We start from the raw sequence: 284,525 nt of genomic DNA on the forward strand, positions 1-284,525 counted from the left end.
AAGGATGATTTGAAAAACCAAAAAAGGGTTATTAGTGCTGCTTTTCTCTAGCACAACTAGTAGCAAATGCTGTGTTTGAATTCAAAACAGATTGGGACAGCCACGTAAACGTTATGAAACTAACTCTTTCCTTTTGGTCTGATACTGACACTACTTCACAATGTTTTACAGTGGTGCCTCGCAAGACGAAATTAATCCGTTCCGCGAGTCTCTTCGTCTTGTGGTTTTTTCATCTTGCAAAGCACGGCTATTAGCGGCTATTAACGGCTTAGCGGCTTTAAGAAAAAGGAAACGAACTCGCAAGACGTTTTGTCTTGCAAAGCAAGCCCATAGGGAAATTCGTCTTGCGGAACGACTCAAAAACCGGAAAACTCTTTCGTCTTGCGCGTTTTTCGTCTTACGAGGCATTCGTCTCGCAAGGTACCACTGTAGTTTGTTAGCAACAAGAAAAGATGGATCCAGCTAGCAAGACTAATTTATTTTATTCTTCATTCAGTTTACAAGAATGACATGACCAGCGTTCGATCCTCCCATTGTGCTAGGCGCATTTTGCAACAAGAATTTCATTAGCACGAGCAGTTTCTGAGCTCTGGGTGCAGTGCTGCACCTAAGATTTCAGATTAAAACTACAGAGTGGAAGGAAAGGAGGACCTTTTTCTGTCTCCCCACTTCCAGCCAGTCTCTGAAGACTGGAGAAGAGACCCTCTTAAGAACCTTAGGGGGGCAGGCAGGGGAAGGATGGCTTTGTTTTTTTTGCAGTCTTCAGATGAGGACTAGACCATGTGAAAAATGAACATAAGACTTTAGCTGCAGTTCATTCATTTTCAGCTTTGTATTGTTCTATAAAAAGAAGTATGCCTAGACTTTCCATTGTTGTGCCCATAACCTTGGTTTAAGGTGCCATTTAGCTCCTAGCTTTCATATCTCAGTTTCTAACACTGAACATGACTGATATATTTTGGCACAGCAGTTAAAATATGGTATGTTAAAATAAAAATTTGAATACGCTAATTCCCAGATTAGGTACCGGGACATGCTAATGTACCTCAACATTAAATTAAAGGCTCCTGTGCATTGAGTACCCACCCCCGGAAGATGCCACCCACTGCATCTTATAGATAAGTAAAACTTACCTTGTTATTTTCTAACAATGAAAAGGGATTTGTTTTCACATCCATTCCCTCTGCTAGCATGGTTGCAGGGGTGACATACTCTACCCTCCAGCAAGTAAATTTGTCTCTCATAACACTTCAGTAAGGCCAGTTTGAAATTTCTATTAATGCTGCGGTGTTAAATGACTTCTTCACAAGAACTGCAGTTTCAAAGAAGTGTGGCACAGTTAATTTCTAAATATAAGTACCTTCACTTAAGAGCAAAATAGGGTGTTACTGGTAATTCTGAGATTGAAATAGTCCTACAGAAACCCTATTTGCAATAGAGAAAAGCGTCATAATAGGGTTCCTAACTGGAGATGGTGATTGATACTGGCTTCTGTCAACCTAGCTAAGGTTTCTCATAGTTGGAGGTAGAACTTTGGTCAAAGTGGACATTCTTGTCTGATTTTGCAAGTGGCTGACCATTGCACTTGTCCAAAACACAAAATAAGGATTCAAAGTTTTGTTGATGAAATCTCTACAACTGCCTGATATAAACAGAAACTGATGTTATTGTCTGGACTCTGGAACCAGTTCTTAGCAGCAGCAATAGCAACAGCAACAACACTAAGCTAGGGCTAAAAAAATGAATTAAAGGCTTGCTGATGGTGGACGCCTTGTCTATCAACATCAGTATCTTGGCTTATATTAGAGGGTTGTACTTTGTGCCCCATAATATAAGTGCAGTCTTATTTTTCACTCTCACTCAGTCACCAGGTTGATGAAGCAGGTGTGGAGTTCTTAGATGTGGGTACGTCTGAAACGACATCTTCCTTTTTTGGGAATATGTGTCCCAAAAAGGTCTTCTCTGACCTGACAGCATGCATCTGTTCTGCCTCCTAGAAGTCCAGCAAGCAAATTCAAAGTAGTTTCCGGGCATTACTATAATTGAGGATCTCAGAAATGCTGAAATGCATAACTTGTTCATGCAGTTGCTTTGTATTACAAATAAGTTTGCTACAAGAAGGATGGAATGTAAATACTCCAAATCAGACAACTGTGGTTTTTTGTGTGTGTTGTTTGCAAAGGTACTTTGTTAAGATGGAAGTTGCATAAATAAATAAATATTGCACATGTTAAGTTCTGCATGGCTGTTCTACATAATTCAACAGAATGGGTTCTGACCATTGTGTTCTCTTCCTCTTAAAGCCTGAAGACGTTCAAAGACTGATTTATTCTGGGAAGTTGTTACAGGACCATCTTTACCTGCGAGATGTGCTTGCCAAGGTACTTGGATGCTGCATGCTACTAGCATTGCTTTTGTTAACTCTAGTGGATCAGCAAATAAATGCAATAAACTGAACTCTTGTTTGAAACTTATTTTGGTTTATATTTCAGCAGGATATGGTGCATGCTCTCCACCTGGTGTGCAACTCAAAACTGCAAGAAGCAGACGTGAAGGTATTTATAAACTGATAAGTTCAGATTCCTACCTTATCTTTATCCACAATTTAATTATAGTTCCCCTTGGAGCTGTTACTACAGCCTTGTAAGAGCATGAATATTGCATTGCTCTGTAAACCATAGCATGTCCACCACTTGCATCTGTTAGAGTCCTCACTATTAGGCCACAAGAGAGGTAACCACTCCCAGAGGTTTGGTGCCTTTGGTACAGCTTTGTTTTTAGCTGTCATGCTATTGACACACTGATCCTCAAAGACTTTGGAGCTTCAGTTTGAAAACCATCTAAATTAGTAGCCATCTCTGAAACTTGTGGCATTCATAATTAAGCTGTAATTGTTTTCTTCCTTACCTGGCGGAATGGAGAGAACCAGTGGGATATGGGTTAGCTCTGGATATAAACACTATAGGAAGGACAGAGAAGAGTGATGATTTCAACTTGCTGATTTCACTTTTATCTGTGTGATGGTTATATTTGTCATAATGTTGAAATAAAGCTGTTGCTGGGGTGTAAACAGAAGCTCTGTGCGTATGTGTGGTATATTGCACCCCTCAGTTGATTCTACTTGAATAGTTGTTACCGTGCCTGCTATGGACATTTGCGTCTGCACACCTGAAACTTACTTCTTTGTGCTTGGGGCATAGGCCCTCTGGGAACATGACTGACGAGGGGATTTCATTTGGATGCCAGGGGGACTTCTCCTCAGCTGTATTCTGCTGTCAGTCTAGTAGAACCGTCCAAGAAACCAGCACACTTGCCAAATGAACAGGAGCAACTTATGCGTAGCACTTAGTAACTTTAGGTAGCAGAGTGCCCTCATAAGGTGCTTTGGTGGGAGCAATAGAGATTCAAGCAGAACTTTTCCAGAAAAAGAGTTGTTATTGAAAAATTGTGAGGTAAATTACTAAAGTCTTGTCACAGAGGGTTGTTTGGGGAGGGAGAAATAAGGTGAAGGCAAGCCAAGAGCGGATGTGTGGTAGTGTTAGGGGCAGGAAGGAACATGGTTGAAACCATGGGGGGAACAAGCTATACCTCCCCTTCCTTGCAATTTTTCTGAAAATCCTCTCAAAAGGGAGGGAGAAGCTCCCATGCCGACACATTCTTAAGTTTCAGCTGATCAATGTTTTCCTCAGGTTGTTGAAGCCAAGCATCAGCCAGCAGCCTTTAGTCAAGACCCGCCGTTGCTTCCTTCAGTTCATGCTTTGAGTCAGACGGACATCCTTGGCAACCAGCCCCTTGGAGCAGAGAATGCTGGCGATAGGTAAGTGTGGTGTGAGTGGCTCGGTTCTGCCTGCTTGTTCAGACAACTTGCTCCTGAATCTGTGTACCCTTGAGATGGCATCTATGTACCCTCTTGGCAGCAGCTGGTGCCCCTGGCCTGCTACTGGAATGGGTGCCTAGCAGTGCACCCTAACTTCAATGTGAGGTACCATTTTGGGGAAAGCAAAGAACAACTGTGCAAATGAGAGAAATGCCTGTCTCTCCTTCAAGCCTTTGGCTTTGACCTTCTCCAGCACCCAGCACAAATAAGTAAATGCCTCCCTTCTCCTTGCAAGCCTTCTTGGCATGTGAGAGGCCTTGGGGAGGAGAGAGACGAGTTGGTGGTGAGCATAACTAGCAGCTGGCTAGCAAGCCAAACCAAAGACTCCTGAGCCCCTAGTATAGGGATAGTCAACTTGGGGGCCTCCAGAAGTTGGACTGCAGCTCATGCATCCCTGATCATTGGTCATTCTTCTTAAGGGTGATGCGAGATGTGGTTCAGCAACATGAGGCCCAGTACATCAGCATGTTTTCCCCAATGGAACTTTGACTGCAGCACAGTTTAATTCTTCCTTCTGATTCGTTGGTGATGCATTTAAAATGTTACAATCTAAAAGGCCTGACACACAAGGATTGGGGAAGAAGGGAGGGCGAGGAAGGACACCCAGGGACGAGTTCCTTCTTGTAAGGACTATGTAACCAGCAGCTGGAATGAAAAGAGCTTAGAGAGACGAGCCACAAATAGATAGTCTTTTACCAGAGCAGAGATGCAGAAACCCTGCCAGTCCATTCTCTTTTCCACTTCAGTAGCCTGAAGATTAAATGCTGATAAAACATCCTTGGCCTGGAGGGTACAGCATTACAAAATCCTTGCCATATAATTTTCAGTGAGGGCAAGGGAGAAAAAATAGTATGCCTGTCCTGATTAAGCATATTTTCTTCTCCTCTGCATCAGATCTGTACCGGCGCAGCACTGCTTTCAAGGCTATTCATCCTATACAACATACCGCATGCTGCAGTTCTGGTTCCATCAGTTTTATGCAAGACAATACTACATGCAATAGTAAGTTGCTGTCTTCGTTGTGATCTATTTCTACAAGGAGCTAAATCCCAAGCATTTTGACAAATTTGCATACTGGTGTGATGTGGCTGAAAAGCTAGGGCTCTCGTTTGTATGTATTCAGTGTTAGCTTATATCAAACCCCTGGCACAAATAAGCTATGGTGGTCCTTGGTGATTCACTGAATCAAATATACCCTTGAAGTGCACCTGTTGTTGGCTTGCTGTTTTGAGGCTGCCAATTTGTTTCATGCACATCAAAGTTGAGCAAGCTCTTACCAGCTTTCTAACTGAGCTCATGACTTTTATCTTGCATCTAGCATGGCTGCCAGTGCTGTTTCTGGTGACGTATCCTCTACACGAAGTACGCAGGAGATCCCAGTTGCAGCCCCGGTTGCGGCCCCAGCTCCTCTTCCTGGTCCTTTTCCTGCTGAAAACCAGGCCGGAAATCAAAACGTTCCCCCTCAGGTAAACCCAGGGGTGAACCAGAACCTTCGTATGAATGCCCAGGGAGGGGCTTTGATGGAAGAAGAAGAAGAAGGCGGCAATCGGGATTGGCTGGACTGGCTCTACTCTGCAACCCTCTTCTACGTCTTCATCAACATTGTGTATTTCTACTCCAGTATGAGCAGGCTTCTCATGGTGATGGTGGGCACCCTGCTGATGTACCTGTAAGTTTCTGCGGCCTCATCTTATCTCTCTCACTTTTTACCACTAATCTTGGTGCACATTATTTTAAAATAAGTGTCTGCTGGGGGAGACTAGTGGCCAAGTGTAGACATGATGTCAAACTGTGATCAAGGCTTTGGGGTTGCACAGTCGCTCAGCCAGGCCATGAGAAGATAGCAAGAACGTACCACCTAAGAACATAGGAAGCTACCTTATTTATGAGCCAGACCCTGTCAGTCTAGCTCAGTATTGTCTTACCTTGGCTGGCAGTCATTTGCCAGTATTTCAGGCAGGGCTGAAAGCCTGCCCTAACAGGTGATGCCATTGGAGACCTACATGCAAAGCAACAGCCTCCAACCTATGGTTGGTTGACAAAATATCATTAACATCCAAAGTGGAGGGCAGGGCAGCTTAGTTTTAACCACAACTTGTTAACGTGTTGGGATCATAAACCACAATTTAATTTGCTCCACTAAGCTTATTTCTTGGTAGGCTTTGGTACAGAAAACCGTGGTTTACAACAAGAAGTGAAAATTTCCTATTATGGCTGGCAGGGAGCATATGTGAGCAGGCCTCTGTATATAAAGCTAAACTGTGGTTTCCTGTTTTATCTGAGCTGGCCCACAAACTCTGCTGGACATATTTCTGCAGCTCCCTTGAAATAGTTGTAAGGAGGCTAGTACTTCAAACATTTACATCTACTAAAATACCACTTGTGAGGGTTTAAGAGGAAACATGCACCACAGGTAAAATAACTTGTTTTGCAACCTGTCGCTCATTTTCACTGTTGCACATACAAGAACTGCAGGCTAAACACTGACATCTGAACTTGTCCTAGTAAACTATCCTCTCCTTTGGATGCATTTCTCACCTGTGGGACTGTAGCTCAGACAGCTCTTTACTATACTGAATGCAGTTTTTACATTAGCAACAGTAAAAGCTCCTCAGCTTTTGCAGTTTGTTAGTAAACTTGGGTAGACAGCCATTCAGTTTATGTTGGCAGCCCTTTAAAGGGACACAGATTGGAACAAAATAGCTGTCTTTGGTCTTTTTTATTTAGCAAAATTTATAAGCCGCTTGATTGTTTTAAAAAAGGAAAACCTATTGAGCAGTTTACAAAAATATAAAAAACTAATAAAATTACTGATAAAACAATTAAAACCTATTAAATATTTTCAAAAGATGATTGCAATCAGCTGCTAAAAAGAAATGAAACATATAACTTCCACATGTCTGGATAGGCCTGATATCAATAGGCAGGGAGTTCCAAGGCGTACTTGTAAGAAATTGGTATTTTAGTGTGGCCACAAGTATAATAATAATAATAATAATAATAATAATAATATTTATACCCGGCCCATCTGGTTTCCCCAGCCACTCTGGGCAGCTCCCATCGGAATGTTAAAAACACCTGTGCCAGTTATGCAGATGGAAGCAGTTGAGTGGGCATATATGGGATAAGGTGATTCAGCAAATAACATTTCCCACCTTGAAAGTCACATTACGGATGTCATGCAGTGCACAGAACTCCGAGCTGTCTTCTATGAAATATCTGGAAAGGCTTGTACAGCAGGGGCTAAGTCAATTGCTCTCCTCCTGTCCTTGAATATTGAATGGAGACTCTCTCCCATGCCAAATGGTGGGTTATCCTGACAGAGGGTTTTTTCAGACTTCCCTTTGGCATTCTGTCCTATACCTCACTGGTTTTGTCTTCTCAGGCACCAGGTTGGATGGTTTCCTTTCAGGCGGAGGCCAGCTCAACCTGCTGAGAACAATATTCCTCTCCAAGCAGCTGTTAACCAAGACCAAAACAACAATTTACAGGTAAGTTCCTAACAGGATATAATTTCCTTCATAAGCACAATTTTGAATGTTCTGATGAACTTTCCAGCCCAAACCTAAGCAGCTCAGAATGAATGCCACTCGTTCAGAGGGACTTGCTTCCTGGATAATTAAGCTTGTTTAGGGTTTCAGCATTGCCTCAGTACTGTTTCTAAAAGACCTCTGTATATTCTGTCCACATATCTTAAGTGGCTTGGCGCTTATGTACTGTAAATTGTTCTGTGCGACAAAATAATTTAGGATGCAAAGTGTGCATTCGGTATTGTCTTCCACTTAGCACAGTTGACGTGCTAAAATTATGTTGTAGAACTTGAGATGAATCAAGATGTTGAATCATTTGTTGGGCATTTTCCTGATTTGGTGGTGCTGGTTCTACTGTACCACATAATGCACCCTATTCTTTGTATGTGAGACCCAGCGCTGGGCAGCAACAAATATTTTGGTCCTTCTGGGGTGGGGCATTCCTTTTTCAGGCAGATAAACCATCTCCAGCTCCTGGCTCTTCCTGTTGACTGAAGGCTTTGGAGACCCGATGATGGAAAATGTCCATCTCCCAGGCCCTAGATGTCACTGCTAACGTTAAATGAGTTGTAATGTTTTTAATTAATGCAGCAACTGTGTGCTATCTCAGAAATTGTTTTTGGAGTCCAGCTGATCCTGCATGTTGTTATTACATGCTTGGAGAACAGGTTGCTCCCAGCTTCTAATGAGGTCCTTTCATGAAGTGCTCTCCCTCCACAGAGTCTGGCTAGCCAAATATATCTAATTCATGTGACTTATGACAAAGTAAACCTACAACTGGTATTTGCCAGTGTCAAATCTAAAGCTACCCAAGAAGAAAGCCGTAGTGCTGCAGGAGAAGGTCAGTTGATGATCATGCCAGGGAATCATTGCATCTTTCTCTTTCCTTGGTTTAGCAGGAGGAAAATGCGGGGGGTCAGGGTGAAATGGAGGCACCTGACACCACACCAGAGAGTCAACCAGCACCATCTTCGTTCATGAGCACTGCCTGGCTTTTCTTCAAGACTTTCTTTGCATCCCTCCTGCCTGAGGGACCCCCAGCTGTGGCCAACTAGCTGGCTGCTTAGCCACACAAATAGCCAGTAAACTGCAGCTGTCTGTTTGCTGTGAGACCTTTGGCTGAGCAAGGACTGGACTGGACACCAGTTTGAATGCTGGAAGTGGCCTGGTACCAATGGACGAAAAGGAATTAGTCTGCTTTCAGAAGCGAAAGACAGAGATTGCAGCAGCCATAAGACCAAAGTACAAGTATGGCCCAGAGTGCCAATGAATTGGATGGGAAACATTGAGTGAAGGCCTACAGCAGTGTGCAATTCTGTACTGAATGCATGTAAGGCTGTTGATGGACCAAGAACGAGAGAAGCACATTGCTTCTGCTGGTGTAACTTGATTCCTGTTGGAATGTATCTCATGCTTTAATTACACTGAGTGTAGTATCTTGTGCAACCAGTGAATTGCTAGATATGTATTATAAGAGTTTTACAGGGAAGATTTATGCCAAAAATAATTAAAAGCTGTGCTTGCGCTCAATAAATGTAGGGAGCTGTTTGCATAAATAGCTTCCTACTGAAGATTCAGTTGAGCCTTTTATACTAAACAGTATAGCAAGAGCAACCAACCCACACGTACAGGTTCATGTCAAGAACTATCACCCAGTTTTATCAGTTGGAGTGATCATGTAGATCCAAGCATTCTTTCCCTGGATAAAATCTTCCAGGCTGCTTTCTGTTAGGACTTCAGATACGCATCTAATCAAAAATATTGTCAGCTGTTTTTGCCACCACCTTACAAACTCAAGATATCTGCAAACTAGAGTCTTTTGCAAGCAAGGCTTAGAAAGACGATGGCCCATCTGTCTGGTCCTTAGTTGAATTTCAGCAGTGGGATATTTCTCTGCATTCTGTTTTTTGTGCATTGTATTAAATGGGTTTAAAAAAAAATCTTCCAGAAGAAGTTCTCCAAAACATACATTATGTTACTAGCTTAATTTATAGTGGTTTGTATTTTAAAATAAGTATGCAACTATGCAAGTATGAAGAAGACCTGGGAAAGGAAATAGGTATTGAAAATGTCATATTCACATTTTAAAGCTTGTGCTTTTAAAGGGTAAATTGCTTAAGAGCAGTATATTTTGTGCCTTTGGGATCTGGAGATGTTTTTCCTTTGCTCCTTATACTTTAGGAGGCATTCCTGATACCTCCATTTCTGTTAATCTTTGGCTTGCATCTCCTAGAACTTAATGAATTTGCATTGAGAATCTTTTCAGCTCAGGGATAATTTTTCTTAGATTATCTTAACACACAGGGCCATTGTCCTGCATATACATTGTGAATATCAAATGATGCTGAATTTATTTTTTCACTATTGTAGATTGTAAGCCTTCAGTTCATATCAACTTCATCTGTACAGCTGACCACTTTCTCTTGTATAATATCTGTTGAACAAAGTTTAACACGCAATGACTTAATTTTATTAAACTTAGATATTGCTGTCTAGCCGTTCATTTGTCGGTCACTGCACAGGTAAAACTGTACAAGAAACACTGTCCAGTCAGGCATTAAGGACAAATGGTATAACTGAGTGGCTGAGAATCTGAACTCCTTTCCCTGTACTTCTCATTACCTGGCTCGATTACCTGGCAGTCTCTTCCAACTTTACTCCAGGTCTGCGATGCTGAAGGCTATCATCAGTACTTCATCATAAGATGAATAAGACAAGAAGAGCCCTGCTGGATCACTCTAGCATTACTTTCTGGGCAGTGCTGCCGGCAAGGCTGTTGAGAACTGTGCTGCTAAGATGACAAAAGCCCCCGTCCTTCCCTTGTAAGGATAGAGAAAACACCAGTCTCTGGGAAACAATTGAGGAAATAAAGTGCATGTCGTACATACAAACAAACCCTCAATCAGTAGTGGCAAACTGCTGGAGATACTTTGTGGGATGCAGCCATGAAATTCGCTACTTGCCTTGGGAAGGTAGCGGATGCAGGCAAGTAGCTATGCGGCAAAATCTTCCACTCTTCCTCCTTTGCCCCCCTCCCCAAGTTGGTACGGTCTATGCAGCTGTAGGTGTATATGCAGCTGGATGGTGGAATCTGCAGGGGGTGGGTTTTCAGCTGCTTTCTGGGCTGCTCACAGTAAACAGATGGTGACCCTTTGCAACAAAAGTGTTTTGCATCAAAATTGTGAAATAAACATATACAAATAATTACAATGGAGCATTTCGTTTTCAAAACAGAGCCTGAGTCTGTGGTTGAAGAAAACTCTAAATGAAAAGGCAGCTGCTGATTTTTGGGGTGTCCTGAATTTTGTTGGTGTATTTCTTGTGGGGATTTTCTGCTCAGGTATAAATATAACTTGGCCAGCCTTGGCAACCCTAGCAGCTGGACTTGGTTGGTTGAGGTGTTGCCATTTGCTCATTACCCTCCAGACTGCAAGGAGCTTGGGCAGGGTAGCTGTGTCTGAGTCAAAAGCACAGGCATTTATTCTGAAGACTTCTCAAACTCGTGATTGACTGACCACAAGGTGGCAGATTGAGTAAAGACCTTAAATCAGCCTGCTGAGCTGTTGCTCTCCTTGCCTTCAAGTAATTTAGGGTTGTGATAAGTTTCACCCTCATTTTACCTCCCCTTTTTGGGCAAGGTCTTTGAGCGGGTGCTCATGGCCAGATTCAGGCTCTTGGATAAAACTTGATTTCCAAGATCCCTTTCCATCTGGGTTTAGGCACTGAAACTGCCTTGGTTGCACTGTTATGATGAGCTCTGTTGGCAGAAAGAAAGTGGAAGCATGTCATTAATTCTTGATCTTTACTGCAGTTTCCAATACCATTGACAGTGCTCTTCTGCTGGAGTGGCTGTCCAAGTCCAAGCACTGCAGGGGGTTCCAGTCCTACTTGGATGATTGTTCTCAGGGGTGGGGATGGGCATATTGCTCAGCTGTGTGAAGCCTGCAGTGTGCAGAGTTTAATCCCCCTCCCCCATGTTGTTCAACATCTACATGAAACTGCTGAGTGGGGTAATAATGAGCTTTAAGGGTAGGGCAGGGACTGGCACTTCCTAGGTCTCCCTGCCCCAATGCCAGAAATCTAATCACTGTACCATTCTTGGCCTTCCAGGGACCCAAAAAATGTATGTAATGGTACCCTGCCCCCAAAAAAACATATTTTAAAGTAAAGCCATGGGGAAATAAAATGTGAGAGGGAACACAATAGCATTTGAAAAGCCATGGTGTTGGTGGGAGCAAGCAGGTAGAGAAAGGGTTAAGTGCCCCCATGCATCCCCTGCTGCTGCTTCCGTCATTTATTTCTCTCCCCCAAACCAGTTTTCCTTTACTAAAAAGTCTTAAGAATAGAATATGTTAGCCCCTTGATCTTCCTGCTGCCAGCATCCTCTGTGAAGGAATTGGTTCCAGTGTTTGAAACTTACCTCCTTGTTGAGACCTCTCCAAACAGCCTTGCCAAGGGAGCTTTGTGGATGAAGGAAGTTTCCTTATGTGGCCTCAGACACTGGGCCACTTAACTCAGTATTGTCCACGCTGACAGTGGCTCTCCAGGGTTTCAGGCAGGCTTCTTAGCCAGTCTTAGCAGGAGACACCAGGGCTTGAACTCAAGACCTCTGAATGCAAAGTTGGATACTCTACCAGTGAGCTGTGGTCCTACCCTGTGAGCAGTTAGGATATTACATAGTGTGGATAATAAGAGGGAATTATTCTTGTCCCAAGGCCCTCCACATGGAGCTGATTAGGGGACCTGGGCAACAGTGTTGGCTCATAAGAAAATAGGGCAGTTCCTTTACTGGGGCCAACCAGAAAGTCGCCAAGGAGTGAGCACGTTTTCGAGTTCTTCAGAACTCTTCAGGTTGCACAACAGTGAACCTCCCTGGGAGGGCTTGACATGGGCGTTTTGCAGGCTGAATTTACGTTCAGAAAAGGGTTCATGGATGGCGGTTGGGGTGGCTGAAAGGCAGATGGAGGCCACATGAAGAGAGGGCACTTTCCTTCTTTGGATAAAAGGACTTTATTTTATGTGCCATCCTTTGTGCCTGCTGGCATGGCTCTCCAAATCTTGGACAGATAAGAATGCGTCACCCACATTCTGGGGTGGTGGTGGTGATCTCTTGCCTTCTTCATTCCCACTCAAGGGGACTTGCTTCCAGCCTTCTGCACACCTACTCAGGAGGCTCCTTCACTTCCTTTTAGGCCCAGTGGCTTCCTGCATTGCCACCCAAGGGTGCTTGCTTCCCTTGCTCCCATGAGCACTGGCCTTCTGGATCCCAGCCCAGGATGTGTAATTTCTTGCTACTACATTGATTACTAGAAGGACTAATAATGGAAACAATTTACTTTCCATAAAGATTTGATGAACAGAGGTGAGGGGTGGTGGAAGGGCAGATGGACACCTCTTATACCACAATTGAAAAAGGTAAGAAGTCTATTTTCCTATTCCCAGGCACGCTGGTCTCCTGTACCCCCTCTGCCATGGGTCTCTTCCCTTCCTTACATTCCCACCAGCCTTCTGGATCCCAGCCCAGGAAGTTTCATTTCTTGCTGCTACTTTGATTTTGATTTTTCTTCTATGTAATAGAAAGTCTCTCTCTCTCCCTCTCCCCTCCCCACATCTCTCTGTGAAGTCTACTTCACAGGATTGTGGGGAGCATAAAAGTGTGGGAAACAACACTCCACAAGCAAGCTCCCTGAGCTCATGGTAGAAGGGTGAAGTCTAAATAGGAGTGAGAGGCGGAAATAAATAGTTGTATGGCATTGCTGGGCTCACTGAAGTAAGAACCCAAGGAAGCTGGCATTGGGATATGCTGTATAAAGCGATGCCATAATGAGGATATGTACCCCAAATCCCTTCCACAATGCAGTGGATTGTGATATGCATGAGGAAGGTTTTCTCAGCATCCTTTGAGATGTGGTCGAGGATCCTGGCCTGCACCTTTTGGGGTCATTTGGTATGGCAAAATGTTTCAGGGCTGGCCCTGATTTGTGTGTTCCCTCTTGTACCACTGCAAAATACAATAGAGCTTATTCTGCAGTACCTGGAAATAAATAAAAAATCTATCTCAGGAAACAGATGCTCAGCAACAATGACTTATTGGCCTAACTTCCAGTGATTTAGATTAATGGACAGGGAGAAGCTTTTATTGTCATTGAGGGGAACTGCATGGCTGGCCTTTGAGCAGAAAAACAAACCCAGGGATTGATAACTCCCAGTTGGGGACCTACAAGGAGGTCTGTGTGACCCGTGTCTAGTCATCCTGACATAGTGGAACAAGTTGTACCTGTTACAACTTGTCCCAAAGGGCACAAGCCATCCAAAGTCAATACTCATTAACATTTGTCAGCATTCCCAGTATAAATATTCTTGTGAGGAGTTTTCTCTGAGATGATGCACCTTTGTATAGCATTTTCAATAATATAGGCACCTTTGTCTAAACTTTCCCCTACTATATGTATTTTTTGAATGCATGCTTTGGTTATACAGCTGCATTGCAAAATTTGGAGAAAAGCAGATTCTGAATGATAGCTGTGCTTTGGTTTGTGTAAGGTTTTTTGGAAGTGCAAATTAGGTGAACTTGCACCAGAAAGCAAACCAAAGCATCACCCTTATGCTTTGGTGAAATCCCATTGGTTTTGAAAGGAGATATTTAAACCAATGGGATATTTCCCCCTCTCCTAAGAATCATTGCTGCAGGGGCAGGGGCAGAGGCATAGTGGTCTGGGGTCACAGGGAGTTGAAAACCTGCTACTCTTTTTGCACCAGGGTCCTAGTGCCACCCAGTCAGCATGAAGGCACTAAGATGCTTTCTTACCCTTAAAGCCAATCAAAGAGTCAGCCGCTGATGTCGGGCTCCTAGGGTCACTCTGGAGAAGATGTGTGGGGAAAACACAGAGGAGGATTTGCTCTATGCTCCAAAGCTAAGCTTTTGGTAACGCTAGAAACACAAGAGGCTTTCATTTCAAGAGAACGGTGTGCAACAAGGAAAGCACAACTTAAGTCACTCTGAAAGGAAATATTGGCGCACTCCAGATCATTTACCCATGTATGTACACAACAAAATAGTATGTGTTGGCTGAAAGGGAACACATGGGGAACTGCACTGATTGTTGCAATGCATCCCCAGTTATTAGTATGTTTAATTATAAGATCATACAGTAATATTAGTGGGTTTCATAAACTTAGAAGGGGGTGCGGTTGTGAAGATCATGAAGGGACCTTGCACTTAAGAATTTGCCACTGTACTACTGCACACAGCTGCAGAAGGCAAGCTGAAGCTACTTATGGTCCTGATGAAAATCAGTCACCCTCCCGATGCACCTAGTATATTAATTTATATTAAAAAACCCGTGATGTGGTTACTCACCCCACACAATTGTTGGGTAGCTTGTCTCCCACTGAAATCAGTGGACCTCCAAATGTTTGGCTATGTGGGTGTACAATACGAGAAATCTTACCCTCCAGCCCTTTCTTCTGTACCTATACATATACATAGTCTCTCTCTCTCTCTCTCTCTCTCTCTCTCTCTCTCTCTGTGTGTGTGTGAAATAAGTGTAACCCGTAACAGAATTTGCTGCATTGAATAAACTGCCCTGGGATTATAAGAACCATGTGTAAACTCTGTTCTTCAAACCTCCAAATTCAGTGAAAGATCAGGTCCCTACTTTAGTGATGTGAATGTCCGGCAGTAACCCTTGAAAAGGGTATCTGAGGCCATTCACTGTTTCAACTCAGGATGTCTGCTTCCAGAAGCAGAACAAAAAGGATAATGCTGGAAAGCATTATTGCTATTTTTAAAGCTGTAAAGTTTCTAGCCAGTGGCTGGAATCCAGCTAAAGTTACTCACGGTGAAGATTCATCAGTGGGAGAAGTCAGTTGCTGTGACCATCTTACAACCATCTTCTACAGAACCTGTAGCAAAATCCTATGCATGTTTACTTGGAAGTCTATCATAACCAAAGAAATGAGCATAGGAAAACAGCCTTTGGCTTCCTCTATATGGTCTGTTTACTAAGCACTCATCCTGATTTCATTGCCCAAAGCTTATGTGGTGTTTAGATTAAACCTCCTCTTTATGGAGCATTCATTTAGATTTGTTTGCAAAGTGTTTGTCCAGCAATGAGTGCTCACCCCAAATTTATGCCAATTTGCATTGGGATGGGATTATGAGACTTCTCAGTAATCGTTCACTCATTACACACTTTTTGGTGATGTTCCTGTAACTTTTCTAACTGCAAAAAGTCAATACTGAGTCCGAGGTGCCTTTAGTTGTGTCTCTGATGGCTCATCCACACTTCCATTTGGTCTGTGTTTCATTGCCCTTGTCCCATGCTTTCTCGGCATACGTCAGAGAGGTTTCTCTTCTGTCCTGTCGCTTTCCCCAGGCAAACTTACTGTTTACCGCTGAATCAGAATAAATATCAGTCTGCAAAAACTCGATGGACTTTGTTCTGATTCAGCGGTAAATTTCAGGTTTCCTGAGGGGAAGCGACGGGACAAATGAGAAAGCTAGAAAGCACAGAACAAGCAGAACAAGTGTGGATGAGCCCTAACTTTTCTTTGACTTGGACCCAAGGGTTAGCTTGTTAGCATGGAATAGTGCATCAGTACCCAAACTCTGTCCCAGGAAAGACCTGCATATCTACAGTGAGATATTCAGTTAAATACAGTGGTACCTCAGGTTATGAAGTTAATTCATTCCGGAGGTCCGTTCTTAACCCAAAACCGTTCTTAACATGAGGTACTCTTTCGCTAATGGGGTCTCCCGCTGCCACCGTGTGACTTCCGCTTGCATCCTGGGGCAAAGTTCGCAACCAGGAGCATCTTCTTTCATAGAATCATAGAATCATAGAGTTGGAAAAGACCACAAGGGCCATCGAGTCCAACCCCCTGCCAAGCAGGAAACACCATCAGAGCACTCCTGACATATGGTTGTCAAGCCTCTGCTTAAAGACCTCCAAATAAGGACACTCCGCCACACTCCTTGGCAGCAAATTCCACTGTCGAACAGCTCTTACTGTCAGGAAGTTCTTCCTAATGTTTAGGTGGAATCTTCTTTCTTGTAGTTTGGATCCATTGCTCCGTGTCCGCTTCTCTGGAGCAGCAGAAAACAACCTTTCTCCCTCCTCTATGTGACATCCTTTTATATATTTGAACATGGCTATCATATCACCCCTTAACCTCCTCTTCTCCAGGCTAAACATGCCCAGCTCCCTTAGCCGTTCCTCATAAGGCATCGTTTCCAGGCCTTTGACCATTTTGGTTGCCCTCCTCTGGACACGTTCCAGTTTGTCAGTGTCCTTCTTGAATTGTGGTGCCCAGAACTGGACACAGTACTCCAGGTGTGGTCTGACCAGAGCAGAATACAGTGGCACTATTACTTCCCTTGATCTAGATGCTATACTCCTATTGATGCAGCCCAGAATTGCATTGGCTTTTTTAGCTGCCGCGTCACACTGTTGGCTCATGTCAAGTTTGTGGTCAACCAAGACTCCTAGATCCTTTTCACATGTACTGCTCTCAAGCCAGGTGTCACCCATCTTGTATTTGTGCCTCTCATTTTTTTTGCCCAAGTGCAATACTTTACATTTCTCCCTGTTAAAATTCATCTTGTTTGTTTTTCGGGTTAGCAGAGCTCGTAACCCGAAGCATTGGTAAGGAGGACGGTACATAACCTGAGGTTTCACTGTACTGTACTTCAATTTCATTCAGGGCCAGGTTATATTACCATTTCAGTCCAGGCTCTGGGCATCTTTTCCTCCACCCTTTGCTAAGCCTGAGGGAGCCAGTTTCTCTAGTAAAAGGTTGCCAGGAGTCATTCACCTCTTTTGGCTCAGGATATCTTAGCAGAACACAGCAACAATTGGAGCTGGATCTGCATGGAGAGCCCATACACCCTGGACTCCACGGACAATGGAAAGGCTTTGCAGGAAGATAGTGGCAGATTTATAAACACCAAGCAGGGACAGTCTGAAACTCTCAGTCAAGTTAGCAATCAAGAAGCCATTGATGGCAGGAAGAGAGATAAGGCTATTCTTGTGCAGGCCTTTTTCTGCTGGAACTGAAAGTGTTTTTTTCAAATCACGTTGCTGAAATTCCTGGAAGTTCCCAATTGGATTTTTTCCAAGAAAGAAATGCTAGACAATCCACATGGTGTGTCATTTATTTAGTGTGCTGCTTTCCATCAGAAGTGACCCCAAAACAGTTTGCATACAACAATAAAACACCACCAACAAAATACGTAAAATGCAATTAAAAATAGCAAGAAAACAATAACAATCCCTATAAGGATGTAAAGAAGGGTGAAACTGAACTAGGTTTTGCCTCCAACACTTGAGAAACAGGTGAGTCTTCACCCTTTGAGGGAAGCCTGTTAGTATTATAACCGTTAGTGTTGTAGTCAAGGGAATCCCACAACTGGGCTGCTGCCACAGAGAAGGCCCTGTTCCACCAAAAAAGTGCAAGTAGATAGCAAGTAAATAGGTACCACTCCGGCAGGAAGGTAAATGGCGTTTCTGTGCGCTGCTTTGGTTTTGGTGTTCAGTTGCACCAGAAGCGGCTTAGTCATGCTGGCCACATGACCCAGAAAAACTGTCTGAGTGGGAAAGTCAATTCACCTGACGTTGAATTGGGATGTGAATTTTTGGAGAGCTGTGTTCATGATGAAAGCATAGTTGCAGCTCACAAAATATGATTGCTGGGTATCTGCTGATTTTGTCATTGTGTGTTATTTTGATTCATTTATTCTATACATTGAACTTTTGTGTATTTTACTTTTGTTTTAATATGTTGTCCATGACTTTGTGGGCCTTTGGACCAGAAAGCAGTAAATAAATAAACCATAGCAAAACATGCACAAACGGATGTTACACGAACCACAATTTAAGAAGGAAATTGACAACCTTTGTGTCTGTTTTAGGGGCTTCCCATTGAGAGATCTGGTTGGCCACTGAGAGAACAGAGTGTTTGGCTTCCCCAACATGATGCCCTCCAGATGTTTGGGACTATAACTCCCATCAGCAGCAGCCAGCATGTTGGGCTGAGGGGAGCTGACATCCGAAACATCTGGAGCCTGCTGTAGAGACTTGGAGAAGATCCACATCGCGCCTTTTAAGTACAATACTTAAGTAGAAAGAACCCTGGGAGCTGTAGCTCCCTCCTACAGAGCTATCATTCCTAGCACCCTTAACAAACTACCTTCCCAGGATTCTTTGGGGAAAGTCACATGCTCTCAATGTGTGTTGGATGTGCACAGATTTTAGTTAATTCATATTCAGCTCTAGATGTCTCTGGTAAAGGCAAAGTCATGGTTCTGCAGGGGTTAAGTGGACTGCAAGAACGTGAGGAAAACAAAGAGGCTGGTCCAGAGCAAGGAAGTGGGTCATGTCCTGCCTGAGGAGGAGTAGAGAGCCATGGGGAGTACAAGGGAGGCAGCTACCTTTCTGGTGGGGACAGTGGAAGGCGGTTGCTCCCGGGATTTGCAGCTCGAGGGCATTCTGCCTTTGGCAAGTATCAGAAAAGGATGGCAAGGATCCTGATTATGTTAGTGAGTCTGCTCAGCAGCTCATTGCCTTGCAGTGCTGAGCCATCATCTTACAGCGACACGAGTGTTGTCTTCCGAATGACGAAGCCAGCTGTACTAGTGCGTAAGTCATTACAGCTCTCTCACTCTCTCCCCGTGTGTGTTTATAATATCAGTTACCTTTGCTCTTGCTGTCCCCAATCTGGTGCCCTCCAGATGTTTTGACCGATGACTCTCACTGGCCCCAGCCATCTCTGGAGGCACCGTATTAGGTCTGGCATGCCGGCGCTGAATTGTGGGGTGAATTCAGTTCTACTGATAGCGCCGTTGTCCCTCACAGCTGTGATCGCATTCTCTCTTGGCAGTCAATGAGAAAACTGCTCATGTCATACAGACAGCCTTCCAGCATGCAGACTACCCAGACATCAAGGGGGAGAAGTCTGTGCGGTTTCTTGGGAAGATTGCCTATGGATTGAAAAAGTAAGTGTGTCTCTGCTTAAGCTCCCTAGTTTATATCTCGCCCATCACAAACCTGTTTAGCTCTGTTTTGCTGAGTTTCTCATTTTCCTAGTCTCAAGTTTGGTTCTCCACATAGCTGCATCTGTATGCCTTTTTTTTTAAAAAGTCCTTATGATTATTTGCCAACATTTTAGTGTGATTCTCTTAAAACAAACATTTTATACACACATTTGCCTAGCATATATATTTTGCAAATATTTTCCCCCAAATATAATTTATTTATAAAAATGATTTAAATAATAGAATCATAGAATTGTAGAGTTGGAAGGGACCCTGGAGTCATCTAGTCCAACCCCTTGCAATGCAGGGATCTTAACTAGATCATACAATACAGATGGCTATCCAGCCTCTGCTTAGAAACATACAAGGAAGGTGAGTCTACTACCTCTCATGGGAGTCTGTTCCACTGTCGAACGGCTCTTACTGTCAAAAAGTTCTTCCTGATGTTTAGTCAGTATCACTTTTTGTGTGACTTGAATCCATTGGTTTGTGTCCTGCCCTCCAGAACAGGAGAAAACAAGCTTGTTCCATCTTCCATGTGACAGCTCTTAAGATATTTGAAAATGGCTATCATATCTCCTCTGAGTCTCTTCTTTCCCCGGCTAAACATGCCCAGCTCCCTCAACCATTCCTCATGAGGCTAAGTTTCCAGACCCATGATCATCTTGGTCACCTCCTCTGCACACGTTCCAGCTTCTAATATCCTTCTTAAATTGTGGTGTCCAGAACTGGACGCAGTACTCCAGGTGTGGTGTGACCAAGACAGAATACCACTATTTTGGGGGTGGGGACAGAGCTGTTTATAACAATTACAGTGGTACCTCATGTTAAATACTTAATTTGTTCTGGAGGTCCATTCTTAACCTGAAACTGTTCTTAACCTGAAGCACCACTTTAGCTAATGGGGCCTCCCGCTGCTGCTGTGCCGCCAGAGCACGATTTCTGTTTTCATCCTGAAGCAAAGTTCTTAACCCAAGGTAATATTTCTCAGTTAGTGGAGTCTGTAACCTGAAGCATATGTAACCTGAAGCGTATGTAACCTGAGGTACCACTGTATATGTAAAATAATATCATGAACACCATTTAAAATGTTAAAATCAGAAATCAGCTCTTACGCATTTTGTCATGCACTTTTATATTAAAATGCATTTTTTGTACGTTATTTTCACTAACGTGCTAATTGTGTATGTTTGTGTTTGCATTTTTGCTCTCACTATTTGTTTGGAGAACTGTATTGCAAAATTCGTAAAACTGCAAATTCTGAAGGATGGGTCTGGTTTTAGTTTGCATCTTGTTTCAGAAAGTTCACATTTGGTAGATTTGCCTTTAAATATGAAGTAGGTCCAATTTCTCTGCCAGCCTTCACCTTGCCTTAAAATAGGGCTCTTCAAAAGTTGCTGCACCATATCCCAGGTCAGACTATTTGCCAGATAACGGTGCTGTATATTCCAACTGGCAGCAGCCCTCCAGTTCCTCAAGCAGAGGCCTATCCCATCTGCTCCTCATTGGTCTTCAGCTACTAGGTTTGAGCCCATGGTTTGGATCACAACAGCAGCAGCACCTCATAGAAATGGATAGTAAAAAAAGAGAAAGAAGTGGGTCCCCAATCTCCTTCACGCACAAATACCTGGTAGCATTTTACTAGCTGCTGAAGGATGGGAATTGCTGTCAGATGGAAAACTGTTCAGGTCTGCCTTTACAAATTGGCTTGCTATGATTTGGGAGGTAGCTTTAACCGAATGTTTAACACGGCATGGCATAGTGGTAAGAGATCAAGCTACAACAAAACAAAACAAAAACCCTTTGGTACTGCCTGATTTCTGTTCATTTCCTATGCCAATAAATCTGCATTCCCAATTAAACCACCTGCAAGACAACTACTCTTATGGAGAGATTTTGTCTCTTAATCTATTTTGGTACTGCATACTGAAAATATGCCTATTATGTGGTTGAATGTTTGTACTCCACATTTTGTTTGCCCTTAATATATGTTTACTGAAATTCAATGCAACACATATGTTTAAAAAAAAAATGGAGAGAGAAAAGAAATGTGCCAAGTGTGAGCTGGTTGCTTTGCAGGAAGAAAAGGTGCAATAGCTTCAGCCCCACCTATCCCCATTTTGACTTATTTGATTATTAATTTCTGGATTGAGCAGAGCAGCCTGTCCTGGAAGAGTGACATGGGGGGGGGGGTTGCCTCTAGGGAAGAGGAAGCTCACCAAATGCAGGAGGCAAACACTTGGAGGAATGTGACAAGAAGCAGAAGCACTTCTTTGCTAGCTGGGGCTGATGGGAGCTGCAGTCCAAAACATCTGGAAGCTCAGGGAAGGCAGGTGCCAAAGGCTATGATAAGATGTGCAGGACTCTAGACCATGACTGTGTTATTTCCGTATATGATGTGTTGTGTGTGACCCACAGCTAAAGCTACCATGCAGGGTTACACTAGCAATGGGAGGGCTTGGATGTGGTCAGTGAGTGCATCCCAAGGGGACCTGGGGTTGTCTATGTACCTCTTCCAGCGAAAGAGCCCAGCCTGCTTCAATTGTACTAAGCCAGCCATTCTTTGCTTCCCTTCTGAAGCATCCATATTGGAGAACTGACAATAGAAAACACCACAGTTGACCTCAAGGAGGACGACGCCATCAACATCGGAATTCAGAATGTTTCTGCTTCCTTCCAAGGAACCCTCAGCTATGGCTATGTGGGTGGCTGGCTGTGAGTATTTCCAGAGAAGTCCACATCTGCCAGTTTGGTCCTTTTGTGGGGGGAGATGATGAGGGTGTGAAAATGGAAACATCAGCTTTGCATTTACCACACAACCCCCCACTGCATCACATCCAAACAGCACGACGTTGGCTGGCACAGAGCCTAATGTGTGCAGTAGCGCATGTGCTCTGTTCCAAAAACACCATCCTTCCTGGTTAATTCTACCTGTGTTCCACATGTTCGCAAAATGTCACACTGACATTCTATCTGAGAGCATCTCTGCAACAGATGATGTTGTTTGGTGATTATCATTGTTAAAAATATTGTCACAGGGTGAAGCTCATCCATTCTATTGACTTCGAAATTGAGTCATCCATTGATCTGCAGATAAACGTTAAATTGTGTAAGTAGCGGAATATTCTTGGCTATTGAGACTGGTTAGAATGAGGGCTTAATATACGCAAGAGGCAGCAGTTGGGTGTCTCCTTGAGATGAGATTCAGAGGGAGGGGTTAAGGAAAGCCAGTTTCTCCTGTGATGTAAAGTCTGGTTTATTATCTCTGGTTTACGACCCCCTTCCTGGAAAACTGGGGGAAACTATTGGAAGGGAGTACCCAACTGACTCCTGGTTCCTAATAACTTGAGGCATTTGCTTCTCTATTGGACAGTGTCGGATGACGGGCGTGTGCTAGTGGACACCTCGGACTGTTACCTGACTTTCCACAAGCTGACCCTGCATCTACAAGGAGACAAAGAGTATGCTTCATTATTTGAAATCCACACCAGGGTTTAGTAGTGCCTGACTTTCACTTGAAGGACTCCCATATTCATCAGGCTAGAAACATAAGAAACTGTCTTATACTGAGCCAGAACATTGGCCCATCAAGCGCAGTGCTGTCCACATTGACCAGCAGCTCTCAAGGGTTTCAAGTTCTCTCCCAGCCCTACCCTGGGGATTGAATCTGGGACCTTCTGGTGTGCTCTATCACCAAGCTACAGTCTTTCCTTGTGTAGTCTTATGTAGCTGCTTTGCCACTATCAACCTCCATTTTGCTGACCCATGAAACCAGAAGCCTAAAAGCCAAACTTCCCATAAGATTAAGCACATCATTGGCAGTTAGTTTCAATTAATAATCTGTGCAGAGGTGTGGGAATGTTGTGGACAGTAGGAGAGGATATACAGTATTGATTAAATATTATCCTTTCTCACTCACGCTAGTGAGTCAGTAGCAGAGTACATTCCCCAGTATATTGCAGGAAGCTAGTTGGTGGATTCATTTGAATCTCTTTACTTAAGCAGTCCAGTCTGGCTTGTCCAGATTGGGTTTATTCCTGGTAAATCCCCTTTGTTCCGCTTAAAAAGAATAAAGATACAACTCTCCTTTCTTAAAAGTAATGATAAGAAGTTTACTTACATTCAGTTCACAGTGATTCCCTGAAGGCAGAATTTAGTTTGAAGTTACAGAAGAGAGTTTGAGTTCATCCCATATGAGAATGAGCCCATGTGCTGCTGGCTGAGAGCCAGCACAGAGCAAAATAGCATCAGTATCAGAAGAGAGCAGCAAAAGAGGAAGGTGGCTGCGCGACTGGCCCTTTTACAGGGTCACGACCATCTACCTGGTCACAAGCGGGGGGGGGGGTGCTCCAGACAGGTGTGACAGGATGTCCTCCTGGCTGGAGTAACATCCCCCTGTGTGTCCACTCTGGGCAAACAGGAAATGTTGTATTTGACTGCTACAGTGATGCCACATCCCACAAGAAGGGCATTTTCTTCATGATCCTGTTGCATGGGAAGGGGAGGTTTCACACTTACAGGCTGGTCCTGACTGAAATTCTGCCTCAGAATTGAGGGTTCCACATTTGCTGCTTGAAAACAAAAACAGAGAGACATTCTAATTTTTTTGTGTTTAGCAGTGCCTCAAGTCTGGCCTTGAGCATCTTTTAAGATAAACCTTATTAAGAAGGACAGCCCAATACGTTTTTCTGCCCAGAGCAAAGTACAAGATGGCAGCCCCTCCCAATCCCACACCCAGAAGTCCACTAGACTGACAGCTGAATCTGACCTCAACACTACTGATGGGCCTGCATACACCACCACACCTGAGGCAGCAGGCTAGTTAAGTGGGACAGGCCAGGTTGTGTCTGATGGGCAGCGGAATGGTTGCGAGGTGGCTTATGAGGAGCAGTCGAGGGTCTGCCACCCCAGCCCCACAGCTTCTGTCACCTGAGGCAGGCGCCTCACTTTGCCTAATGGTAGAGCAGGCAGTGCTCTGCAAGGCTTACTTGCTTGCCCTGACTTCTAATCTCCAGGGTGAATTAGGCTTTGGAAGCTTTAAGGTGAAAGGTGCTCTTGATTGTTAGTATTTTGATCATCTTTGTATTTGGATTTTATGTTTAGATTTTCTCTTTATGTTGTAGCTCACTTAGAGCCCATTAGATAGAGTAGGACAAAAAAATCCATATCCAAATGTGTTGTAATAATGAACTTCTTGAGCTCACATCCAGTCTTTCTCCATGCAGCCCAGGATGGCTAAAACAGCTTTTTACAAACTTCATCTCGTTTACGTTGAAGCTCGTTCTCAAAAACCAGGTAAGAGACATGGAAGGGTAATTGACACAGGGCTGATGTATGCTAAATGTCATGCATGCTGGGCAATTGATTAATCAGGCTGCACTATGGCAAATAAAGATATGGAAAGACCTAATTTACATGATCTTAATGAAACCATCATTTATCTGGCTTTCCTTTTAAAAAGTGACTCGGGGTTTAGCTTTCAAGTCCTTGGGAAACAATAAGAGAAGTGCCGTTTCCTTGCAGACTGCAGTCTCTGCCTCAGCCTCCTTTTAAACTATGGACATATTTCCAGGTGATTTTCACAAAAATATGCATTTTACCCTAGCATTGCATTTTTTTGTACACATTGATTGGAGAACTGCATTGCAAAATCTCGAGAAGTGTGAATTTTGGAGGCTGTTTGTGTTTCATTTTGCATGTTGTTTTGGAAAGCGTGAATTCATAAATTTGTGTTTAGATGTGAACTGAATTTAATTCCTCCTCTGTCTCAATTCACACAATACTATTCAATGGTGCTGCTTCACACATCCATCTGTGAGTCATCTAGGAAACTGCCTTATGCTAGACCATTTGGCTTAGTATCTAGCTTAGTACTACTTACACTGGCTGGCAGCAGCTCTCCAGGATTTCAGGTAGGGGTCTCTCCCAGTCCTAGCAAGAGACGCCAGAGACTGTACCTGGGATCTGCTTGTTGCTCCAATAATGAGCTACAGCCTTTCCCCAAACATGTGTTTGAACATCTCTTTCCCCTCTTTTACAGGTGTGTAAAGAAATTAACTATATTTCTCAGCTACTGGCAGATTATGTGCATGAGACGTCAGGTAAATCTCTGTTCACTTTTGTTGCTGTTCCATTTCTAAAAATTACTATTAAAAGCTCTTACTCCTCCATTTATATAACAGTCTCACATGGTATGTATAGTCTGCTTCTATAGTCTTCAGGGCTACACTTCAGTCCACACACTTTGCATCTGCACCCAACTGGATTTCAAATGTCCTTAGCTAGAAACTAGAAAAAAGTAAAGTAGCAGGGTAGGCTGGGACAGATCCTGCAGCCCGCCGCATCTCCCTGGAAGCCTAATTTTAAGGCCCACTGGCCATGAAAGGGATGGAGTAATATATTCTAAAAGACTTGTGGGAGTATCCTGCAGGGGGTAAGATGCATTTGGGTCATGCTTTGCTTGAACACAAGGAAATGCCCCCACCAAAAACAATCCCCTGGCTCCAAATCATGGCCAAAAATATGACATTTAGGTCAAAATGACCTAAACTTCCCTATGAAGGAATGTTGCAGCATTTGGGACTTCTTAGTTTAGAGAAGAGACAACATGATAGAAGAAGAGGAGGAGTAGTAGTTTGGATTTGATATCCCACTTTATCACTACCCGAAGGAGTCTCAAAGCGGCTAACATTCTCCTTTCCCTTCCTCCCCCACAACAAACACTCTGTGAGGTGAGTGGGGCTGAGAGACCTCAAAGAAGTGTGACTGGCCCAAGGTCACCCAGCAGCTCCATGTGGAGGAACGGAGACGCGAACCCAGTTCACCAGATCAGGAGTCTACCACTCTTAACCACTACACCACACTGGCTCTTAGGAAGTTGATGAAATTATGTATGACATGGGGAAAGTGGCTAGGGGAAAGTTTTTCTCCCTTTCTCATAACTCTGGAACTTGGGGACATCAAATGAAGCTGATTCAGGACAGATAAAAGGAAGACTTCTTCATGCAGCTCAGCATAGTTAAACTGTGGAATTTGCTCCTTCAGGAGGCAGTGATGGCAACCAACCTGGATGACTTTAAAAGAGGATTAGACAAATTCATGGAGGAAGAGTCTATCAATGGCTACTAGTTAAGATGGCCATGCTCTGCCTCCACAGCTTTCAAATTTCAGTTGCTGGAAACCACAGGAGGAGCGGAGAGGGCTCTCGTGCTTGGGATCTGCTTGCGGGTTTCCAACAGGCATTGGGTTGGCCACCGTAAGAACAGGACGCTGGACTAGAAGGGCCATGGCTCTAACTTAGTAGGCTCCTCAACATATTCTAAAAGCTCACTCTTTAATTTTCTGATAGCCAACTTCCTTAAAGATGGGGATATCGGAATAGATATTTCTGTGACCGCATCTCCGGCAATCAAAGCAAATTACATAGAATCGCACCACAAGGTAAGACAATTCCCACAAAATAAACTTCCCTGTGTGAAGGAAAGGGCAATTTTTGATGACGCAAACCCTGCCTCTTTATAGTTGCTGCAGGTGAGAGCCAGGTCACCTCCACACAATGGCTTCCCTCAAGAATCCTGAGAACAGTAGTTAAGGGTGCTGAGAAGTGTAGTTCTGAGGGATAAAATGACAGTTCCCATAATGCTTGGGGAGGGGAGGGGAAAAGCCATGTGCTTTAAATGTAGAGTGTGAGTGTTGACTAGAGGTGTTCTTAGGCTTCCAGTTAAGGACAGATGCTGCTACTAATGGAACTTAACTGCTCATTTTAATATAAAACACAATTGAGGACTAAGATGAGCAGGGCCAGAGGTAAAAGTGGGTGGAGCAATGGACACCAGAGGTTTATACACCACTCTGCCCTCATTGAGGCAAGCAAGAGGGAGCATTGCAGTGGAAAGGCAATCCTGATGAGGCAGAAGTCCTGGAGGAGAGCCAGTGAGGGTGTGGCTTAGCAGGCCCCCACCAGGCTAGACAGAGAAGCCTAGAGGGCCACATTTGTCCTCTAGGACTGCGATTCCCACCTGTGGTCTAATATGCCTCTATAGCCTTCTTCCCAGTCACAAAAATACAGGAGTTCCATGCAATTCCTGTGGAAGGTGGATGATTCCGTCCTATGATTCTGAACTCGTCATTCTCCCAGTGTCCTTCTCCGCACAATGCCCCATTCAGCAGAAGTCTTGGTGTTTCTACCAACCAGGGCTGGCCCACCCATGGGACCAGGTGAGGCAACTGTCTCGGGTGGCAGGGTCCATAGGGGCAGCAGATCCTGATCTGGATATTTCTTTCCCTCTTGTTCCTGGTGTTGATACTCAACTCAACTCACCCCTTCTTCCCTGGCCGGGGGGGGGGGGGACGACGACCATTTTGTGGTTTGCCTCAGGTGTCAAAATATATTGGACTGGTCCTGTCACCAACCAATATGACAACAACAGCAAAGTTTCTTTAAAACAAACATACTTATTATGGCACAAGCTTTTCCGTACTATTGTCTGCTACTTCATCACTTGCATGAGGCATCATCCCTGGGGCCTCTAACTACATGGGATGTTAATGTGGTGATTAGCGATCATGCTATGTGATTTTTCTAAATTAAATACCAGGTGAAGAGGGAACAGTAGTTGCCAAGATTGCCCACAGGCTGTGATGAAAAGGAGGGTTTGTACTTTGTGTATGCTTCATTTCAGTTTGCGTTTACTTCTGCTGTTTTTCTTTATATTTTTGTTCTTGCGTGGTATTGAAGTGTCTTGTTTAAAATTTTTTAAACACAAACAAATGGTTGGATGCATTTTCCTACAAGGAGATTGTCGGTCCCTCTAAACATTGAGGTGTTTATGTGTGACTCCCACATTTCAATAACCCTTTCGCACTTACAAATGTTTTTTGGGGGAATACCAATTCAGTGCCTGTCCCATCACTTTCTGCTGAAATCACAAAACTTTTCATACTGCAAATGTTGTGGGTTGTGTGTGTGTGTGTCCCGTTTTGTTGCTCTATAGCACTGGGGTCACCCCTCCAGATGTCAACGATGCTGTTACACTGGGGAAGTATCGCAGAAGACTGAATACAGCAAAATGATGTGTGGAGGATCCAGAATGAATCCACAAGGAACATCTGCAGTTTATAAAGCCCACTCACATTTTCTTCTCTTGAAAGGGCCTCGTCGTGTACCAGAACCATTCAGGCATCTTCCATGACTCTGCCTTCACACCGTCTCTGCTGACTGATTCCAAAATGGTCTATTTCTGGTTTTCAGACCAAGTCCTCAATTCTGTGGCCTTGGCAACTTTTCTAGATAAGCGCCTGGAGTTAACACTCACAGGGGAAAAATTAAAGGTAAATTTTTCAGGTGGCCATTTGACTTGGCTTCACTTGTGGGGTTTTAATGGCAAGGCGTGGTCATCTCCTGCTAGCAAGAAGCACCAGTTTCACCCAGTTGGTTGGGCCAGGGAGCTTCTTATAGGGGGGCGGGGGTTGGTATTCAGGGCACAGCACCTCACCTCACCCACTCTGGCCTATCAGGGTCTCGCTTGCTAGTGTGGATGACCACCCTGTAGTTCCCCTCTTGGTCAGGTGGTGGTGCTTGGGGTCAGTTGCAGCCTCTAATCACCCAAGTTGCTGATTTAGTCCCTTTTGCCGGCTCAAATCAAGTGCTCAAAAGGGGCTCCCTTTTAAGGAGGGCAAAGGAAACAAACAAAAGTTCATTCAACTCATTGCTTTTACCACCCAACCTTCTATATATTCCACGTGTGTAAGACAACATACAATTTCTTCTTGTGCTTGGGACACATAAGCTATGAATTTCCCTTTTTAGGGATGTGCATTGCATACATTCATTGTTTTTGTTATATGATGGAAGATTCACCTCTTCACTTGAGTTTTCCATATGCGCGTGTGTGTACACCCACCCAATTCGTGATTGCATATTGTTTTCACTGATTTTAATCTTGTATATTTATACATTGCTGTAACCTACCCTGGTGGTGGTGGTGATGATGATGATGATTCCATGCATAGAAGTAGAACTTAGTACATCAGAACTGCTGTGATTCCCACATTGCAGGGCTTGAACTAGATTGCCCTTTGCACCCTTCCCAACCCTACAGTTCTGTGATGCTAGGAAATACAAGTACATTTTACTTCTTCATCTTTTGTGTCTTTTTTTTAAAGGAAATGTTTGAAATTGAAGAGCTGAAAACTCAGCAGGAGATTGTGCAAAAGGTAACTTTTGACCAAATCCCAACCTATCATTTGATGTGTAGGTAGCACATGGTATTGCCTGGATATTGCCTGAACTATTTTCAAGTTTGATTCTTCTTCTTCTTCTTAAAATCAAGCTCTGTTGCTTGGCATCAGCAGCCACACTATGTCTGTCTTTATGCCCCCCAGATTTTTCGGGGTGCCTCCTACAACGACTCCCTGGCTAAGGTGTGGAGCCTTGACCCTCCTCAGATTATCCTCCAGCCCGAAGGAACCATTGTGAAGTCATCTGTGGCTGTGGAACTCAGTGTTCCTCTGCAAGGCGAAGGTCCCCCCTCTGTAGCTTTGTATTTCGAAAAGGTAAGTGAATTTGCAGTTTGCATTTTGGAGACAGGAGCCAAAGGCCCACTGGTCACAAATCAGCCACCATTTGCAAGCGCATGTGATGTGGAACAAAGCGGGCGTCATGGAATATAGGAAACTGCCTTATCCAGAGCCAAAGCCTTGGTCTATCCAGCTCAGTATTGTCCACACTGGTTAGCTGGGGCTCTTTGGGGTTTCTGGAAAAATCTCCTTCAGTCTTACTTGGAGGTGCTGTAAATTGAACCCGGGACTTTCTGGGTGCAAAGCAGATGCTCTTGCATGGAGCTATGGCCTTACAATTCTGTTAGGATGCAGGTGGGCTCAGAGAATCAGGAAGAGAGCACTGCTGGATCAGTCAGCTCAGGAGCTCGGCCATAAAGAGAACATCTCACCTGGGAGAGGGACAATGGGAAAGGTGTCCCTGTGAATTCTCATTCATTTCTCAGCTGCTTTCAACTTTTATTACTCCAGCATGTAATTAAAAACCCTAAATTCTTCAATAAATCAGCTGTTGGATTGTCTGACGTGTTCTAACTTAATAGGTCAGTTTTTAAATATCTCCTGTAAATCTGTAATCACCCATTCATCAAGAGACGTGATTTATTTCCTGTCCCACACACAGTTCTTATTAATAAACATAAGAGCAGCTATTAATAAATTTACCATCATTTCTCTGTCCTCTTATAAAGCAATTTCTTTAATGTAACCAAAGTAACTAATAAAGTCATGATTTCTAATGCTTTCTATGTTTTTTTAAATGCACTCACAAACCTCTCCGTTCTGCCTTTCCCTCCCTGCAGGAAGTCACCGTCACAGTCCAAGCTTCGTATATGCAAAAAAACCTATACCTGCATCACTCCGAGGCCATGTACGTATTGCGCTTCCATTGTGCAGAGAGAGGATGGGGGCTTCCAGGTGGTTACTGTTTTGAGGTGGGATTCAATCACATACTGGCAACCTCAGGTGCCACAATAAAAGTTGGTTTTGGCACCCCCAAAAGCAGACTTTTTGTGATGAGAGAAGTGCCAGGGAAATGCCCTGGGAAGCATGGAATAACAATTGCTTGGCACAAGGATGCATAACCTCATCACAAAAAAGAAAGCTCAATAAACAAGCCACCTGGAAGCATCTAAGGGAGATCCACACCATGCATTTAAAGTATACCCAATGCACATTTAAAGCATGCAACCCCCCCCCCCAATCCTGCAAACAGTGGTTTGTTAAGGGTACTGGGAACTGTGGGTCCAGGGCTACTCTAGTTCTCTGAATTCTTTGGGGAAGTCATGTGCTTTAAATGAATGGGTGTAGTTTTGCCACTAGAGTGCCTGGGTACGCAAAAGGGACTGGGAAAGGTGCCTGCTCACATTTGCTTACACACTTGGCTTCTTATTTCCCTACAGGATAGAGATCAAAAAACTTAAACGTGCCGCGGATATAGCTGTGGTGAGTACCCAGCATTCATGCTTCTGAGCTTAAAGTGTTGAGCTGAAATTAATCTTCCCCCTCCCACAAAGCTAATTTTTGCTCCACGAATTTCCTGTCAAATATTTTCTGGATGTACCAGTGAATCTATCAACCAAAGATGTTGCAGTAGCATCAGCACTAAGATAAATACCAAAAGAGCACTGTCCAACCTGGCAGGGTTGTTGTGAGAATTGCTGAAAGAATATATGGGAAGGGTTTTAGCATTTCAAAGCAAAGCACATGCCAAGTGTCACAATTCTTCTGCCTTCTGCTGCTGGGAAAATTGGACAGGGGTTCACTCAAGATAAGCCCAGCTTGGCAGCATAAAACAGTCTTCTGCTTTAACAACCAAATTTGTCCAGGGATAGAAGCATTGGGAGGTTTTTGCATCCCCCATAGCACAAACCTTTTGCAGAAGCACAAATCATATTTTGTTTCAGTTACTGTATTATGTTTTGTTTGTATAATTAACAGAAAACTTCATTAAGGATATGCTTATACCTATATTTTAAAAAGCATAGGGTTGCACTGTCCACTATCTACAATCAATTGTTGATCCGCTCTTCCCCAATCTGTGCCCAAAATATTTTGGGGTACAGCTTCCATCAGCCTCAGGAAACATGTTGTAAAATGTCACATACATCAATGGCAGGGGTAGAAATAATGAACTAGTAATAACAATAAAGACTTCTGCAATTAATGACTTTGCTTGCAATGTTTTAATTTCAGAATGATGAAACTCTAAAGCACATTTTGGAGAAAATTGTCTCAGTTGCCGGGATCCCAGAAGTGGTATCAAGTGAGTTGATTTGCTAAGTGTCAGTGTAGTAGCTCTGAGTCCTGAGTGGCAGGAAAGCAAAACAAGTGTGTTGGTGAGGGAATTCACTTCAGTGGAGCTTGGCTCAGAAATGACTTCACAGGGCTCTTTTTAAAAAAACCACGTTGCAGGCCTTTGAGCCAACAACATACCCCTGTTGCTCTGTTTCTGAGATCTCCTGCGTGAACACAGATGGCTTCTCCACACTTCCTCTTGTCTTGTTGCTTTCCCCTGGGGGAAGCTGCTCTTTAGTGCTCAATCAAAGCAAATGGGTTTTCTCCGGATGGATGTTTGCTCTGATTTAACACTAAAGAGCAGGTTTTCCCTGGGAAAGAGGGGCAGGCTCTTCTCGTGGCCTATCTGGCGATGTCAGGGACTGAACCTAGAACCTTCTGCACACAAAGTATGTGCCCTTCCCCCAGTGGCAGACCTATATTTGTGGGTCCCTGAAGCTTGACCTGTTACCAGCAGTGAGGTCTAGGAAACTATTGTTCTCTTCTTCGGTAGGGTTGTTTACCACAACCTCTTCAACGTCTGTGCTACTGACTCTCAAACTTTGGGATTGTTGAAATATATACAACAACAAAAATAATCCATTTGAGTCTTGTGACTCAAATGGTGTCTTCTAGACCCAATATATACCGTATTTTTCACCCCATAGGACGCACCGGCCCATAGGACGCATCAAGTCTTTTTGGGGGGAAATAAAGAAAAAAAATTTATTTTCCCCCCAGGCGCTTGTGGGGCAGGCAGCGGGGAGAAGCGTTCTTCTCCCTGCCGCCCGCCTGGAGATCAGATCCGGGGACAGCAGGAAGACGCGCTGCATCTCCCTGCTGTCCCCGGAGTGGTGGGGCAGGCAGTGGGGAGAAGCGCTCTTCTCCCCGCCGTCAGCCTCCAAACCACTTCGGGAGACAGCGGGATGGCGGCGTTCCGCCTCCCTCTGTCCCCCGACCTTGTGGGGCTGGCGCTGGGGCTCTCCTGAAGCCTGGAAAGCGAGAGGGGTCGGTGCGCACCAACCCCTCTCGCTCTCCAGGCTTCAGTGAAAGCCTGCATTCGCCCCATAGGACACACACACATTTCCCCTTCATTTTTGGAGGGGAAAAAGTGCGTCCTATAGGGCGAAAAATACGGTGTACACACACACACACACACACACACACACACACATATGGCAATGTGGTCTAAAATCACTTCTGGGGGCCCTCCAGGATTAGGGCCCCTGAAGATTAAGTTTACTTAGTTTCATAGTAGATCCCTGCCCCTGCCTTCCACTCAGTTATGACCCCCAAAACAGATGAAGCTTCCTTATACAGTGTCAGATCAACTGGCCCATCTAGCTCAGAACTGTCCACAATGACTTGCAGCAGCTCTCCACGGTTTCAGGAACAGAGTCTTTCCCAGCCCTATCAGGAGATACCAGGGATTGAACCCGGAGCCTTCTGCATGCCAAGCAGAGGCTCTACCTCTGAGCTACAGCCTTCCCCAAGAGGGACTCCGCTTCTGTAAAACCGAATGGTGGTGGTGGTAATTCCATTTCTTGCCCACCTTTCACCATGAGATCCTAGGGCAGCAATTTAAAAATACAATCTTAAAATTAATTTATTTTATAACAAATTACAATAAAAAGACAGGGTGGGGCCTAAATTATATACATCTCAGCAGAGCATGACTTTTTGCCTCATTATGTTGCACAGGCTTCATGGGAGGCAGGTGCAATGTAATAAATGTTAGCATCAGTCCCAGAAAACTTCCCTGCCCCAAACAACCACCACCACTAATCCATTGCTGCAAACCACGGTTATTACTGTGACATCAGACAAATCTGGTTCAATTTGGTTTCACAGGATTTGAGAGGGACATAAGTTCCCTGTTGAGCAGCAAAGGACTCAACCATTTCGACATCATTGATCCTGAGATAGTAACCAAAAAGGCAAGTACAGTTTGATGTATTGGGGCTTATATATCACCCAGCACTATGTCAGTGACCAAACAGCAAAAATATTTTGTGCTTGGCCCTTCCATAGCAGTGGAAAATCCAGGGCACCCATAAAAGGGTTGATTTCATTTGGAAGACAGATTCCTGAGCCAATAGTACAGTGGGGTGCAGAACCAAGCACACTGGCTGTACCAGATTCATGGTCAAAGTGTGTCAAAAGTGCCTTGGCCCAGTATACCTGAAGGAGCGTCTCCACACTCATCGTTCTGCCCGGACACTGAGGTCCAGCTCCGAGGGCCTTCTGGCAGTTCCCTCACTGCGAGAAGTGGGGTTACAGGGAACCAGGCAGAGGGCCTTCTCGGTAGTGGCGACCGCCTTGTGGAACACCCTCCCATCAGATGTCAAGGAAATAAACAACTATCTGACTTTTAGAAGACATCTGAAGGCAGCCCTGTTTAGGGAAGTTTTTAATGTTTGATGTTTTCTTGTGTGTTTAATATTCTGTTGGGAGTCGCCCAGAGACGGGTGGGGTATAAATGATTTGTTGTTGTTGTTATGATATGTCCTGGGCTGCGTGTGTCAACTATAGGGCCGGCCCTGGATGTTTTGCCATTAGAGGCAGAACAAAAATTGCTGCTCCTGCCTCCTCTGCTTCACGCCCAATGCCATGTGCCCACCTGCCACACACCCACTGTTGTGTGCACACATGCCGCCAGGCACACAGCACAGGAAAGAGGAGGGGCTGATAAACACAGCAAGTGATAAGCAACACGCTCCTTGGAGACTGGATCTGCTGCCCCTCCCAGCCATCCAAAGCCTGCCCCCCCTGAGGCGGCTGCCTCACCTTGCCTCATGGGGTGGCTGGCCCTGGCCAGCTGGTTTAGAAATGTTTCTTTGGTGCTTCTGCACTACACTTAGTTTGACACTTTTGCACTTTTGATGTCCACAGCATTCCCTGCCCGAAAACTGGGCTGGATGTGTCTGTTGTTGCTCTATCAGTTGTTGTCCTGTCTGCAGGCAAAGGTGTGTCCTACCACCCTGTGCATTTTCCATTGCAATTCAGTTTGCCCACTTCATCCTGCACTTTTCCTCCCATCCAGGGACACCTAATTCTCCAGATGGACTTTGGCTTCCCACACCATTTGCTTGTAGAGTTTCTGAAGACTACTTTGTAGAAGGAAGAGGAGAAAGAAAAATAAAGGTGATCCAGGTGTATGAGCAACCTGGATGCCCAAGAGAGCTGGTGATCCATTTATTTCCATCTGCTTCCCTGTGATCCCAGATGGATTTCCTGCCAGGACTGAGGCTCTGTCTGCGAGCTTTCTCCTTGACTGTCTCCTGCAGGATAAACTCTCTTGGAAAAGCTCTGGGGATCCCTGGCTCTTAGTGTGACAAGAAGCTGAGTCTCCACAGCTGGAGCACAGTGCCTCAAAAAGGGATCGACACCCTCCCTACAGTGTTGAGCCTGTCTATATTGGATGTGTGATGGCTTTGATCAGCTTTCTCCAACCAGGACAACAGCTCCCACAGGGGGAAAACATGAGCCTGGCTTGCTGGCTTCCATTTTCATGACGCCCCCAAACCCCATTTGGGAGTCAGTTTATGTGCATTGCTTAACTGCCACAATGACGGCAAGCTTTAGGAAATGGCCTCGATAATCTTGTCACTATGCACCTGAGTGTCTTGCCTTCTCAGACCACTCTGGGTCAGAGAAAGGACACCTTTCCACCAAATTCTGGAAAACTTTCTTTCTTTTTTCATTTGAATGCCATGTGCTTCTTTTGTTTCCTAAAAATAAACCTGGTTTTCTGTTTTACTGCATTGCTGTGCATGTTGTTGTCTAAACCTCCCTGTATATCCTCTGTAATCCCTCGTACTTACTAGGGAAATTTAGGTACCTCCAAAGGCCTAAAGGGCTGTTTAAAGTCCTGGTTTTCAGGGGGGTTGACAAGGTGAACTTTTGGGTCCCTTGCAACTCTACAGTTCTGCAATTCTATGAGGTTACCTGACTGGTCTTGGTGAGGGCAGGGTCAGCAGAGGGAATTACAGTTTTGGAGAGCTTTGGAGTTTTTTATGGGAACTGGTTGTAGATACAAGAGGAGAAAGCTAACTGCAAAAACAAAACAAAAGCACCCCGCTACCCTGTGTAGTTCGGACTTTCCCTACCAATATATCCTGCTTCAGAAAAGAAAGATCAACTTTCTTTTTTCACATTTCTCCTCCACAAATCAAAAATACCTGAGTCCTTGGTCTTAAAAAGGTGCTTCTCCAGGGAATACTTCTAGATCCCCCTACAATTTGAGAAACCCAAACTGGTGTTATTTAATATGTTTCTATTTAAAAATTTAAATATCATTCTTAAAGATCTAAGTCTCCACACTGAGTCTGTTGAGTCATTTCCTTCTGACTGTATGAGCGGGTGCAGCTCAGAAGTGGAAGTTGCTTCAGAACACAAATATCGATCAGAGGTACCAAAAGATTTGGCAATGTGATATTTTAGAGAAATCAACACAAATACTAAGGGGTAACCAGGGGGCAAAATATAATGGAACCATTCAAGAAAATATGGAAGGCACTCATTGCCTACACAAGTATAAAGGATGATGTCTGCCTTCTGCCTCAATGTAACTCTTGATTATGAAACTTTTTAGTTATTTTCTCTCTTCATCTACAAATATCAAAAAGAAAATTTGAAGCAGAAAGAAAGTGTTAAGATTATCAGTAAGTAGAGATACGGTGCTGTCTTAAGCCTGTCATGTTAATACGCACCCTTTGCATGTTTCCTTTAACCTGTATCTTTTCTTTTTAAAAAAGTTATATATGCCCAACCTCAGGAAGGTGTGCTGAAGCATGCCTGGATAAGCCTGCACTGATCCAGCTGGGCAAAGTTGGTGCGCATTGGCTGGGCTTGCCTTAAATCATTCAGAGATGCTGAGCTGCAGGCAGCCTGGTCTGCCTTACAAACACATGATTTCCTAGCAATGCCTTGCCTATTTCTGGCTAGGCCTTTCAACAGTAGCCCCAGTCAAGTTTCACTTTCGGATTCAATGCTGCTCTTGCTGCCAGGCTGACATGCAGCTGGGGCTGGCCGCTTTGCAGCTGCGTTGCACTTGCCGCGCCGAGGCATAGAGTAGACTAGGGGGAGAAAGTGAGTGCTGGCCGCTCCGAAGGAGGATGACTGTCTTCTTACTGCCGAAGGTATGTAGGAGTCTCGAAGAGAGCGAAATAAGCGGACTGAGTTTCTGGTTTTTCCTGCAGTCGTGGGATTTCTCTGGCCACGAGATGGCGCTTTTGTCTGATTTCCACTCGCAGGGCTCCCTGGCGGCTTTGCCTTTTCTTCTGAGGGTATTGGAAAATGGCAAAGGAAAGGAGGCGCACGGGCTCAAACCTGGAAAGTCCCGAGGAATTTAATGCGAGAAATGCAGAGGCGCAAAGGCTGCTTACTGGGAAGTCCTACCGACGCATGAGGATTTTAATTTGTAGAAAGAGCAAAAGGAGGTTTTGTTGTTGTTGTTTAGTCGTTTATTCGTGTCCGACTCTTCGTGACCCCATGGACCAGAGCACGCCAGGCACTTCTGTCCTCCACTGCCTCCCGCAGTTTGATCAAACTCATGTTAGTAGCTTCAAGAACACCATCCAACCATCTCATTTTCTGTCGTCCCCTTCTCCTTGTGCCCTCCATCTTTCCCAACATCAAGGTCTTTTCTAGGGAGTCTTCTCTTCTCATGAGGTGCCCAAAGTATTGGAGCCTCAGCTTCACGATCTGTCCTTCCAGTCAGCACTCAGGGCTAATTTCCTTAAGAATGGATGCATTTGATCTTATTGTAGTCCATGGGACTCTCAAGAGCACCATAATGGTGCTCTCCAGCACCATAATTCAAAAGCATCAATTATGGTGCTGGAGGTGGTTGCTTGCCTTGAAATCTTTAAACCTCTAATCCTATATATGTAAGTCTTGTACTGAGGGAAGCGTGCCTGTGGTCCTCACACGCTATTGAAATCGCCTTTCCCAAACATCCAGGTGTTTCCAAGTATCCTGCTAGGGCTGATGGTGATGGAAACACAGCTGTGCTGCCTGGGACTGAGGAGAACAGCGATGGGGTGGTCGGGAGCCATGGCGGGGGCGCACGAAGACCCCTTACTTTTTCTGCTGCCTGCAGGGTCTCGCTTTCCATTCCTAAGGTCGCCCAAGAAGCAGGGGAGAGGAGCTTTTAGCCACTGTGCATGCTCCAAAAGCTAAGAGCTGTTTGACGGTGGAACGGGCTCCCTCAGGAGGTTGTGGACTTGCCTTCCTTGGAGGTTTTTAAGCAGAGGTTGGATGCTCGTCTGCCATGGATGCTTTAATGGAGATTCCTGCATTGCAGGGGGCTGGACTAGACGATTCTATTCAATGATAGGCTGTCATCCTCTATAGCGAGCTAGTTCTCTTTATTTTCTAGGTGACGGGATTTCCCCCCCTCTTGGTGTGAATGCTAGACAGGAAGTGATAGACACCCACCACTGTCTGAGGTGACATAGTCCCCAAACAAAGGCAGACATCCTCAGTAAAACTGACGCCTCAGTGCCTTGGCTACTGCACCTGCTGCATCGCTCTCACAGGGACTCCCTGCTGTTATAGCACTTTGCACATGCCTTGGAATGTAACCATCAGAGTTCTCTGCTGTCAATAATAATAATAATAATAATAATAATAATAATAATAATAATTTATGGTTTATACCCCACCCATCTGGCTGGATTTCTCCAGACACTCTGGGCAACTCCCAACAGAATATTAAAAACATGATAAAACATCAGACATTAAAAACTTCTTTAAACAGGGCTGCCTTCACACATATAACTAATGCAAGACACAGATTTCTTTACCAGTGATACAGTTGACTTCCTGAAAGGTAGGAAGCAAAGCCTAGTTGTGGAGTCTAGCCTCCAAGATTGCCTTGTTTTGTAATTTTAGGGGGGGGGCTGTTTGGGGGATTTTTTACCTTTCTATATTGCTTTGAGGGTTTAGCTGAAAAGCAGCAAATGGATAAATATAAATGTAATGCAACATAAAGTATCTCTTTGACTATTGAGTTAACAATTATCTTAAATAACATAAATAAATTTACCAATTGCAAAGGCCCCATGAACACACATGTATGAAAGTGACAGTTTCAGTTAATTAAGAGTTGAACAAAACTACCAGTCTCAGGAAGAGCTGGCTTAATATTTTATTATTCCTCAGATTTGCGAGTATGGGATATTTCTTACTATACTATCAAAATGAGAGTAGCATGCATCGGAATGGGGATGGGGGAAATTCAATTCAGTTCACATTTAAAGGCGATCCCACCAAGTCCACACTTTCCAGAACAATACACAACTGGAAGCACAGCCACACTTTTAAAATGCATGTTCTGGGATGTGCATAGAAATGCAATATATGTTAAGGAAAATAAAATGCTGAATGCATTATATTACATTAGATAAAACTGCTTTGCAAAAATGTGTAAATTAGACAAGCTTGCATACAAAAACTTGTACGTTAGAAGAAATTCACTGATGAGTTTTCATGAGGACTTTAAAAATAAATCAAAAACTGATATAGAAATGGGAAGAGCTGAATCCATTGGAAAAATGAGAAACTGAGAGAAACCAAAATTGACAGATTGGGCCATCCTTACATTTGAAATGTATAGAGTTTCAATACTGGAACACGCCCAGTTTCAAATTATGGGTTAGCAGTGATAGGAAAACAGGAAGGAGAAAGGACATTTGCATTGTTTTCAGTCAGATGGGACTCAAGGTGATAGGAGCTGGTCTCTCCTTGAACGTACTGAAGGGTATGTGTTTGTTTGCTTCATGAACTTCATACACTACTTTTTTGTTTAAAAAAATACCCTCAAGTTTATAAAAGCTAGAACAATAAAATCAGGAAAAATTTACAACCCTACTCTAAAACATACAAACATTAAAAATGCTAAACTAGATTGAAATTACCTCAACTTTCTAAGAATCTGGGTAGGCTTGTCTAAAGAGGAACGTTTTGCGCAGGGGCCAAAAAGGCCACGTGTTTGAATATTGTTCAGCAAACAGATAAAATGGGGGGTGGAAGGATCAGTCTTGAACTGCAGTTGAAGAAGCAATTGAAGAAGCTTCTGTGTTAGTCGGTCAGTTGCATTAATCTGATCTTGCAATATGTTTGTTTCCTTGATGGGGAAAGGGAATCTCCTCCCCGGAGGAAGAGGGTTTGAATTGTAGTTGGATCTGTAACACAGGTTTGAACTTTTCAGCACATTTAAAGCTGAGGCCATTGCTCTGTGCTGTGGGATTTTAAGGCGAAATGATGCCCCTGGGCAAAGATGGTGGTGCCTTCAGGGGTTCTTGGTGCATCGCTGGCACTCACCCTCGCATTGCCTGCTCCTTTGTGAGCTCATTTTGCCCGATTGCTTCAGTCTCCCTGCAGTTTGTGGCAGTTGGTCTTTGCACAACTTTCTGTAATGAGATCGGATGTGGCGTTTGCGTTCCTGTGTGGGGGAAGGAGTTAACACACTGCCTGGCTAAAAAAATTTGCTCCCCTGGTTAGAAATTACCTAAAATTGCCAAGTTAGCTGTGGTGCAATGCAGCAGGACAAAGTTTTGTTTAATCTCCCAGTAGTTACCCATTTCAGTCCGATAAAGTTGTTAACTTTCTGCCGTAGAGTTTGGGGAATTCCGGACACTTTTACTTTCACTTCGTGCCAGTCCCTTGGCACAGGCAGGCATGGGGAACATTTCATTGCCATGTTTCAGAAGCTTCAAACAGAAAAAGATGAAAGAGGCAAGAATCAGCTCTCCCTCTCTAGTTTCCTCTCGTTTCCGTACTTTTGCTCTTTAATGTCTGCAGATTTCTGGTAGGTACCCAGTTCTTTGTTTCTTTGGCTGTCTTTGTTTAACAAGGTTTTATGTCCTACATGACAAAACAGAAATCTTCCACTATACGTCTCAGCAGAACCATGAGCAAAACTTCGCCAGTTGGACCTTTGTAGTACAGTGGTACCTCAGGTTACAGACGCTTCAGGTTACAGATGCTTCAGGTTACAGACTCCACTAATCCAGAAATAGTACCTTGGGTTAAGAACTTTACTTCAGGATGAGAACAGAAATCGCTTGGCGGTGGCGCGGTGGCAACAGGAGGCCCCATTAGCTAAAGTGGTGCTTCAGGTTAAGAACAGTTTCAGGTTAAGAACGGACCTCCAGAACGAATTAAATTCTTAACCAGAGGTAGCACTGTAGTCTTTTGATCGCTTCCCTGCTCAACTGGTTTTACATAACTGCAGCACTGACATGTAGCAGTGTTGAGTGCCCCTGTTCTGGATCTCAGCCAGCCATGTTTTCTTCTGGGATATTCCATTCAACTGCCTCCCCCCACTTGCCCCCAGTTTTCTGCCTACCCAGCCACAATTTCCTCATTGGGTGTTTTGGGTGGGTCTCCCCTCTTTTAGGCTGTGTTTTTCTTGCCAAATACGTTTTAAAATGTTTATGATGCATGTTCAGCTACAACCACTGAACCAAGAGTAGTCCTAACAAGGCATTAACACACCATACAGAAAAAGATAATAAATTCCATCACCACAAAAAAAGAGAATTAATGCATGAACTAATAACCTTCAAAACATAAAATACATAAAATAAAAGTGGTCTTTTTCTATGCACCAGACTTCCCATCTATTCCTTATTACAGAGTCTGTATTAATTGTTCGCTGCCATTACATAACAAGTTTTGTTCAGTTTCAATATCCCTTAATCCAGGGGTCTGCAACCTTTAAGACAAAAAGAGCCACTTGGACCCGTTTCCGAAGAAAAAAAAACTGGGAGCCGCAAAACTCGTCATTATAAAAATAACTTTTTTTGTCATTTTTTTATTATTTCTTTGTTTGACCCCTCAGAATTACTCCTCCTCATAGAAATAGAAACGTTAAATTAACAAGGTACCTTTTTTTGTGTGTGTGTTCTTCACTCCCCTTCAAAACAGTGACCAACGTACATGCCCCCTTTCAATGCAATGACCAGCGTACATGCCCCTTACAATGTAGCGGGCAGGCGGGAAGGTGACGTCGGGACGGTGCGTGACTAACGCACGCACCGCTCCCATGCGACGTCACAGCCAGTACAGCGCCCACCACAGTGGGGAGTGTCGGGGCGCACAATGCGCCTCCTCCCCTCGCTAGTATCCGCCCCGGAGCTGCGGCAAAGGTGTAAAAGAGCCACATGCGGCTCCGGAGCCGTGGGTTGCAGACCCCTGCCTTAATCCATTCATTGGTTTTACCATATTTTTAACACTGCTACTGAAATTATTTGAACGCTGCATATGACCTTAAACTACTACTATTATTTTTCAAGTATATTTTAAAAACTTCCCATTTTGAAATAAATACCTGTTTTGGTTTATTTTTTAATCTTTTCTGACATGCTATCTAATTCTGCGTATTCAGACATCTTTTGAATCCATTCTAATCTTGACGGGACTTTATCGCTTTTCCGATTTGCCGCAATGAGAACTCTTGCTGCGACTGTAGCATTTAATAAGATCTCTTTAGCCTTTTTAGGAATATCTGAGTTTGTGATTCCCAAAAGGAAAGCTTCTGGTTTCCTATTAAAAGATATTTTTAACATTTTCCCCATTCTGTGTGGATATCCTCCACTTTTGGGAGGACATACAAGCAAATACTTTAACCAGCCAGTAATCTAATGTTGGCAATCAATTCCTACCCACCACCTGTAATGAGCAATAGATATACAGGCTGCATCCAGTAAAGTATCAAACCATCTCCCTCTTGTGTTTTGGAATTGACTCTCTTCCTTTTCATCCCCAGGAAGTTTCAGCTGACAAAACATCTCTCTGCAAATGGCAAACATTACTCCCTGGCACAGATAATATGAAGCCCACGGTGTAAGATTCCCCCTGAGCCCGGAATAAGCAGGACCACTCCAACAGAGTCGCTTTTGCAGAATGACGACGGTAGGAGGGGCCAGCTAAAAATTGGCCGCTGTTTCTTTAATGCTAAAAGAACTAAGTCAGCATGAGTCAGTGGCCTACATTGACTCATGCACCCTTTCACCAAATTGTACCTGTATACAGTGGTATCTCGGGATGCGAACGGGATCCGGAGCCCTGTTCGCCTCCTGAATGCAACGTAAGACGCGACGGCGCGCCTGCGCTTGCACGGGTCGTTTTTTGCCGCTTCCGCGCATGCACATGATGTCATTTTGAGCATCTGCGCATGTGCGAGCGGCGAAACCTGGAAGTAATGCACTCCGTTACTTCCAGGTTGCTGCGGAGCGCAACTTGAATGTGCTCAACCCGAAGCACATTCAACCCGAGGTATGACTGTATATAGAGTGGTCAATGTTAGTGTTTGGTGTGGGTTGGTTGGATGGTAGAAAACTGGTTGCGTTTGGTGTGTGTAAAAGCTGTCGGTCGTGCTTGGAGAAGAAGACTTTTTAAGAATAAAAGCAGCAATACTCTGCAAGAATACTCTTTCTCAAAGACTCTTTTGTGCCAACTAAGGTCTGAGGACTAGGCAAAGGAGTAAAAAGGAGGTCAGAACCTTTTCTTTTTCAAACACTGACGAGCTTGCTGCGATCTTCTTAGGGGTGGTAGTTAAGAGAATCACAGGGAATGGAAGAAGGTGTAAAAGGGGCCACAAGGGCATTTTTGAAATTCCCTTCATAGGACCATAGAATTGTAGAGTTGGAAGGGGTTCTCAGGGGTCATCTAGCCCAACCCCCTGCAATGGAGGAATCACAGCTGAAGAATCCCTGACAGATGGCCATCCAGCCTCTGCTTCAAAACCTCCAGTGAGGGAGAGTCTACCACCCTCTGAGGGAGCTCATTCCATGGCCAAACAGCTCTTACTGTCAGATCAGTTTTCTAAAATACATATTTGCATGAATTGTTAGCTGCCTTAGATGAGCATAAATCCAATTATTTAATTACAGTTATTCAAACCTACATTCACAGTGTTAACAAGTGATATATTTCACAAGAGGTTTTTTTTTAAAAAAACTAGAGGTTCTTTCAATTTTATTTTTATTTGTTAAAGCAAACACTCTTGTTTATTGCCTTGGGGTGCATTTGAAGGAAGGGTGGGATTGACATTTATGGTGTTATGAGTTTGTGGGGGCCCTGATCCTCATAAATTTCTGGGTCTAAGAAAAGTTAGAATTAATCAGTGCTTGGAGGGTTAAACTGAAAGTTAGACTTTAAATAGCTGGACTCAGCCTTCCCTCTCCAGCAAACCGTCTGACAGAGGAGCCATTAAAAGATTATTAAAAGATAGTAAGGAATGGTTGAGTCATTGACCAAAAACAGAGAAAGGTGCCTTCAGCAAGTCTAAAACTATATGCCCCAGCCTGCTCTCTGACATTCAGTGAGTGAACAGTCTGTGTACACTCAGACTAGTTGATCTGTGCAAATCAAGAAGTGGTTTTCACACAAATCTTTCACTCAACTCATTTCTGTGTAGAGATAGCTTGTGTTCAGTGTAATGTGTGAACAAGCCTTTCATTTTGGGCCTTAAAATCCTGGCAGGGCTTATGTACTAATATTTGCTTCAACCATTTGCAACCATTTCATCTTTCTTCTCTTTTCCTTCCAGCCTCCATTCTGGATGGATGATGCAGAAGTCCAGAAGGCCATCAGGAATGCTTGGCCGCAGCTGGTGCACTTCCTCAGTCACCATCCAGAGTGGGTCCTGAGAAAAGCCAAGCAGCTTCTCCCACGGGTGGCCTTGAATGAGATTGAAGGGACAGCCAGTTCCCATGAGAAGGTCTCACTGGTCCTGGACATGTTTCTGAAGGCTGCAGATGTCGATGCTCCCATCTTCAAAGCCTTCATACAGAGTGTCTGCATGGAATGCAACCTTCCCATGCATCTGGAAATAGTCTTCATGAGTGTGTCAGGAGAAGGTCAGAGGAGGGGTTGTGTCTCAGTGATGCTTTGCATGCTTTGTATTACAGAAAGCCCCGGGTTCAATTCCTGGTGGCCTCATGTGCCTTCAGGCCAAGCTTTTCAAGCTTTATCCCTGGGCATTAGAACCAACAAATCAGACATTTTTTTATCCCCACAAAAACAAATGAATGAAAAACAAATGAATTTTTGTTCAGAACCAATGTGTCTGAATTCCCATTCATTCATTTCTTTTCCATATGTTTTTAAAGCCAGTACACACACACCGCATGAGATGTGATGCAAGAGATGTGCAGAGTTTCTCCTCCCAGCTTTTAGTTTAAATTTAAAGCAGCTGAGAAGAAGTCTCGGCCAGCGGGGTAGCGGTCTGGGATCATGGAGAGTCAAATCCCCATTACTTTTTTTGCATCAAGGTTTATGTCTCTAGCTTCCTGGTGCCACCCAGTCATTGTGGAAGGGGAGCTTTTTAGCCCCTGTATGCTGGAAAACAAAGCATTTAGGGACATGGAAGACACAAGGAGCTTCAGTTTCAAGTCAACGGGGTGCAAGTTCTGTTACATCCAATGCAAATTCATGGAAAACGCAGCTTAAGTAAAACTGCCACAAGTTATTGAAGCGCTCCAAATCATTGTCTCTGGGACCTGCACCAAAAATAGTAGCTCTTGCTCAAGGTGCTTTTTTCAGTTAAAAAGACACTGGGTTCCCAGATCTTGAAAAGTACTGCAATAGTGAAAATGCCTTCTGGTTCATGCCCTACACTGAGCAGAGAATTGGCTGGAAAACCTCCCATGTCCCTTCAATCAGCTCTCAAAATGCTTATACTTCCATATGCTGCTTTTAATTGCAACTGAAAGGGAATTCATGGTGGTCATGGTAGAGTCCAGCTGTGCCAGACAAGGAATGACCACCCTTTATATAAGCAATTCATCAGGTGTTGGGCTGGTATGCTGACTCCAGTGGTGTCTGGTGCTCATTGGTGCTGGTAGGGCGGAAGGCATGGAGCCCAACCATAGGTGGCGCCAGAGCCAGTGACAGGCAGATAATTGGGCAGGACTGAGGTTGGTTGGGCAGCGTTTCCTTTGCCCTAATGGGCCAGCCTCTACATAAATCTGGTACTAATGCATACAGACACATGCACACAAATATACAGAATAAGCTTTGTTATGAAATACTGCCTCTTGTGCTGATTTAAATTGATGATTCCAGGTCAAGGACGAGAGGATTTGAAAGGAGCTTCCGCTTGCTCCCCGTCAACATCAACAAGTAAGATTGCTTTTTTAAAAAATTCTTTTTCTCCCCCCAATTTTTTTTATTAGTTTTCCACATTTATAACAAATATAACATATAAAACACACAGAACAAAACACATTACAATTCTAAAAAAAAAATAAAATAGAAACACATATTCCTTCTTATATTCATTTTAAATTCCTTTTTTTATTGATACAACAAGAAAAAAGAAAAAAAAAACCCACAAATACCAAATTACACACAAGAACAACCACAGACATACAATTCTCTTAGCAAACAATAAAAACATATATTGGTCTTAACACTAAAGACCCAACCTCCCCATCTATTCCATATTTCAATTTCATATTACTTATTGCCAATACACACTTTTATCATAATTAAACTTATTCTTAATAAATCTAATTTCTTATATCTACCTTGCAACTATTACTGAAGTTCCTCAACCCCCCCCCCAAAAAAAAAACCAAGTAAGATTGCTCTTGGTGAAATGCAATTGATGGTTTGAGCTAGGAGAGCTGTCTTGGGAAGGGGCCAAGTCAACCTTGGAGCAGAATGCTTGGACTCAATTTCCATTGAGGCTCCAGGCCCACTTCATTCCTCTGGCAGTGTTGGACTCCTGCTAAGGACCCTTTCGTTTTTGTGCTCCTTGAGATAAGCAACTGTTCCTGGTCAAGAAACAATCACACAATGCAGCCACCCCAGTGTATTTTATTTTATTTTATTTATTTCATTGATGGAGGGGGGAACCCTCAACTGAGGGTTCCTCCCCTGCTACAGATTAGGGAATGGGACAGAGACAGTAATTAATTTGGGAAAACAGGGGCCTTCTCAGAGGCTGATCCAAGACTTTGAAACTCCCTTCCTAGAGAATTTAGACTGGCTCCCCTTTGTGTCCTTCGGTCAGCAGGTAAAGAGTTCCTTGTTCCAACAGGCTTTTGGGAACTGACAGTTTTTAAGGAAAGGACTGGTGCTCTGATGTTTTTATTGTAATTATCTGTATTCTTAATAGATCTTTTGTGTGTGTGTGTGTGTGTTTAATTGCTTTTAAATTATTGTCTTTTCTATGTTTTTAGCTGTTTCTATTTTATCTGTAAGTCACATTGAGTCATGGTCTACGAAAAATGCAGAATATAAATTTATTGTGTGTGTGGATGCTCAATGATTACTTAGTTACAAATCAATCTGGCTTCTAAGGCTGCATACACACCCTACCCCCAAGAATCCTGGGAACTATAGTTTACTTATAGCACTATAACTCCCAACACTCTTACAAAGTAGAGTTCCCAGGATTTTTTGTGGGAGGGTGTGTGTGCTTTAAATGTGTGCTGTGGATACATGTGCTGTCCCTTTGCACAATGATGATGTCAATGTGTTTTGCCAAAATTGTGATCGGGGGCCTGAGCCAGAGAGAAAGTCTCTTGCTGAAGCCCAATTCCTATGAAAGGGAGCTGGTCTCGGGCCCCTGCCATCTCCAAAGAGGTGATGCCGCTGTAATGTCACTGTTGCCTTTGTTGCCCTACAGGACTTGAAAGACGCCGTCCATGGAGCAGCCCTGCCAACAACAACAACGGCAAACAGTCCAAACAGCAGCGGCTAGGCAAGTTGTTATTTATCATCATCATCATCATCATCATTGTTTAATAAATTTATAAGTCACTTTTTCTTGCTAGGGCAACCCAAAGTGACTTACACAAAAACACCAACACCAACCAACGCTCCACATACATACTTTAAAGGGGGGGCAGAAAGCATTAAGAAGTGTGCATTTTATGAAAGAAGTGTGCACAAAATGTGTACTCTCAGGCCGAATGGGGTAGAACAGAACTCTGACAGAATGCCAGCAAGGCTTAAACAAGATGGAATTGGCTGCTCAGCCCACCCTTAACTCTTTGTGGGTTTTGCTCTAATTCCCAACATTATTTGGCAGAAGCCATAGCAACAAAATTAGTTTTCATGTAGTGTGGATCTATATTTGCTCCTTTTCTCCCTCCTCCATGTTTTATCAGATTCTGCTGAAAGATACCGGCAGCTCATCACCACCTCGATGCTTCAGAGATACGGAATGATCCGAGCAGCAGAAGCAACTGAACCCAAAGCTCAGCCGTCGCCTTTCAGCCAAACCTTCGTCAACCTGGTGATTCGTCAGAGCAAAGGTGGTCGGATGAGGGAAAGGGGGGAGATAGCTCTGCACGATACAGAGGAGCACAGGAACACCACCCTGAGACTGCCTGAGCTTTTTGAAAGTGTTCACATGGGGACCACCAAGGTTGTCCTTCTTCTGGGAAAACCAGGGATGGGGAAGACAAGGCTTATGCACCAGATCTGCCAGCAGTGGGCAGAGGGAGGCCTCCCACAATTCCAGCTGATATTCTTCTTTGAGTTCCGACAGCTGAACCTGATCAGCAGAAAACTTTCTCTCCAAGAACTTCTCTTCGACTTCTTCCTCAGGCCAGAAGATTGCCCTGATGCTGTGTTTGAACACATCCTAGAAGACGCCCAGCGCACGCTGGTGATATTTGATGGGCTGGACGAGTTTGTGGAGAACGTCCAGCTCCCAGGTCCTCCTCACACTATCTTCCCAGATCCTCTCAACCCTCTCTCCATATCAGACCTTTTTGCAAGTCTTTGCCTTGGGAAATTCTTGCCAGGCTCGACCGTGCTGGTCACGACCCGTCCAAAGATAGTCCCGGATGCTTTATTGAAAACAGACACCCTCCTGGCAGAAATCTGGGGCTTTGACCGTGAAAAGGTGGAGGAATACGTTGGCTATTTTTTCCACCAGCATTCCCTCAAGGAGAAAGCCATTGCTCACCTGAAAAGCAATGGCAAACTCCTGAGCATGTGTTATATCCCTGCCTTGTGTAATATCGTCTGCATTTGCCTGGAGTATCTGCTCCTCCATGATGCAGGGAGAGTCCAGCTCCCTCAAACCATGACCCAGTTCTACATCGAGATGCTCCTCACCTTCATAGGCAAGGATCAGAAGCTGAGGGCTTTGAGCGAAGAAGTCGACTTGAGTCAACACGAAGCGACTCTTGCAGGCCTCTCTGAGTTGGCCTTTAAGGGCCTGGAAGGAAATAAGATGTTGTTTTATGCTGGCGAGGTCCCAGAAGACGTGAAGGATTTTGCTTGCCTGTATGGGCTCCTGGTGTCCTTTGAGGTAAAGACCAGCAATGGACACACACAGGCTGGCTACACTTTTGTGCACTTCAGCCTGCAAGAGTTCTTTGCGGCCCTCTTCCTGCTGACAAGCAAAGCAGTTGATGGCAACTTCCTGAAGCAGAACTTCTTCCTGAGGTCTAAGTGGACGATGAAGAGAGAAGCAAGGGTGCCCTTCACAGAGAACTGCCACGTCTTCCTGTCTGGCCTCTCGTCTCGCGGGTGCCAGAAGTTCCTCAGCTCTTTAGCCGGGCAGTGCGATGCCCAGGTCCAGGAACGTCAAGCCATCATTGTGCAGATGCTGAAGAAACTGGGGGATGCTTCTCTCACAGGGCCTAGGATAGCTGAGCTGTGCCACTGTGTGCACGAGACACAGGACCAGGAACTGGCCCGGCATGTCGGGAAGCAGCTAAACTTCAGGTATCAGTTCAGAAACTTCCGGCTGATGCCGCTGGACATGGCTGCCCTGGCTTTTGTCATCAGCAGCAGCCACCCTCACTTGGTATGCCTGGACTTTGTGGGATGCCCCATGGAAGTGGACTATCTGGATGTCTTTGGCAGCTGTGAAAATATAAAGAGCCTGAGGTAAGAAGCACAGGCCACCTTGACACGTCAGGCTCAAAAGAGGTGAGGGATCTGGGCCTCTCCAAATGTTGCTGGGCTGCAGTTCCCAGCATCCCTGACCATTGGCCACATTGGCTGGGGCCGCTGGGAGTTGAAGTCCAACATCTGGAGGCCAACAGATTCTCCATCCTTGCACAGATGAGTAGGTGCATACCAGTCCTTCTTCACCTCGCTTTTACTTTGTATACTGTCTTTCTATATTACTATACACATGGTGGTTTACAGCCTGAAGAAACAAAATAGACAGCAAAGATTTCTTTCCCACCCACCAACACGAGCTCCCAGAGTGAGTTACATTTCAACAGTGTAAAAACGCAATGCTAAAAATCAGTTAAAAACAATTTAATAGGACAAAGTGTTCTTGCACTCATGTCCTGCTAGCAGGTTTCCCATTGGTGCATCTGGTCAGCCACTGTTTAAACAGGATGCTGGACAAGGTGGGCCATTGGGCTGATCCAACAGGCTCTTCTTACGTTCTTATGGATACAACTTGTTAAGTCATTTGAAGCAAGTCATTAATATGGAGCAACCGTGGGGAAAGATGCTAGCCGTCTGCTGCAAGAATCAGGTGCTGAGCTCCTTATCCAGCTAGGCTAGAAGGGAAAACTGGTTGCTATTTTACTAACCACAGTTGCCTTTTGCTTTTATTCTTAGCTTTAGGAGCAGGAGATGTGGGAATGAGTTTGCCGCTGTCCTGTCCAAGACCCTGCCGAAGATCAAATGCCTGACAACTTTCCAGTAAGCATTGCCCCAATGTCACATGCCCTGTTTTGAATCTTTTAGTGCAGTTTTTAATTCAAACCACCAGCTACATTTTGAGCAATAGCGTCCCCAATGTAGAAGTGAAACTTCAGTGGCCCTCCATAAGCTTTAGATTGGCTCATCCAACATGTGTTGTTTCAGCAACAGCCAGCTCTAGACTGAGCTTTATATAGGAGTGACAGCTTCCTTTCAGTTGCCAGCTCCGCCTTTGGTGGGAGGAGCCTCTCCATTTTAAAGAGCCCCAGCCTGCATAAGCCAGCATAGACTCTAAAAATGGTTGCTCCTCAAGGAACCTTCATATTAGCTAATTGTAAATGAGAGGGGGTGGCTATTTCTGATCTTTTCCTATGCTCCTTCCCCACAGAAGAGCTATTATTATTATTATTATTATTATTATTATTATTATTATTATTATATTATTGTTTATTAAATTTATATCCTGACATTCCTCTCAGAGGAGCCCAGGGTAGCGAACTTGAAAATGTTTAAGCAGCACAATGAAAACAGCACTTTTTTCTTTAACTATTTAAAAAACCATATAAAAATATTTTGAAGGATGATGAAGTTTTCAGACTAGGACCTATGAGACCTGGGTTCAAATCCCCACTGAGCCATGAAGCTCACTGGGTGACAGACACCAATTTGTGAGGGAGATGGGGGGGTGATATTGCCACCGACTGGGGGCTGCTTCTCCCCCCTTCCCCTTTATGGTAGGAAGAGAAGGAGGCACTAGTCATTGAAACCACACTGTTGCTGCATTCTTGACTCCTCTCATTTGACATGACATTTTTAACATTGGGGGGGGGGGCTGCCCCCTTCAAACAAATAAGGGAGGCAAAAGGGTGCAGCCCCCAGGAGTTGGCACCCCTGCTGTTTGACCTTGCGAGCCAGTAACAGGCTCTCAGTGGGACCTACCTCACAAAGTTATGGGGATTAAACGATGAGGGAGAGGAGAACCGTGTAGGCCACCTTAAGTTCCTTGGCCAGGGTGGGTGGGGGAAGGTGAAAGACAAATGCAGTAAATAAATAAATACATTTAAATGGACTCATGCACCCTCACTGTTGTTGATTTCTGGGTTGCCACAGCCAGTTCCTATCAGCCATCAAATGTCTGGGTAAACAGGAATGTTTCTAAATTTCTCATGAAAGTCAAAGTGAGGGAGATTGGTGCACTTCACTAGCGAGAGTACTCCATAAATGGGGAATCACCACCGAAAAGGCCTTGTCATGGGTCAATGCCAACTGGGCAGTACCTGGCTGGGACCACCAATGACAGGACCTCCCCTTCCAATAATGGGGCCTGAGGGGGTTGATACTGGGGGAGGCGCTCTGTTAGGTATCTCTCAAACTGTTTGTTGACATTACTATAGTGATGTCACCTTTGGTTTTTCAGGTTAGCTGGTGGAAATATTTCAACCCCAGGACTTGAAGATCTGATGCGAGCTTTTCCAAACTGCCATCAGCTGGAAGACATAAAGTAATTTCACCTGTTTTGTCAAGGAGAAAGGTGGCCTGTTTTATTAATCAGGTGAACATTTGGGAGGCATATTAACCAGTTGCTGCATTTTAGCTTGCAGGACAACAGACTGAAGAGGCAGGAAATGATCAAATCTACAGAAATATTTTCCACTGTGGATAAGCTCAAAAAGCTTGAGTAAGTACATAATAAAAAAAGGAAAGGGGAAAAATGATTCTAGAAAGGAAGTTTCAAGTAATAGTAATACTGATAACAGATTAGATCAACAGAACTAGAAAACAAGTAGACCTCATAAAATTACACGTCTGGCTGCGCATCCCAACCAGTACAGTGAAGACACCTGCCATATGTCAATAGGCAGGGAGTTCCAGAGCTGCCAGTCTCAAAGACTGATGCTGTAAGAGGCTTAGTGGATGTGAAAAATCATCACACCCATTGCAGACCATCTGGGTTTTAATCTCTGTGGCGGGGATGGAGGGAGGGAGGAAGAGTAGGAAACCTGTAAAGGTAAAGGGACCCCTGACCATTAGGTCCAGTTGCGGCTGACTCTGGGGTTGCGGCGCTCATCTCGCTTTATTGGCCGAGGGAGCTGGCGTACAGCTTCTGGGTCATCTGGCCGGCATGACTAAGTTGCTTCTGGTGAACTAGAGCAGCGCACGGAAACGCCGTTTACCTTCCTGCCAGGGTGGTACCTATTTATCTACTTGCACTTTGACGTGCTAGGTTGGCAGGAGCAGGGGATTCGAACCGCCGACCTTCTGATCGGCAAGTCCTAGGCTCTGTGGTTTAACCCACAGCGCCACCCACATCCCTTCAGGAAACCTGTATGCCTGCATAAAAGACCTTGCTGAGGCATAGCAACAGCAACATTTCCCCCCCTCTCAAACAGCTTAAGCTATAACGAGCTTTCGGTGAGCACCGTCGTCGCTTTTTCCAGAGCTGCTGCCGTTTGTCCAAATGTGACCAAGCTCCATATCAGGTACTGGCTGCCAAGCGCTACAGAAGAGATTTTTCTCATTTTCACCTTTTCAGTTGCTCCTTTTCACTTCTGCAACATTGAAGCTATTCTGTTAATACTCTGCTGTAATCTGTAGAACCTATGACTAAGAAGTGAATAATCTGGGCCCGTTTCAGTCTGGCTTCAGACCCCAAGAGACTTAGCTGACTTGGTTGATGGACTTTATTGGGAGAGAGAAGGGAGAGTGTGACCCTCCTGTTTTCCCTTAGTCTCTCAGCAATTTTGGACACCACTGATTAGGGTATTCTCCTGGAGCAGTATAGTGGGTTGCGGGAAAGAGGGATAGTGAAATGGTGATTCCATTCCTACTTAACACATGAACCAACTTCTGAGAAGAGAATGTATAATACAAATATATTGGCAATATTTTTCAGCATGTAGCATTTAAAATGCTAACTGGTTTCCACCTCCTGAAAACATTGGGGAGTATAAACCATCATATTACTTTCCAATTTTTCCTGCTCTCGCCTCCTTCCACATGCCACCCAAATCTGCTCCTCAGTAGGAATGGTGGAAGACTAATTCAGATTGCATTTCACAGAATCATAAAATCTTAGAGTTGGAAGGGACCCCAAGGGTCATCTAGTCCAACCCCCTGCAATGCAGAAATCTCAGCTAAAGCATCCATGACAGATGGCCGTCCAACCTCTGTTTAAAAAACTCCAAGGAAGGAGAGTCCACCACCTCTTCCACTGCTGAACAGCTCTTGCTGTCAAAGAGTTTTTTTCCAAATGTTTAATCGGAATCTCCTTTCTTGCAACTTGAAGCTATTGGTTCTAGTCCTACCTTCCAGAGCAGGAGAAAACAAGCATTCTCCCTCCTCCATGTGACAGCCCTTCAAATATTTGAAGATGGCTATCATATCTCCTCTCAGTCTCCTCTTTTCCAGGCTAGACATGCCCAACTCCTTCAAGCGCTCCTCATAAGGCAGTGGTTCTCAACCTGTGGTTCCCCAGATGTTGTTGGACTACAACTCCCATCATCCCTAGCTAGCAAGTCCAGAGCTCAGGGATGATGGGAGTTGTAGTCCAACAACATCTGGGGACCCACAGGTTGAGAACCGCTGTCATAAGGCTTAGTTTCCAGACCTTTGATCATCTTGGTTGCCCTCCTCTACACATGTTCCAGCTTTCAACATCCTTCTTATATTGTGGTGCTCTGAATTGGACACAGTATTCCAAGTGTGGTCTGACTAGGCAGAACAGAGTGGTACTGTTACTTCTATTGATCTGGACACTGTACTTCTGTTGATGCAGCCTAGAATAGCATTCTGTTTTGCACTTTTCAAAACATTATGAGGACTGAAAAACAGCCATCCTTCAAAATTCACATTTCTCCAAATTTTCCAAAACAGTTCTGCAGCCAACTAAATCTGTACAAAAATGTAGATGGTAAAATATGCATAAAAATGTATATATTACTGTGAAAAATTTAGGTTTGTGATAACTAATTTATATGCATTCTAAAGCAGACGGAAAATATAAATATTAGGGAAAATGTGCTTTGTAAAAATGGTCATATTAGGAGAAACTCCCACTAAAACACTGATGACTTTTCATGAGGTCTTTGCAGTCAGTTACAGCAGTAAAAATGAGAAACTGTGAGGAACTGAAATTGACAGAATCACCCACTGCTACTCCTGAGAGTTAGAAGCTCCTCCAGAATGACAACTGATTTGGCACAGGGGCTGTATTTTCACGGGATGGAGAGGGGGAGGGAGTTGATGAAAGCAAAGATTGCAGTCAGAACTTGCACAGTCCAGAGCTGTGTTCTATTGGGGAAGGATGCTGTAGGAGAGCTTGAGTCACTGGCAGAGAAACTGCGCATTTTGGCATTGTGGTCAACTCAGTATAAACAAGGGATGGAAGGCTCTGTCTATTTCAGTTTTCCTGGCTTCTCATTTTTTCAGCTTTAAATTCAGCTCTGCACATTTTGGAGCAGTTGGTTGTTTTTTAAAGTCCTCATGAAAATTCATCAGCGTTTTATTGTGAAGTTACCTTAACAAGGATGTTTTCTTATGCAGTCTTGACTAATGTGCACATTTTTGTAAGCTAGCTGTCAACTTTTCCCTTTTCTTGCGAGGAATCCTATTCGGAATAAGGGAAATTTCCCTTTAAAAAAAGGAAAACGTTGACAGCTATTTCTCCTAATATATTGCTGTATGTTATTTTCAGTCATATCTTCAATTTTATTTACACTTTCTCCTAACATATGCATTTTTGTAAACATTGTTTGGCCTCAGAGCTGCATCACAAAATTCAGATAAGTGCGAATTTTGAAGGATGGCTCCATTTCGGTTTGCATATTTTCCCCCAGAAATTTGATAGTTTGGCTTTGAATTGATTTTCTCCTCCAACCCTATAATAACGTTGCTGCTTTCATCTATTTTATTTGAGGGAGTTTCAAGCATTAATTTTCCATTTATTCACTATTTGTTTACAGGAAGGATGCTTTGATAGTCTCCTTCACCGGCCAATCCAGTAAAAGTCCGAGGTGAGAGAAGTGGCTTTTCAGGTGTTTCCAGAACATTCTGAGTCATGCAGTGGAATTGGTTTTAGGGAAAGTTTGACTGGAATGAACATTGCAAAGGCACAAATGAAGAGGAGACAAGAACTGCTGTGTGGGTTGCTCTGGAGACTGGAACAAGGTGGGGTGGGATCAGTGGCAGGAATCTCAGAAGAAGGAAGAAGAGAAAGTACTGAAACCTGGGTGAAAGAAGTTGCAAATGACCCAGAAACGTCCAAACGACATTAAATATGCCTTTGCAGAAAGTTCTGGTTTTTTTGCAATGCAAATCGCATCACGGGGGGGGGGGAGGGGGGCAACTAATGGTGATCAGAGCAGATGTGGGGCACAGGGAAACTGAAGAACATAAAAAGAGACATGCATTGAATTTAACCCAGGCTTCCTCAACCTTGGCCCTCCAGATGTTTTGAGACTACAATTCCCATCATCCCTGACCGCTGGTCCTGCTAGCTAGGGATCATGGGAGTTGTAGGCCAAAAACATCTGGAGGGCCGAGGTTGAGGAAGCCTGATTTTACCCTTCCTTCTCCTGCTGTGGTCCTCAGGAAAAATATTTCCTCTGATGATGGTATTTGCTTGGGGGTGGGGGTGGGGCGTGAGTAACCAATTGACACCACTGGGGGCGGGATTTCCAGCAGTGCAGCTCACCTAATTCAAGATGGCAGATAAGAGAAGTCCACCTTTTATCAATCACCACCATTGTTGTTTTGACATTCTGGTGCATGAAAGACCAGGAAAACAAATTTATAAATGTGTTTTCGATTTCAGGTTGAAAGAAGAGGGAATGAAAGAAGAGAGAGATGTGCCTAAGCCTAGTATTTTAATATTACGGTAAGTAAGTAAATAACTATAACAGCAAAATAAAACAACAACCCTCCACCCCAGTTTAAAAAGCCATAGATTGCTTAATTAGCTGAAGGCTTGGGAGAAGAGGAAAGTTTTTGCCTGGCACCTACAGATATGTAATGAAGGGGCCTGGGGAGAGCATTCCAACAAGTGGGAAGCCATCACAGAAAAGGCTTATTTTCATGTTGCTGCCCTCTGGACCTCTCATGGAGGAGGCGCACGAAGAAAGGCTTCAGATGATGACTGCAAGGTCTCATTCATTTCATATGGGGAGAAGTGGTCTTCAGGTGCAGTCCCTACAACTCCCATCAGCCAATGTGAGTTGGGAGTTCAGCAATGTCTGAAGGGCCAAAGGTACCCCATACCCATCTTAATGGATGTCTTATATCCATATATACAGATTGCAGGATTGCCAGTTCGATTCCCAGTGGGTAGAGGAGCTGGCTGAGGTTCTCCAGAGGTGTTCCCACCTTTCTGAAATTGAGTAAGTTCCCTCTTCCTCCCAACTGCCTGCTAACTGAGTGAGACCTTTGGATCAGCCATGTTATTAAACTGTGGAAAACAAATGTCAGTTTGTCAGGTAACCGACTTGGTGACGAAGGATGCAGGAAGCTGATGAAGATGGTGCCCAGAATGTGCATTTCTGGCCCTCTGAAGTAAGTGTTTCCTGAGAGTTTGCTTGCACCAGGTTGGGAAAGGTTGCCTTCGGCATACAAAGTGTGTGTCCTGTGAGAAATATTGAATGTAGCAAACGGCCTTAAAGCAGGTAAGATTGTTTGCCTCTAACCCTTCAAGTAGGCTGGGTCTCTTGTGTCTGCTTGCACTAAGAATGCCATCTCTGTGTCCTTGGTGAGGGAAGTGACATGACTGGCCCATTGTCTGGTCTACCCCCTGGTACCCCCCCCCCCAAGAGAAAGAGAGGATTCCTCATATTTGCTCAGAGAAGTGCTGGAGATGCAAAGAGGTGGAGGGAACGTTCTTTCATATGTGGTGGACTTGTAAAAGGGTAAAAGAGTATTGGGAAATGATCTATAATGAATTGAAAAAAATGTTTAAAATTACTTTTCCAAAAAAACCCCAGAGTCCTTTCTGTTGGGGATAATTCAGACTGAAATTCCAAGGTGTCAAAAAAGGTTACTTATGCATGCTATTTTTGTGGCCCATGTTTTGTTAGCCCAGAAATGGAAAACAAGTGAGGTCCCAACCAAAGAAGAATGGCAACATAAGTTGACAGAATGTGCGCAACTTGCAGACTTAACTTACAGAATAAGAGAACAAGAAGAACATGCGTTTAGAGAAGATTGGAAAATGTTTATTGAATATATGGGATATAATTGTGTACAGCTGAAAATTCTGGCAGCATTAAGATAAATTCAACAGTGTCAATAAGTTTTGATGGATGCAGTAATGGAATACTGAATGGTATAGTTTTTGTAAAATATGCAGGGATTTATTATATGTAAAATGAACCATGGAAAGAGAGGAAGGGAAGTCCTTGGTATTTTAAGGATGTAAAAATGAGTGTTTTAAATTGTAAAACAGAAAATTTAATAAAAATTATATACGAGAGAGAGAGGGGATTCCTCTGACAGTCCACTCAGTGCCTCCTCTGGCCCCTCCCAGCCTACTAGGCCCCTCCCTGGAATCCAGTTCCTCCAGTTCCACATTCTTATCCCAATCCTGCCCCCCCTCTAACCAGCCCTGCTAAGATGTTTTTACAGGACTCACCACAACTGAGACCTGCATTCAAAGCATGTGCTCTGCCTCTAAGCTATGAAGACTCCCTGGAGCAGATGAAGCTGCATTGTATTGGCTCAAACCATTGGTCTGTCTTCCACTCCAATTGAGAGAAACTTTCTAGGGTCACCGGGTCCTTTAAAAAGGAAGCAGCAGCAGCAGCAGCTCTGCTGCATGCAATTATTTTAAAGTAGAAATTCAAGAGATTTAATCTAAGAACATATAGCATCTTCTACCTTTATGTTATTAAAACCTCCAGTAATGTATTTATTGCTGCAGGACTTTGCTGAAGCTAATGTGTTTGGTTTTTTGTTTTGGTTTGGTTTTTTGGTGATTTTATTTCCTGCAGTTTAAACAACAACCAGCTGTCTCTGAACAGCATCTTCTGTCTCCTGGAGTCAATGAGTCTTTGTCCAAATATAGTGAAGCTTAACGCCAGGTAAGCATACATTCGATCAAGAAAAGGTTCCCATCTCTTCTTGACAACACAATCTCTCTCCCTCTTCCCTGCACCAAGTCACTGTGATATTCCATGGCATGTAGAAGGAACTTTTAGGAGGCAGGGTGTAACAGCTCTCTTCATTTCTCTCTTTTCCACTACATGACATGTAAAATTCTGCCAGCCTGGGTCTGTCCATTTAAAGATCAGGCCCACACACTGAGTGTACTTTTGCCTGGAAGGAAAGTGCCCTTCTCCTTAAACAGAGAGTCGCCTTTAACCTTGCATAAACCACTACATCACACTGGCTCTCCTACTGGCTAGTTGATTGCTGGGGTGGAGAGATCTTTAGGGAGATGGGGAATTACCTAACAGTCTTGCCAAAACCAGGGATTCTTGGTTTGCTTAAGAAGAAAACACGGAATGCTTGAGGGGGGGGCAGAGTTTGTGTTTGGCCCCTCACCTTCCACCAACATCCACTGGCCATACCCTCTGCTCATTCTGAACGATATTGGGACATTTCCACATGGTTGAAATTAGGGCTGTCATTCAGTTTAAAGCAATCCTGATTGAGTTTATCCATTTTAGTTACTTGATATATTATAGTGCAGTCATTACCATGTCTCCTCAGAAGTAACTCTCATGGAATTTGGTGGGGTTAAACTTCCAGATGAGTGACGTTAGGACTGCAACATTAATTAATCCTAGAATCATATGTCACCATAAAAGCATGGGACTTGCCCTTGTTGAAGGGAACAGGGGCAGCAGGAGGCATGATCCCAAACTATATTCCATGCAGACGTCCCACCCTGATCCAAACTTTGCCCAGGGCTAGGAAAGGAAATAACAGCTCTGGTTTTACAGTCTTTTCAGGCTCCTGTTCAGCAAGCAGATTTTGGGTTTGTGGACAATTAAACCAGGTGTAGCATTATGGAAATCTCTCTCTCTCCCATCTTTAGTGTTCATCACCAAGCTGCAATCTTAACCCTCGTTGGCAAAGACATTGCTGGCGGCGCTCAGCCCAGGTACGTCATCATAAACCTTGCTTTTTTTTAAATGATATTTATTAAGGTTTCAAAGAAAAGAATTACATGAATTAAAAAAAGAAGAAAAAGAAAGATAAAAATAAAAGAAAAAAATACAAAATACAAAAAAGATAAAAAACACTTTAAAAAAATACATCAGTCTTTCCATCCCTTACATTCATTTCCTTGTTTCCCTGACCTCCTCACGCCTCCCTTTTTTGGATTCCAATTCAGTTAGTTAGTTCAGCAATTTCTTTCCCTCTTTGTTTTTATCTTAGTCCTTTAACATAATATATTATAACTTTGGATTCTCACCTGTTAACAATCCATTTTTACATACACCTTTATAACATTGCTGCTTAAACCACTTAACTTCATTCTGACATCATTCTAACATTCATTAATTTTGCAATATTTCTGTAAATAGTCTTTAAATTTCTTCCAATCGTCATCATAAACCTTGCTTGTAGCTTTTCTAGAGTGAGAAGGATCACAAGCCCAAGTTCAGGTAGTCCAGTAAGCCAAGCCAAGGCTTTGCACAGAGCAAAGCAGGAAAAGGTCTGGAGGAAGGGCAAAGCCTTGATTATCTCTTCTCTTGCTCTCTCATTTGCAATAAACCAAGGTTTGGCTTAGCCACACTTGCAAACTTGGTCAGTTGTGCATGTTCATATTGCTACTGCTAGACAGTTATGTCCCATCACAAACCTGTATATTTCCTTCCTTCCCCTTCCCTATCCCCCGTTAGTAATGCTTTCCCATTTTGTCCTTGCTGCAGGAGTTCCTCATTTAACACTGACCTGTCAAGCACAGGTGGACATCTCTTGGCGGCAACAGCGAGGAAAATATGGTACGGTGACCTCAGTTACTTCTGCTTACAGTTTATTTCTCTTAGTCGTATAATGGCTCACTGCATGTTAACATGGTTGCAAGGCAGGCTCTGGGGGTCTTATATCAGCGACACTGGCAGAGGGATCCAGAAGCCTTTTCCCTCTGCCTCAGCATGCTAGCTTTTCCTGAGAAGGGAGCTGTTGGCTGCTGGACTTCAGCACCACCACTGAGGATGGCCAGAAGGTGGTTTTGCAGTTCTCGGTTCAGTAGAGGCCAGGTGGTGCAAAGGGCCATGGTGGTTTTACCTGGCCTTATAAAACTCTTGGCTGTGATCCAACTCCTCGGTAATTCAGGCACAGAACACCTGAGACTGCCCATCTCTGCCTGCTGGTCTGGGATGGAGAGTAGGGATGGAGAGATCAGGTTATTTCTGGGTCCATGTCCATATTGCATGTGTTCACTCGTAGGTCTGTTTCATTTCTGCATTAATGTGCAATTTTTTAAAAATCAATATTAAAGTCCACATGTTCTTTATTTCTTTTATTTAAATAATTTCAGTGCCACTTTACCTCTCCAAATAATTGTAAAGTTGTTTACAGCCTGTCTTAATACATCAGAACATCTGTGGGATTCTGTCCCCAGGCCTAGAGCCAACTTTGAACATTATTCAGCATTTTAGTGTGAAATTCTCCCAATGAGCATATTTTTGTGTATGGTTTTGACTTATGCACACATTTTTCCAAGCAGTTTCTCTTAATATAATGCATTTTGTATGTTGCTTTTCACTAACTTATTTGTTTCTATGCACCCTTTCCTCCTAATACCTGCATTTTTGTAAACACTGGTTGGTTGGAGAGCTGCATTGCAAATTTTGGATAATTGTGAATTTGGAAAGAAGGCTGTGTTTTGGTCTTTGTAGAGATTTGGAAAGTGTGAATTTGATAGGTTTGGCTTTAAATGGAATCATTTTTCACCCACATCCCTAAGCAGGGCCAGTAGTTAAGGTGTGATGGGAGCTGATCTCTAACAACCTATGGAGGGAAACCAAGTTAGGCTGGGAATGTCCCCTGCCTTAAATCCTGGAGAGCAGCTGCTGGTCAGTGTCAACAATACTAAGCTGGAGGACCAAACACTCTGACTCTGAGTCTAGAGCTGCTTCCTGTGTCCCTGGTGAAAACACACCTGCTTTTAGAGCACCTGGAGAATGATTTGCCTTCTCTTCCAGCTTGACGGACAATAATTTTCAGGATGAAGATCTGAAGAACCTGTGCTTGGCATTGAGGAGGTGCACTGGTGTAACTGAGTTAGAGTAAGTTCCTTTTTATTTTCATACTTATGCCTTGCACTGAATAACCAGGCTTTGGTGAACGTTGACATTCACACGCCAACACAAACAATTCCATGTAAATGTCATGAATGTCTGAAAAGGGTGTACAGGCATCCTACTTTTGGGGTTCATTGATGTTCCCCTCGCTGTGTATCATTCCGTCTTCCATGAGGAAGAATGGAAATGAAAATAAATTGTACCTAATATAATTAATTCTGCCAGAAAAGCCATATCATAATGTATAAATACAAAGTGGAAATGTAATTTTGCCTTCCTTTCAATTGTAGCTTGTCCAGTAATTCTCTGGGCGACGCAGGTGTCTTGAAGGTGGCTGAGCTCCTTCCTCATCTGAACGCATTACGTTCTTTAACGTAAGTAAAAGTCCAGGTTCTCTGTATTTAATTGACTGACAGGAGACAAACTGATGCAAGAGGAAAAGGGCCTTTTTGGTGGCTGCCCCCAAACTGTGGAACTCCTTGATCTGATTTATTAGATTCATATATTGCTTTATACTAAAAGAAGTCTGATATCAATTTCCAATGTTTATAAGATTATAAAAATACTAAATAGTAACAACTTGTAAAACAACACACAACTTCAGTACAATAACACTTGTAAAAGGACATTCATTCAAGTCTAGATTGAGTAACTGTAACCATTCAATCAAAGTTGCCCATATCTCTGGGATAATAAAGCCATTATTACCTGGTGCTGAAATTATAGTCCAGCTGGTGCCAAGGGTGTATTCCTGGGGCGAGCGTCCCACAGATGGGGAGAGCTTTTGTGGAGGAGTCCTCAGGAAGCTCAGCTGGCCCTCATGCTTGCTATTTTTCAGCAGATGGTGAAGACTTTAAAAAAATCCTGGTAGGCTTTTGTTCTGAGTACATAATGTTACTATCTCATGATTCTGTCTCATCTGCTGGGCCTGTCTGTTTTCTTTGACATTTTATATTTGATGGAGTGTATTATATTACTGTATTAAGGTTACTGACATAATGGTTGGTGGAGGCAGTGTGTGCCCAAAGAACTCCCTGCACATAGAAACGAAGCATTTCAAGGGGAGAAGGCAAGACTGTGAGCCTTCTCTCTGAACTGCTACTTTTCTCCCTGTGGGGTATGGAGGACCTTTCAGTCGTGAGCAACCCAAACGTCCACGTTGAAGTGGGATGGCCCAAATTATTGCAACCTCAGTGAGAATCAGGACTCCAGGGGTACTTGCAGGATTTTCCTAAGGATGGCAATGGGAACTCTCCTACCATTAGGTGATATCCCAGGTTTGCCACAGTCTGAATAGCTCTAGAGCACTGAGTACGATTAATTGGACATCACTTGTGAATTGCAGGCATAGGGGGATTTTGATTGGGGTTGTAGCCGGGGCGAAGTTAGTTAGTTAGTTTCTTGCATTTATATCTCACCTTTTTCTCCATGAAGCTCAAGGTGGCTTACATGTTGCATTTATACTCGCAACAGCCTTATTGGGGAAAGCAAGAGCTTATCAAATAAATCCCCACCTTTATCCAAGCTACAGCTTATGTATCAAAACCAACAGCACCCTGCTTTAACAATCCCAAGAAAACGAGAAACCGTAGCTCATTTTGGAAATGCATCCCTTAGAACAACCTTTCTTAACCTTTAATGGGTCCCCAGATGTTTTTAGACTATGACTCCCATCATCCCTGCCGGTCTTAATGGGCACTTGCCACCACCAAATGAATCTCCAGCCACTAACAGGAGTGCTTTTGTGGAGACTCAGTTAGCCTGGACCCAGAGGCCTTGTAACAACATTTGGGGGTCGCAGAGTGACCTCCAAGGTCTCCCCACACAGTACTACCAACCTCTGATCTGAGCACTTTTTATATAGCAGTTTTCTTCTGCTGCAGACTTGGGTCTCCTTCATGCTTTCTAGGCTGGATCATAACAACATGTCTATGGACGGGGCCTTTCGCTTGGTGCAATGCTTCGCTGACTTGGAACATATGACGTCCATGGAGCTATGGTAGGTCCAGCAGCTCTTTCTCCTGCCATAGCAGTCTGAAAAATAATAACATTCCTGCATTTGGTCACAGTTTTGCTCATATGACCCTCCTTTTTTTAAAAAAAGAATATTTTTATTAAATTTGTAGTAAAAAATACAAATGCAGATAAGCAGAACAAGCAAGAACCGTAAGCAAGAACAACCACAGCAATTGTAGGACTACCCCTCCCCTTGGTACCTGTTTTTCCTTCATATCTTCTCAAGAGCTTATGAAATCTCTCCAGTAACATTAAAACATTTATATATCATTTTAGGAAAAGGCACTATCGGATATACCTAATTGTTGACAAAAATGAAAAATGACTATATCTGTGGTACAAAAACAGTAAAATTGAATCCATCTTAAAAAAAGAAGACTACAATACAGGGGTTCCTAGGGAAATATTGTTTGCAAAGATATTGGGGGAAAGGTAACTTATTAAAAACAACAGCAACTGTATATCTAATTTACCAAGGTATTCTAACGCATGTAGTTAAAACAGATTCAATCAAATTCATGAATTCCAAATTGATATTCTAATCTCTTTCTCATTGCAGTTTGGGAAGCACCCAGAAAGTTCACTTAACATTTGGGGAAAGAATAAGGTAAAGGTATTTCCTGTTGGTATACTTTGGGGTGAAAGACCATTGACCAGTGTGGTGCCGCAGGATTCTGTCCTGGGCCTAACGCTGTCCACCATCTTTATAAATAACCTGGATGAAGGAAGGAATAGAGGGGCTGCTCATCACATTTGCAGATGACTCCAAACTGGGAAGGGTAGCTAACACCATAGAAGATGGAATCAGGATTCAAGATGACCTTAACAGATTGGAGAACTGGGGCAAAACTAACAAAATGAATTTCAGTTGGGACAAATGAAAGGTTCTGCACTTAGGCAGGAATAATCAGGTATACAAATATAGGAATGGGGGGGGGGGGCACATGGCTTGGCAGCTATACCTGTGAAAATGATCCAAAGGACTACGAACTTAATGCAGACTACGAACTTAATGTGAGTCTACAGTGTGATGCAGCAGCAAAAAAAGCTAATGGTATTCTAGGCTGCAGCAATGAAAGCATAGTGTCCTGATCAAGGGAAGTGATAGCACTGCTCTATTTTGCTTTGGCCAGACCCCACTTGGAGTCCTGCATTCAGTTCTGGGCACCACAATTTAAGAAGGATATTGACAAGCTGGAACATGGGCAGAGGAAGATGACCAAGATGATAAAGTGTCTATAAACCAAGCCTTATGAGGAAAAGTTGAGGAAGCTGGGCCTGGTGTGTAGCCTGGTGATATGGGAGTTATTTTTCAAATATCTGAAGGGCTGCCACATGGAAGATGGAGCAAGCTTGTTTTGTGCTCCCCCAGAGAGTAGGACCCCACCAAATGAATTCAAACTACAAGGAATGAGATTCCTAATCAACATTAGGAAGAACTTTCTGCGGGTAGATTATATTCTACAAAAAACAGTGATTGAAAATGGAGCGATGGAGAAGAATGAAGGATTCATAATGCACTGGTTTTTCACTCCAGGAAAAAAAGGACCAGGGCGCTCAGATTTCCAGTCTTCCCCAGGGTAGAAATCCAAGTGAAGAAAATATTGGAAGCATAATCTAAATGTCCCTTCAAGTTGACTAACTTGGTAGATTTTCTTTTCAGTCCCCAAATGCTCCATGTGACTGGTGAGCATAGGAGGGAGCTGCTGGATTCGGTACCTAACTCAATCTATGACCGTTGCTTTTGGTAAGGTGCTTCTCTCTGTGTGTGTCTGTGTGTCTCTCTCTCTCCCTGCCCCTGTGTTAGGAGTAAAGCAGCAATGTAGTGTCTGCTTGATGGTAAAGTGGATTACTTCTATTGCATGCCATCTTTGAGAGGTGAGATACTCCAGGGGATCCGAGTGCTTATCCTGGCTTCTGTTTCCTTGGAATGAAGTATTTTTAGGATATAGGGATTTATTTACATATATACACAACCTGAGCATTGGATGGAGGGGCTCAAGGGTGCAAATGAGCATCCTTGCAAGGCAGCAGATCAGATCCCCAGAGATCCCTTCTGCAGCAATCAGCATTTAGCTAGCTGCCTCCCCTTCTTCCTTCTCTATTGCAAAACTGTTAACATGGTCACATTAGCAGTAAAGGTGCCACCTCCCCCAAGCTCTACTGGATATCTCATTTGGAAACACAGGGGGAGTCCCAGCTACAAGAAGACCATCTCATAACCACTGGTTCTCATTGGTTCCCACTGGACTACTTGCCAGGAACCTGACAAAGGAGTAGTCAGCTAGCGGCCATAACAGGATCTCCCAAATGTTCTTTTATACTTTCAAAAATGTTGATATTTGTGTTCTGCTTTTTTCAAGAACAAATGCTGAGCTCAAAGTGCCTCACAATAATCACAGTAGCATTTAAAAACAACAACACAACACTGCAATTACTGTAATATCATTTAGATGCAGTAGCATCTAAATAAAGCAAACAAACAATATTCCTTTTCTTCCATTGTTGGAATCCTGCACAGACTTACAGAAAATACCTTTTTGTGTTTTTAACAAAAATAAAAAATGATGCTTGGACTTCAGAAGTTAGCCCGGATCTTAGTGAAAATGATATTGTTTCAGCATTTTTTTTAATTTTTACTTTATTATAAGTATTTTATATTGCTTCAACATTTTGTTACTACTACTAATAACAACAATAATTATTAATTTGTTTCATCATTCCCCCCCACAAAATATAATTACATTTTACTGATGTTATAGGTTCCTGAATAAAGGACATGCACAATCCCTCAGTTTAACTCATCACTTTCTCCAATAGACCCATCAAATAAAACTAAAGCTGTGCTAAACTTTGATTTAAATATTTGAAGTGCTAATCAGGCTCTGTGTTTCAGTCTCAAGGAAAGTATGATGGACCTAAAGGATGTTGACCGATTGTTTAAACGTCTAAGTACATGTTTTGGACTGACCAAGATCAAGTAAGTGATCAAGGTCAAGTAGGCATTGTGTGAATGAACCAATCTTATTCATTTAAAGCCTATAGACCTGCTCAGTTTATGTAGCCAGATTAATACAATAAGAACGCAAAACTAAATTCCTATTGGTATCCAGTGTTTTAATGCATAATCCTCCCATAATGCAATTTGGGAATAGGCTGCTCTTTGGTAGGAAAAAATAATGCAAGTGAATATAGAATGAGCCTGCCTTAAGTCCTCAGATTTTCTGGAGAGGTCCTTCTCGCAGCTCTGTCAATTCTAAGGCTCATTTGGGAGGGACATGAGGCAGGGCCTTCACAAAGGCTGCACACAAAGTTTTGAATTCCCTCCCTAGGAAGGCCCACCTAGCCCCTTTTATGAAGCTATTGGGCATGGCTTTCCCCCATCATACTTGTTCATAGTAGACTTCCTTCTTCCAACAAGTTTGTAGAACTTGTGGCGTAGTGGTTAGGGTGTTGGCATAGGACCTGGGAGACTAGGGCTCAAGTCTCTACTCAGCCCATGTAGCTGACTGAGTGACATTTGGTCAGTTTGTAGTCTCTCAGCCTGGCCTACCTCAAGTGGTTGTTGTGAGGGTCAAATGGAGAAGGGGGAAACCATGTACTCCACAATGCGTTATGCAAAGGAAAGGTGGATATAAATGTTTTGGTAATAATAATGTTTTGAATTTTCCACCCTGGCTGTGTAGCTTGTCTGGCAACTCGCTGAATGATCAAAGTGTTGAACGACTTCTGAAATTCCTGCCCTACTTCAACAGTGTGGAGCTCTTAAGGTGAGTCTGGGAGCCTCTGCTGGAGAACTGCTACCAGTCAGAGTGGACATTGTTGGGCTAGGTGGCCCAGCAGTCTCACTCAGCCCAAGGAAGCTTCACGTGCCAGATCCCCAGGGATGACCCAAATATGATTATTTCTGTTTCCCCCTCTCACAGTCCAAGGCTGCCAGAGGCAAATAAACCCACAAACATCTTTCCTATTCCCTGGCAATAAAAATAAAATCGGTAATAATAAAAATACATGAGAAGATTCACAATTCATTGCTCTTTCATGACACGCAAATGCAGCTTGCTTCTGAGGAGGCCACTGCACTTTGTCAAATGATAGGGCCGGCCCTTCTGTCTTTTAAGATGGTGGGTTAGGGGAAGGATGTTAGGTAAATATCATGAGGACCTGTGCCTTGGAATGAGGGGTGGGGGAGAATTGGGGCAATGAGAAACTGAGGGAAACTGAAGTTGACAGATTCACCCATCCCTACTTGGTTGGGATTGATGGGAATTGTGGTCCAATTGTAGTCCACTTGGAGGACACCACATTGGTCAAGATTGCCCAGGTTTGCTACATTATATTCTCAATACTGGGAAACACTTAAGTATGGGCTGATTCACTCAAACCATTTTTACATGGAATTTTCCGTGGTCAACCCTAACATGTTGACCCCCTTTTTTGGTACACTGTCTCGTTCAGTGAGTGTTCAGTGCTTTGAGAGAGAATCACTGCAACTCAGCCAACATTTGAAAAAAGCTTCTTGAAGATGTTGAGATGCCACCTTGGTGTGTCTTCCTGACACACTCACAAAACACACCAAGAAGTAAATATGTTTTTAATTTGAATTTGGTATCATGCATGCTTTCAGAATTATAAGTCACTTTGAGACCTATTTGTAGTAAGTACAGTGGTGCCTTGCAAGACGAAATTAATTCGTTCCGCAAGTTCTTTCTTCTTGCGAGTTTTTCGTCTTGCGAAGCACGGTTTCCCATAGGAATGCATTGAAAATCAATTAATGCGTTCCTAGGGAAACCGCTTGCCAGGCTGGCGGTGCGGAGAAGGGCTTTTCTCCGCACCGCAAGCCTTCAGGACAGGTACGGGAACAGAGGGGAAGGCGCGCAGCGCTTTCCCTCTGTTCCCGGGGCTTGCGTGGGAGGAGGGTTTTTCCTCCCCACCGCCAACATTCAGAACAGCATTCTGAATGTTGGCGGTGGGAAGGAAAACCCTCCTCCCACCCCAAGTCTTCAGGAAAGCCATCCGATGCCGCGCGGCGGGAGGAGGCGTTCCCCCCTGCCGGGCATCGGAGCTTCGTTCCGATGCCGCGCGGCGGGAGGAGGCGTTCCCCCCCCACCGGGCATCGGAGCTTCGTTCCGATGTCCGGCGGCGGGAGGAGACGTCCCCCCCCGCCGGGCATCGGAGCTTCGTTCCGATGCCGCGCGGCGGGAGGAGGCGTTCCCCCCCCCGTCGGGCATCGGAGCTTCGTTCCGATGCCGCGCGGCGGGAGGAGGCGTTCCCCCCCCCGCCGGGCATCGGAGCTTCGTTCCGATGTCCGGCGGCGGGAGGAGGCGTTCCCCCCTGCCGGGCATCGGAGCTTCGTTCCGATGCCGCGCGGCGGGAGGAGGCGTTCCCCCCCCCGCCGGGCATCGGAGCTTCGTTCCGATGTCCGGCGGCGGGAGGAGACGTCCCCCCCCCGCCGGGCATCAGAGCTTCGTTCCGATGCCGCGCGGCGGGAGGAGGCGTTCCCCCCTGCCGGGCATCGGAGCTTCGTTCCGATGCCGCGCGGCGGGAGGAGGCGTTTCCCCCCCCGCCGGGCATCGGAGCTTCGTTCCGATGTCCGGCGGCGGGAGGAGACGTCCCCCCCCGCCAGGCATCGGAGCTTCGTTCCGATGTCCGGCGGCGGGAGGAGACGTTTCCCCCCCCCGCCAGGCATCTGAGCTTCGTTCCGATGTCCGGCGGCGGGAGGAGGCGTTCCCCCCCCGCCGGGCATCGGAGCTTCGTTCCGATGTCCGGCGGTGGGAGGAGACGTCCCCCCCCCCCGCCGGGCATCGGAGCTTCGTTACGATGTCCGGCGGCGGGAGGAGGCGTTCCCCCCCTGCCGGGCATCGGAGCTTCGTTCCGATGTCCGGCGGCGGGAGGAGACGCCCCCCCCCCGCCGGGCATCGGAGCTTCCTTCCGATGCCCGGCGGCAGGAGGAGGTCCGAGGACAGTGGGGAAGACGCGCTGCGCTTCCCCGCTGTCCCGGAGATTTCCCTATGGGCTGTTGTCTTGCGAAGCAAGCCCATAGGGAAATTCGTTTTGCGAAGCGCCTCCAAAACGGAAAACCCTTTCGTCTAGCGGGTTTTCCGTCTTGCGAGGCGTTCGTCTTGCGGGGTACCACTGTAATAAATAAATGTAACAAATAGTAATAGAAATAATGAATTACTGACCTTGCTGATTAACTGCCATATTTGCAATGGCTCCATATGCACAGTTGATCTATCGACAGTTGGGATCCACAGACTGATTTTCAACTCAGCATTTGGACATTTCTGCTTCTTCCCACCTCTCTCCTACAGTATCACAGAGAGCAAGTTTTCATCATATTGTGTTTGCTTGCTGGCCAACTCAGTTAACCAGTGTAAGAGAATCTGCAGAGTGGAAGTCAGGTAAGAGGGTCAAGACTCCAGGAATATCAGGACATGGAGAACTTCTGACCTCCTCTCCCCTTCCAACTTGATCTCCAAGAGTCAAAAGAACAGAGCCTTCACTCCTGCTGCAATTCTAGGTGAAGAAGCTCCATAATATTAATCCTTAGATCAGTGAAACCATCCATGGCTACCAGCCACAATGGCTATGTTCTGCCTCCAGTGTCGGCAGCATCCTGCCTCTGAATACTAGAGAGGAGAGCACTGCTGTCGTGCTCAGGTCCAGGCTTCCCATACACATCTCATTGGCCACTGTGAGAACAAGATGCTAAACTAGACAGGCCATTGGCCTCCTCCAGCAGGACTCTTCTTAAGTGATTATGTTCTTAATTCCATCCCTTTATTTCTACAGTTTTCCTTTTCATTGCACCCAACAGCTGCAGAAATTCAGTGGAGTTGACTAGAATACACAAAACGGCAGATGTTCTCCTGTGCTTTTTTTGGGATGGGTAATTGGATGTGCATCCTCCTTGTTTAGCACCCCCCCCCCCCGAAAGTGAAGTGGGTGGAAATCAGAGACGGGGGAGGCAGGGATCTGGAATAACCTTAACTTTAATCCAATCAGCCTCAGCCACAATAGCCAGTCATCTGGGAGGATGTGGGTTGTAGTGCAATAACGTCTGGTTGAAGGCTGCCTCAGTTCCTAGTCAAGGTATTTCCTTGTGTGTTTATAGATCAAGTGAAAATGCTTTTCTGCATTTTGTGAAAAGTAAAGAAAGCCAAGAAATATGCTGCAGGTATGTGCAAACCGATAATCCTTATTTCATGACAATTTTGCTTCTTTCAAACATGCTGGGTTTTCCCTCCTGGCCCTTTGGAAATCCTCTTGAATCGTTGGCTTTGAGCATGTTGTTCTCAGTCCACCTAAATAAATTTAGAAATGCTCATGCTCTTGAAGGATGGGATAAACTTCACCAGCCTTTATTGTTTTCCTTTTACATTTCCATCACATCTTTCATCATCATCATCATCATTATTATTAATTTTTAAAAGACTAACCTCTAACTTTCTTACTTGTCTGGCCTCTAACAGACTAACTGATTGTGGCATTGGCAAGTGCGAGATCGTAGAGCTGTGCCCCATCTTTGAGAAGTGTGACCGTCTTGCAGAACTGGAGTAAGTGTCATCTCCATTGCGACTATGAATGCATCAACCATGATGAGCCAGGATCATGCCACACCTTTGCTGGAGGCTTTTGAACCAAGGTTGGGTGGCCATCTGTAAGGAATTCTTTAGCTGCGATTCCTGTATTGCAAGAGGATGGACTAGTTAACCCTTGGGGTCCCTTCCAACTCTACAATTCAATGATTCCATTATTTGGGCATTGCTGGGACACTAACTTTGACTCACCATAGAAATGTATAATGGACTGTTGTGGTGGCTTCTGTATACAAATCCAGGAGAGCTCTGTCTGCTTATTTCCTTTTCAGTCTTTCTGGAAACCATATTGGCAATGAAGGACTAAGTTGCCTCTTAGAACATTTGCCCAGGACCCACATTCCCTGCCTGATGAAGTAAGTAAGTGGGTGCAAGAGGGATAGCTATGGGGTTGGGGGTGGGAGGTGCCCTAAGCCCACTTCTGGCTCTTTAAATTGCACATGCACAATAACAGCTACTGACATTCTCAAATCATCCCATAAAGTGCTTTCCATCATCTGGAACAAACTCTGAGCTAACAATAAATCTTGGGAAACACCTTCAAGAGAGAGCACAGTACTTGGAAAGCTTTGCGCTTGTTTTCCATAGGTTTGTATCTCTAAGGAACATCCAGCCTGTGAGGTGAAGGGTTGCACTGTAACATGTAGTCGCCTCCTATGTTTCAGCCACACCCCAATTTTCTGGTATCCTATCCCCGGTGGAACATCATTCCAATGTTCAGGCTGTGAGTGCCGTTCCATATGCAGCCAAAATGGCTGTGCCATTTAGGGGGAGGTGTCTGCAGGCTTGAAGGAATAACAAGGTTCTCAGAAGCATATGGAATATTTAAGGGGGAGCCCTAACCCGAGGGAACCCCCAAAACAACCTAAGGAGGAATCAGTGTGTTCAAGAGCCTGGAACACTTACTGACTGTTTGCAAGGTGAAAATAAGCAGCGTTTGTGTGTCAGTGAGGAAGGGGGTCTAAGTATATTAAAGACCCTCCATCTTCCTGTCAAGATTGAGTACCTGAATGCCATTAGGTTAATGACTGGCACCCAGGAGTCACGGGACCATTGCCTGATCAGGGGTTAGGATGGTGGATATAATCCCAGAAAGGTTATGGAAAGACCGTTTACATTCTGCTACCTTGTCCCCCTTTCCTTCTGGTATCCCTCTTGATCTGCTTTACAATGGACAATGGACAAAGCAGCTTTTGCCTTGGGTGGGAGGTCCAGGCTGTTGAGCAGGTATCTGACCAGTCTTAAGAATGGAATGGAAAAAACTGCACACACTGTTGTAGACCACACTGAAAAATAATCTGAAACATTTTCCTCTTCCCCCTTCTGCATAGAATCAACCACAACGGGGTCTCACAAGATGGCATTCTCCATCTCGCTCATGTCTTTGCCACGTGCCAAAATGTGGCTGAAGTTCACGTGAGGTATAATTGCTTGTAATTTCTCTTCCCCAAGCCCAACACATATAGCTTGTCCCTTGGAATTAAACTGGAGTTGGAGTGTGTGTGTATATATAAATAATTTCTTATTTTTACCCCACCCATCTGGCTGGGTTTCCCCAGCCACTCTGGGTAGCTTCCAACAAAGATTAAAAATACATTAAAATGTCACACATTAAAAACTTCCCTGAACAGAGCTGCCTTCAGATGGCTTCTAAATGTCAGGTAGTTGTTTATCTCTTTGACATCTGATGGGAGGGCGTTCCACAGGGCGGGCGCCACTACCAAGAAGGCCCTCTGCCTGGTTCCCTGTAGCTTTGCTTCTTGCAATGAGGGAACTGCCAGAAGGCCTTCGGCGCTGGACCTCATATATATGGTTGGGGGATAACTTAATACGAAAGGGTTTTTAATGTGGATTCAGAAAGGGCTGAACTTTCAGATATGGAGGCAAAGTTTACAATTGCACCTAATGGGAGCATAGCAGAAAGCATAAAGAAATGGGTGGAAGATAGAGGGAGTGGCTTGATTGACTGCCATGCATGTGTGGAATGAAGAGACTGGGCACTTTGAGGGCTGGGGCTCCCACCATAAGCTCCTCCCTTCAAAGGCCACATTCATACCATGCATTTAAAGCATTGTGATACCGCCTAAAGCAATCATGGCTCACCTCAAAGAATTAAGGGAGATGTAGTTTGTGAAGGGTGCTGGGATTTGCTAGGAGACCCCCATTCCCTTCACAGAGCTACAATTCCCAGTGTGGTTTAACGGCCAGTCCCTCTTCTCAGGGAACCCTGGGAATTGCAGTTCTGTGATGGGAATCTGGGGGCCTCCTGATAGCTCTCAGCACTCATAACAGACTACAGTTCCCAGAATTCTTTTGGGGGAAGAAGCCATGACTGTTTAAAGTGGTGCCATAGTATTTTTAATGTATTGTGTGACTGTGGCTTCACACCTTTCTCTAATCAAAAGCAATGGGTAGGCTTCAAATGTGTTTTCTGATATGCAGTCTAAGGTTCTATTTTATTCAGTCAGCTTTGCTATCGATAGTTGTCCCAGTGCACATTTATGTTGCAAATGCCTCTGCTGTTCTGCATGAACATGGTTACAGTAAATTGTGTCAGAGATTAAAACATCAGTCATAAAAAACTTCCCTAAACAGGGCTGCCTTCAGATGTCTTCTAAACATCAGATAGTTGTTTATTTCTTTGACATCTGATGGGAGGAAAGACTCAAGAAAGACTGGTGTGGAAAGCTACTCAGAGGTATTTCAGAAAGGGAAGTGTTGGAATAATAGAGAGGGGAGTAAGATTGTTTCAAAAGGATGTTGAAATACCAGAGAGTAAACACTGGTGGAACAACGTTTAAAGCTGCCTCCCACCTGTTTTTGTTTTTCTAAAAATGTGTCTTTCTCTTTGCAGTTTGTGCTCTGAGGCAACACTGCTGATCACCCTAGTGAGAGAAGATAAGCCTCAAAAGATCCTGAGGTGATTATTTGAACATTATTCTACTCCCCTTGCGAGATGGAGCAGGACAGTCTTTACAGCAGGGGTGGAGAATCTTTTTCAGCCCAAAGTCTGCATTCTATGGAGAGCTTTCCAGGGGCCACATGTCAGTGGTGGCCAGGGGCCAGAGGCATGACTGAACTGCTAGCCTGCAGTGAGAAATAAGTTAATGAACTCCCGTAGGCCCAAAGCATCCATGGAAGAGGGAGCATATTGCTTCTCTGCGTGGTTTGCTTCTTTTGCCTTCCTTCCTACCAATGAAGTTCTGCTATGGTTGAGTAATGTACTGTATCCTTGCATCAGATGTGTTTCAATAACCCAGTCACTTCTGATGTAGACAAACAGTGGAGGTTAACTCAGATGAGGTTGCCTGTTGCCACCCTCTGTGAGTTGCTTCTCTCGGCTTTCCGCCTTACTAGCAGGAGTCATGCTCAGAAAAGAAGCATGATTGACAGACAAACCAGCAAAAACAAGGGTGGGGGAGGCTTCTCTGAAGGCAGACCATGCTAACTCTTACACATGTAATAACAGAGCACAAATCCAATTTTATTTTTATTTATAAATGCTGCCCTCACCTGTCAGGTGCACGGTGCCATGAAGTAAAGAATCTACCAAAGATGGGAAAGGGCTGTAGCTAATGCTATATATAGAACCTGGAACTAAGGGTGGAAGGACCTGCCTATTTTGTTTCTCTCTGTTTCTCATTTTTCCAATCTTAAATTCAGTTCTTCAAATTTATGAAGCAATCTGCAAATTATTATTATTTTAAATCATGAAAATTCTTCAGCATTTATGGGCAATTTTTTCCTAATACAGAGGTACCTCAAGTTACTTCAGGTTACAAACTCCGCTAACCTGGAAGAGTTACCTCGAGTTGAGAACTTTGCCCCAGGATGAGAATGGAAATCGTGTGCTGGTGGTGCAGCGGCAGCAAGAGGCCCCATTAGTGAAAGCACACCTCTAGTTAAGAACAGTTTCAGGTTAAGAACGGACCTCCGGAACGATTTAAGTTTCTTACTAGAGGTACCACTGTAATCAACTTTTGTTTGCAAATTATCAAAGCAATTTCTCCTGATAAAGTGCACATCTGCATATTTCCACCAATATATTCATTTTTATGCGCACACACACACACACACGATATATGCATTTTTGCAAACATTGTTTGATTGGAGAAGTGCATAGCAAAATTAGGCCGAGTGCAAATTTTCAAACATGGCAGTGTTTGGCTTCTCACATTGTTTTAGAAAGTGCAAATTAGATCAATTTGCTTTTAACTGTGAGTTGGATTTCTCCCCTTCCCATGCCTAGGACCTTCTGTATGCAAAGCAGATACTCTTAGTGAGCATTGGCCCTCCTTTCAAGTCATCTAGAGGATCTCTTTAGAAACATTGTGTTTCTAAAGATGAACTGCCTTTAGAAATCACTGTAGTTCTTGACCTACCCTAAAGCAGCTCACTTGACTTGATTCCTCCTTTCTTCCAGCATGAAGCACTGCTGTTTCCAAGCAAAACATCTGGCGCTGCTGTCCTCTTCTCTGGCCAAGTGCCTTGCTCTGAGCGACTTCACGTGAGTTTTGCTACTTCTGTCATAAACGCTAGTCCCATTCTGATTGACGAGAAACACTACCCTGGTTCCTTTAAGAACAGAGTAATAATAAGACACCCTCAAAAGAGTTGCTATCTTTGCTCTTAGGTCAGCTAATAATGGCATGATGCTCAGCAGTGCAGAAGATCTACTCAGGGCCTTAAGGAAATCGGAGGGCATGCTAAGAATAGGGTAAGCATTTCTCTTCTGTCATCCAGTTGAATTCAAGCTGTCAGAGATTCCACTCTGCTTCTAGTCTTTTGCTTAGGGTGTATCTAACAGTTACATGGGGTGCACAGCCGTTGCATTCCCTTGTCTCCCTTGTAACCTCTTGAAAACATGTTCTAAGATGTTGTATTTGTAATTTCTGTTGCTCTTGCAAATGTGGGTCATAAAAATGTCCTGCTACATCCTATAATTCAGCAAACACAGGTTCCCCTTAGCAGATCAGCAGACACAGTCCATTCCTCTGCATGCATTCTTAAAAGAATTCCCATTCAGGGGGATTTGCTCCCATGCAACTGTAAGGACACCAGAAGAACCTGCTGGATCAGGCCAAGGGCCCATCTGTTCCAGCATCTTGTTCTCACAGTGACCAACCAGGAAGTCCATGAGCGGAAGCCTGAGCACAACAGCATTCTGCCCACCTGGTGTTTAGAACCACTACTGCCTTTGACAGGGAAGACGGAATGTAGCTGTAGTGATTGGTAGCCATTGATAGCTTTTTTTTTCCTTCCATGGATTTCTCTAATGCACTTCTAAAGCCACCAAGCTGGTGGGTGTCGCTGCATCTTTGTGTTTGTCTGGGCAATTGTCTTGGAGACCTAACTCAAATCTTAGCTGGGGGCCAAATTCCACATTATGGGTGGGGATGAAGCACCCAGATGTGGAGAAAGGCTTTTGCCTTTCTCCACATCTATTGTCACATCTGTGACTAAACTTCCCAGTACTTACCTGGGAATAAGAATGGCCAGGTCAATCACTTTCCAGTCATCAACGTTCACATTATTTTTGTATGAATATTTCCCACAAAACACACACTTTTATATGCATTTTAACCTAATTATGCCATTTTATATGCATTGTTGTACATTGTTTTTGGGGCCAAGAACTATATTGCAAAATTCAGAAAATGGAAGGAAAACTGTTTTTGGTCCATTTATTAGTCTGGGTAGTGCAAACCTAGTTGGTTTTGCTTTTAAATGCATATAAAACAAAACCCTGTGGCATCCCTGCTTGGGAATAAGCCCCACCAAACTCAGCAGGATTCACTTCTGAGTAAGTGTACATAGAACTTTGCACTGTATTTAAACAAAAAACAAGCAAACCAAACCAGGTGAGGCCTCACATGGGCCAATCTTCTAACAAAGCAACATATGTGTGTCCTTTGCATTGCAGCATCGAAGAGCCTTGGGTGAAAGATGAAAGCATCATTATCCTTCTGAAGTTGGCTGCCGAAGTCCAGGGAAACATCACAGCCATCACGTAATTAGTTCCTCTGTGTGCCTGCCTTTTTGAGTTGTTCTTTGAGGAATAAAATACATGGTTGGCAGAAAAAGATGGTGAGCAAATCCTGTGAAAGCCTTAAAGGGAGATAATTTTCTCCCTAAGAACGTGTTTCTGTATTTCAACAGAGCTGGCCATGCATCTCAGAGCAAAGTCTGGATCAGGGATGGGGGATGTGTGGTTCCCCAGATCTGGTTGGACTCTTAACACCCCTCATCCCTGAGCACTGACCATGTTGACTGAGGCTGATGGGAGCTGTGGTCCAAAACAGGTTAGGCTGAGGTGGGGAACTTGTTGGCTGGGACTGACAAGAGTCCAACAACATCTGGAGGGTCCTCAGGCTTCCCGTTCCTTTGCTAGGTGCAGCCGCTGTGGCATACGCTCACCTGTGGTTGTGGTTGTGCTGGCTGGGCTCTATAGTTCAAAACCTCTGGAGATGCCTGGCTGTCCTATGGGAAATGAATCCAGATCAAAAGGCCACAAAGTGTGTTGAAAAGATCTCCTTGGAGAAGATGGAGCTGGGTCATACCTCTTGTCTTACCTCCAGTCTTTGCCAGTGATTCCTGGATTGCAGGGGGTTAGACTAGATGGCCCTGGGAGCCCCATCCAACTCTACAGTTCTTTTATTCCTTGCATTCAAGTCCACACAATGCAAAGATGTCAGAGGGAGGAGCAACCTAGGTATCCAACGTTGGAGGTGGGGTGAAGGGCCCCATTCCACTTTCTCCACACTTTCCACTTTCTTCTGCCGTACCCACAAGTAAAGCTCGAATAGCACTTTCTTCTTCAGTTTCTGTTGGGCAACTTCTAAGAGGCAGGGCAAACTTGTTTCAGCTTTCCTGATTTTTCCTTCCATTTTTGGCTAGGATAAGAAGAGACCAGGCCCTCTTCGTAGTGGAACAGGAATTTCCTCGTCAGGAGGAGAAAGTGGAGTCCGTGGTCAGCCGGTGAGGAAGTCATTGTTCTTTGGCTGGTGTGATGGTTGCTCATCGTACTATACCATGATCCCAGCGCTCATGACATAGTTAAATTTTCATTCATTCCAATGCACTAAAGTGGCCAAATGACTACAAAGAAACCCTACACGAAGGTGGTGGTGGTGGAGATCAATTTTCAGCTTAATTTGAAAATCTTCCACTCAGGAGCCCTCCCGGTTTCCACACCCTCTGTCCGTGCTTAAACTGCCCTTCTGTGTTCTCTTTGTGTGTTGTGTGTATGTGAGGCCTGCAGGTTGCATCAGTTTGATCTGGAAGCCAAAGGAGTCTGCTTTCTGCCGAAGCTCATTGAGAAATGTAGACAACTCTGGGTGTTAAAGTGAGTGTGTGGAGGGGAGGGCATGTCTCTCCCACAGTGGGGTTTGTTTGCTTTTTGTTTTGATCACAGAGAGCTGCTTGCTGTGCTGCTGGCTGCAGCCAAACATGAAATCACCAGACATTGGACGTCTCCATGGGGTTTCTCTAGGGATGGGTGGCATGGGAGGGTGTGAGGCATGGCCTTGCCTTAGCACTTAACCGGAGAGCTTTAAAGGGGTGACGAAATGAGACCATTTTGATGTTGTATGGCTTCCCTTTACATGGCTTCCCACTTTAAAAATATTGTTCTACATAGGCCCCCAATGACACATGCCTTTATGTAAAAGGCTGCCTTATCGATATATAGCTTTCTGCTTTCCCCAGCGACTACTTGTGAATGTATCACACCTGTTCTTTTGTCATTACAGCTGGTCTCAGGTACAGTTCACTGATGCTGAAGCAGAAACTATCTCTGACACACTGCCACATTTTCCATCACTGAAGAAACTTGGGTAGGTATGAATCCCTGCGTGCTCTGGATTGTGTACCTGTTGTGTGTCTCTGAGTGGCACCTTCAAGGATTGAACCTCTCTAGCGTCACACGCATCTCCTCTTTATTGTGAAATGGTTTCATTTTCCACGCTGGGTCGTTAAACTGATATAAAACTGGTTTAATCCAGACTCAGAGAATGAATGAGTTTCTAATAGTATATAGGAGGGGGCTGGGAACTTACGACTCACAAGCGTGGGGGAGAGAAATCTGTTCAGTTTGTATTTTAATGTAAACCAGTCAAAATTGTACTTCTTGAACCATAATGTGAACCAAAACACAGCTCTCCAATTTGTGCAGGGGTTGCATTCCTGGCACCTGCACGCATCAGCAGAGCATGCATAAGCCCGCCCTGCCCTCTTCCAGGTCCCAAACGACCCATGCATTGGTGGCCACATGTCAGTTGGACATGCACAAAATGGTCACCGCCTGTACTCTGCATTAAGATTGAGTGTTTATGTTTGTTTCTGCCATGGCCTCTTGACATTTTATAGCCACGTGGTGACATCTTACATTTATGTCTCATTTGCCATCCTGTGGTTGCAAATGACTGGGCCAGGTTACATTCAGTGGACAGAAAGCTGCTGACTACCCTAAACCTGCAGTGGTTTTGAATTTCCAGGTTAACCTGTTGCAGTTTCCTTCCCCCCGGAATGGAGCACCTGGCTGAAGCATTGCATCAGTGCCACACTATTGAAGACATTGAGTAAGTTTGATATCCAGTATGTGAGTGACTGTGGTGGGCGTCTCTTTTTACCCCTGGGTAAAATAAATCACAGGCCTTCTGAAAACTGTCTCTGGAAAGATGGCGGCAGAGGGGTCAACAAGCAGGCTAACACACCCACACCCATAAAAAGAAGGAACAAAATCAGTTTTGATAACACCTGGGCAACCACGGAAATCTTAACCTGATACCAAAAAGATGGCAATGTCAGTGTCAGATGCATCGCCTTAAAGAGGCCATACCAAAGTCAGGACACCACCATAGAAAAGGCCCTCCCTTTGGTGCCTACTCTAACCTGCCCCTGCTTCTAAAGGGGCTTGGAGAATGGCCTCTGCAGAAGCCCTTGACCCACCAGAAGACTGGTATCTGGGCCCTAGGCTTTTATTCCATTACTTCGAATTGCCATTTCCTCTCCCTCCTGCACAGTTAGCTGCAAACTGAATATGTAACTCTGCTCCTTTCTAGCTTTTCCAAAAGTGAACTTGGCATGGATATCAGTGCTCTGATGAATGCTCTGGAGGGAAAACTTCACCTGAAGAGCATAAAGTAAGTGGCCTTTCAGTTGGCCTTAGGTTAGGACTAGAAGTGGTGTGTAATGTGATCCTGTAATCTCTGGGGATCTGGAGCTCTCCCCAGACCCAGCCTCCTTCAGTAGTTTTGCATAGCTGGAGTGGGGTCTTGAACTCTGGTTGAAGGATAGAGAGGGGCGTGTATAGAAACTAGCCTGTTCTACCAAGGTAAAATGGCTTTGCCTACTTTTGCCTTTAGCTCAGCCCACCAGTTGCACATGGCTCTCAGAAGGCTGCCCAGGTGGGACTGTATCCTTCATTCTCCACTTCATTGGGGTATCCTACTTGCATATGAGTTACAGTGCAGCATAATGCCACGTGGATAGAGAAAAGTTTTTCTCCCTATCTTATGACACCTGGACTCATGGACACCCAATGAAGCTGAATATTGGAAGAATCAGGCCAGATAAAAGAAAGTCCTTCTTCACACAGTAGAGAGTTAAATTACAGAACTCACTCCTACAGGATGGCCACCAACCTTGATGACTTTAAAAGAGGATTAGACAAATTCAGGGAGGAGAGGACTGTCCATGGCTACTAACCATGATGGCTATACTCTGCCTGCATGGTTGGAGGCAGTAATGCTTCTGAAGATCAGTTGCTGGGATCCACAGGAAGGGAGAGTGCTCTCGTGCTCAAATCCTGCTTCCTGGTTTCCTAGAGGCACCTGTTTTGCCACTGTGGAATATGTGGGCCATTGGCCTGATCCAGCAGACTCGTCTTATATTCTTAATGTTCATGGAGTAAAAGGTCCAGGCATAAACTGGAATAGAAGGCAAGTTCTGGACCTTGAACAAAGACCAGGGTGTAGATTCAGGACCACGGACAGTGGTCCAGCAGGTGAGGCAGAAAATCTCACAGCAGTGCTTTGGAGCAATTTTATAGCCTGGGCTGGATAGTCAAGATGGAAGCTCTGCCCTCTGAGTGCTGCACCTGGCCAGTTAAAGAGCCAGTACTCCTTTTCTGCTGCCATTGGATTTTTCTTGGCATTGAGGATCCAAGGATCTGACTGACTGTAGCCACAAGAGCTGCTGCCAGAGGGTCCAGAAGCCACCTTAGATGTGGGTCCTTGCAGGACCTGCTGCTCAGGATGCCTAGAGACTCTTGGGCTGGGGCTTTGTTTAAGAGTTTATATTGCAGTCAAGATTTAACTGTGGATATGCTCTGTTTTTGCTGCTGTTGGTATTATGCTTTTGCATTTTTATTAGGAATTATGTGGAGGTTCTTTTATTGTATGCTTATTGAGATGTTTTCATTTCTTGTTTGTGACTTCTTGCATTTTGTTAAGTGTTTGTAATTATGTAAGTGTTTTGAGCATGGTTTGAGTATGAAAAGGTGGCATACAAATAAATAATTTGCATCATTTGTATCAACAGGGACTAGCCACAAAGGCTATGTTCCACCTCCACAGTCGGATGCATTATGCAATATCAGTTGCTGGGAACTTTAGGTGGGCAGAGTTCTGTTACACTTCTGTCCTGCTTGTGGGCCTTGCAGATGCACCTGGCTGGCCACTGGGAGAACCAGATGCTGGGCTGATTCAGGGGGCTGTTCTAATGTTCTGACAATGATATTCTTATTTACCTCTTAGCCTTGGCTCTCTGAATCTCAGCGATGCAGATATCCTCAATCTGACCTCCAGACTCTCAGCAATGCCTCTCCTGAAAAGACTTATGTAAGTATGGCTCTGGGTAGAGGTTCGATGCAACAACAAAAGATATTTATTTTGTTCAGACCTGCCAGTTTCAGCGGCTAGCAATATGCAAGAGAACTTTAATTTGCCCAGGCCAAGGAATCAGGTAGCTTCTTACCTGCAGTTGGAGCGAGTGTTGGGCCAGAATCCATCGTCCAATTTTTCAAAAGTTTTCTTCCCTTGTGAAAGGGGCTTCTGTTTTCTGGCCTCAGTCTTAGGTTGCTTTAGAATTTATTTAGATTAAAAAATAATAATTTTGGAAATCATGGGGTTGGGCTAAGGAATGAACACAGAAGAAATTGATTTGGATAGGACATTGATGTCCATTCCTGCTGTGAACGCCACTGTTACCCAGCATGAAACAAGTGTTCTGAGAAGCTTCCGCCTTTTGGGACCATTCAGAATAATTGACTCATGTTTCATATTTTATGACTGTTTTCCAGTTTGAATAAAAACCGTCTTGGTGGTGAGTCCTGTTCACACCTTGCACAAGTTTTGAAGAATGCCATTCACATGGAAAAAATTGAGTAAGTTCATGTTTTCCGCTCATGTCTGCCACTTTAACACATCCCCTCCCAACATCTAGCTTCATTGTCAGAATTAATAACGAAAGGAGAACATGTCTTATTTAATTTTCTCTTTTTTTTCCAAAGCAGTGGGTGGCAGAGGGGCACTGGGATTAACTAGGCAGCTGCTAAGAGGCAAGGGGGTGGCAGTGGGGCACTGGAGGTGCAAGTGACTATCAGATGTTGAAAAGCAGGTATCCCTAGATCAAGTTACTCAGTTTTGTTGCATTAGTTATACTAAATAGATTTAATTGGGTTTTGAAACAGTGAAATGTTCTCTGAAGCTCGACATACATGAGCCAGAACACAATGTCATGAACACGGCGGATGTTTTCTTTAATCTTATGAGTTGTCGGGTTTCTTTCAAAGTTTGAGCCACAACAAGATTGATGATGCTGGCATAAAAGAAATCGCTATGGCCATTCCAGAAATGCAGAGCTTGAAGCAAATCAAGTGAGTTTCTTGTGTCTGTATCAACCCAGTGAGGGACTACAGATTGTAGTCTGGGTGGAGGAGGAATTCCTGGCCCTCTGCCCACCCCACCAAATCCAGCTCTCACAGATTAGCTACAGTTCTGTGATATGAAGCTGCTTCCTCTGTTGTTGTTCCTCTTTCAGCCTCTCTAGCAACAGCATTGGCTCTGCCGGTGGACAGTGTTTCGTGGAGGCTCTGAAGCACAGCGAGAACCTGGAGGTGCTCAAGTAAGCTCAGACCTTCTCCTGGGGATTTTCATCAGTTCTCTTTCAAAATAACCAGGTTCCTCAGAAAAGCGTTTCCCCAGGCTGTTCATATGGGGGGCTGGCTGTTGAAGAATCTACGCCCACACCCCTGAATATTCTGTGAAATGGTGCGCTCCTTTCTCCTACGAATGCAGCTGGTGCCAGTTCCAGGTTTGTGGGATGGATTTGGGCAAGGAGCCCTCAGTGGGCTCCCTCCTCCTCCTCCTCTTCCTCCCAGCCACCCCCAGCTCTGTCTGTCTTCCTCTGGGCCGGAGTGCCTGAACCCCAGCGATGGTGTGCAGAAGAGCCTGCAGGACCAGGAACCGCAATATCAAAATGTTTCCTCGCTCTGATAATCTGATAATCCTCAATTTGATAATCTGATAATGCTGATATTCTTTAATCGGAGTTGGGTGGGGTTTTTTTTAACACATATGCAACTGTTACTCACGCTACATGGCTATTTTATAGTTCAGTTTCAGTTTTTCAACTTTTAATTTTAATATCATTGTTCATTGCTATCATTGTTCTCTCTGTTTCATATACATTATACAACTATTTTTTTTTAAAAAAAAGTTTTCTCAATAAAGTTTCACATTGCACTTCTTTTCAGACTATCTGGGAACAATATTGGAAATGAGACGCTGGAAAAACTGGCTCCAGTTCTGCCCAGCTTGCACTGCCTGAAGGTCCTTCAGTAAGTATCCTGGTTCAGGATGGACAGATCGGTCCAGTTTTCACCTGTGTCAGAGTTTGGGGAGTTTTTTCCTGCCTTCCCTCATTTGATCTGCTCCATCCAGGATGTTCTCCACACTCATCATTCAGCAAATGTACAACCTGTGAGCCTGTGTAGACAAATAGTTGAGCTGTACAAATCAACGTGTGTTCACCCTTTTTGCACAAACGCTAGGCAAGGGCCTTCCCCACTTAACCATCCTCTTCTTTCCTCAGCCTGTCATCCTGTGGCTTTGACTCGGAGGGAGTGGTTTGTTTGGCCAGAGTCCTCTTTCATTGTCCACAAATAGAGGAAATCAGGTGAGTGCATCTCATAGGGAAGGAAATGATAACAGGAAGGAAAAACCAGTAACACATGGGCTCTTGACATAGAATCATAGAACTGTAGAATTGGAAGGGATTCCCAAGAATCATCTAGTCCAACCCCCTGCAATGCAGGACTCCTAGCTAAAGGATCCCTGACAGATGGCTGTCTAACATCTGTTTAAAAAACTTCCAAAGATCTCCCTTCCAAGGGCGTCCATTCCACTATCAAACAGCTCTTACCATCACAAAACATTTCTTAATTTTTGGTTTGGATCTCCTTCTTTGTCGTTTGAATCCATTGGTTTGGATCCTGCCCTCCAGAGCAGCAGAAAACAAACTTGCTTTGTCTCCCATGTGACATGTTTTGGAAGTCATCTGCCAGTCAAAAAGCAATTGTGAATGTTATCCTCCAAGTATTATGTTCTTAAAACAAGCAGCATGATTTTAAAATAAAAATAATAAAATAGGTCAATCTGATCCCCTTTCCTGTTTTTTACCTTGCAGTTTGTCCGAAAACAGCATTGGGCACAAGGGTGCCATGGCACTCGCAGAACACCTGCCACAGCCCTCCTCACAACTCAGGAAGATCGAGTAGGTCCACACTTGTTTTCATTTGGCTTAAATCTAACTAAGCCATCTCCATTGTGTGTGTGTGTGTGTGTGTGTGTGTAAGCTTTTTGTATACTATAGTTTTGTGGGTCTTTGGCTGAAAAGCAGCAGAGAAATAAATAGCACCATAGTGAAGGAAGCTGACTTTATATCAGGTTAGGCCATTTATCCATCTAGCCGAGTAGTATATATTCTAAGAAGCCCCTCACCCAAGCATTTTAACTGGAGATCCTGCCAGGGATTGAACCAGAGACCAGGGATTGAACCAGAGTGCCCCATTTCCTATCCAGGTTTCAAATCCATCTTTAATATGTCCTGTTTTTTCTTTCTTTCTAAATTTTTATTGACATTTGTTGCCGAGTATACAAAAAATAAAATATAAAAACCAATCAGAACACTCATAGTCCACCAAGCCAAATAAAAATGTAGACTGGGCGTCTCCCCACAAACTGTGGCATTACAACAAAAGGAAGAGAGTTGGACATCATTTTAGAGACTCAAAATAAAAATTAGTAGCACCGTCAAAGTTTAATGTGCTGTTTTTGCCTCGGTGTTTATAGTTTTCAGGCCAGCAACCAACAATGCTTGGGGATTGTATCCAGCCGCACAGATTTCTGAGAGGCAGGTGGATCACAAAGGTTATGAGAGGGCACCATCAAATGTACTTTTCAGTTTGACTCCCCTCAAACGTCTGGTTCCGCCCCCCCCCCCGCCCCAGTTAACTTTCGTGCTACAGCCAAACTTTGGTCCACCTGCCTTTGAAAGAAGCTGCCCTGTTTATGAATACAAATACACAGTGGAATTTGCTGCCAAGGAGTGTGGTGGAGTCTCCTTCTTTGGAGGTCTTTAAGCAGAGGCTTGACAACCATATGTCAGGAGTGCTCTGATGGTGTTTCCTGCTTGGCAGGGGGTTGGACTCGATGGCCCTTGTGGTCTTTTCCAACTCTATGATTCTATGATTCTACAAAGTTGTGTTCAGTGTGAACTGAGGAGCAAATCTGATCTGTTTTAAAATAATAAGGAAGGGTGGACCCTAAGAGAAGTTTCCTCCTCTCACAAATCTGCTCTTTTGAGCATTTCACCTGGGAAAGCCACAACTCTAAAATTAGTGTGGGACCTGGTTTCCATTTTGCAATGTGTTCTTTCTAGACTGAAGGTCTGCAGCCTCAGTGACTGCACTTCTAAGAGTCTCATCCTTGGTGTCAGCCAGTGCCCCCTCCTGGAAGAGATTATGTGAGTACTAGGGGCTGCTGCCCCTGCTTCCTCCACTTACAAGCCACACCTGCCCTTCAATCCCTTTACCAGCCTTTTTCCCCCCACACCTGGCCAAGCCCTCCTCCCTTTGCACCTCACCCTGTTCGCCTATCCCCTCCCAGGTTGTCCCAAGCTCCTATTCATCCCTTGCAGCTTGCCACAACCACCCCCTTTTTAAAATGGTTTTCTGAAGATAATGGTTTTCTGAAGTGCCTCCCCTCTGTTAAATCTCCCTGCAGCCACATTAAAAAGATATTTAGCATCTCCCCCCTCCCATCGCAGCTCATGTGGGCCATCTGCCACAGTGTCGGTATACTGGAGTTGTTGTGGCCACCTATCTACAACCATGCAAACTGCAGTGTGACAACAGCCTTACCTTTTTTTGTATATAGAAAGATAAACAGACTTGTGGCTGTGGCTCGTGGCCCAGAGATAATCTGCCCATTGCTGACATGGATGCTCCTTTCCATGTTTAGTAGCATCTAGCTCAGGGGTGAAGAGCCCCAGGCCAGGCCTGAATTAAACCCAAACAGATCCACCTCCAGAGGACTTCACTCACTGCTTCTCTTTGTGCCCTCTAATTGCCTAATTGATATACACCACAAAGAAAACATTTGTTTGACACAGTCTTGCCAAAACAATCAGAGAATTTATTAAACAAATAGGGCCTTGACTAGGGAAGAAAATATTAAACCGAATGATTAAAATTACATGTTTCAATTTAGAAATGCATCAGAAATTGATAGGAGGCAAGGCAGAGCAGCGGCTCATGCAGAGAGAAACAGGCAGCTACCTCTGTGGGTAGATTATTCTCCTATGCTTTAGGAGTGTTAGAATGATCTGGCCACACCTAATTCAGACACATGGCAGAATGACCCAATTCTAGCAGGAGCTGACTGAAGGAAGGCAAGATCAGAGCAGTGAATCGTGCAGAGAAGCAGCAGGCAACTCTGTGATTCGGTGGACTCACGGAGAGCTTTGTGTTTACTTTATTTCTCTTGCAGTCTGCTCATGTGCTGCTACAGCATCTTCTATGTCCTTGATCTTCAGGTCACCACTGACTCACCTATTGAATTCATGCCTAGTTGGGTTTTCAGCCGTTAATCATTTTCCTCTTCTTTAGCCTGTCCTGGAACAAACTTGGTGATGAAAGTGCTTTGGAGCTGGCCAAGGTTCTCCCTCGGATGGCAAAGTTGAAAGTACTGGAGTGAGTACAAGGAATCATCAACCCAGAGTCCTTCACCAAAAACCAACTAGAGCCTAGCTGAATTTTCTTTTTTTTTTGGGGGGGGGGATGTTGATAGTGGGATGAAAATTTAGGAGGGGAGATTTTCCCAGGGCACCTGGTCGACCCGAGTGCTGGACCAGATGGACCTTTGGCCTGATCCAGCTGCAGGCCTCTTCCTATGGAGGAGGAGGAAAGAGAAAGAGCACCCTTTTAGTCCTGAAAGATGGGGATGCGTCTTGAGGTATATACTTTGTATAGGACAATGGCTCGGATGTTTTCCCCCCAAGCCAAATTGCTGGAGATGGAGAGATTGAGCATGTGTGTGTATGTATGTATGTGTGGGGTTCTGAGTCGGTGGTACACCCACTTTGACCACACCCACTTTGGTCTCGGCCATCCCAGGAATTGGCCAAGAGTAAGGATGGTTAACCTGTGGCGCCCAGGATGTTGTTGGATTCCAGCTCCCACCATCCCTGACCGCTGGGAATGCTGGCAGAGTCTAACAACGTCTGGAGAGCTAAAGGTTCCCCATATCTGGCTAAGAAGGGATACAGGCATTGGGCCCAGAGGGGTTCTCCATCCCTGCCCTTAAGCGGCACTAAATAATTTCTGACTTTTTTGTTCTGTTCAGGAGAGGCAGCAATCAGTTTCCCATGATACTTATCCTAGTTATATCTTTGCCTTTCTTTGGCTTTTTTTAAACAGTCTGGACAACAACTACATCACTGCTTGTGGTGCCAGAAGGCTCACAAAGGAACTTGCACAGTGCCGAAGAATCCAGATAATACGGTGAGTCCTCTGCAAAAGTTACATCAGCTTCCTAACCACTAGGAGGTGCCGTATTTATTTCTAGTGAGCAAGACTAGTAGGCTTCCTGGATTAACTGCTTAAAGCTCATGGTTGGATCTGGAGACCCACCTTTCGTCCAAACAGGATTCTTACTAGTGCTAGTATTGTTTTGATTTATTATCCACCTTCACCCTAAGGTGCCAGGGCAGCTGGCGATGATTTATCTAACTGGAAAGCTGCTGGAAATTGGAGAAGTGTCCAACTTTTTATTAAGTAATGTTTTTATTTAACAGGATTTATCTACATGTGGGTGTAGGTTAAACCACAGAGCCTAGGGCTTGCCGATCAGAAGGTTGGTGGTTCGAATCCCGGCAACGGGGTGAGCTCCTGTTGCTCGGTCCCTGCTCCTGCCAACCTAGCAGTTCAAAAGCACCTCAAAGTGCAAGTAGATAAATAGGTACCGCTCCGGCAGGAAGGTAAACGGCATTTCCGTGCACTGCTCTAGTTCGCCAGAAGCGGCTTAGTCATGCTGGCCATATGACCTGGAAGCTGTACGCCGGCTCCCTCGGCCAATAAAGCGAGATGAGCACTGCAACCCCAGAGTCGTCCACGACTGGACCTAATGGTCAGGGGTCCCTTTACCTTTACTATCTACGTGTTATGGAGAGAAAGACCGCTAAGCAGTTTACAACACTAAAATATTTGTTAAAAATACAATTAAAAACAAACATTAAAAAACCAACTACATTTTTAAAAAATTAAGTGGAAATGCTAAAATTACATGTTGGTAGGGCAGCTTGCTGAAACAAAGATTTTATCAGGTGCCAACAGCATTCCAGCAAAGGTGCCTGCCTCCTGTCAATGGGCAGGGAGTTCCATACTTTCTCTTTTGTCTTTTCTAGTCTGTGGCACAATCAGATACCGAGCGATGTTGAACAAAAGCTGAGGAAGGAAGAGCCACGGCTGCATTTTGCCTTCTTTTGATGAACCAGCAGGGAGGGAATCTGACTCCTGCCAGGCATGGTTTTGCTTCTGGCCAAGGAAAAGAAGGAAACTGAGCAGGATTCTGGGCTAGCACATAGGTACTGCAACTTCTAAAGAGAAACAGAAGCTGCATGATCATACTTCATCCTCGTGGCCAGAAATGAGTAGCTGCTGCTGCTTCCTCTGCTTCTTTGGCGACCACTCGTAGCCGAGTAAAGTTGTCTTCCATGAACACGGTATTAACAGTGAGTCTGTAAGTGACTGTGGAAGCCAATTCAGGATCCACACATCCTTCCACAGTGGGGACATAGGTTTCTGGGTGGGAGTTGGTCATGGTGAGGGTTTGCCAAATGTAAGCAACAGCTTACAAAAGAGTAGAAGTCTCACTTAGAGAAGCAGGATCTTTGGCTTGGCCTGATTGATGGGAGCATCTTGCAAGAAATCCCAAAGTTCATCTGTGGCAAGGCTGAGTTTGGGCTATGCTTGTTTGGCACTGAAAATACCACTGTCTTCCATCAAAGTGAATACTGATTAAGAAAAACTGGATCCTGCAACATGTATTGTGGACTCTTGTTTGCTTTTGCTTTATTTATTTCACTGATACTTATTTTGCTTGCGTGGAAGAAAGCGGTGCAGGTGTGGGGACGGGACTGCACCTTCAGCCAGCCTTCTGACTTTGGAGACTTAACCAGGATGAACCCACTTTGATGACTGCTGTCACAAACATAAGGACTAGAAACTTGCAGGGCATTTAAAAAATGAAAATAAAAACAGAGATCGACAGGAAGCTGGATTCTGTACCTAGTATCACCATTTACACTTTTCCTGCACGTGTGTAGAATTCCACACCTTCTTAGTTTTCAGGATGAATAGGGAAGAAATTCAATTCTCTGCATTTTGCAATGCAGTTCTGCAAGCAAGTTGTATGGAAATGAATATGATTAGGGTAAAGTGTGCATGAAAATGCATATATCGGTGACAATGCATTTATGCTTTGCAAAATTGTGTATATTAGGCAAAATGGTGTTTGAACATGTATGTTAGGGAGCAACTGTTGATGAATTTCCATGAAGACTTTTTTTTTTTAAAAAAAAAAAATGCAAATGGCTTTAGAAATGTGGAGAACCAAATTTAATATTGGAAAACGGAGAGAAACCAGAATGGACAGATATGCCCATCCTTAGTTTTCACATATCACAACCATGACCATTCATTACCGTGGTTCTTCAACTGCTTGGCTTGGATACAGTAAAATCTCGGAATGGACACCTTCCTGTTTTAAAGATCTTGCAAGCGGGGTTGATGATCTTGCAAGCGGGGTTGAGCAGAAATCTACAGATTCCTTCAGTTTCTTGACTGATTAACTCGATATACCCACTAGAGGGCACTGTGTCCTTATGGAAATGCCAGATTTTTTCCAGTTAAAAGGTAGGTGTGGTCTAGAGAAGAAAACCTCAGAACTTAATACTGTACAGTCTCACTCAAAATCAGCCCTGATGCTGGTGTCACTTCTCAGGCAGTGGAGGTGGGAGGGCAGGGGGCACTTCCTGTTTTGCCTCAAGTGGCAAAATGGGACACACCACCCCTGATTCTGGTGGGTTTTAGTTCATTTCCAGCCTATCAGGTTTTGTCTGTAGCGCCTTATCTGATGTAAGCCCACCCACAGCAGGTTACGTAACTACACCTGAACCTCAGATGCTCTAAAACAGGGGTGGCTAACCTGTGGCTCTCTAGATGTTGCTGGACTCCAACCCACCTGCCCCAGTGGTCAAGGATGGTGGCAGGAGCTCTGGTCCACCAGTGTCTGAAAAGCCACAACTTTCCCACCCTGCTCTAAAACCTTTGACATGTAGGTTTCCTATAGATGCAGCTTGGGATGTGTGAGAAAACCCTAAATTCCCAGCAATGTGATTGAATCCCTGTTGCGAAATGCCAACAGCCAATAGGTGTCAGATGTATCCTGTGCCTTCTTTCCTTTTGCCCTTTCTACTGTTTACTGGGCTACAATTCTGTACCAGTTGCTATTCTTAGTCTCCACTTTTGCCCTTTTCCTACACAAGCATCAAACACAGGCTGGATGCTTGGACATTGCCTACAGACAGGCAAAGAGCACTGTAGGTTCTGGCCTTTTAGCCTCTGTTTTGTTTCTGATTTGCTTAGGCAACTGCTGGAACCACACTTTGCAATCCAAAGAGTTGGTGCCTGCCTGGCTACCTCAAGTAGCCACATCTTCTAACAGTGCTCCAAGGACATGGCAGGTGGAAGTATCATCTCTATCTGTTGAGCTGGGAAATTACATTACAAACACTTGTTTGCATTTGTGGCTAGGATGGTGCTGCTTCTGTTCAAATGTTTCATGCCAAGGAAAGTGGTAATCAGCACTAGAATTTTGTGCCACAATTCCCTGCAAGAATTTCCAGATAAGTCTATTGCTTTGAATAGGTTTGGCAGAAAGATAAAAACCCTCTGGAAAGTTTACAAAGATAGGTGCCAGTAGACATCATGAAGTTGTTACAGTAAGTGCCACACTAGAACAACAAAAAGAGGTGCCAGTACTGCATACCCTTGAGGACCCCCTTAAAGAAACTTACTACATTATGTATTTTGTGTTTTATGCTGAGAACTGCCCTGTGGGCTCTTGATGAAGCGGGGGGATATAAATTTAATAATTACAAATAATTCACTTGGAACTGAGCTAATGCATTTGCTGAACAAATACAGTCAAACCTTGGTTTTCAAACAACTCCATTTTCGAAAGTTTCGGTTCCCTGACACCGAAAACCTGGAAGTAAATGTGCTGGCTTTTGAACCGTTTTTCAGACCCTGAACGTTTGACGCTGCTTCTGCTTGAGTGCAAGAAGCTCTTGCAACCAATTGGAAGCCGTGTCTCGGTTGTTGAACGTTTTGGAAGTCAAACTGTCTTCCTGAATGGATTATGTGTGACAACCGATGTTTGATTGTAGACATTTTTGGCAGGACTCGCTCGCTGCTGTTGTTTGCATCTATCCTGAGAGACAATGGAGTGTGCCTCAGGGTGGGGAGTGAAGTTAAACCGCTGCGTTAACAGCACTGAAGTGATCTCCCTGGGGCACAAGCCTGGGCTGTTTGTATGGAGGTCCTGGGCTGCCCAGACCCCACTCTGGGACTCTCTGATGTAGTCCAAAAGAAGGCAGCGCAATACGTTTGCCATCAGCTTGGCTACAGGAGTTGCCGGAAGCTGCCATCCAACCGTGTTAGGGACTCCACTCTGGATTTGCGTAGCGTTTACTCCTTAGAATTTTCTTCTCCCAAAGATATCCCGCAAGGCAGCAAAAGTTTAGGATCAGAGTTTTCCTTCTCCTGTATGGGCTGCCTTCCCAGGTTGATGAGCCCCATCTTCCCCCCACTGTCTCTACAGCATGTGCAGAAACAGCCTTCTTAACCCTTGGCCCCACTGTTGGTCTCGTCCACTTGAGCCTGTCTTCGCATGCAGGATAAGTCCCTAACTCACCGAGAGTGTGAGACCCTCATCTAGTTTAGCAGTTTCCTGGGATGAAGCTTGAAACTCAATGAACTGAACTGATTGAGCCTGAAACTCAACGAATCTTAAAGGGAGACAGTGTGCTATTGTGGAAAAAGACCAGGACGAGGGAGAAACTAGGGAAAGAGGTCCTGAGGGCAAGAGCAACTCTCCCTTCCTGTGTTTCCCAGCTACTGGTATTTAGACGCATTCCTCGACAGCCCCCTCCTCCACGAATTTCTTTAACCCTCTAAGTTGGCGGCCATCGCCGCCTCCTGTCGGAGGGAGTTCCGCTGCTCAACCGCATAGTTGAGCAAGCAGGGGGCTCTGCGCCGAAGCTACGCGGCCTTCTGTACTCGGGAAAAGTCCACGTCTGTTGCGCCATCAGAGGAGACGTCCCGCTCCGCTAGGAAGGAAGCCTCCCCCTGCCGGACTTTCCTTCCGAGTCCCGTTCCAGTCGGGCTCCGGCTGGTGACTACGAGCTTTCCTTGCGCTGCCCCGAGGGGCTGCCTGCCTGGGGCCTTGATCGGCGCAGAAGGGGAGTATCCCGAGCGGCGGAGGGAGGCGGGACGGGCGGCACGAGATTCCGGAGATTTCGGCGCCTCCGCCCCCCGGGAGGGGCCGAGCTCCCGCCCGCCAGCCCGCCCCTTGCTCGCCCGCCCGCTTTCCGGGTGGGCGCCGTCGACGCCGCCGCCTGGTGCACTCGGGGCTGACCGGAGCGCAGCGCCTGCACAGCGACGCGCCTCCACCTCCTACCGCCGCCGCTGCTCACCGACGGCTCTTTCCCGAGGGCTCCTCCGCCCAGGCGAGGCTGGGCGAGGCGGGAGCCCAGCTGGGAGGAGCCGCCGATTCCGCTGTTGCTGCTGGTGGTTGGCGCTCGAAGAAGACAACAGGCAGCGGGCGAGGGAGCGATCTGCCGGGCAGCGGCGCTGCTCTCCGCCGGGAGACTCCGCTGAAGCGCGCTCGGCTCCCTGCGCCGAGGCAAACGGCCGCTTGGGCTCGCCCTGCCCGCGGTGAGGAGCGCCCGAGCGGTGAGTACCAGGCAAGGGACGAGGGGTGCGTGTGGGACTGGGGACCCCCACCCCGTGCCATTGCGCCGCGATCCCTTCCCAAGGCTTGGGATTTTGCGCGCGCGCGCTCTCTCCAGCTTGCAGGCTGCCTCTTTTTGCTTCTGGGAGTTCTGTTCACACGTGCCGCCGTACCAGATGCGAGTTTGCCACGGAACGGGCGCTCTTGGAGCCCCATCCCCATTCCATATCTAGCTGACACACGTGCTCGGCGAACACAAGTTTGCCCCCACCTGTTGGTCTCGTGTTTCCAAGGCCAGTGTTTTAAACACAGCTTATTGGATTCGTTTATTTTCTGAAGAACGGGCTGCGTGTGCGCCGAGACTTGGGAGCCGCCTGTTTTGGTTCGGGGTGAGCCTGCAATTCTGCATGCTTCTGCCTTGGGGGATGCTGAGGAGAATGGCTGAAAAATGGGAGAGAAACGTTGGAGACAACGAAGCAGAACCCTGGAGCAGAGACACGTTGGAGACAAGGAGGCAGGAATCCCCAAAAGGGTGTTTCTGTGTGAGTGCAGAAGGCCTTAAACACAGCCAGCCCACACATCGCTGGGGTCAGGGAGAATGGGCTTCCAGGTTAAAGAGAAGCAAGCAGACTGAGGAGCTGGCATCTGCCATTTTTAAAGTAGGATTTTGGGTGACCCCCCTCCCCTTCCCAAGCACACCTGGTTGGTGGGTTTATTTTTGCAGGGAAGGGGGTGCTCTCTTGGCAGACTGTGGAAGGCTGTGGTGTCTTGGGAAAACGAAAGGCAGGATAGAAATGCAATAAATACTTCAAAGAAAAATATTTCAATAATTTGTATGCCACTTAGTTACAGTACTAATTAATTACAGCAGTTAAAAACAGCCTTCTAAAAAGCAATTAAAAGCTCCCAGAAGCAATTGCCTTCTCTCAAACAGTTTCAGTGTTGCTGCCAAAATGCAGGAGCACGCTGCAATGTGGGGACCACCAGCCCTTAGTATTTTCTTTCTTTCCAGGGTTGAAGCTCAGTCGAACCCAAGACTATGGCTTCAGGTGTTGTCGCTGGACTCCCATCATCCCCAGGCAGGATGGCCTGTTGTTAGGGATGATAGGATTTGGTTCCAACAGTGCATGGAAGACCACAGGTTTGCCCCTTCCCACTTTACGACCTGATGTTTTGGCACCCTGAAGCACCTGTGCACAGTTTGCTCGTTCACACCTGTTAACAGGTCTCCAACAGGGTGGAGAGGTGTAAAGCTTCAAATCAGTCTGACCCCATCTAGTTTTCTCTGCATGTTTTGGACTACAACTCCCATCAGTCCCTGTAGCCAGCAGCACCAGTGGTCAGGGATGATGGGAATTGTAGTCCAACAGCACCCAAAGGGCCGCAGGTTCCCCACCTCTAGCCTAACCCAAAAAGGTTGTTGGGCAACCCTAAAATGCACTTTTCCTCCACTTCCCTAGGCCCTCTCACCACAAGAACAATGACAGCTAGCCTGGGGCCCCTCTTCCATTGGGTTTTCAGTGGGCTTTTATTGGTACGGTGTCCTGTCTATAGGATGTAGTCACTAGTGCCACTTGTGATTCCCCCCTTAAAAAAAAAGATACTCCCCACACCTGTGCCAGCAGGTGGTTGTCAATATTTAGAACTATATCTCCTGTTACCCATTTCTCTTTGGTTTTGTAGCATTGGGGGTTTGAAAACTAACTTTAGAGAGACTTTGCATTGTGGGGTTAAAAAAATTATATAAAGTGGCTTACATAAGGCAAGATAGCTCTTTTAAAATAAGGAATATACAATTCAGTGTTCACTGCTTCATTGAGTAACTGCAGCCGAAATATAAATGGAAACTAGTGTTAAATCACACATTTCAACCTCCCAATGGCTGCAGTTGTTACTTGCTTGTGTGAAACTGTTCTAATTCATCTCCTTAGAGCACTACTTCATCTTTTCCTTCGCTGGAGGTTTATTATTGAAGGTATATTATTATTATTATTATTATTATTATTATTATTATTATTATTCAATGGTACGATAGCAAATATAGCAACTCTGTAGGTCTCAAAATGTCCCAATCGGGGAACTTCGCACAGGTTTCTGGTGAACCACGGTGAGAACAGGATCCTGGGTGAGAAGGGACCCCTGTGTCCTGACCCGGCAAGTCTCTTTTTGTAGGTTCTTATGAAGAGCGTATTATATTCCTTTAAAAAGGGGAAAAGATTGGGGTGGCAGGGGAGTGTAGAAACAGCATCCACCACAACGAAACAAAAGCAGGGAGAGGAGGTCTACATGAGAGGAGGGGGGAAATATCATTCATTCATATCAACGGCCTCAGTTCAGTATACCTGAAGGAGCGTCTCCGCCCCCATCGTTCAGCCCGGACACTGAGATCCAGCACCGAGGGCCTTCTGGCAGTTCCCTCATTGTGAGAAGTGAGGTTACAGGGAACCAGGCAGAGGGCCTTCTCGGTAGTGGCGCCCGCCCTGTGGAACACCCTCCCTTCAGATGTGAAGGAAATAAGCAGCTATCTTCTCTTTAAAAGACATCTGAAAGCAGCCCTGTTTAGGAAAGTTTTTAATATTTAATGCTGTACTGTTTTTAACACTTGATTGGAAGCCGCCCAGAGTGGCTGGGGAAGCTCAGCCAGATGGGCGGGGTATAAATAATAAATAATTATTATTATTATTATTATTATTATTATTATTATTATTATTATTATCATCATCATCATCATCATCATCATCATAGTGTATAAAGATAAATGGTGTTCTGTTTTAGTTAATTAGTTCATAGAATCATAGAATCATAGAATCATAGAGTTGGAAGAGACCACAAGGGCCATCGAGTCCAACCCCCTGCCAAGCAGGAAACACCATCAGAGCACTCCTGACATATGGTTGTCAAGCCTCTGCTTAAAGACCTCCAAAGTAGGAGACTCCACCACACTCCTTGGCAGCAAATTCCACTGTCGAACAGCTCTTACTGTCAGGAAGTTCTTCCGAATGTTTAGGTGGAATCTTCTTTCTTGTAGTTTGGATCCATTGCTCCGTGTCCGCTTCTCTGGAGCAGCAGAAAACAACCTTTCTCCCTCCTCTATGTGACATCCTTTTATATATTTGAACATGGCTATCATATCACCCCTTAACCTCCTCTTCTCCAGGCTAAACATGCCCAGCTCCCTTAGCCGTTCCTCATAAGGCATCGTTTCCAGGCCTTTGACCATTTTGGTTGCCCTCCTCTGGACACGTTCCAGTTTGTCAGTGTCCTTCTTGAATTGTGGTGCCCAGAACTGGACACAGTACTCCAGGTGTGGTCTGACCAGAGCAGAATACAGTGGCACTATTACTTCCCTTGATCTAGATGCTATACTCCTATTGATGCAGCTAACTGAATTATTAGGAATAACTTTCTAGCAATAAGAGCTGTTTGACAGTGGAACAGGCTCCCTCCAAAGGTGGTGGACTTTTCTCCATTGGAGGTTTTTCAACAGAGGTTGGGATGCCCCCTCTGTCAGGGATGCATTAGTTGTGATTCCTGCATTGCAGGCAGTTGTGCTAGATAACGCTTAGGGACGTTTCCAAATGTACATGGAATGTTTGTCCCACCCTAACTCCTAAAGGGGGACGCGGGTGGCGCTGTGGGTAAAACCTCAGTGCCTAGAACTTGCCGATCGCATGGTCGGCGGTTCGAATCCCCGCGGCGGGGTGAGCTCCCGTTGTTCAGTCCCAGCTCCTGCCCACCTAGCAGTTCGAAAGCACCCCTAAGTGCAAGTAGATAAAATAGGTACCGCTTTATAGCGGGAAGGTAATGGCGTTTCCGTGCGCTGCACTGGTGCTGGCTCACCAGAGCAGCTTCATCATGCTGGCCACGTGACCCGGAAGTGTCTTCGGACAGCGCTGGCTCCCAGCCTCTAGAGTGAGATGGGCGCATAACCCTAGAGTCGGACACGACTGGCCCGTACGGGCAGGGGTACCTTTACCTTTACCTTTAACTCCTAAAGGAGCCCAGGGTGGCAAAAAAAAGGAATTAAATATAAAATGAAAACAACTTGAAATATTTAAAGCAATGAAAAAAATCTCAAACCATTAAGGGCATCCAAAAACACTTAAGAACAGTCCCATATCCCCATTATCCTCTGGCCGTGCTGGCCTGGGCTGATGGGAATTTTAGTCGCATACACCTAGAGGGCACCAGACTTGGGAAGGCTCTTGTCAGCCAGTAATGTCCAACCTGTGTGCCTTGGAAGAGCTGCCCATGTGCTTTGGTACAGTAGGTGAAACTCCAGTGAACTCCAAAGAGTTCACCCATAAATGAGGATCCCCACTGCATCTCTGCATGAGTCATTGCCCTGGTAGTTTTACTGCATCTCAGAAGAGGGTTTTTTGTGTGTGTGTTACTGCATGAACTCCTGCTTGGGGCTTGTCTCCTTTAAATGAAGAGGCCCAGCCAAATCAGCAGTCCCAACAGAAGCACAATAGCGTGGGACTCCTCTGAGCATACAAAGCCGCCACGTACCCAGGCAGTTCATTGCACTTGTCTGCACTGGTTTCAGAGTTTGAAGCCAGAGTCGTGGCTGGATGGCCAGGGATTGAGCCTTCTGCGTGCAGAACAGATGCTCTACCACCTTCCCTGATGGCTTCTCAGAGGACCTGTGACTTACACCTTTGGAAACATGGAAGTGAACCATAGCTATCAGAAGTTGGGACGTGCTGTTGCAGAGGTTGGGGGCCCAGTCTTCCTTGGCACTTGGCTTGGTTCTGGGAAGTCCACACACACACTGTTCTCCTCTGTGAGAACTCCCCCTGCTTTGTTCTTCTTGTTAAGCTCTGCCTGATACTGCATTGATGTTTTGCCTGTATAAACTCAAGTTCCCGCCTTCACCTGTTCTGTGTTTGTGTTTGTGTGTGTGTGTGTGTATATATATATATCTCCTTTCAACCTTCGCAAAGGCCATGGCAGGGAGATGGAGGCTGGCTTTGTTTGCAGCAGGTTATGCCCTGGTGCAACTCAGTGGCACTTGCGCTATCGAATCAGGGACTAAATGAGATCTCGTAACCCCATTAATCCATCCCGATTTTGCATTTGGTTCTGGAAAATTGCTGTAATTACTGTGTCCTACTTGTTTCTCTCTCTCTCTCTCTCTCTCTCTCTCTCTCTCTCTCTCTCTCTCTCTCTCCTGCTATTGAATAAATGGTGACTCTCTCTCTGCAGCAGTTATCTGAACAATATATTGGCACTTCCCCAAGATAAGTGGCTGGATCTCTGAAAATGTAGCTGTATAGAGAAAGTTCATTGCTTACAGTTGAGCTGCCTGTTCCTTTTTCTTTTTCATGCCTCCATTCAAATCAGATTCCATCCTCCCTGTCAGAATGCACTTGATCTCTAACAGCTTCTGTGGCTTGCAGTACCCAGTTCAGACATTACGCTTACATAGATAAGGAAACCTTGGTTTGGCATGATGTTTGGATGGGGAAACTGTGGTTATTGCCCTTCTTTCATTTCAAGGGAACCCAGCAGTGGAGCACTGAGTAGCGCCATAAGACGAAAGACTTTTCTAAAGCTGCAGGTCTGGAAGCTCAACCCATTGTTTGTGTTGTTAACCATGGTTAGCCCAAACTGCGGCTTGGGATAATGTTGACCTGATGTGGTGTGGCTGATGTTCCTTGCATTCATACACTGTCAAAAGAAGGCTGGAAAGGGCTCAGAGGTCAGCTGATCCAAGCTCTGGACTTGGGGCAAGGCAAAAAGGTCTTAGGGTTAGAGACTTTTGCCCGCCCAGGCCCATTGTGAAATGAGAGCACGTCCACCAGTGAGATTTAAATACTTCACTCCATTAAGTGGGTAGTTCTTCTGACTGCTTGTGTCTTGAACTAGGCATGTTCCCTTGGCCTCTGTTTCCCTTCTGCCCTTGGAGGCAGGCAGAGGCAGAGAAGGGAGGCATCACTCAAGGAGCCACTGAACCCCCTCCCCCAGCTCAACTCCAGGTAGAAAGTCTCAGGTTCAACCTCCACTAGCAGCATCTCCAGGTAGGGCTGGGAATGTCCCCTGCCTGAAACCCTGGAGAGCCCCTCCCAGACAGTGCAGGTAGTTCTGAGATAGATGGACTCGTGGTCTGACTTGGTATAAGGCAGCTTCCCCTATCTTTCTTTGAAGGAAGAACAAAGGTGATCAATTGAGCCTTAGAGGTCCTTTTAATGAGCAGGCATTGAACTCAGGAAGACAGCACTTAGAGCTTCTGAAGGGCCAGCTCTTTCTAACAGTTCTAGGTCAGAGTGGCAGCTTCCAGTTTGAGCGCTGGTTCTCAGGTGTGCTGGAGACAACGTTTCCTATTCATCTGACCCACAAGACTTTAAAGCACATCCAAATCTGCTTTCTGCCTCCTTATTACAAAGAGGTTATCCAAACTGTGTAATAACAACTGCCATTCAAAACACACAATTAAGAGAGAGGTCGACCCTTCTGACATCTGGTTCTCATGTTAACACTAGATCTTCGCGTATTTACACTTCCCTAGAATGTAACCATATGACTTTCCAAATTGAGAAAATTATCAGATGTCATTGGCATATTCTTAAGGACATCCCTGGGCAGCGGCGTAGCGTGGGTTGTCAGCACCCGGGGCAAGGCAAGTAATTTGTGCCCCCTACCCCGTGGATTTGCGCCCCCTAACCCTACAAATCTATGCCTATGAATGATGGTCCCCCTCTCTCTCATATTCCAATTGATTCCCATTTCCGCCGATCGATCCCCGAAGCTCTCACCCAGCGAAATTCGTGCGTAATTACGCTTCGCCATCCCTAATCCTGCCGCTTCCACCGGGAAATCATGACGGTGCGTTTCTCCTCTCCAAACTTTCCCCGGCCCTTTGCCGGCCGGTGCAGCCCTTTTGGCTACGAGCTCCCCTCCTTCTCTGCCCGCTTCCGACCCCACCTCCCCGTCCAGCCTCCCTACCTCCTGAAAAAAGGCGCAGGCGCCAAGTAGGACACCCCCGCGGCCATCGGAGAGAGGCGGGGCCGAGGGAGGCAAGCCAATGGGCGAGGCGGGGGTAGGTGGCCACGGGGGCGGGCGCTGCCGCAGTCCTCGGGTGGGCAAGGTAGGAGCAGGCAGAGGCTGGCCGGCCCCTCTGACAATAGGGGTGGGCCGAGGGCACGACGGGGCTGGGCCCTCTGGACTCGCACCCCCCCAGATGTTGCGCCCGGTGCGGCCGGCACCCCTGGCACCCCCACGCTACACCACTGTCCCTGGGTGTGATAATACCCCCCCTTTTCCAAATGACGCACCAAGTCACTAAAAGATATATTGGTGCATACAGATTTAAAATCAACACCCATACAATGTACGTTGTCTGGTCCTCCACATGGTTTCTTTAAATGTGGGCATTGTACCTCCTGCAAATATGCTCTGCAGGTAAGAGAGTTTAACAACAAAGAAGGTTTTGAGTTCGTTTTACAGGCATTTGCCGCATGTGCTACTCCACATGTAATTTATGTGATTAGATGTCCCTGTGGATTGTTGTATGTAGGTCATACTCTCAGACCTACCAAAGTAAGAATATCAGAACACCGATCTAGGATCAGGAACAATGTACCATAATAGATGCTCCTTTAGTACAACATTTTATTGAAGCATCTCATTCCGATGAGGACTTGACATTTTTTGTAATTTGGACGTATTTACATCCTGTAGAACAAGCTAAAAAATCCTTATGCAGAAAGAAACTAAGTTTATTTTCTTATTCAATTCCTTACATCCCTCAGGTCTGAATACTGAAATTGATTATAGTTGTTTTTTTGTGAATTTGTACAAATGTTTACATGTAGAACATCTGAGCATGGACTAAGTTTGTTTCACCTCTGTGGGCCAAGTGGATTATTTTGAGTACTTAATTGAGCACCTGTGGATTACTATTAACTTTAGATCCAAAAATTGTTTACATTAATGTATGAGTTTGTATATATGTATATATGTATATATGTATATATGTATATCATCTGAACATGGATTAAGTTTTTTTATTTTTGTTGTGCCATATGGGTCACTTTAAGAAAGATATTCTGTATCTGTGGATTGCCAACACCTGCAACCCAATCAACAGACTGTGAAAGGATTTTGTGGAACTGTAACAACCTTTCATGTGGCTTGTTTGGACTTTATGAACAGACAGTGGAATAGACACCATAACACGAATGGACCTTGTGCATGAACTGACTAGAGAATGATCTGATCCACTGGGTCTTCTGCTTTGTTCGTTTGTTGAACTTTATGGGTTACTTCTGTTGAAATTTGATACAATGAATAGTATACCTTATTTATCTAAGAACACAGCCAGTTACGTCTTGTGTGTTTATTGAGGAGACGTTTGGGCAGATCTGACATTCTGTTGCTACCATGTTTGTGGGAGGCTATAAGGGGGGCACAAATTACTTGCCTTGCCCCGGGTACTGACAACCCACGCTACGCCACTGCTCAAGATTCTCTTGGCCCCTGAGAGATCTAGTAGGGGTGTGAGAGGCTCCAAACCAACCCAGAACTGCCGCTTGCTCCTCTGGAACTTCTGGGCTTCTGTGGTTGCATTAGGAATGCATTCAGAACGCAATGCAAAAGGTAGTTCCCAGTTCCTCCACTGTGCTCTCTGTCTTTCAAGAATGAGTAAGCTCTCCACTTTTAAAAGCTGTTTTTGGCTAGTTGCCCTCAATTCTTGTGGGCGAGGTTGTTGTTTTTGTTTTTTTTACAGCAGTAAGCAGACTTCTTCCAAATGTCAGAAGTTGTCAGACTGCTTATCCTTCCAACCTGGCAGAAGCTTTTGAGGCCTGGGCAAAATGGAGAGCCTCTTCCGCCCTCTGATCCTTTTAACTAGAGACCCTGAGGATTGAGTCTGGGACCTTTGCATGCCAAACAGGTGCCCTGCCACTGAACTTGAGATGTTTGCCAAGGTGCAAAATATGAATCCTTATTAAATGATGTCTGATAAAGGTTGCTGGAGCCTCTAAGGCTCAGACTATGAGACAGGTGGAATACAGCTTGGTGGGTCTGCCTGTGCTTGGCAGCTGAGGGGGTGGAGCTTGAGCTGGGGGCAGAGCTAATAGCAAAAGCTCTCAAACTAAGCAGAACACAGCCTGCTGTGTGTAAACAAACAATAATTTCCCAGCAGGAAATAGTCTTCAGCTTATTTGGCAATAATGTGGGTCAGGAAGGCGTAACACCTTTCTAGCAAATGGATCTGTTGAACAGAGAGAAAGACCTCACCTCAGATCTGCATACCAGCCTCTTATGCCCAAGTGTTGCAAGACAACTCAGTTGGACAGAAGCTCTCTCTCCTGGGGACTGACTGGGCTGGGCATGTGTGTGCTGCCTTCTTTTTATTGGCAGGCTGTTAAACATGGCTTTGCAAGCAGAAATCTAGCAGGAAAGGCTTCTTCCATCACTGTGTGATGCCAGTAAGAAGCTTTGCTTGCACTCCCAGGGACATGTGTGGATGGTGTAGATTTGGCTGAGGCTCCTGGATGTGCCTGAGGTGTGTTGCCAGGCACCCAGGTGACTCTCAATCATTACAGGGGAGACCCATGTTGAAAACACAGGATGGTTTCCCCTCCCCTTTCTTTGGCCGCCTCGTGTGATGCAGCACTCCCCCTCTCCTCAAGCCATAGACTATGATCTTAATGTTGGAATTGGATTTGTTTGTGAGCTGGATTGGATTTTGCACTCACAGCTGTAATTATAAAGGTTGCCTGCTGCCACAGGAGAGAGAAGTGGGTGTGCTTGTGTATGTTTCATTCATTGATGCCCATTGAGTATTAGAGGATACACAAAGGTACAGCTGATTGCCACTGCCAAACGGTGTTGTGAGCTGCGTGAGAACAGCAGTGCCATGTTGGAGGGGGTTGTCTTTCAGCACGGCCAATTATGTATCGCTAGTCAGACATACTGCGTTATATTTCCATTCGTGGGGGGGGGGGTGTCTTTTCAAGTAAGGATCAAAAGTGCCTTGCAGAAAAAAACATTGTTGGAGGGATAAAATGGCACCATAGAGATCCGGATACCAATTCTGGGGAAGAGGATGGCGCATTGGATACTGCCTTCTGTGCTAGACCATTGATCGTCCAACTCAGTATTGGCAGTGATTCTTCAGGGTCGCTGGCAGGAATCTCTCCCAACACTACCAGCCAGGACCTTCTGCATGCAAGGCTGAAGCTCTGCCATTGAGCTACAGACCTTCCTGTAGTTGATCCATTCTTTTGGATTATCCCATTTTCTGGAAAGACAAGATGGCGCCTTCTCAGTTCCAGGCCCAGAAGCCAAGCAAGACTGGCAGCCGTATCTGACTCCAGCAGGGGGAGTGCTGGAGAGGGGACAGGCCCAGAGTGGTTTAACTGCCCATTCCTCTTCCAGGGAACATTGGGAATTGTAGCTATGGGAGGGGACTAGGGATCTCCTGACAACTCTCAGCACCGTTAACAAACTACATCTCTCAGAATTCTTTGGGGGGAAAGTCATGATGGTTTAAAGTGGCATTGCGGCTCTTTAAATGTATGGTGTAAATGTGGCCTTGGATCATTTACTCTTTGTTTAGAGAACTTTGGTCTCTTTCATTCATTGAAAAGTATAAGCAAACTGGAACTCACTTCCAGGGTGGCTGGTAGCATTAGCAGAGCTTTAGTAGTCATTTTAAAATGATTATTTAAGGTTCAAGAAGAATTTTTATCAGAGTAGATGAGCCATGCCAGGACACTTTTTTCCTGCCCCCCCCCTACTAATCTGAGCTGTTTGACAGGCCTGGCTGTGCATTTAAGCTCTGAGCAGGATTTATTTTAGTTGTATGTTAATATTTTAATACATTTTAAAATGCATTGGCATCTTTCTTGAGGTTCCAGGGATGGGAATAGCAATAAGTTTGATAAATCGTTCATGCATCCTCCTCATTTTGCGGTCCACCCCATTGGCTCACAGCAGATAACACGTTTGCTGCAAAACTCCATACAGTATTGCCTTGCTTAAACCCCCAGCTTGCTTTTTCTATGCCCACCAAAAGTCAGTATGAATTGTGGTCAAAGTTCGCTTTGTTTCTGGAAGAACCCTGTCCTTGTTCTAGGCATGCTTTGGAATAAGCCAGCAGAATCCTGACCACACCACCTGACATTGGACTGCACCACCTCAGAACGCAGATGAGCGGGGGAATCACATTTTTAAAGCACTATAAGTGAAAACCCCTCTGTGAATATCACCCCTGTGCCACAGGTCCAGAACAAAGACCTCCTTCCTAGTCTGTTAAAAACAAACAAACAAACAAACAACCTCCAAACTCCTTGCAAATAGAAAAACAGTGCAACAAAGGTCTGGGATTGATCCCCCCCCCTATTTAACTTTCAGGGAATCATGGCTGATTTTTTGTTTTGTTTTAAGCATTGGAAAACTGTATTTCCCAGTCTGCAGTGGTAACATTCATTCTGCTGCTGCAAGACTCCCCTATCTGACTCTCCTGCCCCAAAGCCTTGCATGGCCTCTCCCCATCATCTGCATGTTGCTTGTGACAGGACCCTCTTGGGGACTGGATCTCCAAAAGAATGGGGACACTGGGATCGTGCAGAGCCTGTATATGTAGAGTCCCCTTTTCACCTGCCTCATTGAATGTGAAGATCTTGGAGGTAGGGCTCATAGAGGCTGGGGGAGGCAGTTCTCTTGTCCTCTCCATGCTCTGTATGTTCACAGGGAGTGGCCCAAGTAAACATCCTTCTAGAACTTGTACTTCTATGAGTTTCCAGGTAATGCCTTCCTGTATCCCCTTGTGGCCCCGGTTTGAAGCACCAGTTACAAGCATGGCCAGGAGTGGTCTCTTAATCTCCACTGTCATGAGCTGACATAACAATGGAGGCAATCTCTTAGACCTGCTGGGTCCAGGGTTTGTGTGTTGTGTGTGTGTGTGTGTGTGTGTGTGTGTGTTTGTGTATACACATACAATCTCTGTAATGCATACATCAATAAGAGACTGGAGCCTGCTCTCGCTGGCCAGTGTCCTTTCCCCACTTTCTCTGGTCCCATCTGGCACAACCTGCCTTGTGACGGGAACATCAGAGGTTGACCCCTCTTCCAGAAGGCCTGGCTGCTTGATCTTCCTTTTCAGTGTGTAACTTTGGTATATCCATTGTATCTTATCAATGTTTTGGCATCAACCAACAACCAAGATGCAGAATGACTAAATATATGACACAGGTAAAATATTTATTTTTATTTATTTTTCATGTATTTGCACATATGAATGGTATCCCCATCTTTCCTCCAAGCAGCTTGTGGCAGCCTGGCCCCTCTCACTTCATTCTTTCCCCTCCCAGCATCCCTGGGAGGTTGGCTAGGCTGATCACCTAGTGAGCATCATGGCTGAGTATAAATTTGGAGCCTGGTCTCCCTGGCCCTCCTGTGGTGTTTTAGTCCATAGGGGTGGGGAGCTGGTGCTCATCAAATGCTATGGGGTTCCCAACTCCCATCAGCCCCACAAGCATGGCCAGCGGACTCAGGGATGATGGGAGTTTTAGTCCTCCAGCAACATGCGGAGGGCTAGAGGTCCCTTTCCTCTATACTAGTTCTGACCCCAGTCCTGGCTCTAAAGTAGACCTGGAGCTCTTTTGTCTTCAGTGCTGGCTCCAGGGGATCTTGGGCAGGATGCCCTCAAAGGATTCCTTCCACCGTCATTGGTGCCAGCTGTTGCTTGCTAGGCAGAGCCAAGGAAGAAGCAGACGGTCAGCCTGCCCCTCTTTCTTGACACTCCTGCTGCTGTTTTCTTGCTCTTCCCCTCTGGGCCAGAGGGAGCAGGTTGCAGTCTCTGAGGGGGAGGAGGAGGAGCTGGTCCAGGGGGCTCAGGTCAATGGGCCCCTCTGCTGGCGTGTGGGGCCATTGACAGATGCCTGAGCACGCCAGCCCTTGGCACTGTTCACCTTGACCAAACAAGCATCAAATTCACTCTGGGCATCCTCCCTATGGCAGTGCCTTGTTGCAGTTTTCTTAAAGCCTTTGCTGGGTTCCCTCCTTGCTTTAGATTGGGGCTGTTCTTAATTAGCTGCACTCATTAGCTTTGTTTGCCCGTTCGGGCAGGGGTACCTTTACCTTTATTAGCTTTGTTTGGCTTGCATAATGGCAAAAAATTAGATGACAAGTGGAAAGGAGCGATCCAAGAAGCATCCCTGTAGAACAAGATTCCCGTCCGCTCTCCAATCACCTGCTGAGGGTGGGGTGAAAATCAAGGGAGATGCTTTTTTTAATGGATCCCTTTAAGAAACAACCCCAAGCTCTTCACTTTGGTCTGGCTTTCATGAGCTGGGCTCTCTTGTTCCTGTTCTCAGGCCCTTTTGTACGGACCTTGTGCATGTGGAGCAAGCTTGTTTTCTGCTGCTCCAGAGGGGAGGATCTGAACCAGTGGCCGCCAGTGACAAGATAGGCGAGAACAACTAAAGGTTAGGAAGAACTTTCTGAGGCTAAGAGCTGTTCGTGGACTGGACTGCTTCGGAAGGTGGTGGAGTCTCCTTCATTTGAGGCTTTTAAGCAGGGGTTGCGTGGCCATCTGCCAGGGGTTCGCATAAGCGGTGATAGCGAAGGCTCCATCTTCCAAGAACTAGGGAGCTTCAGAGGTATCTTTTGCTCAATAACTAAGTATGACCGGGCAGCTCTTCACCGCTTGACTGGTGGTTGGGTCATGGTCAACAGCTGAGGCAGATGCTCCATGATTCTGATTCTGTGCCCTCTAGCAACACTTGAAGTGGCACTTGCAGCTCTTCTCACCTGCAGCTTGATCAATGACCTCTGATGGTTACCTGCAGCTGCCAGTGAGATCAGCAAGTGGCTTTAATTGTGGGAATCAGAGGTGTGAGGTCCTTCCTATAGAGATCACTGTGTCCCACTGGGTTTCTCCATTCCACCAGTATTCCACTATGCTCCCTGTATCAATGCCATCCTCTTGAGACAAAGCACTCCAGTTCACCATATTGTCTCAGAGGCTTCTAGCATTGGTGTATAAACACTTGTATATACTATCTCTCTCCAAGTGTCTTTGGCACTTGTGGCTTGACTTGTAGTGCTTTGGCCTCTCTCAATTGCTGTCCCGTGCGCCTGTAGCCAAAACACCTAGTTCTCCTCCTTCCCCATTTAATTTTCACCATCTTCATTCATACCTGGGGAAGAGATTCATTCTGAACCTGATCCTCCTCAGCTCCTGATACTGAAGCAATCAGCCCTGCGTCCCTTCCTTCCTACCTCCCCTGCCTTGTGGAGATGTCCAGCCAGTTTGAATGCATGCTGTGATGACATTGCAGCTCCTTTACTCCACATCACCGGTTGCCATTTGGAATTGGGGGTGGGAAGCACAAACTTTTGACACAATGATGTTATGTCTCGGGGAGTAGGCGGCAACCCTTTGATCTTCATAAAAAACAACCAAGTGTCTTTTCACCCTTTAAAGATCAGCAGATTTATTGTGGCATAACCTTTTCTGGGCTAGAGGCCACTTCCTCAGGCCCATGCCAGAACAAATCTACCAGGCTTTTTTGATGCCACAAGACTGTGCTTGCTACCCCTCTATAAATAGTTACCACTCTGCATGTAGCATCTCATCTTTGCCATAGCGAATCATCTCTACCTGACCTTTGCTAAAGGAAGCATCTCTTTGGAGGCGGATAAGTGTGCTCAATGCACCTCTCTCTGCTGAGAAGAGATTCACTTCTCTTGGGTGAGCAAGTTCCTTCTTCCCAACTGTGAATAAACTCTACAGCACAGGGATAGGAATTAGCAACAGGGCAGTCCACATGCGGCTGGCTTGTGTGAGCTGGCAGTGGAGCCAGGAAAACTCTTACTAGCTGTTGCTTCTCACTGCAGAAAGCACCCGTCTCCCTTGTGGTATATTAAATTGTGTGAGAGAATTTGCAAAAGTGCTTGTAAGCATGGCATGCGGGGGATGGGAAATGGTCAGAGGTTCTGGATGAGTTCAGACATAACAGGAAGCTGTCATTTCCTACATGGTGTGGCTTAGGCTTATGTGCTTCCCCCTCTGCTCCCAGGGTGTTTTATACCCTGGAAAGGAGGTATAGATGGAAATGTGCTTCATAACCTTCATCTATGGCTGTTCTTCGTGTTCCCCATCCAACAGAGGTGTGGGGTTTGTATGTGTGATGTGAGAATGGGGCCTTTTCAGTGGTAGCTCCCCATTTGTCAAATTCTCTCTCCAGACCTCTTGAAATTAACACAAGAGCCTGCTGGATCAGGCCAGTGGCCCACCGAGTCCCGTTCTCACAGGGGCCACTCAGATGTTTCTGGGAAACCAGCAAGCAGGGGTTGACCACAAGAGGACTCCCCTCTTGCGGTTTCCAGCAACTATTAATCAGAAGCACTCCTGCCTCCGCCTAGTTAGTAGTCATTGACAGTCTTCTCTGTGAATTTGTCTAATCCTGTTTTAAAGTTGTCTAGGTTGGTGGCCATCACTGCCTCCTTTGGGAGCAAGTGCCATAGTTTTATCTCTGCACTGTGTAAATAAGTAGACTTCAATGGACCTAACTTAGCCATAATAAATTCATCGGGTCAACTCTGAGTAAAACATAGTTGAGAACACCCCCTCATTTTTAATTTGGAGGGTTGTCAGTGCCTTTTCTTGCACTCATTGTTCAAGCGGGGTAAGCAGGACATGCTGTTTTAAAATATATTGTCAGATGAGTGCCTGAGTCTGATTTTAAGATAAAAAACCATGGGAAGGTAGATGGAAGCCTTGAAGTTTTCACTAGCACCCAGTGTGCAGACCCATTGGTCACCTGGTTGCAGCCTCCCATAGGATACTGAGATGCCCTGTAATTATAGCAATTGTTTCTAAATTTGGTTCTACACATATATGAATCAGCTTATGCAAATTTTATACAAATCTCTGTCCTCATTTGTCCTTTTTTATTTTGTGTGCATGTGATTATTTTTCTTTTTGGCCCTAAGATACAAACTTTGACAGAGGTTTGTATATTAACCCAGGCAGCTGAATATAGCACAGTCCTAACTGTGTGACAGTGCCCAAGGCATCTCTGATTAGAAGCCCAATTTCTTTCCCAAAGGTGATGCTCTTACTGACTTCAAAGGGAAAGTACTCTCCTGTGCATCCATGTACTTAAGGTATTGTTGGTGAAGCTATTTGTCACCTACAGCAGGGAAAACCCAATGTGGCTCTCCAGGGTCTCTCTATTTAGTGCTTGGTGAATTTCAAATGCTGCTGGAAAGTGTCCTGGAACTCTGACCTTGCCTCTTGCTTGTATGGGTGGTGGATAAAGACAGGCATGTGTGTGGAGGTAAAAGGAACATTTGTTGCTCTGCCCACCTTTCCTTCTAGCTCTGTCCCCTACTTGCCCATGGCCTTCTGAAAATTGCCCAGGTAGGAATGCAGCTCCTTGGGCTGGGGAAAGTTTGTTTCCGCTGACCTGCAGGAATCCTGCTTCCAAGCCCTTCTCCAGCAGCTTGAGGTGGTGCAGCCCAAGGAACGCTTTACATTTGACCCTGCCGGTGGTCATGCGAACTGGCCCCAAGTGCACTACGGTTGCATATCACATTGGGGTTCTGTTCCAAGGGTTCTCCGTCTATGTGGAAATTGTGTACACCCAAACCAGTAAAACAGCCCCATGGCTAGCAGGTAAGGGACAGAGAAAGAACTCTCCTGTACTCCCAGGACCCATACGCTGAGCGGGCCTCGTTCCCCTACCCCCCCCCCCCACAAGCAAGGCAGGCAGCTTAAAATCTTGACACTGGAAAACCTTAAAAAGATCTGGCACAAAGAGCTTCTAAGCTCTCTGTCTTTCTATGTTTAAGTGGTGCACTTTCTACCAGCTGGCCTTCAACTGCTTAAGTTCGAGACCACGCAGGCTAATGAGCATAAGATGCAATTGTACTGTAGTTGCAGGTAAATCTCAGCACCCCCTCCCTACATTGCTGCTGGATCCAGCTGAGCACATGACTTCTGGATATCCTGCCCCCCCCCCAAAAAAATCTGTCTTTAACCCTACGGTGTGTTATTAGTACAGTTGGAAACTCTGTGTTGCCCGCCCGCAAGTGGTGATTATCTACTAGAGCTCTGCAACTCAGCTTTTCCACTCAGTGAGACTCACTTTTCTTTTAATTGCACCTTTTGAATTGTCCTGCGAGTCTCCTTCCTCTTATCTTTCTGCCAGGCTCCTTAGCTTTGTGTTAGCCAGGCCTGGTGTCTCTTGCATTCCACCAACTCTCTTTCCGTTTTGTCGGCGTAAACTGACCCAAAGAATCCCCGCACTTGCAGACGCACGCAAGATCACGATGTGTTCCATCTTTAGCTTGCAGAAGTCTATTGAGATTGAAGGTGAGTACTTGGAAGTCCCTTTAATTCTCTGCTCTGTCTCCAGATCTCCCCCCACCCCGCTAGCTCAGGCTTCTTTTTTTTTAAAAAAATCCCACCTCATATCTTCCACCCAGAGACAGACACCAAGGACTTAGTTCTAATCCCTGGTTAAGTCTACAGGTTCGTCTTTCTACAAAGCAGATACTGTGGAACTTCTTCTGTGAGTCTGCTGTGCAATTTGATGTTATTTTTTGTTGGTGCATCTGTGTTTTTTATCACTGGTGATAATGGTGTGGAAAATGCTTGGTATTTTTAAGTTGCTTTCAAAAACTGCTTTGGAGAACTGTACACCTTCCCTTTGAAACAGCATTGGTAAAGCCAGGGCTGTCTTAAGCATATGCAGCACCAGGGTGCAAAGATCCACCCAGCACCCCCCCCCGGTTGCCCAGTCCCAGGCGTGCAGGAGGGCGGAGCTGGCCAGCCGCTTCAGCGTCTCACTGGCTTGGTCGCCCCCAAACTTGCGATGCAGAGCTACCCACAGCAGAAGAGCCCGCCGTGGTGCTCTGATTGATGGGCGGTCTCTTCATTGGACTCAACTCTTGGGCCCCGGACTCTTGCCTGGTGCCCCTGAGAGCCCAATGCCCGGGTGTCCCGCACCCCTGGTGCCTATGGGTAAGACGGCCCTGGCTAAAGTCCTGCTTGATGTCATTGTACATGACAAATCTTTGCTGGAAGATACAGTGGTACCTTGGTTTGCAACCGCTTTGGATTACAACCATTTTGGATTACAACCACGTCAAACCTGGAAGTGTGTGTCCCTTTTTTTATTACACCCCCCTTTTTTGGATTACAACCAATTTTTGGGGGGAGGCCCCATTGGCAAAAGCGTGCCTTGGGTTACAACCTGTTTTGGTTTACAACCAAACCTCTGGAACGGATTATGTTTGTAAACCAAGGTACCACTATACTAGAGAATCCACTCTGGTCAGTGACCGACATCGATTCACTCTTGCTAGAGAATCTCCACTGGTAGGAACTTAACCCCTCTCATGTATATGAAGCTTCTTCTCATGGAGTCTAACCATTGGTTCCTCCAGAGTAGACCTTCCCTATCCAGGTGCCTCCAGAGCTTTTAGACTGCAACTCCCATCATTCCAAGCGGGCAAAGCTGAGGCTGGAGGGAGTTTTGTAGCCAAAATATATGAAGGGTAGCAGGATGCTTTGCCACCTGACAACTTCAGTCCTTTTTGTCCCTCACAGGGTTCTCTATGTAGTCGTGCTGTAAACCTAGAGTGGGGAACATGCATCCATCCATGTGTTTTTGGACTACAACTCCCATCATCCCTGACCATTGGCCATACTCATTGAGGCTGATAGGAGCTGCAGTCCATGAGTAAGCCACCTTTGTGTTAGGATTGTAGGCCCTTAAAATTGGGACATGTTTGGTGTTGGCCCCACACCTGGCAGGTGCTGTTGGGTAGGGGAAATATTGTTGGCCTGAACTATGGATGAGGGAGAAATTCAATTTAGTATCCATTTAAAGATGAATTTAGCAAATGTGTGTTTTCCAGAACAATAAAGCTGGGGTTTTGAAAAGCTAAGTAAGCTAGGATAGCTCAGTCAGTAGCAGGTGAGACTCTTAATCTCAGGATTGTGGGTTTGAGCCCCAGAATGGGTGAAAGATTCCTACACTGCAGGGGTTAGGACTAAATGATCTTCATAGTCCCTTCCAACTCTACAGTTTTGTGATTCTGCTGTTCTGATTCTGTGGTAGAGTGCTCTTGTGGTTGAATCCTGCTTGCTGGTTTCCTACAATTCTATGAGGACACTGTCATCCTTTGCAATTTGTGCTTATCTAAATTTGCAATGCACTTCTACAACCAAAATGCATATGTTAGGGGGAAAGTGTACATAAGAATTTATTTATTGGTGAAACTAACATTTTATTAGGAGAAATTACTTGCAAAAATGTTTTCATTAGCCAACACAGCATACAAAAAAAAACACAATAAAATGAAGAAGACTTTTCATTTAAAAAAATTAATAGCGAATTGTTGCAGATATGTGTACTGAATGTCAGCTTGGAAAAAGAAGAGTACCAAAATTGGCAAGGTCCTTACTTTTTTACAATAATTTTTATTTTCAATTAGAATCCAATAATAGCCTCATTATAACAATACCAAATTATAATACACTTGCTAACACCAATCATTCAAATACCAAATTAATATAATTTAGGTGGCCCACCCACTTGCTAGATTTGATGGTTTCCTTTATTTCTGCATTCCAAAATCTTATTACAGTGGTACCTCGGGTTACATACGCTTCAGGTTACATACGCTTCAGGTTACAGACTCTGCTAACCCAGAAATAGTGCTTCAGGTTAAGATCTTTGCTTCAGGATGAGAACAGAAATCGTGCTCTGGCGGTGCAGCGGCAGCAGGAGGCCCCATTAGCTAAAGTGGTGCTTCAGGTTAAGAACAGTTTCAGGTTAAGAACAGACCTCCGGAATGAATTAAGTACTTAACCCGAGGTACCACTGTAATTTCAATTACATTCCGTTCAAAACAATAATCCCTTATACAACAACTGCAATATTAATAACTTCTATTTGTGTTGACACATTAAATGATTTATAAAACTACAAGTGAGGCACTCAGACTATATCCTTGCTCTTCCTGTGTGTGGCAATTATTCTGTTTGAGGTGTTTCTTCCTGTCCTTGTAAAATGTTATGTCTATCTTTTCCCGGTTGTTGCTTTATCTGTCATGCCATGGGCATATCCCAGGCAAGGTCCATTCTTCCCTGATTCTACAAGTAACTAATAAGGAGGGTTGGTAGTTCAGTAGGAGAGCAGGTGTTTGTATTCAGAAAGTCCCACTATCAATTGGCAGGATAGAAACATGGTTCCCAAACTTTTTCACACCCCTGCCTTCTTGATTCCACAAACTCATCGCCCTTCCACCCCGCCGTATAAAAAACATTATTCACACTAGCGGTTTGCACCACCCATTAAGGAAGATAATGGCAGAATAAAATTCAAAAGAAGCAAAAAATAATTTCACAATGTTTATTCAAAATCCAATTAAAATTATTTCGTTCCATCAGTCCAACAAAACTGATAAACTTGATCCAGTGATGCTAGCTTTTCAAAGTATGCTAGTCATTTGGCAAGAACCTTAGATGCCATGCTTAGTAAATACACTTCACTGTTCAAGTACGTAAATGCTTCATGCAATGTTTGGGCTTGAGGAAGTGATGCCAGTCTCCAAATGTCTGGCTTGAAGCCACTTAGCAGCAGTCTTAATGCCCCATTTTTAGTGCCTCCCTTCCTCATAGCACCCCCAGGTAATCCCCCCTGCCGGGGGTGATCCTGCACCCTTTGGGAATGGCAGGAATAGATCAGCATCTTGAGACTCTGGAGAGCCTCTGCCAGGCAGTGTGTGGATCTGAGGTGTGAAACCTTAGGCCTGAGGGGCTGTGTGCGGCTTTCCTGGCCTTTTCTATCCAGTCCTGAGGACCTACCCTGGCCCACATCCCTTGCCTTGCCTCTTTCCAGCCCATGACCCTCTCACCATACCCTGCTCTGCACCGTCTTTGAGCCGCCCAGAGTGGCTGGGGAAACTCAGCCAAATGGGCAGGGTATAAATAATAAATTATTATTATTATTATTATTATTATTTTTATTATTATTATTTGGCTGTATTGTGTCCTCAGACTCAGAACATGCTGTTATTTATTTATTGCATTTATATGCCACCTTTTTGTCCTCCAAGGAGATCAAGGTGATGTACATGGTTCCTCTGCTCTCTCATTTTATCCTCACAACAACCCTGTAAAATAGGTTAGGCTGAGAGACAGTGACTGGCCCAAGGTCACCCAGTGAGCTTCATGGCTGAGTGGGGACCTCTTCCAGGTCCTAGTCTGACAAGACTAACCCCACTAGGATAGAGGGGTGTGTGTGTTGAAATTAGCCTACTATGCAAAGGTAAAATAGTTATACTTTGCTCCCTGTGTTTTTGCTTCTGGCCCTTCCCATCTCTAGCATGTGACCCCCAGAAACTTCCCAAGGGACAAATGTGGCCCACCCATTTCTGGTGAAGGCACTGCTGGGTTTGATGGAGAAGATGGTCTGACTTTGCACTTCCTGTTTTCCCTGCGTACATCCAGAGAGCTATTTTTAAGTGTGCCTGGAGGACTTGCAGGCACCCAGCAAGACTTCCACAGCCGGCCTTCATGTGAAGCGCCACTGAATCAGTTGCTGCAGAGAATATACTCCAGATGGGGTTGGTCGCATTTCTCCATAGTACTCAAAAATAACACAAATGAAGTAAAAAAATAGCAGCACTGGGCTGCCTGTGGAGGGGGCTGTTTTTGTTCCTTGTGCAAAATGGTCTCGCGCTAGCATGGCCCAGGGAGGCTTCTTATTATCATTATTATTTTCTTATATATATGCCACTCCTCTGACTGGGTTGCCCCAGCCAGTCTGGGCGGCTCCCAACAGAATATTAAAACCACAATAAAACATTGAAAAACTGACCTCTCTTTCTCCCTCTGCCCCCCGTCCACGAGCAACAGAGCCCGAACTGCTTTTGAAATTTCATGCCTTGCCATGCCTGGCCCTGGAGAATGCTGCAAGGCTTAAAGCCTTAGTGGCCTTGTGCAACTCAGAGTTTGGCTCATTGTGCCTACAGAGAAAGGACATTAAATAAAGTAACAAAATGAGCTCATCTTTCTCCCATCAGAGCAGCGGGGGGGGGGGGGTTGGGGCCATGTGTGTGACTAATGGCAAGGGGCAAACCAGCAAGCTGCAAGTCTGTCATTAAAACCAGGTGCAAGTTGGAGAACCCGTCAAGCTGTGAATGGGGAAAACACTCTGCCTTGTTGTTAAAAAAAGATGATGAAGGAGCAGCACAGAAGCTTCCTGTGGCTTGCCCCTGGAAATCTGGGTGTCCCTTGAGCACCCTAGAGCAAACCCAGTGCAGATGGATGCAGGCGCGAGTGTGGGTATCGGTGCAAAACCCACAGATCTGGTGGGCACTGGAGACCTTGCTGAAATGTGCAGAATTCTAGTGGAAAAGTAACAAGCATAGCATGGAACATTGTAGATGTAGAAAGAGAAAGGGATCTAGGAATCTGTGTCCTGCATACTGGAAAAAATGACTTTGGGCCAATCCAGTGGACATTCCGTTTCAGCTGTATTTGGAGCTGGCCTCCTAGCTAGGGAGCAATCAGAGTTATAGTTCAGGCTGCATTGCTAGTTTCCTGCTGTACTCATGGGGCTGTTGTGGAGTGAAACAGGCCTACCTTATCACCCTCCTGGTGTAAGGGTGAACTGCCTATGGATGTGCCTCCTCTGCAGCCAGTGTCTAAATGTCTGCAGTCTGTACTTGATTCTGCAGGTACAGGTTGAGCCATTCATTCATTTTATTTGTACGCCACTTTTCCAGAAAAGAAATTGTGCTCCAAGCAGCTTAAAACAAAAGAACAGGAGCACATTGCAAACGAAAGCAATTTCATAATAACACAGCAAAATAACATAGCAACAGTTTCACAAAAACAGCAGGACAATAACATAGTAACTGTTTCATAATAAGATTTGCAAATTAATAGCAAATCTAATAGTACACAAAAAAACAGATCTCAGTGCTGTAAATATAACAAGATTACATAAATAACATGCAGCATCCTCTAGCAAAAATAACAAGGGAGCTTCACGGTTTGACCATATAGCCCTAGGAACACCCCTCCCATGATGTTGCTTACAGTCCCTTTCCTGCAGCAGTTTCTTATAAGGCTTCCGAGAGCAAGGGGTGGGGTCGTGTTTCAGGTGTACACCTTGCAGGTCCAATGCCTGATGCAAGAGCATAGGGCCTGAAGGTTTATCTTAGCTTGTGTGCTTTGCTTGATTTTAAAATGCCAAGATGTCAGTATCTGTTTTTACAGAAACGCTCAGAATGTGCAGGTGTGCCAATAGCATTATTTAGCTGTGATTTCTGCACAGCAGCTGGGTTGGGGTTCCTGCCAACTCTACAGTGCTATGATTCTAACTTAAACACTATTTTAAGGGCTTGTTGGTGCTGACCTTTAAAAACCTAAACTGCCGCAGTTCAGTATACCTGAAGGAGCGTCTCCACCCCCATCGTTCTGCCCAGACACTGAGGTCCAGTGCCAAGGGCCTTCTGGCAGTTCCCTTGCTGTGAGAAGCCAAGTTACAGGGAACCAGGCAGAGGGCCTTCTCGGTAGTGGCCCCCGCTCTGTGGAACGCCCTCCCACCAGATGTCAAAGAGAAAAACAACTACCAGACTTTTAGAAGACATCTGAAGGCAGCCCTGTTTAGGGATGCTTTTAATGTTTAATAGATTACTGTATTTTAATATTCTGTTGAAAGCCACTCAGAGTGGCTGGGGAAACCCAGACAGATGGACGGGGTATAAATAATAAATTATTATTGTTGTTGTTGTTGTTTTCCCTCTGCCAGGCTTAGGCCATCTCAGCCAGCAGTAGCCCCACTCCTGAGCGGAGTTTGGATCTGGTGTAACTTTACACAGGTTTAATTTACTTCAGCTTCTTTCTTCCTCAGTGGATGGGCCTTTGAACCTAACTTGCATTTTCTTCCCTCCTAGTCTATCCCTTCAGAGCTAAGGCCAGTGCCAACACAGCCGTTGCAAATTTGGTTTTGGTCTGGAAAAATGATAAAAATAGAACAAGCCTGCTTATTTTAAGGCTTTGGTTGCGTGAAAAGTGTATTTAAAAAAATAATAATGGTAGGTGGAAACACTTCATTCTAGTCTGGACTTATTCTCTCTCTCTTTTTTAAAAGGTTTTTTAACAGGCCTGTAAAAACAGAGTTCTGAAGGTTTATCTAAATTGGAGGGAAGTGGATGATTAATAACCCTGAAGTCTATGACCTCAGGACTTTCCCCCTTCCTGTAGACTTCCTTATATAGCTAGTTTTTGTTTGCTCCAAGTCACACTCTTTACAAACCAAAATACCTTTCAGCATGGAAAAACGTGAGGCTGGACTCTAAGGCTGCCTATGCCCTAGATCTTTAAGTGCATTCTCCACACGCACACCCCACTGATTTTGCATTATAACAATTCAAAACATGTATGCAGTGCAACAAATAAACATTAGTTAACATGAAATAACCATAATGTCTGCTTATATACAGTGGTACCTCAGGTTACAGATGCTTCAGGTTACAGACTCTGCTGACCCAAAAAATTGTACCTCGGGTTAAGAATTTTGCTTCAGGACGAGAACAGAAATCGCGCAGTGGCAGCTGGAGGCCCCATTAGCTAAAGTGGTACCTCAGGTTAAGAACAGTTTCAGGTTAAGAACAGACCTTCAGAACAAATTACCATATTTTTCGCCCCATAAGACGCACTTTTTCCCCTCCAAAAATGAAGGGGAAATCGGGGTGCGTCTTATGGGGCGAATGCCTGCAAGCCTCGCGCGCCCGGCAGGAGGTCCCACCGGGTGCGCGAGGCTTGGGGCGGCAGCCTGTCGCCCGAAGCACGGGGAGCCCTCCGGAGGGCTTCCCCTGCTTCAGGCGAGTGTCAGCAAGCCTCGCGCTCCCGGCAGGAGGTCCCACCGGGTGCGCGAGGCTTGGGGCGGCAGCCTGTCGCCCGAAGCACGGGGAGCCCTCCGGAGGGCTCCCCCTGCTTCGGGCGAGTGTCTGCAAGCCTCGCACACCCGGCAGGAGGTCCCACCGGGTGCGCGAGGCTTGGGGCGGCAGCCTGTGCTTCGGGCTCCCCGTGCTTCGGGCTCCCCATGCTTCGGACTGCTTGCGGGCATGCAGAAGCTTGGGGCGCGCTGAGCTCGGCACGCCCCAAGCTCCTGGTGTAGCGCAGGGGTCCGCTAGCCCTGGGAGAGGCGCCCGGCTCTCCCACGCTAGCAGAGACCTTGCCGGCACGCAGAAGCTTGGGGCGCGCTGAGCTCCGCACGCCCCAAGCTCCTGGTGTAGCGCAGCGCACCTGGGGGGGAAATAATTTTTTTCCCCTTTATTTCCCCCCAAAAAACCTAGGTGCGTCTTATGGGCCGGTGCGTCTTATGGGGCGAAAAATACGGTAAGTTCTTAACCCGAGGTATCACTGTATACACCTTTAAAGCACATTTGAAGTACCTTCTTTCCCTCAAAGAATTCTAGGCACAACAACAACAACAACAACAACAACAACAACAACAACAATAAATAATAATAATAATAATAATAATAATAATAATAATAATAATAATAATTAATACCCTGCCCATCTAGCTGGGTTTCCCAAGCCACTCTGGGCAGCTTCCAACCGAGTACTAAAAACACAATACAGCATCAAACATTAAAAACTTCCCTAAACTGCTTTCAGATGTCTTTTAAAAGTAAGTTTGCTATAGTTTACTCCTCACAGAGTTACAATTCACAGCAACCCTTCACAAACTACAGTGGCCAGAATTCTTTGAGGGAAAGAATGTGCTTTAAAGGTATAGCATGTGCACAGCTTAAGGCTCAAGATATTAAGCCTTGGGTATTGGTATAATAGGGCCTGAGGCCTATGTTGTGATAGATTTCCATTCCCCTCCCTCCAACCTCTCCCTCTCTCCTCCTTGGGCACTCACATTTAGCCTAAGTGTTCTGCATAGCTCTGAGCCTCCTGGGGGGTTTTCTGCTTAATGCTTGTTTACTAGTATAGAAACCATAGCATCATTAAAATGATGTCCATTACTCTAACAGAGCTGTAGTTATACTAATGTGGAAACACCCAATTCATGCAAGCAGCTAAGACGAAGAATCTGCCTACCAAAACACAGGCATTAAAATAAAACATCCGCCATCAAAAAATACCACAGAGCAATCCCACTAAAACATTAAAATATAAACACCCAAAGTTAAAATGTAATCGTAAACGTAACTGGAAACCGTCATGTAACAGGAAATATAATAACTTACAAATGTGCACGTTTATAAAATAATATCGGAGGATACTGCAGCACTGGGTGAATAGATAATGGTGTTTATTTAATTAGTGTCATCATCACCATTTAATTTCTAGTGTTTTATTATTTTTATATAATATGAATTGCTTCCTGTGAAACATCTCAAAGGAGTTTAACAAAAATAAATAAAACAATTTCGGATATTAAAAATCATATATAAAAACAATTACAACAATTTCAGATATAAAACCAATTTCAAATCCAATACAGATACAAGTGCAGATAAAAAATTCTCCCCTCAAAAGGTTTGTTGAAAAAGGAAGGTATTGAATAGGTGCTGAAAGGACAACAGAGATAGTACCTATCTCATGCATATTAGTATTTATGTAGTCAGTTTCAAAGTACTTAACACACATGATCTCAAACTATAGTCCTAAATACTTGCTGAAGCATAAGCTCCACCCTGTGCTGTAAGACACACTTCAGAGCAAACATGCATATGATTGTGCTATTAATCTTTATGACAGTTCTGCAAGGCAGGATAGTATTAACTCCATGTTGCAGTTGGGAATAAAGCTGACTGTTCTTAGACCTCCTGGAAAGGAATCTGTGGCTCGGGCAACATTTGAATGATAGATTTTCTCTTACTCCTCCTACTTTGCCCAAAACCCTTTTGAAATTGTGGTTCAGTTTCATGACGGGGATGAACATGAGGTATGGATGCTTTCCTACAAAAACGAAGTACAGTGGTACCTTGGGTTACAGACGCTTCAGGTTACACACTCCACTAACCCAGAAATAGTACCTCAGGTTAAGAACTTTGCTTCAGGATAAGAATAGAAATTGTGCTCTGGTGGCGCAGCAGCAGTGGGAGGCCCCATTAGCTAAAGTGGTACCTCAGGTTAAGAACAGTTTAGATTTAGATAGATAAGATTTAGATAAATTTATCGTCATTGTCCGTATATACACAGTATACACAACAACGAAAATCAAACACCCACCCAAAGACCGGGTTCACATATACATTTGCACGTATTTCCGAACTCTCATCCTATTTAAACATAATCTATAAAACATAACATAATCCAGAATATAGCATGACCTATAAGAATGGACCTCCAGAACGAATTAAGTTCTTAACCCGAGGTACCACTGTATGTCTTTTTTTTGTCTTTCAGAACTATTGTTTTTCTTAACACACAGTTTCATTTCAGTGTAATTGACTACCCCTTAATCTATAACTAAGCCGACAAAGTTTTTTTTAACAGCCTGACCCTTATTTAAACAACTACAATTACTGCCTGAGCATGACACACGAGGGGCTGCAAGATTTCTCCCGCCTGTCTTTCAGAGAAATTCAAAAGACTCTAGTTGTTTTTGCTGCAGCGAATGGAGTAACAAAGCTACCTGATATGTAATTTGCTCTAAAAGCCCCTGTTTTGCACTGGTTTCCAAAGCAGGGCATGTTAGGAAATGAATCACTATTTCCCCCTTCCCCAATAATAATAAAGAATATTTAGTGAAATGCTTGGGTTGGTTGGTGCAGCTGATAGTATTTGCAGCTGCAACTCAAAGAGAAAGTTTATTTGGGAGGGGGTACGTGTTTGTGTGCAGCGACAGTTTTCATCTGTGTACACAGGCCTTGATGTATGTTCAGTAAAGTCAGGATGGATCTACCACCTGAGACGTGCTTGCGCACCCACACACTCTTAATTCCTAGTAGTAGTAGTAGTAGTAGTAGTAATAATAATAATAAATTTATTATTTATACCCCACCCATCTGGCTAGGTTTCCCCAGCCACTCTGTGCGGCTTCCAACAAAAGATTAAAAATACATTAAAACTTCCTTAAACAGGGCTGCCTTCAGATGTCTTCTAAAAGTCAGATGTTTATTTCCTTGACACCTGAAGGGTGTTCCACACACCCTCCCTTCAGGTGTCTAGGGGATTAAGAATTACACAACTTTTAGAAGACATCTGGAAGCAGCCCTGTATCAGGAGGTTTTTAATGACTTGTGTTTTTATTATGTTTTTAGATATGCTGTTAGCTGCCCAGAGTGGCTGGGGAAACCTAGCCAGATGGGCAGGGAATTATTATTATTATTATTATTATTATTATTATTATTATTATTATTATTATTATTTTATTTTCCCTCCCAACTTTTCACCTCAAAGTTTAAAATCAGGGCAATATGGAGACTGTGGGAAATAGGAACTGCATAGGAATGTATGCATGTATATCTGAAGGAGCATCTCCACCCCCATCGTTCTGCCCAGACACTGAGGTCCAGCGCCGAGGGCCTTTTGGTGGTTCCCTCACTGCGAGAAGCCAAGTTACAGGGAACCAGGCAGTGGGCCTTCTCGGTAGTGGCACCCACCCAGTGGAACGCCCTCCCACCGGATGTCAAAGAGAAAAACAACTACCAGACTTTTAGAAGACATCTGTTTAGGGAAGCTTTTAATGTCTGATGCATTACTGTATTTTAATATTTTGTTGGAAGCCGCCCAGAGTGGCTGGGGAAGCCCAGCCAGATGGGCAGGGTATAAATAATAAATTATTATTATATTATTATATGAGAGCCAGGATCTCTGCAAGCAGCTGTAAGTTTGTGAAATAAAGACTCTGAAGTTTAACACACCCTAATACCTGGTGCTGTCCAGATGTTTTGGACTAACAGCTTCCATCTGCTCCAACCAGCATGGCTTTTTTTTTGGGGGGGAGACTCCTTAGAGAGATTCTGTTTCTGTAGCTGGTGTCATTGATTCTCTCTGCATCTGCAAGCAACTTGGAGTAGAGGGGCCCCCTGAGCATGTGCAGAGATCTTCCCAGCCAGCTGCTATGCCTCTGTATTCAGGAGCAGTGGCTGTAGAGCAAGCTGTCTTTCTGCAGACTGAGCCCTCCCTCCTAACCTGGCTGATGTTGTTCTGCCTCTCTTATGGACATGGCTGGCCTGCCACCTTCTGCCCAGGACTTGAAACTGTCAGGAAGATGTGACATCTCTGTTGGCGGAGAAATTGAGATGCAGCTGAAAGGGCCTGGGGCCGGGGGAGCTTGGAGAGATGGCTGACCCTGAACAGAATGAAGAGCACAGCTGTCAGCAGCTGCCCACAGGAAGAGACAGCAGAGCCGTCATCCGTGGGCAGTCATGCCTTTTGAGAATTAAAAAAGAGAGGGCTGTGAATCAGGTTTTAATGTTCTCCCATAGGGAAGCAGATGCGGTCCACCGAACTGGGGAGAGGATGCTGAAGGTTTTGAGCTGGAGGGAGTGGCAGTTCCAAGGATGTTCACCCGGGTGGCCCTCGTTTCAGAGATGGAGATGTTGAAAGCAGCGTGTTAGTTGGGGTTGGTCACTTGTCTGTCCAGATAGCTGCACAGCCAGGGCGGGGAAGTTTGTTCAGTCCAGGGATTAGGAACCTTCTGGGCACAAGAAGGAGCCAAGGATGGGACTTAATCTTTGTACAGCTGACTGCATTGCAAATGTGCAAAAGCCAATTGTATCTACACTCATTTATCTCCACTGCATTATAGAATTGTAGAGTTGGAAGGAACCCAAAGGGTCATGTAGCCTGTTGTGTGTGTGTGTACAAGAGGCATTATCATTGTTCAGTGGCATGTTCCAGTTAGGACAAGGCACTCAAGGAGGGTGTGGAGCCAGTGATGGGGTGCCTTGGGGAAGGTTCTGAGAGCCAGATAGAGATGCTTAGAGGGCCACATTTGTCCTCCTGTGTCATTGTGAGAGTCACACCCATCGTTCTGGCCACAGCCACTGTTTCTCTCTCACCTCACCTGCCAGTGACATGTGGCCCCTGGAAGACTCTGCAACTGTCATATAGATTCCATCACTCAGACAGAAAAATTGCAATAGAGCAAGCCAATAAAAATATTCAAAATAATAGAGGAGCAATAAGAGAAGCAGTGAAATAGGGAATTAAGAGCAATGTGTGAATTAAGAGCAATACAAAAAGCAGTGAAATAGCAGCAAAACGTATTAGCAATAAATAGCAACATCCAACTTGGCACTGTATCATTGTACTGAATGAAATAACTCATTGCTAGATCAATGAACAGCAGTGAAATATACTTGCCAAGGGAAACCAATTTGGAGCAAACCTGTCTTAAATGTTTGTTTGAAGGGACTTATGGTCCTCACTTGGAATTGAGTTCCATCAATGTGCATCTTGACACATCACCTTATTTTGTTTTATATTTTATTCTACTTTATGTTGAATTTCTGAAATTACAGAAAAAACAAAACTTCAGTATCATTCTCACAATGACCCAAATTGGGGACACAATGAAAATGCTAAGCATAAGCGATATTAAATCGAGCTTTCAGCCGTAAGGAAAATAAAGCAAAGACCCAAAACTACACCTCTGTTAGTTTGATGGAAGAATAAAGTTGTAACAAGTTGCAGTCTTAACCACAAATATAACAAAGTTAAAACTAAAAGCAATGGGGAGGGCAGCTGAAGCTGAGAAGAGGGAATCTGCAGTGGAGTGAGTACACAGGATTGATATGACATTTGAACTCAGAACTTAGCTCACGTGTTTGGCCACTATGTTACATGGGTGGTCAAAGCACCAGCAAGACTCATCTCTCCTTGTAGCAAATGCCTTTTTATGGGGAATTTATGAGTTTCATCCCTCCCCTAGTACTAATAAACCTTTCTACCCTTGCAGATTGTCGGGAATTGTTGCTGCCTGAGCTGATGGCGTACACAACCAGCTCCAGCCCTTCCGTGCCAGTCGGGCCCCAGTACTGCGTTTGCAAAGTCGAACTGTCTGTGTGTGGCCAAAATCTTCTGGACAGAGATGTCACCTCTAAATCTGACCCCTTCTGTGTCTTATTTATGGAAGTCAATGGCAAGTGGACAGAGGTAAGGCCCAAAATGTTGCCCTGTGTCAGGAATGGCCATCCTCCATTGGCCAGTGGGTGCGAGTTACAAAATGGCTGCCACAGGAGCATGGTATGACACAAAATGGTGGTTGTGGGAGAGTGATATAATGGATTCCGTGTTGGAGAGGCTGAGACAGAAGATCAGCTAACAAGAATTTTGTCATGGGCTGGTTGGATGCAGAAGAGTGATGGGAGGCCCCGGCTGTGGAACCCCCAAGGGAAGAAGGCTCAGAGCGAGGGGATTGGTGGTGGGGTGACACCAAGTGGTTGGAGAAATAAGAGGGAGCAGACTGGGAGGAGGTGGTGCCAGAAGCTGAGGCAAGAGGGTTTAGTTAGCAGGAAGAGTCTGTGGCAGAGAGAGGTCCAGAATCAGTGGCAGAAAAGGAGGCTGGAGAGGAGATGGGCCAAGAGGCAATATGTTCCTGGCAATGATAAGAATATTAAAGTTCATTTAGATAGAGAACCGGATTTGACACACATTCAAGCATTTACAAACCTAATCCCTGGTAAGAATTCAAAAGGGTGAGGGCTGGTCAGTTACATGCATGCTTGGAGGATACGAATTCTCTATTTAAATAATAATAATAATTTAGGTTTTCACATAATACATCTTAGGAACACAATATATTACAATTCTTATTTTTCTGTGACTTCCCATATCACTTGATAATACGTTATATCGCTACTCTCTGAACTGCCCATTTGTGAGGATGTGGATTCTCTCTATCCATCACAATCTGGCTTGAGGTCTGGGTACTGCTCTGAGGCTGCCTAGGTTGCCCTGAAGGACACCCTTTGTTGGGGAAGAAACAGAGGGAGTGCAGCACCGCTGAATCTCTCCACCATTCAAGCAGCGTTACGAGTTATAATCCAATATTTGTAAGCTGACCCATTGGCTTTTTTGTGTGATCCCCCCACCCTGGAAATAGTAGATTCTTGCAGTCCTGGGTGTGGTGGAAGGTGGTGGACTCTCCTTCATTGGAGGTTTTTAAGCAGAGGTTGGACGGCCAGGGATTCTCTAGCTGTGATTCCTCCATTGCAGGGGGTTGGTCTAGGTGACTCTTTGGGTCCCTTCTAATTCCACAGTTCTATGATTCTATGAAAGACTGTGAATCTGTGGCCCAGGAATCAGTTATTTTCTGGGCAGAAACCTCAATGGCCTCCTGCTTGCTTTGGTCATACATTTCTGTTATCTTCTCTTTGCAGACACCTGTTTTGATTAAATCTGCTGGCAATTTGTTCCCTTTCATAGACTTCTTAAAACGTTGTTATAGCTTTATCAGGAAGTCCAAAGAGCAAGCAGTTAACCCAAGGAGCAACGGTCAGCAATCACTCTGCAGGGATTCCTTGTCTGTTCAGCTTACCGGCAGTAGATTGTCCGCCATCCTCTTCTTGACTTGTGCCAACTTCCCACAAGCTCCTCCAAAAGGAGGAGACTGCGGGCAGGCTGGCCAACAAGCCTGCTGCTTCCATCTCCATCTTTGGACAACCACTAGGTTCTAACCAGTGTCAGTCCTCCTCAGAGCAGACCCATGGGAAATAATCATTCCAATCAGCCTACTCTGAGTATTTCTTGGATACAACCCATTAAGTCCAGAGTCTAAAACCACCCAACTGCCCCACTGTTAAGCAAGGTTTTCTATAGCAGTTGTTCACTCTCCAAACAGATACTACTGTTGGCTTTCTTTGACAAGAAAACCGCATGCTGTGTGAAATGGAGTACGGACACACACACACACATTGACTTGAAAGATGGTTCCTCTCTTCTGCGCTAATATATTCAGAGAGAAGACACATTGTACTGCCCAGCAGCTGGGATTTGCATGCTCTTGGGTTTATTTTGTGAATAACATTTTTTGCCCATAAGGAAGAATCAGCCCTGGTTTCTCAAAGCGGACGGCGTTGTTGCTTTGGATGATATTGGGGGGGGGGGTAAAAACTCTGTTGTGATGAGAGGCAGATGGACACAGGAAAACAGCTGTGTTGTAGAACTGCTCAAGGAAGGAATTGGAAGCTTGTTTACACAGCTTTGTTTACATGGTCAGAAGCTGCCAGAAGGTTCTGCTCTTTCCCCTTGTAGTCTGCACTGGAGTCATTTACTCTGCAATCACTTCTTCTGCCCAAATGGTATCTGCCCTTTGGATGAAACAGTGTGGTAGGGTGAAAGCAAATCCACTGTGATGTTCGTGTGTATGCATTTACATGCATGCAAAACCAGATTGATCCACTCCTATGGAAGGGGACATAACTTATTTTGGCTGTGTACACATCATACATTTAAAGTACATGTGCCCCCCGCCCGAGAATCATGGGAAATGTAGTTTGCTAAGTGTGCTGGGAATTGTAGCTCTGTGAAAGGCTAAACTACAGTTCCCATAATTTTATTTTGGGGTGGGTGGGTGGGTCAGGGAGGGGTGTTGTGTACTTTGCATATATGGCATTTTACGCAGCATGTTGAAGCGGTGAACTCTGAAGAATGGCAACTCTGCCGAGCTAGTCTGAGCAAATTTTGAGAAGGCAAAAGGGGGAGATAGTGAATTTACCAAGAACCAGAAAATGCAGTGCCTGTCTGGTGAATGAGCGGGTAGTAACTCCTTAACTGATGCTATGTTCATGCTTGATGCAACCAAGAGGATTGTCTGGAGTTGAAGGGGAAGCCAAATACAGTATATTTGTGGTTCCATGTTTATCTTCAGCTGCAGGGGGTAGTGTGTTACAATTTCATGGTGAAGACTTTAGGTGCAGAAGGTTCCAGGTTCAGTCTGCAACATCTCCAGGTAGGCTGGAAAAAGACCCTGGAGAGCCATTCCTGCCAATCACTGTACACAATGCTGAGTTGGCTGGAGCAATGATTTGACTTGGTATAAAGTAGCTTCCTATGTTATTATGTTCTTCCAATGAACAGTATTGTGAGGCTCAGACTGCAGGGCAGGGGGGAAAGCAGATGTTAGTAAGAGAAGTGTTGGGGCAACTGATTTTGGAGCTAAGGAAACAGGGATGGCAAACCATGCTTAGTAACATAGGCAGTTTTAGGGCTGGGACTGATGGGAGTTGTAGTTCAAAATGTCTGGAGGGGACCAGGCTGGTGAAGGTTGGTGTAATAGGAAGTTTGTTCCTGAATGAAAAAGATTCCCTTTCCTCCTTTTCGTATTCTGAAGTGCTATTTTTCACTGCCCTGTTGCTCCAAGCTCCTTCTCTGTTCAGGGTTTTCATCAGAACTGAAGTGTATGTGTTTCTTTCTCTCCCTCCCTCTCTCTCTCTCTCTGTAATGCCAACTTTTCAGATGTGTGGTTTTTATTTCGCCTGGGTTATTTTTGGACTGTTGCTTCAGAAAAACATGCGGCGCGGAATGTGAGAGAGAGGAGTCTTCAATGGGCAGTCTGTGAGACGCAGGCTGCTGCTTGCTGCTCCGATTCTGAAGGGAGGTCAGAGGATTGTCTGAGCTGGCAGCGGGTGTGGAAAAGGGGGAGAGGGCATATTTTCAGCCTGCCCACCAGAACCTGGGCAGCCTCCAGAAAGATGTGAAACAAAGAACAGTCACTGACTCCTCCTGAATGTAAAAGTCTCCAGTGGGAAAGGCTTGCTGGCACCAAGAAATCAAAATTGAGGCTGCATTTTTAAGTGTCGCTTGAAAAGTCCCCTTTCATCGGTCAGATAATAGTGGTTTGGGGGCAGATTCTGGCCCACTAGGGAACAAGAGGGAGGTAACAGCTTGCTGAGTGGGACCCCCAAGGTTTCTGAAAGTACAAAAAACATCTACCTGCTACAAAGCCCCCATAGGGATGACTGTGCTCGGTAGCAGTGGAAAGCTGGGCGTCAGCTGGAAAACAAAAATGGAAAACTGAGATGGGGTGTGGAATGGAGTTTCTGAGGTGCACTGAGCAGAAACACTTCTGTTAGGAGTTGGGAATATATTGCAAAACTCTGTCGCAGGTCCCACTTGTTTGTGATCTGCAAGGAAAATATCACAACTTTTCACTCTCTCTCTTTTCCACATTCCTTTGCATTCCATACCATGGATGGTTCTATGGAATCTATAAAGAAGGCAATAAAAATGTTGTTAGGCAATAATTTTTTATTACTTTTTTTGCAGATGTGTGTAAAGCAGCCTTTTATGGGGCAGGACATGCAAATGCGTGTGGATAAAAATGGGGGTTGTTTTTTGTTTTGTTTTTTGCAATTTGCTACCTTTTCTTTTCTTTTTATATAATGAAACATCAAACATTAAAAACTTCCCTCAACAGGGCTGCCTTTGGATGTCTTCAAAAAGTCAGATAGTTGTTTCCTTGACCTCTGATGGGAGGGCATTCCACAGGGCGGGTGCCACTACCGAGAAGGCCCTCTGCCTGGTTCCCTGTAACCTCACTTTTCGCAGTGAGGGAATTGCCAGAAGGCCCTCAGAACTGGACCTCAGTGTCTGGGCTGAACGATGGGGTTGGAGACACTCCTTCAGGTATACTGGGCTGAGGCCATTTAGGGCTTTAAAGGTCAGCACCAACACTTTGTATTGTGCTTGGAAATGTACTGAGAACCAATGTAGATCTTTCAGGACCAGTGTTATATGGTCTCAGCAGCCACTTCCATCCATGGTGGTCAGCCACCATTTTTATTTACTCAAGATGCATGGCCCTGAATATAACAAACATTGTTCCTTGACCTTCCTTGGAGCACTTTGTGCCATATTTGGATCTGCAGTGCCAGCCTTTTTGTGGATAATGACTAAAAGCTGGAACAAGAAGCAATTAACTCTGTAGCTATGCAAAGGATGTTCAATGAATTCCCTCTAGTTAATCAGTGTTGGTGTGTACAAATTAACTAGACATTTTTCAAAAAGATTTAAAAGATCTGCTGAAATCTGCAGTTTCCCTTAAATCTCAGCCAGGCTGGGGGGTTGGGGAGTCGCATGGAAAATGAGCTCGGATCCTGGGTTTGAATCAGACCGAAGCTAAGAAATCACATCTTAGATGGGTGAATCATTCCCAGCCATACAGTCAAATGGACTTATTTGTACAACCTGCAGTTAAATGAGGTTAGTAGTACAGCTGCCCATTGTTATTTAGCAGAAACGTAGGTATAAATACAACTAAAATATAAAATAAATTTACAAATGAAACAAAAAATAAAGTGTGAAGCTGCAGCATACAGTGCCACAGTGAAACATATCATTCAGTGCAGAGAGAAACCACAATCTACAATCAATTTCGGAGTTTCAAGGTTGTGCTATGTAATTACTACTAATACGTAGCTGATTATTTGATTGCCATCCTCCCAAAAGATCGTGTAGGAAGCCGTTTTGAGAAGATAATATTCCTTTTCTGCTCTCTCTCCCCCCCACACCCCCGACAGCTGGTCCACAGTAACTCGCTGTTCCATTTCCCTTCCAACCTCCCCTTGTATTTTTAGCAAAATTACCATATTGTTGATATGCATTTCCAAACATTTCTCCCATTTTTAAAAATACATTTCAGCAGAGCTTCTTTCCCTTTTTCCCTCTCCCACCCCACTCACCATTTTTGACTCTCCCCCAACACACACGTTGCGTACCTATTTCTAGCTTTCAAATGTTCACAGGTTTTGTTAATATCCTTTTCCTGTTTGGCATCTATGCGCATTGGCAGGGTGGAATGGTGGCGTGCCGAAACGAAACACGAGGAGTGATGGCGGACAGTAATTTACATACCTCTAAAAGGAGATTCAGAAAAATCTATGGTAAAGAAGTCTATCAATGGATACTAGTCATGATAGCCATATTATGAAGCTTAGGGTTGTGCATAGAGCGCCTACTCTGTGGCAGCCCCAGAATTGTGGAACCCCTTCCCTTCACCTTCATGATACAGCTTTGCGGAAGTTGCACCTTTTAAGACCCTGGCCGTTTGAAACTTGTATGTTCATTTATTCTTTTATTTATTACATTTCTATACCGCCCTCCATCCATAGATCTCAGGGCAGCTGACAACATAAAATTACAATATAAAAAAGCAGAATACAGAATAAAAATAAGAACCAAAACAAAGAGAGATTTTAGGAGTTTCTGCGTTCTTGCGGTTGTACAGTGGTACCTCTGGTTACGTACTTAATTTGTTCCGGAGGTCTGCTCTTAACCTGAAACTGTTCTTAACCTGAAGCACCACTTTGGCTAATGGGGCCTCCCGCTGCTGCTGTGCCGCCGGAGCACGATTTCTGTTCTCATCCTGAAGCAAAGTTCTTAACCTGAGGTACTATTTCTGGGTTAGCGGAGTCTGTAACCTGAAGCATATGTAACCCAAGGTTGTAGTTTGCTTTGTAATGTTTTTATTGTTGCATTTTAAATTGTTGTGACAATTTAACCCTGATGATGAAAGGCGAGGGAGGAGAGCAGCAACGACATAAAAAGCCTGCTGAATCAGACCAATGGCTCATCTAGCCTAGCACCCTGTTCCTACAGTGGCCAACCAAATGCCCATTATGGAATGCTGGCAAGCAGGATTCAAGTTTAAGAGCACCTCCCCTCCTGCGATTCCTAGCAGCTGGTATTCAGAGGCATACTGCCTCCAACCAGGGAGGTAGAACATAGCCATTGTGACTAGAAGTCGTGGATAGCCATATTCTCCATGAAAAGGCCGGTAAAAAGTGGTAATAATAATAATAATAATAATAATAATAATAATAATAATAATAATAATAATAATAAATTTTATTTAAACCCCGCCCGCCCTTGCCAGAGCTGGGCTCAGGGCGGCTAACATCAGTAAAATTACAGTAAAAACATAATAGGGAAAAAACCTCAATTTAAAATACAGGTTAAAATGCAATTTAAAAGGCAGCCTCATTTTAAAAGTAGCCCATAGATCAAAACCATAAGGGGAGGGAAACATAAGGGTCAGACTGAGTCCAAACCAAAGGCCAGGCAGAATAGCTCTGTCTTGCAGGCCCTGTGGGAAGATGTCAAGTCCCGCAGGGCCCTAGTCTCTTGTGACACAGCTTTCCACCAAGTCGGGGTCAGTACTGAAAAGGCCCTGGCCCTAGTTGATAAAAAAACAGAAGCATACCCACTTCATACCCAGAAATAGAGGGAGAATGCTGGAGAGTCCTTGTGGCTTGCGAGGAAACCCTCCCCAGAACCCAAAGAGGACTTTGGTGAGGGCAGAGAAGAGATTGGAGGTGCAGCGGGGCTTTGTTTAGGCTGCTCAGCCTCCCTGGCTAACAGCTGGTACAGTGGTGCCCCGCAAGACGAATGCCTCGCAAGACGAAAAACTCGCTAGACGAAAGGGTTTTTCGGTTTTGCGTTGCTTCGCTAGACGAATTTCCCTATGGGCTTGCTTCGCAAGACGAAAACGTCTTGCGCCTTTTTTTTTAAAGCCGCTTGAAGAGGCGCAGTTGCGACGGACCGTGCTTCGCAAGACGAAAAACATCGCAAGACGAAAAGTCTCGCGGAACGAATTCTTTTCGTCTTGCGAGGCACCACTCTATGTGGGGTAGCACAGCCAACACTTTTCTGCCCGTCCTGCAGCCTCCTGTCAGCCCCAGAGCTTCAATACTAGTTGTGTATATTTTTGGTACGGTATTTTTGATTTGTGGAGAGGAGTATTTTGAAGAGAGAGTATGGTAGAGAGGGCATTTATGTGATTTTCACTTTTGCTTGTGGGGTGCCGGAACGTAACCCTCCCCCACATAACTGGGGAGTCGCTTGCAGTCCAGAACAGGTTGGCAAATGCTAATATAAGCTCTCATCATGAGTTTATTGTGTGCGAACAAGTTAGTTCTATCTACAAATTGTTCATTTAGAAAATTTTTTTTATTATTCTTATTAGTTGTTGTAGTTGCAGCAGCAGCACCTTTCTGCCCAACTAGTGATACAAAATACAAAATATATACAATATTAAAAACAACAATATGGATAAAAACAATGGTTGAAGCAGAACAAAGCTGTTACCGGGGAGAAGCAGAATGAAATTTAAAGCCCATCAAAAATCAGGCAGAGATTTTACTAATGGCATGCCAAAATGTTCCGCTGTGTTTTCATCGAACATTGTGCATTGATTGATGAGAAAAGGAACTGCGTCTGAGAACTTTCAAATAGGAGAGAAATGTTTACTGGAAAGAAAAATAGACATAAGAACATATGAAGAACCTGCTGGATTAGGCCCAAGGGCCAAACAAGGGCCAAACAAATGCTCCAATGGGAAACGAGCAAGTAGGATTTGAGCGTAAGAGCAACTCTCCCCTCCTGTGGTTTCCAGCAACTGGTTTTCAGAATCATTGCTGCCTCCAACTGCAGGGGCACAAAGCCCAGCCATCGTGGCTAGTAGCCATCAATAGCCCTCTCCTCCATTAATTGGTCTAATCCTCTTTTTAAGCCATCTGGGTTGGTGTTCCTCACTACCTCCTGTGAGAGTGAGTTCCATAGTAAAACCATGCACTGCGTCCTCTGCAATCTGACAGCAGTGGAGTCGGCTCAAAACCCCACACCCACCGAAACACTCAAGGAATTCTCAGGTGCCCTGACAAATAGATGGGGGAAATGGAGGAGCCTTTCGTAGGGGAAGCAAACTTCCACGAAACCATGCTTGTTTTCAGAGCCGTCTTTTCCATAGGGCTTAGTGGTGCGTCACGCCAGGGCGCCGGCCTCTCAGGGGCGTCCCAGCAAGTGGGGGAGCTGCGTGGCTTTGGCGGTAGCCTCCCCTTTCCCTGCATGCCCTCCAGCTACACCCCACCAACTTTAAAGCTGGCGGGCATGCAGCTTCCCTCCCAAGCCTCCTTCGGAGGAGAGTGATCCCCACAGAGGCTTGGGAAGCTTGGGAGGGAAGCTGCACGCCCACCAGCCATATGGTTGGTGGGGCACAGCTTCCATCCTAAGCCTCTGTGGGGATCGCTCTCCCCCCGAGAAGGCTTGGGAGGAGCCCAACTTCACTCCCAAGCTTCTGCGGGGATCACTCGCTCACAGAGGCATGGGGGAGAGTTGACCCCCCCATGGCTGGCAGTGCACAGCTACAGCCACCCCAACATTATCTGTGGTAATTTGGGGGCACTGGGCAGATATTTGCATCCCCGGCGCCACATTTGCTAAAAATGGCCCTGCTAGTTTTATTCCCTCTAAAGATAAAGGCTTGGTAAAGATAGGGCCAACCGACCTCCTTAGCGAGGAAGGCCTACAATTGGGACTCCTGTGAGGAGGTTTCTAGGTGAGGAAGGGCACCTGAGGTGACTGTGGCGGTTTGGTGAAAGGGCAGCCTCCTTGCCCCAAACCCCTTTCCAAGTTTCTGTTCTGACAGTCCCAACATTGTTTGCTGCTGGAGGCAAACCGATAGGTACAGAAGGGAAATTGTAGGGGAGGGGAGTTCTTCTTCTGGGAGGCGAGATATGCATTTAAGGGCTTGCACTTTCTCTCCCAGGAGTATAATTTTGCGGGAATGTGTTGCCAGGACAGCAGGCACCTCACGCCGCCTGATTTCCATAATCCCTAACAGAAGCCCCTTTCAGAGTTAAGGAGGCATTAGCACATAAATGCTCCATTTGAGGTCGAGTGAGCCTCAGAAGTGTCAGCGTTTTCCAGGGCCTGTGGCCAAGAAAAGCGTGTCAGGGCTGGAGCCGGGCCCTGCACACGTGCGGGCCCTGGGTTTTGGCTCCAAAGCGCCTTTAATCTGAGAAACATTGCAGGACACACTGTGCGCCACTTGGCAGTGAATTCTCCCAAGACAACTTGTCTCTCTTCAGGTGGCTTTTAACGCTTGATACAATCACTCCTGCAATTTTGAGTGATTTTAAAGAGCTTTATCTTGGGATAATTGGAGCTGTGTGGAAACAGGGCCTCTTTGCGTCATTTTTCCCCTCGGAGCTTTTTCTCTGTCTTTTCCCCTCCTCCCTCCTTTTCCATATAATTCAACAACAAGGCATGGAATCCAGGCTTAATTTGTAATTAAAAAGGTGATGGGAAGGTGTGTTCCTTGTTGAGAGCTGTGCTCTTGGACCAAAAAGCACTGTGACTTAGGAGCAAAACCTCCCCCAGTGGTGGTATAGTGGTTAGAGTGTTAGACTTGGATCTGGGAGACCAGGGTTCAAATCCCCACTGGGCCATGGAGCTCCCAGGTGACCTTGAGCCAGTCACTCACTCTTAGCCTAACCTACCTCACAGAGTTGTTATGAGGATTAAATGGGACAGAGGAGAACTATGGAGGCCACCTTGCGCTCTCTGGGGGAAAGGTGAGGAATAAATAAATAAATGGGCTGATAATTCGGAGATTCTCATCATTTCCCCTATTTTCAATGTGCAGGTACATCCCCACCCAGGTACAAGAGGAAAGTATCAGCCAGCTTTGGGGAAACACCAAAGGTTGCAGAAATAGAGGAATGTTCGGCAGTGGGGAGGGAGAGCTCAGCAACAGCCCCATGCTCAGTAGCCACTGAATTTGGACTTACTGTTGGGGATGGGCCGGGAGGTGGGCAGACCAAAACCATAAGAAGAACATTAGAAGCTTCTTGACATTGGGTCAGGCCATTGGGTCCATCTAGCTCAGTATTGGGGTCTCCCCCAGCCCTCCCTTGTGTCATGGCCCTGTCAAGCAAGGAAAGTTGAGAGTGAAGAATTAACTCTTTATTGTCAAAAGTATGCTTACAAGTTAGGAAAAGGCATGTCCATCAGGACTGATGTTTCTCAGCTGCTCCCAGGTTTGAACCCAATGAGGCAGTTGCCGCAACAGAGAGGCCCTGTCCCTCGCTTATGTATCTCCCCAACCTGAGCTGTGCACAGGCAGGTGAAAACTACACCTGTGTGTAACCTGTTTCTGCTCCTCCCACTTCAGTCCTCCTGGTCCAGGGAGACAGTGGAGCAAGATAGGTGGGGACACGAGGAGGAGGTGTGGAAGCCCGTGACTCCACACCACCCTGACCTGCCTCTCCCTCCTGCCTCACCTGTTCTTCACTCTCCGATCCTGCAGCTTCTCTTGCCTCTCACTCTCATCTCCTGGCTGTCACAGGCTCCCCCAGTTCACCGATTCCTTCTTCCAAGTCAGTCTCCAATCCCACTTCTCCCCCCACCCAGTCCCTAACTCATCAGTATCCAGCCACCACTCCTAAGTGTCCAGCCAGTCCCTGGCCCCTGGAGATGCTGAAGATTCAACCTGGGACCCCCCTTTCGGCCTAAAGCAGGTGTACTGCTTCTGAGCTTCCCATGTTGTTTATGGGAGTGGAGATATCTTAAAGTTGTTTTCAGGAGACTGGATTCATTGTGAGATAAAGGGAGAATAGAAAGGAGAGGTGGAATTCGGTGAAGAGGCTCTTCTCTTGGGGTGTGGGCAGGGCGTTCACTTTCTGCTTCAGTGTGGCTACTGTTTTTTCTGTCAGGTTTCTGCACCCACACCCACAGATGTGGCCTTTTTTGAGGGGGCGTGGCCTGGGAGAGTTCTGGGGGCCAGATAGTGTGCCCTGCAGGGCCACATTCAGTCCTGTAGGCCTGACATTCTACACCAATTTTGACTAGTACTGTTGGTGATCTGGAACAGGACCGGGAAGTGGCATATGCCCTAGAGAGAGTCCTGAGGGCCACATAGAGAGCTCTGCAGGGCCATTTTCAGCCTGCATGTCTGAGGCTCCTAACTCCCATGAAGAGTACCATTTTATGTGCACCTGCAGAGTCCTACGGTCATCTGCCCCAGGCTTCTTGCAGCTGTCTAAACTCACATTCCGATTTTCCCTTCCCTCCTTCCACACCGGCTCTGTCATGCATTATGCCTTGAAGGCCTGCATTGGCACAGGAAGCACAGCTGAGAGAGCCAAAAACCTGCCATTCTCCTCACTTGGGCTTTTTCTAGGAATGCAGATTTCATTAAAGAGCACAGCCAATTATGTGAAAGTGAAAACTTCACTGCCGCTTCCTTCACCCCTCATAAGCCTTGCGAGTTTGAATGGGTGCCAGCGAGGCAGATGGAGTAAGTTACATTGGTACCCGTCCCTAGGAAGGAGGAAAAGAGGCCCTGCTATTGATCCCTGCAAAATATGTTGCCATTTCAACATGGCAAGATGTGGGAGGTGTGAGGGAGTCTTTGCTCCTTCTCTTGCATCAGTTCAATTTAAAAGTGAGCATGCAAAGAGAGAGAGAGAGCGCGCGGAAAAATTCAGTCTCTTTACTGAAGCAAAGAGAACTGATTTGTGTTGAAGCGCACATATATTGGCACCCAAAGCAGTGCTGGCAACCCCACCCCCAAAACTGGGGAGCCTTTTTCAGCTCAAGGGCCACATTCTCCTCAAGGGCAACTTTCTGGGGGCCACACACCAGTGGCGGGTATGGCAGAAGTAGGTGCTCTCTCTCTCTCTCTCGCTCTCTCTCTCTCTCTCTCCCTCTCCCTCTCCCTCTCTCTCCCTCCCTCCCTCTCCCCACACTCTATATTTCATCAAGGCAAGTGAGAGTTATTACCACAGATCAAGGACACATCCAGCCAAGTCAAATCACCAGCAGAGGCCACAAAGCAAGGCTAGGGAAGGCTGTGGCTCAGGTGTGTGTTGCCTAAGCAGTCCCAGGGGCCTGAGATTCATGTAGTGGATTATCTTGATGAATTCTGAGCTGAATTTTGTAATTGTGGGCTCATTACGCTGGCTCCAAAAACCTACAAAACTGCAGCATGATGCAGTAAAACAATAGGACCCCCCAAAACATGGAAGTGCACAGTAATCACTATTATTATATATTAAATTTTTATACCACCCTTTATCTGTAGATCTCAGGGCAGTTCACAAAATAATGTTTGGGCTGCTGCATAAGCAGGTCAGCGCTGCTGTGCTCAGAGTCTTGCCTGTGCTTGATGTTCTAGATTGATAGGCCACAACGACTGAGTGGCCCCCGAATAAGGAGTCCCAGACTTCAGGCAGTGTTCTGTTGCCTACACTGGTGTAAATCCATGTAGTTCCTCTTCACAGAAGTTGCTCCATAACTGTATGGAGTGCACCTTTCATTTTTCTGTTCGAGACTGGTTGATATTTTGTGGGTTGGTTGGGGGAAGAAGTCTTCCCTGTGCAACATGAAATTACCCATGGAAATCCTCTGGATTTCGTATTTTAAATATCTGGCGCCTGCCTTTTTATGTAAACTGATGTATTGCACACTTCCTGGTCTAATCAGAGAGCATAATAATATTTTGGATGTTTCACTTCTTTGAAATTTATGATACAGAACATGGGCTTTAAAATGTACCATATGCATTAAAATACACATTTTCTGATTAAATATGTTTAGAGAGGCATAAACATATTGAGTAAAATATGTACTAAATATAATTTTGTATTAAAATGCGTATTTAAATATGTGTGCCATATTTTTATTTTTTTAATTGCAGAATGGGTTGAAAACATAATGTAGCAGTATTATGTGAGGGATTGCATCTGATGTTAGTCATACCCAGAGAAATGGACCTATGTTGGTCATGGCCATTAATTTCAATTGGTCTCCTTCTGACTATGGCTAACATTGGGTACAGCAGATTGGCTGCAAATAGATGGATACCACCATCAATATTATGACCTTTCTCAAGCCATTTTTGGAATGATTTTCTTTTCATTTTTTTAGTGCAAAACTGCCCTGGAGAGTAGAGGGTGGCAACATCTCAGGCTCTTGCCTGTCAGTGCTGTCCACAGGCTGCTTCTGCTGCAGCCTTGCAGAATTGCGCCTTTGTGTTCAGAACTCAACCATGGAGAGGAAAGATATATGTCTGGGACTGAACATAGCAAGAGCACTTTCAGATTGCCCCCAACACCCTAAAAATATTCCACCTGTCTTCACCATTATTTTTCAACAAAAACTGTACTACTGTCTAAAAGTTGATCAGCTTGTTGATCTAAACTCGTTGATTGGCTCACTTGTTCAACCTAATTCTTTATTTGTAGATCGACAGGACAGAAACAGCTGTGAACAACCTCAATCCAGCCTTCTCCAAGAAGTTTGTCATAGATTATCGCTTTGAAGAGGTTCAGAAGCTGAAATTTGCCTTGTTTGACCAAGACAAGTCAAGCATGCAGCTGTATGAACATGACTTCTTGGGAGAATTTTCCTGCACCCTGGGAACAGTGAGTGTTACTACCTGCTTAGTGGAGTCCCTAAGTTTCTGCTTCCAAAGTATTGCCGGTCATTGGCAAATTGTTGCTAGTTCTTCAGGCAGTGGAAGAGATTAGAAGGCAGGACGGCGAACAGCAGCATAAGCAGGACCCTCCTGAATTAGATCATAGTTCTGTCCCCTTTCCAGCTGTTATGCTTTTGGAAAGCCCACATTAAGACACATCAAGCATTCCACTGTTGCTTATTCCCATCTATTCTAGTTTACTACCATTGTATGTGAAGGTCCTGTTTTACTATCAAGCCTATTCTCCATTTAATAGACCAATCATCTGTGCACTCATTTATCTAATGCTTTAAAAAAACTCACCTAAGCCGGTGGCCATTACAACATCTCGTTGCCTAAATTACGTGCTCTGGAGAGCAGTGCCAGTCTTTGTTTACCGTGCCAATATCTGAACTGCTAGGTGACCCCCTCCCCAAAAAGCCTCTGTAGGCATCTTCCAAACATTTCCCCAAACATTTATGAGGTTGCCTTTCAGATATAGGCAACCTCACAAAGCAATTTACACTTAGCATTACAGCAAAACGTCAAGGCAGCGTTGAAACTAGGTGGTTAGACTAAAGAACTGAGAATTAGGATGGTGGGGGAAAATCTGCCCCACAGAAAGTGTGAAGAATTTGTCAGCCTTGCATAACCATGGGAAGAATTGCATTTCAGGAACAAATGTCCCAAGAACCACAGAGAAGCCATTTTGGGGTGACTGTGGTTTCTTGCTCTCAGTCATCTCTTGGATCCTCTTTCTTTTTTTCTTCTTCTTCTTTCTCTCCTCTAGATGAAGATTCTTTCCATCACCTGCTCCAGTTAAAGCTAGTGATGCAAAGGGAGACTGGCACTCACAACAGGCCCCACTTTGAGTGCAGATCCCAGCTGGCTTTCTGAGAGCCACACTCAGCCGCTCAGTACTTAGCAGGAAGCCTGCTGGAATGTCCTCAAAGTCTTCTCCTGGGCCCAACTTTTTCTCCAAAGGCACGAGCAGCCCATGAATAGCCTTGGGAAGGAGCTGCCTGAATGGCATCTGAGAATGCCATTCTCTCTCTCTTTAATTTCACTTTTACGTCAGGCTTCTGCTAGCTTAGTTCAGCTAGAGTGTTGCAATGCACCTGATGAACCCTGCGGTTAGATTGAATGGAAAGACTCCTTCTCTTTGTCACCCCCTAGCAACCTTGCTGGCCACGTCAACTTGAAAACCAAGGAGATAAATCCCTTGGTTTTAGGCATGAGGTGCATGCATGCTGAGATCAGGAACACAAGTCCGATCCACCTGCTGAGCCGCTCTCTGCAAATGCCCTCTCCTGTTGTGCTTCCGTCTCTTTCTCTCCTCAGTAGTGCTGAGTGTTTTCCGCAGGTCCAAGGCAGGATGTGAGCAAATATGAAATGTCACCATTTAGCACGTTGTGCAGGTGCATGTTTGAACAGGGATCTTAACTCTGTCCAGTATTGGGTTTTTGGTTTTAGTTTGTTTTGGGGTGAAGATTTTTAATTTCATTTTATAAAATATATAAAATGGAGAGAACAGTTATAACAACAGCTGGAAATTAAAATAGGAAAAACAAACTATAAAATAGGCACGTAGAGTGAGTACAGTCACACATGGGTTATAAGTCCAAGTAGAGGATATTGGCATTATCTGATTATCAGCTATCATTCCAGATCTGTCCAGGCCTTTGACAAGGGTTGCCTTGAAAATGATGGTTCTGTTGTATATGTAAAAAGGAATGCCAAATCATATAAAACAATTCTGGAGCTTCTGGTCCTTGTCGGAATCTCAAATTATGCATAATTTTCTCCATTTTGGCTGGATTCCAGAATGAGTGGTACCAAGTGCCCAGTGTAAGGTTTTGGGCTGTTTTCCAATGAGTTTGCAATTAATGTTACAAATGCCAAGATAATAAATGAGGCCGATTCTTTTGGCAAGTTGTCATCATCAAAAACATTAATTTTGGGCAACAAACAATAGTTTCTTTAGTAATTGGTCAAAATTAGTATCTGTCAAAATTAAATCCCTCAAAGCTTGCAACAACTTAACATTGCCACCATAAATAATAATGACTACATCCAGGATTGTACTCTGTCGGATCATTGCTACAGGCCTCCCTTTATTTTCTGTTCTTCTCCCTTAGATTGTCTCAAGCAAGAAGATGACAAGAGCACTCCTCCTGGGGAATGGGAAGCCAGCTGGAAAAGGAATGATAATGGTATGGGGGACATGAAAGCAGTGGTATAAAGAGGGCGGGGACTTGGATTCTGAACTTAAATCCCAGTTCTGCATTTGGGATATAGCTGGAATCCTTTTTAAGGCCTTGGTTTTTTAATGACTGCTGTGGGAGCCACCCTGGCTGGTCACTTCGCTCCCCAAGATCTACACACTCCCCCCCCAAAAAAAAGAAAAGACACACAAAGTGTACTTTTCTAAGAAACTGGAGTAAAAGGTTGCTCCAGTAGAATTGATCTGAGCCCTGAAAAGAACATAGAACTGAAAGAAGTGGGAAATGGAGCCACTCTTCCAGATTCCTTCTTCAGCTCTTTATACTTTTCAAGAGAGAAAAAAAGTTAACTACCCTCTCATTTAAAACAGATTCCTCTTCCATCCCTCTGTTTTACCTTATTTTTATTAGAAGAGCAAAAACAACCAAAAGGACCAGAGCAGCCAAACTTCCAAGTCCTGATTCATTCCTTTCCATAGCAAAGCTTAAGCAGAAATTTTAGTGCGTGCTTAAACCTCTCACCCTGGAAACAAAGCTTCACTTGGACTGGGTGGCATCCAGGTTTTAAAAAATGTTCAGACTTATGTCCATATTAAACCATTTGCATAAAAATGCATATGCCATGCACTCCTTTATGTCTTCTGCAAATTTGTGCGCAATCTGCAAACCCATAAGCGGCATGCAAGATAAATCAGGATAAAAGGTTTGGTTTATGGGGATGAGTAGTGTTAGTGGTAAGAGGAACAGGGCTTACTACTTAGCAACAGGTTTCTTAGCAACAGTTTTTCCTCTCTTGCACACTTGTGCACACAGAGCAGTGCCTTTCCCATTGTAGACATGTCTGGCTAGTTTTGCAAATGAAAGGAAGTGATATTGGCTTGCATTAAAAGCGCACACGCACCGCCCTCCAATCCTTCTCATCTGTAATTATCAATTGGGATGAACTGTTTGCTGCACCCTTGATGCCTATACATCACCATGATATATCAAATGCACCATGAGCCATGCTGTGCTCACTGGTCCTTACGTTGCAGCCTCAGGTTCACCGACGCTGTGTGAGCCAGTGTGGTGTAGTGGTTAAGAGCGGTAGTCACGTAATCTGGGAAACCGGGTTCGCGTCTCCGCTCCTCCACATGCAGCTGCTGGGTGACCTTGGGCTAGTCACACTTCTGTGAAGTCTCTCAGCCCCACTCACCTCACAGAGTGTTTGTTGTGGGGGAGGAAGGGAAAGGAGAATGTTAGCCGCTTTGAGACTCCTGAAGGGGAGTGAAAGGCGGGATATCAAATCCAAACTCTTCTTCTTCTTCTTCCAACTATGCTTTCAATGCCTTCAACCACTGTAAACCCACTACATACTGTGTGTGTGTGTGTGTGTGTGTGTGTGGTTGCATTCCAAGGAGTGCGCCTGAAGCCAAAACTGAGTATAGACAAAACCCATTTGGTTCAATGGCAGGTGGAATTGCCAAAGTCATTTTTCCTGGAACCATTTTCCCCTTTCCACCCACTTTCTGCCCCTTTTAATTTTTTTTAAAAATGTTTTGCCACATGCAGAAAGCTGAATGTGCAGAAGTTAAATGTGCATAAGTTGTGGACTTATTGTATGCTTCCATATTGGAAACAGGAGAGAGAAATGGCAAAGAGTCAGAGGTGTTTTTGAAGGGTTTTTTCCAACTTACATTTTAAATGTAACTTGAAAAGTGGCTTCCTCTACAATAGAAACCCACAAATTCTGTGCATGTTTCTTATCCCAGGAACCTTGTTCCTGCTGAGCAAAGTTGAATCTAAAGTGAACAATGGTGTTGCTTGAATTGCCTTCACTGCGGTAATCTTGGTGTATTGTCACCAGCTTGCTGAGATGTGTGGGCAGAGGAGGCTGGTCTATGAGGTCAAATGGGGAATTGCCCTAAACAACCTCAGTCTGCCCACAGCCAGTCCCTGGATACCTGCCTTCTTCCTTACAACCAGTCCAAGCTGGAGCTAAACAAGAACAATAGCACAATTTGCCCAGGAATATATGGGAGAACATAAGAAGGTGCCTTCTACCAAATCAGACCATTGGTGGTCTGTTCATGGTACTGTTCACGGTGACTGGCACCAGTTCTCTGGGGTTGCAGACAGATGCTTCTCCTAACCTTACCTGGGGGATGCTAAGGGGTCAACTTGGGCCCTTCTGCATGCAAAACAGATGCCCTGTTACTGAGGGTTCTCTAGCTGTGATTCCTGCATTGCAGGGGATCAGTCTAGATGGCCCTTGGGGTCCCTTCCAATTCCACAGTTTTATGATTTCATGCATATTGACCAGAGAATATTTTCATCTTGAAATGGAAACAGCAGGATGCTCAGTTGTTGTGCTTCCTGAGCTTTGTGTATGCAATTGTGCATACATTTTTCTAGTGCAGGAGAGGCCACACTACTAAAGGAAGAGCTTGGATAGGATTGGCCCAGCACAATTCGTTGCTTGAGGCAAAGGGCGAGATCACACACACAAACACATTCCACACACAAAAGCTAACTGGGCTAGCATTTGACTCTTATTTCAGCACTGGTGATGGGACAGCGTCCAAGTAAGGACAGCAGGCTAGTTCAAGAGGGTGCCTGCGGTCCACACAACCTCTGCCTTCCATGGGATGTGCCACCTGAGGCAGCTGTCGCACTCAGCCCAATGGTAAGGCTGGCCCTGAGTTTGGTTGCTAAATCCCTGCATGGCAAAAATTGTGAGCAGCAATCCACATAATTAAGGCCCCATTAATATTGTCTGCCCAACAGAGATAGGAAAACAGGCGTCGTCCAGCTCCTTCAAATTAAAACAGCCAGATGGACCATCATTAAAAAGGAGAAAAAATAAAAACATCGCTATTTCCTGTGTTACAGGCTGCTTTAAGCATACTCATTGATGTGGGTGGTTCCTCCCCCCCTTACCATAGGAACAAATATGTGTGTGTGTGTGTGTGTGTGTATTTACATAGCTCGGCAAAATAGTTAGGAGATGCTGGACTAAATGGGCCACTGGCCTGATCCAGCAGGCTCTTCTTATGTTCTTAGGAACATTGGCCATGCAGGTCCCACTGGTGTGGATGGGGTACATTGGATATCTGTACATAAAACTCAGATATACCGTATTTTTTGCCCTATAGGATGCACCTTTCCCCCTCCAAAAATGAAGGGGAAATCTGTGTGCGTCCTATGGGGCAAATGCAGGCTTTCGCTGAAGCTTGGAGAGCGAGAGGGGTTGGTGTGCACCGACCCCTCTCGCTCTCCAGGCTTCAGGAAGCTATCACCAAGCCTGGGGAGCCCGCGGGAGTTCCTGCAAGTGCGTCCTATAGGGCGAAAAATACGGTATCTAAAAGATGCCACACCAGCCCAGATTCTGATTAAAGTGGAGTGAGAAGGAAAAGGTATTGGCAACAGGCTTCCGTGTGGAGGCACCCTCCAGCCCAGCACCCTGGAGAGAGATCTCGAAGGACTTCCTAATTGTGAGACATTGACTCCCATTGATAAAATGTCTACCAGCTATCCTGGCCCATGAATCAGGAGCCTGTGGCCCTGCAGTTGTTGATGGACTGCAATTCCCTTCAGCCTCAGCCAGCGGTCAGCAATGGTAGAAACTGTAGTCCAACAACATCTGGAGTGCGTCAAGTTGGAGAGACTGTTCCTAGCACACACAATTGCTGTGGAGAAAGAGGTTTAGCTCAGGGCTTGCCTTTTCAGTTTGATGGGCTGGTGACAGGAGCTGCTTGATGATGCAAATTGCAGTCTCCTCTGATTTGGCTGCACCATGGTGGGCTTTCATCTCCCTCTGCTGATCAGGTGTGCTTGATTTTAATGCCATGGGATCTGCTGAAGGCACCTTCATCTGTGCTTGCCCTCCCCATGCACTCAGCCAGTCACCAATCAAGCAGGAAATCTATGCAAGGAAACTGATGGTGGATTTAGAGAGGGGAACGGTGTAACTTGAACACTCTGTGTTCAAAACTGGCTGCTCGCAGGGCTGTTGTGAGGATAAAACAGGGAGGAAGAAAACTATCCACACCACTTTGAGCTCCTTGGGGGGAAAGGTGGGATATAAATGCAATGAATGAATAAATAAAATTGTTGTAAATGGTGCTTTGCGAGAAATTAAAAGGACAGGCCTCCAAGGGGCATACTAAGTAGACACAGACCCAATATCTGTACCAGGCAGACTAGATCTTACAGGAAATGTGAGGGGCTTTTTTTAAAAAAAGCAGGGATCCAGCTGAGACCTACACAGAAGACAGGAGGATGCAGCTGGAGAGAGTTTCTTGAAATGGTCCCATTGGGCTGGTGGTTTGGTGTTGCTATGCCAGGAGAAAAGGTGGAGTGGGGGGTGGGGAGGTTTTTAACAGTTTGAGGGCAGTGAAATGGCAAACTCCCTGGAGACGCTCCATGCTGGAACGAGGCAGTGGGGCTGACCGACTGCCAGCACATGTAGGTGGCTTGAGTTGTGCATGAAGCAAGCGTCGCCAAGGCCAGCCGGATGAGGCTGGCAAGGCAGCCCCCTCCTCCTCCAGTGCAGGATGCGCTTTCTGTGCTGGCAGCCGCTTGCCTCTGCTCAGAGGGAGCTGTCTTCCTCCCACAGAACAAGAAATGTAGTCTTTCTTTCTCTGTGCCAGGGGAGAAGGGGAGCCTGGGGCCTGAATGTGGGCCCTCCTGGCCTTAGGGGAGGCTCTTCCTCAGGCACTGCCCCTTCTCCCCAGCCCTGCCCTGCCCTGCCCTCTTCCTGAGGCTTTTGCCCAGCTGGACTGTGTGCTTGATCTGGGTATGATGCTTCTTGCCTGCCTGGATGGAGAACGTAGGTGTGTGTGTGTGTGTGTGTGTGTGTGTGTGTGTGTGTTCTCACATAGAAACCTGTGATTTTTGTGTGTCCGGAACACAGAGCCGCAGCTATTGCTCTTCCCATTCTTGCTACTTCCATAAACCTGGAAGAGGAAAGTGACACTCTTTCCCACTTTCCTCTCTTGACTCCATGTGCTTTTCCAATGTGCTTTTCCTGCACAGCAGGGGGTTGGACTCCATGTCCCTTGGGGTCCCTTCCAACTCTACAACTGTGATTCTATTATCTCACATTTTTTCACTTTGCGGTTGGACCTGTGTTCCTAGAATTCTGGGCTCTAGCCTAGGCTAAATCTACTGAATTCCTGGACCAGAAATGCCAGTGGTGGAAGCTATAATCCAGAACATGTGAAGGGCACCCGTTTGGTGAGGTCCGCGTTGCTGGGCCCTCAGCCCTTATTCAGTTGAAAATAAGGCTCCTGTGTGGAAAAATTAAAATGCTGGACTCAACCTCTGTTCTGGCTGCAAGCACTGACATCCAGCCATTGTGCTCGGGGGGGGGGGAGAGAAAGAGTATGAAGAACATTTGCAAAAAGAAAAAAGCAGCCTTGGCATCTTCTTCTCTTCCACCCACTGTGCCTGGAACCGCCTCTCACTCCTATGTTCCTTTCAGCACCTGTTCATGCAAAATAAACCCCAAAGCAGAGCAGCCGCAGGGAGGCCAGTGACAGACATCTCTCAGCACCAGGCTCTGAGACAGGGATCCCCACTCGTCGCACATGGGCACCCTATTGCTTGAATTAGCAGAGCTGCTGGTTGGAGGATGGAACTGCAGGCAGTTCAAACCAGGCCACTCAACACTAGATCACAGTCCCAGGAATCCGGTTGACTCTGAAAAGCCAGTCCCATGCCATCGACAGCAAGGCAGTTGGGCAACCCTGTTGCTCAACTTCAAAGCTACGTACATTTGGATTTTTGAGCAAGTGCTACGGTCACTTCTTTGCTGGCTCTCCTGAATCAGCCTGCCAAAGATGCAGAAAGCACACACACACACACACAGTGCACTTTCCCAAGAGATAGGGGTAAAAGCTGGACTGCATAGAATCAAAGAATTGCAACTACAGAATCCTTGACAGATGGCCATCCAACCCCCATTAAAAAACCTCCAATGAAGGAGAGTCCTCCACCTTCTGAGGGAGTCTTTTCCATTGTCAAACAGCTCTTACTGATGAAAGGACGTTCCTAATGTTTAATCGGAATCCCCTTTCTTGCCATTTGAATCCATTTGTTGGGGTCCTGCCCCCTGGAGCAGCAGAAAACAAGTTTGCTCCATCTTCCATGGGACAGCTCTTTAGGTATTTGACGTTGGCCATCACATCACTGCTCAGTCTTCTCTTCTCCAGGCTTAACATCCCCATCTCCCTCAGCCGTTCCTCAAAGGGAACCTTGAGGTCCTTGATCATCTTGGTCACCTGCTCTGCATGCATCCGTAGAAGACCAAGTTAAGATTCAAGGAGTCTGTAGATTTAGTCCTATCATATACTCCGGCCCCGTGCAGCTTTGCTTTTTCACTTCGGGGCCTGTGTCCACATGACACTAATGAGGAAAGAAGAGGCGCAATTAACCAACTCATCTTGTGCTCTCTCCACCAACAAAGGCTCTTTCTGACTCACTGCTTTTTATTCAGATCATGCTGGAGAGTAAACAGCAGCCCAAAGGGAAGAGCTATTTCCAGTTTTGGTCAATGTCATTTCCCCCCCCTAAGCAAGATCTGAGTGGGGGGACCAGAGGAGAGACACCCCCACTGACATGAGCAGCTGCAGGGGGGGAGCAGTTGCCCCTCCTTGGATAATCACCAGGTCCCCAGTTTTCTTTCTTTCTTTTTTAAAAGTGCATTTCTAACATTTGTAGACCCTAAGGAAGCAAAATGTGCAAGCACTATTTTCTTTCTCTCTTTTTTCAGAATCTACCCTCCAGATGTTTTGGACAATAGTTGGCATCAGCCTTTGCCAGCATGGCCAGTGGTTAGGGCTGATGGGAATTCTAATCCAAAATGTCTGCAGGGCACCAGTTTGTTCTGTTCCATAACTCCTGGCATCCAGTTTTCCAGGGTTTTTCTGCAGCAGTCTGTCAGCATTCTGTGGACACTGAGCAAACTCACTCCACCTTAGACTGTTTTTGGATTCCCAACCCCCCGAAAGTGTTTCCCCCCCCTTTCAAATAAAAGAGATTTTAGCTTTGGTTCCCTCAATCCTGTCAGATACCTCTCTGCTCTGTATGGCTGTTGTTGTTTTGGCTACATAGGCAGCAGCAGCACTCACACCTGAACATTTGGAGTAGATGGAATGATTATTTAATTAAAGCATTTCCACCATGCTCTTCAGCCAGAAAAAAAGACTCTCAGAGCAGCTTGCAAATTCCAGCAATCAGACAGTCCCTATTCCCAGGTTTAGAACCTAAAACATATGACACAAAAAGAAAAGGGATTGGGAGGGAGGAGGAAAGAAAAAAAACCTCAGGCATGAGTTTTTTCTTGGTTACAAAGATCCTATGATGAGCAGCTGGAATGGGGGGAAATATAAGGAAAAGAAGAGCCAAAATGTGCTGATGTTTCAGCAGAGCAAATGAAGTTCTGCCATCCCATCCCTCTCCCTTCCCTGTAGCTGTGTTTTTCCACAAGCTATGTTTTTCTTCATCTTTGGGGGCTCAACCATATAACGTGTGAAGCTTGATAAGAATGACTGGAATTTTCTCTTGTCTTCCAGATAGCAGCTCAAGAGCTGTCGGACAACCGTGTGATCACTCTTAGCATGGCAGGCAGGAAGCTGGATAAAAAGGTGCGTGTTTGGGGTCCTGCTTCTCCCCCCCCCCCAATAAATTCATATGGATGCAACATGTAGCCAGTTAGGTGATGCTACAAATGCTTGTTTTGACATTGCACTGCACAGTGTTAAATGCAAGGCAGCAGCCTGGTCTTCCAGTGTTGTGCAGCAGAGACCACGCACAGACACGAAAGGGCTTTTCAGTCAATGTTGAACAGTTGACAGCTTTGCTTGGGATACAACAGAGGTAGGGGAAAGAAGTGTAGGAGCCAGCAATTTTAATAAGGCACCCAAATTCTCTCCTTTCCCAGACCTGTTCATTTACCTTCTAACTGTCTACCCTGCCTGCATACCATGAGGTCTAGAAACTTGCCAAAGGAAATAGAAGCAAAGAGTCTCAAATAGGCTTTTCCTTTCTCTTGGAGGGCACAAATCCTCCTTTAGTTGATTAGCCTCTGGTTCCTACCCAGCTCTCCTTTCAGTTGCCAGAAACAGCCTTTTATTTTCCTGAGCTTTACCGATACAACTTTAATCCTGCTGGCTGTTTTATGTTGCCGGTATGATTTCATAGCTTTTATTGTACTTTTTTTTAAAAGTATTTGCTTTTTAGGGTTTTATTTTTGTAAGCCTCCCTCAGATTGTGAGTGAAGGATGATATAAAAAAGACTTTGAATTAATGCATAAACGAAATAATCGGTCCCTGTACCAATAGAGATTCACACCCTGCGTGGACTTCTGAGAAACCCCTGTGCATCTATAAATAAAGTATGTAAACGGACTGAAAACAAGCAGCCCTTGAAGAGGCAAAGCTCTGAAAGGCCTGTTGAAAGAGAGAGAGAGCCCTAGAACTCTGAGGAGAGACAGTTTGTTTTCAGGGTGGTGCAAGTCAAGGTCGATGGCTCCTTCCATAAGCGTACTGCCTGGTGCTTTTTTTTGATCTGCATTGCATATTTTTTCTCTCTGAGATGCCTCTGCTCTTCATGTATTCCCCCACCCTCTAGTTCCCTAGGATTTATCTTGTGAATGCTCATCGGTTCAAGAACACATCTCCAACTGAAGGCTGCCTGGGATGGCATTGCAGTTTCCCACAGACAATAGTAGTAAAAGTAGCAAAAGAAAAGGGTTTAATAGACCCTCTTGCCTGCTGCTCTTCTGTTCCTGACTGCAGCCTCCATTGCTGCTTTTCAGCAGCTTAAACTCTAAGAGATTAGTCATGTTCTCTCTAGTATCATTTAGTTTGGGCCATGGCTGTTGGGGAGCCCTTTAAATTCAGGACTGGTTCCAAGAGTTGGCCTGGTTGGGGATCTGCTGGGGTGTGTCCACACACCAGTTGGGGAGCCCACTGACGAAACACGCTACAGTGAGGAGGTAGAGGGCGCAAGTCCAACCGCTACAGTCCCCGGCAACCCTGCCAAAGTTGTTGAGGATTTGCATTTCGGCGTGAGCACCAAGAGACCGTTTCGAGCCACTAATATTTGTTGCTTTGGGGAAATCAGACCATCTGTGGATGCTACAGTTTACCCTGTGCTTAGATGTTTTAAGATTTACAGGCATTTATATCTTATTCATTCAAATTGTAGCACTGGGAGGACCCTGCAAGACACGTTGGGTGCCTCTGATTTATAGCCCAAGGGGAAAGACTTCCTCTCTCCTCCTAATGCTATGTTACCTGGTGCTGATTTGAGGCAGCTGAGCTGGGGTAATTGTATAACCGTTGTGATTATTTTCCCCTCTTTCATCCCCCTTGCAGGACTTGTTTGGAAAATCAGACCCATTTTTAGAGTTTTATAAACCAGGAGACGATGGGAAATGGATGCTAGTCCATAGGACAGAGGTAAGCAGGGTCATCTGTTAGCATCAATGAACTCCCCCTTTGAGAGATGCAAATATCAGTGTTTTGCAGCAAGATCACACTCTGTCCGTGTCCCATGCTGCCAAGGACCAGATATTTTGGGTGATGTTTTTGAATAAAGTGAAGCTGAGGTGTTCCCAAACACCTCGAAAACCTTGAATGGGCGTGTCTGTGTTGCAAGGGATAACAACTGGCTTTTGTGAGTTTGAAAAGCAGTTTCAAGGCAGAACTGGGGAACTATTATCAACCAGAGGTCCACATTCTCTTCTGGGCAACATTCTGAGGGCCATGTGCCAGAGGTGGGTGGGACCAGAGACAAAAATAAGTGGAACATAGAACGTAAATGTTGTATACTGTAGCCTAGTTTCTGCACACAAACACACTTCAGCCCTTGATATGGACTAGCATCCAGTTCAAAGGCACCTTCCAGCCCAGAAAAATTATGCGGGGTACAGAGCAGGGCTGGTGGGGGATGTGGCTGGGGTGACTTCTGAGGGCCAGATAGGGAGGTTTGGATAGCTGCATTTGGCCCCTAGCTTGAGGTTCCCATCCCCAATGCAGAATGAGTTGCATTGCAAAGGCAAAAATCAATATGGCCCAAGAATAATTATGCAGTGCTCTTTATACTGCAACAATTACGTCTAAATGGAGAGAATGGGGACTCTTTGCACTGGCTTTTGGTAACTGTGTCCAGGTAGTTATCTTGACTGTTTTAAAAAAACACTATACCACTAAAACATCAGCAATCAGTTCCAGGGGTGCTTCTCCAGTTTGGGGAGCTGCTGGAAAAGGCATAAATCATAAATGTTTTTGGAGTTTTTTTGGTGAGAACTGGAGGTCTTGTCCCCCCATGGCCTAGCAGGACAGAATCCATGGGCTTCAGACCTTACAGCTGAACTGCTATTGTCATTAGTATTAACATTCCTGGCTGAATCCCTCCAGAGACTTTCTAAGACACCTCTTGCTTTCAAGTGCCTTTGGGAGCAATGAAAAAACCCTCTGTCCTCAAGTTTCAAAGTAAATGTCTTGGGTGCTCATTGACAGGCCCATTCAGATATTAGTTTTTGAATGCAGCAAAAGCCTGGTTTGCCCACCCCTAAGCAAATTTCTCTCTCTCCAAGACTTCACTGATGTTAGTAGTGACAAAAAGAAAAAGACCCAAAGCAGATACAGTTCCTGTGTGTGAAAAGAGCAGGCAGAAAGCAGTTTCTTAAAAAATATAGCTCAGTCGGTAAACATTGAGTCTCTTAATCTCAGGGATGTGGGTTCGAGTCCCACATTGGGCAAAAGATTCCTGCCTTGTAAGGGGTTGGACTGGATGATCCTTGGGTCCCTTCCAACTTTACAGTTCTTTGATTCTACCCAAGCCCGAGCTTTTACAAACCACTGTGCCTTCCTCTTTTGCAGGCCAGAAAAGAGACAGACACTCTCCAAGGAGACAATTATCAATACATTTGTTTTCTTCTTCTGTGCCAATCCTAAATACATTATGCAGAAACCAGTGTCATTGATTTATGAGTTTCTTAATGTCGATTTCCCTTCTTATATGATCCTTGAAATATTAAAGAGCTCTTGGCATGAAGGCAGAAAATGGCTCATTTTGGATATAATGCACCATTTAGCATTACATAAGTGACCATAAACTAGCCTTGGGCTCACATATTCCCTGCTCTCCCTCCCCTTCTCTGGAGGGGCCACAAGGAAGAGATGGGAAGCTTTCACTTTCTGCAGATTTTTGCTACATCTGAAATAGGGGTGGAGGAGGGAGGGAAGCGGGTCACCTTAAAGCACAGTTTCTTGACACAAGCCAGGACCAGCATTAGAAGTGTTACACGGTGTGGGGTTCAGAAGTCCACTTTGCACCAATGGCAGTGCAGTTGTGCAGGGAGGGACAGTGTTGTGTGGAAGAGCCCTATCCTTCCCAGTTGATTTGTGCTATTGTTGACTGACACATTGTGTGATTTTTCTCCCATGTTGGGTTGTATGTGTGCATCCTTTGAGACTCCCACACAGTGCTCCAGTGTCTGACAGTTCTGCACAGGGAATTCTCAGTTTTACATCGCAGTTTCTCTTTGATCCTTTCCACTCCCTTGCAGGGAAGCGTTTACAGTCATTTTAACATTAACACTTAATCCATGCTCTAACTGGCAATGCCTTGCTCTTGACAAGAGGCCAATCCTGCCTCACTCTTCAATGCAAAGCCGATCCTCTCTTACTGATGTGAGTTCAGAGACAAGGCTACCTTTTTTTTTCACATCAAAAAAGCAATTATATTTGTAAATCATTTAGGCTTTGCAGGTTGAATGGGGAGCACGTTGCAGTCATTGCAGGGGTAGAAATAGGGGAAGGTAGAATAAATGCATTTGTAAGTGAACCAATTTCTGGTACACATTTTGAATAACCCATGCTGGTGGGGTGGTAGTCTCCTCCACCTGATGAGAGGCAATAGGACAAAGCAAGGGTCCCAGGACTTGGGAGGAAGGCCCGGGAACTGCTGCTTCCCACTGGCATCTACCACCTTGAGGCTGTTGCCTTGCTCTGCCCAATAGTAGGGCTGGCCCTGGTGTCTAGCTTGGCCCTTGGTGTGTTGGCCTTGATTGTGAAATGATCTCCCCCTGTGCTTCTCCCGTCTCTCCAAATTGCAGGTGATTAAATACACGCTGGATCCTGTGTGGAAGCCGTTCACTGTGCCTTTAATATCTCTGTGTGACGGAGACGTCGAAAGGCAGATAAAGGTACCAAGGGCCCAAGTCTCCCTCTGTTTCAGTGGTTGCCAACAGTTTGGGGTGCAGGAGGGCATTTTGGAATTTTGAGATAGTGCCGAAGGTACCAGTCATAGAATGGCTGCTTCCAGGCTTGTAAACTAGCAGAAAATGTTAGGTCTTTTTGTTTGAAAACCTTCCTTTGTTTCCAGACATTGTGAAGTTGGGTATGCACAGCATGTTCTGGTGATTATGAAATCATGGACTCCACTCCTCCACAGAGTAATTTACAACATTTAAATAATCATTTTCTTTTTCTTTTAAGGTCTTCAAATGGGAATTTCTTGGAAGTTTCTGGAAATAGCAATATTTGTTACCATAACCTTCATCTTTATCCATTAATTGGATCTGTTCCTCTGTAATTACTATTTCTAGACAGCATCTCATTATTTCTGACACCTAGTTCTAATTCTTGGGAAAAAATAAATGATCCCATTTCCGAGAAAGATGAGTTTCTTTGTCACAAAAAATGTGCAGCTCAATTTCAGGCTTCTTTAATGGGCAGCTCAGCAATAGGCAACATGAGGACACCTGTTTGCTTCTTTAAAGAAAACAAAAAACCCCACTGACTGCTCTGCTTCTCCCTTTTCTCCCACCAGATCATATGTCATGATTATGACAACGACGGAGGCCACGATTTTATCGGGGAGTTCCAGACTTCCGTTGCCAAGATGTGCGAAGCCCAAGATGCCTTTTCGGTAAGCTCTAGAGAACCACTTTGGATGTGAAGAACAGGGAAATGTTCTGGCCTGAAGGCATTGTAGCTGCAGGCAGGGCTGGGAGAGATTCCCTGCCTGAAACCTTGCAGAACTGCTGCCACAGTGTAGACAAGACTGAGATAGACAGACATTACAAGGCAGATTCCTAAATTCACCTTGCTAAGCAGATTTGGGGCTTGTCAGTCCCTGCTTGGGAGACCATCTGAGAATTACATGTTGGGTTCTGTGATGTAAGAAACATGGCGGGATACATGTGCTGTAATAGTAGTAATAATAAGAAGAAGGACAATAGAAGAAGTCTCTTTATGCTGAGCCATTGGTCCACCTAGCACAGTAATGGCTTGTCTGGTAGTGGTTTTCTGATGTGTCAGCAGAGAGTCCTCTCCTAGAAGGACCGCCTCTCCCCATATAAACCAACCTGGATGCTGCCTTCGTCATCCAAGGCCTTCCTTTGTGTGCCTCCTCCCAGCCAGGCTGATGGAGGTGACCTTGCTCTCTCCCTGATCAGAGGCAGGGTGGTGGTGCAGGCCTGCAGCAAGGTTTTGGGAAGGGCCATAGCGCAGCGATGGAGCATACATGCGCACACAATGTACTTGTATGGCGCTTTTCCATGGTTCAAACCATGCACAATGCGGTTTACAGCATGAACAAATGTACATCATTACAGATGTAACAAAAGTAGCCATAAACAGTAAGTAAAACACATCAAAAGGTGCACAACCAAATAGCCAAAAATATCACTAACAGCACCCCCCCCTCCAACAACAACACCCCCGTGCGGGAGTCTGTTCAGTATCTTCAGCTTTTGCAGCTGGAGTCAATCACAGCCCTCCCCTCCTAGGCCAGGTGGATAAAGGCCTGCAAGGCAAGAAGCAGGTCTTCACATGCAGAAGGCTCCATCTCCAGGCAGGTGCCTGAAACTCTGGAAAGTCACTGCTGCCAGTCAGTGTAGCCAGTACTGAGCTAGATGCAATGGTTTGACTCAGTACAGTGGTACCTCGGGTTACAAATGCTTCAGGTTACAGACTCTGCTAACCTGGAAGTAGTACCTTGGGTTAAGAACTTTACCTTAGGATGAGAACAGAAATCGCACGGCGGCAGTGGGAGGCCCCATTAGGTAAAGTGGTACCTCAAGTTAAGAACAGTTTCAGGTTAAGAACAGACCTCCGGAACGAATTAAGTTTTTAACCCAAGGTACCACTGTACAAGGCCCCTCCCCCCTTTTTTTGGTTTTGTACTGTTGTCTGTGTGGATGAGGAGCAAAAATCCAACTGGATCATTAAAAAACAAAACACAACCTGTTGCTGCCTCCATAACTTGTGTTCCCCTACGCTGCTGCATTGTCAGGGGGGTTGGACTACACGACCCTTCGGGTCCCTTCTGGTTCTATGATTCTATGATTCCATGATTCTGCTTTGTCTGGATTGATGTGCCATCTTCGTTCCTTTACTTGCATTCTCTTGGTTTGTTATTTTCAGTTCTCTCCAACCTCTCACTCATTAGCAGTCAAAGAAAGTACTTTTTTTCCACACAGTCATTTGACTAATGGAATTTGCTTCCACGTGAGGTAGTGTTGGGCACCCATGTGGATTGTTTTAAAGGAGGATTAATGGAGGAGCAGGCTATCAATGGCTATGTCAGTATGCACCTGAATAGTAGTCACTAGGAATCACAAGTGGGGTGCCCAGGCCCTGCTCGGGGGCTCCCCATCAGGGCATCTGGTTGGCCACTGTGAGAACAGGATTCTGGGTTCTGCTATTATAATTTCTCCTACTTATGGCACACCCAGTTAAATAAGGGATTGGATGGATGTTAAACTTAGAACAGTTCTTTTTCTAAGGCCCAAACATTTTACCCTTTGCAGAATGGGAGAGCCAGATTAAAGGGTATCCCTAGAGGTCAAGCTGGATTTTGTAATTCTCAGACCCTTGAAGGTCTTATTCACTTGATACGTGAATGTGAAGTGCATGCAGATTTCATTTTTTAAAAAAACCTACCCATTGCTACTTTTGAAGACGGATTTTCCGAGATAAGTTGCTCTTCCTGTCAGAGACACTGATAAATATGCTACATTTAGAACAGCAAAAATTCTCACTCAGGCACCGCATGATCGATGGAAATTCTGCTGATTATCATAGGGATGGCAGCTTTCTTCTGCATCAGATTGTGATATTTTAAAAGGTTTTTTTTTAAAAAAAAATTGTATCAGTCTCTGAAATGTTATTAAATGCGTAAGGTTTGCTTAGTTGATACCTAGCCAAATGTTTGTAATGGCAAGTAATTATATTTTTAAAAAACACCTCATCTGACCTGTTTATCAACCTTGTGGGATTTATTCAAATGTTTGTGAACATTCTCATAGCTCAGAGCACATTTTGCATGGGAAAAGTGCCTTGTTCAATTGCTGGCAGGTTCAGGCAGGGTCTGAGAAAGCCCTTAAGCCCTGGAGAGCTGCTGCCAGACAGTGTAGACAGTACTGAGTTAGATGGACCAATTGTCTGTCCTGGCATAAAGCAACTTTTCAGATCTCAGAGGAAGTCCATAAAAGGCCAATAAAGTGCCAGTTTTTCCCTATTATGTTCAGAGACCTTTTATATTGAAGGATGATAGAGAATTCTCTTCCATTTCAGGTAGATCAGACTACCGTATTTTTTGCTCTATGAGACGCATTGGCCATAAGACGCACCTAGTTTTAGAGGGGAAGAACAAGAAAAAAATTATTCTCTCCCTCTCTGTGCAGCGCCCCTTCAGTGAAGTGGCAGGAGAAACGGAGCCCCTTCCATTTCTTCTCTCGCTTCGCTGAAGGGGTGCTGCGTAGAGAGGGAAAGCTGTGCAGCGCCTCTCCAGCGAAGCCAGGAGAGCAAGAGGGATTGGTGCGCACCGACCCCTCTTGCTCTCCTGGCTCCAGCGAAAGCAACACGAAGCCTCCAGAGTGTGGCGGGAACACTCCCGCTGCGCTCCGCAGGCTTCGCGTTGCTTTTGCTGAAGCCATGGAGCCTGCATTCGCACCAAAAGACGCACACATATTTCCCCTTACTTTTTAGGAGGGGAAAAGTGTGTCTTATAGAGCAAAAAATATGGTATCTAGTGGTCTAAAGGTTATGTCATTGGTATTACCCAGAGCAAAGTGAGCAGTAGAGGTTGATCTGTGAATTGATAAAGTCCCAGTAGGTCAGGTTCACAATTGTTCACAATCGTTACATATTGACTTCAGACCTTCCTTTTTGCCTCCTACGAATGTGTGCGTTTTTATCGACATGATCCAGGTGGAAAGAAAAGGTTCTTTCAGAGAGACAGCTGGGGTGCTTCTACATAAAAGCTTAAAAATAAAATGGGAACACACGTTTGTTTACTTAATGAGTAATCAACATTCTTCACCCTCCAAAAAACACACTCACATAAAAAAGGACTTGGAATACTGCTGTGTTCATCTGCCATTTCCGCTTTTGTTTCTGTCAAGTGCTGAGTGCTTCTAAATGGAGTTACCTGCTGTCAGTAACCCAGGCAGCTCTTTTATTCAAAACACCAGGCTCTAAAGACCAGAAGGGAATGGCTTTCTCAGCTCCATCGTCTGGGTGCATCCATAGCTAACGATGGTTGAGAAATTCGATTAAGGGAGCATTTTAATGCAGAACCTACTAGGAGAGACTTCCTTGCCCTAAATCCTGGAGAGCTGCTGCCATTCAAGGTAGACAATGCTGAACTAGGTGGATCAGTGGTCGGTCTCGGGCAGCGCCCCATGTTCCGATGTAGTTTGCAGTTTCCAAACTGGCAAGCAGACCCAGATGCAGCTGACCTTCCAAAGGTGCACTTTTCTGTGTTGAGTGGTGCAGTTCCCCAACCTAACAAATTGTGGCTCATTGTGGCATTTTGCTGGCATTGAGAGAATGAGAACCGGCTGTGTGCAGGATTTCTGATCCAGGGACAAGGGTCCCTGCCAACTCTACAGTTCTATGATTCAAGATCTCTTGTGTTTATTGTGACCTGTCTTCCTTCCATTTCATTTTTAAATAGGTAGAATTTGAATGCATTAACCCTAAAAAACAGAAGAAGAAAAGGAGCTACAAGAACTCAGGAATCATCATTGTGAAATCCTGCAAAGTGAGTACTTCACACAAAGCTGCTGTCACCAACCGTGGTGCCCTCCAGATGTTTTGGACTACAACTCCCATTGCCCTCCACTGAGACTGAAGGGAGAGGTATCCCATGGGCACCCCCAGACTGTTGCTTTTGTGGGGGTAGGATTCTATCACATACCAGCAAATCCGGGTCTTGCAGTTGTAGCAGACTGGGAGGTCATGCGCAACAAACCCACTTCCTCAAGAAGATCAGTTTTTCCCCAATAAGGCATGTGACTGGGAGGGATGGGAAATATGCTGGAAAACATTGGACAGCACTTTGATACAGCGTTGTCCAGCCTCCCTCAAGCAAATCAGGGGAAGGCTCATTAAACAGGTAATCTGGAAGCGATTCCAAACATCTGGAGGGCGCTGGGTAGGGTGAGGCTGTTGTGAAATGTGTTGCTGCTCAAAAAACATGTATGAAAACTCTTGCAGCTGCTTCTTGGAAGGAAAAGCCGGTGGCGTTATTTTCTTCAGAGGCGGTGAATTGGAATGGTGGGTTCTTTTCTCCCACAGATTTGTAAGCAAGGCAGGGGGAAGATTAAGCTCTCCTCCCCCCCCCCCCGGTGCTTTTCCCTAGAAGAAATGTATTATTGTATAATCTTTAAAGTTGCAGTTATGGTTAGTTCATCCTAACTTTAAAAACAACCGTTACTGGATTTGCATAATGTTGTGACCTCAGGAAAGGGAAGCTATCGAAGGGAAGGGGAGTAGAAGGGATGAGAGAGGACGGGGAGGAGGGAAGACATTGAGATTCTTGTGAGGTTCTGGAGATGCTACAAAAAATGGAACCAGGCGGTTGGTGCTTGTAGTTCAGCATTGTCTACACTGACTGCCAACAGCTCACCAGGGTTTCAGGAAGTGGGACTTTCTTAGCCCGGCTTAGAGACTGAAGCCATTACCTTCTGTATGCAAAGCAGATGCTTCAATATGACCCCCTCCCCTTTCACCCGGCAGGAATAGCCAACATGGTGCCCTCTAGGCATTGTAGGACTACAACTCTCTTCGTCCTGAACTATTTGCCATGCTCGCTAGGGCTGATGGGAGTTGTAGTTTTACAGCGACAAGTGGACATCCCCTTGGCACCCTCTGCTGTAGGTTGCTATTGGCCGTGGCTTCTGGTGAATGCATCTTTGCTTCACACTGTGTGCTGCTTCAGGTATTCTATCCAAATGTTATCATAGAAGCAGCAAACATTCTTGCCAGGACGGTCCTGATGCAGGAGGTGTGGTGTATGTATGCATACATGCTCAGTATTCTTCTTGATGACTGCAGTGTTCAGCAATCTTTTGCATTTCTAATTGGACTTGCCACAGATAGAACTTTGAACGCAATGGAGCTAGTTTTTGCAGTGCACACATGGGCAGTTTCTCTTTGATACTTACTACCAGCCATCACATTGCTTCTGAAATTTTGATGGTCAACAGGACCTTAGTTCCATAGAGACAAACGGTCAAAAGTGCCTTATAATAAGTTTTTCTTTCTGCTTACAAATGTTTAGGGATTTCTGAGAATGCACTTATATTGCCTCCCTTCCTCCCCCCCTTCCTAACCATTTGAATTCCCTTTTCAGATCACCAGAGATTACACCTTCCTGGACTATATCCTTGGGGGCTGCCAGCTAATGTTTACGGTAAGGATCTTTGCCTCTTTGTGCACAAAGCGCTATAATAAGCATGAGGTGAAGTGAATTCGTTTGGGAACATGCCATTCTGCATCCTCTCCTCACTTGGACTTAATCAAATGACAGGCCTAAAAAGATCCCGGGAGATCAGGGTAGCCTTGAGGAGTCTCCGACTCCAGTGTAAGCGCTGTGGATCTGAGAGCAAGCTGCCTGTATCAGCCCCTGGCTGCGATTGCAAACGAGGCATGAGGTACAGCAGAATGAATGACATCAATCCAGCTCAACGGGGCAGAAGGAAAGCAACATTGCAAAGCAATGAACACATTTCATTTGGCCAAAAAACCCCAATGCTGGGTGAATTTTGCAGCACACATCATCAGTTTTTGCCTCAGTTAGAATCTGTATTGGATCTGAAGTTGTTACTGCTGATTCTTTTTTTTAAATGGTTGATCGCTTCAAGATGCCTTCATGGGAAGAGATTCAAAAATTTAATTTAATCATCAATTTCCCCATGAATCCAAGTTCATTTAGGGCCACTTTCTGCCTGGGCTCATTTTGCAGGCTTGCTTACTAACCTCATTTCTTAATCAAATGAAGACTGATGCCTCAGTCAGACAGGTCTGACCCAAGACATATTGCCTCTGGAGGCAGGATATCTGAAATCTCAGTTTAAATACATGCATCTGCACACAGATATTCATTAATGTTGGCCACAACCTGCCAGGAAGGTCATCAAAATGTCTAGGAGCTGCCTTTCAATGTGGATCCCACAGAGCGACCTCCTGGTCAAGTCCATAGCCAGAAAGCGTCTGGTAATTGGGCCAAAACTAGGGCTGAGCCAAATTCACCACCCGTATTCACAGATTATTATTATTATTTTGCTGGAGGAGGGGGATTTGGGAGTTGAAATTACTCAAATGGATTGGGGGTGTATTGTGCTACTGGTCTCTTCCTCTCTTTTTCTTATAAACTGTTTATAAATTTTTCTAAAAGGAATGATTAAAAATAAACAACTTACACATAACTCTCTAAGCAGCGTACACTCTAAAATTGTCAATAAAGCACAGCTAAGATCAACCAAAAAACCCCACAACCATAATGTAAGTCACACAGCTAAAACCAGTAAAACCTTTAGAGCAAGCCTAGAAAGCTGAATCATATGTTTACTGGAATAAAAATTTGTTTCTAGCAGACCCAGAAAAAAATGAGATGCGGGTCTCTGTCCATTTGTGAGTGGGATTTTTTAAAAACTCATGCTCTGCTGGCAGTGGCTGTAGAACAGCTCCATCTTTTCTGCCCAGGATGCCCCTGGGGTATTGTACCAATTAGCATCTGGGCTCACTTCCAAGTGTTGGTTTTGTCCTATAAAACCTTATGCAGCTCAAGACCACCCCAGTACCTCAAAGGCCACCTCATCCCACACTAGCCTGTTAGCAAATGCATGTATAAGCTGCAAATTTGTGCAAATGTCTCTATTGGCGCACTTGAAGATTTGGCAGATGTAGCTTTGGGCATGCCAAATGACAGAATCAGAGAATTGTAGAGTTGGAAGGGACCCAGAGGGCAATCTAGTCCAACCCCTCCACTGCAGGAATATCAACTAGATCAAATGGCCACCCAACCTCTGCAACGAAAGAAGAGTCCACCACCTCCCAAGGGAGTCCATTCCACTGTTGAACAGCTCTTACTCTCAGAAAGTCCTTCCTGATGTTTCGTTGGCATCTCCTTTCTTGTAACTTGAATTGCTGCTCGCTTTAATCCAAGAAGCAGATCCTAGCTTTGGTTTGTTATCTAGCAGAATTTCCAATGCTTTCCCCCTGTTCTGACCTGTATTAACGTTCCTGAGACCTCTGGGTTAAATGTTCTGTGTTTCCTCACCTTAGACATTTGCTGGTGTATATGCAATGAGAGATTTTTCATTCATTCTGCACAGGTGCGTTTGTGTAATCTTTACTTCAGGAAGAGTGGAGGGCCTTTAAACTCCACTGTTGTTTCATCCAATGTATTGAACACGTATCCCTGCCCCCTGCTGCTTCAAACTTATTTTTTCGAGTACAGTCTCCAAGAATGTTGTGTCTATGCACACAAACACACAAATGCAGGCTGTATTCTTTCCCCCCATATTTGTTGTTTTGGTCTAAAGAGACATAAAGAGAAAGGGAGGAGGCGTTGCCATAGGAACGGGAATGAGTACAAGCATGTTACGCACACAGCTGAACTATTGCATAAAGGTTTGCTGGCACAAAGGAGGAAATGGTTCATTTGGAAGCCAAATAAACCAGCACAGAGGGCTAGAATCATCTGTTCAGAACTTGACTAGCTGGACGGGCTTCTGGATTTCTCCTGATGCTCGTCTAGCAGGTCTTGAGTTGTGGAATGGCACCGTCAGGATCCACTGAGTAACTGATTGCCTTCCATTGGATGCCATGGCCAGAGATTGGTTGTTATTCAGATCGTGCCATCAATGCACACAGTGCTTTGCAAAGTAGTAGCAGAGAGGTCTGTGCCCCAATGATCTTACAATTTAAAATGCAGCACAGTGGAGACAACAGAGGAAGCTGAGGGAGGCCGAGGAGAGGATGGATGGGGAAAATGTGGCCTTGTTCAGATGTAACGCTAAATCATGAGGATCTTGGGGTCTCGGAAGCTTCATATCAGGAGAGGCATTCCAGAAGGTATTGGGGGACCTGTGTGATGAAGAACCAATACTAAGAAATAGTATTGAAAAAGTCCACTTTTTGCCTTGACCAGTTAGTTGTGGATGGACCCAAAAACCCTTTGAGGAAGAGATGGCCACTCTGTTGAAGTGGAGCCAAGCCACAACTTAGGCTTTCCAGGTGTGGTGAACCAGTGGCCCTCCAGATGTTGTTGGATTCCAGCTCCCATCAGCCCCAGTCAGCGTGGACAGTGGTCAGGGATTCTGGGGGTTGGAGTCCAGAAACATTGGGAGAGCCCCAGTTTCCCTGTTGTAGAAAAGGGGGGATAAATAACTCTTGCCCCCAGGGAACACCACTTTCCTGTCTGTTTTTTGGAACCCATGGAGAAGAGCAGACTTGTCCAGCCCCTGTGGCATTGCTATAGTAAAGGTGGTGCTGATCTTTCCTTGCAGGTCGGGATTGATTTCACAGCCTCCAACGGGAATCCTCGGGACCCCACGTCTTTGCACTACATCAACCCCATGGGAACAAATGAATACCTCTCAGCTATTTGGGCAGTGGGGCAGATAATACAAGATTATGACACGTAAGTGCCGCTTCCCTCATGAGGCTCTGTCTGGAAGGGATGATCTAAATATTGCTTCAGATGTTTTATGTATTTTAAAACAAAATTCATGGAGAATAAATCAATCAAGAGCTGTTAGCCATAACAGCTAGGTGGAACCTCCAGCTACAGAAGCAGTACACCTGGGAAACCCAACCGGATGGGTGGGGTATAAATAATAAATTATTATTATTATTATTATTATTATTATTAGCCAAAAGATGCACACAGAGGGGAAACAGCAGAGGTCTATCAACACAAGGGCCACCAGTCAGTGGTAGAGCAACTGTTTTGCATGCAAGGGGTCCCTGGTTCAATTCCAATGGCAGGTAAAAGACTTTTTAAGTATGCAATAATGGCAGCTAGAATGCTACTAGCCCAGAGATGGAATGAAGGAGAAATACCAATGAAAGAAGAATGGCAGATGAAACTGATGGAATATGCGGAAATGACGGAACTGATTGGAAAGATCCAAAACCAGGAAGATCAAGTATTTTCTAAAGACTGGAATAAATTAATAATTTAATTAAAAGACCACTGTAAACAGCTAAAATCTTTGGCAGGGATGTAAAGACACTTGTAATGTGGAATTGATTTAATGATAATTATGGTTATAGAATAGCTAGATAAGGGTAAAAGATGCAGTAAATTTAATCTTAAAGATGGAAGGAGGTCTAAGAGTTCGAAAGAATTCTTTATTTTAATCTTTGAAATTGCTATGTTTTATATGTATATTTCCCCCCCGAAAACTATGCACGCACGCGCACACATACACGAATACCAATGGCAACTCCACATAGGGCTATGCAAGACTCTGCCTGAAACCCCAAAGAGCCACTGGCAGTAAGTGTAGACATTAGTGAGCTAGACAAACCAATATAACTAACTCGGCAAAAGGCAGCTTTTTACAGCCCTATCTTCCTGTGCCACCTTCATGCCTTGCTTGTGATCTTCCAGATTCCCCTGGCTGGCCATTTGGGAAATGGGATGTTGGATTAGATCAACCTCGTCCTACCTCGAAGTGTTCCAGATGTTTTAGATTATGGCTCTCAGCAGCCCAAAGCATCTGGATGGTGATAGGATATGGAAGACGGGGCGGGGAGCTTGCTTTGAATCATCTGGGCTCTTCTTAAATTCCCCCTGGAATTCTGCAGATTGTCTCAAGCCAGGGACAGATTGCCAGCGTGGGGCAAAGTGCCCTTTCCAAAACAATGTGTTTCTTGGCTTATGTATTTATATTCCACTTATTAGGCTGTTTGGCTCCCAAAGGAGCTAACAATTTAAAATTGTTTAAAAGGGGAGAGGATTAACGCCTGCATGCATCCCTTCCATGTTGCTTGTGTAATTCTCTAAAGTTTGTAGTCCTCATGATGGTAGAGAAACACATTGATCTGGCAGTGAAGTTTGACCACACGCGTCTTGCAAAGCTGGTTGTGAGGCCTTGCAAACACATCACCTTCTGGAACTCTTTGCATAGGGCTTTGCAGGCTGATCAGCAGTGCCTGCAACCTCCCCCTTTGACTGAGCCAGGTTTTTACCTGTCCCATACCTGGGCTTGGCCAAATAGGGTGGCCTGGTAGGCCTAATTTGGCCCATAAGCAGGAGGTTCCCCTCCACTCCTGATTAACAGAAAGGCATATAACCACTGCAGAAAGGAACTTGGGATGGATGCACCTTCTTGTGTAACTTCCCAGCAAACAAGTCAGAAGGAATGCACAAGAAAAGACTGAATATAATCTCTCCTCTGCATAAGCTTTGTGTGAATAAATCAGGGTGAGTACTCAGGGAGCAGGAATCTCTCCTAAGTAGTTTTCTGCATATCTTGTTGAACCAATATCATTCATATGGGTTACAGAACCATGCTGGAGATCTGCAGCCTTTCCTAAGTCCATACTTACTTTCTCCCTTGCTTCCCCCTCCCCCCTTCTTCTGATTATTTTGCAGAGATAAAATGTTTCCTGCTTTGGGATTTGGTGCCCAGCTCCCCCCAGACTGGAAGGTAAACCTGCTCCTGTTGTTGTAGACGTTTCCATGCTTACAGTGTGTGTATATATCATTAGGTGGAACAAAGCTTTCAGGGTTTCCTTCTTGATTCAAACAGTGCAGTTCTATATTTAGAAGTACATCCCATTGAGTTCAGTGGGGCAGACTCCTACATAAGCGTAGGAATGGCGCCTCAGTCAAACAGCTGGCCCTGTGGCAAGCATTCAGAGCACCCTGGGGAACAGAGTCTGAAATGGGGATTCTAAGGCAGGAGTGAAAAGATAAGGAGAGAGGAAGGTGTGTCTGCTTGCTCAGAGGTTTAGGCTAGGCTAGAGAATCCATCCGTTGCGTGTCGAGACTCCGCAGCCACCCCCTTGTTGGGAAATAACTCACACCAGGACACAGATATTAGGTTTATGTTATTGGGCAAATTTTGGCCACAAGTTTATTGAATTACAGAATGTGAGCAGTATTGATTTAGGCATTGATTGGACCTGACTGTATCTGACTCCTGCCCGCTATGCAGGAAGTCCAGAAAGGGTAAGCCCCCGGAAGGGGGAGCCCTGTCGATGCGAACCAACTCAAGCTCCCCCTGGTGTTCCCGTTGGGGTCATGTCAAGGCCCTAGTCCCCAGCTGGGCTTCGGACAAAATCAACATCCCCGGATTCCTTTAATGGAATACCCTTAAGAATGGAGGGGCAGGTGATGGCCACACCTCCCCTCCCCCACACAAGGTCAAACAATGCCTAACCGCAACCCTAACAAAGTTGTGACAATTGCCACAAGGTAGGTGAAAACCAAGTGGCCAGTGCCAATTTGCCAAATGGAAAAATTCCTACCAGGCCCCTCGGACAACGAAGGTGACCAACCACAGTCCATAGGAAGGCCAGTGCCTAACCTGCAAATAGGGATGGAGGGCGGGTGATTGAGGAAGCGAGCCAAAGAGGAAGTCCTCTGGCTTGCTCCTCGGTTTAAACTGCCCTGGCCCCGCCCCCCCCCGGCCAGTGGATTGGCTGGCCAGGTTCTGACATGGCCGGGATCCCCCAGGCAACGGGGGACAATGTCCCCTGGCCCTGGTGGGGAGTGGGTGGCCATGCGGTCCACCGCAACTCCTCCCCACTGGGAAGTGGAGCAGATCTAAAACTACAATTCTGCCTCAGCCCTCCAAGCTTGGATGGCTGATATCCAGAGTTTCTGCAAGATTTCCCTCTTTCTCATCTCTCCCCTGTAGCTCCTGACACCTTCCCCACTTGCACCTGATGGACCCCCCCAACCTTTTGAAACATATTTGAGGGTGTTCCCAGGGGGTGGGGAAGAAGAATCCCATTACATGAATGAAAGACCATTCTGCTAGCAGATGGCACAACTGGGTGTCATTCATGTGGTTGGGAATGACTGCAATGGCTGTCAAACATTAGGAGTCACTGCCAACCCTAATAAGGAGGGCATGAGTGTCCCGGTTGTCCACAACAACTCCAAAGACAGAGAATGTAATCCAAGACCAGCCAAAAAGGAAACCTGTGCCATAAAATGTGGGTTAGGAACCAAAGTCTTTTCTCTGAAAGCCAGACTACAAAATGTTAAAAACTGCAAGAGCAGTAATAGTGTGCTTTGCTTTATAAGATGCTCTGAGGGCATGCTATTGCTGGAAGGTAAAAATAGATTAATGAAATAAATACATGGCTAAATAAATGTTATGACAGTGCTATTAGATGTTTATGTATATGGATTTTTGTTGTGTGGAATCTAATATTTTTACCCGCAATATTGATAAACAGGAATCTGCCCTGCCCATAGAGGCATCTATTCTGCACCTCCACGGTTGGTGTGAATTCTGCATGCCCTGTTGGTGCCCAGGCATGGTTGCTGATTCTTGGAGCCTCTTCACTTGGTCTCAAGTGCTACCTTAATGATTAAATACTCCAGTAACTCTCCCACTGTGCACATTATTCTTGCTATTAATACAGTGGTGCACACCCTGTATCAAGGTGCCAGTGACATTAAGTGCAGGATCAAGCACTCAATGTGCTGCTTGAGAGTGAGTCATCCCCCTTCTTCACCATTAAACATTACATTTGTCTGTCATTTCCCCCATTACAATGAATGCAGTAAACATCTTTCGGTTCTGAAGGTGACCAATTTGTTGTTCCTGAGAGCAGGAGGAGGAATCAAATGCTGACATTTTAATGGGAGGAATTAGGATGGGTGATGTGCAACTTTGCTTCTGAGATGAATTTTTTTTTAGATGAAGTAAGTTAAAATGGCAGTCCAAAGGTTTGCATTTTGGGGTGGTTGTTTTTTCACCCCTGAGCAGAGTGTTGGGTGAGTCTCTACTTTCTAGGACTGCAAGCTTCAGTATTATGTCTGAATAATCACTGAAAGCTTTAATAAACATTTGCCAGCCATTTAACTGGAAAGACCGAAAATAAAAACGCCAGGTCTCTGAACACTCAAAAGGTCCACCGCTGTGATGAATACATGAGTGGGCAGCTTCCTTTGTCTTGCATCACATCACATGTGGGATCTGTTGTCTAATGATTTAGAAAAAGGGAAAGTGATCTGTTGGAACCCAATTAATGAAGTAAAATAAGAAGTAAACAGTCTAGCAGACATAAAATTTCTTTCAGTACAAAAAATTCCATCCTTAAATATCTAAATTCATAGTAGCATATAACTAGACTATGTCTTTGGTAAAAGCCAAAACACCTTTGCAGACACTTGCTTTGGTTTTTGCATTACAGTGGTACCTCAGGTTAAGTACTTAATTCATTCCGGAGGTCCGTTCTTAACCTGAAACTGTTCTTAACCTGAAGCACCACTTTAGCTAATGGGGCCTCCTGCTGCCGCCGTGCTGCCGGAGCTCAATTTCTGTTCTTATCCTGAAGCAAAGTTCTTAACCTGAAGCACTATTTCTGGGTTAGCAGAGTGTGTAACCTGAAGCGTATGTAACCTGAAGTGTATGTAACCCGAGGTATCACTGTATTCAGTGTTCTAAGGACTGACTAAATGTAACAACAACAAAAACAATATGTCACCCATTGAGTGGGTTGCCCCAGCCACTCTGTGCAGCTTACAGCAAAATATAAGCACCCCAGGCTGTGGGGTCCCAGATCTGTGCTCTGTGATGTGGCCTGAATGGAGCCACTGGAAACATTGACAGGCCTAATTGTCATCTATTTGGATATTGCAGTTAAAACTCCCAACCCTGCATATTAGATCTGGCAAGCGCAGTAGCTCTGTGAAACTAGGCCTAAAATTTATGTTCAGAACCTGTCAATAGGACACATAACTTCCACTTGTTCCTCATGTTTCAGGTGGGTCCAGTGATTGATACACTTTTCTAGGTGTTTTTCCCACCCACCAAACAAAAAACAACACCTGGTTGCTTTTCAGAGAGGCAGGTCTATTTTATCTAAATAGCCTATAAGCCTGGTTTAGTTTCCAGCCAAAGAACAGCATGACTCAATACCTTTTCCATGCAGGAAACCAGACCACCATTCAGGAAGTTTAGGTTTATTTTAGCTTCAGAAATCTCTCACATATAACAACGCTTGTGACTTTGTGGGGGATCTGGCCAGGGATGGTGTGTAAACCTACCTCACAATACACAAACTGAAACACAGCTACATTTCAGAGTTCGCATTTCTCAAAATTTTGCATTGCAGTTCTCTTAGCCAAGTAATGTGTGCAGAAATACATAGGCTGAGGTGAAGTGTGCATAGAAACACATGTATTAGTGAAAAGAACATACCAAAAAAATAGATACATATTGGCTGCTTTTGAGAATGCCTGCTCTTAATTTCCACCATATCTATAACCTCGTGGATGGCTATCTGCATTTTCCATGGACTGCAGATAACAAATTGCAAACATGGCTATTGTTACAGTGAGGACCAGAGCAGGAAGCAGAGATGACTATTAAAGATAAGAGACATAGAAATCATGCTTTGTTCTCCCGATGCTCTTGTTGCCATGGTGCCTCAGGATGCTTTCAAAGGACTGATATGAATAAGATATTCAACACATTAAAAAAAAACCATGCTGGAAATGTCAGAGAACATCTTGAAATGCAAAGGCCTTTGCGAAGGGGACCTCAAGAAGTCGTCTCTGTAGGGGCTGTGAGAGGGAACGAATTCAAATTCCAAAGCACTCGAGGGGGGGCACCCAGGAGGCTGTGGCTGCAGCCATCTGTCAAAGTCCCTCCCATGTGCAAACTTTTAGTGGTGGTGGGAAGACTATGTCAAATTATTCATTGTTTGCTCGTGGGGAGAAAGGGTCCTGAGCCTGCAAGTCTGGGAAAAGAAAGTGTCGTCTATGGAAATCACGAGGCTTTGTATTGTGTCACCTGAGGACCTATCCCCAGCCCTCTTGCTAGTTTGAAACGGGATCTCTATGCTGTTGACTGGGACTTGCAAGGTGAGGGGGAAGCAAAAAGAACACTTTTTGGGTTGTTGTTTACACATTCCTGAAGCTTTTTCCTACTATGTTATATGGCAAAAAAAGGGGCTCAGTCCTGAGACCTTTTTTTGCTATATGTAGGGGGGCGGTTCTAGAGAGTGGGGAAGGAGGTGATTTCCGCCCCCCCCCTGAAAAAACCCCCTCTGTACATTGTTGGAATGGGTGTTTTTAACTTAATGGGTCATATCTCCTTGGGCCCAATGCCCACTCTTAGGATACAGCTTTAATAAATGCTCAAAGACAGACATTAAAACTTCAATACTGTTTGTTTGTTTGTTTGTTTGTTTGTTTGTTTTAGAGTTACCGATATATCTCTCTTCCCCAAAATTGGGAGCCAAGCACAGTGCATGGTGTACTTAAAAAAGTAATCACAAAGTAACCTTCACAACATAATTTCCATTGTTGGAGACTGTGATGCTTCTGAATGCCAGTCGCTGGGAATCTCAAGTGGGGAGAGTTGCTACTGTTTCTCTTACACTGTGAGAACAGGATGCCTGGCTGGATGGGCCCCCTTGGGCCTGATCCAGCAGGGCTTTTCTTGCGTCCTTACAACCAAAGAATGAAAAGACACAAGCCCTGCAATTGCCTTCTCTTTTCTCTTCCTTTCTTTGGCACTGACCCACTCAGTGCTCAACTGCCCTCCACATTCCATAGATGCCACAAAGGGACAAATTTGTGCCTATTTGGTTTGTTTGCTCATTCATTCATTCATTCATTCATTCATTTCCTTCTCATTCATAAACTAGTCTACTGGATACCTGAGAAGCCCCCTGAGTATGCAGGAACCAGACCTTGCTTTGGGATGTGCAAAAATGGGTGTGGTGCCCTTGTGCCACAAGGCAGTCTTTGGGGAAGGGTGGAGAGAATGGGCTCCCCTAATTTTAATGCTCAGGTGAATCTTGGAGGAAACACATCCTGAAACTTGGGTATCAGCTACATTTTGCAATATGTTTGGGTGGAAAGAGGAGTAAAATTAATCCCCACTGCTTCTGTTTCAACCTTTGTCTTCCAGGTTTCGCACGAATTTGCCATTAACTTCAATCCTACAAACCCCTTTTGCCTCGGTAAGTGCACAGTTCATTTTATTTCTGCTGTCTTTAATTCATTGGCTTTTAAATTTTAATGCTGTTTTAAAATCTGTACTATGTTTTATATTTTATTTCTCTACACTGCTGAGGCATTTTCTGCATGTAGAGCAATATACACATTCTGTCTTAAATGCAGGGGGTGCAAAGCTGAGAGGGGTTTTTTTTTGGCACACCTTCTGAAAAGACACAAAAACTTCCTCTAAGTAGCTTCCACCACAGAAGTATCCAGACTAAAATAGCACTATATGTGGGGTGTACAAAATGCTTAAAGAAGAGCCCCAGTTCAAATCTTTTAATGATATAAGGCCCTGGCTGGCTGGGGCTGATGGGAGCTGTAGTCCAACAACTTCTGGAGGACACCAGGGGAAGCTGCCTTAAGTGTTCCAACTAGGCTAGGGAAATGTTTGCATTTCACTAAGAAGCCACCCAATTTGCACTTCCCGAAACAATATGCATATCCAAACATAACTATCCATCAAAATGCACTCCCCTCAAAATTCTGTGAGGCCATTGACCAACCAAATAATGTGTACCAAAATGCATATATTAGTGAAAATTACATACAGAATGCATTATGGTAGGGAAAGTTGCTTGAAAAATGTGTGTATATTAGTAAAAAAAAATGTATATATTAGGAGAAATCCATGTTAAATATTGACACATTTTCACTGGGAACAAATCACTGCAAACTGGAAAAATGAGAAAGGGAAATCGACAGACTCCTTCCTCTCTAGTTCCAATTGCCTTTTTGGATTAGTGTGAAGCTTCCTGCTTCCGATACCAACTAACCAGATGCTGCCTCTGAACTTATGCTGCCTCTGAGCATAGAGGTTTGGTTCTAGTTAGCAGCACTTGTTGGGAGTCGTCTGTGAATTCTCTGGGAAATGCAACCAAAGCAGCCTCCACCTCTCACAGAGACATGAAGCAGCCTGGGAGCGTTAGTAGGTGTTCATACATGTTGCTTGAGTGATAGGTTAAAGGGTCACCTGAGTAAACGGGGCGAGGAATAAATAGCTGGGATGCAGAGACAGAAAACCCCACACACTTCCGGATGGAGCCAAGCAGGAGGCCCCCTGCAAACAGCTTGACAAGAAGCTTGAAAAGGTTGTTTCTTTTATAAGATTCTTTCCCACCGCCACCCAACAATGAGGATGAGACTGTCTCAAGTCATTAATTAATTACCTATATTTAGGGCTACCCCCCCCCCCAATTAGAGAAGTCTTCGTCATTTGGGTGAGTTTTAGGCCAGGATCCTCTATGCACTTACCTGGGGATGAGTTCCAACTGGACTTTCTTCTGAGTAGACACATGCATGATGGGATTGTGCTGCAAGGCTATTTCAGGAACACAAAGGTCGCAAAATCAAAACTTTGGGACAGGAGTTGGGGCTCACACCTGGATTTGTGTGCATTTGGGGGCCTGCAGCACTGACCACCCATTCTCTCACTTTGCTCCAAAGGTGTAGAAGGCATCGTCCAAGCCTATTCCACCTGCCTGCCTCACATACGCTTCTATGGACCAACCAACTTCTCCCCCATCATCAACCACGTGGCTCGGTTTGCAGCCCAGGCCACCCAGCAACAGTCTGCGACTGTGAGTTCAGGCACCTTTGCCATTTGTCTTTGGATAAAGTGTGTTTGGTGGGGGCACTGCTGGATCTGCACGAGGGCAGAGGCTGCAAGGAGGAGAACTATTCGATCAGTGGTTCCCAAACTTTTCAGGCCACCACATTCTTGGTTCCATTAACCCGTCCCCAGTGCCTCCTACCCTATAGAAAGCATTTAGCGGTTTGCAGGACCCACTACGGAATAACACAATAAAACTTAAAACAGTAACAATCAATTGCACCTTTATTTAAAATCCAGTTAAAACCATTTCAATTAATTAACTGAACTTGACTGATACCAGCTTTTTGAAGGCTGAGAGTCATTTACACCTCTAATGCCCCTTGCCACCCCCACTGTCTCCTAGCACCCCCTTAGGTAATCCCACTGCCCCCATGGGGTCATAGAGCATACCTTTACCTTTTTACCCTGGATCATAGAATTGGAAGGGACCAGGAGAGTCATCTAGTCCAATCCCCTGCAATGCAGGAATCTTTTGCCCAACATGGGGCTTGAACCCACAACCCTGAGATTAAGTGTCTCATGCTCTACCGACTGGTACTGCCCACTTTGGGAACCACTGCATTAGATCCTGCAAGTACATGATAATGCTACTGCAGAATTGAGCCCCTGGATAACGTCCAATGCACTGCTAGCTCACTCTGCTCTGAAAGCTCATGGATTGGATCACCCACCATTAAAGACTTGCAGAAATAAATGTGTGCTTCAGAGAGAATGTTTGTGTTGCTATTTTGGTTCCACAGTTTGAGCTGCAGAACAGGAGAAGGATTAATTTTATAACTCCAGTGTGTTGGTTGGAAATTCACGGGAAGAGATGTACCCCAACTGTCCTCATATACCAGGAACATTTGGTAGGGGTAGCCAATCTTGTGCTACTCTCTGGATGGTGTTGGATTCTAACCCCCATCATCCCCAGCCAGTGTGGACAATGGTCAGGATGATGGAAATTGTAGTCCAGTAACCGCAAACGTCTACCCCTTCCATCCCCTGCTGTGGTCCTGATGAAAATCGCCCTGCAAACCCTCACACCCCAGAAAAAGTTTCCATTGATATTATTTCTTAATGTAGATAGGCCCTCTTTTAGGAAAATGTTGAGAACTCCGATGGGGGCTTAGCACAAACTTCTCCTTCTCCTGTACTATTCGGTTGAGACACCCTCCTGTATTAAAATATTTCCTAAGGCAATGTTGTCCTGCACCTTGTCTGAGGACAAGGGACCATCCTGCAGGTTTCACCAAGGACCAAGGAGTGCTAATCAGGTGTCAGTTGTGTCTGTCCTTTGGCACTAATATCAGAAAATTTTAATAGATAACATGCCAGAAGAGAATAGATATTCCACGAGGAAGCCTAAACTAGAGCCGGTCACATTCCCCAATCTAGTTTCTCCTGGTTTGGGGAGGGAGCAGAGTGCCCTTTGGATGTGAGCCATCTCCATCTTCCCCCGCCAACCCACTGAATCACCACAACGCACATTTCTTTGGGCCTTACTGACACCAATGTTCCAGTGTCAGGCCAGGTGCCCCTCCCTCCTTGCAGCTGAGCAGGACTGTCCCATCCCCTGGCTCATCATCTCAAACTGCCCACGCTCCACCCATGTCCCCATACCCTGGAACTTGTCTGACTTTTCGATTTTTCGCCCTGCTTCTTCAGCAATACTTCATCCTCTTGATCATCACCGACGGCGTCATCAGTGACATGGATGAGACGCGGCATGCCGTTGTGCAAGCCTCCAAGCTGCCCATGTCCATCATCATCGTGGGAGTGGGGAACGCGGACTTCGCAGCCATGGAGTTCCTGGATGGAGACAGCCGCGTGGTCCGGTCTTACACGGGAGAGGAGGCTGTGCGTGACATCGTCCAGTTTGTGCCCTTCCGGGAATTCCGTAGTGTGAGTGTGAAAGGCTTTGCCAGTCCTAAGTGCTATTATTCTTATTTATTTGTTACCCGCCCTTCACCATAAGCTGTGGACTTTTTAGGAAGCTGGCTTAGGTTAACGTTTGTTTCAGTCCAGAAAAGCTTGTCTTCTGTTCTTAAATCACCACTGAGACATACTGCCTGTCTTAGGGTCACTAAAAGGATATATGAAGCTGCTTTCTGCTCAGTCAGATCAACGTTTTGGACTGCAACTCCCATATCGGCCAGGGTTGATGGGAATTGTGGTCCAAAACATCTGGAAGGCTGGCCTAACCCTACCAACTCCACTGACCATGACTCCATGGTGGATGCCTTCAGGATACAGAAAACAGGCATAGTTATATGTTGCTTTGATATCGCGGCAGCGGATGAATGTGTGAAGTGGCTTCAGTGAAAAGCCTGAAACTGTATCTACTTACCGTATTTTTCGCTCTATAGGACGCACTTTTCCCCCTCCAAAAATTAAGGGGAAATGTGTGTGCGTCCTATGGAGCGAATACAGGCTTCTTGGCTTCAGCGATAGCAACACGAAGCCTCCAAAGCGCAGAGGGAGCAAGACTCTCCTGGCTTCAGCGAAAGGAACCCGAAGCCTTTGGAGTGCAGTGCGAGTTCCCGCTGCGCTCCAAAGGCTTCGCAACCTTGCCGCCGCTCCCGGACCTGTTCTGGGGGCTGGAGAAGCTCGGGCTTCCCCCGCCCCTGTCCCGTGGCTAAATATGAAGCCGCGCACAGCCTCTCCCTGCTGGAGAGGTTGCGTGCGGCTAAACAGGAAGCCAAGACAGCGAGCGGGATCGATCCCGCTCGCTGTCTTGGCTTCTTTGCTCTTGGGGGGGGGGATAAGATTTTTTTTCTTGATCCCCCCCCCCCCAAAAAGCTAGGTGTGCCTTATGGTCCGGTGCACCTTGTGGAGCGAAAAATACAGTATTTTATTTCATGGTGGAGAAGCTTGAACTGCACTGGCTTTCTTCTTTCAGGCACCGAAGGAAACCCTGGCCAAAGCTGTCCTGGCGGAGCTGCCGCAACAAGTGGTACAGTATTTCAAGCACCAGAACTTGCCGCCCATCAACTCAGAACCTGCCTAGGGCCCAGCCTACAAACTGCTCTTTGCCTGCATGTGCCCCAAACGTGTCGATGGCAGACGGTTGCATGTCTTATGTGGTTTCAAACAATTTGTACTTTTTGATCTAAGATGATTTAATTTAAGAGACGCAACAAAGAGCCCTGACCACCCCAAAAGTGCAACATGGGAAGCCACCAGGCCTGAGATTCCTGGGCCAAGGAAACTGTTGTCAATACAGGACATTTTCCCTTCCCAGCCCTGAGAATCAACTTTTAAGTATTTGAATGTACTTTGTATGATTTTTTTTTGTGGAATGAGAGGAAAATTTTTACGCCCAGAACTTTCCAAGCCGTGAAGTTCTTGATATCCCATTGCCCAAAGAAATGTGGACAGTTCATGGATGTGTCATACTTCTCATGCTCAATGTTCATTTTTATACTGTGTACATGTTATATTTGTTATACTCAGGTTAATAAACAACCATGGACTCTTTGCAGCTTCATGAAACCCTGGTGTGGTCGGTTTGGAGCTCTGCAACTCAGGTTTGACAGGTGAGACAGCAATAGGAACCTGTAGCCAGTGGCCTAGAACAGGGATGGCAAACTCGAGGACCATAACCTCTTGGCCAGTCCTTGTGTGTGTATGCTAGTGGCAAGTGTGGCCAGTATGTGCATAGCACACACAGGCATATACATACACACACTTAATTTTTTCAAACCTGTCTCCCAAACCTCCCTGCTTCATCCCACATCATTCCTGGGCTTTGCTGCTTGCTTCCTCCTCCTCCACTTTCTCTCTGGCTCTACACCATTCTGCTCTCTGTCATTTTAAGTGGTATATAACAAAAATCCACAATATCCGAATCTCAAATTTGCCACAGCACAAGCTTCCCATATTATATAATCCTGTGTTTAGGAAGAATCTTCACTTTCTTAACTGCTCATAGCAACAGTGAGGAAAAAGTACTGGGGAAAATAAAGTGTGATGGAGTCATGCTTCTAAGCCCAAGCACACAGCATTGGCAGGTAGCAGTTTTTAATTCTATTCTCCATCATTTCCTTGAATGATGGCTTAGGTTCAAGTTGCTGACACCCTGTAGTATCCCATAAAATACATGCAATTTGCAGAAATTGAGTACAGTCAAGCTTCCAAGTTTGCTCAAGTGCTTTTGCCAACCTGGTGCCCTGGCTTACAGCTCCCAACACTGATGTGAGCTGTGGTTGAAAGCATATGGCGGGCACTAGGTTGGCAAAGGCTGCCCTGAAGATGCCCACACACATACTGCTTGACAAGGAATTTGGGCACCTGAGATACACCTGGCCAGGAGCCTGCACTGAAGAGAAAACAGCTAAGTAAGGCATAAGAAGTGAATAGAGATGGCAAGCTCCAAGGTAAAAATAATAATGCATTGAGGAGTTCTTTAATCAGATGCAACACTAAAACGTCGTTACAGTGTCATGACAATCCACATTACCATCTGCTCGATTTTGCACTCTCCCCACAACAAAACCAATACTTAAAAACTAAAGAGAGAGAGCCAGCCAACCCATATGTCAGCACCTGCCAGACAGCTACACCCTAAAAATGCTTCTTTGTAAAACCAACTTGGAACACACCCCCAGCAAACAACCTTTTCATTCATGGAATCTTTGTAAAAATACAAGGAATTTCCTGTCCTCATCTGTAAACCTCAGAAACCTCAAGTCTTTTGTTGCAGTTGGTACAATGGATGCTTTTCTGGATTTTCTGGATATTGAAGATGTGTGTCTCCCCCAATCTGTACTCCCTTCCCAAACTGAACACAAGTCTTAGAGTGGAGAGAAAGACAGGGGATATGAAGAGAGACACACACAAAGACTGATTCAGTACATTATTTTGGTATTCTCTGGAAAATAAGAGACAGGAGAACAGAAGTTGCAAGTCTAGGGGAGGGTTGGGATGGAAACAGAGAAATGACGAGCATCCCTACCCATGCTTCTAAGGGGCTGGGGAGACACCTACAGCGGAGCATCAAAGAAGTTGCTTCCCCGAAACACGGAGGAGACGATCTTCCCGGTGGAGTTGATGGTCCCTTCACTGTCTGAGCTGGACTCTGAGTCGCTGCTCCCAGAGTAGGCCCCGAGGCCTGGCAGGATCCCAATGCAGACGGCAGCCGAGGGACAGTGGAGGGCAGAGCCGCTCATGGAACCGCTGCTCAGAGGAACACAGGGCGGCTTTTCTGGAAAAGAGAAAGGAAGATTGGAAAATAAAGCTGCCAATACAAATCTATGGAGCGACCACATTTGGAATACTGTGTATGGTATTGGTCTCCTCACCTCAAACGACCACAGGGATGTAGAGATTCCACTATAGGGAAAGGCTTTTGGAACTTCTTAGTTTAGAGGAAAGGTGAGTAAGAGAAGTTTTGATAGAATGATAGAAGTTTATAAAGTTATGCATGGCATGGAAAGTGTGGCCAGAGGAAAGGTTTTCAGGACAGATTTTAAAAAGCACTTATTCACAGTGTATAGTTAAATTATGGCACTCACTTTCACAATGAAACTAACAGGGAAGCAGAATAAGCCGCCATGTGAATACAGCCTCGGTGAGCAAAGCTGGTGCTGCTGGCCTTTCAGCTACAGATCTGCTGCATTACTTTCCCTCAGTTACCTTCAAACATTACAGACCAAGGACCCCCATCAGAACAGAAGAGCCCTGCTGGTCAGACCAAAGTCCCTGTTAATCCAGCATCCTGTTCCCATAGCTACTACCCAGCTGTGGATGGGAAGCCAGCAAGCGGGACAGTGGTGCAGTTTCATTATCTTGCTTGTATTCCCCCACAACTGAGGTTCAGAGGGAAGTGAGTGTCCCAGAGACTGGAGATGATTCCCAGCCATCATGACCAGTTGCCACTGAGAGCCTTATCCTCCATGAATTTGTCATAGCCCCATGACATAACCCAAGCCCTCACAACATGGGGCTGAGCTTTCATTTACATACATATACATCTGCAACCCATGAGGTGTCCAGACACAATCCACTTGCGAGCCTGAACCTGTCAGCCTAAGACCATTGCTCTAGGACAGAGGTCACTGAATTATCGGCTCATGACATCACCATTGCTTTGAGAAGACAAGTGATATGCACTCCACAGTCGGAGGCGGTAATGCTTACAAGCATCTGGTTGGCCACTGTGAGAATGGAATGCCGAACGGGATGGGCCACTGGCCTGATCCAGCAGGCTCGTCTTAGGTTCACTGCAATATCACTTTTCCCCAGGAAAGCCGCCTCATGGGTTTTGCCCAATATTCTGCAACGGGATGCATCCCTTCCTTCACTCCCCCCCCCAACTGACTGATCAGCTGTTCATGAAGGCAACATGACCAATGCACAGCAGGCGATACGAGGCCTAGCGTAACCCACCATACAAACAAACCTACCTGGAGTCTTGTCATGGTCAGGATCCGGATCGAGTTTCAGTCTTTTCACGCTGTTGGCACCTTCTGAACTGAAAGGAAACAATGCAAAGTCAAAAAAGAGGACTGGAACCATTGGGGGGGGAGGCACTGCAAGTTGTTCTGTAGGTCACTGAGTTGCCATGGCAAAAAAGCACTAATATCATATTTACTCGAGTCTAATGCGCCATTGAATCTAAAGCACACCACAATTTTCAAAACTCTGAAACCATTTGCTGGCAAATGTAAATGTGCCATAGAATCTTATGCACACCTTGATTTTCGCAATGTAAATTGGCCAAAAAAGGTGAGCATTAGATTCGAGTAAATACAGTAAATTTAAAAAATAACAATGGGCTTTACATCTCCTATTCAGATGGGAAAGCCTGGTATATTTCTGCCTGGGAGATTTTAAACTCCAGAATCTACCCCACTTCACACCCCACATTGCGATGGTCAATTTTAAGCCTCAAAAGGTTAGCTTGTTTACTTTCCATCAACAAGGGCCCTTCATTCATCTGGGAACTTACCTCCGATGTTTCACAGCTCCAGCCAACAGCTTTGCCTGTGAGAACTTGCTCTTGTTTTCTGCTGATTTCGCCGGCAGTTTCTTGTCTGCTTCCTTCTTCAGGTCAGCACTGACCCCTACCTTTGACAAAGTGCTGTGGACTCAAAGGTTAAGGATCAAGTGGAATCTGAGGACTGACGGGTGTGCAGGAAATCCAGAGCAGCCAAACTCGCCCTTACATTGGCACCTGTAGTCCCAGTCCTGCCAGGCTGCAGGGGTACCAGTAACCCCAATACCTTAGAAGAGGCGGTGTGTGTACACTTATTAAAACCTGCACAGGAGGAGAAGGAAACCAGTCTTTGTGGATTTGTTTTCCATCAGGACTCTAAACCTTTCCATCAGGAACACCAGTGAATCAATCATTTGAATTATTTGAGTAATTATTTACTCAAATAAAATCAGTTATCAAATGCATTAAGCACCAGTGGATTTTATAGTAATTGGCATCATTCAGCTGCCCAGATAAAAATCTAACCACCCCGTCACATTCCTGAAGCACCTTCCCCGCATTTACATATGGCCACGCTAGATGTGACATCCAATGCATCCAATCCGAGTCCTACGCAGAGTAGACCCACTGAAGTTAATGGACTTTAAGCACTTGCACTTCCCAGTTTCAATGTCTACTCTGAGTAGAACTTTGTTGGATACAACTTTCCATTTAAAATGCATGCTTTTTTAAAGTGCAGATAATAATCTCCCTCCAAACAAGCTAATGCTATCTATATTTTTAAAAATATGTATATTACTGGCTTTGTTGTTTTTTGAGATGCTCAACAGTACTGCTAAAGGAAGCTCTCTGGCACCATCTGGTGGAGAGCCTCAAATACCAAACATGCCTCTTGAAATATTAGGTGGGTGGGTGGGTGGGTGAGCGTTAACACTCACAAAAACCCCACCCTATTCCAACAGGGCTTGGGGTGAAATTCACACCATTCAAGCACAGAATGAGTCGCTCTGACCACCTTTACCCATTAAAGAACTCAGTAAAAAGTTACAAACTGGTAGTTCATGCTTAGCAGCACACAATATGAAAGGTTCAATTTCCAGCATCTCCAGGTGGGGCTGGGGAAGGACCTGCAGCTGAGGCCTTGGAAAGCCCCTGTCTGCCAGTGTGGGGAATACCGAGCTAGGTGGGTCACTGGCTTCACTCCGCATAAGGCAGTGCAGTCAACATTTGAGTTTCTGAGATGGTTCCCAGGTCAAGACCAGAGAAGTTCAGTGAAGAAACTGATGGGTTCAAATGTGGAGGGGGGTGCTGGGAAAGATATGGAAGAAAGGGGTGGTGTGAGGGAAGGCTCTGGAGCAGAGCCTGGGAAAAGTACTATGGACAGGGCAACACACAGATCAGCAAGGCCTAGAGCCTCCCAGGCTATCAGCCCAAGCCAGCACAGCCAGTGGCAAGGGATGATGGGAGTTGTAGTCCCTAGCACCTGGAGGCTGCCTACCCCTGATATCCACACTTAGAAGAATCGGCCCAGCTACCAGAGCCACAAGAGCTTCAAGCCCAGATGAAAAATTCTGTTCCAAAAGTCTACAAATCTGGTCACCAGCAATGCTTACCCATTCCCTGGATGCCAAGCACAAAAAGATTTCTTTCTGATGTGTGAATAAACTCACAAAAGGGATGTGGAGGGGTCAGCCAAATAATGGCAGGCCACCAAAACAAATGTTGTGGGGGCCCTGGTGCTAGTCACCAACCTGTTGCCACATCTCCAAGAGTCCTCTTGTTTTCATTCACAGCCAGATCAAATTACTGAAGTTTAACACATCCTGAATAACAAACCCACAAGCTCTGTTCTCAAATTCATCCATAGCAAAGCGAGAATACAGCTCTAGTAAAAAAAAAATGAAATGGGCTGTGGAAATTAAGCTCCAGCTCTTCAGATCGCCACGACACCCCAAACCGCACCCGAGTGCTAAACAAGCCACCTGCCCCTTCTTACTTCCAACTTTACAATAGGAAGTGCTTCAATGCAAAGGATATTCTGTACTCATTCAGCTCTTTGAGATCCTCTTCTCGCCGCTGCTTCTCTATTAGCGCTTGCTGCCGAGAAACCTCATCGAGGAACTTGGTCTCCTCTTCGTCTAGGCCTCTGACCATGTTTTCTGAAAGAGGAGGCGACAGGAGAACAGACTTGAATAAGCCATTTAGCTGCAAAGCCAGCACCATCTTGCCCTTCCTCTGCAGCATGTTCCTATTCTGATCCACGTGACACTGCAGTGCTTTAACAGGAGGTCTTTCTGCCCCAAACTCTGGAGCTGGGAACACATGATCTCTTCTAGCCTCTAGAGACAAGAGCACAGATAGGCAGCCATGCTAGCAATGGCTCAGCTATGTTATGGGAACCAGGACATCCCCTCTTCTGCCAGTACTTTGACAGACAGGCTTCTGTTCCTTCTCCTTGTCCCCCAAAAGTTGTCATGCTCTCAGAATTCTTTAAGGAGCTCAGAGATATAGGGCCCTGCTTTTCTCAGGACAGGATTTTCACAAAAAGTACTGAAGCCGTTCAGTGCGGCTCCCCTGTGTCAGGATTCACAAAGATGCTTACTGGAACTTACTGAACTTGAACTGCTCCTCAAACTCCTGCTGCTTCTTGTCCTTCTGCTCCTGGAGCCTTTCGTAGAGCGAGCGGGGGTCGTACACCTCCTCGGGGCATTCTGGGAGATGGAGAAGAAAGAAGTTGTATAGGTGGCCACTTTGAAAGGTACGTGAGATAAAACTTGCTCCCAGTACAGTCTCTGGCAGCCTTGCCAATAATCTCAGAGACATTCCAGCCTTGATGCTACCTGCTGGCTGCTTTTGGACTAAAAGGAAATGAAAAGCAACTTCTGTGAAGATCCATTTGTTTGTCACCTGAAAGGGATTCTGACTACAGGCAATAGGCAAGTGGCTCTTCACAAGCCAGGTTTATCAGACTTTGCTGATAGTTTCATCAACAGTTTATTTGTTTGACTCTCATGGTAAGCCATGCTCAAGGTGGCTCCAACTTCAGAAAAGTTTATACAATAAAATACAGCAAAGTAACTCACAAACAATTACAAGACATAACAAAATTTCTGTAATCATACAAATAAGGGTAAGGAAAACATCGTATAAATATGCATGCAGATTAAACAACTCATTCATAGCAAGGCCAACAATATAAATGCAAAAGCTTAACCCAAATGGGAGTAACAATAATGTATCTTCTCCAAATCAAAATGTTGCCCCAAGAACAAACACTCAACAAGAACTTGCCCTGATGAACTTTTCCTGAATCGCAGGGGGAGCAAAATGCAGCCACTTCTCCATCCCTTATGCTCTGCTGTTTTCAAGAGATTGCTTTGTGCAAGGCTGCCCCTCTCAGCATATCCAACCGATTTTGCCTCCTTATTAGCACAGAAGCCTAGGAAGCTATCAGACCATTGGCCCATCAGCTCAGTATTGTCAACAATGACTGGCTGTTGCTCTCCAGGATTTCAAGAAGGGGCTGTTGTGAGTCCTATGTGGAAATGCCTCTAGAAGTTGAACCAGGGACCTTCTGCTTGTGAAATAGATGCTCTAACCACAGAACCTCCAAAACATTGCTCCCTAACACCCCAGCAAGCTGCTGCAGTAACGTGGCTGTGAAGCTGAACAGCAGAGCAAAAACCCTGGATTCAAATCTCACATCTGCTATGAACTCACTTGGTGGCTTTAGGCTATGGAAGCTTAAACAAAAAGCAGCCAGGAAGGGGCATATACTGGAGGTGGGACCCACCACCACCTAAACCCACCACCACCTCACACCACTTCCCCTTCCTTCCCTGCAATCTCAGTGAAGGTCCGCCTCATATTGCTACAACACTTTTCCTCAAATTAAATCGCAGTGTCCAAGATTGCCATTGGAATGAGGGAGTGGGAAAGTAAACCCAACCACCCCTCCCTGATACTACCCATCTGACTGGTGGAGAAGAGAGGGCAGCCGTACTACTTCCACCACTCCCCATTGCTCTGATGCTCCTGCCAATCAGGAATGCAACAGATCTCTTCAGCCAAAGGAGGAGGGGAGGAACCTGGAGAAGGGGTCAGGCTAGATGGAAAGGCAACCTATGGCTCCCTATCCCTGCTTCAGGCAAATGGCTCTTAACCAGTTTCAATGTCCCATTCCACCACCCCCGCTGCATTAATAAAATAGTGCTGACCTGCTTCACAGAGCTGTTCCTTTAATATTTACATAACAAAATATTAAATGCTTCAAAAATTGCAACACATTCCTCATCATTACTGTGCTAAAAAGTAACAACTGAGTGTTTGAATCATACCTAAACAGTCTTTAGTCTCCGTTTGATCCTACTCTGTCCCACTAAGTTCCTTAGAAGCTCTTGCAATTTGTTTTTGTACAAGCTTCAGGTGACAGACTCCGCTAACCCAGAAATAGTACCTCGTGTTAAGAATTTTGCTTCAGGATGAGAACAGAAAAGTGTGGTGGCGGCGCGGCAGGCCCCATTAGCTAAAGTTGTACCTCAGGTTAAGAACAGTTTCAGGTTAAGAATGAACCTCCAGAATGAATTAAGTTCTTAACCCAAGGTACCCCTGTACAGGGGTACCTTGCTTCTCAAACTTAATCCGTTCCAGAAGTCCATTCAAAAACCAAGGCACACTTTCCCATAGAAAGTAATGCAAAATGGATTAATCCATTCCAGACTTTTAAAAACAACCCCTAAAACAGCAATTTAACATGAATTTTACTATCTAACAAGACCCTTGATCCATATAATGAAAGCAATAAACAATGTACTACAGTCACACAATCAATCAATTAGTAGTTGAACTGGGTTTCACACGGTCCCAAAAACAAAACAAAAAAGTCCCCAAAACAAAAACGCAAAATAACAAAAACAGGCAGACCTCAGCGTAACACTCAAAGCGGAAGTGTGGCACTCAAATCAGAAGCGTAACACTCAAAACAGAGTACGTTTGGCTTCCGAAAAAGGTTTGCAAACCGGAACACTTACTTCCAGGTTTGCAGTGTTTGGGTTCCAAGTTGTTTGAGTACCAAGGCGTTTGAGAACCAAGGTACCACTGTACTACGGACTGTTGAAAAAGGTTTGTCTCCCAGAACCCTAGGATGTTCTGGCCCCATTTCACTAGAGGTAAAATATCCTACGACAACAGATAAGCTACCTGTGGCTAGATAGGAAAAGGTGAAGATGGATAACTTCCAACAATCTCTCATGTGGAGGAGTTTCAGGTAGAGCAGGCTTTGAGGGATTGATCGGTATTGTAACGGTAGTCTGAGCTCTCCTACTACCTCTCTATTCAGCAATTCCCCAATCAACAGTCAAATACCTTCAGGGTCTTCGGGTTTCCGAACCTTCTCCCATTCTTCCTGCCTTCGCTTGCGCCGCTCTTCTATCTCCGCTTCAGACACAAACCTTTTGTTAATCACGAGGTCGGCACTACCTTCTCCTCCATCCATTGTGGAGCAGCCTGTGCAGAGAAGAGAGTTAGGAGCAGGACAGTGTCTATTCCCTACGTATAGAGACACACTGAACTCTCTGGCATAGAACTGGCCATGCAGTGCACTGCCATGCAAATAATCCTTAACCCAATCCACGCATATAGGAAACCAGTTTTCAGGTAGAAGGCTAGGCTAGATCTCCTTGACACACAGTTTTCTACAGGGAGGTACATTTCACACAGAAGTATTCAGTAAGGTAAATTCCCACCCTGCAATGGTGCAGTCCAAATACACTGTGTGTAGACCATCTCAGTGAGAAATAAATTAGAGTTAGAAGCATGCCTACAATATCCCTGCCTACATCTACTATGCTGTACCACCGCTAATTCCCCCTACCTCAGAAGACCAGAGGCAAAGCACAATGAATCGCAGGAAGGAGGCAGTTTATGCCCTATAGCAAGCACTAAAGTGGTACTGTCTCCTACTTGGACTTGACATGTGGAGCATTTGCCACAAATGGATTGTGGAAGAAGTGACCCCACAGTGCTGCTAAGTTTCCAGACATCTGCTGCCTTTAATGGATATGGAAAAGAGAATGTATCCTGGGGAAAGTTTTGTAGAGGACCTGATACATTCCCTCTCTGTTCTATGGACTGAAATGTTAAATTCAGTCTCCCACTTTCCCCATTAATCAGAAACAGGAGTTCCTTCTTAACAGAAAAGTCAGGACTATCACCTGTAAAATTCCACCATTTGCTGTACACAGCAACAAAACAGGACGACATGTTTGTCAAAAACAGATATAATTTAGTTTCTTACAGGGTCTGCATATTAGCCATCTCCATGCCATGGGTTTTTTTTTTTTTTTTTTGCATATTATATGAATTGCATTAAAAAGCCTTGCAATATAAGACTAAAGTCATATCTAGTCCAGCATCCCATCATCCACAATGGCCAACACGACGATGCCTCTGGAAAGTCAATAAGCAGGATATTGGAACAAATGCTATCTCCTGCTGTTGCTCCCCAGTAACCGTTGAGAGACACATCCATCACAAATCTTGGCAGCAGTATATAGTCATGACTTGTCATTATTGACAAACCTCATGTTTTCTACTGAATTGCCTAATCCTCCTTTTAAAAAAGTGGCCTTCACCTCTCACTTCCATGAGTAGCAATAGAATTTTATTCTCCATTATGCGAAAATGGAAGCTGAGCTAAATTACACATATATTGAACAAAACAGGACTGCTTACATCATTTATTTTTCAGTGCAGAATTTATTTTATCTTACATAGACCTTGGAGTTTCAGCAATGGATCTGCAGGTGTTGCACACAGAAGAAGCTGAGCCAGCATGCAGTTTTTAATGTCAGGATGCAGCTGCTCTGAGCAAGCAGGTGACTCCAATCATGAATTAAGTCAACCAGTGCTTGCACCTGAGAAAAGGCTGGCCTACTGGCTCCTTACAGATCCCTTAGCTAGAATACCTCTCATCAATGTGAATTATTTCACTCAAATTCCTTCACACTTAAAAAGGTTCCTCCGGTTAGAAAAAAAAGACTGCAATGAGTGCAATTACTTGCCCCCTTACTGTTCACAACCTGGGGAAGGTACAGATGTCACAACCGTTCCCTCTTAAACAAACAAGGTGCCTTACATATGTAACACTCCTTGCTTGCAAGCTTTAAAAACCTTTTTATATCAATCTGCTTTTAACTGAAATTAGAAGCTGGATTTTAAACTACTCCCCATCTGAAATAGTAATATGACTTTTTACAGGAGTGCAAAAGGCTTTAAAGTTAAATCCTGTTTTTAAGTTGAAAATAACTGCAGATGTTGCTTCTTAAATGCATATCCCATTAACTAGAGGCCACCTTGAGAAAACTTACAGTATTTTTAAAGAAATTTTATATATTGCTTTAAATAAATTTTTAAAGTACAGTCGTAGCTTTAATAAACAATGGCATTGCTATCAACAGCATTTCATCGGTATTATATCAATAATATTCATCCTCATTGTGTGGGTCCGGACATTCGATTTTAAGAAAACTGTAAGGACGAGGGTCCATCCATAAGTTGCTTTTAAATTGTGTTTTAACGCTGTAACCCGCCTTGTGGCCTAAGGGTGAGTGGCGGGCAATAAATAAATAACAGCACTACTACTATTACTACTACTAGGATAGAATATCTTGTTAATAACTTATTTTAATTATCATTCATTATTAATAAATAATTTCGCTATTCCAGTTACCATCCCCGCACTCCCCCCAATCTCAACGGCCTCCTAGAGCCGGAAGGCGGCCCGCGACACCCACCTCTCCGCCATGGACGCCCCCAGCGGGGCCTTCCTTCCTCTTCCTCCCGAGCCCACCTTTGTGGACGGAGTCCCGGCCGCACCAATGACAGCCCCGCCCCCTTTACCCCCACGGTCTCCCCGCCTCTTCCGCTTCCGAGTCACCCAATCGGACGCCGCGTTCCTTTTCCTCACCCATCGATCCAGCCAACCGAGGCTTCCGTCGCAAACAAACCAGCGAGTCCTGAAAGCGGCGTCTACGACTGGGTTGGTTAAAAAAATAATAGGGGTGGGAAGGGACAAGGCGGGCGCTTAGGATTGGCCAGCCTCCCTTCCGAGCGGCGTGGGCGGAGCTTCGCTTCTAGCAATTTGAGAATGGGCCGCGTGAGTGGAAAGCGACGAAGACGAGGGGGCGTGGCTAGTTGCCTTGGGGATACGGAGCGAGGAGCGGCGGCGGCCTGGCGGGGAGGTGGGCGGAGCCGCGGCGCGCTCGCTCTCGGAACGGGGAGGGTTCGCGGAGGCCTCTTGCTCCGCCGCCGCCGCCGCCGCCTTTCCTTCCCGCCGCTGGCTGAGGAGAAATAAGCGCGCGGTGGCACAAAGAGGCCGCCCCGCCGCCAGCACGGCGCTTCTTCTCTGGCCTTGACGGGCTGAATGGAAGGCGGCAGCCAGCGTGGAGCGGCTGAGGTGGGTTGAGAGGAGGGGCGCCTGGCGGGGAAGGAGAGGGAGGGGAGGGGGCCGGGGGAGGAAGTGGAGGGGCGGGGGAGGGCAGGGCCTGATCCTGATCTTGAAGTAGGAGCGAAGAAAGGGCCCTGCGGGTGGATGGGCGAGTGGGGAGAAGCCCAGCGCACAGGGGGATGATAATTTCTCTTAATTTTTTTTTTAATAGTGTCTTAACGCAGTAACCCGCCCCAAGCTTTAATTCATTAATTGTGACAATGATGAAAGTCCTGGCAGTGGGACTGAGGGTGGGAAGGAGCCTGCATGTGTACAATGCCTTTGTGCGTGTGTGATCTATTTAATCTCTCTCTCTATGATAACAAATGTGCATAACTGATCCACACATATGTATGTATGCATATACATATATACACAGGTGATAGTGACACAAGTGTGTGTATACATATCATACATATGCATGGTCTTACATCATTTTAGTATCTAATACATGGCTTGCATTATGGGTGGCTAGCCCTCAGATTGGGGGCCTGATCTGCTCTCCCCACCACCACCACACTCAGCAGTTTTTTCTCTCCCTTCCCTCCCCACAATATTTTGCTAATTTGGGTGGTGATAGCAAAAAGAAAACTGGAACTAAAGTAAATGCAGCACTAAAGTGGGTTGAGCCTGGTGTGCCTGCAAATCCTCAGAGTTTTCCTCAGATGTCAGATTGATGGGTGTAGAAATGGACAGTTGTTTGGTGTGGATTACCTGAGGTGTGGCTGTGTGTGCGAAGAGTGCACACACTTACAAGAGTGTGGGGTGGCCACACCCACCATTGCCATGCAGCCCTCAGGGGGTTGGCCGAGGGTGAATGTGGCCCTCAGGCCAAGAAAGTTGAGCCACATCTGACTTCCATGATAACCCACATGCATGCAATTAATACACAGTATTGTTGTTATTGCTTACATTAGCATAACAGCTTTCTGAAGGGTAGTGGTGTTGGACCGTTGCAGAAAGAAAAGAGCCTTGTGGTACCTTTAAAGACTAACAAATAGTGTTGCTGCAACACAGTGATACCCTCTAAGGTGTCGTTTGCGATGATAACTGTAATCATAATTATGTCATTAATAACAGTGATGAAAGCTACTGTTTTAAGTGCAGCTCTTCGGGGCACTTTGCATGCATTTCTCTCAGTAGGCAGGTAGCATTTGACAGCTCAGAGACCTCCAGGATAGCCCAGAAGGTTAGAAATGCTGGCATTGACACAGCTGTTATTTAACCAGCACCCAGATAAATGTTTTGAGGGAGGGCGAGTCTCCTTTCAAAGAATGCATTGAAATTTGGTCTTTGGGGGGCAGGGTATAACACACAGGGTAAAATATCTCTTCTTACAAATAGACTCCCTTCTGTTAAATATGGCTTTCTAGTGCATACACATTCATACTCTTTATCCTAGCACATTTACCTGGGTTCTGCTTCATAGTCGCAGTGTTAATACTAGCATTTCTTGCCTCTGGGTTGCTGTGGTATAGGATTGTGAGCTGCCCAGTTTCCTCCTTGTGAAGGACTGCCTACTTTGCTTTGCCAAGAAAAAATTATGTGAAGTGGTTTGAATGCTCTAAAGCATTAAAGTAGCAGCATTGTAATGATGTACAGTGGTGCCCCGCAAGACGAATGCGTCGCAAGACGAAAAACTCGCTAGACGAAAGGGTTTTGCGGTTTTTTAGCTGCTTCGCAAGACGAATTTCCCTATGGGCTTGCTTCGCAAGTTTGTTTCCTTTTTCTTAACACCGTTAATACAGTTGCGACTTGACTTCGAGGAGCAACTCATAGAACGCGGTGTGGTATCCTTTTTTTGAGGTTTTGGGTGATTTTTGAAGCTTTTCCAAAACTTCCGACACCGTGCTTCGCAAGACGAAAAATTCACTAGACGAAAAAACTCACGGAACGAATTAATTTCGTCTTGCGAGGCACCACTGTAGCTATGGATATTGGTGCTGCTTATTTAGGCAATGATAATGGTCTTTGTCCTTTTTGTGCCTGAGGTTTAAGAAACCAGAATCTTTAAATGTGTAGTATCTGCCATGGGAGGGTATGAAGCAATGTCTTCCAGCACAATGTAGCTGTGGCTTACCCTTTGCTAGTTCAGCACACCTGCTTACTTCTCCTTTCATGCATGTGGAAGAAGCAAACCACGAACCCAGGCTGCATGGTTTGTTTCACTCACAGCAAATCGCCATCTGTAGCCAAGGTTTGTTCTTGGCTTGCTTGGTATGTTTTGTTGGAGCAAAGTAAATCACAGTGATAACTGTTTTTTTATGTAATACTAAACCAGGGATCATGGTATAGTTCCTCTGCATGCTGGTAGGAAGAAGATAAACAACATTCCACATGGACCTGCTCTTTATTATGGTCTGTGAGCTGGGCCAAGCTTAAATCTGTGGTGATTACAATTTTCTTCTCAGTTTCTTCCTCCAGTATGAAACAATACTAAGCTCACTTTCACCACTCCTCTGTCCCAGTGATGGGTGCAGCTAAATGAGTGAGGCTGATTGTTGCTCCTCAAGGAATAACGACTCCGGCCACTTTTCTGTTGCCAAACATAATAGTGTGTTGAGTTAGGAGGGGGAAATAGCTTGACTTTTACTAGCCCTTAACCCTCTTTGCTAACATTGATTTGTTTGTTTGTTCACTTGCTGAGCTGTATTTTTAAAGTTTTAATTATGGTTTTAAATTTGTTGCATTCTTTTGGAAGTGCTTTAAAATAGAGGGTTTTGTTTGTAATCATGTTGAATGGTGACTTTAAATTTGAATGAATGAATACATGGATTGGTAACATAGTGTGTAACAAGGATGGGAGAGTATGTGGTCCTCCAACCATTTGCCTTGCTGGCTAGAGCTGATGGGTGTTGGCAGCCACCATAATCTGGAGGGCCACAGGTTCCCTATCCCTGCTATATAATCTTGAATACGTCTTGTCTAGAAAATGAGATTTCCTTAGAGTTTAAAATAGTAGGTTGGAGACCTGGGGATGTACTGGCGATGAGTAAGAGATTCCTGGGGACTAGGGCAAACTTGAAATGAAATGAGGAATGGCATATGAGAAAGCCTGAGGACAAGAATCTTCCTGTGGAGATAAGATGGTACTGGTAAGCTATGTGGAAGTTGTCTGCTAAAATAGGGATGAGGGAGGACGACAGGCACTTCAGGTTGGAGTGAGTGTTCTGCTGTGTGATGAGCCAGGCAGTTTCTAGGGGAGACTAGTAGCTGATTTCCTCTTGCTTTTAAGATTAGTAATTCCCAAAGTGTATGTGTTCTTTCATAATTATAGAAACCTTTTTGAGAGCCCAGAGTGCCCGCCCACAGAAGGCAGTCTGCATGATCCATTGAAGGGAGGCCTCTGGCTTTCTTTTTTCCACCTTCTATGGAGGTGGGTAATTCTGCCTTGTCTTTATTTGGATCATTCAGCCATTTCTGACACTACAGAATTATCTACCTCCAAGGATTGCAGGAAGAGGTTGCCTGTTGCATCCCTCCACCAGTCAGTGCCCTGGGTTTTCCCCTGACAAAAAGCAAGCCCAGAGGCACAATTCTTGCAGGAATATGCTGGGCTACAGGTAGTGTAATTCTTACTCTTGCACGCTCTAAACCTTTTGAAGTTTGACGAAGTGCGTTTCTTCATTTTAAACTCAGTAAAAAAATGTACTTCTATCATCAAGAGTTTAGAAATTCATACTTTAGATGAGCAAGGCTATTTCTGAGGGAGATTAGTGGCTGGCTGCCTAGATGGTAGGGGCAGAACTGTGTTCTGCTCCCACATTTTATGAGACGGAAGACATGCTGCTCAGAGTTTTGAATGGTGCCTCACTCTGCGCATGATGCTAAGCTTCATGCTAAACCATGGCTTCACATCAATGCATGGGTTCCCAGGGTGCTCTGCCTCTAGTGCTACTGTGAGCTAAGCCATGTTTTGGCTTGGCAAGTCATCTGAACTGGGATGGTGGTTTGACTTATTCCAAACAAAATAGTTGAGTGGGATTTGTTCTTAGTTTGTCTAGAGCCTGCCTTCTGCCCCTCACGTTGGGTGTCCTGTTCCTTGTAGGCAGGAACCCCCTCATTCAAGTGTGATGTGTGAACAGAGTATGCAGAGAGACACTGCATCCTTCCTCATGGATTCTTCAACTATTCACATCCTTGCTCCAAACACACTTTTCACCTATAGTGATATATCATGGGAAAACATCATCTTTGTTAATTAGTCTGAGGGATGCTCTCTGCTGATGGTTATGAATAAAGTGGGGTGGGGTTGGTAGTACAGTGGGGAGAGTCCAGGATATAGGCCCAAATGAGCAATATTTGTATAAATAAGGTTTCCAGTCTGTATGCTCTTGAGTCACAGGAACAATTTTTAGTCATGACTGCTAGTTTGTGTGACTAAATCCAACACACAGTTTGGTTTGGTTATTTGACCAAGAATTTTTGTACAGTACTGTGGGGCAGAAGCGTTAGGGCTTCCCCTGCCATTACTTGAATAAATAAGAACTTAACAATTGCTCAGACAGAAGCATTTTTGTCATAGGGACTGGGTGGTCCATTGGCGTGGGCACAATTGATCAGTTCAGTATGCAAATAGATTCATAACCCATGACGCTCACACTGTGTAGTTGGTTTTGTAGCCTGTGGAGCTACTACACCTTAAATGACTAGGGGGAAGGGTAGGAAATCCATCTTCCTGCCCCAACCAGGATTAGCATTGAGCAAAGCTGTAGCGGTGAAGCTTGGCCTCCTTGGCTGCTGCCTGTACCTCGTGAGTCTAGCCTTTGCCCAAGTGAGTCAGTCAATTGGATAGAACCTCTCCCTTACATTGAGGAGGCTATCACCTGAACTCTCTTTCCTGGTCTGTTTCAGCTCCTAGCAGTTGGTGCAGTGCAGGAGATTGTGTGCTCTACCCCTTTGTATCAGCTGCCGACATTGAGGATAAGTGAGGTAACTTATTTTTCACCAATGCATCGCTTCTTTCTAGTCAACTTTCCAGCACCATTCAGATACATAGAAGTGTGTGATGACCCATAACAGACCAGTGCTTGGAGGCTAGATGTGGACCAGTAAATTGAAGGTGAATCCTGAGACGACAAAGATGTGTGTTCTGAATTGCTGAGTCTAGGAGGTTGGAGATTACCTGTTCTGGATGCGGCTGCACTCCCCTGGAAGTAGCCGGTTCATAGCTTGGCGGTGCTCCTAGATCCACTACTGCCCCTGGAGGTTTAGGTAGCCTTGGTGACCTGAAGTGCCTTTTTTCCAGCTATGGTCCCTTTTGGAGAGAGACGACCAGTGTACTCTATGCCCTGATACTGTTCAGACTGGACTATTGCATTGTGCTCTGTGTGTGGAATCCCTTGAAGACTATTTGAATACTTCCACTGGTCAGAAATGCAGGTCCAGAAGAGGGCTCTCTCTGTGGCAGGCCCTAAATTATGGAGTTTCCTCCCTGCAGAAATGTGTCTGGAATATTTATTGTACATTTATTGTACAAGTGAAGATTCACCTCTTAAACCGAAGTTTTAATTCTGCTTTTTGGGACCCACCTCTTTTGTTGAATTTCTATCATTCTGCCCTGTTTTTTAAAAAAATGGTTTTACTAGTTTTATAATTATAGCAATTTTATCCATTTTTATAATTGTATATTACCAGTATATTGTTTTAACTCTCCCTGAGACCTTATGGTGAAGACTAGGTAAGAAATTAAATCAATCAATTAATTAATTTCCCCCACCTTTTCTTAAAAGTATGTCATATGATTGTGACCCAAACTTGAGAATTGGCTTCCATAGGAGATTTAATGAAATTATAATCTTCTAAACCTTTTAGCTCAGTTTCATGTTAATGTGTGCCTGGTAATGTGGAATGATTTGCATAAGGAAATTTTCTAATGCCCTAGACAAGAGATTGTAATTCTCTTGCTTATTTGACTTCATTTAGAAAACAAAGTTGAAGAAATAGCCAAGCTTTCTTTGCATTGTGTTTGCTGTACTTGTACTTCCCACTTCCAAGCCAAGCACTGCAGAAATATTTCTCCGTTTAAGAAACACCTCTGCAGTTATGACCTACACGTCAGCAAACCCTAAGTTTGGATTGTGGATAAAACTGATGTCAATCATACATGAAAAAATGATTTGCAATGTTTGCTTACTATATGTGCCCCATTTCTAGGCAGTAGGATTTGAAGAGAGTAACCCCAAATATAATCTAAGATTTAGACTGCACCATTCTTGGTCATAAAGCAAATGAATAGTTGGTGTTTTGTTAGTAGGGCTAATTTTTGTTTTAAATGGAGGGTCTGGGGAAGCTTGTACATGGGGACCATTGAGTCTCCAAAACAGAAACTTCTCAGGTGCCAATTGCAAATTTACACTTAGAAAACCAAAAATAAGGTTCTTATAATTGCATATTACTGTTTGGTTTTTAAACAGTAATTTTTACACTTCAGAAAATTGCCAAGCTCTTTCTGATTCAGGCAAGTTTAATAACAGAATGCGAATAAATTTCTGGCATAGTATGATAGGGAGGTTTAACCAGACCCAAAATCCAGTTTGCACATGGGCATTCTTGTTTTCTTTGCAGAAACAGTCAAGCCACATTTTCTCTCTCTTTGAAATGCAATTAGTATCTCTGTGTTAACTTTTTGTGAGTTGATTCTCTTAGAGCTATGGGTTTTATGTATTTACAATGGGTGAGGGGAAAATCCAGCTATTACTGAGTTAAGACTGGAAACTGAAAGGTTGAAGTCATCCCTGTATTCAACTTTGGCTTCTTGGCAAGAATTCAGAGTGGGCAGGGTTTTTCCACAATGAGGTGATTATGGTTGAGTGTAAGGAAACACTTGAGGCTGTGAATCATTGATTCCTTCCCTCCTTACTCTAGAGGCGCCTGCGCTCAAAACCATTTCCAGCCAAGTTCTTAGCTGACCACTTCTGCTGAGTTGTTTGGACCAGGAAAATTTGGTGGGATGATCATATAGATGTCGTACGTTACATTGGCTAGCATGTTAAAATTACGAGCGTGGATGTCTTTTTATTGGAGACCTTCCCATAGAAATAGTGCCTGTGGAGCAAGCCTGTTCAGCTTTTTGTTTCAGGCAGTGCACAAGGGGAAATGTGCATTCTACAGTTAGAATTGTTCAGTAAATTAAGGAACCAAATTTGCATGCTTCATATTCTGTTGCAAGTGGTATACCCCTGTGTTTGCAGAAGCTAGATTTATGCACTTTTTATATTACAAATTGGAATATAGGGGAAGGAGACCAGCTTTTTTTCACAAAGGGTGGCAGTTCATTCATAGAGTTTCTGAGAAATTAAGTATTGTGTAGAAAAATCAAGTGTTCTTTTAAGTCTTTATTTTGTTACGCTGGCTCATAGTAGGCATTCTCTGTGTGTGTTGTGTGTACGCGCTAAGAAAAGGAGAGTATCAGGTGTCAAAAGGTATTTATTTCTAGTGTTGTGCCTGGAGCCCACAAAAATAGAACTCTTGTTGGAAGAATTTGTGTCTGATGCAATCAGTTGGCAAACATGTTGCTAAAAATACATGTACTGTAGTAGTTAACAGAGAGCAGCTGAAAGAGGCTGGTATTTGGGAGTCCTCGTGCTGCTTCCTTGATTCACAGAACTAGCAGTAGCCAAGTCTAGTTTTCATCAGTACTGTATTAGCACTTCCCAATGTGTGTGTTCCTCTGAGCAGAGGTGACCAAAAGCATGCTGGCTATTTGAAGGGAGTTCTTGAACTGTCTGACAGGCAGACCACGCAAGGCCTGCTGATAGTAGGGCCAAAAACCCTTGCTTGGAAGTTGTTGTTTTTCTAAGTTGTACTGTGCAATGCTTTCCAGACCTGTGAATGATACCCTTGGTTCCCAATGCATTTCTTGGCCACTAACACACTGGTTTGTGCATACAGCAAGTTACTGCAACTTTGTAGGGCTGTGAATTTTATTGGATGATGGTTTGGAAATAATTAAGGCTGCTATATTTCAAAATTTCATAAATATATAGAACAGCACAATTTTATGTGGTAAGTTATACATAATGGGTTGTATCCATCATAGCGCTACATGAACAAAATGCATTGGATGGACGGTGTTTAACTAACTTGTCTCATCAGTGCAAGGATTTCTTTTTTTTTTTTTTATAATAATTTTATTGCATTTTTCCAAATTACAAGTAAAACAGAAGAAAAAACAGAACAAAAGAAAAGATAAGAAAAGAAAACAAAGGATTCCATTTCAATAACTTTTTTTCAAATTTCCATTGGACTTCCCCACATCCCCCGGATAATGCATTCTTGATAATAAAATCATCAGCAAATTATACCCTTATTTCATATATTTCTTTATATTTTCAATTGCAATTTAAGTTTAAATCTCTTGTTCTCCATTTACTCTAAAAATATAACCTGATATCATTTTAACCCATTTAAACTTTGGTTCTTTCACAAATATTAACAATTTCATAAATAATTAAATTTCGTTGCTGGGGCTAGCGTTCTGAATCATACGTCATCTTATGTTTCATACAACTTATAATACTTTTGCAAATAGTCTTTAAATTTTTTCCAGTCCTCCTCCATTGCCTCTTCTCCCAGGTCCCGGATTCTTGCAGTCATCTCAGCCAGTTCCATATAGTTCATCAGTTGCGTCTGCCACTCCTCCAGTGTGGGCAAATCTTGGGTCTTCCAGTATTTGGCGATAAGAATTCTTGCTGCAGTTGTAGCGTACATAAAGAAAGTTCTGTCCTTTGTTAACACCTTCTGGCCGACAATGCCCAGAAGAAAGGCCTCTGGTTTCTTGGGAAAGGTGTACTTAAACACCTTCTTTAACTCATTATAGATCATTTCCCAAAAGGCCTTCAATCTTGGGCACGTCCACCAGAGGTGGAAGAATGTCCCTTCAGCCTCCTTGCATTTCCAACATTTATTGTCAGACAAATGGTATATCTTAGCAAGTTTGACTGGGGTCATGTACCACCTGTACACCATTTTCATAATATTTTCTTTCAAGGCATTACATGCCGTGAACTTCATACCGGTGGTCCATAACTTTTCCCAGTCTTCTGACATGATGTTATAACCAATGTCTTGAGCCCATTTTATCATGGCTGATTTAACTGTCTCATCCTGAGTGTTCCATTTAAGCAGCAAGTTGTACATTCTCGATATTACCTTGGTCTTTGGTTCTAACAGCTCTGTCTCAAGTTTCGATTTTTCCACCTGGAATCCTATTTTTTTATCTAGCTTGAAAACCTCATTAATTTGGGCATAATGTAGCCAATTTTGCACCTTATCTTTTAGTTTTTCAAAGCTCTGCAATCTCCAATTACCTCCAATATTCTCTATTATTTCCCAATATTTCGGCCAATATGCCTCCATATTGGATGTTTTCCGAGCTTTGGCCTCTATTGGTGAAATCCACCTCGGAGTTTTACTTTCCAATAAGTCTTTATATTTTTTCCAGACCATGTATATTGCTTTCCTGACAATATGGTTTTTGAACATTCCATGTGTTTTCCCCTTGTCATACCACAAATACGCATGCCAACCTAGCGAATTGTTGAAGCCTTCCAGATCTAGGACATCAGTGTTTTCCAATAAAATCCAATCTTTCATCCAGCAGAAGGCCGCAGCTTCGTAGTATAACCTTAAGTCCGGCAGGGCAAACCCCCCTCTCTCCTTTGCATCAGTTAATATTTTAAACTTTATTCGGGGCTTTTTGCCCTGCCAGACAAATTTAGAAATGTCCTTCTGCCACTTTCCAAAACAATCCACTCTGTCCACAATCTGCAAGGCCTGGAACAAAAACAACATTTTTGGCAAAACGTTCATTTTTATAGCTGCGATTCGGCCTAACAAGGATAATTTCAATCTTGACCAAATTTCTAAGTCTTTTTTAACTTCTGACCAACGTTTTTCATAGTTATCTTTAAATAGATTCAAATTCTTAGAAGACAGATTGACCCCCAGGTATTTCACTTTTTTAACAATGTTTAGTTCTGTTTCTTTCTGAAACTCCTCTGTTTCAATAACCGTCAGGTTTTTCCCTAACACCTTAGTTTTTTGTTTGTTCAGCTTAAAACCCGCCACCCGACCAAATTTCTGAATCAGTTCCAAAACTCTTTTTGTACTAGGTTCTGGCTCCTGTAATGTTAAAACCAAGTCATCTGCAAATGCTTTCAGTTTATATTGTTTCGCTCCGACCCGTATTCCTTGTACCTGCCGATCCTCCCTTATCATGTTCAGCAAAACCTCCAGGACTGAGATAAACAACAGAGGGGATAGGGGGCACCCTTGGCGTGTTCCTTTTTCAATATGAAGTTCTTCTGTCACCACATTGTTCACTATCAACTTAGCTTTTTGTTCAGAATAGATTGCCTCTATTCCGTTCTCAAACCCCCTTCCCACTCCCATCCCTTCCAAGTTTTTCTTCATAAATTTCCAAGAAATATTATCAAAGGCCTTCTCCGCGTCGATAAAGATTAACACCGCTTTGGTGTTAATATTTGTTTGTAAAAGTTCCAAAATATCGATAATGTTCCTGGTATTATCATACAAATGTCTACCTGGGAGAAAGCCTGCTTGGTCCTTATGAATTACTTCATTTAATACTTTTTTAAATCTGTTAGCCAAAACGTCCGCAAATATTTTGTAATCCACATTTAGGAGTGAGATGGGGCGATAGTTCTTAAGTTGAGTCTTTTCAGTTTCCACTTTAGGTATCAATGTGATGAATGCTTCTTTCCACGTATCTGGTGTCCTCCCTCCCCCCATAATATAGTTGCAAACCTCCATTAATGGTTGTATCAGATAGTCTTTTAAAGTCCTGTAATATTTGGAGGTAAGTCCATCGGGGCCCGGAGATTTGCCTAGTTGCATATTCTGAATGGCATCCTCGATTTCCTGTAGTGTTATTTTACAATTCAAGATTGATCTCTTCTCTTGAGATAATTTTGGAAGGCCATTATCTTTCAAGAATTGTTCTATCTCAATTGCTTCCTCAGGTTCTTGTGTGTACAATTTTTTAAAATATTTCTGGAAACACTTTCTAATTTCTCCTGGTTTCTGAAAGTTTTTCCCTTCAACTTCTAGGTTGGTGACATAATTTAATTTTTGTCTCTTTTTCAACTGCCAAGCAAGTAGTTTCCCACATTTGTTTGCAGATTCAAAGGATCTTTGTTTCATTTGTTTGATTTTCCATTCCACTTCTTGGTTAATCAATTTCGCGTATTGTGACTGGTGGAATTTTATTTCTCTTAAAGTCTCTTTTGATTTTGGATTCACTCTTAATTTTTTCTCCCCATCACTTATCTTCTCCAAAATCTTGTCTTTTTTACTATTCCAGAGTTTTTTCTTGATTGTATTCTGTTGTATCAGGAACCCTCTCATAACAGCTTTGCTTGCGTCCCAGATAATTCTTTTTTCCACTGAGGTATTCAAGTTGATTTCGAAATAATCCTTTAAAGTTTTTTGGGCCTTCTTTACGATCTCTTGATCTCTTAACAAGTTGTCATTCATTTTCCATCTGAAGGAATCGGCAGTAGTAAATCTCATTTCCATTTTCAAAGCGTTATGGTCGGAGCAAGTCTTTGGGCAGATTTCTATTTTTGTAGTCTTAGGTGCCAGCCCTCTCGTTGCCCAGATTTGGTCGATTCTTGTCCATGACAGGTGGGCCTCAGAAAAGAAAGTTCCTTCTTTACCTAGGGGGTTTCTCGTCCTCCATAAATCAATTAAGTCCATATTGTCAGTTAATTCAAAGAAAGTTTTTGGTAGTCTTCCATCTTTAGTCAGATTCTGATTCTGTGACTTATCCATCAAAGTGGAGACAACCCCATTCATATCTCCCATCATAATGATGTTGGAGTAGTCCAGATAGTCCAGTAGTGTCTCATGCAGCTTCTTATAAAATTCTGATTTCCCCTCATTTGGTGCATAGATTCCTAGTATCAAAACTTTTTCTCCTTGGGTCGAAATTTCAATAGCCAGGATTCTTCCTTGTTCATCTTTAAACAAAAATTTTGGTGATAAATTCTCTTTAGCATAGATCACCACACCTCTCTTCTTAACTCGGTCTGATGAGATAAATTCTTGGCCTAATCTTTTGTTTATTAACACCTTCCTATGTAACCTGGTCACATGGGTTTCTTGCAAGCAAATTATGTCCAAGTTCTCTTTCTTTAATATATGAAAAATCCTTTTGCGTTTTTCTGGGGAATTCGCGCCATTAATGTTCCAACTGTAAAGCTGCAGAGACATCCTGTATCAATCTGTTGTTACTCTTATTGGGTGTCTTCTTTTTTGTCCAAATCCGAAGGTGGTGGTTCTTTTCCTAGCACTGGTGGTGGCCAAATGGCTGCCACTCCTTTCTGCAAGTCTTCTCCGTGGTCGTGTAGGAACTTCTGGCTATCCTCTTTCGTTTTGATCTTTATCTTCTTTCCTTTGTATTTAAACGAAAGACCCTGTGGAAACTCCCACCTGTAAGGTATTCCGTTGCCTCTCAAAAGTCCAGTTAGGTCGGTGTAGTAAGATCTTAGATCCAGTAATTGTTTAGGTATGTCCTTGTAAATTTGTGCTCTTCTGTCCTGGATCTCAAGTGCTTTATTAAAGTGTAGGTCAAGTAGCTTGTCTCTCTCCTGCTTGGTCCTTAAGATAATCAAACAGTCCCTAGGTCTGTCCTTCCCAGCCGCCCTTCCCAATCTAAATGCAGTTGTTATTTTAAAATCTGTATCTTCGTTTATGCCCCAGAATTTAGAAAATTCTGCTGTCAAAAAGCCAGTCAAATCCTCTTTCTCAATCTCTGGAATAAAGCGTAATCTCAAATTATTTTCCTTGTTTCGCAGTTCCACCAAAGACAGATAGGCCTGCTGGTCAGTAATATGTTTATGGAGTGGCCTTACCTCTCCTTTCAGTTCCTCTACTTCTTTAGTTACTGCTTCTACTTTCTCATTCGCAGCCTCGGCCAGTTTTCGATTTTCAGATACTACGTCCTTTAGGTTTCCAATATCTTGTGAATGCTTAGCCACCTGTTCAGAAAGTTTGTTAATTGAAGATGTAGCTAAGTCAATTTTTGCAGTCTGATCATCCACTTTTTTGTTCAAAATTGCAAATTGTTGTAGCATTTCCTCTAGAAGAATGTTGGATCCCCCAGCTGCCATATCTTCTTCACTTGTTAATTGTTCTAATTCTTCAGCTGGGGTTGTTGGTAATGATACAGCCTGTAGTACCGCAGGGACTGAAGATCTACGGCCCTGGGAAACCAAAGTTGTTTGTACCAATTTGCCTTTCCCTGCTTTCGACGCAGCTCTTGTTTTTGGTTTGCCACTCATTCCACCCTCATTCCACACCTGTCTTTGGATTCAAGGTCAAGCTGTCAAAAGTTCCATGGGAAAGACAGGCCTCAGAATGAGTCACCAAGCCACAGAGAGACAAAACAAAGTCAGTTCTCAGGAAATTGTAAATCCCAAACTCCACTAGAGGGAGTATAGCTCAGTTCATGAAAGAAGAAACAAAGTTTCAGTCGCCATTAAAGTTCCTACAATTAGACAAGTTAATAAATATCTTTAGAGAAGAACTTTTCCTTCTTGCAGAGCCCTCTCAATTTTGCCACAATAGTTTCTTAAAAGGTGCAAAATACTGTTGCTTAATTGTATCCACCGGTAGACATCTGTTTCAACTTTGTAAATATATCCGCAACATAACTTTTACCCGCTGCAAGTCCAGGGCTAGGGGTTCTCAAGTCTTTAAAGTTTTGAAAATTTTAGCAGAGAAGAAACCCCAATTAAAATAGACACAGTCACAGAAAATTAGAAATAACTTGCCTTTCCCTTCAATTTCCAAACTTCTCCAGACGTATGGTATCTCTCTTTTTAAAACCTTTTTCTATTGCTTCCAGCTTGTCAGTTTCTTTGCCTTTAATCATTAAGCACCTCCGGGAGACGGACTTCCTTTTTCTCGTCTCCCGCTTTCAGCCGAATTCACAATTTGTAATCCAATCTCATATAAATCCTACTCACGAGTAGTTGATTTGTAATCCAATGTAAAGGAAGAAAGGTCGGCGCTCATCGGTAACGGCCGCGCGGCTTCACTCCCGCAGAAAGAGCGATGAATCCACAGCACCGCTTCCCCTCCGCGCTTCCGGAGCCCCTTACGGGGTCCCTTCTTCGTTTTGGGGGTCGCTCTCGGTGCCCGCCGGATCCCACGGCCACGAGCTCGCTCTGCTCGTGGTTTAACTTAATGGGTCGTCGCTTCGCCGTAGCAAACAACCCTTTTCTGCGGAGCCCCTCTCTGCAGCGCAAAGAGGACCGCCATTACCCGTTTCGCGCCGCCTCCGGAAGTCCCTCAGTGCAAGGATTTCTGCTTGCGCAACAGAACATTATGCCCCCCTCCTTCCACTATGTGTCACCTAAGTCTGTTCTAGGGTTTCCCCTAACACTCCTGAGCAGATTTGGCAAAGGCACAGAGCACACGAGGGGGAGGAGGCGGGGAAGTCATGTTATGCAAACAGAAATCCTTGTGGTGATCAGACAAGGTAGTTGAACTTCATGCTATGCATTTTGTTCTCTTACAGAGGTAGAGTAAGTTGAGAGCTAATAAGGAAAGGTGTCGCATACACTTCAGTTTCTCCCCCTGCTCCCTGTGTCTTTTCACAAGGGACTGACTCATAGCTTCTACATTGCCAGAAATGTTCTGTCTCTGCTAGGGGTAGAGGGGTATGTGGCATATGTGAGACAAAGCTTAAACAAACGAGAAGCTAGAAATTGGCTGGCAGTGTTTTTTATAGGTTGATGTACTTAAGTGAAAAATATAGGAAAAATACAGACTTCAATCAAATTAGCTGTTATACCTGTATATATCTAAAGTGCATTAAGGTGGGGTTGGCAGCTGAGGGTTACATAGACTGTTTACTGTGAGCTGTAAGATGGCTGGTGCACAGATAACTTGTTTATGTATTGAGTGCCCAACAGAGCAGTTTTGCTTTCTGTAAGGGCTACTTAACTTCGCATTTGCAGCTTATCTTTGTCTTTGCAGCATGTGTAGAACTTCTTTTTCAGGAAACTGGCAAACTGAGGAGAGTAATAAGCTCCCCCTTCTTAGTTGAGAGTCTCCATCCCAAGTACTGTGCTAATTCACTGGTTTTACCCCATGGGTTGGCTCCTCATGATTTTAAGAGAAACTTGGACATTGTGCTTTGAAACCAAATTATGCGTGCTGTTATATAGCCTGTATCAGTTTAGGAAAAAATAAGGCAGAGGAACAACTTAAATAGGTTTGCATCAGTGTACCTTAATCCTAGGTGCACAGTCATTTCATGGGTTGTTGTAAGTTATGACGTTTCAAGATGATTGACTTGATGCTTCAGCCTCTAGGAATCTGTGAAACTGAGTTCCTCCCCTTCTTCTCCCTTACACACTGATGTGCTGGATGATCTAAATATACTGACTTTCAGACTGTGTGATTATATATATATCAGTCATACACGAGAATGGTATATCTCATGTATGATGGAGCAATATGACTAATAATGACGAATAACATCACTTACTTTCTATATTTAATCAGTAGAGCACTTATTTTCTCCCAATAGAGAGTGGTAGAAATTCTAACTGTAATCAACAAGTGAAAAATTAGTTCTCATTCTCGTTTAGAAACAAGTTATTCTAAGAGTCTTAGATTTTATTTGCCAGGTCCAAATCACTCACAGTAATTCCTTAATAATTTGATATTAGAATAGCTTTACAGGTGGACAAAACAACAAAACAGGCGTTGAACCTGCTGTCACATGTGTGTATTGTCAACAGGGCTGTGGCATGCAAAAGATCTCAGGTTCACTTCCCAGCATCTTCAGGTATCGCTGGGCGAGATCTTATCAGAAATTGTGAAGAGCTGCTGCCAGTTAATGTAAGCAATACTGAGCTATATGGACCAATGGTCTGACTTGGAATAAGACAGTTTCCTGTGGAAAGCTTGGGTTTTAGTCATCACTGGGCTAAATGTGAGTTTTCACATAGATTAGTACTTCCTACACCTTACTCGGGCTGGTTCAGGTAGGATTTTGGGTTGATAATCATCCAGGTAAATTGTACCTTGTTCCATTAAATTATAGTTTTCATATTATGACTAAGCTTTTATAAGTGGTGGTTTCACAAAAGCAGGTTATTTTGATAGTTACAGCTATGCCACTCTCAATATAGTGGTGTGAATTGGTCTAAAGGAAGGAAGGACCAGCCTATATGGAAAGTTCAGCTCTCAGTATCACTCTTCCCTGTTGTTGTTTTTTAAAGATTTACAAGCATCTTGCATTTTTTTAAATTAAGCCAGTTGATGCATTCCAGTCATTCACTGTGGAGGGCCATGTGTCATGAAGTTACATCTCTTCCTCCTTTCTCCTTTTGCCACCCCATGCTCAGAAGAGCTTTATGGTTACCCAAATATGGCAGCCAACTTAGTGCCAGTGCCAGCATCTGGCTTGCTTTTGGGAGGCACGTTCTAAGCCCTCCACCATCCCCATCACACTCCTCCCTCCACTGGCCTGATCTTATTTAAGGTATTTCTATGCTGGCTTTCAGACAGACATCACAAAGCAGTTTATATAAACATTATTACAATAATAAGAACTGATTTTTTTAAAACAACAACAACAATCAATGCAAAAGGCAACTGTTTGTTTAGAAGAAGCTGTGATGGTAACTTCTTTTCTGCTCTGCTGCAGAGTGGGTGGTTCTGCAAAGATTTCCTGGGTGACAGTTAGAGGAGGGAGGGGCCACCACTGGCAGCTGGACCTGGGCAGCTTACTAGGCTGTGGGTTTTGTTTCCACTCTCTTCAGAGCAAGATAATTCTTCATAGACCTTTATGTGCCATTTCCTCCATCAGTTGACAAGTTGCCATTTGTTTCGGGGCATAATGCTAATGGAAACTGACTGGGCAACTGGAATTGTGTGGGGTGCTTTACCCTGCTTTTTGATAGTTAGATAACATTTTTATTCTTGGTAAGCTGGCTGGAATATCAGAATACACTTATTTTCAAATAAAGCATAGTAGAAGAGGCAACATGGTATATGGAGGGCTAGGCTGAAATCCATAGGTGTCTGGCTCCTTGATTTTTATTTTAAATGCCCACCACTTAGTAAACTGATCTTTTTTTTCAACTTGAGGCTGGCTCCTGGAGAAACAGAAATATTTTTCAAGCTCTATACTGGCTGCACACTCTACCTGCCTTTCCCAGTGACCCAACTCCCTTGCCGCTGGCTTTGGACACACACAAAGGAGTGGGAAGGACTTTACTACTGGCTGCCTCAAGAAACCTCGCATTGATCATTTGTTTTAGGATGGCGGGGATCTGGATGCAGTTTGAGCCTCCTCCAGGAACTGTGTATACGTGCATTTCCCTCTCCCGCTTCAGATTACTTTGAGAACAGCATGTTAGAATGCTTCAGGGTGGGGATAAATTGGAGGGAATTGCGGTTGATTAGCATCTTTGTAGCCCTGGGTATCTGAATGGGACAGAATTGCAGTACTGGGCGCCTTAGCAGATTTGAGGATAAGAAGCAAGTTTTCCCTCTTTGTAGCATCAGCTGTTGGGTTTAAGGCAGGGTTGGGGAACTGGGCTGGGACTGATGGGAGTTGGGAGTCCACCAGCATCTGGAGGGTACAGGTTCCCTTTCTGGTGCAGGGCACAAAGGTATGCCAAAGGGGAAATTAGGATTGTTTGCCTGCTTGCAAAGGAACTTGTTTGCTAGTCACATTATTTTACAATTTCAATCCAAGTTGATGGGCTTGTATTTTTTCTTACCCTCCAGGCCTCCTTTTGGATGACCAATGTGTATCTTCAGTGATGATGTCAGACACTTACCCAGCCATTCCCTGCCCATTCCAGTTGTTACAGACTCATATGATGCAAAAGCTGCAATTCAGGATCCCAAAAACATTGCTTTTAAAACTGTCTAGATGATTGTCGTTGCTTTGGTTGTGTTCTATGCGAGCAGGAGCCTTCTCCAAGGTTTACGGCTGACCCTTGAACAGCACATTCCCTGTTTGCTGCAAACCTTGGGGGCTAGCAGCATGGGCAACTCCTGTGTTTGTCGGGAAGACAGTGGGGTAGAAGACAATGCAGAATCCAGAAGTCGCCAGACAGAGAACAGCAGAGTGCCTGTATCGGACTCCAGGAGCCACCCGAGGGATCCAGTGAGGCCCCCCCGGCGGGGACGGGGGCCACATGAACCAAGAAGGAAAAAACATAACGTGGATGGATTAGTACTTGACACGCTAGCAGTGATTCGGACGTTGGTAGACAAGTAAGTACTTCCTGAAGAGAAATATTGCCATGGATGTACCTTCCTTCTCTTGTAAATTGCTGTGCTGCAATCTGTGGAGACTGCTCTAATGTCCCCCTCCAGTGGCATAAAAGTGGACAACTTTATGTTGGAATTGGAAATGTCTACAGATGTTTCAGGAACAATCCATGAATAAGATAGTAGATTCGTCTTGGCTTCACCTCGTAACACTTGCGCTTTTTGAATACCCCTCCAGCAGTTCATTTTGACGTCCAAAGTTTGTTTCAGTGAAATCCTACTCGGCCCTGTAACCTTACACTGCCTGATTCCGTTGAGTGGCAGCCACTGCAATGCCTACACCAGTCGTGGGAGGAGAGCCAAATGGCAAAGTGTCTTTGTGTCATGTTGAGACTTCTACAGTTTCAACAGACACAAAAGCAATATACAAGATGCTGCCTAAAGTCTTTGGAGGCCAGAAGTAGTTCTGCCACCTTTGATGGCAGAAGAAAGGTTTCCTTTGGGACGGAAGGGGACACTCTGATAGTGCTAGTAGGTGCTGTTGGGATTTGTTAGCCAGTTTGACTTCCTTCAACCAAATTCCCTTTGTGTGTTTGCAGTGCATTGTAAGATTGGGCAGCGCATGCTAAGGAGGCAGTTATTTAGGGAAGCTTTCCTCTGACCCCTTTTCTAACTCAGCAGTTGAAGATGTCTTCATGGATAGGTGGGGGGCAGCAACTTGTGCTTGTCCCCTGTCTTTGAGTTGACTTGCTTCTGCAGAAGCATGTATTGGAGTGGTCTGTTGGTCTGCCCCTTCTAAAACTCCAGATTGAAAGGAGTTAAAGGAGGAATAGACATGAAGAGCAGTATAGAAATTTAATTATTGTTAATAATAATAATAATAGTTAATAAGGCTCCCAGGGGCTACCAGTCATGATGATACTTTCAGAATCAAATAAAGCCCATTGCTTGGAATAATAGCCAGAAATGACTGATTCCCTTATCCTGCTTGTGGACTTTCCATAAGCATCTGGCTGAGCACTTTGGGAAACAGGAATCTGGGCTTGGTCTGGTCCAGCAGGGCTGCTCCAGTGATATATGTGTTGTGCCAATTCTTACAAATGTTTACATAATGGTTAATGATAAGTGGAAAGATTCTGAGTAGGGTAAAGCAATAAAGCCACTTTCAAAGAAGTGATGCCTGGGTGCGTTCTCTGGTGGCACAGCTTGTGATGTTTGAATTGGATCTGAATAACCCTGTTGAACCATGAGCACATTGGGAGTGGTTGGGGACAGGGGGCTACAGACAGGCAAAGGAAGGAATATCCCAGGCAAGCAAAGTTTATGTGAGGAGGGAGAGAGACATGATCACACCCTTCCAATGGCAGAGGAGCTACTGCTACATATCATAGCAACAGCACCGACAAAATTGTCCTTAATGCTTCCTTTCCTGATTAAAATTGTCATTATTCGTTGTCAGTTTGAGTTATCTTTGTAGTATCTTAAACATCAACAAGGGTGTTGACAGTTTCCTTCCTGCTTTATTATCTGAGCTGCTGTCAAAAATGCTCTTTCATAACTCCTTAAATAATCACTTCATTCTTTGCTACCTGCCAGCTCCAAGCGTCTGAGGCCCTTTCTGGCACAGACTGGAGCTTCTGTTTGTCCTAGGCCACAGTCTGAAGGCACGTGATGCCCCCACCTTGTTGAAGCAAAGAGGGTCTGGGTCTGATTAGAGTTTGACTTCAAGACTGCCTGGGAATCCTTTGTGAACAGCCTTGCGTTTTGTGGTGGAGGGAAAGACTGGGTATAAATGTAATAAACAGAAGCTTCTGGGCACAATGGAATGCATTTCCACCTCTCTTCTCAAGCATTATAGTTTACTTGGATTGAACCTCAGCAGTACAATGCTTCTCCTATGCCACTTCTTTCAAGTTAATGACGTCTGTTTTCACCCGCCTTGTGCTGAGAACAAAATGAATGACTCTTCCACTTGCGCAGAATACAACAGTGTGGGGCAGTGGGATGGGTTCAGATGCTTTCAGGACTATCTTGTTCAAGCATTATTGGCTATAAACATTGTATTGCTTTAACTTGAAGGGGGGGGGGAGCTGACCTGAATAAACTAACAGACAGTTTTCTACAAAAAGAGTAGGCTGTTTGGAGGGATTTTCTAGCAATAGTAAAAATTCATCCTGCTTGGATCCTATTTTTCCTTTAAGGGGCTCAAAGTAGCATCCAGGGGTTATCAACTGGCCCAAGGCTACCCAGTGTGCTCAATGGCTGGGCAGGGTTTTGAACCCAGGTCTCTCTAGGCTAAGTCCCAAACTCTGTTTCTACTCCCTCACCTGGGCACTGGAAGGGGCATGTCTACTAACAAGTTACTAGGGAAAGCACTCGGTAGAATTCTTAGCCAGTGGGAATTCAGTCCTGTGATAGAACATATTGCCAAGCACAAATGGTCACATTATAAGTGGAAAATAGTTTTGTGATTCTCCTCCCCAGCCCAACCCCCCAAGATTGGATCGCAAGCGTTCTGTTTCTTCCTTCCATGCCCTCTGTCATTCAGCACTCCACAACTTCCATTCCCTTTCATGTTGTGTTCCATTAACACTTGGTGTGTAGCAGCTGGCCTTGAGCCAGAGGTGCTCTGTCTTCTGTTCTGAATGGAGGACTCTGCCCCTCTTCCCTCTTGTACCTTTAATGGTCTTGCCTTTTATATTTTAGACCTTGGGTGTGGACATCTGTGTTTTTATACTTTCATAAAAGCATTTGGTATACTTTTAGGAACTGTGGCAATAATGAAAGGTTCTACATTAATGTGTTGACACTGTCTCATTATCCTAAGAATTTGGATTATTGCAGTATCCTCTGAGGCAGTGAGAGTGTGAGTGGATGCTCATCAAATTTTCACAACAGCTGATTGCACTGGTTGCCAGTTTATTTCCAGGCAGAAATCAGTGTGCTGATGATTTCCTTTAAATCCCTAAATGGTTTGGGCTCAGTCACTTTCCTTACCAACCTGCCTGCTCCATTAGATTTGCTGGGGAGGTTGTTCTTCTTCTTCCAAGGGTGGCTGAGATGCAACTGGCTGGGATGTGGCTTTTTCTATGGATAACGGGATTCCCCATCTTGGGAGGTCCATTTGGCCTCTATATTTTCCACCACATGACCAAGAATGTTGTTCATTCCAGTAGATGTTTGGCCTGCCAGGTTCTAGTTTTAATGGCAAACCTCCATATCAGCTTTCTTGTTTCTTCTAATAGGCAAAGGAGTGCCTTTTGCTGGAAGGCTTCCAACAGTCTCTTAAATTAATGATACAAATGAAGGTTTTCTGGCCATTGAATCCTGGGGTATGGTGCTGATTATGGCAATTGTCTAGAGAAGCCCTGTTGCGTGCGATAAGAGTTTTTGTATGCCAAGTCAGGGTCTTTGTTTTCACGTTCACTCTAGATGACTGCACCACCACAAAGCCATTGTGTTCCCCACATTGGATAAAGTTCTACTTCCAGTTTGTTGTAGGGCTGATAAATATCCTTCAGGCACATCTGTACATGTAGATCCCTGGATTTCATTCCCATGGTTCTGCACTTGATGATGTGACTGTGGCCTCGGAAACATTTCTGCTACACCAGTATGGGGAAGTAGTGAAGAGAGAAGGTTCAAAGTCCTTATCAGCCACGGTTTGGCTCAGGGTTACCATGACAATCACTGGCTCTCAGCCTAACCTGCCTCACAAGGTCGTTAAGAAGATAAGCAGGTGGCCATGGATGCCCCTCTGAGTTCCTTAGAGGAAGGGTGGCATAAAAACCTATTCAGTAAACAAATATGAGACTATATCCAACCAGATTCTACTCAGAATAGACTTATTGAATTTCATGGACCTGTTAGTCATGTCCAGTCATTTCATTGGTTCTACTCTGAATAAAATTAACATTGGATAGGAACCATGGAACTTAGCTGGCTGTTAAACAGTCATGGATCTTCTACATTGCTCTTCATTGTAAGCTGGTATGAGTGTGCCAACTTTGATAATGATTAACGTAAGCTTTTTGTCTTTGTGTTTTCTTCCAGTGATCAGGAACCTCCTTATTCAATGATGACTTTGCATGAAATGGCTGAAACAGGTACCTCCCTGCTCTAGTGTGGCACTCCAGTTGCAATCTACTAAGAAACCATTTAGCTCTGTAAATAAGCTTAAGAGTCGCACTGCATGTTTATTTCCAAGGGTTGAGGCAATTTTACAGTGATTACCTAAATAATACTGCTACTTGACAATGAGCTTGGTAAATTTGTAATTAGCTTAATATGTGTACCTGTCTAATCTGGCTAAATTTATGAGGTATGCTGTTGCAAAATCAGCCTGCCAGCTGCCACGAGGCTCAAGCTAACAGGCTTATTTTGGTTTTACACTGAGCTAGTAAACAGGCCTTGGAGTAACTAGGGGAATAGTTTGCTTCCAAATTAAAAGGAAAATGTTAATTAAATACTGAGGAACCTTGCAGGATATGGGAAGAATGTCCCCAAATGTGTGTTGATATCTCTAGACCAGTCTTCACCAACCTAGTGCCCTCCAGATATTTTGGGCTAAAGTTCCTGTCATCCCCTTTCAGCATACCAGGTGGGTGAAGTTGGCTCCGGACCACTATACCTTTTAAGCATTTTTGCCTGGAGCAACTGTAGATGTCTGAATTCCTCGGTTCTGGAGCTGCTTAAAATACCACACCTGCTCATGCAGCTGTGGTTTTAAGGAGCACAATTTCTAAAGATGTAACTGAAGACTTGAGAGTAGCTCTTTGGAACAGCTAGAGGCAGATCAATTTCATGTCTGATGCAGTGGATTTCCATGACACAAACAGTTTATCATCCTTTATTTCCTCATAAAAAAATTATACCCCTTTAACTCTCAAAAGGACTCAAGATACATTTCCCCTCCTTTAAATTCAGTGTCCAAAGTCCTTTGGACTTTATTACATGTAATTCTTCTAAATTGGTGCTGTACTTAACATGTGGAAAACGAAAAAAGCATCTAGACAGTAATGTCAATTGTGGCTCTGATGACGCCTTGCTCTGCAATGCAGCCTTTAGGCCTCAGTCACTTTGACTTTTCCCTTCCTTCCTTGGTGAGGTACTTGAAGAAAATGAGCCAGGGTAAGACAATGTCACTAACTGATCAATTAAAATGTTCTTCAAGAACAGAAACATGAGAGTTCAGATTTTCCTGTTTCATTAGCAAGTTATAGATTATCTTCTTTATACATTCTCTTCTTTATACATAAATGATAAATGATATAACAGCCTATTCACAAATTCCTCTCTGTGTCCTGCTGTTGGAGAAGGAGACTGTTGGGAACTGGTTTAGGAAAGGCAGTGTGTTACCTTTGTTGCATTCCATCTCCTGTGTGCCTTTCTTAAACTTAAACCATAGTTTGAGAAGGAAGGGTGGTATGTTTCTGATCTTTTGCCACTTATAAAATAACTCTGGAGCTGGCTTTCCAAGAGATAATGTATTAGACCTCGTAGTATTCAAAGAATCCTTCCTAATTCACTAATCATTATCTATAGAAGCCAGTTCCTACATTCTGTTTCAAATCACTGTTCATACCAAGGGATGGAGGTTATGCAGAGATGGATCTGGTTCAGTCATTAGTGGCTCCCATTAACTTAGTGGGACATAGTAAAGGAACTTCAGAGAGGGAGCAAAATCTCACCTTATTTCTATGCTGTAGAAACTCATGGCACTGATTGTGCATAAGCATCATGTTACAAAATGCAGCTGAATTTGTGACTTGCCTTCACTGAGAAGTGTTAATGCTCAGTGTTGGTATTATTATTATTAATATTTCTACTACTACTACTATTACTATTTATTGTACTTATGAGTCATCACTAGGTATTGCAGTTGAGTAAGAAATATGCATGTGTGAACTTATCCTAACATTAATCCCTGGAGCTATGAATATTTGCCCTATCTCCAGGAGCTGAGTTTGTCCTGCTATTGCAGTCTAGATTAGCAGCTGCTTGTTAACTGTGATGTGTTGTTCAGATGAATTGTTAAAATGTTATTGAAATCATACTTGTGATTCGTGTATGATTATTGTCTCCATCTATTGTTACCAGTCTAAGACAGTTGCCTCTGTTTTGTGATTGACAGATGAAGGCTGGCTGGAAGTTGTCCAATCCTTAATTAGAGTTATTCCATTAGAAGATCCCTTGGGACCAGCTGTTATAACTTTGCTTTTGGATGAGTGTCCATTGCCAACGAAAGTAAGTAAAATAAATGCATGCAGACTTGGTAACCTTATTACAACAGCATGTATCATCCCCCACTGTCGAACTGATTCTGACCAAACTTTTTAACAATGCACATCTTAAGAAACAATAGTACAATGTGTCATTTTCACACCAACAATTTCCTGAACGAAAGTTTCAAAACACAACTGAAAGTCATTGGACGGAAAGCTTGTCCTGGTGAGCACACACAGAGACACATGCATAGAGTTGTATAAACTCTCTGTTACCTGAATCTGCTAATTGCTTGTCCAAACTGAGAATTAGGCTGTTGATGCCTTCAGAATTCATGTATGCGCCACCATTTTGTAAAGATACTGAATATATAGACTTCGTGCCCATAAATCTTTCTGTATGAACTATGAAATGCATTAGGATATCTATCACATGACTAGAGAAGTCAGTAAGAATTCTTTTCCCCCCTAGTGTGCATTGCTTAGTCAACTTTGTATAAGTGTACCACGAGACCAAAAACACTGCAAAACCCAGGCACTTTTAAGATTTCTCTTGGGCCCTCTCTCCTTCCAAAAATATGATTCATTGAGTCTCCTCTCATCATATGACTAAAGAAAGAGTTGAAGGGAAACAACACTTTGCAGAATGGCTGGTGTGCTTTCCTTTGGCCAAGGTTCTTAAATAGCTTATGCTGGATTTATCCCACAGGCTTCAGTGGCACAACTCCAGAGTGAGAGATTTTAGGATTGCAGCTATATATTGTTTTACAGTGAATTGCTTTTTAAGAAGGAAGAAGTATTTCCTAACTTCTTAAAAACCTGTGACTACTAATTTAGTGTCTTGATAGTCCTTGAAGTTTTGTGGATGCGAGTTGCTGTTTTTCTAACAGAAGCTGTTAAACAAGAGGTTTTGCACATGCAAAAATAGGGAGCATATGTTTTGTTCCCCAGTGGTTACAAAGTACCGTGGAGATAATTGGAGTAGCTTCTGGTTCTGTCTGGAGCTGAGATAAAGAGAAGGGACTGTGTCTCTCAGTGTTCTACTATTCAGTAGCATTTTAACTTGTCTTGTTTAGGATGCATTGCAGAAGTTAACGGAAATATTAAGTTTAAGTGGAGCTGTTGCTTGCCAGGATGCCTGTCATCCTGCCAAACACCGGAACACAACAGCAGTACTAGGCTGTTTGGCAGAAAAACTTGCAGGTAAGAAGGATTTTTAATGTTTTTATGTAACTCTGGGGGTTATTAACAGGCACCCTGCTTTGTTTTGCTCTAGATTCTCCTCTCCAGTCTCTCTGCTCAGGTCACAGATGATCTGGTGTAAATACGTTGCATGTAACTCCCATCATTATCAAGAGTTCGCCCTCAATATCCTGGGGCAGTGCTTAGAACATTAACTCCCTAATTGAAATCAACGAGTCTGTAAAATGTTTTGTTCAGCTGCACCCAGGCACCCACAGCTGTGGTCTCCAGATCATCAATGATGCCCAGCGGGGTGTCTCCAATGTATTCCTCTACAGTAGGCAACATCTTTTTTAAAAAATGATGCTGGCAACACCAGAAAGCAAAGGGTTCCTCTTTGAAAGTAGTGTCAGGCTGTGTTGTTTTGTTGGAATGCACACTTACTGTTACCGGTTACAGTGGGAGGGGGTTGCAATACACCTCCTGCTCCTCCATTTGAATGCCCCTTAACTAGGGGCAGTAAATACAAGGGGGGTGTACATACTTTGTGTAGCTAGGTCTGGGAAGTGTCCAGTAGGAACAATACTTGGCTGTCACACCTAGCGAAAATTTGTGGGCTCCTGCCTTCATCCAATATACAGCTGACTGCTGGAGGTTAATACTAAAAACAAGGGGATGGATATTACCTTCATGCCATCTTGTGAACTTATCTGTGGAGTCTAGCTTTCTGAGATCCTTTTAAGCACAGTATGATTGTATGCTTACCCAAACCCTTGGAACTGCCCCTGTACAATCACCCCTTGCCTTCTGGAGCCAGCACACTGAGTAGGCTTTGCCACCTTTGGTTGAAATTGCACAAGTTACACATGCTTAAGATGCAATATTACTGTATTTAAAAAACATTGGCTTTTCCTGCTTAATTGTTTTTTAAAGCTAAACTAAATATACTTGATTTCTTTCTTTCTTGCACAATGCCTTATGCCTATAGAGCACAAGATATCAGGGAGGGCAGAGTTGTACATTAAGCTCTTTGGAATTGACTTTTAAAAAATGTAATGCAGCAGCTTCGATGCACGTGTTTCATTTTTAGTGTTCTTGCAGGCCCTGCAAGTGTAGGTTTACTCAGCCAAGGGATCTTGGAATACTTGCTGCAGAGCTTGGTGAGTATCACAATTTAATCCTCCTCTAATGTTGTTCCTCTTTAAATGCTATGTCTCCTGTGTGTGAACATCAGAGGGATCAGGGCCTTGCATTTCATCCTGTTAAGTTTTGGGAGGAAACAGCTCCCAACATGGGGTCAAGCCTTCATCATTGCTGCTGCCGCCGTCACCATCCTCCTTTTTCAGTAGTGAGTGTGTGTTGAGGGGATGCATAGAAATGGGGAGGGAACATTGATGAGGTAGAGCACATGCCTTGAATGCAGAAGCCCCCCATATCAGAAGGCACAAGTCAGCTTCAGAAGTTGTTCATGTGGCGAAGAGTCATGTGCTCACCTGCACATTTTTTCCTCTGGGCAAGCAGTGAAGAGTAATGTTCCCATCCCACCATCTGTAGGTGGTGGTGTGGATTTGCCCCTTTAGGAGCATTTATAAACTTACAGGCAACTTATTTCTGTTTTTCAAGAAAAAAAGCAATGTATAAAAAGTCTTAAATTAAAACCAACATTGTAAAATCATTACATTGTTCTTTAGTGCAATGGAAATTAATGAAAGAATAGAATTTAGAGGCCTCAAATTTGTCTGGAAAGCTTTGAAAGGTTAAAAGAAAGCTTTTTATAATGTGTTGACGGAAATGATAGGAGGTAGAACATGGCCTCCCCTGCCAGACTTAATAGGTGAGAAGAAATTGCTTAGAAATTTCATCCCCTCTGTGGCCCGGTTCAGATGCCACAGTCCTCCAAGCCATGGTTTGGAAGATCAGCAATACATCAGCATCAGCTCCACTCTCCTCAAGTCTCTCACACTCATTTCTTGCTGTGCTTTGGCCTCTAGTTATAGTTTGTTCAGATTCCTGAATCAAGCAGTCCATGATCAGCAGTAGCCTCCAAGCCACAGTTGCCAGATTTGAACATTACAGCAAACTACAGTTAGAGGAAGCCTGAAATTGAAGGAGGCGGTTTGTGGGAGTCAGTGGCTTGTTTTCCGATCCTCTGAGCTGAGCCATGAATATTTTCCTAATCCAGAACAGCTTCCTTCTTCCTTCTGCGTAGGACTTTGTCTTGGTCCTTGGGTCTCTAAAAAAAGCCCTGTGATTAGACCGTTCCTCTTACGACAAGACATGAATGCTTTTGTCTTGAAAGTGCAATGTTTTTCTCTGTATTTGACAAATCGGCTAAAGTTTGTTGTTTTCGGAGGTCAGTTTAAGGGAATACTGTATCCTTTAATTCTCTTGTTTATCTTAGGAGTTCCAGTCCCACCCAACCGTAATGCTTTTTGCACTAATAGCCCTGGAAAAGTTTGCACAAACAAGTAAGTGAGTTAGCTCAAAATCTATGGGGAAAACACAAGATGGTTCCTAGTAGTCTGTGTGTTGAACTCTCCCCCCCCCCCCAACATACACACACTTTGTTCATAAGCATGCATGTGGCACTGACAAGATGGCTTAGGCTTGCTCCAAGTGCTATGGAGTTCTTTACTGTGAACCTTCAGAGCCTGACAACTGCTCTCCCTCCTCTGCTCTCAGGCTCCACCTGAGATTTGGAGGGTGTTCTTAGTTGCCTGGAAACAGCTGAGCAGCGTGTCTGCTGTTGCAGTTTCCTCTACAGAGAACACCAAATGACTGTGTGGTGTGGCAGGACTGTTTAGTTGTGCCTGTGGTTTTGCATATCTGTGCATGGTGCTGCCTACAGTCCCAATAGCCTGACAAGAGTTGCCTTGTTTTTAAATGGAGGAACAGGCCCAAGTGATGCCCAACCAAAGGGCAGAGGGAGATCAAAACAAGTTTAGCCTTCAAACAGAGCCCTTTAGTGCTATAGAGTGGGGCTGGGGAGCCTCAGGCCTGGTGGCCAAACATAGTCCTCCAAGCCTCTCTGTGTAGCCCTTGGGCCTCTCCCCAGACCATACCCCTTTCTCCAGCCCTGTTTTCCACCCTCCTTGAGTGCTTTTGCTTGCTTGGGATGCATTTTTGAACTCTGATAAAGCCTGGGTGAAGAATGAAGAGGGGTGTGAGTGTGTGTAGGATGTTGTCTGCTTGGGCTGAAAAAGTTACCCACCCCTGCCAGATAGCAAGGGTGTGGTGTTAGGAGGGCAGGGAAGAAGAAATGGTGTCTGCAAAGGCCCTCTTGGATGCTTGGAAAAGGTGCTTTGCTTAGCTAAACATGGCCAGTGATGTAAGTTCCACTGACTGCTTAAATGTTGCCTGGTTCCTCTTTGAGAAAGAGAGAAGAGAAACTAATACTGCTTTTGGATACTTAGAAAATGATATTTTTAAGCATGAACAATCTTTGTTTCTGGTGAAGGTTTTTCTGACAATCGTCACTTTGTGTTACCATTTTAGGTGAAAATAAAATGACAGTTTCTGAAACGTGCATCAGTGACCAGCTAGTCTTGTTAGAGAAATGGACAGATAATCCAGACTACTTAAAACGCCAAGTTGGATTCTGTGCCCAGTGGAGTTTAGACAATCTATGTAAGTAAGAATTTATCTGCGAGATGGGGGCGTTTCTGGTGACATGCTCTGCGTTCAAAGATGCAATGTTTTATTTGGTATTTAAGCAAACTTTGACTGCTATGGTGTAATGTAGCTTTCAGAATCCGAAAGCGAAAACTTCCTTGATAAATCCAGCAGTGTTATGTGCATGTACTGCTACTGAATTCGGGTCACTTAACCCAGAGGCAGGATAACTCAAAGGTGGAGAAAATTTGGGAAATGTCTTGGGGTAGCTGCCTAACCCTTTAGGGGACCTTTGAACACTCAGAGAACTGATTCTTCCTGCACTTCACAGTGTAGCAGTTTTGTACATTTTAGCCTTGAGGTCAGACAAGTCTGTCAGAGCAATTTTCACAGAGGGAGCTAAGTGAGGTGTACAATTATTATGGGTATAACTTGTCGTGACTTGCTGTGGAGAGTTTATGGCCCCAAGCAAACATCTGCCTTGCATTGTCCTCCTTCCAGCAGGAAGTGCACTGGTGAAAACTTTGTTTGTTGCCCAGACATTTTTTTAATCAGTTTAGTTTAGCCATCCCTATAGGAAAGTAGTGGGAGACTGTGGCCCACTTCACAAGTTGACCTGAATGTGCTGTTATGCAACTCACCTTAAGCACGTGGGTGGAAGTTGCATAGGCCACCGGGAGTGATATGGAAGCATCCACAAGACAGCAGTAACCACATTGCTGTGGGTAATATATGAAGGAAATCCATGGTGATTATAGGCTTCTGCTTCTGCCACCATTGTGTTCTCTTTGGGTTGCAACTTCCCTTGAGTGTAGAATCTAGTCTCTGGCAAAAGCTTGGTTGCTGTTCAAAGTCTAAAAATAGGAATGCCTTTAAGGGGGGAAAGTCCTTAAAATTTGGACTCATTTGGCTTTGATTCAGCAGCCCACTTGTTAGTGGGAGTAAGTCACAGGTAACATATGAATACTTGTGCTCATGAAAGAGCTACACTGACTTCCAGTAAGTTCCTGCATGCAATCTAAAGGCCTGGTTATAACCTTTTAAAGGTCTAAATCAGGGGTGAGAAACCATTTTTGACTCCATAGGCCAGACCCTAATCAGGATCTGACTTGCAGGCCAAATTTGACAGGTGGGCAGGGCCTTTTACAAGTCTCTTTCTCTAAGCCCCCAATTGCAGGGGCTTAAAAGGGCAATAGGAAGAGGCTTGGAAAATGCAGGAGCTGTTTTAGAGCCTTTGCAAAGAGGCTCTTTGAAGTAGTGTGTAAGCAGGGCTTGCTATAAGTGTTGAGCAGCTCACTGGTGTTTGCAGCAAGCCCCACTTTGGGCAGGGATTGGCTACAGTACAGTGTTCCCAATGTGGAATCTCACCAGTGCTTGCTGTCAACATTGATCAGCACAGATAGCAAGGCTCGCTTGTCAGGGAACATCCAGGAGCACCCTTTGAGGCCCCCAATTGTTCATTTGCAGCTGCATATCAACCTGCTCCCCAGCTGACATCATAAGCCATATCAGATGTGAAAAGGGTGGTCATGGTTCGAGGAAAACTGCCTTTCAGGCCAAATTGGATCCAGCCTAATTTGGACCTTGCACCCAAACTTTCCCATGCCTGTACTAGAGGGTGGTCTGTCGGATAGTCCCTTTAATGAAGAAGAGGTACATAATTTTCCACAGTTCCCAGTTCCTGCTCATCACCCCTCCTCAGCGTTCTGAGAATTTCAATATTCCATCTTTGACAAGTGTAGCAAAAATTCCATTTAATGAATGAAATTTAGTAACAATTTAATTTATTATTTGTACAAACTTAACTTTATTATAACTGGTAAAGTATCTAATGTATTCCCTGATTGGGGACTTCCTTCTCGGTCAAATTCCAGACCATTTGATCAAATTGGTTAACTAACGCTCTGCAGTTAGGTGAGCATCAGGTGAGCAGATACATTTGATTGCCAGGTCCATGTTTTGCAATATTGGGACTTCTACTAGTGTTACAACTTCTAACTATGTATTTTTGCAGTTTTGAAAGAAGGCAGGCAGTTTACATACGAGAAAGTTGACTTGACCAACATAAATGCCATGCTGAATAGTAACGATGTCAGTGAATACCTTAAGATTTCACCACGTGGGTTGGAGGTAAGTTTTTGGGTGCTTAATTCCATCATATTTTTATGTCTTCTACACTTCCCCAAACAGTAAGAAGTTTCAGAATAGCACTATTTGGGTTTCATTTCCCTTTGGAAGAGAGGACACTAGAGTCTTCACTCTCTTTGAGATAATAATATAAGGCCGTAAGTCAAACCAAGCCATTTTTATATGTTTTGGTTTTTTTTAATAAACCCAGCTGAAATAGCAGAAAGAGAGGAAGTTTAGCAAGAGGTTTTAATCAATGATTAATAAGGTTGTGAGATCAAAGGGGATACAGTAAGACTTACAAATCCTGTTTCAGAATGTAGCTATTGGTGATCCTGGTGAACTTATTAAAATGGACTACAAAGCCTGCATTCAGGATACATATCACAACCCTGTATCTCTTGCTATCAATTTGGGAAATAATTACTGGTTTGCATTATATGCAAATATGCAAACAAAGCATAAGGGAGGGCAAGCAGGAGCCTCTCCTGCAAGGCAGCACTGGATTCCCAGAGAGTCATGTGCATAGCACACTCAAGGCTCCACCTGACTTTGTAGCAGACTCCAGACATAAATTCTCAGTGGTCTGCGTTTGCAGAACAAAACAACAAAACAAAACAAAAGCAAGCCTTTTTCAGACCACACCTGCAGGGCACTTAGTCTCACATCTTCACCCCTGCGGGTGAGTTACCTATTCAGTATTAAATGTAGAATCGGTTTCTTCTGAAATATGAGCCTGTTGCCTCAAAATGGAGCTGAGAACTTAGAAGGATTTAAATTCCTCCTGCTAGGGCCAGGTAGCTGTTGTCTTTTGGAAGGCAAGCATTTATTTATTTTTCTTTTGGTTTGTTCATTAGGCCCGATGTGATGCGTCGTCTTTTGAAAGCGTTCGATGTACTTTCTGTGTGGATTCTGGAGTTTGGTACTATGAAGTCACAGCCATTACTTCTGGGGTGATGCAGATAGGATGGGCTACCAAAGACAGCAAATTCCTCAATCATGTAAGTGCCACTTTCTGCCATAGGAACCTACTCATTAAGTTGGATCGGCCTTGGAGTCTCTTTTCTGGGTCCCTGTCACCTCTGGAAGAGAGGCAGATGGGAGCCAGATAGAAGGCCTTCACTGGGGCACTACACTTGTGGAACGAACCTGCTTGGAGATGTTAACCTGGTTCCAACACTGACATCTTTGCAGAAGCCATGTGAAGATTCTGATTTTTCTTGCAACTTTTGGTTTAAATGGGCCCTCTAGATGTTTTGGGCTGCAGCTCCCATCAGCCCCAATCAGCACAGGCTGGCAAAAGTTGCAGTTTACAATTACAGGGAAGGTGCTTCACTGAAGTAAAAATGTTGTATAGGGTTAGATGCAAATACCTTGATATGGTGGGGAGAGTTGGCGTTGCTGGAGAAGGAGGTAGATGAGAGCCTCTTTTCACCTTCCCTAGCAGCACAACTGTACATTTAACTGTATTTTAGTTATCGGTTATTGCACAGCACTTTGATGCCAAAATGTGCACTGGTGTTTGGTGCAATGACTGATGCAGATGGGATTTTCTTAACCTTAAGCAAGAGAGCCAGAATATCTCACCTGTTTGCATGCTCCCTCCTCTTCTCTCCTGCACAAATCCAGCATAAATTCAGTTGTAGCATTGCATTTGCACCAAATTTAGCTTTTGTCTAGGTTTTAAAGGTGATTTTGCAATTTCAGAAAGTGTCAGGGAGCTATACACAACCAGGAAGCCATAGCCTATGGATCTTTCCCCTTCTGGAATTCACCCAGTGTATGATCACACAGCAGGAAGCAACTCTTGAGAGAAGCCCTGAGTCTGTACTTGCAAGAGGGCAAAAATGTGCCCAGTGTAGTCCAACAGTGGGCCACATATTCCAACCTGCATTCAGATCTCACCCTTGTTAAGAAAGAACATATTGATACCCCCCCATGTGCCCATAGTTATGCAAAATGGTTGAGAAGCTTTAAAAACAAGATTCCCACAAGTATTGTCATGTCTCAAGAAAAATAAATGCTGTATTTTATCTTCCCTGAAGGAAGGTTACGGTATTGGGGACGATGAGTACTCCTGTGCATACGATGGCTGCCGGCAGCTGATCTGGTATAATGCCAGAAGTAAACCACATTCCCACCCGTGCTGGAAGGAAGGTACTCCACCCATCTTGTTGCAGTTGTTGCTGTTGTTGTCTTCATTTGCTGGGAAATTGTTCTAGCACTCCCCAGAGGGGAGCAAAGCTGCCAATTTAGTAGCCTAGAATCCCTTCCACCCTGTCTCCTACCATTGTAGGTCACTGTAAGTGAAGAGTCATTTTCATCCCTTCGCAGCAGCCTTCTGAGGGCCACATGCCATTGGTGGGTGGGACGAGAAGCAAAAGTGGGCAAAGCCTACCTTTGTGCAGTAGGCTAGCTTCTACACACACACTTCTCTCTGTCGTCCATCCGGGCAGGCCAGAGTCCAAGGTTCACCAGAGTTCAAAGACACATTCCAGCTAGGCAGAAACACTAGGAGAGCATGGAACAAAGCCAGTGAGGGCCATGGCCCAGGAAAAAGAAAATATGGCTGGCACACGTGTGTGGCCTGCAAAGAGTCCCAAGAGACATGGAAGAGGGTCACATTTGGGCCTCCTAGGCCTGAGGTCCTGTCTTCTGTCAGATTGGAAAGGCTAGGCTGCAAACTTTTTTCAGTCCTCACTACATGCAGGAAAGGTTTTGTATGGGGGGAGCATCTCCACCTATAACCAGAAGTGGTACAATCTAGGAAAAGGCTTTTATTGTTGGACTAGTTCTAAGTTGGGATCCTTCCATGCCACTGAAGGAGAAAAAGGTGTAGCCAGGAAAGGATCTTGATTGAAATTGAATTTTTGGAAAATGGAACAGATGGCCCAGGGATCCAAGGGGTCTCTTTCCCCAAGGGGTGATTCTTTCGGGACATGTCCGTACATCAGCTTCCTGTGCTTTTAACTCAGTGCTTTAGTAGTAAACTAGAAGCACAGGAAGCCTTTCCTGGAAAAACCAAATGTCCCCTCTTCGTTCAAATGTCCCCACAGACCCCACACATTCTTATTGCTGCTCTCACTGCCAGTCATGCAGATTGCACATCCAGTATTGAGATCAACATGCTATCTGGGGTGAAGACTGCAGAAGAGCAGCATGATATGTACATGTAGGTGCCTGCACTGCAAACTCAAGGCACAACTGCATTTTTCAGAGCATATTTACAACATGTTTACTTTTGTTTCTGATGCGCATCCAGTCCCTGGGGTCAATGTTTTAATGTGCTTCTGTTCATCTTGATCTTCTCTGCATTATGTGGAATCTATGTAGCGTCAATTCATCCTTCATTTGGGAAAAGAGGAGCACAAAGTTTCCTTCTAGTTACAAACTCTTACCTAGCTTCCTAATCACTTAAATTTGAGAAAATGCTGAAGATGACTCTGAGCAGGCGTAACGCTGGCTCCCTGCAAAATGCTATTTGTAAATCAGGAGTCAGCCTCCGGAACATATTTATTTTTTATTTCATAAAATGTTCACAAAACAAAAACTCAAAAGTAGTTTACAAAAAGATTTTTTTAAAACCCAGTAACAATTTGCAACAATAGTTTAAAACTTACAAAAAGTTCAATGTTTGCTTCTTTTCCTCCTTGTGTGAATTTTCCCCTCTACAGCTTTAACCATAGTTTAGAACAGGGGTCAGCAAACTTTTTCAGCAGGGGGCCGGTCCACTGTCCCTCAGACCTTGTGGGGGGCCGGATTATATTTTGGAGAAAAAATGAACGAATTCTTATGCCCCACAAATATCCCAGAGATGCATTTTAAATAAAAGCACACATACTACTCGTGTAAAAACACACTGATTCCCAGACCGTCCACAGGCTGGATTTAGAAGGCAGTTGGGCCGGATCTGGCCCCTGGGCCTTAGTTTGCCTACCCATGGTTTAGAGTTACAGGTGTTATAACCCTACTTGGTGCTAACCAGAGTTCTCTTAACCATGGTTTGAAGACAGTTTACCAGCCCTGGTTAAGATTGAGCCTGGTTTTTTTAACCATTGTTATTGTAAACTGTAAACCATAGTTAAAGCTATTGAGGGAAGCAACATGGGATTCATGTCAGGGAGAAGCCTCCATTCCCAAAGTTGGTTTTCAGTTTGCAAACCACAGTGTGCAGAAATCAGTGCTATATCCTCATCAGGCCTTTGAATACTTGCTGCAAGGTTTCAGGATTAAAGACAACATAAAGGAGGAGAGGAGGCATTTAAACAGAGGTTGGATGGCCCTCTGTCAGGGATTCTTTAGCTGTGATTCCTGCATTGCAGGCAGTTGCACTACTAGATGACCCTTGGTGTACCTTCTAACTCTACAATTATATGAAAAGGGACTGGTATAAGTTTACTCACATGCAGAGGTTGTTCCCACCCACTGCATATACCAAGTCACTATTGTGGGGTGGGTTGTTAAACAGATCTCCAACAACCCTGTGTTTTTTCTTATATATGACTTCAGGTGATACAATAGGATTTTTGCTGGACCTACAAGACAAGAAAATGATCTTTTATTTAAATGGGAACCAGCTTCCTGCTGAGAAGCAAGTCTTTTCTTCTGCTGTGTAAGTATGTGGCCCTTGTGAAAGCAGTGAAAAATTAATAGCAAGCTTTTAAGATCCAGATAACAATAAAATTAAGTCTAAAAGGCCAGGGGAACATAAAACCACACTTGCCAGATGCCATAAGAACAACAGAATAGGGTTCCAGATGGACCTCTTTGTAAAGAGCATTCCATAAGTGAGGTGCCACCATTGAGAAGACTTTCTCTCTGGGAGGCACCTGCCTCACCTAAGATATGGGGTACCTGGGTAAGGCCCTCAATAGAACATATAGGTTAGATACAGAGACAGGTGGCTCTTCATATACTCTGGTATTAAGCCATAAACAGCTTTAAAGGTCAAAGCCAACATGTTGACTCCACGACTTGATGCTAGTTCAACTGGTGCAACACCTGTATAATAGCTGTCACTAGAGCTTAGCATTTATGTATTGCATTTATATCCCACCTTTCCTCTAAGGAGCTTGTAGTGGCTTACACACGCCTCCCACTCTCCAATTTATCATCAGAACAACTCTGAGGTAGGTTAGGCTGAGACAGAGTGGCTGACTCAAGGTCGCCCAGTGGGCTTCATGGCTGAGTAGAATATGAAAACTGGTCAATCACATCCTAGTCTAGTACTCTAACCACTACACTACTCTGGCTCCAGCATTGTTTCCAAAAAGTCTTCAAAGGGAGCGCTGCAAGCAATGGGTTACAGTAGTCTTAAATTGTAGATTGTCAGAGCATGGATTATGGATGCTTTGCTATCTCTGTCCAGGTACAGCAGGCCCACCAGCCTAAGCTGATAAAAGCCACTCGGTGCCACAGGAGCAAACTCGTGGATCTCAAGCAACCTCCCCAAGCTGTCTAACCCTGTTGCTTCAGGGGGAGAACAGTCCTGTATATTACAAGATGAACATTGCTCCCCTGATTTGATATGATTTGATAATAGACCATTTGAAACTATTCCTCTTCCCATCCCCCAAGCATGTAGAACTGCTATAACCTTGGAGAATGCCCACAAACATTCTAATTGCTCAGGAGGAATGTGTTGACAAATCTGCAGCGGTGGGTTGACCATGCTGGAGACTAGAGTAAAACGCAGAAGCTGGATAGTTGAAAGAGTAGGGACAGCGTGAGCAGTGTGCTCATAAGCAGAATTGTTATGTAAAGAGGTTTGAGCGGCAAATTACTCAGCGGACAAAGAAGTGGAAATCTGAGTGAGCAAAGAGTGGAATTCAGGCTGGGTATTGGAAGCAGGCAGGGAATAGATATGCAAGGGGCCTGTTTGAAGCTGCATGTTAAGGATCTAAGCAAACCTGGGAAGGGGGGCAGTCTTCAGTCTGCAACCCATCTACTTGGGCTAGCCAGCCCTTCCTATCCCTAACTAGAAAACAAGCCATGACTTGTAGTAAAGACAGCATGGTGTAGGGGTTAGTGTGTTGGAGGATCTTGGAGACAAGGCTTCAAATCCCCACTTGGCCATGAAGCTCACTGGGTGACTTTGGACCAATCCGTTCTGCACACCTGGATGATTCCACAAGTCATGGGTATTTCTCAGTCTAATACAAAGTGGCACCATGTGTCGGATGCTTTGCATGGTGGTGCTTTAATATTATTCTCCCTTGATTTTGCAGGTCTGGCTTCTTCCCTGCAGCTAGTTTCATGTCTTATCAACAGTGTGAGTTCAACTTTGGAGCAAAACCTTTCAAATATCCACCATCAGCTAAATTTAGCACCTTTAATGACTATGCCTTCTTGACAGCAGAAGAGAAAATCATTTTACCAAGGTAATATTTTCTACTTGTCAATGCATGGAACTGAAGGCCGAGATTACAGTCTTGTTCTTTGTAGGTTTTGACCCATCTGGATATGATAAATAAAGGACATCCTGTGAAGTTTTATCAAAAGCCTGTAGTTTCACACACTGCAGCCTTTCACAATGGAAGAACCACTTAACCTCGGGACTGTTTTGTGTGTTGATTGTAGAAAATGCAGCTTGAAAATGTAATGTGGGAAATGCTGGATACCTGTCATTCTGAGAGTTGTATCTAGGGCAAACTTAAGGTAAAGGTACCCCTGCCCGTACGGGCCAGTCATGTCCAACTCTAGGGTTGTGCGCCCATCTCACTTAAGAGGCCGGGGGCCAGCGCTGTCCAGAGACACTTCTGGGTCACGTGGCCAGCGTGACGAAGCTGCTCTGGCGAGCCAGCACCAGCGCAGCACACGGAAACGCCGTTTACCTTTCCGCTATAAAGCGGTACCTATTTATCTACTTGCACTTAGGTGTGCTTTCGAACTGCTAGGTGGGCAGGAGCTGGGACCGAAAGACGGGAGCTCACCCCGCCGCTGGGATTCGAACCGCCGACCATGCGATCGGCAAGCCCTAGGCACTGAGGTTTTACCCACAGCGCCACCCGCGTCCCAAACTTAGGTGCAAACTTAGGTGCAGATTATTCCATGAGAATGAATCATGTAAACAAAAGCTAACTTTCATAGATTAGATTAGTTCTGTGCTATTTATCCAGTTTCTGTGATTCAGGTTTTTGACTAACATCTGAATTTTTGTTGATTGGTTTATTAGGGGAATGAGAGAAAGGCTAGTTGGGAGGGGGAGCTTTCCATATTCTGCCTAGACCCTCCCCAACTATAAGGGGTAACAACTTCTTCCAGTGGTGGTAGCTTTAAACGAGAAGTTTAGATCTTCCAGATGCCCGATTTCATGCTTAGTATCAAATCTGTGTACTTGTTTGATAAACTAGTGGATATGCAGAGCATTAATTCTGCAGTGGCCTTAGTTAACAGAATTGAATAAATTGTTAATTGAATTTGTTTTTGTTGTTTTTGTTTCCATTGCTGCACATACTAATTCACAGATATTAAACTGAGATTCATTGTCGTGTAAGGTGATCATGTCCATAGTCAAATACATTTGATATGAGCAGGATCCCTTGAAACTGTTTCTTTGAACTGAATCCTGCTGATTTTTCCTCTTCAGACATAGACGACTGGCCTTGCTAAAACAAGTGAGCATTCGAGAGAATTGCTGCACTCTTTGCTGCGATGAAATAGCAGACACAGAACTCAGGCCATGTGGTCACAGGTAGGGTGGATAATTATTCCTTTTATTTATCATGGTTTTGTAGCTTCCCCTGTCTTACATGCCCTAGTATGATAAGCTGTAATTGGTCTTGGAGGGATTATTTATTTATTTATTAAATTTGTATACTGCCCTTCATCCAAGGTATACAGGGTGGTTCACAACACAAAAATTTAAAAATTTTAAATGAGAAAATATACAATAAAACAAAAACCAATAAACGCCCCCTCTCACAAACACATTTAAAAGACTATACAGGATATATATTCTAAAAGGTGGATTAAAAATACTATTATTAATTATTCATAACATTATTATTATTGTTGCTGTTGTTCTTATTATTGATTTTCTATTTTGTAAAGCTTTGCAATCCAGGTTAGACCTGGTCTGCATATGTAGTAGGATGAGGTGGTAGAAGGGATTCTGCCAGTTCAGGCTGCAGGTGAGGAATGTCACTTTTGTTTTTTCTTCATCATCAAGAGGGGAAGCCTGCAAAGAACAACAAGCACAGCAAGGAGGAGATGTTCCAGATCAGCCTGTTTCCTGCTGTACTAGGTTTCTACTAGCAGGGATTTTGTTGCTGCTGCTGCTATACCTGCAGTGTGACGTGGTACTGTCCACGCTTTTCCCTTAAGATTCTACTACCCACCTTATTCCCCCACTGCTTCACGTGTACATAAACCCTATAAGTCTTGAGGCAACAAAGAAGATGTATTTTACTGCTTAGAATATGTGTATTGTCTCTGTACTATTAACTGTCCACAACAAAATTAGCATTGGCAAATCATGTGAGTTGTGACACACCCACCTGCCCATTCGGTGTTCCCATGGAGAATTACATGACATAAGTTGCATCCATGCTCAGAGTAGTCCCATGAAATAAATAGGCACAACTAGCTTTGGTCCACTATTTTCAGTTGGTCTACCTGGATTAAAAGCTATTTGGATACAGCTCCATTCCCACAACAAAAATGAATGGATTTGTTTGTTTGTTTGTTTGTTTGTTTGTTTTTTTAAAAAGAGCAAAGACATTTCTGTTGTTCCTGATGAAGAGTTCTGTGTAACTTAAATGTTTGCATACTATTGCCTGGACAGAAGTTGCCCTAGTAACCCATCTTATATCGTTGTCCTTCTTTTAGTGACTTGTGCATGGAGTGTGCCTTGCAACTAGAGACCTGCCCTTTGTGTCGACAAGAAATACAGACTCGGGTCCGACAGATCGCTCACATTTCATGACACGTGGGGAACTGTATCTCGTGAACTTCCCTCTGATCCATTCCATTCAGCGCTAGAAAGGAGAAAGGCAGCTCTGACCGAGCCACACACAAGCTGAGAGCCCCAACTGTGGCCCACTTTCACGCTGAACAGTAGACGGAAACCTGTTAAGTCGCCCTGCTGCCTCAGAGCTGTGGAATGTTCTTTTAGCAGAAATGAAAGTTGGCGGTGAGACTTGAGCTACCTGTTGGTTTGTCTCCGACCAAGGTGGCTGGAGAGTCTGCCTCTTAAGTTTGTCCCCTGTCCACTCTTCCCATTTCCTTTCTTCCGCTGCTCCTTCCACTTGCCCATCACATGTCAACAGTTTTGCACTGGAAACATAAGGCTCATAATCTCCTCTAATGGGGGCATATCTGTCTTCTAAAGCCTTTATTTCAGCAGCCGTCACACATTTAAAAACAACACCAATATTTCTTGGTCAATGTAGCTTCCTGCTGGTCAGAGACCCTCTGTATTTTGGACTGTTGACCTGAAAATGTTCAGACTTGAATTCTACATGAAGAAACTGATTTGTAAAGGAGGTGTTGAGATTCTAGAAGAATCCAAATTTTTTTTGATAACTCTGTGATTCCAAAGAACATTGATTCTTCCACTACCACCACCTTTTTTTAAAACTGCAGAAAGCTGCATTTTCATTCATAGTGTTTCTAGTTCCTTCAATTTCAGTACCTACATTGTTGTCAAAAAAGAAGTGATTTTTCAGGAGGGATTCTTATAACTACAGTGCCAGATTGGAGATAGCTTGTTATTCTGGGTATTTTAAAAGGTACCATTGATTTCTCTCTCTCTCTCTTTTTAAATTCAGTATTTGTTCTTGCAAGTTCTGTACGTTTTGAAAGTATTGAGCTATAGAACTCAAGATCTGGAAAGAAAATGTGGAGAAACTCTGTTAATATTGTTTTGAAAGAAATACATGTTGTTTGAATAGCAAGTCAGCATAGGTTGACTAAACTACCATTTCATTTACATAGGCTCTAACAAACTTAGTCTGCCAAGCTCATGCCTATCCACTTGGCAAAACATGTGGGAAGGAGGGACACACAGTGCAACTTCTAGGGTTGCACAAACCAATATCAAAAAGCTCATGGGGCAATGTGCATTTTGTGCCTCTGTGCAAGTGCAGAAAAATCACTGAAATCAGCTGTGTGAGAATCTCAGCCTTAAAAGAAAGTAAGTTTCTAGTTATGGTTGCAAGGTACCTTTGGAAGGATATGTGAATAATGTCTGTTGAATTCTTAAGATGTTTAGACATTGTTGAATCACATTTCCAGTGGTTCAGGATGGGGCTTCAGTTTCCCGTCTTAATTTATAGAGTGCTGAATCCAGCTTTTCTTGATTCATTAAAAACAAAAAGCAGTTGCAGCAATTATTTATTTTATTAAAATTTCCTACCCGCTTTTCTTTATAAAGGAGTTCCAAAGCTGGGTACAATACCAATGAATAAAACCATAAACTGGGATAGCTCAGTTGGTCAAGCTTGAGACTCTTCTCAGGGCTGTGGGTTCGAGCCCCACGTTGAGCAAAAGATTCCTGCATTGCAGGGGGTCAGACTAGATGACCCTCATGGTCCCTTCTAGCTCTACAGTTCTTTGCTCAAACAAACAATAAAACAGTAATGTCAGCTGAGAGCACATAGACAGTTTAATAATACCTGTTTACAAAGTGTAGCAACACAGATACCCCAAAACCTGGGTGAACAGTAGATCTTCAGTAGTCACTGAAAGCTGACAACTCAGTGCCGGGCAAGTCCACATAGTCTTATCCATGGCCCTGCCCAGTTTTCAATTAGTAATTTGTACCCCTAAATATGTTTGTTTAGAAAAGAACCTTCAGTTGAACTTTCAGCTAATAGACTGGGGTCCTTGCAAGTGGTTCTGTCTTCTCAGATGGGTTTTGGTCTTTCACCTTCCTGAACTGAAACCCTTTTCATTAGGTATCAAAATACTATTGAACCTGCAAGGAGTTTTAAAAGCTATGACAGGAAATGCCAAGTTCTGATCTGTATTTTCCTGATGGACCATGATCATGAGGTGAGGAAGCGTAATTTCCTGAGCCCTGTGGAAGATTGAGTTCACCTTAGGCAAGAAGTCAGGGTTGGGTCATAGGACCATATTACCCAGGTGGCAGATAGAGAGTTCCTTCCAGACCAAGAGGACCCTGAGTTTCCCCACTTTTGTTGCTGTGCTCCCAGCAGTAGATGGAGTGCAGTGGTTTGAAGGGTGAGGCCACAACAGCCTTGAAAATGAAGATAAGTTCAGCTCTGGAACCCAGGCAAAAGATGAGCAGAGCCTCTTGGAGGAAACATGCAACCTTTGAGCCTGCAAGGAGCCTCCATGTGCTGCAATAACACTACCCAGAATGGTGCCTGCTGCTTGAGTGCGTTGGGGGCCAGGCCCTGGTCTAGCCCGTAGGAATTCAAGAACACTGGGTGCACATGCATCAGCAGAGTGGACTTGCTCTTGCATCAACTTGTTGAAGACTTTCTATGGCATCTTGTAAATTTGATTGCTGGAGACCCTTTGAGAGGCAAGGATAGTCTGTTTCACCCAGGGAAGAGCCACGTTTAGCAATTCAGCATCTGCTTTGCATTTAGAGGTTCCCAGGCTCAATCCCTGGCATATCAAGGTACGGCTGGAAGAGACACCTGCCTGAAACCTGGGGAGCCGCCACCACTCAGTGTAGACAATACTGAGTTAGAGGGACCAATGGTTTGGCCTGGTGTAAGGCAGCTTCTTATGTACCTTACCCAAGTACCCCCCCCCCCATGTCTTGGCATGTGCCACTCGGCATCCAGATCCAGCATTTTCATCTCCATATTAATCCAGGAAAGTACCTCCAGGTGTATTGGGGGGGGGGCTGTTGCCCATGATAACCCTTCATTGGGCTACCGGCCTGATAGGCTTTGTTTGGACTGATGTCCCTGATTCAAGACCACTCTCCTTAACCCCTGCCCAAGCCCTCTGTTCTCCCTCTTCCCACATTCCTAGCAGGATGCAAAATGGTGCCCTTTCAGAATCACTGCCTCCAACATGGTTCCTGCAGAGATACCCTCATAGTCATCCTTGGAAGAGGAGATAAGATGGTTGTACAAAGTTCAGGGCTTTAGAATCTGGTCTTACCTGAAAGGGCGAGGAAGGTGTATGAATCTTCTAGTGGCCTCTTTCCCCAACACTGTGGATCATTCACCACATCTTATGGCTGTGCATCTTCTGCTGGCTTACTGGAGCTTAGGACCATAAGCCTGCAAAGTATTCTACTGCTTTATGTTTGAGGATGTGTTGCTGCCTTTCGCTCTTCTTGCCAAGCAAAGATGCTGAGTTATGTATAGGCCGTTCCTTAGGTGGGTGACAATTCCCTTCTGTACGAGACAAGCTGTACCTCCCACCCAGGGGTTTATTAGGTTGGCTGCAGTCAAAGGTGGCAGGCTGGGGGGGGGGGGTGTTATGCACAAAAATCAGAGGTCTCCACTCTACCTAAGAGCTTGCCTGCTCCCTGGGCTGCCCCTCCACTCCCCTAGGCAGCCAGGCAAGGTGCAGAGGCTGCTCTGGGTGCCTTGGTGTAATTCAGTTGCTGGTGTGGGGCATCACGGCAGCCCTGTGGGACCCTCTTCCCAGTCACCCTGTGACATTATTAGACAAAAAGCAAAATTTGAGTTTCTTGTCCATTGTCTCACTGGCTTCAGAGGTACTGATACAGCCCCTTGCCAAGGACACAAAGGACAGGGGGCACCGATACAGCTCCTTGCCACTTGCCCTGGCTATGGTCTTGGTGCCTGAACAGCCCCCCATTCCAAGAAGAGTAGAGTTGGGCAGTGCCCCTTGAACAATGGGTGTGTAGGGGGCTGCTGGGCTGAGGGTGGGTCAGAAAATCTTCCTTCTGTGTGATCTTAAATAAACTTGTTAATTCATTTTGAGATATTTCCACCTGTTCTTAAGGATACCTTTTCACGGGGGAATGGAGGGGAGTGGCAAAGTTTTATCTTGCAATTCAAGTAAGCACTAAAGTCAGGATGCTGTCATATTAGCAAATCAACCAGAGATCAACAGCAATCTAATGGTTAAGTGTTCAAAGCAAGCCTTCCTCGCTGACCCTACCATAAAAATCACATGATTTTGTGTTATGCTTGTGTAACAAGCATGTTATTGTGGGTCCTCAGTCTGTAACTACTAAGTCAGCAATGTCAGCTTACATGTTTATTATGCTTCTGTCCTAGCTTGGCATGTGGCTCCTGACAGATGGGTGGGTGGGTGTGAATGTTTTGCAAACAGGCAGGAAAGCCCTTCAATGTAAGAGACGTGTGTCATCCCATTTCACTGGAGAGCATGAAAGCAAACAAGAATCTAGTCAGGATGACCCTCTCCCAACAGATTATAATCTCAAGCAAGATAAATAGTATACACATACACCCACAATGTGAAAACTGCTTTCCGGAGGGATTCGTCACTATACAACACCATTGCCCATGTTTGGTCAACCACGAAGCTCACTGGGTGGCCACTGCCTCTCAGTCTAACCTACCGCACAGGGTTGTTGGGAATTAAATGTCATGGGATAAAAAGGTGGGATGTAATTGCAATAAACAAAAGAAGAACCCACTGGTTTGGCCGCTGACAGCAGGATGCTGGGCAAGCGGAGTCTTTAGCCTGCTCCGGCAGACAGGCCCGCCTATGTGAAGACACACTTCAGATACAGGCACCGAGCTCGGCGACTTTTAAACTCGACGCGTAGTTACCGTAAACACTGAAACTTTCGCAGGAGGCAAGATGGCCACCAACTTTAATACCGTTAAAAGAAGATTGAATAAATTAACGTTGGAGAGGGCTACTATGCACAATGGCTATGGCATGCTCTGCCTCCACTGTCAGAGGCAGCAATGCCTTCTGAATACCAGCTGCAGGAAACCACAAGAGGGTGTGAGGGTTAATATGCTCAAATCCTGCTTGGGGACGCCGCAGGCGTGGGACGGCCACTGCAAAAATGATGCTGGACTAGGTGGGTAGCCTTTAGCAAGTTCCAGGAAGGATCTTAGTTGTTGTTGCTGCCGTCGCCGCCGCCGCCTACTTTGCTCGGCTCAACCAAACTGGGCACCGCCACGTGGTCGGTGAGGCTGGAAGGGAGAGAACCGCCCCCGCGCGCGCGCTTCCTCTGATTGGTTCTCTCCTTTTACGTTTCTTATTGGTCGGGAGAGAAGTCCCGCCTAGCCTCCTGTGATTGGCTCAGTTCGTTCAGCCTCACAATGATTGGTCAGGTAGGTGTGCGTTACCGGAAGAGGCCGTTTCCTAGGCAGCAGCAGGAGAAGGAGGAGGAATAAGAAGAAAGAAGCGACGGCGGCGGCGTTTGCAACGAACTCTATGGGGGAGGCCGAGGCCTTCGTCCCGCTCGTCGGCCTGCGGAGTGACGAGCTGGCGCTGCCTGCAGGAGGACAGGTAGGAGCCAAGGCGGAAGGGGGTGGCTTTGACTAGGACTCCTGGGTCCCCTGTGGCCCTGAGAGGAGCCCTGCTAGGTAGACCGGGGGTCCTGGCTCGCTCCTGGCCTTCAGAGGTAGACTGAGTCAGTATGTGGAGGCTCTATCTGCTGGCTAGGGACTTGGAACTGCTCTGCCAGGTCAGGCCAACCTTGGGTCCAGTACGGCCCCTGCCCTCCCCGCCCCACACAATGGCAAACCAGAACCCCAGAAGCAGGTTATTTGATTGATTGTATTTATATCCCACTTTTTTCTCCAGTAAGCTCAATGTGTCATGTATGTAGTTCTCTTTTATGCTCCACAACAACCTTGTGAAGTAGTTTGGGCAGAAGTGGCCTCCAAAGTCACAGTGAACCCGGATTTGTCACGATTTGAACCCGACTCTCTCCCAGGTGCTGGGCATGCAGCAGAATTAGGTGGTAGTAAAATGAACTGTCCCAACTACTTCTGGAGGATTACAATTTAAAAAATAATTCTCATCAACAAAAACTCCCTGCAACAGGAAAGCTAGTACAGTAGAGAGTGGACTGATCTAGAACTTCCCCCCCTCACAGCCAAGAGAACCCAAAAGCTCCTGGACTGTATAACAGAGGCCCTTGATAATTGCAAACATGCAAGACTTCTTGTACGTCTGGCAAACCCTAGTTGTGATAAGTGGCACCCACAATGTATTTGTGAGTCTATAAATTCTGTGTATTTCTGCTGCCCGTTTCCAAATCCAAAGTCTTGGAATTCCATACCTTCAGATCCACCAATTCCAGTGCAATGGGATAAGTTGCTTTTGTTTCAGGCAAACCTATTCTGCTGCTTACTTGTATGTATAGTTCATTTGTTGCCCACTATTTTCCAGGAAATAGAAAACAAGTCATAATCAATGGTTATTTCTAGATGTGGAGGTGGTGTAATATTTTATGATAGGCTTGAGACCTGACATTGAAGACAGGATGACTGACAGCCAAGTATTACACCCTGAGGATTAAAGTATTTAAAGGTTTACATTATAAAACAGGTGACAAAGCCACGATGGAAACTTTAGAAGAAGAAAACTTTGGTGTGTCCATGTAAGTATATTTCTGTTTCTGCACTTTGAAATGTTAAAGCCAATAGGAAGTTTTAACAGTTAGGAGAAGATGGTTTTTTTAATGGCATGTGCTTCTGTGGACTTGAGCCTAGATGATAGAATAGGCTCTCTAGACCACAAAGGCTTATGATGCAATATTTCTGGTACTTTTTAAGGTGGGAACATTGCTTGGTGATATGTTATTTTCTAACTTTATTAATAGTTGGTTTCAGTGTTAATTTTTAAACTACAATCAAGACTGACTCATAAAGATTTTTGTTTCTCATGGATATAGATCAGAAATGGATCATTGATAGATCAATGCCTTCCAAATATTGTTACACTATAGCTTCCATCATTCCTGGCCAAATCTGTAGGGCCATAGGTTGCTCACCCCAGAAATTGATTTCCATCCTCCTTTTTAAAAGCCATCTAAGCTAGTGGCCATCATCACATCTTGAGGTGGTAAATCCCACAAGTTAATGAAGCATTGTGTGATGATTTAGTTAAGTGCTGTATATAGAAGTACTTTATTTGTCTGTTACAAATTTCCTGTCAGTTAAGTTCAGTGGATAACCCCAGCTCTTTTATGGACCCTGACTTTTAATATAATGCCTGAATCAAGCCAAAGCGATTCTGCTTTTGAATTGCAAAAACAACTATATTCTGATCTGGAGGGATTGCTGTTATCCCTTCTGTATGTGGCTAGATGGCAGCAAGTAGCAACAGTGTCTCCTCCACCAGGCTTGGGTTAGGAACAGCCTCTTCCTTGCTTCCATTAGGACAGGGATGTCCCAACAGGTTGATCGCGATCTACTGGTAGATCCCCAGGAGGTTTTGGTAGATTGCGGTCGATCGCTGGGTCCCTTTGCTTAGTGTTGGTAAAATAGAATCCAGCCCCGCCCTCCATTGTTGCATGATCTGCAGAATGGAAGACGGAATTTACTCAGTGAGGCTGTTTGTCTCCCCAGCGATCTGTTGGTGAGTGGCTGTTTCCCTTTCTCCCTAAAAATGGCCAACAGCTTACCTTTGAACTCCCCCAAAACAGGGCTTTCCTCCTCCATAAAAAAGTTCAACAATTGACATCACTGCCATTTTTTAATTCCGTGAGTAGATCACAGTCTCTTGGGAGTTGGCCACCCCTGCAGTAGAACATCAGCTGTTAGACACATCACTCTTATTCCTACTTAGTGATGAGGGAGAAGAAACTGAAGGATGATGCCGTATCTAAAACCTTGCCTAGTTTCTTCATGGATAAAGTACAGGCTGAACCCAGTCCAAGTCTGAGATCAGACTTGACTGAGGCAAGGCAAGGAACTGCTTCTCATCAGGGTGACTGTCCTTGGTTAAATCTTGTCTGCAATGCAGAAGAACGTCACCATAAAATAATTCTTTGAGTAACTTGTGTTTGAATAAACAACAGCTTCTCTCTGAATGTAGCGGAATCTGGGGAGGAGGACTCAGTTCAGGTAGAACAAAGCATTACTGCAGTGGCTTAGAGACTTAGAGCTGTAAGCTGGGAAGTCTCTGGTATGAAATCTCACTTTGACAGCAAATGCACTTAAGATAGCCATAGGGAAATGCTTCTTTCTCTTAGTTTGAAGTTATTCTCTGTAACAGGGGGGTGATAGTGTACCTCCACTTTACAGGACTGATGAAAACATTACTGAGTAATATATGTGCTGAAAGTATTTTGTATGCTCATGTGTCCCATAAAGGCAGTAAGCATTATTCTGTGTGCCCTGGATTGTTATGTTTATGTGTATTTCACCTTCCATAGTAACCTGAATCCAACCTGGCTGTCTCTCATTTTAGCTCTTCACCATCGGATGCTGAGTTCGATGCTGTTGTTGGCTATTTAGAAGATATAATAATGGGTATGTTTTTCTTAAGGTAGCCCTGCTCAAAAGGGACTGCCAAGGTGCATCTCTTCTTATTGTTATTTGTGAACACACTGGGGTATTTTAGAGGAATTGTTTTGATCTTATCTTCAGTTCTGATTCTGGGGTGGATTTTGTCAGCACTGGTTTTTATACAAATACATCATAGTCTAGACCAGACCTTCCCCAACCTGAGATACGAACTATCTAAAAAGCACTACAGTGGTACCTCGGCTTACATACGCTTCAGGTTACAGACTCCACTAACCCAGAAATAGTACATGGGGTTAAGAACTTTGCTTCAGGATGAGAACAGAAATTGTGCTCCGGCGGCGCGACGGCAGCAGGAGGCCCCATTAGCTAAAGTGGTGCTTCAGGTTAAGAACAGTTTCAGGTTAAGTATGGACCTCCAGAACGAATTAAGTACTTAACCTGAGGTACCACTGTAGGTTGAGGGGAAGTCGGTCTAGATGATATTATTGTTTATGTATTTTGCAAGTCGCTTTGAGGGCTCCTGAGGTGCCAAAAGAAGAGATAGTGAACTAATAAATAAAATAGATACCCACCACTCTCTTCTTTGTGCAGTATCGGCACGTGGGAAAGTGTTCAGTGGTTGGCATTTGTGCCTGGCTGAAGGTGGAACTTGTATTCTTTTCCTTGGAAATGGAAGCAGAGTTCTCATGTAAATTTTCTTCTTCTTCTGCCTGCTTTCCCTTTCTTGCCTCCACCTACTGCATCAAGTTCTGAACAAGGTTCCTGCTCCTAAACAGCTGGACCCCATGATGAGAGCTCCTGTTGAGGGCTGGGGATGCACCACAATGTTTTATTGTGGGTCCACACTTGTTGATAGATACTTGCCTTTCAATGAAACATTTAATAAATCGGTGGTGCCTGAGGTACTGCCCAGTAGGTGGCTTGAAACAACCAGTCAATCCCTTTCATGGAGAAGTGCTTGACAACCGTGTTACAATTACAGTGGCAAAATTTATGCCTGATTAATTGATTCTGGATGAAGGATTGGAACTGTGTGTATGCTGACTTCTCCAGGGAACTGATGTTGCCTCATATGTTAATTATCCAGCTCTGTTCCCTGGGTGAAACTTGCCAAAAGTCTTTTAATCAGGCTCTGCCTTGTTTGTGTCAGTGAGAGAAACTCTTCATCCTGCCAGAGGCTTAGCGAGCTAGCAAGATAGAGAAGCTACTGCATGGATTGGGCCTCTGTCAGCTGCAGCTGTGCTGTCGTTGCAGCCATGAGGGTCACCATGTACTGGATCCTAAGCTGAGGACAGCACACCAATGAATGTAGTCACTGTCTTTCGACTGAATGCAACTGTGTTGTGATTTCAGATGATGACTTCCAGCTTATACAAAGGAACTTCATGGACAAATACTACCAAGAGTTTGATGATACGGAGGAAAATAAGCTCATCTACACTCCTATTTTTAATGAATATGTGAGTGCATATGTCCTGTTTTGATCGTTATCACTTGCATATGATGGTGGGCTTTGTCTTTTGAACATTTGCCACCCTGTGAAAGAAACTGGATTCTGTGTGTTTCAGCAGCAAGTATGACCTGTGAACCATAAGAGAGAGAGCAGCCCTGCTTCAGGATGTTGAGGCTCCTCTCACACCCTCAGAGGGACCTGAGACCTCAGTGCAGGTGCTGAAGTCCAGCCTTCATCAACCTGGTGCCCCTTCACTGTTTGTTTGTTTGTTTGTTTTAAACTATAACTCCCATAAGCCCCGGCCAGCATGGATGTGAGCTGTAGTCCAAAACATCTGGAGGGCACTAAGTTGGTGCTGCTGACCATCCAGTGTGCTTCTCTGGGCCGTACCATCACTTTGTTCACTCTGCCAGGAAGGTTTTCCTGCTACAAAGTTTGCTCAGTGACTAGAGGGGAGGGGCCCAGGCTGGTTGCTGTCCCAACATGGCATCTTTTGTAACAGCTTAGCTTCTTGTGAAAGTTTTCATAATTGCTGCAGATTAAAGGGTTGTTAAGGGCACAGCTGCAAGAGCTGGTTTAAACGCTGGCAACACTGATTGCTGCTGAGACACATGTGGTTTCTGAAAGATCCTTATGGTAGCTTGCAAGTCTCTAGTTGGGTTCTGAAATTTGGGGGTTATATCCAGTGATGGTCAGGGTACTCCCATCATTAGTCGTGCTCATTGATTTCAGACATATAGTAATTTTGGTGGGTCTGCCCAGAGTAAGGACCCATAGTGTTCTTATAACTTAAGGGTAATGAACAGAACAAATTACTTCCTCAAGGCAGAGACTCAGCTCTACATATTTTAACTGGTTGTATCCTGTTGTTACCTGTAACATCTCTCATATTTGAATCCAAAATGTGGTCCAGCCATTGACAGTCTAGTAAGCTGCATCTGATCTCTCTAGATCAAAACACCTCTTTGTGAGATGGTAAGCTACAATATTTGCTCCCTGTCATCCTCAGCTGGAAAATAATAATACAGTGCTTCTCACTTCAGATATGCTTGGTTGAAAAATACATTGAAGAAAAGCTCTTGGACAGGATTCCTGGTTTCAGCATGTCTGCCTTCACCTTGTCATTACAGTAAGTTGGATCCTTTGCTTTCCATTTCTTTTTCATCTTCACTGCTTTAACTTGTTCTTAAGGCTCCTTATTGAGTAGGGTTGGGCTTTGAATTTTGGGAGCATCTTCTCTCAGATGTGAATCCACCTATTTTAAGCTCTGCTGCAGACTCCTTGCCCCAGGGTCTGCCCTTCTCTGAAATGCAGTCATGTGGTCCTCTGAGCAGGGAGCTTTCTATAATGTCAGTACATCTGTGAAATAGCATCCCCTAAGAGTGTCCACAGAATGGCGCTGTGGGTTAAACCACAGAGCCTAGGACTTGCTGATTGGAAGGTCGGCAGTTTGAATCCCCGCGACGGGGTGAGCTCCCGTTGCTCGGTCCCAGCTCCTGCCAACCTAGCAGTTCGAAAGCACCTCAAAGTGCAAGTAAATAGATAGGGACCGCTCTCCGGTGGGAAGGTAAACGCCGTTTCCGTGTGCTGCGCCAGTTCGCCAGAAGCGGCTTAGTCATGCTGGCCACATGACCCGGAAGCTGTCTGCAGACAAGCGCTGGCTCCCGGCCTCTTGAGCGAGATGAGCACGCAACCCCAGAGTCGGTCACGACTGGACCTGATGGTCAGGGGTCCCTTTACCTTTACCTTTGTGTCCAACAGACCTTACCCCCTTTTTCCCATTTAGATATAATGTAAAACAGGAAGAAGACCGCTGTACATCATTCATATATGTCATGCGCTGAGGCCCAAATGTTCATGATATGCACAAATGTAAACAATGGGCTATTAAGTCACTTCCACGAAAAGAGAAGACTGTTCTATGCTTAGCCAGTGGTGCCCATCCCAGCCTCCTTTGCAGATCAAGGCCCATGCAATCCCATTCCATTTATAGAAACCTTCTTGAAGATTTCATATTGTTGATCATTCCTGAGGGCTGCATAATGAAAACTGATGTTAAATGGATATTCTGCTGCTTAGCGAGCAGATCCATCCCTTTGTTTAGTAACAGCTTAGAGCCTGTTTGCCCAGTATTCCCTCCATCACCACCCTTGGGCACACACAGCTGAGGAAAAGCTGTAAATCAGACATCCATGAATGCAGTTGGCAGAAGTGGCTGTGATTGCAGCAACAGCATTCCCACTCCCCTTCAGATTCTGAAGCTGCAGAAATTTCTGTGGGCTGCTATCTGTTCATTTTCAAAGTGGGGGGGGGAGGGACGATGACAGAAGCACCCCCTGATGCAAGACAGAATAATTATTAAGCTTAAAATCTAAAATGTGTACAACTTTGAACTACATTTTCTTTGGATAATTGCTTGGTGACAGTGTGTGAAGCACCCCTTAGTCCCATTATTTTCAGTACAAATTACTTTGTGCAAGTGGCTAATTTAAAGAGAAAATGCAACTTATTTTGATAGGCATTTTCCTCCTTAGCTTTTGTAATGCATATTTTCTCAGTGCCTTTTAAAATCTAGAATGTCTAGCTGTTTTAATGGTGACTAAATCCTTCACTTACAGGCAGCACAAGGATGAAATTGCAGGGGATATTTTTGATATGCTTCTCACATTTACTGACTTCCTCGCATTTAAAGAAATGTTCCTGGATTACAGAGCTGTAAGTACTTCAAAGCTCAGAAAGCGCACACTGAATGGCCAGGCAAGTTGGTTTAACTGGGAGTGACTCTTGGGCATATTGAGCAGAGAGAGATCACTTTCCCAGTTCTGCTTCCTAAGAGCCTTTTAACTGAGGAAGTGAAAAACTGATTTTGGTGCTTTATGCATGCAAAGTAATTGGGGCTCCTTCCCAGCTTCTGCATTCTGGGGGTGAGAAAGAGGACCTCAGTTCAGGAAGAGAGGCTTGGCCCTGGTTTTCAGTTTGGCCAAACTATAGCACTCTGGATGGGGCGGAGTGGTTTTCAAATGTAACTTGGGGTGATGGGTCTTTTTTATCATAAAGCATTAAGCCCAAAAAGTTGCTCAGTGACAATTTGATAAAATACAATTTTTGTTAATTTGCATAGCTATCAAGATTCATGTCTTAAGTTGGTATGGGAGTTCTTTTATGGGTTTGGGAGGGGGTGTCTAAAAATGCTTTTAGTGAACCTCAGTGGTGAAATGTGTGTCCAGTGCACAAGTTTCGCTCCAAAATTATTATTTTTTTAAAATACTGGAAACCTGTGGTCCAAAACAAGTCAGTTTGAAGTAACGCATGTGAAACCCCAAAACCAGTTGCATTTAACAATTCAGAACTGTTGTTATTGTGAAATCTTAAACACTGATCTTTTAATATTTAGTCTTGATAAGGAGGGTTTGAAATAGCAAAGGGGCCAGTTTCAAAAGGTTGGCTAAGGCAGAAATTGTAAGGGAAAGAACACATTCCAGGCCAGCTGCAAAAATAATTCTTACTTATTTTGGTAGTGGGGGTGTTCACTGCAGATGCACAGAATCTGAAACCCAACAAGGGAGAACATTGTGTATATTGCTCTAAGAAAAATGTGTGCTTATACACATAATGTGTGTATGTTTGTATGGAGATGGTGTGTAAATTTTTATATCTGGCTATCTGTGCCCCTGATTCTCATGAGGGTTTGCAAAGACCAGAGTGGCAGAGGGCAAGATGGCAAGGGGAGGGCATGGATTACTAAGGTTACTTGGCATGGCAATAGAGGCTAGGTAGCGTGGAGTAATAGTCAAAGGAGGTCTGGCAGCTGTACCAAGGATCAGAACTTGCCCTGGTCAGTAGAAACCCTGCCCAGTCTCCTCTGGCTTCACCCATGACTACTGTCAGCAACCAAAAAGCTTGGGAGGGGGAGGGGGGAATCATTGCTTATTGATGACGAAAGTTACGATTCTCAGTTTCCACAGCAGGTGCCAGATTCCGTGTGGAATTTCTTGCCCACAGCCTTGCAGAAAATAAAAGCTCTGTGTTTCATTACAAACATGCCTCCTTGTCTGGCTGAAAGGCTGCCATTTAGAAATGCCACCAAACTGAAGTATTTTTGGCATCTCCATTCTAGGAAAAAGAAGGCCGAGGCCTGGACTTAAGCAGCGGATTCGTGGTGACACCCTTGAGCAAGTCCTCCATGTCGCCTTCCGCAAACAGTCTACGACACTAGCTCTTTCCTCCAAAAGAGAGCTGTCTCCACTTGTGGTGCCCTGAATGCAAAAGCCAGCAGAAGAGATTAGTGTGATGCTGAGGAGTGCAACCCTTATTCCCTCTTGGCAGGCCAATTTTTCATCTTAGCTGCTTGTTTGAATTGGGCATTTCCACATGATCAGTGACTAGTATAACTCCAGCCCTGTCTTAGCACTTGGATTTGTTGCTATGCCAGCCAAAAGGGACTTGATGCCATGGAGGTCAGTTAGTGCCATGGTCTGTTTGAGGGCTGCCGATTTCTTGGAAGGAAAACAAGCACTTCTTCATTGGACAGCAGTGATGGAAAATGAGTGTCAAACGTGGGATGGTTCTAACTGCACAACTTTCTGAAGCTCACAATCACAACAAAGCGGGGAAAACATGTTTAGCGTAGTTCTAAATGCCAGATTTTGACTTTCGACAGTAGCACATGTGTGTTTGATGCGAATATATATATTTAGCATGAAACTTATTTGTCAGTTCTCTAGTAATTGTGAATTTGTATCCTTTCCCATTCAGCAGGCTTAGTGGTGTTGCTCTTGTAAGGCCCCCACTTCAGCTGCAGAAGGAACCAGAAAACTTGGGATTTCCAAAGTAACCTCTCTCCTAAGAAAAATCACACTCTGTTTCATTACTACCAGCAGTATGTGTTGTAGCACGGACAAAGCTTTCTGCAATGTCTTCATGGGGGATGGGGACTGTAAACCCAAATCCAAACTTGTATGGCTTTCAAGGAACTTTGGGAATTAGTTCTGTGAGGTGCTGCAGTTCTTTAAAAACAAAAACAAAAGAGCTAAAGTTCCCCAGGTTCTGCAATATTAGTTAAGCTGGTTTTAACTATAATGACCTCCCTCACAGCGAAGCTCAGGAAATGGTCTGAGAAGTCAGGACTGACTCTACCAGGTTTTCTTATCACAGCCCCTCCTCAAGCTTCTTTCAGGAAAGCAAGGACAGTTAAACCTTCTTTTAAAGTGGAGTGAATGTGTCCCGAGTGGCTTGATTATACCTGCAAGCTTTGGGATTTCATCAGTGTTGTGTTTTACTAAGGTTAAAAAAAGAATAGCATGGATAACATTGCCTGTGCCATTATCGGTCTGCATCTTTGCTAGACACCTGGGAAGCCTCATGTGTGGTTCATGCTGATGGCTTTCTCCCTCCATCCTGGCTTAGTGACATCAGCTAGTAATATGTGCCAGTAGTGTTGGATCTGCTCTGCTTGCCCCAGCCACATCTCTGTTTCTGGCTTACCTCCACATGGATCTGTGGAACTCTTGCTGAGAAAGGTGTAGCTGCTGTTGCCATCTTGACTTGTGGAGGACCAGGCAACAGGAGCAGGGAATTCAAAACCCAAAAATTCCAGTTGTTCCCACTTTCTACGCGTTGCCTACCTTTACTCTTGGTTGGTAATTGAGCGCTCAAGGACTCGGCCTGTACGATCCATGTGCTGCTGTCACACTGAGGCTTCTTCCAAAGTCACATAATGGAAGAAAGGCCAGGATGACTGGCTGAGCCCTGAAAATTTACTATTGGAGCCTTTCAGGCTTCAAATCCTTTTTGTCCAAGCAGGGGTAAGTGATTCTTGTAATGAGGCTTATCACAAACATCTTACATGTTTCAGTTTTGGGTGACAATATGGTACAGCACAGTACTTGCTTAACTAAATCTTGGGAGATTGAGAAGGGGGTAACGTGGTATCTTTACATCAGCAAACTTTTGCTTTCACAGTGTTTTCTTTTACATACGTTTCCCTTTCAGGGTTGTGTTCTGTAATGTGTTTAGGCTGTACACTGATCTGAAACTTGATTGCCAAGATCCAGAAGCAAACTCTGCATTGTAAAGGATGTTTTTTGTAACTTGTTTTGGCAAGGTCCCATGTGTGTAAACGAGGAATAATCTTGTCCCTATACTTTGAATATTGTTGGTATTTGAAATGTGCAAGAAGTGCATTTTCAAACAGTCATGGCAAGGCATGTTGACAATATTAATGACAGTATTTATCTTGGTGCAGTTTGCTTTTAAAAATCCAGTCTTGGTCAGCAAATGGGTAACACGGACTGGAATGCAGGATCAGATTCAAAGTTGGAAGTTTCTTGTTTCTCTCTTGCCATTTCAAAGACATTGTCTTTCAGTGCCCAATTTGTCAGAACTGCTTGGAGGAGAGATACAAGGAAATGAATTTTCATTTTCTAATCTCACCCAAAACCGTTGAGGTGCATGGGATTGATTTTTTGGTACAGGCTGAATGGAATTTTAGAATATGTCATTACAGTATTGGATAGTCTAAGAAATCCTTGGAGGACTCCTCTGAAGGAAACATGTGCAATCGCTGGAGAAACACCTTTCGTCAAGAGCTTCTTTTGGCATTTCTTTCAATGGTGTGTTCACAGTTTGCCTGCCTCTTGTTGAAGTTCACTTCATACCAAGAATCAATTTGTGTGCTGTTGGCAAACTAAGACTATATCGTTTTGTGTTTGATTAAACAACCAAGTAAATGATTACTCTCTCTGGGTGTGTAAATCTGGGACACTGGGAGAAGCAAGTACCAATACTATTTACTGGAGCAGAAATCAGGCCAATAATGTAACATTTAATTACCCTTAGCAAAATTGTGCACCTGATTGTGTGTGTATGTATGTATATATAGAGAGAGTTTAGATTCCAAAATAACTGCACCTTTTGACTGTTCCCCTGGTCACTTTTCAGATAACTGCTCAGTCTTGTCTGTATGCTGTTGCTTCTGGGTGGAAGGGAGGACAGAGATTTAAGTCGCAGCTACTCTCCCATTTTTTAAATAAAACCTCCTATCTACCCAACCATAAAAACAAAGGCAGAAGGAATGGTGGTAGATGTAGCTGCAGGGGAGAGCAAAGCTGTCCATGGTGGAATGCTCCTTTCTCCGCAGCTGTCAAAGGTGCAGTCATCCTTTCCCTTCTTTGCTTCCAGTAGACATTGGAAATGGCTCTTGTCATTGTCTTAAAGGGTAAGGTAGAGGGAGGAGAAGCAAGAGGGCATGATCATAACTCCAAACTCATGGAACAGTTAGGGTGATGCCCTGGTGCCTATTGCAGAGCACTGAGAGCTTGCTGTGGAAGTTAAGGAAGCCCAGGTCTAGTTTTATGGATGGGAGATTGCCTGGAAAATCCATCAAGGAAGAAAGAAAGAGTCTCTATTAGAAGGTGAAAAGCTAGCTGGACATGGTGTGCTTGGAACTCTTGGTCACAAAGCCCAACTCTGCCTTTTGGAATTTCTTCTGGCCCCCACTTCATAAGGACTGGAAACTTGTTTGCTTTTTGCTTAGCCATACAATGAAAAAGTTTATGAGGCTGCTGTGCTTGCATAATGCAGTCCAACACAGGACACCCACATGCCTTCCTGAATTGTCTAGACTATATCTGGCAACTAAATAAGTGTTTAACAAGTAAAGACAGGCAGAGCCATTCCCCGTGGACTTGTACTACTGAAGGAAGCGAATTAGGTGCCTCTCCAAGTAAATTCGGTGCTGGAAAGCCCTCATTTGACAAAGGTGAAAGATTTATTTACTTTATTTAAAACAAAACATTTTTTTAGAAATAAAATACCTGTGGTCTTGTACCAGAAGCATCCTTGCTACTATGGAACACGCTGGGTTAATAATTATACATTATTTACATAATGGCTGCAAGTGGCTGGCATAAAGGGAGGCTGCTGGGTTTGCTTTTTTAGTGGGTTTAGTTTTTGGTGAGACGTGCTGGCTTGGCCGTCCCTGGAGATGGGCATCCTCTGGGCTGCTTCACAGGAGCGTGTCCATCCCTTGATGACAGTGTGGCTCAGTGGACCATCTTCCCACTTCAGAGCACTTGGATGTCCCTTTGAACCTGATGCTTGCTCAGTGTAGTCAGTTGACACATTCAGCTGCCGGTCATCAAGTGGCGGCAAATACCTGTGCGCACCAGGCTTGTGGAGTGTCAAATCGCCGGCACAAATCTTACCCTGCAACTTTGAATGGTCACCACATGCAGTGGCCTTTAGCAATAAGATCACATGCAGCCAAGGTACGGAAAGGCAGGTTCCCCCTTAATCTCAACCACTCGATTTCTGTTTGTACAGGCCAGTCCCTGCAGAAGCATTGGGTCAAAAGTGGCATGAGATGCTGAGATTACTAAATGGGGTGTTACCTGTACTGACTCACTGCAAGCCACGAGTTGTGTGTGTGTGTGTGTGTGTGTGAGAGAGAGAGAGAGAGAGAGAGAGAGAGAGAACCAGCCCTTGGGTTGTCTCTTACTGGGTTTGCTCCATGATTCAGCTGGCCCTTGACCAGTCTGAGGATACTAATTAGTGCATAGTGTGGGGTGGGGTGCTTTAACCAGCTATAGATGGCGTTAAAAACACATACAGCATACTTGGCAAAGGCCATGCTAAAGCTGGGACTGGGAATAGCATTCAGAGTACTAGGTCTGGAAGGGGAAAGGGCAGAGGGAAGACACCAAACACCCAAAGGCCCCAGTAGCCACTGTCACCCAGTCAAGTTGTGTTGATTAAAAATGGCCCACAGTTTTCAGGCGTGATTAGAAATGGTTGCTTGGCTGGTTGCTGCGTTACTCCCATATCCCCTCCAGGCTCGAATGCTGAGGCAGGCACTGACCCCGTAGCCAATCATCACCAGGCAAGCAAAAAACTGCAAAAGACAGGAGATGGGGGCATTAATGTCCCAGGAGCTTAGGTGAGTAAGCTGTAGGTCCATCCTGGGTCCCAAGTCATCGTATGATGATTAGATTGTAAATGTGCAGGCAAAGATTGCAGTGGTGGTTGTTTCTACTGAGTTTATGTAAGCCTCTGGGAGCCTTTTTGGCTGAAGAGGAATAAAAAAGCTTCAGTAGGAAAATGCTAATGAACCCAACGTTTTCTGTGAAGATCTCCACTGCCTGCAGTAGAGACAATCCACTTTTCTGCTTAGGTAAAGGTAAAGGTAAAGGTACCCCTGCCCGAACGGGCCAGTCTTGACAGACTCTGGGGTTTGTGCGCCCATCTCACATCTATTGGCCGGGGGCCAGCGCTGTCCGGAGACACTTCCGGGTCACGTGGCCAGCGTGACAACGCTGCTCTGGCGAGCCAGAGCCGCACACGGAACGCCGTTTACCTTCCCGCTGGTAAGCGGTACCTATTTATCTACTTGCCCCCGGGGGTGCTTTCGAACTGCTAGGTTGGCAGGCGCTGGGACCGAGCAGCGGGAGCGCACCCCGCCGCGGGGATTCGAACCGCCGACCTTTCGATCGGCAAGCCCTAGGCGCTGAGGCTTTAGCCTAAAATCTCAATTTAGCTTAAAATCTCAATTAAAAGTAGCTTGCCTCTTCTGGCAGCTAGAGTAGCAGTTTTAAAGGGGGAGATGGGAACTGGTCTTGTGCACAAATCTGCTGGGCATTTATTGGATCATATGGACAGAGGCCAAATGCAGAAGCTGAGTTTCAGCACTCAAGCCTTTCAAAACATCCACTCTGGTGGCTGTTAATAGCATGAGAAAAAGTAGCTTCCAGCCAAGGTGTAAGAGAATGTCAATACTCAGCACAACATTCAAGAACCCCACGGCCTTGAGTTCTTAAAATAGGGAGTAAGTGAGATGCAAAGAAGGATCTCCCTCTGAACTGTTAAAACCTCAGTCCTAAATGGATTTAACATAACTATGTCCATTTCAGCCTGCAGTGGATTTCAGTAAAAGCATAGTACAAAATGATAACCTGGAAATTGAGGGCAGTGTGCCAGCGTGCCCTTGCCTAGCCGAAACTGGTTAACACAGCATTACACATCACCCGTCATGCTGGTGGCTGGCACTGGACTAAGGAGCTGAGTTACTCCAGGGAGGAGGACAGAACACATAATGTAGCTTCAGCTGGATTCCCAGTTACTGAACGTTACCTCATTGCTGGCACTGCAAGCTCTGGATGAGTACACAAAATGATGTACTGGCAAGCTAGCACCACATATTTACAGATGGCATTGCAGGGGGTGGGGGGCTGAGTACTGTGGGGGCAATCAGGGTCATAACTGTAGGTATGGTAAAAGGAAAAGGGGAGCCTCGGAGTCATCTGGAGGCTCCCTTCATATTCTGATGGGCTGGGTTAGGTGAAGCTGTCAATTTTGGGTTCTCTCAGATTCTCACTTTCTCCCTCATTCAGTTCGCCACGTTTTCACACCATTGTGTTCTTTTAAACAAAAAGTCCTCATGAAAACAACATTTTAGTGCAACTTTTCTGTAAGTTACACATTTTTCTATGTGATTCCATCTTTTTGGCAAAGCAGTTTCCCCTAAAGAACTTTTGTATGTTGTTTTCACTAATGTGTGCACTCTTAGGCACCCTTTACCTTAGCATATGCATGTCTGTGCACTCAACCGCTGGATTATGAAATTCAGCAAACTGCGTATTTCGGATGACGGCGTTTCTTCCCCCTCCTCCCCCCCGGCAACAAGTGCAATGGGGATGCAAGTGCAAAGGGTTAACTCACCGAAGCAGAGGCTCTTCTGTTGTAGTCTGGTGAGTGCGGCCAGGAGTATGGCTCAACAGAAGCCGCGCTTGTGATGAAAGCTGTTGCATACAAGACGGACGCAGCAACATTGAATACCACTAGCTGGAAGAAAAAGAAGACAGTCTTGGAGGACATTCCATGAGGTCTAAAGGTGAAGACCTACAGAACATTGGGGAAGGGCTGCAACTCAATGAAAAGCATCTCCCTATGTTCCTAACATTCTTGACAATTCTTACAGAAGATTGTTCAATTGCAGGTGACCTGGATGACCTGCCTTATGCATACGAGCTGAATCTTGCTCTTGCCTCTCGCCCTCATGCTTCAGGTGGGGACTGACTGCATCTTTATAATGTGTGCTTTTTCCTTTTATCTTACAAAAAGAAACTGCACGAACATTTTAAATAAGTTGCAAAGCTGCTACAGGAACTGAAGCCTGTATGATCTCACAGGTGTTAGCCAATAAGATGCCCATTTTCTCCCCCGCACGAGGTTGTTCTGGGAGATAGACATGGGCATGTGTTTCCAATCGCCTCTCCCACACCCAGTCTTCCTCCTAAGCAGCCAGGTACATGAGTTTGCTGCCATGGCACTGCCCTCAGCGTTCCTCCAGGAATGAAGAGATTTTACTTGTGGCATCCTGTGTTCAAGGAGAATGCAAACAAACTAGCACACTGGTGAAAATTCTAGGATACAAATCCTCAGAGATTGGATACAATAGTTTTGCTTATCCTAGTGAAAAGGATTCTGAGCATTGTTCTGATTCAGACATATCTGGCAAATAATAGTGTTTATTGGGTGAAGAAGAAGAATATCTATTGGGTAAAGACAGATGTAATAATTTTAGTTATGGGTTGGAAGCAGCTTTACTGTGTTTGGTTACAAACCTGAGCTAGACCACTGGTCCATCTAGACCAGACACCCCCAAACTCAGCCCTCCAGCTCTTTTGGGACTACAACTCCCATCATCCCTAGCTAACAAGACCAATGGTCAGGGATGATGGGAATTGTAGTCCCCAAACATATGGAGGGCCAAGTTTGGGGATGCCTGATCTAGACCATTCATCTTTACTCTGAATGGCAGCAGCTTTCCTCAGGTTATGCAACTTTGCAGCAGAAGTCAAATGTCATCAGTACTGAATGGCTAGCGAATGCACATTCCCCTGAACAGTTCTGTATTTTTTTAAAAAGCAAACAAACCAACTTTCTTTTTTTAAAAAACAAGGTGAATAATGGTCCTTTAACCACGGTAATTAAAATTAATTTTAGAAAAGACAAAGCAGTCCTCTTGAAGCACTGGCAGACAAGCAAGAGTAGCCTCCAATTTGATGGTATGTACTGTTAAAACTGTGAAGCTAGAAGCTGTCAACATGTTGCACCAGCCTTAATATTTATGTCTGGCTTCATCTTAGATGAAAAAAGCACATGCAGTTCTCTGTAAGTGAGCTGTGTGGAGGGGACCCTTTCGTGGATCTGTTCCTGATTGATAAAGGTCACTTGAACTAGGATGCTCTGTGGCCAAAACAAGTGCACACTTCGCTGATTTGCGCAGGACCAACTGCAAGAGTCGCCCATTCAGTTTTGGAATTTTGGCAACAGTTTCTGCTTAGATGGCTGTAGGAATTCTAGTCATACTGGTTATGAAAGTGTAACAATGAGAGCACTGTTCCTTTCCTGTCTCTGCCTTCTGGACTGGCAGAATGGGGAGGTGGCACTTTGCTGTTCCACAGAAGAAGAGAAGGGACTTGCTGAACTGCTGCAGAAATGGAGACTGTTAACTGTTTCCTGCAGGACTCAACTAAGCTGATGTCCCTGGTGCCAGGGGCAATCTTCACCTGCTGCTGTTAGAATGCTGCAAATTCAGCATCACCTCCCTAAGGCCCATTTTGCATTTTTTTAAAAAAACAACAACCCACAATACTTATATTTAAACACGAGGTGAAATAACCTATTGTTTAATTCTACTAGATCAGCTGGTCCTGTGAACATCAGAACCTATCCTGAGCAAAAAGGCTTATATGCCTTTTAAATGCCTTTTCTCTTTCCTGCGAAAGCAGCACAAATTACAATCAGGCACTAACAGCAGAAGAGAGGCACAAAGGCTGCTCTCTAAAGTATGTGCTCCCTAAAGTTCCTATGTTGGTGATCTTTGAGGCTGGTTTACTGCGATGCACTCTATGGGGGGCTGCCCTGGGCCTCGCCCGAAAGCTCCAACTGGGGCAGTATGTGGCAGCCAGACTGCTGATGGGGGCACATAGCTGCCAACATGTGACACCTTGGTTAAGACAGTTGCACTGTCTACTACTGAGCCAGGTTTTAAGCCCTTGTGTCAATTTACAAAGCCATTTTTACCCTTTACACGGCTTTCTGCCGTTTTGATCGATTGATTTCCTGGCGCCTCGTGTACACACGCTTGTGCATGAGCCAAATTGCATAAATGGAGTGTCGCCTATATACTGTTGCAAACTGCTTTGATTTTTTTATGATGCAGCAGTGCATACATTAAAAAATAAATAAATTGATAAATAGGGAGGCAGCTAGGCTTCCAGAACTTAACAGGAAAAGCCAGACTTCCTGCCACCCCCACTGCCCTCCTGGTGGTTTGATCTACAGTTCCCATCAGCCCTCAGGCAGGCACAGCTGAAAGCTGTAGCACAAACCATCTGGAGGACAGTGGGGGGGAGAGGGCTTGGGGTAGGGTGTGCCAGAGCACCTGGGAGCTGTAGTTCAAAACAACTGAAGGGCCCCAGGCTGAGGAAGGGTATTGGGTACTCACCACAATAGGCCAAGGAATCATGTAGAGCTTCGCCTGAAGTTGGAAGAGGTACATCCCAAAAAGGATGACTGTTACCAGCCAGAAGAAGATAGCAACAAACATCACCCAACCATAGGAAGGGTACGGTTGGTAATATGTGTCTGCAATGAGGGCCCACACCAGGCATCCCAGCACCTGCACAACAGAAAAAAGGACATTGACAACTTTTGCTAGTGAAGGATATTTTGCAGAATCAGAGTTGGAAGGAACCCCAAGGGTCATCTAGTCCAACCCGCTGCAATGCAGGAATCACAGCTAAAGCTTCCATGACAGATGACCATCCAAGCTCTGCTGAAAAACCTCCAGTGAAAGTCCACCAGCTTCTGAGGGAGTCCATTCCACTGCCGGACATCTTTTACTGGCAGAAAGTGCCTTCTTTAGTCAGAATCTCCTTTCTTGTCATTTAAATTCCTCAGTTCGGGTCCTACCTTCAGGAGCAGCAAAAAACAAACTTGCTCCATCTTCCATGTGACAGCCCTTTAGATATATGCAGAGAGCTATCATTTCACCTCTCCGTCTCCTCCAGGCCCAACTCCCTCAACCATTCCTCATAAATAAGGCTTGGTTTCCAGACTCTTGCTCATCCTAGTCATCGTCCTCTGCACACTTTTCAGCTTGTCAATACCCTTCTTAAACTGTGGTGCATGTCATCTGAAAGAGGCAGTAGGTAAGCTCCAACCCCACCACACTACTTCACTCCCAAGGCAAACAGGCATTGCTGCAATATGGTACATTTCACTGTGGCACACAGTTCCACTGAATTTATTCCTAGTGACACAGATGTGCAGAATAAAGGCAGCTGGCAACTTTGGCGCAAGCTCTTCATTCTCTCTCAAGTGCCAATGCAATGTACTTCAGGCGCCTGCAAACCTCCTCATGGTGTCTGTGTCCATGGTTACGTAGGCACACTCTTGGCTTCTGCTCAGTCACTGGAAGCAGTGTTATACCTCCCTAGAGGCTTGTTGCCCATTGTCTCTTTCCTGGCTCTGGGGCCTAGTGGGGCACAGCTCCTGTCTGCTCCTGCTGCCGCCTTGGCTAAGTCATCCAGCCCCTTGGCTGCTGGAGTGTAAACAAGCAAGCAATTTTCTGCCCACAACGCACTTGCAACCATAGAAAAAATTAAAAAAAACAAGAAGCAAAGATGCACATTGAAAACGTTGCCATAAATAAGATTAACAAGTCGAAAATGACTGCGCAGACTCCCAGCTTGCAGGGACTGGTTGGTTTCTGCACCCCCAAAGAGAACATTGAGTTCACCAGCTGGAGGCAAATAGCTTAGAAAGTGGAGGCATCAGGTTAAGGAAGAGGACACCTCACATCATCTCCAAAGTATTACTATCCCTCTGACAGGGAGAAGGTAGAGGAGGAGGGGAATGATGCAGTTAAAGCAGCTGGCCAGGGGCTTGATTTACCGCCGGTGACTCCACAAAAGTCTTTCATTGCTGGTGGCCATAAAAGAGGCGCTATGTGGCCAAAGAGACATTGTCTCTGGCATAAACACTCTGGCTCTCTCCTGTTGCTTCGGTCTGGACAATGCCTTCTCTTTCAGACCTCTGCTTCCCTGCCTCCACAATAGCTATTAAGAAAAGAAATATATTGATGATGATGTTGTGGTTGGTACAGGAGGCAGAACGCCCAGTTGAAATTCTGCTCTGGGCTTGACTAGAGGTGGCCAGCCACAAATTTGGCATGTGATTGATGGCAAGTGAGGGGAAGGGGGTTCTGCTTTCGAGGAGGGAGGAGAAAGGAGATATTCCCATGGCAGCCAATTGCCTGCAGCAGCCTGACTGCCGCTGACTTCCGTCGTTAGTCCTGCTATATTAACTTTAACAAAAAGATAAAGCTATTTTCAAATCCAGCTTGATAGTTATCAGATTGCCCATTCCTTGGGGCATCAAGCACAGCCATGCACGATCCAGCACAAAAGGCTATTGAAAGGCTGGCACTGGCAAGGCACTCTGTAGGACCCACATCAGACTGACTGCAAACCGAAGTGTAGAGAAGAGGACGACAGCGGTGGGCTAGGGGTGGGCCAATACATCAACTTTGGTTTCTCTCAGCTTCTCCTTTTTTCAATCTGAAGTTTAGTTCTCCTTATGTCCATATCAGTTTGTAAAAAATAATTTAAAAAGACAGGATGAAAGTCCGCATGAAAATTCATCAACAGCTTAGTTCAAATTTATCCTAATATATTTGCAAAGCGATTTCCCATAATAAAATGTGTTTTTTTATAATATTGTCATTAATACATGCATGTTTGTGCACATTAAATGGCTGGAGAAATTACACTTCAAAATTCAGAGGATGACTATTTTAGTTTACACTTTGTTTTGAAAAGTAAAAAGTAGGTAAGTCTGCCTTTAAACAACAACACAATGAACTTTCTCCCCCATCTCTGGTTGGACGAAGCCCTGTTCAGCCCTGCAGGTTTGCAAACAAGTAGGAAAGTAATTGGTCTCTCACAGCCTTGCAGCCTGGCGGTTACCAGAGGCAGTGGCAGTTGGGCTTTGAGACCCCTCAGGCATCCTCCTCTGTTGTGTGCATCATATCTACAAGCATAGTGCAGCAGCAGTAAAGGATAATGCAATTATAAGCTGCATCAACAGAAGTCTAGTGTCCAGATCAAGGGAAGTATGTAATAGTAGCACTCTATTCTGCCTTACTCAGACTCTTGGTCAGTCCTGTGTCCATTTGTGGACTCCATGGTTTAAGAAGATTATTGACAAGCTGCAGTGTGCGCAGAGGAGGGTGACCAAGATGTTACAGGTTCTGGAAAACAAATCTTATGAGGAACAGTTTAAGGACTTGGGAATGTTCAGCCTGGAGAAGAGGAGACTGAGAGGAGAAATGATAGCCATCTTCAAATATATGAAGGGCTGTCCCTGGGGAGATGGTGCAAGCTTGTTTTCCACTCCTCCTGAGGGGAGGACCTGAACTGATGGATTCGGGTAACAAGAAAGAAGATTCTAACTAAACATTAGGAAGAACCTTCTGACAATAAATGCCATTTGGCAGTGGAACGGACTCCCCTGGAAGGTGGTGGACTCTCCATTCCCTGGAGGTTTTTAAACAGAAATTGGATGGCCATTTGTCAGGAATTCTTGAGCAGTGATTCCTGCATCTCAGGGGATTGGGCTAGATTACCCAGGGGGTCCCTCACAACTCTATGATTCTATGAAGATTCATACCCATAATACTATCAGGGTGGTCATAGGCTTTCAATAGTTTTTACATATGGAAAAGTTTGGGGGCAGATGTACTGCATGTCCAGTTAGTGCACGCCCATGAAACCCTCTAACTTTTTATACCATATGTGTTCTGGTTTGCCTGTTTTTTGTCTCACTTTCATTGCCCTCTAGTCCAGACGGCAATAATGCAATGACACTGAGGAAGTGTCACAGAACATTTCCATTCACTGCCTCCTTCCCCACCCCCACCCCTCCTCTCTACCTACTGAGCCAGCTCCCTTTGTTTCCTTCATGGATACATTCCAAAGAAGCAAAAAACAAAACAAAAAGCAAACAAATTGTGGGAAGGGCAACTAATACCAGCTGTTTTCATTGTGCAGAGGAGAGGAGGATAGCTTGGGTGCCTGGTCAGTTGGGGAGGGCTTTGGGATATGAATACTTTTACAACTGTCAATTCAGGCAGAGATTGGTGAATCCCAGCTGTTTTCTCCCACCTTTGCCATGTCACTCTTTGCTGTTCTGTGCCATGCAGAGCTGGTCCTAACATTGAGCAGAGTGGGGCAACTGTCTCAGGCGTTCGGTTTGGCGCCACATAAAAAGGCACCCTTATTAACTATAAAAAGTGCTTAAAGCACAAGAAACTGCTCAGGAGGAGGGAAGATGAGAGCGGCTTAGCAATGAAATATAGCATGATAGAATTGGGGTGCTGTCATGGATGTCATATTTGGATTCCACCCCCAAACATAGAAGGAACGAGTCAGACCAGTCTGTTAAGTGGCCCTAGCCAAGTCCATTAAGCATCTTTTTACATGACTAAAGAGTTGGCCCAGGACAGGTGTGTTGTCATAGAAATTACTGGCTAGTGATGCTTCCAGAAGAAGGGGCCAGACTTTCCTCCTTCACCTGATTGGAGGCAATGTCATTCTGGGGTAGGAGAAGAGTAGGCCAGACACAGGTGTGTGCTAGCACCTCTGAAGTCTCCCATTACTTGGGGAGAGGGCTGCATGTAACAATACGAATTAAGGACAGGGCAGGATAATGGAACCTGCCTCTGTGGTGTGCAACCACAGCAAACCTAAGCTGAAAAACGTGTTCTTAAGCCCTTGGAGTTGTGTTTTTACCATACACATTGCACGCACATGCTTAAAACAAAACAATGTGATATTGTGGAATATGATCAGAGAAATCTGAGACACCAAATCCCCACTCAACTATGAAGGCTCACCTTCTTGAGATAGTTTGTCGGTCTTTGGTTTCTCTCTCTCTCTCTCTCTCCTTAACCCCACAGAATTATTGTGAAAATGAAATGGGGATGAGAGAAACAGCACACACACTCTCCTGAGTTCCTTGGAGGAAGAGGCAGCGGCAAAGGTAAACATGAAAGAACAACAGCTGAAGCTCCCATTAGGAGATAATGCAAGGGGCATCTGAAGGGACACAAACTTACCCCAGAGCCCCACTCCTCCCCCCACATGCCTCTAAGGGCCCACCTGGGTGGTATTTTTTTGAGGAAGCACGAAGTCAGAAGAAGTATCCTCCTCTATAGGCTGACCTTCACCTTGCCAGATCTACCTTATTCTTCACTAGGACCCTGAGGCCCAACAGCTGGGACTAGATGCAAAATCATGGGGCTGCCGGCTGGGGTGTGGCAGTTGGGTGCTTATTTGGAGTATTGAAGGGAAGATTGCAGGCCAGTGGAAAAATACAGGCTAAGCTTCCTTTCCAAGCCATTAGCTTCACCTGGGATAGAGGCTTTAACATGACAGCAGGTGTTGACACCCCATTGAAGAGGAATTTTGGGTCTGGGCAGCATTAGTGCCAACTCCCTGGGACCCTGGGTGCCCAAGCACCCACCAAATCCTCCTGGGTGCCAGGCACTCAAATTTTGGTGCCAGGGCCATGCACACTGCATGGCACCCATGGGCCTGGACACCCACGGTCACAGGGCCAAGTTGGCACTCCTGCTGGGCAGACAGAAGGTTGCCAGGGTAACTGGGTGGAAAGTGACAGGAAAAGAGTGTCTTAAGCAAGGTGTGCTGGGAAAAAAGAAGGGAGAGGCTGGCTGAAGGCTGGCTGGGAGATGCCCAGGTTTGACTCCAGGGTTACACTGCTGTGAGGAACAAGCCCATCTTGAAATGACCATGCATTAAGTTCTGGATTCCCTCCATATAAGCTGAAGATGTAAATATGTGAATAAACCATATTTCTTAAAGCTATGACAGTCTCTGCTGCGTCATTTCTACTAATCCTGGGTGAATGCCTGGAATCCTGGGAAACTTGCTATTGCTCAGCAGAGAGTGGGGGTGGCACCCAACTTTTGTAACAATAGCTTTATTCACTTTTCTTAATTTTAAAGATAAAAGCAGAAGCTTTTGGTTTACACCTGATGTAACTTGTATTTTTTTCTACATAAAAAGTTGAGTAAAATCATGGGAGGGGGAATGGAACAGGCAGAAGATCCTTAATGAGCTACTCATGGAGCCTTATGAAACAGCGCCCACAGTTTCAGCTCTTGTCAGAAACTGTTCTTCTCTGTCTGCTCAAACTCCTCGTTAGCCCAGCCTGTGCTGCTTTCTGCAGCGCACTGACCTCAGACTCTGCTGCTGCTGCTGCTGCTGCTGCTGCTGCTGCTGCTGCAGGTGGGTTGCCAAGTCAGAAAATCATCCACAAAAGTTCTTTTGTCCGTCCCCAAGCTTCTGTGGTGGTGCCACCAGGGCAGGACTTGGGGGCAGAGGTCTGGGGCCCAAGTCAGCAGATCAAGCTGGGGGCAGGGGGGCAAAATGCAGAAGGGCAGATGGTCCACTTATTTCAAGAATGTGGCACAACACACATCACCATCTAAAATACCTCCCACCCCAGTAGGATCAGGAAGTCCAGAGCGTGGAATTACATAACTGTACAGATACTGCACATTTCCAGTGATTGAACTGGGCAAAGTCCAGAGGCCCAGTTTGCAAACAATATGAAGCTAAACAATGACTTTTTGAATTATGGTGCTGGAGGAGACTCTTGAGAGTCCCATGGACTGCCAGAAGATCAAACCTATCCATTCTGAAGGAAATCAGCCCTGAGTGCTCACTGGAAGGGCAGATCCTGAAGCTGAGGCTCCAATACTTTGGCCACCTCATGAGAAGAGAAGACTCCCTGGAAAAGACCCTGATGTTGGGAAAGATGGAGGGCACAAGGAGAAGGGGAGGACGAGATGGTTGGACAGTGTTATCGAAGCTACCAGCATGAGTTTAACCAAACTGCCGGAGTCAGTGGAAGACAGCAGTGCCTGGCATGCTCTGGTCCATGGGGTCACGAAGAGTCGGACACGACTAAACGACTAAACAACAACAAACAATGACTAAGTGTGAAGACACAGGAGTGTGGGGACTTAGCAAAAGTAATGGCTGCTTCATTACCCCCACTCCACCCCTGCTGTTGCGCCATGATTTAGCGTTACAGTGGTGCCCCGCAAGACAAAATTAATTCGTTCCGCAAGTTTTGTCATCTAGTGAATTTTTCATCTTGCGAATCACGAAATCCCATAGGAATGCATTGAAAATCAATTAATGCATTCCTATGGTCAAAAAAAGTCCAAACAAAGCCAAATTTGGTACAACAACAGTTTATTAACTGCTCTTTAAAGTCACACATACTGTAAAGAGCAGTTCAAAAATTGAAGGGAAAATAAATTAACTTTATAAACAAAACATGTCTTTGTTTTTAGACAAAGGAAACAAAGTCGCGAGACGTTTTCGTCTTGCGAAGCAAGCCCATAGGTGAAATTCGTCTTGCGAGGCAAATCGAAAATGGAAAAACCTTTCGTCTAGAGAGTTTTTTGTCTTGCGAGGCATTCGTCTTGCGAGGTACCACTGTACATCCCAACTCTGGTTCATGGTTCATCTCCCCCAGCCAAACCACAAGCAACAAGCCAAGAAGAAATCTTCCCCACAGATCATGGCTTGCATGAAGAGAGACAGCAAAGCACCAGCCTGGGTTTGGGACACAACGCTAAGCCAAACCATGGCTCAGCTCTAGTTAGCGCAGCAGGAGGAGGAAAAGCAAGATGGATTACAAACATCCCAGCGGGCGGTACAGGGCATCAGCTTCCTCCTCCTCTGACTCATTGCTGCCATTAACAAATTCAACAGGGAGGAGGCAGAGACCAAACCAGAATTAGTTGGCTCCACCACTTACTAGCTCTGGCGCTACCTACTGTTGTTCTCCCACCCTTTGCCTCACCTTAGCTGCTACTGGGTTTGGCTTGGTGTTATTTCTGTAGGTTGTGATAATTACAAGAAAGGAGATTCTGAATCAACATTAGGAAAACCTTTCTCACTGTAAGAGCCATTTGACAATGAAACTGACTCCCTCAGAAGGGGGAAGATACTCCTTCATTGGAGGTTTTTAAGCAGAGGTTGGGTGGCCATCTGTCAGGGATTATTGAGCTGTGGTTCCTGCACTGCAGGGCGTTGGACTCGATGACCCGTGGGGTCCCTTCCAATACTACAATTCTACAATTTCATGATTTCTCTCTGCTTCTGGAGAGACCTTTACACCAGGCAACTGCCTTTTTCCACTCAAGAGGTAGATGCCGCTAAGCTGAAATCAAGTGAACCTTAGGTGCACACATATAATCGCACCTTGTAGCAGCCTGGAAGAAATGAACACACTCCTATTCTGTAGTCAAATTCATGGACTTGTAGAGTTGGAAGGGCCATCTAGTTGAACCCCTTGCAATCCAACTCAACAGGCATGTTTTACAACTCTTCAACCCAACTGTGGACAATAGTTAATTTATTGAGGGAAAAGGAAAGAACAACCCTTTTATCATCCTGATGTTTGCTATGACTGCATGGCTAAAGTGCGAAAAGAGCCCATTAAGGCTGAATCTCTCTACGTCCACCTTTGCCTACCTGTGTTCTCCATCTCTTTGGGGCCATAGGCCCTATCAGCCCCAGTCAGGAGAGTTGGGCTCCAAAACATCTGGATGGGTGCCAAGCTGGCAAAGACTGGTCTACACCCCCCCACACACACTCCAGAACTAATTTGTGAATCTCCTCTTGTAAATTTCAAGGCGATTTAAAATAATGCAAGGAAAACAACTAAAATAGGTTTTAAATGAATATTTAAAAAACCCCAACCATTAAAGGTAGGTTTTAAAACAATACAAAGACTGACATCACACACACTGAAGCTGGGACAAAAATGTCTCCAATTGTTCCCATAGAGCACAAATAGCAGGAACTTCTTGTATCTTAGCCAGCAGCCATGCTGTTCCTCAGAAGAGTGGTACAGGACCACCTTAACCACAGGAGGCAGAAGAAACAATTCTTCAATGCTTCCCTTTTGCAAAAACAGACCACACCAAAACATCCTATCCAAGTCCTTTGCTCTCAGGCCGTTTTGGAGGGTGATGCCCCCATCACCTTCCTAGACATGGATTGATAGATTGTCTATAGAAAACCCTACATGATCTGCACTGGAGGTGTGTTGTGCTGTGTGTGTGTGTGTGTGTGTGTGTGTGTGTTGTGTGTTCATGATGATTTTATTATTTATACCCCACCCATCTGGCTGGGTTTCCTGTCTGCCTGCCCACCCCCACCATCCCAATGAACCCCTCCTTTTCTGACACACATATGCCCTGTGAAGCTGGGGAAAGGGAGACAAATTCTACCCATCAGCCTTCCCCAACCTGGTGCCTTCCAGATGCTTAGGATAGCAACTCTGACATTCTATTCATTTAGAAAATTTCTTAAATTGCTTCATACTAAAAAAACCCACCCTCAAAGCAATATACAAACAAAAGTTATATGCAATACATTCCTAACATGGGCGTAGCCAAGAGGGGGTAGGGAGCAGCAGCTGCCCTCCCTAAATCAATAAAAATAACATAGCTAACTAAGGTTCTGCCCACCCCCCACAAAAATCCTGGCTACGCCCATGAATCCTAATCAGACACAATCCCATTAAAATACCATTGTGCTGGCCAGGATTCAGTTATTCTTCTGAGAAGACAGTTTGCAATTAAAATACTTCTTCCAAAGTGTCGTTGCCTGTCGAATATCTGCCAGAAAGGAGTTCCACAACAAGGAAAAGGTACTTTGCGCATTCTTAGAAACTTCTTGCTTTACACATCTACAACGGCTGCAAATATTGGTCCAAAACATCTGGACAACACCAGTTAGAAAAACCTACTGTGCGTTTTTAGAGTGTGGGGTGGGTTGCCTCTTATGACACAAGTTTGGGGAAAAGTTTGTCTCTCTTCTGGAGTCATTCCCATTTGGGTACTCTGTGGGACAGCCAGCCAGCCAGCCAGCCGCAAACTTGGGAGGCAATTGAATAAACCCTCAGTCACCTTCTATCAGAACCAGAAGTCTCCTGAAAATGTGTAGAAGTTGCCTCTCCTGCCCCGCCTCCCCCAAACCCAACTCTGGTATTCCAAAGCACTGTTTGACCCACCCACAGCCCCCCAAACAATAGAGTCTGTGCTAGTTTTAATGAATCCTCTGTGTGTGGTTTTAGGAGAAGCTGGCAATGGTTTATTAGTGCGCACACACACAGTGCCGATGTGCATAGCATTTTACAAAGGAGAGACCCTGTTCCAAGGGGCTTGCAGTAAATAGCTAGAAAACAGAGGCAATGGAATCATAGAACTGCAGAGTAAGAAGGGACCCCAAGGGTCATCTAGTCCAACCCCCTGCAGTGCAGGAATCACAGATGTCCTACTCTATTCCTCTGTAAAGATAAGAGCTGGCTTAGAGCCACAATCTGGAAATGTTTGCACACAAACAAGAGACCTGCGTGCACAACAGCTCTGAGCGCAGATGTCTGCAAAGTCCCTTGTGAAATCAATGCCTAGCATTGGAAGAAGGGAGCCCAGAAAATGAAATCATTTGGAAAGCCAACTTCCCTAGAATTCAAAAAAGTCTGAGATGACACTAGTATATGCGGCGCGGAAAGCTCTCCTCCATCTCTTGGCTGGGAACTTGGCAGGGATGTTCTTGTCACACAGGAGATAACTCCAGAATTCAGTTCTCCCACCTGTAGCCCAAAATTACGCAGGCGAAAAGGTATGCTGTACATACTTAGGAGCACTCTTTGCTTTCCTTTTTACTCAAAGTATTTTCACAGCAAGACATTGATGTGGAAGCCCGTTACCCCCACTCACCCTCCCATTTTTAGCAGGTAAAATTATCTGCATTGGAGCAAGAACCAGTCCTACCTCCCTGGGGCACCTTGCACAGCCACCTCAAGGTGCTAGTCCCCGTTTTCAAGCCCTTTGCTGCTTGGTGCAAAGCAGAAGAGGGCAAAGCCAAGCAGCAAGCGGGTGCAATCGACGCTGCTCTGCCCGACTTCATTCCTCATCTCGCTATCATCCCTCCACGCTGCCCACGATTCTTCTGCCCTGGAGTCAACCCACAAAACCCCAGTTTCTCTTCTGCCTGGAGAGAGGGCTTCATCCGGGAGTCTTTTCCAGCCCTCCTTGGAATCCCAGAATCATAGGACATGGAAGGGACACCCCCCCCCCAAGGGTCATTACTCCAACCACCAGCAATGCATCACAGCCAAGGAATCCAGCCTCTGCTTCAAAACCACCTGCTGAGGACCTTCTGCATCCCAAGCAGCTGCTCTGCCGCTGAGCTAGCGCCAGTTCCCCAACCCCTTATGCTGCAGGGGGGACAAACAGTCAAGCGATCTGCCTTAAGGGAAGGTCCCACCCCGTCCTCATAATAGTGCGGGGGGTAGCTCAGCTGGACTTCTGGAAACTTTCTTTCGACTGTAAGGGTTGTTATCAGATGACTTCCCTCCTTTCAGAAGTGGGGAGCCAGTTCTGCCGGATTTGGACCCCCCCCCGCTCCCGCCAACGAGCGTGGGAAAGGGAGCCTAGCCTGACGCGCCTGGCCGCTAAGGAGCCGCTGGGCGAGGACGGCACTCTGCACGCGCTCCGAGACACCCTCTTCTCGGAAGACGCCTCTCTCAGCCGCAGGACCGGGGAGGAGGGATGGGAAAAGGAAGGAGCTTGGGGCGGGGGTCGACTCACGATTTCCACGATCATCAGGACCCCGAAGAGGGAGCGGAGGAATTCGAGGTCCACCGAGGAGGAGCGCAGCAGCCCGCCGCCCTGAGCCCCGGCGGGGGTGCTGGTCCGGGTGCTGACTTTGGCCGGGAACTCGGGCATCCTGAGGCTGCGGTCGGCGCCCCCCGGAGGGGGATCGGGCCACGAAGGGGGCCGGCGGAGCGGGGAGCTGGGCTGCTGCTGCTGCTGGGGCTGCTTCGGAACGCTGGTCCCGGTGCCTCGAAGGCGCGTCCGCCGAGCAGAAGCAACAGGAGGAGGAGGCAGGCAGGGCAGGGCAGGGCCGCCGCCGTCGAGAGCCCAAGCCCCCGGAGGGCGAGCCCAGCCGCCGCCAGGCAGCCGGCTTAACCCTTTCCCGCCCTCGGGTTGCCACCTTCCTGGAACAAGCCCTGTGCCGCAGCTTTCTCAGTAGGAGACTCTTTCCTTGGCATCAGGACGTCGGTCTTATCAAAGACTCGTAGATCATTGAATTGCACAGCTGGAAGGGAAAGGTCATCCAGTCCAACCCACTGCAGCGCAGGAAGCACAGCTAAAGAATCCCAGGGAGACAGGAGTGCCAACTTGGCTCAGCGACCGTGGGTCCCGGGGTGTGTGTGTGTGGGTCCCATGCAGTGTGCATGGCCATGGCACCAAAATTTGTGGGTGCCCGGCCCCTTCATGCAGAATTTTGTGGGCCCCAAGGAGTAGGCTCTCATGCTGGCAGATGGCCTTGCAACCACCTCGGTTTAAAAATTTCAACTGAATCACAGAATCATTGTCTAATTGTAGAGTTGGAAGGCCCAACTCAACACAGAAGTGGCCTTTTCTTTCTCTCACACCTGCCAAGGACCTTTACTTTGTGCCACTCCTCAAAAGCCTCCCTTCTCCTCCTGACATAGCAAAGGGGGGGCTTGGGGGGGCAGGGAGGAAGCTGAGTCCCCCAGAGATCCATACTCAGGAGGAAACACCTTTAACCACATGGGCCTTACTCCTGGATGGCAAATTATGTTAATTATTGACATAGGAAGCTGCACTGTAATGGATCCAACTGATGGTCCATCCAGGTTAGTATTGTCAACAGTGACTGGCAGCAGCTGTCCAGGGCTTCAGGCAAGGGACATTTCCAGCCTTACCTGGAGATTTTGCCCAGGATCGAACCTGGGACCTTCTGCATGCAAGACAGATGTTCTAGCCACTGAGCTACCCAACCTCCCAAGGATGCCTGCTCCGTCATTCTTTTTGATAATTAATTTCATCTGAGTAGAATATTCATGCATTTGTGTTGATTGTCAATCCAGCCCACTCTGCCTGCAGGAAGGGCATGAAAGGAGCACAGAAATGCCCCTGCCGCACCTTTGACCTTTTCCCTGCTTCTGAAGAACCACCTGCCACATGAGCAAGGAAGGATGGAACCCTAAGCACACTTTCTGCAGAGCACGTCCCGCTGAACTCAGTGAGATTTACTGAGGAAACATCTAGAGTCCGGTGTAGCTAAACTTTTCCAGCCTGAGGGCTGCATCCCACTGCTCAAGCCCTCCAGTCAAGTTCCTTTGTAAGGCAATGATCTTAGCTGGGCACTTCTGTGTCCTCATCAACATCCCCAAAGAATAAGCCAGGCTGCAAGAGCTACAACCAAGTACTGGTGCTTTCCAGGCTAATGTATGGGCCTTTCCACCCCCACCCCTAGCTGTTGGGTAAGAGAACAATAGCCAGAGGTTGTGTATGAGCTGAGCTGGAAGCAGGCTGGCAGCTGGAGACAGAGACATGCTTGCTCTGTGCTGCATCCAAAGATGAGACTAATGGAGATGCAAGATCTGTTGGGGTGTTCATGCTGTCAGCCCCGCTATCTTGTGCTCAGGTTGTGTAAAGTAAAGGTAAAGGGACCCCTGACCATTAGGTCCAGTCGTGACCGACTCTGGGAGCCCTGTGTACAGCTTCTGAGTCATGTGGCCAGCATGACTAAGCCGCTTCTGGCGAACCAGAGCAGCGCACGGAAACACTGTTTACCTTCCCGCCTATTTATCTACTTGCACTTTGACGTGCTTTCGAACTGCTAGGTTGGCAGGAGCAGGGACTAAGCAACGGGAGCTCACCCAGTCACGGGGATTCGAGCTGCCGACCTTCTGATCTGCAAGTCCTAGGCTCTGTGGTTTAACCCACAGCACCACCCACGTCCCTATTCAGGTTGTGTATATGTGTAAATAAAACCATATAGCCTAAAGCAGGGATCAGCAAACTTTTTCAGCAGGGGGCTGGTCCACTGTCCCTCAGACCTTGGGGGGGGGGGCGGACTATATTTTGGGGAAAAAATTGAACGGATTCCTATGCCCCACAAATAACCCAGAGATGCATTTTAAATAAAAGGACGCATTAATCTAAAACAATAACAAAATGATTTGGACTCCTTGACAGGTTTTGAATAAATATCCACAAATTTATTATTAGAATATATGACAGATAAGGCAATGATATGTACAATTTTACAACATGCAGAGAATAATATGTGCAAACAAATCAGAGAGGGGAGCTGAGGGAAGTCCTTAGTGGGCAGGAGAGGGAGGGATGGAGGGAGATAAAAAAGAGGGGAATGTAATTGGTTATATTGATTGATAATTTGTTCTGTTAAAATTGTTTAATAAAAATATGCTTTAAAAAAATAAAAGGACACATTCTACTCATGTAAAAACATGCTGATTCCTGGACCATCCACGGGCCGGATTTAGAAGGTGATTGGGCCGGATTCAGCCCCCGGGCCTTTGTTTGCCTAAAGGTAAAGGTAAAGGTACCCCTGCCCGAACGGGCCAGTCTTGACAGACTCTGGGGTTTGTGCGCCCATCTCACATCTATTGGCCGGGGGCCAGCGCTGTCCGGAGACACTTCCGGGTCACGTGGCCAGCGTGACAATGCTGCTCTGGCGAGCCAGAGCCGCACACGGAACGCCATTTACCTTCCCGCTGGTAAGCGGTACCTATTTATCTACTTGCCCCCGGGGGTGCTTTCGAACTGCTAGGTTGGCAGGCGCTGGGACCGAGCAGCGGGAGCGCACCCCGCCGCGGGGATTCGAACCGCCGACCTTTCGATCGGCAAGCCCTAGGCGCTGAGGCTTTAGCCCACAGCGCCACCCGCGTCCCTTTGTTTGCCTACCCATGTCCTAAAGATACCATAGCCTCTACCAACCTTTATTCTAAGGAAACCAAACTCTGGTCAAGCAGTGGAACCTCTGGATTTTCTCAGCACTTGGAGATTGGGGTGGTGAGTGTCATAGTCTCATTGCTGAGCAACAACATGCAGAGCTCAGTGGAGTGGAAGACCAGCCAACCAGAAGAGTCTCTGAGGTGTACTTACCTGGAGGCAGAGTCAGCATCCAAAGTCAGGGTCAGGCAAACAGCAATCCATGTGGTCAGACAGTCTAGGGGTCAGAGAATCCAATGATCAAGGCTCACGAGGAGCAGGAAGTAGCACAGCAGAGCCAGGAACTACAAGCTTGGCTTCCCACATCTGACTACTGCTGGAAGCTCTGCTTAAGAAGCCTGAAGCCAGCTGGTTCTCATGAGTGCCTTCTCTGTGTCCTTGAAGGCTGATCAGCTGCAGGTGGAGTCATTCCACGGTCTCCCTCTTCAGGCTGCTATTCAGCTGGTAAAGCTGACTCCTGGCCCATGGCAGCAAGTAACAATATCTGCCGGAGGGGAGCCACAGAGATTATTTTATTCCATCATGTGAGCTGCTGTGCTTTTTGTGGTTGGACAAGGAAAATTAAGTGACCATACGTGTTTCTCTATTTGCATTGGCTGCCCAGGAAATTAAGAGCCAAAGTTATGGGTGTCTTTTTTTTCTTTGTTATGGCTTACAAATAAAATTGTTACTACTTCTACTTTGAGACAGGTTCCCATAAATGGTGGGTGGGGTGTCATCCTTGTAGCAGAGTCTATCCCTCCCACTCATAAGGAAGCTGGCTTGTGCCAGCCCCCAAATCTTAAAGCAGACCTGGAAAGTACGCTCTGCCCAGGGAACACCGAAACCATTGGAGCTTCATGCTGGAGACAAATAATTTTCAACAGAGCAGAAAATGGCCTGAGAAACACACCATACACAAACATTTCCTTTGTCCCAGGTTGCCTCTGATCAAACGGGTTTGGCAGGTCTCAGAAAACTATGCAACCCCCACTTCTTTAAAAGTACAACAGAGCCTTTTCTGATGATAGACTGAACTAGTCTGATGCCCTCTAGAACAGGCACCCCCAAACTCAGCCCTCCAGATGTTTTGGGACTACAAGACCCATCATCCCTGACCACTGGTCCTGTTAGCTAGGGATGGTGGGAGTTGTAGTCCCAAAACATCTGGAGGGCTGAGTTTGGGAGTGCCTGCTCTAGAGGTTTTGGGGTACCCAGTCCCAGTTAGCTTAGCACCATGTTGGGGAAGGCTCCTGTTGACCCTTGCCTATATATATATATATATATATATATATATATATATATATATGGTTTTGGTGTCTTCGGGTGTCTTCCCGTGTAAGAGTCGGGGTGTCTGTGCGACGTTTCGACGAGGTCTCACTCGTCATCTTCAGGCTGGTGCTTTCGGCTTCTTGTTACTGGAACAGAGCAGAATCTGGTGTTTGAGTTCCTATAAATACTGTTGAGGGGTGTGGTGTATAGCCTCCAACGTTCTGGGCAGAGAGGAAGTTCCTAGATTAGTGTGCCTCTTCTTCTTTTGTTCCTTAATTACTTGAGGGATATCTTGAGTGATTTCATGAGTGATATTCTGAATACCACTGGGTGGGTCATTAAGTGTAGATTAGTTGCTAAAGCTTTTGTGTCTTGACCTCTTGAGCTTGTGAAGAGTTTTTCTGAGAAGATGGCTGTGCTGCATTTAGTTGTGCTCTGGCTTGGCTTCGTGTATAGGGGCGAGCTGTGGTTTTGTGCCTTGTGCCAGCCAGATCTGTGTAGGGATTGCAGGGGGGTGCAGCATCCGGAGGTGCCACTATAGTTTGGCTACTGGATGGAGTCTGTAATATGTCTGTGGAGAGGGTCTGGGTTTGGGTCTGGTGTGGTTGATTGGTGACGGCGTTCTGTGTGCTTCTGGTTCTGGTGTCGGTTTTTGTGGGGAGGGCTAATTTCCAGATGTCTGGCAGGCGGGACGTGTCGTCACGCTTGTTCATGTTGTGAGGGTGTTTCTCTATCTCGATGGCTTCCATGATTATTCTCTTGTGGTGATGTTCCATGTTAAAGAGCAATTTGGAATCTGCAAAATTAATTTCGTGTCCTGTTTCTTTCATGTGTTGGAAAAGAGAGGAAGTTTTTTCTTCTTTTTTGACGGCATTCTTGTGTTCTGCGATACGTGCATTTATTCGTCTGTTTGTTTGTCCAATGTACGTGGCTGGGCAGACTTTGCAGGGTATTTCATAGACCCCTTGGTTTTCCAGCTGGATTTTGTCTTTTGGGTTTCTGAGGATATTGGCTATTTTTTGGTTGGCGTAGAAGGCTGTTTTGATATTGTGTTTATGGAGGATTTTGCTGATTTTGTCTGTAGTGCCCTTGATATAAGGAAGGAGGGCCATGCCATTGTTTTCTTCTGTGTCTTGGTTTTTGGGGGGTGTTTCTTTTTGGATTAGCTTCGTAACCCTGTTTTTCTGGTATCCATTGGCGATTAACACATTTGAGAGATTCTGTAACTCAGTTGTCAAGTGGTCTTTGTCAGCCAGGCGTTTGGTTCTGGAGATGAGAGTCTTGGCTACGGAGTTTATTTGTGCAGGGTGGTGGTGTGATTGTGCATGTAAGTAGCGGTTGGTGTGTGTTTTTTTCTGGTAGATAGTGTGTCCTAGGGAGCCATCAGGTTTTTTGTAGATTAGGACGTCAAGAAAGGGGAGTTGGTTGTTGTCTTCTATTTCCATAGTGAATTGTATTTTGGGGTGTAGGCTGTTGAGATGTGTGAGGAAGCTATCTAGTTTTTCTTTCCCGTGTGGCCAAATTACAAAGGTGTCGTCAACATATCTGAGCCAAAGTTTGGGTTTGTGTTCTGACTTGTCTAAAGCATCACACATCTCAACAGCCTACACCCCAAAATACAATTCACTATGGAAATAGAAGACAACAACCAACTCCCCTTTCTTGACGTCCTAATCTACAAAAAACCTGATGGCTCCCTAGGACACACTATCTACCAGAAAAAAACACACACCAACCGCTACTTACATGCACAATCACACCACCACCCTGCACAAATAAACTCCGTAGCCAAGACTCTCATCTCCAGAACCAAACGCCTGGCTGACAAAGACCACTTGACAACTGAGTTACAGAATCTCTCAAATGTGTTAATCGCCAATGGATACCAGAAAAACAGGGTTACGAAGCTAATCCAAAAAGAAACACCCCCCAAAAACCAAGACACAGAAGAAAACAATGGCATGGCCCTCCTTCCTTATATCAAGGGCACTACAGACAAAATCAGCAAAATCCTCCATAAACACAATATCAAAACAGCCTTCTGCGCCAACCAAAAAATAGCCAATATCCTCAGAAACCCAAAAGACAAAATCCAGCTGGAAAACCAAGGGGTCTATGAAATACCCTGCAAAGTCTGCCCAGCCACGTACATTGGACAAACAAACAGACGAATAAATGCACGTATCGCAGAACACAAGAATGCCGTCAAAAAAGAAGAAAAAACTTCCTCTCTTTTCCAACACATGAAAGAAACAGGACACGAAATTAATTTTGCAGATTCCAAATTGCTCTTTAACATGGAACATCACCACAAGAGAATAATCATGGAAGCCATCGAGATAGAGAAACACCCTCACAACATGAACAAGCGTGACGACACGTCCCGCCTGCCAGACATCTGGAAATTAGCCCTCCCCACAAAAACCGACACCAGAACCAGAAGCACACAGAACGCCGTCACCAATCAACCACACCAGACCCAAACCCAGACCCTCTCCACAGACATATTACAGACTCCATCCAGTAGCCAAACTATAGTGGCACCTCCGGATGCTGCACCCCCCTGCAATCCCTACACAGATCTGGCTGGCACAAGGCACAAAACCACAGCTCGCCCCTATACACGAAGCCAAGCCAGAGCACAACTAAATGCAGCACAGCCATCTTCTCAGAAAAACTCTTCACAAGCTCAAGAGGTCAAGACACAAAAGCTTTAGCAACTAATCTACACTTAATGACCCACCCAGTGGTATTCAGAATATCACTCATGAAATCACTCAAGATATCCCTCAAGTAATTAAGGAACAAAAGAAGAAGAGGCACACTAATCTAGGAACTTCCTCTCTGCCCAGAACGTTGGAGGCTATACACCACACCCCTCAACAGTATTTATAGGAACTCAAACACCAGATTCTGCTCTGTTCCAGTAACAAGAAGCCGAAAGCACCAGCCTGAAGATGACGAGTGAGACCTCGTCGAAACGTCGCACAGACACCCCGACTCTTACACGGGAAGACACCCGAAGACACCAAAACCTGCATTCCTGTACCCGTGAAAATCTACGAAAGCAAATATCTCACCTCTACGGGGAGGAAACCTTCCAGCTGACAAGAACGTACGAGAAACTAGAAATCCGAAGAGCCACCATCTTATGTGATCTCCTGTTCCTACGCAACTGCCGAGACAACAACTTAACTCCCACATGCTTCCAACTTAAATTCCACTCTAAAACCCCAGCTACCGAAAGGATCCTGAAACGAACTGAACTATCCCTAATCAGAAACGAAATACATAAGAAAAGATACCTACTAAACCAAACCAACAAAGATCTGCTCACTCTTCACCTCAAACTATGTAACAAAATCCACCCTGCACTCTGGGACAAATGCAAACAACTAGCCGTCTGGAGAGCTGAAACTGAGACCTCACATAAGACAGACAGACACACCAACAAACTCTACAAACTAGAGAAACGCCAGAAACCCAGCCACCCTCCACAACAACCCATGAAACAAACAGTACATAACATATCAGACAGGATCCTCACCCCAACTGAAACCAAAGTACTCTCCAAAGGTTTCAACTTTGCAGTCGCCCCCAGACGCATCCCCACGGAAAACATCATATGCGGAGTCGAAGCTAGCCTGACCAAAATCGACCCAGATGAAGCCAATAAAATCAGACTTGAAGTCACCAACATCCTTTGCTCCAGCAAACCACCCAGAAGCAATTTACACAAAGAAGAACAGAAAGCACTCACCAACCTGAGGAAAGACAACAACATAATCATTCTCCCAGCAGACAAAGGCAACGCCACTGTTGTGATGAACACATCGGACTACCAAGCAAAACTATCAAATCTACTCCAAGACCCTACCTACCAACCTATAAAAACAGATCCCACCACCTATCTGGAAAAAACCACCAAATCCAAAATAAAAGCCTCTCCTATCAGTGAAGAAATCCAGCTAAGAATCATCCCCAGAGAAAAATCTTCCAGATGCCCCAAACTCTACGGTCTCCCCAAGATACACAAAGAAGGAACACCACTCAGACCAATAGTCAGCTCCATAGGCTCACCTCTACAAAATCTCGCTAAATTTCTCGCTAAGCAACTTCAGCCCTATGCAGAATCCATCGCTTCACACGTTACTAACTCCTTCCAGTTCATAGAAACAATAAAGAAGCAATACCTACATCCCGATGACCTACTTGTGAGCTTCGATGTTGTATCTCTCTTCACTCAAGTGCCCATTAATGAAGCCTTGACAGCCATTCAAAACAAATACAACCCCCCCAAATACATCCTGGACCTGACCAACCACTGCCTAACCAACACGTACTTCATCCACAATGGACAAAGATACAAACAGATAGAAGGAGCACCTATGGGATCACCCCTCTCACCGGTCATCGCAAATTTGTACATGGAACACTTTGAAACCAATGCTTTAGACAAGTCAGAACACAAACCCAAACTTTGGCTCAGATATGTTGACGACACCTTTGTAATTTGGCCACACGGGAAAGAAAAACTAGATAGCTTCCTCACACATCTCAACAGCCTACACCCCAAAATACAATTCACTATGGAAATAGAAGACAACAACCAACTCCCCTTTCTTGACGTCCTAATCTACAAAAAACCTGATGGCTCCCTAGGACACACTATCTACCAGAAAAAAACACACACCAACCGCTACTTACATGCACAATCACACCACCACCCTGCACAAATAAACTCCGTAGCCAAGACTCTCATCTCCAGAACCAAACGCCTGGCTGACAAAGACCACTTGACAACTGAGTTACAGAATCTCTCAAATGTGTTAATCGCCAATGGATACCAGAAAAACAGGGTTACGAAGCTAATCCAAAAAGAAACACCCCCCAAAAACCAAGACACAGAAGAAAACAATGGCATGGCCCTCCTTCCTTATATCAAGGGCACTACAGACAAAATCAGCAAAATCCTCCATAAACACAATATCAAAACAGCCTTCTGCGCCAACCAAAAAATAGCCAATATCCTCAGAAACCCAAAAGACAAAATCCAGCTGGAAAACCAAGGGGTCTATGAAATACCCTGCAAAGTCTGCCCAGCCACGTACATTGGACAAACAAACAGACGAATAAATGCACGTATCGCAGAACACAAGAATGCCGTCAAAAAAGAAGAAAAAACTTCCTCTCTTTTCCAACACATGAAAGAAACAGGACACGAAATTAATTTTGCAGATTCCAAATTGCTCTTTAACATGGAACATCACCACAAGAGAATAATCATGGAAGCCATCGAGATAGAGAAACACCCTCACAACATGAACAAGCGTGACGACACGTCCCGCCTGCCAGACATCTGGAAATTAGCCCTCCCCACAAAAACCGACACCAGAACCAGAAGCACACAGAACGCCGTCACCAATCAACCACACCAGACCCAAACCCAGACCCTCTCCACAGACATATTACAGACTCCATCCAGTAGCCAAACTATAGTGGCACCTCCGGATGCTGCACCCCCCTGCAATCCCTACACAGATCTGGCTGGCACAAGGCACAAAACCACAGCTCGCCCCTATACACGAAGCCAAGCCAGAGCACAACTAAATGCAGCACAGCCATCTTCTCAGAAAAACTCTTCACAAGCTCAAGAGGTCAAGACACAAAAGCTTTAGCAACTAATCTACACTTAATGACCCACCCAGTGGTATTCAGAATATCACTCATGAAATCACTCAAGATATCCCTCAAGTAATTAAGGAACAAAAGAAGAAGAGGCACACTAATCTAGGAACTTCCTCTCTGCCCAGAACGTTGGAGGCTATACACCACACCCCTCAACAGTATTTATAGGAACTCAAACACCAGATTCTGCTCTGTTCCAGTAACAAGAAGCCGAAAGCACCAGCCTGAAGATGACGAGTGAGACCTCGTCGAAACGTCGCACAGACACCCCGACTCTTATACGGGAAGACACCCGAAGACACCAAAACCTGCATTCCTGTACCCGTGAAAATCTACGAAAGCATATATATATATATATATATATATATATATATATATATATATATGTCCAGTAGCACCCTAGAGACCAACTAAGTTTGTTCTTGGTACAGTGGTACCTCAGGTTAAGAACTTAATTCGTTCTGGAGGTCCGTTCTTAACCTGAAACTGTTCTTAACCTGAAGTACCACTTTAGCTAATGGGGCCTCCTGCTGCCACCGCACAATTTCTGTTCTCATCCTGAGGTAAAGTTCTTAACCCGAGGTACTATTTCTGGGTTAGTGGAGTCTGTAACCTGAAGCGTCTGTAACCCGAGGTACCACTGTATAAGCTTTCGTGTGTATGCACACTTCTTCAGATACCTTCAGATACTTTCCCTTTGTGACAGAGTTAGGGTGTGGTCCGAGCCCCCAGAAAATGCTGTAGTGTGTGGTGTAATGGTTAGAGTGTCTGACTATGGTCTGGTAGAGACCAGGGTTCAAATCTCCCTGCTTGGCCATGAAGCTCACTGGGTGACCTTGCAGGGCAGTCGCTCCCTCTCTACCTCACAGGGTTGTTGTGGAGATTAAATGAGGAGGGGGAGAAGAACCATTTATGTCACCTTGAGCTCCTTGGGCTATAAATGCAATACAGTACATAAATAATAAATAAAACTGGGGGTGCAGATAATACCCAGCTTGGCCATTCCTGGAATGCTGGATTTGAACCAGGCTCACAATGGTTTGAAATCCTCCCTGGGGGGCAGAGGAGATCTGTGACTAGATGATTTTATTGTTATTATTATTATTATAATTTGAAAGTACAGAGGGTGTTCCGCATTTGATCAAGGATGGAGAAGAGGGCGTTCAATGTTTTTCCCTCTTGATTATTTTATTAATTCATTAAAATACCACTCCAGCCATACACTCATTAATTAATTAAAATACTTACAACCTTAGCCATATATTAAACTGATATTGGGCAGGATATGAGAATACATTTGAAATTAATAAAAAAAACAAATGAAAAGCAGATAAAATAGTTACTATAAGTGCCAATACAGTGCAGTGGTTAGCCTAGGACCCGAGAGACCAGGGTTCAAATCCTGACTCAGCTATGGAGCTCACTGGGTGACCTTTGTCTGTCACTGCCTCTCAGTCTTGGGTTGTTATGAGGATATTAAACATTATTTTATTTCAACAACTACAATAACATTAATAATAACATGTGTCACCATTTTCATAAGTCCCAAGGCAATTTACAAACCGACAATAAAAGCAACTAAAAATTGTGGGATGAGGATATACATGTAAATGCAATAGAAGAAGAAGAAGAAGAAGAAGAAGAAGAAGAAGAAGAAGAAAGAAGAAGAAGAGGTATCTAAACGAAATTACCGACTTTGTATAGGCAGGGCAGTGACATCTTCCAGCTACCAGCTAATTGATGATGGATATTTGTCTGGGTTAGTTTAGCCGGTAGTGTATGAGACTCTTAAGCTCAGTGTCCTAGGTTCGAGTCCTACGTTGGGCAGAAGTCTCCTGCAATGCAGAGGGTTGAACTAAATGACCCTCGCTGTTCCTTCCAACTCTACAATTCTGTGCATCTATGATCAGATCCCATCAGCAGCCTTGCTGCGTTTCCTTTTCCAGTGCCTCTGCTAGCATTACTCAGTGCTTTCCACTAGGGGGCAGACTTCTGCTTCCACCCGCTGTTTGCTGCAGTGCTCACAACAACCCTGTGAAGTCGAAATTACTATTGGTGTTTAAAGTATTGAACAAGTTCGGATCTGCCTTCCTGATGGAGGGTCTCTCCCTATACCAGACAGCTCGGGCTCTGGGATTGACGCGGGCGGGCACTACTTTCAATTCCACACCCTTTTAAAACATGGAGAGTGATGGAGGCTTTAAAAGATGCGCGCTAAGAGGAATCAGAGATTCAGGAATTCTGCATCAAGAGTTCTTTGCAAAATAAGATTGCACCCCTACATATTTCTTCGCAAAATAACATTGCACTCCTACAACTATCTGCACAAAAGTCGGAAGTGGTCAAAGACAAATAGCTCCCTTCCTGTGTTCCAGGAATTTTAAAGTCTCTGTGTTAGAATTCAGATCGAGGGGACGTTTACACAGGGCAGTGGTAATTCAGAGTCAAAGAGCACCTCCTCTTTAGAGAACAGTTAAACATGGCTCCACGCTGCTGAATCTCCGTTGTGATTTACTTAAGGCAGACTTTGTCTGCAGGGGCAACGAGGTTAAATAATGTAAGTAACAGCATTAAAATGATTTTTCAAAAGGAAAAAAGAAAATATTGGAGCTCTTTGTCAGAAGTGGGATTCGAACCCACGCCTCCAGGGGAGACTGCGACCTGAACGCAGCGCCTTAGACCGCTCGGCCATCCTGACAAGCTGTCTGAAACACGTTCCCTCCCATGGAAGTGATTTCGAAAGAGGATTGGTGCGCGTACTGCTCCGCTGCTCACAGGCTTGCGCAGGCGCAGTTGGACTGCCTTTCATATTGCCTCCCTGTTGCCTTTCGCTCCTGTTTCTCGCTTTCCTTTGTCAAGATCAAAGGCAGGATTTATTCCCGCAGGAAGGGGCCTGGCTGGCTGCGCTCTGAGTCTTAGAGTCCTTGGTTTCCCAGAGGCGGAGGGGGCTAGAGAGGGGATATGGGTTTCAGAATCGCCGTCCCCCATTTGTAAGCGCGGGAGGAGCGGGCAGGCGCTGGAAAGGGGGGCAGCAGAGAGGATCGGGCCCCTGAAATGCTGCAAGTCGGTTTCTATGCAGCCTCTGATTCCAAGCGGGCTTCCTCAAGTATGCAGTCTCTGTCCCAGCTCTTGGGCATGTTGACTCCTGTTGGGAAGCTGCTTGAAGAACATCCGATGAAGGAAAGGCCATCACCTTCCGAGGGAGCCCGTTCCACTGTTGAACTACTGTCAGAAAGTCCTTCCTAATTTCCATAAGACGAACCCCACTGGATCAGCACCGGCCCTATCTCCTCCAGCATCCCACTCAATGGTGCATTTACGTACGTATAAGCTAAACAAGCTATAGCTTAAGGCCCCACTCTTTTGGGGGGCCACAAAAATGTAAAGGGGAAAAAACTGGATGTACATTTCCAAAATATAAAAAAACAAAATAAAGTCTACATACAGAAACAGTGTTTTATGTTGTGTAGGCTCCTATGATGTAAGTAAATACGTATTTTGTTATGTGCGAATGGCTTTAGGTACCTATTAGGTCCATAAATTACCATATAGCATATACTCAACACAAAAAGCAGTGACAATTTGTTGTTGACAAAGGACAGCTGGACATATCAAGGGCCCCATTACCTTCAGTAGCTTAGGGCCCCATCTAATCTAAATCCGGCCCTGATCCCGCTTCTTAGAGTCAGTGGGTTGGCTCTGGGAAGCTCCCAAGGAGGATGTGAAGGCAGCAGCCAACTTTCACCCCTCGTGCTGCCCAGTGTCCAGAAGGGGCTCCATTTCATGGCTAATAGCTGTCAGTAGGTCTGCCTACCGCCAACCAATATAAAAGAGAACCTTAGTATTGAGTGTTGATGACTGGACAGGAGCGTTTCTTCCTAGGCCAGCCCTCCAGAGGTTTTGGGCTACAGTTCCCCTCAGCCCCAACCAGCTGACACAGTGGCCTGAAGACTGATTTGGTGGGTGAGGGGCGGGGTCTAGCTGCATCCCAGGCTCATTGCCAAGCTGTGACCACTGACAGAAGAACAAAGGCCCCACTGAGCATCCCTCTCTCCCCTTGGTTCTTTCCATGACTGGACGTACACATAGGCTTAAGAGGAGGGCATCTCGTCTGGTCAAAACAGATTGGGTGAGAGTGCCCACTGGATAATGGCTCTCAGGGTGCCAAGCAGAGTTTCTCTCATCCAGCTGGCATTCAGCTGCCCAAATGCAGAAGGACTGCAGGCAAGCGTTGCCAAATGATGAGGGAGGAAGAGCAAGAGCCATCATGGCTAGTAGCCATCGATAGCCTGCTCCTCCACGAATTTGTCGAATCCTCTTTGAAAGCCATCTTTAAAGCCTGTAGTTTAACTCGGTGCTGTGTGAAGAAGGACTTTCTGATGTCTCTCCTGAACCCGCCAACTTTCAGCTCGTGGCACTCCAGATGTTGCAGGACTCATAATGCCCATCAGCCCCAACTGGCATGCCCAACAGTCAGGGGCAGGAGAAGCTGCAGTCCTGCAACATCAAGAGGGCCACAGGTTGCCCACCCTTTGTCAGGAGTGCGTGCAGGAGCCAGGCCCTGTGACCAGCAGGACTTTGCAGGACTAGGGCCTTCCTAAGTTTGTTCTGAAGAGGCAAGGCGCGGCCGCACAGGTGAGGCCGATTGGTAACTCACAGCACCTGGTGGCAAGAGCTGGGAAGGGATATAAGGTCAGTATTTCCCTTTGGCTCTTTGCCACAGCAACACGTTTCCTGCCTTGCAGCGTTTGGCTCCTTGAGCCCTTGCTTCTTGATCCTCAGACCCTTGACTTCGTGACTCCTTGCTTTCTGACCCTCAGACTCTTGGTTTCCTGACTCCTGGACTCCCATTCCTGCTCCCACCCTGCCATCTTGCCCCCGGTCCTGATGTCCCCAGCCGGGACTTCGATCGCCCTTGAACCGGACCGTGACACCCTTGCTGCAGGGGGTAGGTTCTGCTTCACTCTAACACCAGATCTTTGAGGGTAAAAGAGCACTCCTGGGAGCAAGCTCTGTGGAAGTTGTAGAGAGTGGGCCCCAACAGCTTCCTGGCACCAAAAAGACCCAGACCATAGTTTTCCTGTTCCAAGATGCCTGTAGCGACCCTCTCCTGCAGCCTTTGCCAGATCATTTAGACTTCAGTTTCTTTGGGCCCCAGCTGGAACAGCTGTTGTGGTCCATGTGTCTGGAGGGCACCAAGTTGACCAAAGCCTGCTCTTCTTGAAGCAGCTGAAAAAACTAACTCTTTGACCTTTGTATTTCCTCCTCCTCAAAAAAGGGGGAAACATCTTTACTTAGAAAGAACATTTAGTGAAATGTTCCATCCTTTCACTTCCTTTTCTTACTTGATCTTTTGACCTTCCTTTATTTACACCTCCCGATTCACTGAAGTGGCCATAGGAACACAAGAAGAGCCTGGATCAGGCCAAAGGGGGCACAATCTAGTCCAGCATCCTGTTCTCACAGTGGCCAAATGGAGGTGCCATTATGGGGAGCCCATCAATCGGACCCAAGGGCAGCAGCAAGCTTCCCCACTAGTTAGTCCCAGCATGCAGCCTCTGACAGTGGAAGCAGAACATGGCCATCTCAGCCAGACCATTTTTAAAGCTATTCAAGTTGGTGGCTGTCAATCTTGTGGAAGTGAGTTCCACAGTTCAGCTATGCCCTGCGTTAGGTGCAGTATTTTCTTTTGTCTGCCCTTCTGAATCTTCCAGCATTCAACTTCATTGAGGCCCCCAACCTCTAGTATTATATGAAAGAAAAACATGTCCCTATGCAATTTTCCCACACCATGATTGTATATATTTCTATCATGCCACCTCCTTGCCTTTTCTCTAAGCTAAGAAGTCCCAGATGTTGTAATCTTTTTTTCACAGGGGACTTTATCCGTCCCCTTGGTTATTCTGGCTGCCCTTTTTTTGACCCTTTCCCAGCTTCATAGTATCTCACCCAGGCAACCACTTCCTGCATCAGAAGCTGTGATCAGGTGCAGCCAACCCGATAAACTGCTGTTCGGCCTTATTCTGAAAGCACTTGCTTCTCTGCTCCAGTGTGGATTTTGTAGGTTGTGCTGACTTTGGGGGCACGAGGAACAAGTACTATCAGTTTGATGTATCAGTCGGCTGTCCTAACTGTTTGTCACACCCCACAGTGCTCAAGGAATGGGATGATATAACTTGACCCCCCACACTTTTTTTTTAGTTTAAAAGTTATAAGTGCAAAACATTTCAAGTGCTGCTCTTTGCGTCCTGGGAGAATGTGCAGGAAGGGCCCAAAGTGGAATGTGAGTGGGCAAGACACACAGAGATATATTGGTTATGGTCCTGATTGGCAGAGACTGGCTCTGTTGAAACTGGTAGCCAGACTCTGAGGCTGAGACCCTGACAGCTTACAGGCAAATCCTTTGAACACAGCAGCTGACCTTTTCATTTGCCCCCACAAATGAGAAAAGCATCAAGGTGAGTAAAGCCGATGTGCAAGGAGGGGGTAATTATTAATTCTCAAATGAAAACATATCCAATGAATAATTCACATTATTATTATTAGCCTTTAATGCCACCTTTTTCTCCAAAGAGTTCAAGGAAGTGTACATGCCCCCCCCAATTTAATCCCCACAATAAATTCAGTTCATTGGCCTTGTGCAACAAACCTGCTTGTCCATTCAAACTGGACTTTTTGCAATAAGGAAAGTGGGGGGGGGGGGATGCAGTGAACAGTGTGGAGTAACAATCGTTTGATGTGGGGTTGTCCAGTCTTCATACATACAAACAAATCAGAATGAATGCTTAATACGTAGCCAGTGGCATCTAGGCTTCCTTCAAAGAAATCTGGATGGATGTTCATTGAACAGGTCTTTTGTCTCTCAATGAACCTGCACCTAACACTGAGAATCTTCTCTTCTTCTTTGGCGATCACTCGTAGCCGAGTAAGATTGTCTTCCATAAACATGCTTTTAACAATGAGTCCGTAAGTGACTATGGAGGCCAATTCTGGATCCACATGTCCTTCCACAGTGGGGGTATTGGTTTTCGGGCAGGAGTTGATCACGGTGTGGATTTGCCAAGTGTGTCTTACTCTTAGCAGTTTCTCCCTTGCGTCCTGAGTTCAAGCATCTTCAAAGCCCATGGCACCTTTGGTAAAGACTGTTCTCCAATTGGAGCACTCGCAGGCAAGTGTTTCCCACTTTAAACTACATTTTTTAAGATTTGCCTTGAGACAGTCTTTAAAACTCTTTTGTGGGCCACCAGCAATACGCTTTCCATTTTTAAGTTCGGAATAGAGAAGTTGCTTTGGAAGACGGTAATCAGGCATCCGCACAGCATGACCAGTCCAACGAAGTTGATGTTGAAGAATCACTGCTTTGACACTGGTGATCTGTGCTTCTTCCAGTACACTGGTATTAGTTCGCCTGTCTTCCCAAGTGATGTGTCAATTTTTTTGGAGACATCGACTGATAATATAGGAATGGCCACAGGGGGGCAGTAGTTAAGCTCAGCAGGAATTAGAGCCTGATTTTCTGCTCCTCCTTCACATAAAGCGCCCTGCTCATTACCACCTATGATATTTTATTTTGCCCTTTGAGGAGCTGTAGCAGCAGCAAACCAAGCGTTCATACTGCCATTTTTCCCCTAGGCTTGGCAGCTTTTGAAGCAGTCCTGCAGCTGTGAGTTTATGTCTTTTGATATGCAATAGCTACTTTGCAATTTTGAAGATTTGATCTGCTTCAATACTGACTGACTTTGTCCCTAAGATCTGCTGCGGGTGGTGGAGGCTTTGCTGGTGGTCCTCACTAGGATTCATATTTTGGGAACATACCACAGGGCTTTCTCTGTGGTGACACCCTGATTTTGGTGCCACTTCCTGCAGTTAGTCTTCCCTCTTTCTTTTTACATTCCACCATCAGTTGAAGATGCTTTAGTTTAACCGGACCTCTGGATTAAAACAACAAAACACCAGTGCTCAACAGGTGTGAGTGATGTCTGTGTTTCAATTATTTCATTATTTCAGAGCTATTTATGGTTATTTGCATGTGTTTTAGTTCAATTATGCATCTTATGATTTCATCTTTTACTGCATCTCACCCTTGTCTCCCTTTGGAGGAAGGGCAGTTCATAAATGCAATCAAATAATAATGAAAAATAAATTAGCAAGTCATCATGCCATGAAAACCTTCAGCTCAGGCCCTGTAGCCCAAAGTTTTCTGGTGAGGGGGCTAGGGAAGAGAAGAGTTTATTGCCACTCGGCCAATGCATGAATGCAGGTATCTTTAGAATGTTTACACTGTGCTGCTTATTTATTTCATTCATTTATATCTTGCCCTTCAGTGTAAGAAATATTTATGGGGTGGCACGTAAAGTAAAACTAAAATGATCTCCAATAAAATCAGGAATACTGAAAGAAGTATAAATGACACAGGATGAAACCAGTGCACCTAAGACTCACAAACAATTTCAAGTTAAAAAAACTGGGGATATTAAAAGCCTTTTGCCTGACATTGAAAAGACAATGGGATAAGTGCTAGGGGAGCATCTCTGAGTGGCGGCGCCAGGGGTGGGAGTGGAGACATTCTATAAAGCAGGTGCCACAACCAAAAAAAGCCCTGTCCCAGGTGGCTGGGAAACTTGGAGAAGAGTCTCTGAAGATGACCTAAGTTTGTGTGGGCAGGTGGGTACACTGAATTGTGTGAAGAGTAAGGAGTCTCAATATGTATTGTATGAATAGTAAGTGCACACACACATATGAGTGAGTGTTAGTCATTTGGGCCACACCCATTGCTGCCATGCCCCACCCTGGGAGGTTGGCTAACCCTCATTGTGCCCCTTGGGTAAAAGAGGGTTAAACACTCCTGGTGCCTAGGGGACCCAGAAATGGAGTGAGCATTGTGCAGCTCAGTGGGCAACTGGGTAGGATCTGGCCTACATACTTCTTCTACATACTTCACCACTCCTACATACTTCACCATTATTGAAAAGTATGAAGAGTTAATTTTTAAAATAAAAACTGAACATTCATGGAACGGGTGGAAGTATATCTGGCAGGCAGTGTCACATGGAAGCAGCCCATCTTGACTTGCTGATCTTGACCAAAGTCACAGGAGCAGGGCAGGCTATGTGCATGTTTGTGTGTGCATTTGGCCAGTTGAAAAACCAGCTTCTGCCAGCTTCTTCCATGTATGCATTTAGGGATTGGGGAACAATTTGATCCAGTTTGCAATTAAAGGCCAATCTACCAAATTTGAACTTTCTAAAGCAATACGCGAACTGAAACATACTAATCCCTCACATTTCAAACTTCTCTCCATTTTGCAATGCAGTTCTCCAGCCAACTGATGTGCAAAAATGCATATGCAGTACTAGGGTAAAGCACAAAAACACACATAATAGTGAAAATAACAAAAAGAAAATGCATTATATTAGAAGGAAGTGCTTTGCAGAAACGTGTGTATTAGGCAAAAGAGCATGCAAACAAGTATAGTAGGAGGAATTCACACAAAAATGCTAATGAATTTTCATAAGGACTTTTTTAAAAAAAAATGCAAACTGGTGTAGAAATGTGGAGAACAGAGAGAGAGAAACAAACCAGGCAGATTCACCAGTCTCTAGCAGGGATTGTATACCTTGGAGGGAGCAAGATGGGAAGCTGGCAGGAACTGGACTGTCTGCCAAGGAATTTATGCCAAGAATTTCCAGTTTCCCCTGCAAATGTTCTGTCATAGTTGTGAGGTGCAGCCAAGCCCTTATTTTCCCTGGGATTTTCCCACTGAAGGCTATTCTTTGACAGTTTAGTGAAAAAGGAAATTTGTGAGCTAGACAAAACTCCAAGTTGGATGCTGCTGGTTTTTCATCCAAAAAAAGCCATCGCATCTGTGCCTGCAGAAAGGCCACAGAAAACCACACTCCCACAGAAAGCAGCCTCTGTGAAATGTTTCTGTGTGTCAGGTTCCTGTTAAAAGCACAAAAACAAGGACAATTAAAAGGGAGTGTAAGAGAAGCGTCTCTTTGATTTCAGACCCACAAGGCACAATCCTCAATGATAGGTTTCTATGGGGGAAGGAAGGCATATTGATTGATCAGTTGAATTTATAGCCTGCTCTTCTTTCACATGAAACCCAGGATGGCAAACAGAGACATGGTTCAAAAACAAAGAAAACATATTCTAAAAGATGTAAAATTATTCCAAAAACAATTACGAGACCATTCTAAAAGCTGTTTACAGCTAAAAACATTCTTCCATCTAATGGCCTCAGGGTTGCTAGGAACAATATTTATCAGCCACCAAATACACCTACGTGGCTTCCTGATTTCTCATGGAAGTGCTTTCTACGTTCTCGTGAAAGCTAAGAATGATGAAGATGGGCACATCTCACTAGGGAGAGCATTCCACAACTGGGGAACCAACACTTAAAAGGCTCTGTCCCTTGTCAGTATTAACCAGGAGGTTGTGGACTCTCCTTCATTGGAGGTTTTTAAGCAGAGGTTGAATCTGCCATGGATGCTTTAGTTGATATTCTTGCATGGCAAGGGGTTGGACTGGATGATCCTTGAAATCCCTTCCAACTCCACAGTTCTATGATTCTGTGATTCAACACCTGCATGACCCCAGACCAGAACACCTCTGCTTGTGGGAGGTGGCCCAAAGTGCCAAATAAAAAGGATGCTGCAGTCATTGCAGTTCCTCAGCTGCAGCCTGACGTGGTGCACTCTAGGGAAAGCATTACTACTTGATTTGGCAGGTGGCATCTCAACTGCCCCAAGGAGCCACTAAACCCATGTGCTTCAGCCTTGAGTCCCCACAACTCCCATCACCCCTGACCATTGGTGGTTGGAGTCCAAGAAGATGTGGGGATACAAGCTTGAGGAACTGTGCACGAAAGTTAGGAAAGTTTACTTCTGGTTGTGCAGTGCACATAGTATCAGGTTTTCAGCAGTATTTCTATGTTTGGCTTTTCAAACTCCCTAGCTTTGTGGAATTAGTATTCTGCTAAGACTACCACAAATGTGTCATTCTACTTCCAAACACAAAATACACAGATTATCTGTGCAGGTCCAAACATCTCTGAGATGCAGGAGCCAAAAGTGGCTGTCCCCGCCAGC

At 44.9% G+C, this 284,525-nt stretch overlaps 8 protein-coding genes and 2 long non-coding RNA genes across 16 annotated transcripts in view; 6 read left to right on the forward strand and 4 right to left on the reverse strand.

Annotated features, from left to right (window-relative positions):
- The window catches only part of HERPUD1 (homocysteine inducible ER protein with ubiquitin like domain 1), a 12,882-nt gene extending 2,980 nt beyond the window's left edge, over window positions 1–9,902 (forward strand). Inside the window, exons 2-8 of one of the 2 annotated variants that reach the window (XM_082233505.1) lie at window positions 2,304–2,381; window positions 2,493–2,555; window positions 3,690–3,817; window positions 4,772–4,879; window positions 5,196–5,546; window positions 7,263–7,368; window positions 8,307–9,902. In XM_082233505.1, coding sequence (XP_082089631.1) covers window positions 2,304–2,381; window positions 2,493–2,555; window positions 3,690–3,817; window positions 4,772–4,879; window positions 5,196–5,546; window positions 7,263–7,368; window positions 8,307–8,462 — 990 coding nt within the window. In that variant the 3' untranslated portion in view covers window positions 8,463–9,902. Of the gene's footprint in view, window positions 1–2,303; window positions 2,382–2,492; window positions 2,556–3,689; window positions 3,818–4,771; window positions 4,880–5,195; window positions 5,547–7,262; window positions 7,369–8,303 lie in introns of both variants that reach the window. The other variant, XM_082233504.1, reaches the window with a different exon arrangement.
- Window positions 9,903–18,804: 8,902 nt separating this feature from the next.
- CETP (cholesteryl ester transfer protein) lies at window positions 18,805–36,036 on the forward strand. Of its 2 annotated transcripts, none has more exons than XM_082233516.1 (15): window positions 18,805–19,046; window positions 19,288–19,402; window positions 22,022–22,156; window positions 22,480–22,550; window positions 22,815–22,902; window positions 24,667–24,736; window positions 25,482–25,542; window positions 26,790–26,881; window positions 28,592–28,771; window positions 29,606–29,656; window positions 29,825–29,995; window positions 30,799–30,866; window positions 31,399–31,441; window positions 32,192–32,261; window positions 35,316–36,036. In XM_082233516.1, exons 1-15 carry the CDS (start codon window positions 18,923–18,925, stop codon window positions 35,489–35,491), a joined length of 1,515 nt encoding a protein of 504 aa, XP_082089642.1. In that variant the 5' UTR covers window positions 18,805–18,922; the 3' UTR covers window positions 35,492–36,036. The 2 variants fall into 2 exon arrangements, with proteins under 2 accessions (XP_082089642.1, XP_082089641.1); XM_082233515.1 differs by lacking the exon at window positions 35,316–36,036 and adding an exon at window positions 34,124–34,678 and having other exon boundaries at window positions 18,810–19,046.
- A 1,233-nt stretch (window positions 36,037–37,269) lies between these two features.
- On the forward strand, window positions 37,270–90,616 carry NLRC5 (NLR family CARD domain containing 5). 3 transcript variants are annotated; one of them, XM_082233447.1, is made up of 49 exons: window positions 37,276–37,413; window positions 43,050–43,195; window positions 44,835–45,144; window positions 46,352–46,408; window positions 47,922–47,996; window positions 48,406–50,143; window positions 50,837–50,920; window positions 52,338–52,421; window positions 52,515–52,598; window positions 53,311–53,400; window positions 55,882–55,932; window positions 56,733–56,795; window positions 57,211–57,294; window positions 57,383–57,466; window positions 58,897–58,986; window positions 59,946–60,011; window positions 60,787–60,858; window positions 62,065–62,148; window positions 62,454–62,537; window positions 64,073–64,162; window positions 64,739–64,786; window positions 65,843–65,926; window positions 67,076–67,159; window positions 67,866–67,949; window positions 70,494–70,583; window positions 71,297–71,359; window positions 71,655–71,738; window positions 72,053–72,136; window positions 73,112–73,201; window positions 74,635–74,700; window positions 76,204–76,287; window positions 76,414–76,497; window positions 77,704–77,790; window positions 78,678–78,758; window positions 79,042–79,125; window positions 79,532–79,615; window positions 80,276–80,359; window positions 80,843–80,923; window positions 82,538–82,621; window positions 83,083–83,166; window positions 83,575–83,658; window positions 83,823–83,906; window positions 84,538–84,621; window positions 84,876–84,959; window positions 85,470–85,556; window positions 86,724–86,807; window positions 87,952–88,035; window positions 88,762–88,845; window positions 89,748–90,616. In XM_082233447.1, exons 2-49 carry the CDS (start codon window positions 43,187–43,189, stop codon window positions 89,827–89,829), a joined length of 5,670 nt encoding a protein of 1,889 aa, XP_082089573.1. In that variant the 5' UTR covers window positions 37,276–37,413; window positions 43,050–43,186; the 3' UTR covers window positions 89,830–90,616. The 3 variants fall into 3 exon arrangements, with proteins under 3 accessions (XP_082089572.1, XP_082089573.1, XP_082089574.1); XM_082233448.1 differs by lacking the exon at window positions 37,276–37,413 and adding an exon at window positions 40,764–41,087; XM_082233446.1 differs by lacking the exon at window positions 43,050–43,195 and having other exon boundaries at window positions 37,270–37,413.
- A 3,377-nt stretch (window positions 90,617–93,993) lies between these two features.
- CPNE2 (copine 2) lies at window positions 93,994–176,347 on the forward strand. The gene is made up of 16 exons (XM_082233491.1): window positions 93,994–94,359; window positions 125,278–125,474; window positions 139,346–139,525; window positions 141,696–141,770; window positions 149,336–149,407; window positions 151,143–151,226; window positions 153,890–153,979; window positions 154,606–154,704; window positions 158,740–158,826; window positions 160,420–160,479; window positions 163,580–163,713; window positions 165,676–165,730; window positions 171,185–171,236; window positions 172,720–172,853; window positions 174,536–174,772; window positions 175,770–176,347. The coding sequence occupies exons 2-16, from the start codon at window positions 125,307–125,309 to the stop codon at window positions 175,875–175,877; spliced, it is 1,635 nt and encodes a 544-aa protein (XP_082089617.1). The 5' UTR covers window positions 93,994–94,359; window positions 125,278–125,306; the 3' UTR covers window positions 175,878–176,347.
- Window positions 115,368–128,355, reverse strand: LOC309538207. Of its 2 annotated transcripts, XR_014222127.1 has the most exons (4): window positions 127,240–128,355; window positions 124,708–124,828; window positions 115,735–117,144; window positions 115,368–115,400 (listed from the first exon to the last, which is right to left on the reverse strand). It is a non-coding gene; the product is annotated as an uncharacterized lncRNA (long non-coding RNA). The 2 variants fall into 2 exon arrangements; XR_014222128.1 differs by lacking the exon at window positions 115,368–115,400 and having other exon boundaries at window positions 115,608–117,144.
- Window positions 162,405–163,535, reverse strand: LOC309538214. The gene is made up of 2 exons (XR_014222134.1): window positions 162,992–163,535; window positions 162,405–162,607 (listed from the first exon to the last, which is right to left on the reverse strand). It is a non-coding gene; the product is annotated as an uncharacterized lncRNA (long non-coding RNA).
- Window positions 176,348–177,259: 912 nt separating the features above from the next.
- PSME3IP1 (proteasome activator subunit 3 interacting protein 1) lies at window positions 177,260–187,707 on the reverse strand. The gene is made up of 7 exons (XM_082233539.1): window positions 187,601–187,707; window positions 185,172–185,312; window positions 182,420–182,518; window positions 181,816–181,966; window positions 179,820–179,951; window positions 179,275–179,342; window positions 177,260–178,073 (listed from the first exon to the last, which is right to left on the reverse strand). Exons 2-7 carry the CDS (start codon window positions 185,299–185,301, stop codon window positions 177,853–177,855), a joined length of 801 nt encoding a protein of 266 aa, XP_082089665.1. The 5' UTR covers window positions 185,302–185,312; window positions 187,601–187,707; the 3' UTR covers window positions 177,260–177,852.
- A 303-nt stretch (window positions 187,708–188,010) lies between these two features.
- RSPRY1 (ring finger and SPRY domain containing 1) lies at window positions 188,011–230,034 on the forward strand. Of its 2 annotated transcripts, XM_082233489.1 has the most exons (16): window positions 188,011–188,262; window positions 193,147–193,224; window positions 206,071–206,565; window positions 210,616–210,668; window positions 212,696–212,808; window positions 213,863–213,989; window positions 215,070–215,128; window positions 216,370–216,436; window positions 217,464–217,595; window positions 219,595–219,710; window positions 220,565–220,708; window positions 221,753–221,864; window positions 224,217–224,319; window positions 225,935–226,087; window positions 227,296–227,400; window positions 228,537–230,034. In XM_082233489.1, exons 3-16 carry the CDS (start codon window positions 206,219–206,221, stop codon window positions 228,631–228,633), a joined length of 1,728 nt encoding a protein of 575 aa, XP_082089615.1. In that variant the 5' UTR covers window positions 188,011–188,262; window positions 193,147–193,224; window positions 206,071–206,218; the 3' UTR covers window positions 228,634–230,034. The 2 variants fall into 2 exon arrangements, with proteins under 2 accessions (XP_082089615.1, XP_082089614.1); XM_082233488.1 differs by lacking the exon at window positions 193,147–193,224.
- A 3,907-nt stretch (window positions 230,035–233,941) lies between these two features.
- ARL2BP (ARF like GTPase 2 binding protein) lies at window positions 233,942–245,254 on the forward strand. Its single transcript, XM_082233532.1, has 7 exons — window positions 233,942–234,098; window positions 235,146–235,197; window positions 237,012–237,073; window positions 238,424–238,530; window positions 239,567–239,652; window positions 241,142–241,238; window positions 242,641–245,254. The coding sequence occupies exons 2-7, from the start codon at window positions 235,160–235,162 to the stop codon at window positions 242,737–242,739; spliced, it is 489 nt and encodes a 162-aa protein (XP_082089658.1). The 5' UTR covers window positions 233,942–234,098; window positions 235,146–235,159; the 3' UTR covers window positions 242,740–245,254.
- Window positions 245,255–246,285: 1,031 nt separating this feature from the next.
- PLLP (plasmolipin) lies at window positions 246,286–263,589 on the reverse strand. Its single transcript, XM_082233531.1, has 4 exons — window positions 263,290–263,589; window positions 252,031–252,204; window positions 249,237–249,359; window positions 246,286–247,413 (listed from the first exon to the last, which is right to left on the reverse strand). Exons 1-4 carry the CDS (start codon window positions 263,425–263,427, stop codon window positions 247,294–247,296), a joined length of 555 nt encoding a protein of 184 aa, XP_082089657.1. The 5' UTR covers window positions 263,428–263,589; the 3' UTR covers window positions 246,286–247,293.
- Between the last annotated feature and the right edge of the window lie 20,936 nt (window positions 263,590–284,525).

Source organism: Podarcis vaucheri (assembly GCF_965113315.1).
Source record: "Podarcis vaucheri genome assembly, chromosome: 7".
In the NCBI taxonomy this organism is placed as follows: Eukaryota; Metazoa; Chordata; class Lepidosauria; order Squamata; family Lacertidae; genus Podarcis; species Podarcis vaucheri.

Coding starts and splice junctions, on each gene's coding strand:
- ARL2BP (XM_082233532.1), top strand. CDS start 235,160: ATGGAAACTTTAGAAGAAGAAAACTTTGGTGTGTCCAT. Junction 238,531..239,566: donor CTCCTATTTTTAATGAATAT/GTGAGTGCATAT, acceptor TTCTCACTTCAG/ATATGCTTGGTTGAAAAATA. Junction 239,653..241,141: donor GCCTTCACCTTGTCATTACA/GTAAGTTGGATC, acceptor CTTCACTTACAG/GCAGCACAAGGATGAAATTG.
- NLRC5 (XM_082233446.1), top strand. CDS start 37,390: ATGACTGTCTTCTTACTGCCGAAG. Junction 53,401..55,881: donor GTGACCAAGCTCCATATCAG/GTACTGGCTGCC, acceptor ATTTGTTTACAG/GAAGGATGCTTTGATAGTCT. Junction 83,659..83,822: donor CAGAGCTTGAAGCAAATCAA/GTGAGTTTCTTG, acceptor TTCCTCTTTCAG/CCTCTCTAGCAACAGCATTG.
- CETP (XM_082233516.1), top strand. CDS start 18,923: ATGGCAAGGATCCTGATTATGTTAGTGAGTCTGCTCAGCAGCTCATTG. Junction 19,047..19,287: donor GAAGCCAGCTGTACTAGTGC/GTAAGTCATTAC, acceptor CTCTCTTGGCAG/TCAATGAGAAAACTGCTCAT. Junction 26,882..28,591: donor ACATAGAATCGCACCACAAG/GTAAGACAATTC, acceptor TTCTCTTGAAAG/GGCCTCGTCGTGTACCAGAA.
- CPNE2 (XM_082233491.1), top strand. CDS start 125,307: ATGGCGTACACAACCAGCTCCAGCCCTTCCGTGCCAGTCGGGCCCCAG. Junction 139,526..141,695: donor TTTCCTGCACCCTGGGAACA/GTGAGTGTTACT, acceptor CTTCTCCCTTAG/ATTGTCTCAAGCAAGAAGAT. Junction 160,480..163,579: donor GCTGCCAGCTAATGTTTACG/GTAAGGATCTTT, acceptor CTTTCCTTGCAG/GTCGGGATTGATTTCACAGC.
- RSPRY1 (XM_082233489.1), top strand. CDS start 206,219: ATGATTGTCGTTGCTTTGGTTGTGTTCTATGCGAGCAGGAGCCTTCTC. Junction 221,865..224,216: donor CCACCCGTGCTGGAAGGAAG/GTACTCCACCCA, acceptor ATATGACTTCAG/GTGATACAATAGGATTTTTG. Junction 226,088..227,295: donor GAGAAAATCATTTTACCAAG/GTAATATTTTCT, acceptor TTTCCTCTTCAG/ACATAGACGACTGGCCTTGC.
- PLLP (XM_082233531.1), bottom strand. CDS start 263,427: ATGCCCGAGTTCCCGGCCAAAGTCAGCACCCGGACCAGCACCCCCGCC. Junction 252,205..263,289: donor TCCTGATGATCGTGGAAATC/GTGAGTCGACCC, acceptor TCTGTTGTGCAG/GTGCTGGGATGCCTGGTGTG. Junction 249,360..252,030: donor TGATTCCTTGGCCTATTGTG/GTGAGTACCCAA, acceptor TTTTTCTTCCAG/CTAGTGGTATTCAATGTTGC.
- PSME3IP1 (XM_082233539.1), bottom strand. CDS start 185,301: ATGGATGGAGGAGAAGGTAGTGCCGACCTCGTGATTAACAAAAGGTTT. Junction 181,967..182,419: donor TGAGGAGCAGTTCAAGTTCA/GTAAGTTCCAGT, acceptor CTCCTCTTTCAG/AAAACATGGTCAGAGGCCTA. Junction 179,952..181,815: donor GCATTGAAGCACTTCCTATT/GTAAAGTTGGAA, acceptor TTGAGTCCACAG/CACTTTGTCAAAGGTAGGGG.